This window comes from Lichenostomus cassidix, chromosome 5 (genome assembly GCF_008360975.1).
Source record: "Lichenostomus cassidix isolate B80296 chromosome 5, HeHo_3.0, whole genome shotgun sequence".
Lineage (NCBI taxonomy): Eukaryota > Metazoa > Chordata > Aves > Passeriformes > Meliphagidae > Lichenostomus > Lichenostomus cassidix.
Window position 1 is genome coordinate 4,263,047 of NC_139486.1, and position 284,509 is coordinate 4,547,555.

The 284,509-nt window shown below is 43.5% G+C and overlaps 7 protein-coding genes, 2 long non-coding RNA genes and 1 other non-coding gene across 35 annotated transcripts; 6 read left to right on the forward strand and 4 right to left on the reverse strand.

Moving 5' to 3' along the window:
- Positions 1-687: 687 nt before the first annotated feature.
- ARMH4 (armadillo like helical domain containing 4) lies at positions 688-55,539 on the reverse strand. 4 transcript variants are annotated; one of them, XM_085061041.1, is made up of 9 exons: positions 55,407-55,539; positions 47,549-48,920; positions 46,402-46,614; positions 44,998-45,216; positions 33,274-33,528; positions 6,023-6,054; positions 4,769-4,873; positions 2,086-2,220; positions 688-1,463 (listed from the first exon to the last, which is right to left on the reverse strand). In XM_085061041.1, exons 2-9 carry the CDS (start codon positions 48,879-48,881, stop codon positions 1,398-1,400), a joined length of 2,358 nt encoding a protein of 785 aa, XP_084917167.1. In that variant the 5' UTR covers positions 48,882-48,920; positions 55,407-55,539; the 3' UTR covers positions 688-1,397. The 4 variants fall into 4 exon arrangements, with proteins under 4 accessions (XP_084917167.1, XP_084917165.1, XP_084917166.1 ...); XM_085061039.1 differs by having other exon boundaries at positions 688-1,466; XM_085061040.1 differs by lacking the exon at positions 55,407-55,539 and adding an exon at positions 54,739-54,816 and having other exon boundaries at positions 688-1,466.
- A 9,449-nt stretch (positions 55,540-64,988) lies between these two features.
- Positions 64,989-75,411, forward strand: ACTR10 (actin related protein 10). Its single transcript, XM_085061047.1, has 13 exons — positions 64,989-65,202; positions 66,171-66,243; positions 66,820-66,902; positions 67,876-67,984; positions 69,788-69,895; positions 70,245-70,312; positions 70,601-70,680; positions 71,104-71,139; positions 72,435-72,514; positions 72,608-72,681; positions 73,483-73,564; positions 74,190-74,391; positions 74,925-75,411. The coding sequence occupies exons 1-13, from the start codon at positions 65,126-65,128 to the stop codon at positions 75,104-75,106; spliced, it is 1,254 nt and encodes a 417-aa protein (XP_084917173.1). The 5' UTR covers positions 64,989-65,125; the 3' UTR covers positions 75,107-75,411.
- A 2,617-nt stretch (positions 75,412-78,028) lies between these two features.
- On the reverse strand, positions 78,029-78,101 carry TRNAK-CUU (transfer RNA lysine (anticodon CUU)). Its single transcript has one exon. It is a non-coding gene; the product is annotated as a tRNA-Lys (tRNA).
- Positions 78,102-78,181: 80 nt separating this feature from the next.
- On the forward strand, positions 78,182-91,961 carry PSMA3 (proteasome 20S subunit alpha 3). Of its 3 annotated transcripts, none has more exons than XM_085061049.1 (12): positions 78,182-78,257; positions 79,172-79,254; positions 79,849-79,972; positions 80,710-80,811; positions 80,933-81,006; positions 81,571-81,643; positions 82,580-82,645; positions 84,472-84,518; positions 86,195-86,262; positions 86,410-86,474; positions 86,825-86,916; positions 91,598-91,961. In XM_085061049.1, the coding sequence occupies exons 1-11, from the start codon at positions 78,237-78,239 to the stop codon at positions 86,867-86,869; spliced, it is 768 nt and encodes a 255-aa protein (XP_084917175.1). In that variant the 5' UTR covers positions 78,182-78,236; the 3' UTR covers positions 86,870-86,916; positions 91,598-91,961. The 3 variants fall into 3 exon arrangements, with proteins under 3 accessions (XP_084917175.1, XP_084917176.1, XP_084917174.1); XM_085061050.1 differs by lacking the exon at positions 91,598-91,961 and adding an exon at positions 87,585-87,819; XM_085061048.1 differs by lacking the exon at positions 91,598-91,961 and having other exon boundaries at positions 86,825-87,007.
- On the reverse strand, positions 89,148-99,769 carry LOC146435814 (uncharacterized). Its single transcript, XR_014852391.1, has 2 exons — positions 94,990-99,769; positions 89,148-91,395 (listed from the first exon to the last, which is right to left on the reverse strand). It is a non-coding gene; the product is annotated as an uncharacterized LOC146435814 (long non-coding RNA).
- A 299-nt stretch (positions 99,770-100,068) lies between these two features.
- Positions 100,069-154,041, forward strand: ARID4A (AT-rich interaction domain 4A). Of its 14 annotated transcripts, none has more exons than XM_085061064.1 (28): positions 100,069-100,175; positions 100,775-100,836; positions 102,075-102,185; positions 104,507-104,572; positions 105,485-105,575; positions 116,328-116,407; positions 116,510-116,604; positions 117,168-117,300; positions 118,523-118,602; positions 120,307-120,383; positions 121,806-121,972; positions 131,939-132,011; positions 134,311-134,405; positions 134,706-134,803; positions 136,202-136,430; positions 138,054-138,304; positions 139,632-139,829; positions 141,050-141,134; positions 141,284-141,416; positions 141,621-141,683; positions 142,671-143,801; positions 144,407-144,511; positions 145,858-146,073; positions 146,290-146,436; positions 146,887-149,169; positions 149,937-149,988; positions 150,088-150,354; positions 150,474-154,041. In XM_085061064.1, exons 2-25 carry the CDS (start codon positions 100,831-100,833, stop codon positions 146,988-146,990), a joined length of 3,834 nt encoding a protein of 1,277 aa, XP_084917190.1. In that variant the 5' UTR covers positions 100,069-100,175; positions 100,775-100,830; the 3' UTR covers positions 146,991-149,169; positions 149,937-149,988; positions 150,088-150,354; positions 150,474-154,041. The 14 variants fall into 14 exon arrangements, with proteins under 14 accessions (XP_084917190.1, XP_084917193.1, XP_084917191.1 ...); XM_085061067.1 differs by having other exon boundaries at positions 150,241-150,354; XM_085061065.1 differs by having other exon boundaries at positions 146,887-150,354; positions 150,474-152,787; positions 153,806-154,041.
- Positions 154,042-155,411: 1,370 nt separating this feature from the next.
- On the reverse strand, positions 155,412-162,476 carry TIMM9 (translocase of inner mitochondrial membrane 9). Its single transcript, XM_085061072.1, has 4 exons — positions 162,347-162,476; positions 158,674-158,737; positions 158,258-158,353; positions 155,412-155,904 (listed from the first exon to the last, which is right to left on the reverse strand). The coding sequence occupies exons 2-4, from the start codon at positions 158,710-158,712 to the stop codon at positions 155,770-155,772; spliced, it is 270 nt and encodes an 89-aa protein (XP_084917198.1). The 5' UTR covers positions 158,713-158,737; positions 162,347-162,476; the 3' UTR covers positions 155,412-155,769.
- LOC146435817 (uncharacterized) lies at positions 155,865-158,391 on the forward strand. The gene is made up of 2 exons (XR_014852392.1): positions 155,865-155,997; positions 157,671-158,391. It is a non-coding gene; the product is annotated as an uncharacterized LOC146435817 (long non-coding RNA).
- Positions 162,477-162,497: 21 nt separating the features above from the next.
- Positions 162,498-229,709, forward strand: KIAA0586 (KIAA0586 ortholog). Of its 5 annotated transcripts, none has more exons than XM_085061051.1 (31): positions 162,498-162,996; positions 163,557-163,633; positions 164,218-164,287; positions 165,380-165,446; positions 165,745-165,922; positions 166,295-166,528; positions 167,159-167,327; positions 167,775-167,954; positions 168,809-168,926; positions 169,888-170,005; positions 171,389-171,430; positions 172,783-173,009; positions 173,900-173,972; positions 174,292-174,549; positions 174,728-174,902; positions 180,414-180,602; positions 181,524-181,711; positions 182,946-183,053; positions 184,227-184,307; positions 188,588-188,784; positions 188,986-189,104; positions 189,693-189,877; positions 192,093-192,252; positions 192,839-193,064; positions 193,620-193,861; positions 194,324-194,394; positions 196,025-196,159; positions 197,759-197,924; positions 201,290-201,429; positions 205,013-205,100; positions 229,349-229,709. In XM_085061051.1, exons 1-31 carry the CDS (start codon positions 162,741-162,743, stop codon positions 229,492-229,494), a joined length of 4,683 nt encoding a protein of 1,560 aa, XP_084917177.1. In that variant the 5' UTR covers positions 162,498-162,740; the 3' UTR covers positions 229,495-229,709. The 5 variants fall into 5 exon arrangements, with proteins under 5 accessions (XP_084917177.1, XP_084917178.1, XP_084917180.1 ...); XM_085061052.1 differs by having other exon boundaries at positions 201,293-201,429; XM_085061054.1 differs by having other exon boundaries at positions 194,327-194,394.
- Positions 229,710-268,363: 38,654 nt separating this feature from the next.
- DACT1 (dishevelled binding antagonist of beta catenin 1) lies at positions 268,364-278,013 on the forward strand. 4 transcript variants are annotated; one of them, XM_085061075.1, is made up of 4 exons: positions 268,364-268,822; positions 271,011-271,143; positions 272,762-272,824; positions 275,252-278,013. In XM_085061075.1, the coding sequence occupies exons 1-4, from the start codon at positions 268,466-268,468 to the stop codon at positions 277,108-277,110; spliced, it is 2,412 nt and encodes an 803-aa protein (XP_084917201.1). In that variant the 5' UTR covers positions 268,364-268,465; the 3' UTR covers positions 277,111-278,013. The 4 variants fall into 4 exon arrangements, with proteins under 4 accessions (XP_084917201.1, XP_084917203.1, XP_084917200.1 ...); XM_085061077.1 differs by having other exon boundaries at positions 275,366-278,013; XM_085061074.1 differs by having other exon boundaries at positions 268,365-268,822; positions 272,762-272,917.
- Positions 278,014-284,509: the final 6,496 nt, after the last annotated feature.

The window sequence follows — 284,509 nt, forward strand, 5'->3', positions numbered from 1 at the left end:
TTTGACAGCATTTCTGTGCAGAGCTACATCAGGCTCCCCTGCTCCATGCCTGTGACACCTCAGGCAGTCCCCCTCTGTACTCAGGGCTCATGGGGCACCTCCACAACCCTCTGCATCCATCTGTCCTACAAATTCACCTTTCTCCCCCTGGCCAAGGGTTCCCTGTGGGGTCATCTCACCCCTCCACACACAGCTGACATCTCTCCAGCTCTTTCTGTTTTCCCACTATTAGCCACGAATCCCTCAGCAGTGCCTTTCTGTATTCCATGGTCTGGAGAGCACTTGGCCAGAGAAGCTGTGGCTGCCCCATCCCTGGAAGTGTTCAAAGCCAGGCTGGACAAGGCTTGAAGCAACTTCGGCTAGTGGAAGGTGTCAGGGCTGGAACCAGGTCCCTTGAAAATCCCTTCCACCCCAAACCATTCTGTGATTCTATGAGACAAGAACCACCCAGATCCCCCAAAAACGCTGTTCACGCAGCTTTTGGGGGCTGAAAATGCAATTTCCAGTGGGGTAAGGGGGATAGATGTTCCACTTTCATCTCTATGGGAACACAGCCTTGGAAACAGATGAAGTAGGAGCTAGTGTCCTTCCAACAGGAGGCAGAAGCTGGGGAAGTCTCTGACCTGCCTCTTCTCTCACCTCCTTGCACACTGACCAAAAGCCAAGAGATCCATGCAAGACCACCCGTCAGTAGGTGAGCGCTGGTATTTATTGTGCTGAAACAGACAGTGCTGGTTGAACATGGACAAGGAAATCTGTGGTGAGATCAAGTGCTGAGGCCATTCCTGTGTTTCTCCAAGCAGCGTGGAGCAGAGCTGAAGGAAGAAAGGGGTGAGAGTGTGGCACCCGAGTGCAGAAATGTGCTTCAAACCGTACCAAGAACCCTGTACATGGGCACTTCTCGGGCAGCCAGGGATACAGTTCAGGCTTACAACTCATTAATTAAGCAGAGCAGCTAATCTTAGCACTAATGAACTCTAGCTCAGGTAATGTAACATTTAAAATGAATTGGACAGAAGTCATTCACAGTAAAGATTTCCATTCCTGGGATGGGTGAGAGCTATCGTTATGATTAGATTACTGCCAGCCAGGACCAAAACAGTACACCAGGGCAAGAGGAAAAATAATCATCCACATGGATCAGCTCCAGCTGTGGCTCTGAATGAGGCGCCGGGGGCGAGTGTGAGATCTCCACTACGGTATCAAAACAAACATCACGGGTGGCACACGTAGAGCGTAGCATTGTCATTGTCATTCGGCTGGGGACACCACCCCTGCTCAGGGCAGCGAGGGAGCAGAGGCAGCAGCAAAGTCGCTTGTTCTTCTTCTCCCCCTCTCTCCCTCCCTCCTTCCCTCCCTCCTCTGAAAAGTCTCTCCCAAGGGCACTGCAGTTCCGTTCAAAATTCGTCTTCAGAGCTGTCGGCCAAGAGCATGACTCGGTCCTGCATGCTGTTAAATTCCCTCTGCTGGGGAGGAAAAGAAACATCAGAGAGGTGCACGTGTGAAAAGGAACAAAATGTGAGGACAATTCAGACGCCCCCATGAGAAATGAGTGGTCAAATAGATAACTCAAATCTATTTACACTTCAACCATCCTTATTTCTTTGATCTTTTGCCCCTTCCACCAGCACGGCACCTGTCCAGGGCTGAAGGCTGATGTAAATAAAAACAGGATTCCCTTAATCTTATCAAGATAAAAGGGGGCAAAAGAATCCTTTTGAAGCCAAGCACAAGAAATCACTGAATAATATTAATGGCTTATGAGAAATAATTTGTATAGCCACTCCTATCCTGGGGAATGTAACAAATATTCATGAATTCTACCTATAACACTCTGTCTTTGGAAGTACCCAGGTGTGTGTTTGGAGGAGAGAATTCCCCCCACACCCAGTGCACTGAATAAAGCAAATACCACTTCTCTGACTTTGTCTCTGCAGTGTCTCCAGGCTCAGTTGGGGCAAATCACCCATCCCATAACCGAGGTGTCCTGGACACTGCAGCTCAGATAGACCCTACCCAGGCTGGGTTTGCTCTACAACCCAAAGGGTTCACAGTTTCCATACCTGTCCTTAGCAGTTTCCATACCTTTCTTTTATGTCTCTTGGAGCCGTTTCTCCTCCGGCGGTTCATGATCTTAATGCTGTACAGAGCTCCCAGGATGAAGAGAGCTCCAGCTATCCCAACTCCCACAGGAACCAGCATGCCCGACATGTATCCTGCCTAAATGGGAAAGAAAGAAGCAGAGCAGCACTCACTGACCATCCTTTTGGGGTCATTTTCACCAGCTGAAGACTGCAATCTATCCCAATGGTGATTTCCTCAAAGTTTGCTGGATTTGAGTCTCCATCACCTCCCTGCTTCCTAGGGCTAGGAAAGCCCCCAACCAGGACCAAGCTGGTCACCACCACAGCTCAGCTTTTTCTAGCAGATATTTACTGCTGAGAGCTGAAACCCTCCAGTGCTTGCCTGTCTTTAGGAGAGGGAACAACTTGGGTGAGTGCTGGGGTGAAGTGTCTGTCCACAGGTATGCAGGTGGGAGGGAAAACCTTGGCTGCCAAAGGCAGGAGATCTCAAGCCACTCCAAGGCCTCCTTGGCTTTGGACTCAAAATCTTTGAACCAAACACAGGAAAGGATCCCCTGCATGACAGCAGGATGATGACACAGAGGGAGAGTTCACACCCCTTCAGCTGGCCTAAAGGGAAGCACAGCGAAAGTAAATCAGCTCTAATTCAATCCATGAGCTGTATGTTTGCATTACCCATTAAAAAAAATACAGATAGCATGACTAATCTAAAATTACACATCTAAACACTTCAAATCCTTAGGAAAATATCCCCAAGTGCTTGTGATTTTATATTTTATTGCTTTAAATGAAAATGAACCTAAGTTTTAAAGTGCTAGGTTGCTTCAGTATCCTCAACTAATTTGGGCTCAGTGTTGCAAGGGAGGCAAGTCCAGCCTGCCTCCCCCCTCAGTAGCTCTGCCTCCTTCACTCTGCAGCCAGAGCCCTCTGCTGTGCCACTGCAGCTTCACCCTCTGCCATCCACACCCCCCAAAACAGATTTGTCACCTGCCAAGGGACACAGGCACCAGTTCTGAGGACTATCAGACAGCTCTCAGTGAGACTCAGCCCACTGCTTACAACCACTTGTCTTCATCTGTGCTCCCAAAATACAACACAGATCCACAGCACACACACCATAATTACTGCTCTTCCATAATCCACTGAGTGGGAGGAAAAAAAAAAAGGTGTTCAGGTGCACTGCCCTGCCTTTGCACACTTACCTGGAGAATGACAACAAGTGCTTTCATCTGGGGCAGACACGATGCTAAGGAGGGCTGGCTTCCTCCCCCAAACCCCTCCAGATCCTACTCAGGGCTTTAAATAGTAACACCTCTGGGTCTGAATCCCAAAGCCTGAGGGATCTTCAGCTGCATCCTTCAGATTCCCTGACCAAACCCTTTTTTTCCCTCCCAAAAACCTGCCCTGTTCAGCTCAGGTGCTGGAAAGGGCTGCATCCCTGTGCCCTGGAAAAGGAGGTTAGTGAGGACACAGCTGAAGGCTGAGTCTCTGTGAGGCAATTAAGGTGCCTTAATTGGGTGACCTAATTAGTGCAGCGTGGGGTTTTCTATTTCTAGAACTTTGCTGCTGGCACGGGCAGTGAGGGGAGACTGAAAATGGCTTTTAGCTGCTGCCCAGTTGAGTTTCCATGTCTGTTTTTAATACAATGAACTCCTCAGCCTGTCTGTGAGCCTTTATCATGCCTGACCAGCCCATGGCTTATTTCAGGTTTCCTCCAAAACCCAGATTAATGTTTTATACCCCAAAAACTGTGATGTATGCAGATCCAGCCCTTCTGTGTCATGCAGCCCAACTTCTGAGGGCTTCTGCACCTGCTTGACAGAAAACCCCATTTCACAGGCAGCTCCAAAGCCACATTTTTACCCTTTCCTATGGGAAGATGTAGCTTCTTTAGGGATGCTCTTAATACACCCAATCCATGCCCATGACCTTCCTGGCCCTGCTGGGCTTTAAGATAACAGCAAGAGAACTTGAGAGGAGCTTCATGTCCATTATTTGCCATACCAAACGCAGCATTTGCAGTGTTTGCAGGAGACCAGGCATGAATTATCCCTGACCCTGTGCTCCTGGTCCCACAGCCCCCACACCCAAAGGCCAGAGAAGGACATATCTCTCAGGGATGGGCTGTTGTGCTGGAATCCTCCTCTGGATGGAGGGAATCACAAAACAGAAGACAAGGGCAAATGAGAGGAGCATATGTGACTGGTGCTGATAAACTCAGTTAAGAAGAGGAGGGAATGAGGTGAACAGGTTTGTTTGCAAGTGATTTGCTACACCAGCAATTGGTTGGGAGTGGGGGGAGTGGTTTTTTTGGGCTTTTCTAAGGGAAAATGTGAGCCAGGTGAAAGATCTGCCATTCCCCAAGGGAGGGAGGTGGCTCAGGAGTGAGTCTCTCTTCAAAGGGACACCAGTGGATCCTCAGTTACACCAGCTTGTGCTGAGCACTGCCACAGCCCAGGCTCTACCTGCACGAGGTCCAGACCCTCCAGAGCTCTGCTGGGGACAGGAAGATGCAGTTCCTCTGCAACAGGGAAGGACAGAGGTGGCCAACAAGGTGACAAGAGAGAAGTGAGAAGACACTGATGTCCCCAAGCTCGTGCTGTGCCACGTGTTGGCATTTGCAGGTGAGCTGTGCATGCTGCAATCCCTCCAGGCACACAACAGCCTCGGTGGCTGCTCTTTACCTTCGCTGGGAAAACCATTCTCTGTCCTTTCAGCATCTGCTCTGGATGAATCCCAGGCCAAGGAGCTCTGCTATGAGCAGAGCTTGTTCTAGACTTGCCTCCTTCCTAGTGCAGGCAGAAAGGCAACTCAGCAAGGGCTGGGCAGGAACACAACTTAAACCCTCCCACTCCTCATTCCTGGAAAACAGACACCCAGATCCTCTCTCTCTGCTCTGCCTTGGTGGTAAAGTGCTGCTGAAATTTGGTGAGGACCTCATGGGAAGCTGGGCTCATTGGGTGGGTCTGCCTAAGCTTAGAGATGTGTTTTCAGAGTTCACTGTCGAGTCACTGCTGCTCGTGATGGTTTTTATTTCTATTGACACTGATCCTGCTCAAGAATTTCCAAGGCCTGTTGAGCCACAAAATATTCTTGCCTTAGAACACTGCTGTCACCTCATTTCCAGCTTCATGGCTCTGCTGTCAGCAACACAACACTTGGATGGCTTCACAACCATTTCCAAATGTCAATATTTGCTCCAGGGCAGCAGAGCTTACAAAGCCATCACTGCCTGTGGCTGGCACAACTCCTGATTCCATGGACCAGCTCCCTGTGGAGCCAGGCAGGAATGATCAGGGTTTGTTACCTTGTCAGCCTCCCTGTGTTTGATCACTCTCCTTCCAGGGATTTGCAGCATGTGGAGGTAGGAAAGGTCTCATCCACAGGCACTGCCATGGCCTGCAGTCTCTCACCACAGAGCCTCTGGATTTGGCTCCAGAACTGAGCTTAGCACTTAGGGAAAAGGAGTGGAACTAAGTTCCTTACCCTGGGATCCCTGGAAACATTCCAGGGCAGGTTGGACAGGGTCCTGAGCAGCCTGATACTGGACCTAGTGGAAGTTATCCCTGCTCAGTGCAGAGGGGTTGGACTAGATGGACTTTCAAAGGTCCCTTCCAACCAAAACTATTCTATGATAAGTTAAGGGGAAATAAAAAAACTAACTGGGGTTGTCTGACAAGGTCATTTTGTGGTGCAGAGGAATCAATCAAACACCTCTGTCCCTCCTTCTGCTCTTAGTTCCTCCCCATCAGGGATGTATTGTGGATTCACACCATGATAAACCAGCAGCACCTGGTTCATTTGCCTCCCAGAGACAATTTTGAGCCCTTTCTCAACTGTCTGTGTAGAGATAAAGAACTGCACTGACAAGAGTTTATTTATTTCTGCAAGTAAAAGTGGCTTGGCTTTGAATGGAATTGAAACACTGAGCCTCCTACCTTATCTTTCAGCTTCTCCATCCAGCTTCTCACTGAAAAATAAGGGAAAAAAAAAGCTGTAATCATGCCACTTATATTAATTAGTAACAAATGATAGTGATAACAGTAAAATAGGCAGCGATTAACTTGACAAGCTGATAAGACTTCACATTAGATTTCCTCTTTTCTCATTCATGAGAAAGAGCAAATGCAGCAAATCAGCACCAGAAACTCTTGGAGTGAGTTGGCAGGCAAGTAGCTCACCTTTGCCTGAGCAATTCACATCTGAAGAGTGACTTAAAAAGTGATTAAAAACATTTCAGTTTGTGGGGTTTTGACCATCACTTCTCATACACACACTGGGGTCAGACAAGGAGAAAACCTTACAATGCAGTTATCCCCTTCCACTGGCCTCCTCCACATGGATCCACTTCCCTGAATTTGGAATAGCCTGTAATGATGGCTAAAAGTTTCTTATTCCCTGTCTTTTATTCCCCTGCTTTTCTGGAATAGTCACTGCCTGCTCTGGGAAACCTCTGGAGGACTGGAATAGTATTGGAGGTGCTAAATTACTAAACCAAGCAAATTTATACTGCCAGCACTGCGACTTTCTTCTCCTAACAGTTAACTAAGTCCCGTGAAATATGGCAGCTGAGAATTAAAATTCTGCAGTGGCAGGTGCTTTGGGATGAAATATTCACTAATTTCAAAGAACTGCAAGGGCTCAGCAGTGGCTGCAGGAGTCACCACAGGGCACTGGATGATGTGTCTGCACTGCACAGAGGGCAAAATGCCCACAGAGATCCAAAGATTTTAACAAATTCCTGCCCATAGGTAAGAAGCAATAAACAGTTATATGTTGTTTTTTTCAGGGCTCAGCAACTGTTTTTCCAAGGATTCCCATCTCTCCAGGAGGACAATGCTCCAGGCACAAGGGGACTCTTGGATGCAGCAATGTCCTTCTGAGGGATATTTCTTCCAGAGGGCATTAAATCCCAAATGTAGCCCAGACTTTATGGATTTAGACCCTATTTCCAGGCCTGCTTTGTTACAAAACATCCCTTCAAAGCTTGAATTAGCAGTATCAGAGCCTGCACATGCTTTCTGTGAGTGTGGAGAGGGCACAGGAGGGCCAGCAGCAAATGGCTATTTTATGTCTCGGATATAATACAAGTTCAAAGCAATTTGAATACTCCTTTTGAACTGTCAGCAACGTAACACCTTCCACACAGAATGATCCCAAATTAGCTAAAGGTGAAAATGTGTGAAGCAGGCACAGGTGCACTTATCTCTGACAGGGAGCTGAGGAGAAAGATGAATTATCCAGCAGACAGACACACACAGCACTAGGAGAGGACACCAGGTCTGCTTTTATCAACTCTTCCACCATTACTCCTGGCCTGCGTGGGCTGAGCCATAATAAACTCAATTTATGAAGGTGCCACCACCATCCTCCTCTGCCAGCCCAAGCCTGCATGCCTGGGATGTCACTCCAGTGGAATCCAGGAGAGGAAGGGAACCCATGGTTCCCCTGGGCTGGGATTGCAGAGGTGACACTGCCAGGAGGAGTGGTGACAGTGCCACACAGCTGCAGACTACAGGGCTCAGGGCTGCTGTCCCCCTGAACACCCAGCCAGCCACACGTGCACCTGCAGGGTGTGCTCAGCTTTGTGGCCCAAACTCCAGCTGAGCACAAAGCCTATTTTTACACCTTTCACAACAATTCCAGGGGATCAGTGAGCTCATCAACAGCCGACCCACTTCCCTGCAGCTGAACAAGGCAGCAATTAACTCCAGAGTATTTCTGCCATGCAGAGGCAGGGGCTGAGCTAAGAATATTCTATTACCTATTTTTAATGAACACAAACTCTGCCTTTGTTCCCCTCTGCTCCACAAAACAACAGCAGCACGCCCACTGGGGCCCACAAGCTCAATAGTACAAATCTTTATTTGCTATCACAAGTTTGTTATTAAACCCAGCCTTGTTTCTGGCCATGCAGAGCACATCAGGTGCTTTTGAGATCAACCCAGGCCACAGGAAAAACAACCCAAGGTGATTTCTCCCTGACTAGGTGCCTCTCCAGGGGATGCTCTGATGCAGCCACAGCCTCTGACCTCTGCTAGAGGAAAATAATGGCCCCAAATTAATGAGACTGAGGCAGCAGGAGGTCAAAAACCCTTCAATGTCCTGGCAGGACTGCACTGGGAAAGAGCAGAGAGTGTGGAGCTGTTGGAGCTGTCACAGCCAAGGTCCCAACACTGAGCCTGTCAGGCTGGGGCAGGACAAGTCAAGGAGCACTGGATTACCATGAATTACAAATACTTTTAGTGTCACTAATGCACAGAAGTGGTCTAACACCTTTGAGGAAATGACAAACCACTGTGTCACTAAAGCCAAGAGCTCGCTGCTCCAGTGATTTACCCATCTGTGGACACCATGGGGTGTGGGTAGGAGATAAAGCACTATTTCAGATTAGAATTGATATCTGTGCTAAGCAGCTACCATCAATTAACTCTGGACTTCAGACTCTAATTATGCAAGAGTATCCATAATTAATAGCCTGAACCTGGTCTTGGGAGAGGAACACTGTGGTTGGCACCTTCCCATGAAAATGCAATGCTCTCCAAGAACACCAGGTGACTTGCCAATGAGGCCAAGGAAATAATTAGTAAAAAATACTCTAACCCATGTATTTTTCATCATCCCCTTTTTTCCTCCTTCCCTGATCACTGAATGTCCTGAAGAAACTACAAGAGTCTCTGGATGTGAATTACTAACAAGTGTCTGCAGTGTTGGCTCATCTTCCATGGCACTTTAGGATGGTGATTGGTCCCAACTCTCTGCCTCAGCTTAATTTTGATCCCTTGGTTTCATGGGGAGCTAAGTAAGATGAGTGTGGAGCACTTCTGCAAATTACACACATAATCTGACATTTCCTCAGTGATTTATATAATGTCTGCATCTCTGCAAATTAATTTTAAATAACATATAGCTTAAGATTAAGCCAGCCAGGAGCCCAGAGGAGGAGCACTGGCACTGACATCAGAGCAGCCCAGGATGAATTCAGACAGATAGAGATGCAAGGTGCTATTTTTAGTCAGTTTTACCCAGCTTTCCCCTCCAAAATGTGCAGCCAGCTATTCACAAGCTATGGTGCCAACTAAGTGAGGCTCATTTGCAGAGATGTGATGTCTGCTTGGCCCCTCCTTGGAGGGACCTGGCCCAAGGAACAGCCAAAATTCCCTGAGAGCAAAACCCTTCTGAAAGTTCAGGATTTGGCAGACACAGGTGGGAGGCTCAGGAGGGGACAGCAGGTGACATCTGAGGGTGGCACAGGATGGCCCAACATCAGGAGGGGCTCTGAGGTCTCCCCAGAGCCTTCTCTTCTCCAGGCTGAACATTACCATCTCTTGTGGGAAGATAGGAAAAGGCTGCAGGCAGCCTAAACCTAAATAAGTTACAGCTGTGACCCTAAACAAGAGAGGTAAATACCTTTGTTAGAGAATGAAGCAGAGAATGAGTGTAGGACTAATTAGGAAAGGCACCTGTGGATAGTTTACTGATCAATGGTAATGGAATAAGGAGCACCTGTTAGGTAGGTGAAGAAAGTATAAAAAGGTGTACCAGGAGATGATAAATTGCTGATGCCTAAGGCCACCTTGTGTGTCAGTGTTTGAGTCCACCATCAATCTCTCCCAGCCTGGCTCCATAGCAGAGGTGCTCCAGCCTTTGGAGCATGTTTGTGGTCTCCTCTGGACCCACCTGGCCCCATGTCCTTTTGATGTTGAGGCCTTCACTCCTGCTCTCTCTCTCTGCTGCTGTTCCAAGGACTGTCCATCTTCAGGTAAGCTCATTTTCATTACCCAGGTGTCCTGTTCCCCCTTCTGCCCTGGCAGCTGCAGGTGCCAGAACCTGGCTCTGCCTTTCAGCCTCACCAAAATACACCATCAAGTCTCTCACCAAAGGCTTTTCCCTGCTTCCCTCTCCACCCTCCTCTGAAATCAGGAGCACAAGTCCTCGGGGCCTCTTGCTTTGCCAACTTTTAGTAATCCTAATTGCCTAATTATCCACTCCAATGCAATGATAAAGCTGCTTAATAATTCTGTTCGCTTCTCGTTCATTCTCTCCCTTCCCAGATAAGAAAATGCAAAGACTTCTGGTGGAGATTTCAATCAATAATTCATGCCCTACTGCCATCAGTTCTGCCTCCCCCCTCCCCTCTTGGATGCCCTGCTGCTTTGTCTTGTCACTTTGGTTTCATCTAATCAGCTTGTTTTAATCATAGTCTCTTTTTTAATCATCAGTTAAAGCAATTCTGGTTTTCCATGGCACATTATCACTCATCCTTGCAGATGTTGCCTGATTTTCAAATCCAGTGCTTACAGCTTCATTCCAGAACTTTATCTTGCTGCTGCTGAAGGTTCATCCATCACCATTTCTTTTCATAACTCCTCCACCACGACCACCAGCCCAGTGGTGAAGATGTGGCACCCAGACTCCTGCACACCCTCCAAAGGGCAGGGGAAAAGGATGTTTTTATGGTTATAAACTAACCTGGGGATCAGGCAACCTCTAATTGCTGAAATGCAATAGGCTGAGAGAGCAGCACCAAACTCCACTCTGGGAAATCAGAAAATAACAGCCGTGTGCAGGACATGACAAGATTTTGATTTAACAGCTACTATTAATTGCTTTCACATCTGAGATCAGAAATATCCCTATCTCAGGAGCCACAGAAGCTGTTTAGCACAGATCTGCCATCACCTTCTTCCCTAAGAAAATTCATTCCACTCTTCCACAGCTGCTCTTCCCATTCCCCAGCATGACATTGCTGGGGTTTGCTGCTAATTCCCTTTGGGGCCAGAAACTCATTCATATTTCTCATTCACAGAACCACAGAATGGTTTGGGTTGGAAGAGACCTTAAAGCTCATCCTATTCCACCTCCTGCCATGGCAGGGACATCTTCCACTATCCCAGGTTGCTCCAAGCCCTGTCCAGCCTGGCCTTGGACACTTCCAGGGATCCAGGGGCAGCCACAGCTTCTCTGGGAATCTGTGCCAGGGCCTCAGCACCCTCACAGACAAGAATCTTTTCCTAATATCTAATCCAAGCCCACACTTTCAGCAAAGGAGAACTGGTTAAAGTGTAAAAAAAATAAGGAAAAGATTGATTACTTTCAATCAGTCTGTATATACCGAGCAACCTGCCCTGTTCCATTACAGATTTCATCCCTTTCTCTTGCAGGTTAAACTTTTTTCCCAAATGAGACTTGTGAGAACAATTTTGCAGAAATGCTTCATGCTTCATCTGCTCAGCTCTGACAACTTAATGGCACAAGGGTGCATCAGCTCCTTTCCCTTAAAAAAGCACAATTTTCAATTTACTTACTAGCACAAATAAATAATAAAGAAAATGGCATCTGGCTGCAAAGCAGCATATTTTTAATTCCAGAACAACTACACCTACCTGATGGGAATGTTGATGCATGAATTGCCCAACTCAAGAAGACTTGAACAGCTGGATAATCAAACAAATGTCAAACTGACAATTACCATTTATGTTTTCAGATAACAATTTTGCTTGGGTAAACTTTGAATTAACCCGGTGAACTTCAGTAGTCACCATGGCTCTGTCTGGTCTCTGAACTGTACCAACTACACCCTTTTCCCTGCCTGTCCAGCTGCAGCCCAAGACTGCCACAATCTGCCCAAATCTCTTGGAAGAGAAACAGAAATGGGGAGGCAACTCACCACACTCACCTAGAAAGGAGCTAAAATGGGCTTCCCAACTCCTTCCCTGACCTTATTAACCCCATGGAGTGAGGTCTGGTTCCTCCTTTTCCTTTTCTCTTGCACTTTTTAGCAAAATGTTTTCCACTTTGATCTGCCTGCACTGAGTAGCCTCTTGCAGAGGCTGGCAAAGGCACTGCCCTTGTGCCCTGGCATTTCTCTGTGAACTCAGCTCTTCTGGGTCTTCAAAACACAAATTGACACTATTTGTTTCTCCCTAAGTGACCCCAGACAGGCACAAGTTGTCAAAACCAAGCCAAGGTACAAACCCTCCCATTATCCTAAAAGGCAGCAGCAGGATGTTGCTGTGAACTGGCTGTCACAATTTGTTGTATGATTAAATATTTACTGGATCACACTGTGTTCAAAAGCTGTGGCTGCTCTGGGAGAGGAAATGCAAACTTTGCTTATGGAAATGGCAATGCCTCTGCTGGAGCAACGTGGGATCAGCTTCTCCCTCAACTCTGCCCTGGAACAACTCCTGGAGCAACACAGGGATTCACCAGCAGTGAGAATCCACCCTGCCTCAGCTCATGGGGCTTCTTGGGTGCTGAAAATGTTTGTGTTCACCAGCTTTTAGAGAAGCACAGACTGGTTTGGGTAAAAGGGACATTAAAGACCACCCATGGGCAGGGACACCTTCCACTATCCCAGGTTGCTCCAAGCCCTGTCCAACTTGGCCTGGAACACTGCCAGGGATGGAGCAGCTACAGCTTCTCTGGGCACCCTGTGCCAGCATTTCACCACCTCCACAGGGAAGAACTTCTTCCCAACATCCCATCTATCCCCACCCACTGCCAGAGGGAATCCAAGGACGTGGCCTTGGAAAAGAAATTCTTCCTCCTGTCAGCAGGCTCTGTGTTGTGCTTTCAATCTGCCCAGTCACCCCAGGGCTGGGAGCAAACAAGCCCCTCAGACGCGGCACAGAGCCACTCGGTATCCGTCGGGAAGCCGTGCCGTCCGATCCCACCAACACCAGAGCTCTGTCCTTACATCAAGCCAGTATTTCAGCTCTTTCTGCCACCAAGTCCCCTGAGAAAGGAGTGGTCAAATAGAAAAGCTAAATCTTTTTTACGCTTCAACCATCCTTGTTTCTTTGAGCTTTTGCCCCTTCCACCAGCATGGCGCCTGTCCAGGGCTGAAGGCTGGTAACAGTTCTGGCCTTGTGGATTCCCTTAATGTTATCAAGATAAAAGGGGGAAAAAGGAATCCTTTTGCCATTGAGCACAAGAAATGGGTAATAATATTAATGACTTATGAGAAAAGTAATTTGCATAACCGCTCCTATCCTGGAGAATGTAATGAATATTCATGATTTTAGCTATAACACTGTGCCTTTGGAGGTACTGGTGTGTGTGTGTGTTTGGTGGAAACAATTCCCACACATCCGGTGCACCGAATAAAGCAAATACCCACTTCTCTGACTCAGTCTCTGAAGTGTCTCCAGGCTTGATTGGGGCGAATCACCCCCTAAAATCACTGCTGGTTTTGAGGGCTGGCTGTAGGATTTGACTGTGTATATTGATAGAAAAATGACAGAACATGGAATTCAGTCCCTTTTAATGCCCATTTATCACTAATTCTCTTTTCCGCTCCATAACCCAGCTCCCTTTTCCATAGTCTGGCAAAAACAAGTGGAGTTTTGCAAATTAAAACTAAATGTCAGGTTGCAGTGAAGGGAGGAGTGGAAAAGGTGGAGAAGCTGCAGATGGAGAGCATCTCACGTACCCCTCTGCTCCAGCAGCTTGTCATTTTGGCTGGAGGACAGCAGCAAAACAATAGTGGCTGTTACTTGATTAAATATCTTCCAAATCTCCAGCTGAAGCCATGTGATACTCCCTTATACTGAGAGGAGGGGGCATTTCTGATTCAGCCCTCTCTAAATACAAACCACAGAGATCTTCCTGCCCTCCTGACAGAGCCCATGGCCTTATCTGCTTTAAAGGATCAGCAGCCACACTGCAAAATTTCTTTTTGTGCTTCAGTTTATGTCTGATATTAATCAGGCTTGGAAAGATTCTCGGTTTGCTTTTTTCCTTCCATGAAGAACAAAAGTAATTTTCAGAATCCTATTTCCTGGGGACACTGTATGAAGGATTTGCCTGCAGCAGGGGCTGAAATAGGGGATTTTCCATTTTTGTGTTCAAAAAAAAAAAAAAAGTATTTTTCTTATTTCAAGTTTTGGCCTTTATTTCATCTGTCAAGATGCAGCACTCCCCATGAAATGACACAAAGATCAATAAAGGACTAAATGGCTGGAAACAAAAATGATGGAGTTGACCTTTGAAGGAAAAAACAGGTATTAGACTCTGTTTTCAGCAAACAATTATTCCAGTAATTAAACCACAAAGCCCTGAGCATCGATTAGATGCTAAAAATAAGATCTGATTATCACAGAGACCCATTTTCTTGCAAATACTTGGGAAGAGCAGTGCTGTCCAGTGTTAGTCACAAAAGGAAAATGAACTTGCTTATGTTTGCTAACAGGACAAGTCTGATCCCACATTCCTCTTGCATCCAGAACTGAGCAGCAATTCCCACTGAGATTCGATTCTCTTGTGATGAAACACCAAATGGAGATTCCTGACACCTGTTCCTGACTTCTTGTGTAACTGTGTGCAAGTAATAAATCTCTTATTCCATTTTCCATCCTTACTAGGGGAATATTGAAGATATAATAGATCATATCTACTAGGGTTTTTCTGTTTCTCTTGCTTGTGTCAGAGCCTCTTCCTTTATATTTTAATAGTCCCTATGGTAACACCTCCATCTGACTGTGATGTTCTGGGAACTAACACAGCACAAATATTAAAAATTAAATGGGATTTTTTAGAAATGAAGGTTCTTTAGGATGCCATTATTTTAAGCATCTCATTCCAATCCCCTGCAATAGGCAGGGACACCTTCCACTAGCCCAGGTTACTCCAAACCCCATCCAAGCTGACCTTGGACACTTCCAGGGATCCAGGGGCAGCCACAGCTTCTCCGGGCAATTTGTGCCAGGGCCTCACTACCATCACAATCATGAATTTCTTCCAAATATCTAACCTAAAATTGCCCTCTACCAGTTTTCCCAAAACCACTCCCAACTACTTTTAATGTTCCATGCAGGAACATCCTATGGGAATGGGAAATGATCGAAGCAAACCAGCTGAGGGGAGAACATGGACACAGCAGGATCTTACAAGTCTCACAGTGATTTTAGAGTGTTCTTACACTCCCAGGGATTCATTCCTCTGTCTACAAATGGCTGAGTCAGTGGCAGATTTTATCCCCTAAAAACTCAGAAAAACTCCAGGAATTACCAGCAGGTCAGTGAGAAGGTCACAGGGTGCCAGCAGACTGCTGATGAGGCTCAGAGCTCCAGGAAATCCATGGCACAGAAGCACTCTGTGCCTGGAAGTGAGGCAGACAGGGAGGGAACAGCACAGGGCACAGAGCCAGGGTGGTGGGAATGATCCTTGGAATGAACAGTGCCACTCTCAGCATGTGCAGTGAGGGAGGGAAGCACTCTGTAAGTCCCTTGAAGTGATGTAAGAGAAGCCAAGCGACAGGATCTGATGCTGCAGGAAGTGTTACTACAGCACTGGCTGAAATGAAATATGAATCAGAGGCATCATTCTCATCCCACCAGGCTGTTTGGTGCCCACAGGAACCAGAGTGGCTGTGAGCAATCATCCTTCCATGAGAATCAGGGTGATGGATCCATTCCCAGCACAAATCAGCCCCTCCAGGGGACATGAGCTTGCTCCCTGCTGCTGGCAGGTCCCAGTCTGGCAGCTGCCTTAAAATGATTTCCCAGGGGAAAAGGCTCAAGATGTGGAATATTTTGAGGTGATTTTGGAGTCACCTCCCAGGCAAAGGCTTTGCCTCACTGTATGCTGTGCCCAGCACTGGCAGCAGCCTGGAGGCCAGAGGAGCAGAGAGCTTGGGATGGGATAAAACCCAGCACTGCAACTCCCTCGTGTTTTGACACTGTGACACCTTGCTGCTCTTTTCTGACTGGGCACTGACATCTCCATGGGACATAACTCTCTTTGGTCTTTTGTCACCATGTCACCTTCACAGGGGTGTGGTGTCAGGTCAGATGCTGTGCAGCCTGCCATGGTCAGAAACCTCTTGTGTTCTGATTTGTAACTCCAGACACTGGGAACTCTGCAAGGGGAAAGGCAGCTTCTGGTGCAGCAGAGAGTCATCACAGGATCACACAGTCACAGAATGGTTTGGGTTGGAAGGGAACTTAAAGACCATCTTGTTCCAACCTTGCTGTCATTGGCACTGACACCTTCCACTATCCCAGGTTGCTCCAAGCCATGTCCAACCTGGCCTGGAACATTCCAGGGATGGGGAAACCACAGCTTTTCTGAACTGGGATAACTGAGACAAACTGGGAAACTCAGTGCCAACCAAAATGATGACTCTGGCTGTCTTTTGGTGTTTGGAAAGTGATGACAACAAGATTCTGTCCAGAGGGATCTGGGCACCTGGAGCACTGCTGAGTGCTCTGGAAAAGCCACTTAATATCTCCCCAAATGTATCAGAGGGTTAATGGGATCAGCAGCATCTTGTGCAAGACCTGCTCTGCACAGGGAGCTGGATCCCATGCCTTGTAGACCCCTCCCTGGAGCTGCACAAGGGGGATAATTATTCAGTTCTTCTATTTCTAAACATGCCAATGCTTCGTGAGCATTGGAAAATGATAATATCTTGTTTGCCATAAATGCAGTAATTATAGCTAAAACTCTTCATTTACATGGAAATGACAAACAACAAATTAGAATCAAGCATCTACAATTAGGGTAAAAAGCCATGGCAATTTGTTATTCTTCACAAGAAATCATTTTTCACATCATTGACTGGGGAGAAGGTCTCATTATGTAATGATATTTAGCTCTTCAACTACTTTTCAGCTTCGCAGCTTTATTAATTGCACTCACAACGGTTCTCTAATATAAACAAGCATCTTCATCTACTGCCTGGGAATCCAAAGCTGACAGCACTGACAGGAGGTGCTGCATCCAGCTCTGGGGTGTCCAGCACAGGAGGGACACTGAACTGCTGCAGTGGGACCAGAGGAGGTCACCAAGATGGTCAGAGGGATGGAGATCTCTCCAGTGAGGAAAGGCTGAGAGAATTGGGATTGCTGAGCCTGGGAAAGAGAAGGCTTTGGGGTGACCTAAAGGTGCCTGAAGGGAGCTGACAGCAAAGATGGAGAGAGACTATTTACAAGGACCTGGAGGGATAGGGAAAGGGGGAATGGCTTCAAACTGACGGAGAGTAGGGCTAAATTAGATATTAGGAAGAAATTCTTCCCTGTGAAGGTGGTAAAACACTGGCCCATGCTCCCCACAGAAGCTGTGGCTGCCCCATCCCTTGCAGTGTTCCAGGCCAGCTTGGACAGAGCTTGGAGCAGCCTGGCATAGTGGAAGGTGTCCCTGCCCATGGCAGGGGGTTGGACCTGATCCTCTTTAAGGTCCCTTCCCACCAGAACCATTCTGTGATCCTATGATTCTATTTACAGCCAAATGAAGACCCAAAGGCAGCAAAAAAACCCAGAGGGAAAGTCTGCACATATCTTCAGCACAGGTACAATTCCATGGGTATTTCTCAGTAATAATGACCCAGACACCTCATGATGGCAGTGAAACAAAAAGGTTTCACTGAGTCTACATTGGCTGAGGAGAAAGCAAGTTTGACAGACAAAAGTTCTTGAAGAGGCAGAACGTGAGAGTCTTGTGCTGGCCTGTCCAAATGAAGGAGCTACAAATACATTGGGCAGACAAAAAGTGGAAAAGGCAGCTCCATTTTTAGCTTGCATGGGGAGAACTGGCTGATTTCAAACTGAAAAAAAAATACTCTGGAGGGAAATGCTTTGAAGAAAAGGAGGAATTTTGATTACTGGCTAGATGAGCAGCTTCAAGGTGTGGGCCATGGCAAGGTGTGGGTCCAACCATTCTGTGATTCCATGATCTCAACCTCACTGGCTGATTTTTGGAGAAGCACTGCCATCCCTAGTTTGCCATTTCCCGATTTGCAGCAGCTGAGGATGTGGCCCCAGAAGAGAAATTCTTCCTGCTGTCAGCAGGCTCTGTGTTGTGCTTTTATTCTGCATTTCAAAGCAGCACAAAGCCAAATTCAGCCCCCAGATGAGCAAACCTGGTTCCCTGGGGCTGATGGTACAAAACCACCCTGGTAGGACTCAGCAGCAGACTGGAACAGTGCCTGACCATCACTTGGACCCTGCAACTCCTGCTTCCCCCTCTGATTTTATCTCCACCCCAGAGAGGTGCCCTGGCCTGAGAGGGTAAACACCAAACCAAGCACCAGCTCCACCTCCACATCCCTCTGGGCTTCTACCTCCATATATGAAGTTTTCTTGCTGTGAAGTGGCTTTTCCAGGGATTGCTACGAAGCAAAACCTCTCTTTTCTCTGCAGCACCTATTAACAGTTATGGGTGAGGATTTACAGACAAATTAATATCCCAAAATCTTGGTGAAGTTTGCTGCCACCCACTGAACCTTATAAAATCACCATCACCTCCCAAACAAGATCTGCACAGCTTTGCAGGTGAAAGGGTTAATTTATCCTCAGATCCTTTGCTATTCCCATTTATTTCACAAGTGGCACAGAGCACTTTTCCTGGGTGATTAATGTCTGTGTGACTCCAGTCTTCATGGGGTTTGCTGCTGCCCCAAACACACACCCAGTGCTGTGGCATTCTCTCATCCCACTCCTTCCACTCAGAAATGAATAGATCTGGAGCTTCTCCAAGCAGATTAAGATAATCTGTAACAATTTATTTACCCTGAAAGGGCATTACCCTGATTGGAGCAGGTCAGAGCCCACTCTCTGATTAGGACAGTGATATGATGTGGCTCTAAGAAGATATTTTGAGTATCTCTGAGTGAACTCCTGATTTTGCTGCCATCATCTGTCCAAATAACGAAGAAACAATTTGATGCAGCAGAACCTTCACAACATTATCTGGATAAAGCTTCAGAGGTTAATCTGCTTTCAGCATAGCAGTGCTTATTATCTAAGTGCTCACAGCCACTTGGTGCTGCTTGGATCCCAAATGGGCCAGAAAGTTTTGTCTTGGCTTGGCAAGGGTGGTCTCAGTCCTCTGGGAAGACAAACTCTGCAGAGACAGACACAGAAAGAAGTCCCTGACAAACCCTAAGGAAGAAATGAGCAGAGGACTCTTTTAAAACTCATTTTTGTAGTGGCCTATTGCACTGTGGTTTTAAAGGGAAAGATATTTAGATTAAATGTCAGGGAGAATCCTTGATGGTGAGGGTGGTGAGGCACTGGTAGAGCTTGCCCAGAGAAGCTGTGGATGCCTCACTCCAGGAATGTTCAAATCCAGCTGGGATGAGGCTTGGAGCAACCTGGCTGAGTGCAAGGTGTCCCTGCCCATGGCAAGGGGTTCAAACAAGACAAGATTCTATGATTCACAAATGAACTGCTCTTTGGGCTGCAGGACTAACAAATATTAGTAAGGAAAGAGACTGAAGCTGTCAAAATCACCCCTTGGTCTGCCAAAGAAGTAGCTGCAGTTTTTTCTGTTTTAACTGCAAATATTCCACACAGGGAATTCCCAGGGGAAAGGCTGCCTTTTCCACAGCACAAACAAAACCTCTGTGGGCCACATGAAATCTGAAATTCTCTGTAGATATAGCAAACAATGAAACTGCAGAGCACTTCTGACATTTAGTCCTAAATGTGAATAATAATTTACTGGCCTTACCCTATAATATTATGAATCAGTTGACAGATTTGGGCAATAACTGATTTAGCCTAGTTAGGAGTTTGATTGACAGCCCCAAAAAACTGAGCCAAACCATTAGATCACAACATCCTGATTTATCAGCCTCTCCAGACTGAGAAATGCCATTTGTCCACGTTTACTTGAACTCAAAGGGATACAGGAGCTCAAGGCTCATTTTTAAAGTCATTTTCCAAGAGATAAAAAACAGATCTACCAAAACCAAAGGAGCAACAACTCATGCATTTCCATTTGAGCTGTTGGACCCACAACCAGCTCTGGGAATCCACAGGTAATTTATGCATTCAGGAAAATTTCCATTTGGTATCTGGGAACAGCAAACAAGACCCTGGGAAGCTGAGCAGAGCCAAACTGCTTCCTTGCTGGAAATGCCATGACTTTCTGTGCTATTGCAGCAGCTTTTCTACCTTGAAGAGCTGAGATAAGATCATGCATGAGGGAAATTAACTCAGTCCAACAGCAACTGCAACTGCAGGGCAGTCTGGCCACAAAAGAAAACGTGCAAAGTCCTCATCCAGGGAAGGAGATGACACAGACTTATCTGATGTCTGCACTCATCTGCCTGACTTTGGTCCCTCAGTTAAATTATAGACAAGGCCACACCTCTGATTTCAGTGTAAAAATGTTTGATGTGGAGCCTGGTGAATCTGAAAGATGCTGAAAGTGCTTTGGAAGGTCCCTTCTCCTCCTGAGTCACAACTCCCTGCCAGTCTGCAAAACCAGAGAGTTTTTGGGTTTTCTGTCCCTGGCATGTGGTTAAGGGCTGTAGGAGGAACTTTGTGCCAAAGGAAGAAAATAGAAGGATGGTTGTACTGGGTCAGCTGAGCCCACATCCCATCTCTGAAGGCAGATGCTCACAGGGAAGGCAAACACAGCTGACACTTCCCCTCCTCACTCTCCAGTATCTTCCCTCTTTATCAGACTTCAATACAGATTTTTGTCCCAGCAACTGCCAACGTTTTATGAGCAAAACATGAGACAGGAGGAAAAGATTGACTTTCTTGTTATTAATTTTTATTATTGTGAGAGCTGAAAGGCCACCTGAGATCACACAAACACACACATGATAAATGCTCTGCAAACAATGCAGAAAGAGTCAGTGTCTGCCCAAAAGAACCTAAATGAATGAAACCCCACAGAGCACTGGGATTGTCCCATCTGTGAACACCAGGACTCAGGCATGGCATGGGGAAGTGATCTGCTCAAGCACACATGAAAAAGCAGCACAAAATGAAGATGAGGCTCTGCTTACAGTCACTCTGGGCCAGACCAAAAGTCAAGCTAACAGTGACCAACAGCATTTATCTAAGGAAGGTTTATGGATGGGACAGCACACATGAACATTCCCCTTGCACATCCTCCCAGCACTCTGGGGCTCTGGACAAGGTCTCTGCAGTCATTCCTTGCACAGAATCCCACTTATCCTCTGGTTACTCATGTTATTTTATCCTTTTGGTTATCCTTCTTCATCCTCATACCCCTTCCATCTCTGCTGTATCCTTTCCCAGGTGCACAGAGGGGCAGAACAGCACTGAGTATTCAGAGACAAAATGCTGGTTGTTATTTTTCTCTCTGTTCCTTTATTCCCCCACATCCCTCCAGGCCACTGTTCCTACTCTATCATCCTCCCCTTTCTCTCACAAGGATTTGGAGTAGAGGCTTTGCTTTAATTTCTACTCTCTGCCAAGAGTCCCCAGTTTGCCATTCAAATTCACTCTCTTGTGGTTATAGGACCAACAATAAAAACAACACTCTAAAAAAAACAACTCTCAGCCTAAATTTCCCCCTGGAACTTGCCTGTCCCTAGGATTTTCTCCAGGATTTCAGAAGCAGTATCTAAGCTTTCCTATTTACCCAGGCATAAATAAGCCCTATTTTTTCCCATAACACAGCAGGGGTATTTACCCTGAGCATTAAACCCAGGCTTAGAGGGACTGTGGGGAACAACTCAGATGGGAACATCTCTGCATCCCTGCCTGGGCTGGGACAGGGCAGGATGGCTGCAGCACCTCACCTGGGAGCCCTGTCAGTGAAATCTGCTTTTGGAATCACAGAAACTTAGAATTGTACTCTAGAAGATCATTTAGTCCAACCATTCCCCAGCACTGCCAAGGCCACCACTGACCCATGTCCCCAAGAGCCACATCCACAGGGCATTTAAGTCCCCCCAGAAATGGGACATCACCAGTTCCCTGTGCAGCTTATTCCAATGCTTGACAACATTGAAGAAATTTTTCCTAATATCCAATCTTTTATGCAGTGCAGAGCAGAGGAGGGAAACCCCTGAGCTGTCAGGCCATCAGAGGGGACTCCAGCACCCTCAGGAGCAATCCAGGCAGCTGCAGACCTCTCCTGGCTCATCCCAGGGAGATGAGGACAAGGGAACTCTCCTGCCCACCCACACTGTGTAATATATCCAGTGGAACTGCTGGCAGGAACTTGAAGCACATTCAGATTATATTTAAAAAACTGAAAGTCCCACTGTTCTTTAAACCTTCCTATTCATCTTCAGAGCCCACACAGCAGTGACTAACCAAACCTTAATAACTAATCACTGCTGCTGTCAATTAGTACCACTGAATGTGCTTTTCCTCCTGCAGATGACTCCAATTTGGGGTTGCCTGCCCTGGTTTGGAGGGATGATGTCGCAGCATCTCGAAGAATTATTAAGGTTGGAAAAGACCTCTAAGGTCATCAAGTGCCACTGTCTGTGCCAAGCCATGCTCATGCACTGTCCCAGGAGCTCCCAGCAGCTGCAGCCACAGCTCCAGGGACATCCCTGGGGACAGAATCCCCTGCAGTGCCTTTGGAAGTGCTGTGGGTCTGCATCCCAAGCCCTGCACTGCCCTGAAGGCATCTGTGTGTGCTTGGAGCTGTCAGAGCCTGTCAGCAGCCAGGCAGAGATGAGCTGGCATGGGCTGAGACACAAAACCTCAGCCAAACAACCACTGTGGCTTTGGCTCTGAGCCTGTCAGGATGCAAAGTCTGAAGTCAGACACAAGGAGCAGTGATGCAGCCCTGCTCAGCTTGAAGCACAGTGGCTCATGGTCCCAGAGAGGAGGATCCCAGATCCCACTGCAGCTCCAAGGCTGTGGGACCAAAGCATTCACCAGAGCAAAGCTCAGTTTTACCAGCTGAGATTCTGACTTTATCTGCTCCATTAAGACCTCAGCAAAACCTGCTCCTGGCTGCCTCTGCCTACCAGAAGCTAAATGAACTCTCTGCCTCTCCTGCTCCAGACTGCAGTTAAAGAATCACAGGATTGTTGAGGTTGCAAAACACCTCCAAGGTTCTTGAGTCTGTCCAGCTGTGCTGGAGCATGGGGCTGAGCAGGGTTGGCTCACCATGGAGTCACTGCAAACTGTGACTTTAGAGGTTAACCAGCACCCACAGGAACATGTTCTGGCTGTGGGAGAGCACAACTAACAGAGAGCATTGCTCCACTGAGGATACTCACTGAGTCAAACATGATACTTCACCCTCTACCCAACACTCCCTACAACCAAAAAATCAGAAGAGACTGTATTTAACCTGTTCCAACAGACACAGAAAATAACAAAACCCACAAGGAAGTTGTTCTCCTGACAAGATATTTCTACTGAACCCTACCTTAGAATTTTCCTGATTTTGCCTATGGGTAGTTGTAAGGAAAGCCAGGACTGAGCAGGGCAAAGCAATCCCCTCACTCACAGCTTCTGGAAGGGCAGACACTGAGATCTCTCCTCAAAAGGGGGAAAAGGGGATTTGGGAAAAAAGCCTCAAAAAGGAATCAGGCTGGAGAACCTCTTGGCTGCACTTCCCATTAATAAAGCCTCAAGCACAGATGGTGCTGCTGGTATATTAAAATAAATGATAGGCTATCAGGGAGCAGCCTGGCTGAAACCTTTATTGCAGCCCAGGCTTGGATGAGGCTGTGATTAGAATTACTCAAAAACAAGGGGAGGAAAAAGAAAAAAAGAAAGCTAAAGTCTCCAGTAATTCTCACCATATCGACTCCTCTCTGTGATTAATGCTGATACTCAGCATCTTTGTAAAACAACAACTGCTGGAGGTTTGAGGTAATTATTTCATTGTCAGACAAAAACCTGAGCAATTTACTAATTTCCAATATATGTTCCTAACTTACTCTCAGGCAGAGCAGAAGTTCTACATATATATGTATATATTTATATATATATATCAAGACAGCATCCTTCCAGGAAAGAACTTGGATCTTCTTGGATTCTCAAGGGGTCTTAATTTGAGCAAGCACCAGAGGGGAGACAGGTTTAGCATCAGTCATTTGTGGTTTGCACTGTCCAAGCTGAAAGTGCATCTACATTCTCATTAGGAAGGAACATTTTAAAATTATCCCCTCAATAAATTACCCTCTCTCTCCCCTGCTACTTGTTGCAAAAAGCACTTTTCCTCCATTTTTCTCTTACCAGGTCTGCCATGGGGCCAACATTTTAACCCCAAAGTTCAGCCTCTGACGTAAATCCCCAGAAGGACAGAGGCAATTCAAGGCTGATGAACCTCTCTCAATTTTTTTAATGCCATGAAAACAGATAGATTATTGCACTGCAGTATAGATCACTATTAGAAAATAAATGTGATTTCTCCCACGTAAGGAGAAGCCTCTTTTTACATGGCAAAGGCCACCCAGACAGACACACAAGGGAAAAATGAGTAACTCTCACCCAGCGAAGGCACTGCCCTGCCTGTGTTCTTCAATCAAACTAAGTGATTGCTAAAATCCAAAGGGGGAAAGGGGCTGAAAACCACTACTCTGTCTAAGTGCAGCCAAGTTTTCTGACATGTATAAACTGAAGGGTAGGACAACAGGCAAAGCACACTGAGAAGTGACACATGGAACTGCAGGGATGGGAAAGGAGAAGGATTACTGCAGATTAAAAAGAGAGCAAAGGCACCATGATTTATATTTCAGCAGGGCTGACAGGCAAGGGGACAGGCAGTCCACGGCAGCTGACAGCCTAGAAGGATTCCTGCCTCACCATGCTGTGCAGGAACCCAGATGGTGCTTGGGCAGCAGATGCAGCCCAGCCTTTGGAGCACGGAGCTCTGTGCAGGCTAATGGACCTTATCCTTGAATCCAGGCAAAAAAAACCAAGATAAATTACCTGGAGCAGCAAATGCAAAGTCATGCTCCAAGGTAGACACATCTTAACTTTAAAGGATGTGTCAAACAGATGGATAGAGGCAGACAGCTGGGGAAGGTCAGAAACACTCAGACATGTGCTTGAGTTTTCCAACTTTGCTTTCTTGGGCCATCAAGAGCACCTGGAGGTGCAGCAGAAAGCCTTTTAGGAGTTTTGCTGTGCTGGAAAAGCCCAGGAGCCTGGTGCTGCTGTAGGCTGCCCTTCTGTGCTACCCAGCAAGCCAGGGAGGGAGAACTCCATGGAATCACTAAGGCTAGAAAAGATGTCAAAGATCATCAAGCCCAACCACCAACCCAACCCCACCACCATGTTCACCACTAAACCATGTCCTCAACAGCCATAGCCACATGTTTTTTGAACACTTCCAGGGCTGGTGACTTCACCATTTCCCTGGGCAGCCTGTTCCAAAGCTTGACAACCCTTTTGGTGAAGGATTACCTTTAGCAAAGGTTCCCCAATGCTCTCTGCACACAGATGTCACCCAAGACATCCTGACCTGAGCTGGCAGACAGACATTTCCACCACCGAAGCTGCAGGTAATTCAGGGAATTTTTGCCTGGCAGGGTAGGGAGGATTAGGGCAGGCAGGACTGGAAGGAGCCCTCAGCCTTGGATTCATCCATGTGTCCCACCATCCATCAGAAACTTCCCCCAGTCACTGAGACCTCTCACACCAACCACATCAGCCAAGGTGACCAAAATTCCCTCTCTCCTCCCACAAACTGGTGGACAATTTCTCCATGCCTTCATGCCAACTCTCTCCAAACTGAAGAAAAAGGAGAAATGAGACAGGACCTCTTCACTCCTCCCTCCAATAGCCAGTGAGTTCAGTTTAACACCTTGTCTGATGGGATTCCATCTTCTCCGTGGGCAGGGAGAGGGAAGGCTGAGCCAAAACTGAGAAAATGCTTCTAAATCCTCCCCCAGTCCCTGGAGGCAGCAGTTAAGGGCTGGTAACAAATGGCCTTAGTCTTCCTCTGACACAGGTTTAACTGGATGCATAAACTTTGTTGAAGGGCTGGTATTTCAAAGTAATGTATCCAAGGATGTTTTAGTGCTGCTGTTTCCCAATACACTCCAGCAAAAATGTCAGGATAAAACATCAGCCTGATTATTTGAGCAAGAGCTTTGTGTCAGCTGTTCCTGATAATTGAGCTGGGAATCACCATGACACCTTGCAATCCTCTGATTTACCCATGGGATCACAGGACTGTTTAGGTTGAAAAGCCCCTCAAGGATCGAGAAAAACCATTTCCCCAGCACTGCCAAGCCAGCACTAAGCCATGTCCCCAAGTGCCACATCCATACAGCTTTTAAATCCCTCCAGGGATGGGGATTAAACCATTTCCCTCATCTCTGCTCCCTTCCCTTAGTCTTGATTTCTGCTTTGAGGACAAGAGTTGAGTTGCTTCCAAGAGGAAGGATGTAGCTCCAGCTCATTAGGGGTTCATGCTCTGTGGTTGGAATCTCCTCATCCCAGTTCCCAGAGCAGGCCCACTGTTCCTGTCTTCCCTTTAAAACACTCTGCCCTCATTCCCCAGGGCACAGCAGTCCTGTTCTGGGTAGAAAAAGGGAAGAGCACAAAAGAGTGGAAGGTCAGTGCTGCAGAGCAGAAAGGCCTTGCAAAGTGAAGGCCTTGCTGCCCTTGTAAAATCCTTGCTCACTTCTGGTACTTTGGCTAACTAGAAAAGCATTCTGGGAACAACTCTGCTAAACTAGAGGTGAAAAACAAGCTGCAGAATTGTAAAACAATTATTAGAGCCAATAAGAGCTCACACCATGGGCTGTGGTTGGTTACACCTGATGCTGTTCCTATAGTGGTCTGTGGTGGTTGGTTAAGCACATTTGCTGTGCCTCACAAGTATGCAAACTCATAACAAACTAACAGTTTAAGAGCCTTGGATTTTTGCAATGAAGTGTCTTCACCATCCCATCGTGGAGATGGTGTGTTTAACACCACAGGTCAGGACCACAGGGCTCAGACTTTGTGCCGCCTGAAGGTGCACTGACCAAGAGCCCAGCACGGAGCACAGGGCTGTGCAGGCAGCAAGCAGGTTGAAGAAAAAAGGAATATTAAAGAGACACACTCCCCAAAACACCTAGGAATTAGATTTGAGGAGGAGAAAAAGCCACCTCTGATGTGAATTGTCCCTTCTTGGGAGCTGCTCTGTCGTTGAAACAGCGAATGTCACTCCAAGCTGCAGAGAGGATCATCACTGCTCACAGGATGCAGAATTCCCTCTGACAAGGCAAACCTGATTAAATATGAGTCTGCTCCACGATTAAGATGCAACCATGAACAATCTCTCAGGTAAGAAAGAAGCAATTCCAAAGGGAGGGCTCATCCCTCACGAGGGACAGAAACTTGAGCTAGGCACAGATTGATGGTGGGAGCTTTACTGCTGCTTGGGAGAAGGAAGGGGAGCTAGCAAGGAACATATGGAACTGTGTAAATTATTTGGAGCACCCAGAAAGACAGGAAAAATAATCATCTCGATTCCTGAGACTGCTCATTTCTGTCTGCAGCCGTCTGGCAGCCAGACCTTGCTTGGTGCCACAAAATTCCCATCAACACATCTGGGGCAATGCCACAGAGGGCAGGATTGCTGCAGGCAGCTGCACTTGGAACATGTGGGGAAGGAAAATTTGCTGCTCACACTCCTCATCCTGGCCCCTGCAGCCTCTCTCACCTGGGATTCCTTCAGACTCAGTCCCTGCTGTCAGGATGGTGACTCTGTGTGATCCTTTGCTCCCATTCCAGGGAGAAATGCAGGTGGGTGCACCCTTCCTCCAGGAGGGAAAGGCAAGCACTGATTTAATTCCCCTCCTTCAAATCCCCACTCTGCCAAAGGCTCCCCTGTGAAGACAGAGGGGTCATTGGGCCTCTCTGTGGTTTTGCTCACCACCTTTAAAACACGGATGAGCCTTTGCAGGGTGATTAAGGAGATAAATGCATTAAAGATTAAAAGGCACTGCGATGTTCCAATACCACGAGCTGCAAGAGAACCTAAAATAGATCCATTTGGGGCAGCAATTAAAGAACATATTACTAATTCCTGAGTCTCAGCTCCTGCCTTCCTAATGCTGGTTATTTTTGCCCATAAAAGCATTAATCCTATCTTCCTATAAAAATGACATTTCAAACATTCATCATCTTCCACTACTGTCCTTCTGCTCCTCTGCCTCACCATCATTAACCAGAGGCATCTGTTATATGGTTTATGCAGTGTAATTTGTGACCACAGATCTGCAATACAACGAGAGCTATTTTCTCTGCAAGTAGCTGCTCAGAGCCACAAATATTTTTTATCCATTATATAAAAAAACATTCACATTCCAAAAGTGTGTTTATTATGCAAGTGCCTTGTCATTACCTGAGAGAGTTATACGACCTTCCATTACAGTAAGAACTAATGTCCTATCCACAAAAATATGTGAAACACAGGCATGATTTATATTTTGGAACCTACACGCCGAGAATTACATCGTCACACTTCATAACTTCTTCCTAAAGTGCTGTTTTATTTTTTTTTTTACATCCCTAAATCCTACCCACAGGGATGGTCCAGACTCCCCTGTGTACAATTCCTCCACGGGTAGATGGAAATCAAACACAAATGCTGTGGAATTAGGCAACTCAGGTGAAATCTCACAAGCTAAAGCTCTGTAATATTATATAATAATATTACAAATAATATATAATGTCTTGCCATAAACAGGTGGATGCAAAGGACACACCTAAGGGTCAGCCAAAGAAAGGCAGACCTGGACAAAAATGGATTTAGGGTAAAACAGAGAACAAAAAATGGTACCTAGCAGACATAAAAGCCACCACAGATGGTAAATTCAGCTGGAATATAGAACTGCAGATCGATGAACACAGAGCAAGGGGCAAAACCATGACAGCAAACACACAAAAATTGTACCAAGTGGACCCTAAATTGAGAAAGAATAAAACACCAACTCCATACATTTTAAATGCCCAACACAAATGACTGCATGCCCCAAAGTGGTAAAACTAAAGGCTTAGTAAATTGCCCTAGACCTCCTGCTGTTACCTACTGTGGATAGTAGGAGTTCTTCACCTTGGGATGTGGATCACAGGCAAGCACTAAGGCATCATGAAATAGCTTGGGAGCCTGGGGCCATTTTCCTCTTGGCTCATTGTTAAATTAAGAATTCTCACAGAACTGAGAGGATAAGTACTCTTCAGAACTGGGAGAAGAAGCCACAACCAATGGAAGCAGAGGGGTTTGATCTCCTTGGAGCTGTACAACAAAGACCATTTGCTTTAAGGTGCATGGGGAATAACTAAAGGGTCAGAAACTGTTCACCAGGTTTGAACCCACCTCAACCAACTGCAGTTCTCCTGGTAATGCATCACAAAAGAAGGAGCAGGGAAAAATCAGGTATTTTTTACTTACTCCCTGAAAATTCAAGTTATATACCTGATCTTCCTGCCCCTCTGATGCTCTCCAGGCATTTAGTGTTTGCCTACCACACACCACCTATACACCAATCAAGAAACAAGTATAAAGATGCCAAAGTCACCTCCCCCAGAATGCAGAAAAGTCCCAAAGTGATGCTCTGTCCTTCCCTGGCAACCTCTTGAAGGCAAAGGACTTGAACACCAAATCAGATCCCAAATCATACTCAGGCCTTGCTTCCCCAGAGCTGCAGGCCACCAGAACAGCTTTTGGAGGGTCAAATTCTATTTTACAAAAGCACAGATTTTCCCATTTTCTGCTTTACTCTGTCTAAATATTGCTGGTTAGAGAGCCAGTTGATGGGCTGTAAAACTGTCAGTCTCGTTATTGGTGCTTATAAATGGCTTTTGCTCAGCTGGAGTTAATGTAGGACCATCTGACTGCCCAGAACTGACATTTTTAATGATTCTATTCCTCCAGCGCCTTCTCATTGACCACTACAAAAATCCAAACTGTCTCTTCTTCTGCCAAGCTGTTTTGTGGATCAAGTTCCTTGCTCTCTGGGGATTTGTGGCTTGTCAGCCATCAGACCAAGCAAACTCAATAATAACTGACCTGAGAACAGCTATTCCAACACCTCTGCGCTCCTCCGCGCTATAGATTTTAGCATTAAATGTCAGAATTCTGAAGGCTAGAGGACAGAAGCATCCCCAGGAGGAAGACACATGAGCAAACTCTTTTAAAAATGGAAAATGCCAGCTGTAAAAGTTTGGTGCTTGGATGTTGTCCCCTCACCCTGTCATCTGTTAGGTACTGTTCCCTTTCTTCAGGTCTCCCTTTCCATATCCAGGGTGAAGAAGAACAATTTCCCCTTCCAAACCCTCCTTAACTCACTCAATATGGGGAATTTCTCACATCTCAGCACTATTTACTTAGGATTTATTTACCTGGGATGCACAAATACACCCACAGTGGGCTGAGGCAGGCAGGAGCACAGTGCTCCTCACCCAGCTCCTCCAGGGGCTGCCCAGCAGTTACAAAGCTGCCCCAAAATGAAAAGAACTGGATTTTCAAAGATGAAAATCACCTAGAGAAAAAGGGTTTCAAAGAAAAATAGCCCCTGCAGCAGATCTAAAGCTTTACAAGTCCTTTACAGTGAGTCTGGTCTCTCCAGGTGCTCCATCAGAACAATGGGAGCAGATCTTCTAGCTTCCTGCCTGCTTTGGGGGATTTCTTCTGTTCTTATCAACCCACTTCCTGCTGACACAAGGAGTGTGCTTTTTACACCTTTCCTGTTCTCCCAAATACACTCTATAAAAAAGCACACAGCCAGGACCAGGTATGGACACAGGTATGGACACAGGTATTGGACACAGGTATGGACACAGAGGTAGCCTGAAGTGCACCCACAGACTGGCAAACTGGGCAGAAATTCCCAGCTGGCACAAACTGGAGAGGGGAAGGGCTACACTCCTGCAGAAGCATCTCCCATTCCCCACTCACTCCCAGGAAATCAGCTATCTCATCCCCTGGGTTCAGCTCCCTCCACAGCCTCAGATTATCAGAGTGAGCTCATGCAAGTCCTTGGTTCCCACAGAACCACAGAATCATGGAATGGCTTGGGTTGGAAGGGATCTTAAAGATGATTTAGCTCCAATCTCCATCTAGTTCCATTTTCCTTGTGCCTCTAAGACATAAATAATTTCCCTTCCCCTTCAGAGCACTGTGAGCACCAGCACAGTGCAGATGGGGAAGGAAAGTGTCACAGAGCCACTGAGGTAATCCAGACAGGAAAAGAACAAATGGCTCTTTACATAAGTGTTCACCTGCTGGAGTAAGAGGGGTGAGTCACAGGCAGAGAGACTGTACCCATTGTGTCCCCTCTTTTTTTGCCAGCACAGCACTGCACAGAAGTCCCATCTAACTCCTAAAAATGAACTCAGCCCCAGCCTCATCCTCTCCCTCATGGATGTTTGCACAGACTGCAACAGCCTAAAACAAAAGGCAATCCAAACCATTTGGAGCTGGTGATGTGTACCCCAGCCAGGCTCTTCCAGGGAACACCAAAATCCACCTCTGCCTAGTCCTTCAGGTGCTCAGACTCATCACTCTGATGCTGACCCAACTTAGACTTCACAGGGTCTCCTCCAGTTTGCATGGAAGTCAACAAAACACAAGTTAGGGAGAAGAATCCTGCCTTTTGCCACATAGCCTTTTTATTCCATGTCTGAAAATTTTGGCAAGATGGCCTTGGGGTCTGAGGAGCAGCATCAGCCTCTGGTCACTGGTTTCTCCCTGCCTCCTGTACCAGACAGGCATCTCCTACCCTGAGCCTCTTCCTCCAGCAGCTGGAAATGCAGCTGTGACTCCAGTCCAGACCTGCACAAACCATGAACTGAGCTGTGCCTGATGCAGAACAACCTCCTCCATAACCCCAAAGAGCACGGCAAACATTGCCATGTACAACAGTGATGCATGGACAGGGCTTACCTAAACCAGAGGCTAGACAAAGTTAACATAATAAAAAGCAGTTCTATTTAATGAGAGCCCTTCAGGTACATTTAGGGCAGTCACAGCCCACCCAGGGGCTACACCCAAAAATGGACAATGAGTCACAAGTTTTTCATACTTTATAAGTTTTGTCCATTTGCATGTCAAGGTTTAATCCCCCAATTACAGCTTCAGGTGATGATGTCAATTACTCCAAGTTTGCTCCCCCCAAATCACTGTTGTTTACATATCTTGGGGCCTGAGCCAGTAAGGTGTCCTTGAGGTTCAACCTTAGAGAGGAATTGTTTTATCTAAAAAGGAGAGAACAGCAGCTTAGCACCCTATATTGAGCCTAGAGTTATACATTAAAAATTACAGGATTAGAGATACAAAAAAAAATATAGAAGCTAAAATTCTAAGGCATCAACAGCACCACATACCTCTTTCACTCAGCTTGCCAAGAAACCCTTCACCAGAAACCAGCTTCACCAGAAACCTTTAAAGACTTGGAATTATTCCCCTCACACAGCTGCTGTGCAGCCTTTTGGGATAACAGGACACATGGGACAGACCTGACAAAGCCACCACCCAACAGGGTGTTTTCCAAGCAGGATTTAGTGTGACAGGGAGGGATCAGTCCTGGGGCAAACTCAATGTCCCCTCAAAGGCCAACCCTCCCACAGAGCTCTGGAAATCAACCCTCCCACAGAGCTCTTGAAACACAATCTTTGATTCAATTCAGGGCAAGCCAACATCACTAAAGCAGGCTGGAAAAAGCATCACAGGGGGAGAACCACCAGGTTAAATCAGAATTACACATTCAGGGGAAGTGATAGAAATCACATAGATATACGTGACACACAACATATAAAAGAGTTTAGGGGATTTTTTATTGATGAGCTTCTCAGAACACCTAATTCTCTAATAGTCAGACTTAAAGACCTTTTGTATGAATGTGGTTCAGCTCCCAGAAATTCACCTGAAAGATTCCCACTGTGTTTGATGGGGCTTGGCTTGGGAATTGAGTATGCTGGGAAACAATTCCAGGGCATTTTGCCAAGCTGGACAAGTTCCCTTCCAAGATCTGCCTTGTCCCACACCAGCTTTGACTTGCATCACATGGATTCAGACATACAAACATGATTCCTAGGTGCAGTAAATTAGTCATTAAACACAGGGCCTGTAAATACCATGGGAATAAATTGTATAAAGCTTTATAGAGGCTTTGCAGGTTTGTCCTAACACTGCCAGCACAGGGTCCATGGCTGGACCACACACCACTTAAAAAATGCCAGAAAAGTGCAACTTAGACAAATGCTGGAGTAGCAAATGGGCTGATGAGCAAACACCCAACTCACTTTGTCCCCACAGGACAAATACCCCTGCACCAACCCATCCTGGGCAAAGGAAACTGAAATTTCCCCTGGAATCTCACTCGAGAAGTCACCTTTTTGTCCATCCTTGGAGCAAGACAACACTAAGCAAAAAAAACCAATTGTTTTTAGCTTGAAAGCCAGCCTGTGATATTTCCTGGCACGAGGGACTATGTCATGCAGAGCACAGAGCAGGAGGTTTGTCCTCTGTAAGAGCAAAGAAAAAAAGGGACTTTTCCTCTTACCCAGACCCTGGTTCTGCTGCTCCCACTCGATGGTGTCAGGAACCTGGTAGGACACCCCAGCCAGCTGGGCCACAGGGTTTTCCAGGCCAGCCATGGGCTCCTGGGAGGTCTCTCCTGGAAGTGTGAAGCCTGGAAGCTCTGTGTCACCTTCCATGCTTTCATCCATCAGGTCTATGTCTTTGTCCTCCTCGTCTTCCTCTTCCTCCTCTTCTTCTTCCTCCTCCTCCTCTTCATCCTCTTCCTCTTCCTCACCCTCTGGCCAGGGAGACAGAAGAGAAACATGAGGAAACATCCCACCAGGCAGAAATTTCGCAGACCTCTCTAGGTGAGCACCAAGATGAGCTCCTCCAAAGGCAGAGCAGCTGAACAAACTTGTTCCTGCTCTCTAACAGGAAAGACACCCACAGGGGTTCATTTGGAGGAGCTCATCACTGCTGGAATTTGCTGAGGAGCAAGGAGATGTTGCCTCAGACGCACAAATTAGTGGGAAATACAGTAATTTTTTGCTCCCTAACAGCAGGGTACAAACAAGGATGTGCATGTGTACCAACACCTGGGCACCTGCAACTACACAGCTCCCTGCTTAACTAATTACCATCTCCCTGATTTCCAATCTTGGAGGCAGCAGTAAGTTGGTTCTATTTTTAACTCTTATTAAGTCTTTCCCAGCTCTGGAAAAAGTGCTGCATTCCAGCCCAAATACACTGATATGGTTCCTCCTCCAGGAAAAGCATCTTGCTCTGATGTGTGCTGGCAGAGGGAGAACAGCAGCAATGGATCCTCAGCAGGATCCTCAGCAGGTTTACACCAGCAGCAGGTTTGTGCCACAACAGATTTGTGCCAGACAAAGGTATGACCAAGGAAAACTTAATACACAGAATTGCAGAATGGTTTGGGCTAGAAGAGACCTTCAACACTATCTCATTCCAACCCCTGCCATGGGCAGGGACACCTTCCACTAGCCCAGGTTCCTCCAAGCCCCATCCAGCCTGGCCTTGGAAAGTGTTGCAAAGAAGGCAGCATAGCCAACACTTCATGGGAGAGCTGATCAATGTGACAATGAGGAAATTCCTCTGAATTTAGTCCAAGGTGTCCCTGCCCACAGCAGGGGGGCTGAAACAAGATGATCTTTAAGGTCCCTTTCAACCAAAACCATTCCGTGATTCCATGAATTCTCCACTACAGCAGATACCCATTTATTCCCAAACTGTCTGTACTGTTAAGACATGGAAAAAATAAATATTTAAGCCATATTTCATCACTGGAATCTAAACTGGCAGCACAGGAAGCACCACACTGGATCAAACCTATTTCCAACCACAAGTGGCTGCACATGCTGAAGAAAGCCAGAGCATAGCACATACAGAACCAGCCTTCCCACAGTTTCTCTTCCCAAATTACGGTTACCAAAGTCTCAGGGACATCCTATGCCAGAATTTGCATTGGAGCTATTTAATAGCTACTGATGGAGCCACCCACCAGGGACAGGCAATATCTGGAACAATGGCATGCTATGAATTTCTCACAGTTCGTTTTTCAAAGCTGAGAATCGAAACGTAGTATTTATGCACTTTAATCTAATTTACACCAACTCCACTCAGCCCTGTAGAAAAATTCCCTTCTGGTGCAGTCAGATTGGGAGAGCCCATCACCCTGCATCTGGGCAGCTGGGGGATCTAAAACCACATTAAAAACTAACAATCCAGCCAAATCACCTTTTGTTATCCAGATATCCCTTTATTTTTGCTGGAGTTGTATCTCATCTAGGTTGGTGGCAATCCAACCTGGATTAAATGGGGCAAACTGCTCTCCTTCCTTTGGCCTCCAGAGAGTGGAATATCTCAAGAAATCAGTGCACACTACAAACCCACTGATTCACTCTTCCATGGCCTCTCCTCACCTTGCAATTCAAGGATTTGCTTCCCAACACTGCACGTTTTTCTCAGCTCACCAGACAAGACAATCCCAGTCGCTGCCTTTCAGTTCTAGTCCTGCATTCCATACAAATGAGCTGCTGTTGGGATTTAGCTGCATCATCCTGCTGTGGCATGGCTTTTGGTACCTGGAAAGATCATTCCTGCCACAATTACACCACACAGAGCACCTAATGGAGCTCACAGGGATGCAGTTAGCCCCTTAAATTCCCATTGCATTTTACAGGCAGTTTCTGTATGATAATGTGCCCATCATTTAGAATCAACATCAGAATTTTCCCTGTCAAAAGGCATGTTTTCATACAAAAGCACACAACTGGAAAGCTGAGAGTGGCACCTGGAGAGTGTTTGCAGGAAACCTGCAGTTAATGGAGGTCTTTTCCCTCTGCTGAGAGCAGCACAGCTATAAACAACCCCAAAAACTTAACAGCAGAGACACTGAACAGCCAGAATACCAGAGAAGAGGAACATGAGCAGAGCTCTTCCCTAGACTGGGTGCTAAAAACAGCCAGGAGAGAAGAGGCATCGGATTTTTATCTCTGAAAAACTACTTTGGGACAAGGATTTTAGAAGCTTCCTGTGATTTTTAACAATCCAAATGACACACACCTGCCAGGATCCAGTGCTGAAGCCACAGATAGCCATCTCCCTGTCTCCAAAGCCTCGCAGGCAGCCGAGCTGAACACCCAAATTGAAAGTGCTGAGACTACTTATCACATCTGATGATCACCAAGCTCCATCAATCACCACGAAGCCACAGCAGAGAGCTGTGAATAATGAGATCCCTGCAGCACAGTCGCTGCAAGGGGGAAGGAAAAAGCTTTCAGCTTGTTCCCTTCTCCTCCCTGGCTCCTTCCTGCAGCTGAAAACTGCTTTTTACCACCCATCCTGAAATGCCAGCAGCTCGCCTTGCTGCAAGGTGCAGCACAGAGCACCACTTGGTGGTCACAAGGAGGAAGCTGCACTTCCAAAAAAAACCCACAGACTTCACAAGTGTGGGACTGCAGCAGCAGAGGCTCAACAGGCAGCCGTGGGCAGGCTGTGCAGAAGGCTTGGTAGTCTCATGAGATGGAAAATGGAAGTGAGCATCACACAGCTGAGGCTCAGGCTGGAGGTTTGTGCTTCACGCAAAAACCTTTTACAAAAGTCATGTTTTCCCTCCTCAATCAACACTTTTTGGGCTCCACAAGGGCTCAGCAGCAGCTTGAAAGAAAACTATTGGGAGAGACTGAATGTAGCAAGGAGTGAAAGAGCAAAGCAGAGCAGATTCAGAAGCAATCCAGGGTTTCATGTGCATTTGCAGCTCACTGTGAACTATTCTGTATGTCATGGAATGGTTTAGGTTGGAAAAGTCCTCTAAGATTACTGAGTCCAGCTGTTAATCCCTTACTGAACCACATCCCCAAGTGCCACATCCACACAGCTTTTAAATCTCTCCAGGGATGGTGACTCCACCACTGCCCTGACCACCCTTTTGTGAATGAATTTTTTCCCCTGTGCCGGTTGAGGCTGTTTCTTCTTGTCCTGTTATTTTTCACCTGGGAAAAGACAATATCATTTCCCTCATCCTGCCTTCATGGAAAGAGAAAAACAAAAAAACCCCAAGAAGCTCAACACCTCCCTGCTGTGACAATGGACTGACCCAAGAAAGACACAAGCAGCAGGAATCCCCAGGGAATATGAGATTTCCAGTTCAGGTGTCAAATATTTTTGTTTTGAAGGACTTGACAATCTTGCAATAGGTATTCAAACCTTCAGGCTTGGAGAAGCTATAGAGGAGCCCAAGGAAATGAGTCTGAGCTCAAATAACACATTTTTAGCAGAGTTTTTGAGGGTTTCCAGCTTTATTAATAAAAACAGCCAAAACTGGGCTTTATCATGGGACTGTGAATGGATCCATTAGACATTGGTGATATCCACAGCATGGGATTTCCTATTCCAGGGGGCCAAAAGCTACTTGTGCTTGCTCCAAATGTGATATTTTTCACCAGAAAACTACAGATCCATGATGACTTCTGTGGCTCAGGCAGGAGAAATGAAACCACCTCACACCTCCCTTGTGAGATATTTCCTTGACCCAGCAGGAACACAGAACCAGCAGGAGCTGAAGCAACCGGACAACCACCAGCAGGTAAAAACCTCAGACTCTGTTTTTGGGGTGAAAGAAGCTGCAGCTGAAGCCACTGTGGTCAGAACCTTGCTGGAGGCAATGGAGCTACAGCAGGTTTTCAGCTGAGGAAACCTTCACTGAAGAATGATGTTTCTATATTTGGATGTTTTCCATTAATGTTTGAAAACACTGCCATTGCTCAGAAGAGCCAGGAAACCATCATTTGTCAGGTTTAACACACAGGAGAAATATCTTGCTGTGCCCTGAGCAGGGAGAGAGTCACAGGGGAAGGTGATAGATTCACTCACAGGCACAAACTGAATTCAAAGTGCAAGGAAAAAAGATAAAACTGAACAGGAAGTTGCAGGGCAAAACCCAGAGTTGTCATTTTCTCTGTCCTTTGCCTTCCCAGCCTCTCTCACACCAAACTCAGTGGATAAAGATGTCTGAATGACACCACAGAGGATTGCTGGGAGCCAATCGAAGCTGTGATTTTATATGGTGCTCAGTGCTGCAGGGTCACCCATGGGGGCTAACAACATGTAAATATGTAAATAATGGTGTGTAAATAACAGCAGGATTAGGGATGGGGGCTCTGGGACTCCCAGCTCTTGCCAGAGCAGGAGAGAGAGGCACAAAGAAGCCTCTGCCAGGTGTTTTCTCCCACTGAGGTTCACTTTCTGCACAGCTTTTGTGATCACAGCTGCCTGTCAAGGCAAGAAGGCCTTTCTGGGACAACTCTTTTATTATTAATGTGTTGCCTTCACGTGATCAGTCATCATGTCACCATCCAACAGCTCCAAAAAGCTGCCAAGAGCTTGTGACAGCCTGGAAGAGGAGAGCTGGTGGGAAGGTGGAGAGGCTCTCACCAAGCACTGCTGCTGGGCAAGTGTTGTGCCATGGTGGTGCCCAGGGGCAGAAATTCTGCCAAATATGAGGGTGAAACACCCTGGGGTGAGTGCAGCTGAGCCCAGTCACCTTCACTGCAAAGACATCCAGGGAATTTGCAGGATGTGGTGCTGGCAAATCCAGCACAGCCTCTCGTGGGAAGTTTCAGCACCTGAGCTGTTGCACAGGGAAGAGGACTGTGGGGGGAAGAATGGACCTGTGGGATGGGATAGGATAGGATCCTACCACAAAAAACCACCTAACCCTACCCTCAGGAGGCTCAAGGGAAGAGGAAATTGCCCATCATAGAATCATTAAGATTGGAAAAGCTCTCTAAAATCTTCAAGTCCAACCATTCCCCCAGCACTGCCAAGGCCACCACTGCCCCATGTCCCCAAGTGCCACATCCACACATCTCTTAAATCCCTCCAGGGCTGATGACTCCACCAGTGCCCTGGGCAGCCTGTGCCAGTACCTGACCATCCTTTCAGTGAAGAAATTTTGCCCTAATACCCAATCTAAACCTTCTCTGGTGGAAATTACAGCGGTTTTCTCTTGTCCAAAGATTTTTGGTTTTGTAACAGAAGGAAATCCTTGCTGGGAGAGTGAACATTCCCCTGGCAGCAGAGCTGAGCTGATGCTGCTTTAGGAGCCTCTCCTTGCCAAAGTCCAAGTGCTGCAGAAGCTGCTGCCCAGCAGAAAGCTCTTTGACATTGTAAAGACAGTACAAGGAAAGATTCAGATTCTGATCATCACCCAATTCCTCCCAAAGCTGAGTGGATTCACACTTGGGTTTTTTACAGTCCTGGCTCACTGCTTGGCACCAGAGATGTGATGCACTGGGGACTTTTAGGGGGGAAAAAAAGGAAAACAAAAGAAACCCTGGCTGGGACCACAGGTCTGGTTCTGTATTAAAATCAGAAACAATCATTCCTATAATCACAGAATCATTTGGGTTGGAAAGGACCTTAAAGACCATCCAGTTCCTGCCATGGGCAGGGACACCTTCCACTATCCCAGGTCACTCCAAGCATCCAGCCTGGCCTTGGACACTGCCAGGGATCCAGGGGCAGCCACAGCTTCTCTGGGTGCCCCACCACCACTCAGTGCCTCACCTCCCTCCCAGCCATTAATTTCTTCCTGAAACAAAAACAAGCTGTACTTCCAGCAGCCTTCACCTCAAAATTGCTCTCACACTGAGCCAGGCTAGAAAGTCAGTTCAGCAACATGAGACTATTTTAAAGGGAAAAAAGAGCCCAAGTGCTGCACTACATGGGCTATGACAAGTTAGCTCCCTGGCTTCCTGCAGAGCAGCTCTTCCATCCCCAGGTGTGCAGGTGTTGAACAAACCAACACAAAAATCAAGGCAAGAAAGAGGTGATTTACTAAGTGAAGGCAGTCAAACCAGTTCAGATTTAATGAGCATGACCTGTGTGTGGACAGGGCAGGAAAAGGTGGATGAAGGCAGATAAAGAGTTTACAACACGTCTTCACCAAATGCTTTCCCCTGGAAAATGGCTGTGGGCATGATATTTGTTTCCAATCACATACACACCCCCCAAAAAAAAAAAAAAAAAAAAAAAAAATCCACCACCCTAACAAACAAAAAACCAACCAACCACACTCAAAACCCCCTCAAAAACCACCCCCAAAAATACCACACCAAAAAAAAAACAAACCAAAACCAACAAAAACACCAAGAAAAAAAATAGAAAAAAACCCCAAAACACCCAAAACCAAACAAAAAAAACCTAAAAACCAAAAAAACACAACCAAAAAAATACCCCCAAAAGTCCCATTTTCACAGGAAAAAGCTGTTTCACTGTTTCTCCAGCAGCATTCAATTCAACCACACTGCCCAAAAGTTAAGAACATATTTGATTTCAGCTTTATTTGCTAGACAAGCCCAGCATGGATCACCACAGATGATACAGACTGATAGAATGGCTCTGCTATTAGGGGCAGCAATCTCCAGGGTACCAAGGTTTTAACTCAAGTCTGTCAGGAGCCAAAAGGGAACTTGACTGAGTCCACTCAGCTCATTTCTAGCCTGAGCTGCTGCTCCTTCCCAAGCCCTTCACTCCCCTCCAGCAGCATCTCTGCTCCCATTGGACAAAGGTCCCAAAAAATGCCCCATGAGCAACATTCTCCCCCTGCCAAGACATCCCATGAGCAATGCTCCTTGCAGAGCCTCACAGCCACATCCCTGCTTATCTGAACCCACCTCCCCTGAACCAGGAGGGTGAACTGCTTAATCCTCAGCTTAGAACAAACAGAAACTCATTAAAAACTTGCACTCACACAGCCCAATTAATTACCTTTCAATAGCAACTGTGGGGGTTTTTCTGTTGTTTTTGTTCAAGCTTGGAGATAAGCATGGGAAAGCTGCAACATTAAAGTGATATTTAAGTGAACTCTCATTTTTTGGACAAATGAGAAGTCAAATGCAGTTAAAAATTCCAACAAAGCCTGGCCAGAAGAGGAACCAAGGTGGGTCAGACTAAGAAATGTCATCCAACCTGCTGTAGGCAGAACAGTGCCAGAACATCACAAAGAACAGAGAGGGCTGGGGATGCTCAGCCTGGAGAAGGGAAAACTCCAGGGAGACCTTAGAGCCCTTTCCACTGCCTAGAGGGGCTTTAAGAGAGCTGGAGAGGGACTTGGGACATGGGCATGAAGTGACAAGAGGGATGGCTTTGACCTGACAGAGTGCAGGGTTAGGTTGGAGATTAGGAAGGAATTCCTGCTCAGGTTGTACAGAAAAGCTGTGGATGTCTACATCAAACACCCTCAGAAGGGAGAGGAAGAAAAAAAAAAATGGTTTGATGAAAAAAGTGTGGTTTGATTAAAAAAAGTGTGACAATTTTTTGTACCATTTTCTGCTACAAAAGAGAATGAGGGATGAGGCAACCACCTACTGTGAGGAAGATAGAGGTCAACCTGCATCAGACAGAGCAGTTCCCATTTCAGTGCCAGCAATAAACAAGAAGCAAGAGAAAAGTGTGTACCAAAACCATTTAATAATTCATTCTGCATGAGCTTTGTTTTAAGTCTTCTGTTCCTTGCCAATTTAGTTGATATCCAAAGAGCTGGTGAGGAATTATAATATCAGGCTAGTTAACCATGCTAGGTTAAGTGCCTGTTTTATTTACACCTCTGCATCCTAATTTAAATTTTTAACAGGGTTGTAGAGATTTAATGAGGCAGATCTTAATCCATACAGTCAAGGGCCAAACAGCAATCCCCTTCAGAGCCTTAATTTCTGGGAAAAATACCCTTTATATTAAAAAAAAAAATAGAGTTCCTCATACTGTGACACAATTAAAAAAAATGGGGAGTGCAAGGATCTTTTATAAATTTATGTAAATGGCTACAAGTTCTGAAGTATTCAGGGGGAATTTCTTCACAGAAAGGGTGATTAAACATTAGAAAGGACTGCCCAGGGAGGTGGTGGAGTCATTAGCACTGGAGGTGTTTAAGGAAAGACTGGAAATGGTCTGGTTGGCAAAGTGGTGTTTGGTCAAATGTTGGGCTCAATCCTGAAGGTATTTTCCAACCTCAACTGTTCTATGATACACAAAATAGTTCACAGCAGGCTGCAAATGCATATGGAACTTTAAATTCTGCCAGCTGAGAGCAATCCTAATTAATTGGGAACACTCTACAGTCAAGAGCTACTTGGTTAACACCTCCTCCTCTGGAGCAACTGATTGGAAGTTGCTCATTTTCAGAACAATTGCTGTCCCTGACATCCCACAAAGGCAGAGCAGCTCCTACTTCCATGGAAGCCCTGAGCACCCTGAACTGTGTGAGCAGCTCAGCCCCAGCAGGGAGATCAGACTGCAGGAAGGAATTCTTGGCTCTGAGGGTGCTGAGGCTCTGGCACAGGTTGCCCACAGAAGCTGTAGCTGCTCCTGGATCCTTGGAAGTGTCCAAGGCCAGGCTGGACAGGGCTTGGAGCAACCTGGGATAGTGGGAGGTGTTCCTGCCCAGGGTTGGGATAAGATGGTCTGAGGTCACTTCCATCCCAAGCCATTCTGTGATTCCATGATTCCCTGCTGTCCAGGGTGGGTGGCAGCACACAAGGGAACCAAACCCTGAGTCTGCAGGGGCAGACAGAGACTCATCCTGACCCACAGGACCTGCTTGAGGGCCAGCTGAAGGCAGCCAGAGCCTGGTGGGCTCTATACAGCAGGTTTCAGCTGAAAACTGCAAGGATCTTGCAGAAGAGGCAGCCTGGCACTTGCCCTGCCACTTCAGAAAGCTCCACCTGCCAAGTGCTGCCAGGCTGGGGCTGTGCAGCCACCTCTGCCAATACCTACCATGGCAGATGTTACAGCAGAGGAATCAAATCCAAAAGGAATGTGGTTTTTTTCCCCAAAGAGCCACTTTCTGAAGGGTGTTGGAGGCTCCCACAGTGGTGCTGAGTGGGCCAGCTGAACCAGTAGCTCTTTGTACCTAGAAGTCCTACAGAGAAAGCTGCAGTGCTCAGCTTGCTAGAGAGACATACAAATTCTAGGCACAGAGACAAAGTACATAATCAATTCTCCCAGACAAGCAAGCCTTATCCTCTGCTGTGCCCTGTCCCCATATCCTATAATCCCTTTATAGGATTTCTCTGGCTAGGAAGGGCAACTAGAACCAGCCTCACCACAGAGTCAAGGCAGGAGGATATTTGTTACCCAGCTCATCTCTCCAGAGCCCACCAGAGAGGAGGAGAAGTTCCTCTAGACATATTTTCATTTTGTCTGTGCCATTTGATTTTTAAAACAGTTTTGCATCCAAGCCAAGCAGGTGAGCATACAGATGCAATTAACTGCAGGCAGTCTGGCACAGATGGTCCCCAAGAAACAGAGGGAGCTGAGCAGCAGGGGTTTCTATTTAATGATGAGCCAGGCCTTCAGTGAGGCAAGTCAGCAGGACCCCACTGAAGGCAGCAGAGCTCACTCAGCTCCTTCCAGCAGTGAGCAAGGCACAGCCTCTCCTCAAAGGGCCAAGATCCCTCATTAGGGACCCAATCATGTGCCTGCAGCAGCATTCCTCAAAAGCCTGAATATCCTGGGCTAGAGCTCAGGGTAGCTTTACAGGAAAGCACTCCCCAGCATCTTTGATCTGGCAACATCCAGGTATTCTGAGAGTAAACCCTAGGAACTGTGATTCTGGGAACCAAGTTTTCAAATGCCACTCCACCACGAGGATGTGATCCCCCCCCAATTGCCATTAAGCAGAGAAAGATGCTAGAAAGCAGAACTGTAGCTCAAAAACCTTCCTCTGTGCTTAACTGGGGCAGTACCATCCCCAGGCAGAAAGCCTTTCCCCAAGTGATAATTCTCACTGTCCCATTTTACAAGGATTTGTGATCCCCAGCACCAGGGAGCCTCTTGGCTCCCTGCACAAAGGTCTAGGTTGAGCAGAAGAGATTTAGACCACAAAAGCTGTGCCAGTTGTCAAATCCACACAATACAGAGAGCCCCATGTCCCCTGAAGGACCTGCAGAGCCAAGAAACCCACAGCCTTTGAGTCCTCAGCATTAAGGACACCTGGTTCCAACTACAACCCACATTTGCCTTTAGAGGAGCCCAGAGCAGAGCAAACAGAGTGCAGGAGGAATCCAAGAAAGTTGCATCAGTCCTAGATTGGAACAGAAAGATTTTTTTTAAATGCCTGTGCAGAAAGTCTCATTAAATAGAGAGAGACCAATGCTCAGCTGAAACTGAAATCCCTCTTATCTTCCCATGCAGAAACCCAGGCTTCTAAAAGAGATCCCAGAGGGCTATAAAACACTTTAGCCTCCTGAATCACACGGCTCTTGCTAAGCTGAGACCTTATTTCCCAGCCTGAAAGATCAGGTTTTCCCTACACACACGACCTTTCCTTCCCCTGCTGCCACTCTCCCATCAGCACCACATCCTTGCCTCGCCAGAGACATCCAAGATTCATCCTGGCAAGGGGAGAACACTGCAGTTGGAGTCCCAGAGAGCTCAGGGAAAGCTTCAAAGCAAGCAGCAAGCCAGGCACATGCAGTGGGGGAGACTCCCAGCTCCTGCTGCCCTCTAAACTTAGCAGGAGTTAGAGTTATTGCTTCCTGCAGAGAAAAGATGCTGATGAGCTGTTGTCTATAGCACCCCACCTCTCCTCTGAGGAGAAACACCATCTGGCAGTGCCACCCCTGGAGAGCTGCCAACCTTTGCAGTAAAATACTAAGGCAGGAGAAGGTCAAGATAAAGGAAGGGGAGCAAAAACAGGCAGAAAGATTAATTCTTGCCAGGTGGTATCAGTCCAGACACTGGAGCACAGAACTGGATGGATGAGCAAGCAGAGAGGAGTTCAAGCAGGAAAAGGAGCAAAAAACAATTCTCTGCAGGAAAACTGTGGGTGAGCTGAATAGAAGAGAGATCAGAGCTGCAGAGCAGCTCCAGGGCAGGATCTACTTTTCCTCAGCAGCCCTCAGTGGGTGTTCCCTGGTACAGAGAGCAGTGGATGCTCTGCAGTGGATGCACACAGCAGTTCAGGTGTGCAGAGCCAGGCCCTGCTGCAACAGCAGCACCACTGCTGCTACCCATCCCAGAAAAATCCCACCCCTTCCACCACAGCCCCTGGAATTTCAGCCATCCTCCAGGACACTGTCATTGCTTGCTTCCTGTGCCTCCTGCAAGAGGACAGGCTGTCCAACAACTTTATTGGGAGCAGTAAGATGTGCACATAGGTGTGAACCAAACAGACAAACTGGGGGCTGTCAGGGCAGGTGTGACACTCCACAGGAGGCCACTTGCTCCTCAGGCTCAGGGGTACCTTCTGACTCCAGGCGCTCCAACCCATAGGTCACAGCCGTGCTGATCCTCCTCACAGAGGGAAGAGCTGTTCTCCTGACAGAGGAGGCCACTGCTGCTGGAGTTACCAGCACCACAGTTCTGCCAGATGGCTCCTCTGTCTGTCCTGAAGGAGTAGAAGACATCCCACCAGGGGCTGGAACAGCCTCCTCACTGGTGACCAGGATCCCATCTGGGAGATCTGCAACAAACACCAAACAGCAACAATTCAGCACAACAATATTTTAAAAAAAAAACCCCAACCATTTAAGAACAAACTCCTTAATGAAAACTTCAACTTTTGCTTCCTTCAAGATGTGACTGCTGTAATGACCTCTTCTCCTCAAGGGCAGCCAGCAAACAAGGTTCCCTTTAATGAGGAGAGAATCCTTAAAGGTTTTAATGCCATTGCTTTGAGGAGCACTCCTCACCACACCCTTGCAAGAACAGCCACAAGACACCAGTTGAGAACTGAACCAAGTGACAGATCTAATAGTTTATCACAAAGATAAAAGTTGGTTGATTTTACAATTAAGTCCCAGAAGCAAATTAATTAGTGGAAACTGACAGAAGAACCTTCTCCCCCTTACAAAGGGACCTTAGATTTAGAGATACAATGCACTCAGCTTTTTTCTTTTGATGCCCTGCAGTATAAGAAATACCATAAAAGCTGCCCAGCAGCATTTTCATTACAACAGTCCTCACTGCTCCAGAAATACACTCCAGCTCAAAGTCAGCCTCATGCTGAGGGGACCCTTGCTACACTCCTGTCAGGAACAGAGGCTCCTCCATGTACCTGCCAAGGGGACATCGAGCCAGCAGGCAGCAGCTACATGAACATGACTGCTTAAAGCTTTTCTGTATGAGCAACATCAGTTTGAGAGTAACCCACCATTCCTCACTGGAAGTGAGTATCAGTGCAGGCTTCCACACCCCAGAGCTTGCCAGGCTTTTGCAGGAGGAGGTCTTTCCCCCACCACTGGCTCCCATGTAACCCTGATGAGACATCTTCATCCTCTGGACTGAGCATCAGCAGTGTGTGACTACCTTGTGTTCCAGAAGTAAGAGCTCTCCATTAAAAAGAAAAAAAATTGCAAAAGTGTCTAAAACCAAAGGCAGCTCATTAGCAAGGGCAGATAGGGGGCTTGCTTGGTCTGGGACATTTTTTAACCTCTACTCCACTTATTTGGGGAAAAAAATCCATATGCAGGCAAATTTCAATGTGGTGGATCTCACAGCATGGGCAGAAAGAAGTGGCAGCATGCAGAAGGTTAGCAAAAAAACAAAAAGTCACTCAGAATAAGGAAGTTGTGTCCAAGCACTGACACTGGTTTCAGATGTACCATCCCATCTTGTGTGGAAATGAGTGCTTGGAGCAGAATCCTACCTTCTGCATCCAGAGGGTTCACCGTAGAGGAAGCACCAGCTGCCACCAGTATCTCAGTGGCACTGGGAGCTGTCAGCATCTGGGTGTCCTCCCCACTGTTCTCCTGAGGGAAGCTTGCAGCCCCTGCTCCCTGGGTGGCACCAGGCACCTCTGTCACAACTGACAGAGCAGCATCAGCCTCCTGGGCAGCTGTTGTCACCTCCTGAGTAACACCTACGGCAAGAACATGTGTCAGCAGCAACTCACAGGACAGCTGACAGCAACAGCACACACCTGAAGGAGTATGAAAGGAATATAAAAGGAATACAACTCCAGGCATTAACAATTCCAGAGCCACAGTGCCAGCAGCAGGTCCAGCCAAACATCATCAGGGCAGCTTTCAGTGACCATCTCCCACTGCTATGAAACCTCAGCTTTGCAGAAGGGTTTATTTTCGTTGCACAAGTCTTATTGACAGTGTTGTTTCCCCAACATCTGGGAAACAGCAGAGAGGGAACCTGCTGACAAGTCAAGTGCTTAAAAATTAATCTAGAAATTAATCAGTCAGGTTTCAGCACCAGCCTGCAATTAGCTTCCCTTCTTTTACAGCAAAAATTAGGTCTTTCGGATGCAGTGAAGGGAAATCATCCTTTTGCATCTGCAGCCAAAGAGGAAAGAATAAAGATGCCCAGCAATTAAAAACTCCTCATCAACCTAGAAACATGTCATTGCCCAACACCTGACCAGCCTCTTTTTTTTTTAGCATTCCCTTTATATTTTAAATACTAAGTGGGACCACTGCCCTGAGGCTGATGGTGCCATCTCTAGAGGTTGTACAGGGCAAGGTGACACCATCAGCCTGTGGCAGGCTGTCCAGGAGGAGCAGTTCTGCCTGCAGGTAAGAGGTGGCACAGACACTGGACAGCCAGAGCCTGGCCACAGCTTCACTCTGGGGTTGGAGACACCACCAGGAGTTTGTCCCAAGGGCCAGCAGCTCTCTACACAGACCTCTTGACCTGAGCACCCTTGTAAAGCCATGTAAGACATCAGTGACTCACAGGCTGCTGGCACAGCTCACTTCACATGCCAGAAATGAAGCACAGATCCCCAAAAGCATCCCTCCTAAACCCACCCTGAGAGGCAAGCATCTGTAACAGGCAAATTTTACCTTTCCATGAACTCTCCAGAGCAGGAGAGAGCTCAGGCTGGCTATCTGTCACCACAGCAGCCTCCGGCTGTGACGGAGGGATGCTTTTCTCCTCCTCTGCTGTGACTGCACTTATGTTTTCCAGCGAGCTGAGATCAGCTGTGTCTGCATCCGACAGGTTCCCAGTGTGGAAAGCATCGCTGCTGCCTGTGGAAGTTGCAGGCAGCTCCTCCCCTTGTGCTGGCACTGTGCAGTTGGTGTCCTTGGCAAGCTCAGGTGCTGGTGGAGGGGACACTGGGGAGGGCACTGCTCTTGTTGCATCCTCTTCTTCCTCCCCCACACCTTCCTGGGGGGTCTGGGATGGTTCTGTTGTCCCCAGGTCCTCTGTCACCTCCTCATGAGATATGCTTCCCCCTTGGCTGATGTCCCCCAGTTTTGTGTCATCCCAGTCAGGTGGCACAGTGTCCATAGGGGGGATGGTGACAGTGCCAGCCGTAGTGGGCAACTCTTCCTGAGAGACACCTGTCCCTGTTTCTGGGTGAAGAGAGGCCTCAGTCACAGCAGGAGGATGTCTGGCAGCCACAGATGTTGGTGGAACCAGAGATTTCAGAGGGCTCCCTGAGCGAGCTCTCAGCATTCCCAGCTCAGGGGTCACACCTGGAGCCTGGGGACTTGGGATGACAGGAGGGGCACTTGCTGCTTCCCAGCTGGGAGAACTGGGGCTCTGTGTGGGCTGGGGCACAGCTGAGGGGTGGGAGCTGCTCTCTGCTTCCTCCTCCTCAGTGCTCCCAGCAAGGGGCTTTGCTGAGGGGTTGGCAGAGCTGGGCTCTGCTGCCACACCACCCTCTGTGCTGACCTCACCACCAGACTCCTCCTGCTCTGGGGGGCTCAGTGTGGTCACAGCTGTGGTCAGCATGGCCTTGAGAGCTTCATCCTCAGCCAGCTCTGGCTTTGTGGGAGGCAACTCCTCCTCATAGCCAGCCAGCAGTGCCCCAGCAGAAGGAATCTCCTCTCTGCTGGGGATGACTTGGCTTGGGCTAGCAGGGAGAACTTCTCCTTCTGCAGTGAGAGCTTCATCCAAGGGTGTCCCAGATGGCTTTGCTGACACTCCACATGGCTCCTCAGAGACTGTCTGCTCAGAAGAGCCCAGGTTGTTTTTCAGGTCCACCATGCCTGTCCTTTCATCTTCCAGCCCATTCCCTGCCCAGGGGCCTTGCTGGACCTTTGGCACATCCCTCTCCTCCAGAGGCTGAGTTGCAAGGCATGGCAGGCTGGAGGACAAGAGCAGGATGCTGCAGGTGACCACACAGATGTTAAATCCCACTGATCTCCTCATGGCTGAGAACAGATGCATCCACAAGCCTGCAAGGCTGACAAATCCAGAGTGCAAGACCTAGAAAGGGAAAAAGGAACCAAGATTACACATATCCATAACCACCCATGCACCCAGGGCATTAAACAACTGGGTGACCAAGTCTGTGGCCAGTTGTGAGCAGACCCTTCCCACACATCCCAGGCAATGAATTCCTCCATCTGTTTCACTGTTCTTAGCCTACTGTCTGCCATCAAGATGCCAGACAAAACCAAATGTTGATCTGAAATTCAGGACAGACCTTGCCCAGCTCTCACCCCAGCAGGCATCAGACCTGCAAGCAATGCTGTGGATCAACCTGTTTGTGCTGTGCCAAGACCAAAAATTACAGTTATCAGGGCCATGAAGTCCCAGGCTTGCTATGGCCAGCCCTGTTGTGTGCACTGACACAGGAGGAAGCCAGGGAACCTGCACAGAGAACAAGATGGGTCTGTGGGGGACAACAGGAGCAGAGCCACACCAGGAGGCTTTAGGGCTGCACTGTGCCATGCCCTGGCTGAGGTCCTTGGCCCCACAGGGGAAGCTCCAGCCCAGACAGCAGCACTGCTGCATTAGCACAGTGCCTGTGCTGCACTGCACCAGGGAGGCACTTCCAGGGAGTTTCATGTCCAGAATCACGGTGCAAGTCGAGAGTTTCCAGGAGAGCACTGAACCTGTAGGCCAGCAGTGATCCAGCCAGCTGACAGCCTGCCCTTGGCAAGCTCTGCTGCCTCCAGGCACACAGCTCAGCTCCAGACACCTCCCTCAGGTGGAGCCTCTCTGACTTGCTGCTCCACCACTCCAGAGCATGCAAGACCTCACATTTTCCTTGTGGGACAGCTGCTCATACCAATCCCATGCACATAGCAAAAATCCCTCTGTCACACAGCAGATCAAGTGTGGTCATCATCCTCCTCCTCCTCCCAGCTCCAGGAGGCAGCTGGTCAGGGACACAGTCAAGCCCTACTGCAACACCTCCAGCCATCAGCAGCTTCACCTGCTGTCTTTTACATTCCTCCAGTTTTGCATCCAGCCCTGAGCCCCAAGCATGAGAAAGACATTATCCTGTTAGAATGAGTCCAGAGAAAAGCCATCAAGTTGATCACAGGGCTGGAGCACCTCTGCTGCAGAGACAGGCTGAAAGAGTTGGAACTGGGAGAAGAGAAGGCTTCAGGGAGACATTGGAGCACTTTTCAGTGCCTAAAGGAGCTCCAAGAGAACTGGAAAGGGAATTTGGACCAGGGCCTGGAGGGACAGAGCAAGGAAGAATGGCTTTCACCTGACAAAGAATAGGTTTAGATTAGCTATTAGGAAGAAATCCTTCCCTGTGAGGCTGCTGAGGCCCTGGCACAGGTTGCCCACAGAAACTGTGGCCTCTGGATCCCTGGAAGTGTTCCAGGCCAGGTTGGATAGGCTTGGAGCAACCTGGGATAGTGGAAGGTGTCCCTGAACATGGCAAGGGGTTGGAAAGAGATGAGACTCTATTATTTACTGTGAACTGCTGTTACCTTTGGGCTGCAAAACTAACAAATCCTAGTGAGGAAAGAGGTTGGGGTTGCCAGAACCACCCCTTAGTCTCCCAAAGAAGAGCAACGGTCACCCTGTGCAGTCTGGCTGCTGATGGACACCAGGATAAATCCCTAAACTTGGCACACTCCTCATTTCCCCACCCAAACAGCACATACAGGAGTATCACTTGCATTTGTACTCACAGAGTGCAGCAGCACAGCTCAAAGTCAACCACTGCAGGCTCCAGCATCTGGCTGAGCCTTCAGGGCACACTGAGTCACTTTTTCCATTCTCCCTGAAGCCTCGTCCCAGCAGTTTGAGCTGCTGGAATAATCCCCATCATAGGCCACACACACACACACCAGGTGCTCAGGGACAAGCCACCAAAACGCTGTTCACCAGCCTAGATACCTTCCACTTTATTTTTAGCATCTTCTTTCTCTGAAGGAAGAGTAGCCACACATCTATTTTCTCTATCCCCCCATCAAAACATAGCTGAAAACTGAGAGCTCTTCTTCCTGGATAATTCTTTATGCACTTTTGTAATTAAAAAGCACTAAGAATATATTATACAAGTTAAATTGTTAGTGCCTAACTACATGCATCTGCCTTGCCATGCAGCTGAATATAAATCACCTCACACCCCTTTAGCAAGTGCCTGTTAACATCAGACATATTGAAACATCAAGAAGTTTGGCTCTTTCTATTTAAAAAACAGTTTGGCTCTAAATACAGCTTCTCAAGAAGCCAGGAGCCTTTAGGTGGCACAAATGCTTTCAGCAGTGCTTAAACCTAAGCAGAACTCCAGCTGCACTTGGAAAGCACTTCTTTTGCAGTCATATACATTATACATATGTATAGACACATCTGTATAGATAATTTGTAGGTTTCTAGCTCTAGGCTCTCAAATATCCCCAGGCATTGAGGACGTGGTTAGCAGAAGAACTAAAATGTTAATCTCCATCCAACAAGTTTACTCCATCTTTACTAGAACCTTTCCTCCTTCTGGCTGGTAGATAATGTGGGCATTAAGTAGCAGCCTGATAAAAGAGTTCCTGGACTCCTTTGGGCAACCTCATATTGCTTCTCAGTCTGAAGAGCACTGCTGGCCACAATCCTACATTTCTGTAGGGCAAAAACCATACTGGAGAGTTCTTTGCTCAGGAAATCCACAACAAGCAGATGCAAGCTAACCTTACCCTCAGTGAAAGCAGGAGATAGTGGCAGGGAGCTTGCTGCAGGATAAAGGCACAGGTTCACACTTCAAAGAAGATTAGTCAGGGCTTAAGATCTGCTTAGCTTTAGGAAGAGGCTGGATTAGAGAGTGTATGAACAGCAGTGACCTGGCTATCTCCTTAAGCAGAGTTTGACACCTTGCTGTAGCACTTCCACTGAATGCAGAAGCTGCAGGTATCTGGCTGCAGAGCAGTTTGTTCCTCAAGCCGCACTGAGTTATACATTTATCCTCCCATCTGGCTATTTTTATAGTCAGCCTGCTCTCCAGCCTCAGCCAGGCGATAAAAGCAGGCTGGAGCACACTGCCCTGACCAAGCACCTCCTCTGTAGTAAGCCTGAGCTTTTCTGTTACCAGCTTGAGGGTGGAAACTCAATATTTCATGCTGCAGGAACGCCTCGTCCCCGGATTTCACCTGGCATCCTCAGAGCCCAAGCTGGAGGCAGCTGCCAAGCACTGGCCAGGCTCTCCATGGAAAAGTAATCCTTGCTTCCAATAGGAAGCACACACTGAGGGCAAAAGACAGTGCCAGCTACTTCCCCTGCACTTAATAACAACAAATCCCAGGAGATGCTGTTCCTCCAGCCGCAAAGGCAGCGCAACTGCAGGCAGCCAGGGAGCTTTATCTTTAGCATGGAAAATAATATAACTTTTCTTTTAACACCTGGTAGGCTGGAAAATAACACAAAGCACTGCTGGGCTGAAAACAGGGGCCAAAACTGGGCATGTCCAGGAGCTACCCATGGGGATAAGAACCATCTACCACAGTGGGGAAGTCAGGAAGCTGAGGGACAATAAATATAAATTGGCCACCAGCTGAAGCAGCCTCAGACTCAGTTGGATCTTTCTGAGCCAAGCTGCTTCCCTGCTCCACACAATTAGCACTTGCAATAGTTATTAAACCATTAACCTCTCAATTCTGGAGACCTGCTTGAGATCAGCTCTCAGGAGGCCAAACAAAAGCCAACTCAGAGGGAGCCCCAGCCTGTTATGGTCACTCCAACAGGGCAGGCTTGCAGGGGAGCAGCACAGAGCAGAGCAGATGTCTCTCCTTCAATAGCTGCTCCTTGCATGGACCAGTGGTTTATGGACACATGCTGCAAAGGATTAAATTCCCCCCTCTGTCCCAGCTGTGTGCAGCTACTCCCTCAAAGAGCTTTTGAAGAGTTTCACCCAGCCAGTTTACTTAGAGCAAACACCTCCCCCCCAAAAAAATAAAAATTAGCTGTTATTTTCTGTCTTCAGCGAGTTACAGCTGAGTTTTTACCCAAATTGGTGAAACAGTGAGAAAAAAGTATCAAGTTTTTAACTCACTTGAATTAATAACTCTGCTCTAACAATCCCTCTGACACAGGGAGGACACTCAGACTTGGAAGCTGAAGAGGCTGCATGCATCATAAAGCAGAGAGCACAGGAGATGAACAGGTCAGCCCCAGACAAATCTCTGCCTTGCCTTTGAGCAGAGCTTCTCACACCTCCAAACACAATGTGGGTGTCAGCCTGGGCTGGCTGAACAGTCCTGGGTGTGCTCAGCTCCGCAGTTCACCTGGCAATTCATAAGGGAATCGGACAAAAAACGCTGCAAATCTTTTCACGTGAAGATTTGGCCAAAACATACAAATCAACCAACTGCCAGCCATCAAGTGCTCTGTTACAGAGTGCTAATGTATGCCATCCAAGCCTCATTACTTGTGCTGAATACAAAAGGCAGCAGATAATACACTGCAGAGCTCCAACTCCTACTTTTGCGCACAAGCCGAGAAAAATGCCTTCACTTCGTCTTGCTTTGTGTCCTTGCCCAGTTCAGCCGGGTGAATTGGAGAGCTAATGCTCTCACAGCACGCACTTCAGGTAAACAGACCTCAACCAGTTCAACCACCTCTAAGAGCTCAGCGAAACCCCAGCAGTGACACAACTCGGCACCAGCCACCAACACAAAGTCAGGTGAGAAAAATTATGTCGAGACAAGCACACATCAGAGGGGCACATCCTCCCCTACCCTTGAGGATGCATCCTTACAAGCAAACAAATGAGATATTAACATTCTGTAAGGCCAGCTTCCCACCAGTCCCACTGAGGCACCTTAACACATAATACATCACCTCCACTTCCAGCCCTAGCATTCCAGCAGTAGTTCTTTGAGGAGCCAGAGACACGACATGTTTTAGGCATTATTCCCCCAACCACCGAGCGATCCCTCGCTTTGTTCAGAACAGCGCACGGACCACCTATGGAAATCCCTACTTGGATTTGCAAGTAAAAGCTGCATAGAGCTCTCTGTGCCTTCTGACCCGTGCCAGGTCCCCAGCACCGCAGAAGTCTAAGGTCTACCAAATTCCTGAGGGATTAAGATAGGGAGGAGGGGGTGTTAAAGAATGAGGCTAAAGGGTGCAGCAGTAGGACAGAAATGCTGCTCCCCAGCCTGCCTGGAAGCAGAGGGACAGCGCTTGGATTCCAACCAGCGAGAAACACTCCACAATTCCAGCGCCTCACCTAACACCAGACGAGAGAGCGGGAGGATCGTGAGTCCTGCAGGTGAAGGTGTAAGAGCAGATTAATTGCAGCTTGTTTGGGCTGGGGCAGAACCTGCCTGGGGTGCAGGGAAGGGGATTAGGGCGGGCTCAAGGCTTGGTTACAGCCAGCACACCCGCTTGCCGGCACAGCTCCATCTCCCCGTCCTCCTTAGTCACATTTACAGGTGACTTTACACCCTACAAGTGCATCCTCTCCCCACCCGGCAGGGCATCAAGTGCAAACCATCGCCCGGGGATTCCTCCTGCCCAGGCCCGCAGCAGGACAGAGGGACAGCGGCGGTCACCCCCAAACCACCCCCGTCAGAAACACACAGCCACCCCCAAAGATTTCCCGAGCTAGCCCCCCGGGATCCCCATCCCGGCAGGACGGCACCCCCGCTCTGCCCGCCGCCCCTTCCCCATCCCCCGGGGCTGCAGGGACCAGCCGCTCGCCGGGAACAAAGAGCCGCGCCGAGGATGCGCTGCCCCGCGGGCAGCCCAGCATCGCCGGGAAAAACCCGAACCGATCCAAAACGCCTCACCCCGCAGCCAGCCCGGCCCGGGGGTGGCATGCCGGCTGTGTGCGTGTGTGTCCCGGCCTCACCTGGCTCCCGCCGCCGCCCGCCGCTCGGCGCCGCGCTCCCCCAGCCCCGCGGCCGCACGGGCGGAGCGGAGCGGGCCGCCCACCAGCGGGCGGTGTCGGGGGCTGGGCTGGCTCGTTCCGCCGGCCCCCGCCTGCCCCCGGTGGGCTCCGTGCCCCCCGGCACCCGCAGCCCCCGGGAGAGGCCGCCCGCAGCCGGAGTTTGCATTTGCTCCTTCTGCAGAGGGAAGTTGGAGCATCCAAGCCTTCAGTGCCCGCAGCCAACTCTTGCTCAGCCTGACCCGAGGAGCTGCCGCTCTTTGCTCACAAGGAGCTGTAAAAACAAGGCCTACAGCACCCTGAGTTGTTTACCATCTATTACAGATTCTCCTCCAGTGTTTACAGCTGCAGGGGTCACCTTTCCCTAATGCTCCCTCCGCAAAGGTGAACAACTTCTTAAATAACACAGGAGTTAGAAGAACTTAATCCCTTTTTTTGATGCTTTGTTTTAAGCACCTACCGAGCCAGGACAAAGAAAGACAAACAGTTTCACCAGTTCTTTCCTCCTTCCACCCATTTTTTTTCCCAGCAAAATCCCCATGAGGTAACAAAACAAGAAGAAACCTTCACAGCACGAGATGCTGGCCCACGTATCAATTCACTTTGCCAAAAACCAACTCAGAAGTCCATACCTTGACTCCAGACCCAAAGGACAAGACCAGCTCAGCTTCCACTCACTCTCCCAAGCCCAATATCAGGGGCACCGCGAGGGTTCTGTGGCACACAGAGGGTTTTATACACCCTCTCAGGCAGTGAGTCGTTCAGAGGGGGGCTGCAGCAGGTGAGAAGTGTTAGAGCTGGGCAGGGACAGGTGAGGAGAGACCAAAAATAATGATCTTTCACAGGAGGTAATGACTGGGGGGGTGGGATTTGGGGAGGTGGAATTGCTAGGAAGGAACAGAGGAAAGGTATAGGAGAGGTGAGTTAAAATCTTGACTTGGCTATGAACATGCTCTACCACACTAAGCAAATCAGGGAATCCACCAGTTATAATAACAAACAATAAAATAGACTCATTTCTTTCTTTTTCCAGACAAAGTGAGATGTAGCCTGCTGGTACAGGTCACTCAACTCTTAAAATAAACAACTTATTGGAGAAAATGAGATATTCCTTATCAGGGAATTGTTCATTATTTTTTTCTGTTCACTGTGCTACTAGTAATAACATTTATATTAGAGCTTTGCTGTCTTTATGCCTCTAAACACATCCCAAAGTTCTGCCTGTTTAGTTTTAGAGAAACAGTGTGTTTTCTACTGGATTTCAACCAAATTGGATCCAACCCAATTCATTTGGTTGTAGCACTGTGCATGCAATATTAAAACTTTCAAAAGGCAGATTTGTTGCAAGTTAGGGCAATTTTTTTCCCAGGGAAATATTGCTAACCCCTGCATGAGTTGAAAATAAAGTGTCAAAGTGCCTGTATCAGCAATAAAGACAGCCAGTGACAAAAGGCATCAGAAAGAACTTTCAGAGTTAGGCTTGGTGGAGGGAATGGTCACACAAAACAGTGAGGAAAGTCCCTTCCAGCTTTGCCTCTCTGAATTGTAAAATCCAGGGAAATTATTCATTAATCAATATTTCTAGTGCTGTAGCATCTTCATAAATAAAATTAAAATATGTGAAAAGAAAGGATGTTTACTCTTTCCTCTAAGGGAGATGGAGTGGGAGGGAAGGAAGAGGTAAGAGCTGCATTTTTCATGCCATTTTAAACACCATTAACTCCCAGATTAGGAACTCAAAACTCTTCACAGGTTCAACTTCTGCCCTGGCCAATTCATTTTGGCCAGGGGCTCTGGCTGAGAAGAGGGGGTGGCTCAGCCATGCAGGAGATGCCACCTCTGAAGTTAAAATGGTGCAGCCAGATTTTCCAGGACACCAAAATCAATTCTCATGAGCAGCACTGCACCTTGTGGTGGGTCTGGGATTGATTCCCAAGCCATGCAGTCATATGTGTGGGGAGAGAAGGACAACAGAGACCATCCCAGCAGAAATCAGAGCCTCAGGGATGAGTCCAGGCTTGGGCTTCAGCTGCTGCACAATTCCCCCTAACAGCTGACCTGGGATTCAGAACAAGATATATTCTAGTGGAAGGTCTGCAACCAGATGGTTTTTAAGGTTCCTCCCAATACAAACCACTCTGTGATAGTGTTTTCCATCCCATTTCTATCTAACCTATACAATTAGTGGGAAAGTTACTTAAAATGTAAAGCATGTGTAATGATGATTTACTGTTCTGTAAGGATGCAGAGCACTTAACAGACTGGAGAGGTTTTCACTTCCCCTTTGCCATCGACTCCGAACCCAGATTGGCACTGTGTCCTCTCAAGGTTAAATATTTCACTTATAAGCACTGTAACCAAAATAGCTGGTTATCTTTGCTTTTTTCCCTGCCTAAAATTGCACATTCCCTGTACGCTGCAAGTTTCTCTACCCCGCATAACCTGCCAAAATCAGAGGCTTCTGCGTTATCAACAAAAATATCTGCAGACTGAAAGAAAGAGGCATGATGAAAGAGGCAGAAATCACCAGAGAGCACTCTTTTGTTATTCATTTCTATGGTTTATTATTTGGAAATACTGATTTTTAACTCAGATCAGTATGCCATGGAGCATATGTGTAACCAAGTAAAACAGGCCCCACTTCCACAGCAAGTTGAGAAACATCCATTCCTCTCCCCTCTTACCCTTGCTCTGGGTTGAAACATTTCAGTATAATCTCTATTGGTCTTGTCCTTCAGGACTTCTCACCTGAGGTGAATTCAGAGACTAAATTTGGATGTAAGCAGGTTCATTCTTCCATGCAGGTAGCGTAGCTGGGAAACAGTGGGACTCATGTCCCATTCCCAGCTCTGCCTTGTTAGAGGACTTTCAAAACTGAGCTCCACTGCTCTCTGCCTCCACCTCCCCTTCTGTAAAATAACTGTACCCAGTTTCTGTAAGAGTCTCTTATAAAATCTGTGTGTTATTATAGCAGCCAGCTCTGTTGTACAAAGTAATAATACATCAGATTTCTTTCAAAGGTGATATTCCTGTCGCAGCCTTATTGCAGAACCCAAAAAGTACCAATAACACGTCCTAATTAAGAGACTAGGTCACATAAAAATTTATATGAAGATATATTTTGCCTGTGTAAAATGAACTAAAAAATCATCGTCCTGACAGCAGAATGCTGCACCTTATGCTGCTACTCCTGGCACCTGTGAGGAGATGTATCAGCTATCCTAAGTATGTCAGGACATGCCACAGAAGGTAAAGGCAATTTTAAAATAGTTACCGTTAATTTTGCTGCTGGATGACTTTCCCAAATTGAATATTGGGGACATCCAGCACACAAATCAGTGCACATCTCCATCACATGCCTCACCTTTACACCAGCTGGTAGCATCTGTTTTAAGGAAGCCTCTCTTCCCACTAAACAGTAGTCACTGGAATGGGGTAGCCATGAGTCTAATTCAGGGAAAGTAAGAATACCATCCCCTGTTACCGAGAGGGAAGTTTGTTTAAAACAACTCCACTGCGAAAAAGTTTGTGACCAATCAATTATTCTTAATGTAGTCATGTTATGGATGAACAGATTTCTTTTTCCTCCAACTGCAAACCTGATAAATGTCAGCTGCAATTAAAACTCAGTCAGGAGAATCAACTTGGATTCCTTTCTTCCATGTATCTCACTGCTGGCACTAACAGGAAAGCTGGGCAAGGCCAAGTGATGTCAGTGCAGCCTCACTGCTGGCTGGGATTTTCAGTAATCAATCCACAAGGAGGCACAGGATCCAGCTTCTGCTTCCCAGCTCTCGTGTTTCTGAAGTGCTCACAGAGCAGGAAAGCCATAAGAACTTATTTTTGTCACTAAAGTCAGCAGATGTGACTTGGAGAGCAGGCAGAGCCCAGATCTGCTGAGTAGGAAATGCCATATTTACACCCTCCCTCTTCAGAGTAGAACCAGGCTGCTGCTGACTGGCCCAAGGTCACTGGAATTGGTTGCAGTTGCTCTGGGAATACAGCTTGGGAGGACCAATGCTCACATCCATAACAGAATCACTGCACAGCCCTCAGTCTTCTTCATATCCTTCAACAAAATCGATGCACTTAATGCCAAGGTACACCACATTTTACAGTTTTCCCAGAGATAAAGTGCTGAGGAAGCCATCCACATGCATTTTGGAGTCTCAGCTAAAACATGAACCATCTGTCAATTCCCTTGGATATTTTTCCCCCTGTCCTACACACTCCACTACAAAATTAGGGTAACAATAAAAAAAGCACTGGACCCACCAGCCCAAAGCAGGCTGACCCTAAGCCCTGTTCTGACATTAAACCCTCAGCTTCATAGAATCACAGAATCATTTAGGTTGGAAAAAACCTCCGAGATCATTGAGTGAAACCTCCATCATCTGAAATACATTTGTTCACTTAATTCTTGGAGGGACTTTAGAAACTGCAGCTTTCTTTTGCTTTTCAAAACTCGAGGTTAAACTAAACCACCAAATCCACAGGTTTTAAAGAACTGCATTGTCAGTCCTGCCACTCCAACCCTCATAGCACAGCCCTTTCTAAAATAGCATAGAGGGGCTTTTGGGGTCTTTTCCATGGAGAACACATTTAATTGGGATGCCTGGGTGGGAGGAGCACTGTGTTTTACTGTGAAACAGTGATGCTCTCCCTCCAGACACCACCAGTGTTTTCATTATTCCCCTTGAGGGTGGTTAAGAGCAGAGAAATATACATTTTTGTGTTGGAAACATTCAAATCAATTAAGCCAAAATCCTACAGCAGGAACCAGCTCCAGCTGTTAGCAGAACCCCAAGCAGTGGGCTTTCCTCTTCTTTCTCCTTTCAGAGAGCTGATAAGTGGATCCCCTTGAATCCATGTGCTGGGAAAAGGTGAGGAAGCACTCTGTGATCTCCAAGAGCTCTTCCATTAGGTCTAAAGCTGGCCCTAGACGTGCAATTCCCTGATTTTGTGAGGAAGGAATGGGTACGTGCCTCAGTCAGCCTGTACACAGAGATTAGGGAGGCTTAGAGGTGAGTACACACACTAAGCCAGCCAGTGCAGGGACACAAAGGACTGTTTATTTGATGACCAATTAAAAATAATAATGCTTCGCTGTTGAAACATGCCTGGGTCCAGCTGAAGTCCGAGTCTCTGCAGGGATCCAGGCAGGCATTTTGGCTTTCAAGGGGACAGAGTATTAGCTGGGCGTGCTGCTCCATGCCGTAGCCACACGGTGTTTGTGCTGCAGGACACATTCCTTTATGTTTGCAATGTTTGCAAGTGCTCCGCGGGGATTAATTCAGCTGAGAGCTGCCTGTTTCGGGGAGAGTGCAGAAAAGTGATTTTCTTCATGAAAAACGTTCCCTTTTAACCCTCCAGGCTGGTTCTGCAGCTGCCACCTCGAGGCAGCGGTGCGGAGGAGAGCACAGCGCTGCTCTGTGACAATGACATGTCTGCAGGACATCCAAAAGGGTCTTTCTTCTGCCAGTGGCTTGAATACCAACAGAATCCTGAGAAAGAAAAAGGGGAGAGGAAATAAAAGGACTGCGTTAGGCAAAAAGAACTGTCCTACAAATTTTGTTTTGTTGGAGTGAGTCCAGAGGAGGCTACCAAGATGATTAGAGGGATGGAGAAGCTCTGCTATGAGGAAAGGCTGAGAGAATTGGGATTGTTCAGGCTGTGGGGTGACCTAATTGTGGCCTTCCACTACTTTAAGGTAGCTGAGAGAAAGTTGGAGAGGGACTTTTTACAAGGGCCTGGACTGATGGGACAAGGGGGAATGGGTTCAAACTGAAACAGAGTAGGTTTAGATTAGTTATTAGGAAGAAAATCTTCACTGTGAGGGTGGTGAGGCCCTGGCACAGGTTGCCCAGAGAAGCTGTGGCTGCCCCTGGATCCCTGGAAGTGTTCCAAGGCCAGGTTGACTGGGGCTTGGAGCACCCTGGTCTAGAGCAAGGTGTTCCTGCCCATGGCAGGGGGTGGAACTAAATGAGTTTTAAACTCCCTTTCAACCCAAACCAGTCTATGTTTCTATGATATAAGACTTTTCACTGATTTCAATGGGCTACTGTTAATTTCTTCTATTTTTATGTCCTTATGAGACCTCTTCCTTGCCTGTCAGAGGTACCACTTCTCCCAAGAGTTTCATGAACTGGCTGCACTCAGGGAATAATTTCTTATTGTGTTATGGAAATCCTGCTTTTCACTCCGCTGGACATTCTGCTTACGAGCTGGCTTAATTGTCCCACCGTCTCCTTAGACTGTGAATAATTATCTCCATTTATATTGTTATCCTGGGTGTATTTATAGCCTGATTCTTTCGGGTTAGCATCACCATCTGTTTCTTCAACAGTCACATATTCGGGGGAGAGTGAGTGCTCTTCACATTATGCAAGCAGCTTCCTTGATTAAACCAGCCCGGCGTGGATGGATTTTGTTATGAAACCCCAGCACATCTCTAACTCTCTGGCTCCTATTATCAATAACTCTGAAAAGACCATCCATTAAATTAAGCCACTTTTAAGCTGCAGCTTGCATTGCAGAACTCATGTTAACTGTGATTGATTAATGTAATTTAAGGGGAGATTTCCAAAGGGCTATAAAGATGGCAATGTGATTAGCAGGAAACTCTGATCATTCCTAACCCAGGGATAATACATTCAGAGGGAAGCCATGGGCAGTAGATTTCAAGCAGGGCCCCTGATTTTTGCAAGATGTATCTAAGCAGTCATTTCACATTAAACATTATATTAAAACCATAAGCATACTGCTGTAAATATGTAATTATAGCATGTTAAGAAATCATAAACGGGGGAGATTTGAGGATGAACACAGATCATGCAAACATCATGCTTAGACTTTAAATTAACCATATATTATCTAAATTACTTCAATTTCTAGACCTGAAGTATTTCAAGAGCAGCAACATTAAATGTGGTATATTATGTCTTTTTAAGACCCCTCTCACAGAGATATTTAGGAGGATTTTACAGAATTTGAGAGAATTCACACTCCAGAGAGAGCACATTCTCACCAGGCACAGTGACTGCACAGGAACTTATCACAGAATCATGGAATAACAGGTTGGAAAGGATCTCTAGGATTATCTGACCCAACTTTTCTTGGCAAAATCATGCTTGAGGCAAGATGGTCCAGCACCCTGTGCAGCTGAATTTTAAAGTGTCGAATGTTGAAGGATCCACCACTTCCCTGGGGAGATTATTTCAATGGCTGATTGTTCTCATTGTGAAAAATTTGCCTTGTCTAATCAGAATCTCTCCAGGAGCACTTGGGAAATTCTGGGATTGTTTCCCTGATTGAAAGCCCAAATGCAGAAAAGTTTCTTGAATATAATTCCCATCTCAGTCAGGTGTAATTACCACTGAGTGCGTATTTGTGCTGCACTGGGGAATTGCTCAAACATGGCAGAGTTAAGGTTCTGTTGTGGAAATGACATTTAAACATATTTTCATGCCTCGTTGTTTGCATATCCTTTAAAGTTCAGCTGCATTTCCATGCTCTGGAAGGGCATAAAATACTAACCATAAAAAATAATTGAAAAATCCATTAAAAACATAAAACTGCACAAAATCATGAGGCAGGTTGAACTCCATGTCACAATGTTTAATTGCCACAGGGTTTTGTTTGTTTATTTTTTCATGTGTCTGCATCCTCCACTGCTTCCTTGGCAATGCTCCCTCCTCCTCCTCCAGAATTCATTGGTTGTGGTTTGGTCCCATCATTGTTTTTGCATCTCACATCACTGCTACAGCCTTGTCCCTTGCTCCTCAGTTTTCCTCTCTGAGGAGAGGGGGGGAAGCTGCTGCTGGGTTGTTTGAAGAGTGTTTGGGCTGGTATGGAGCTGTGGGATGGTGCCTGAAGGAGAGATAGCAGGGCTTTGTGAGGGTTGTAAAGGGCTTGGAGAGGAGCCTCCCCCGAGTTTGTCATTGCAGAGTTCCCCTTCTTCACACCCTTCCTGCATTCCCTCTGCACTGCCTGGATTCCTCGGGTGTCCTCCAGGAGCCCTTCCAGGATGCCCCATCTGCTTCAGCTCCCCCAGTCTGCACTCCTGCTCTGCACACACACGGACCTTCTCTTCTTTCTCTTCTCTTCTCTTCTCTTCTCTTCTCTTCTCTTCTCTTCTCTTCTCTTCTCTTCTCTTCTCTTCTCTTCTCTTCTCTTCTCTTCTCTTCTCTTCTCTTCTCCCCACTTTGTCACCTGGGTGACTTTAGGGTGACCAGAAAGGAGGAACACGACAAGGCTGTGACAGGAGCAGCAGAGAAAGCGTTTGTGCAGAGCTGCTAGCCCATGGGCTAGTGTGGGGGTTGGCCCAGGCGACACAGCAGATGGTGGCAGCGACAGCTTTGGGTGTCTCACATCACTCCCACCCATCATCCAACCCCCACACCTCCACCTTCAGGGACTGCAAATAGACAGTGTGGATGTGGGACAAACAGCACTGCTGCAGAGCAGAAAGCACAGTGAAAAGCACAGCATCCACAAGCTGCTACAGCAGCTTACAGGTCAGGGGGGTTGGCTTCAGTGACAACAGAGCACAGCAGTGTCACCACAGCCTTCCCTGAAATCCTCTGCCTTCATTAGCACCCTCGTCCTCCTCTGCATAAACCCTCAGGCTCTCAGCCTGGCCAGTCTGGCAATGAGCAAACGTCTAGACCCAAATCACCAGTTAATTGCTTTTTCAATGCTTATTTTCCTTCCCTGAAGAAGAAATGGGTTCTGTGCACTTTGCTGAAATAGCTACCCAGGACACATCTTTTGGGGGCATGAGCAGGGCCACAGTCACACTCCTGGACATCACAACTGCCTGAGAGCAGCTGGTTTTACAGGTGTGGTTATTGTGGGGAAGGGGAAGATTGGCAGGGGAAAGGACAGGGTTTTTGGGAGTGGGGCAAAGGCTACCTTAGGAATCTCTTCCTCAAGTGATCCCAAGTTTTCATTACACTGACCAAAATCTGTTAGAAACTCCCTTTTCCTAGACAGGGGATCCAGTCACAGCGAGACACATACCACAAAAAATATTCATCACCTTTTATTGATTAGGTTCTCACTACTAAGCACAGCTGATTTCTGCCTCTCTGATCACCTGTCACAGGTGATCTAGACTTGAAAGCATGGATGCCTATAAAGTCCTGAGCTGAAAGGGATCCACAAGGATCATTGTGTCCAACCCCTGGCACCACACGGATTGTTGCACCATGGGGTTTATAATTTCTATTCTCACTGTATTTTGAGCTCCCGTCTTCACTCCCAACCACCACTCTCCTGGAGCAGCCAAGTGATGTGGCTTTTTTAGTCCCTGAGTTGTTTTATTTCTGTTCAAGAGGGAGGATGCTGTGCCCTGAGGGTACTTGTGCATTTAACCTGACAGAAATGGCTTTTTGCGTTAAATGGGGCAGTCAGAGGTTTCACCCCAGGGTCTGTGATGAGTTTAAGGTTTTGCGAGGGTTGGAGAGGACACGAGGGGGTTGGACAGGCAGTGCTGGACAGCTCAGGAATGAGCTGCATGGTGTGAATTAACAAATCCCTACAGCAGCTGATGAGGAGAGGCTGAGGGAGCTGGAAAGGAGCTCAGCCTGGGGAAAAGGAGGCTCAGGGGGAACCTAGCTCTGCACAACTCCTGACAGGAGGGACAGCCGGGTCATCAGGCTGTGCTCCAGGGAACAGGGACAGGAGGAGACGAAAGGGACTCAAGCTGTCCTATAAGCAGTTTAGGTTGAATATTGGGAAAAAATTCTTCACAGAAAGAGCTGTCAAACACTGGCACAGGCTGCCCAGGGAACTGGTGGAGTCGCCATCCCTGGATGGATTTAAAAGCCGTGTGGATGTGGCACTTGTGGACATAGTTTAGTGGTGCAATGGTTGGACTCGCTGCTCCCGACACGCTTTCCCACCCTAAAGGATTCCGCAGTATTTACGATTCCACTCCAGAGAAAGCATTCCCAGTGCCCTCCCACCCTCACACGCCCTGCCCACACGCCATGCCCGCCCCTCAGGCCCTCCATGGCCCCGCCGCCCGTCTCCCCGCGGCTGCCCTGCCCGCCGCCGGAGCGCAGCTGAGGGGAATCCGCTCCGCACCGCGCCCGCCGCCGGCACCGCGGTATCTCCGGCAGCCCCGGAGCTCTGCGGGACGGGGCGGGAGCGGCGGCGCGGGCCCGAGGGAGGCGGCAGGGCGGCGGCGAGGCGGACAGGCGCTGCGGGCAGCTCGGCGCGCCGGGGAGCGGGAAGGCCCCGTGTAGTGGCGGCTGAGGGAGGTGGAACGGAACGGAACGGAAGGGAAGGGAAGAGAAGGGAAGGGAAAGGGAAGAGAAGGGAAGGAAGGGAGGCAGGCCGGGCCGCGATGCCGCTGTACGAGGGGCTCGGCAGCGGCGGCGAGAAAACCGCCGTGGTGATCGACCTGGGACAAGCCTTCACCAAGTGAGTGCTCCGCTCTGCGGTCCGGGTTTGGGGTATCCTGTCTGGGGAAGGGAACGGTGCGGGGAGACGTTTGAGCTCCTGCCAGTGCCTAAAGAGCTCCAGAGAGCTGGAGAGGGACTGGGGACAAGGGATGGAGGGACAGGACAAGGGGGAATGGCTTCACACTGACAGACAGCAGGGAGAGATGGGATATTGGGAAGGAATTCTCTGTGAAAATGGTCAGGCCCTGGCACAGATAGCCCACAGAAGCTGTGGCTGCCTCATCTCTGGCAGAAGTCCAGGCCAGGTTGGACAGGGCTTGGAGCAACCTGGGGCAGTGGGAGGTGTTCCTGCCCAGGGCAGAGGTGATCTTTAAGATCCCTTCCAACCCAAACTATTCTGTGATTCCAAGAATAGTTACGTGGGATTTTCTCCCTTACCCCCTTTCTGTGCTGATCTCTGTGGTGCAGAGCTGTTAATAAACAGCCTTGGTTCTTAGTCTTGTGTTTGAGATTAAAACAAGGTGTAGGCCGACTGCTGAAGCAGGAATGCTGATTATTTATTTAGTATTTCATCTCAGGGCCAAAGTCTTCATTTCCTAGCAATTGGAGGATTTAACAGAGCCTTTGTGGATGGGGAGAAGTGATTCCACGAGTGGCTTTTTGTGGATTACGTCGTGTGGCAAATTGGTAGCTTTTCCCAAATTTGGGATGCTTGTGAGCTTTTATTCCCTGGGTGTTATTGCTGTTATTTTTATCCTTTCCTTGAAGGAGTCAGTAAAAAAAAGTTACAAAATCTTAATCTTTTAAATTTTAAATTTAATTTAATTTAAAATTTAAATTTAATCTCCAAGTGACTGGATAGAAAAGCAGTGTGCAAAACTCTCTGCAATCACAGAACATCCCTAATTCATTATTCTATGATGGTTCCTAGGCCCAGGGTGTCAAACAGTGCCTTAAAATAATCAGGTTTTCAACATCTTCTTTTAGGTGTGGGTTTGCAGGAGAAACAGGACCAAGATGCATCATCCCCAGTGAAATCAAGAAACCTGATGTCTCAAAGGTGAATTGTTTTACCTTTGTGGTGTTTGGTGTGTTTTGGCATAGAAAGAATATGCAGATGCTTTTTCTGACCATCATAAGTAATTTTTCATTGTCTGAAAAAAATACTCTGAAATATTGTTGTATTTTTCATTATTTTAACTGCTGCTAGTAAAATATTGTGACTAGATACAGATAAGTATGATAACAGCATTGGTATTAATTGCTGCTCATCCCCCATGAGAATTGTGTTTTGGGGCATTTATTGAGAAACTGCTTTGCCTAGCTATGCTTCTTTTCCTTTCTTTTAGCAGAGGGTGGCAGCTTTGGAACACTAATGCTGAGATCAGTTGCCTGTGTGAAAAATTAGCATTAATTAACTCTGGAGTTTAGTTATAGGGTGAGTTTATGAGATGCTTTCTGAAGGACAAAGAGCAACTCAGGCAAGAGTGAGGGTTTATATAGTGTCAGGTTCAGATATATATTCTATATATGTGAAATATATTTCTTTATATATCATGTGGGTACATATATATATATATTTATATAAAAACACTGCCCAGCATTTGAGCTGACTCTGGATATTTTCCCTTCCCAGCCTGTCAAGGTGGTGCAGTACAACATCAACACAGAGGAGCTGTATTCCTACCTGAAGGAATTTATCCACATGCTGTATTTCAGGTAAGAGACACCTGTCAGTTTTCCAGGCCTTCTGTACCTAACTGTCTAGTTAGATAAGAAAACAGAGATAAGACTTTGCAAGGCTGTGTTGGTGCAGGAGAAGTTCAGTGGTGCTGGGATCCAGGTTATCTCATAAAGAGCTCATGTCCTGCAGTATCAGTTGCTCTGTGGAAGTAGAAAGTGTTTGATAAATTACCTTTCAGCTGTGGCATTTGTAAAGGGCCTGTAAGAGGAAGGCATTACTTAAGGAGTTGCATTGATTTTGGTAGGGCTGAAGCTCATATCAGTGCAGAACTCTCTCCACAGTGGTTTGGAAGGAGGAACCTTAACCTGTGGAATATTTTTTACCTCAGCAATATATCTTTACTGTGTTTTTAGTACCCTTAATGAATAATGAAATTGTACTTAGTCTTTTCTCTTTGCTTCCAATCCATATTTTTGCACAGTAAGAACTGTCACAGGGGAACCAGTGTTTAATTTCTGTGCCTCAGATCTGCTGTGGTTTGGGTTGTTTTCTCCTGTCCTTAACCATTTCTTTGTAATTGAAGTCAGGACAATTCCATTCTCTTCCACTGAAATCAGAGTATCTGTGTCACCCATCTTTATCTTTTGTGACACTGTGTGATACTGGACAAGCCATTGATGACTTACTTTTCTATTACTTCAAAGCCATTGATGACTTACTTTTGTGTTACTTCATGTTGATTTAGAAATGTCTAATGGATATGCAGAACTACAGGCTCTGCCTGAAAACTCTATAACTCGTTTTCCCTGCCCCAGTTTCCTGACTTTCTTTTAGGAAAGCACTGGGGTTTTGAGATTTGTGAAACAGACTTTGGGATCTGCTGTAGCAAATGCTATCTAAATGCAAATTTTTAGGATTTTTGAGGAAAATGGAATATGACTATAGGATAGATCTCATAATATGTGCTTAAACTTCCCAGTTTTGTTTTCCACATCTTGCCTTTTTTAGGCATCTGCTGGTGAATCCCAGGGACCGTCGTGTTGTGATCATAGAGTCAGTCCTGTGCCCTTCACACTTCAGGGACACACTCACCAGGGTCCTTTTCAAGCATTTTGAGGTATGTGTTTGACAGAAATGTATACATTTGTTCTATATGCTCAGCACAGCACTTGCCAGTAGAAATTTTACTTAAAATTTGTACCAGATATAGAAAAAAAAAAGAAGCAATGTCAAAATAGTGAGAGAAGCATAAAGAAGACAAATCTGATGATGGTGTGAGGAAGCAGGGCTTGGAAATTGGATTAAAGGCCATTTTTGTTCCATTCTGACTCACGAGGCCCCAAAGCAGCAGCAATTAACACGACTCTGCAAGGTTTCCTGGCTTGTAGGATAACACAGCTCACACTGCACTGTCCCAGACAGATCCAATAATCCCCATTGAGCACTGCCTGGAGCCAGGAGTTATATTTAAACACTTGTTAGTGCTCTGTCAGCAAGTCTCATGATTTCTGCCGCAGTCAATATCTCTGCCTAGCACTTGTCTGCTCATTTAGGGAAGAACTTACCTGAAATGAAGCATCTTCTTTGCTTAATCAGTCTTTTTGAAGAAACGTTGTGGGGGAAGAAAAAACCCCAAACCTGTGGCTGCCCATGGATCCCTGGCAGTGTTCCAGGCCAGGCTGGATGGGGTTTGGAGCAACCTGGGATAGTGGTGTCCCTGCCCATGGCAGGGGGTTGGAATAGGATGAGCTTTAAGGTTCCATCCAACCCAACCAGTCTAGGATTCTGTGAAAAGCCTGAACCTAATTCCTTCTTAGTTGTAAGAGAAAATGTTTTGGAAGGTGACTCCAGGCTTCTTCAATTCAGACAGAACAAAGGTTAAAGTTTTTCTGTAACAAATAGTGAAACCAGTTTGTCTGCAATTGTTCTTTGCTGTCCTTCCATGACAGAGTTTACCAACTACTCTCAAACATCTGCATAATTCTTTCTTACTATTGGTAAAATTTTTTGATTATTTGAAATTGCAGAAATATTTGAGTGGTTGGTTTGAAGGGTTTTTTCCCTTATCCCCTTACAGCAGCAAAATGTTTCAGCTAAAGCAAAATGGTTTGTCAGAAATGGCTCATGAGTTCAGAGTCAGATTTTGAGGGACAGACTTTGTATCTTGTTAAGAAGCCAGTTAATATTGGTGGAAGGTCAATTCTCTCTGGTTTCTATTTCTATTTGGTGCAAAGAGTGGTCTGTTAATACAGGGTCAATATTTTACCTTGTGTCTCTGGGCTAAGAGTCAGTAATGTTCCTTGTTAATGCAGGTTTTATTGAAATTTCCCATTTAATTCACCCTTCAAGGTATGCTGTTAAAGGAACTACTTCTTTCTAGAAATCTTAATTTATGGAAGTCAGGGAGAAGGAAGTAATTCTCGTAATTTTAACTTGAGTTTCCACATTGTGTTGGTGAGAGTGTTTCAACATCCTCTTCTGTGAGTTTGTGTGCAGCAGCGTTTGTCATAAAGCACACTTTTATGGATTTTATGGCACTTCACATCTTCAAGCTTTTACAACTTTTCATGTAGCTGTATTTCAACTTCTTTCATTTCTTTTCAATCACAATAAGAAACCTGATCTATGACTTGACCTGAGTTTTATAGCCTACACTTGCTTTTCTTGCAAGCCCAGTCCAACATCCATCATTACAGAAGTAACTGGTGTGCACTACAAAGAAGGGGAACACAGAATTTGGAATCCTGTTGTCTTTCATTCATTACTACACTACCTCAAAAATTAAATTAGTACTGGAGTAATTCAAGATACTCTTGTTTGGGTTTTGCTTTCAAAATGCCATTCAGAAAGGCATCAGTGCTTTGGGTGGTTTGTTTCTTTTTTCCCCTTTCTGTCAACTTTCCTTTTGGTTTCCCCACAGGTACCTTCTGTGTTGTTTGCTCCAAGCCACCTGATGTCTCTCCTGACACTGGGGATCAACTCTGCCATGGTGCTGGATTGTGGATATGCAGAGAGCTTGGTGCTGCCTGTATCCTTTCATTTTCAGCAGTGAGGGTGTTGTGGGATGAGATTTTTACTGCCTTCAGGTGTGCTCAGAAGGAATAGGGGCAGCTCAGCCAGTCTGGCTTCTGAATACAAGATGTGCTGGCTTGGGGAATCCCTTCACAGCTGAGGTGGTGAATCTGTGCTCCCTCAAAGCTTGGGAAGGAGGTTTATTCCTTCAGCCTTTATTTATTAGCAATTAGCCTTGGAGAAAAGTAATTAAAAAGTGTTTCCAATGGCTGATGCAAGGGATTGTGGAAGGGAAATGGCATTTAGTTCCAGCAGAATGAAAACTCAGAATAAAAAAAGAGGAGAATTTCCTGAACTTCTTGTAGATCTATGAGGGAATTCCAATCCTGAGCTGCTGGGGTTCTCTTCCCCTGGGAGGAAAGGCCATCCACAAGTAAGTTCTTAGTTATCCATTCCAGGTTACAAATGATTTATTTGTGAAAGTTCCTCTTTGATCATGAGTAAATTCCCTGGTTTAAGTCCTAACATGCTGTAACATCATCCCATTTTTAAAGTTACCACTGTTTGCCTGTTGTTGATGTGGTAAAAACTATGGAAATCAAATCTTCTTAAGTTTATATTTAGAAGTATGTAACTGAGAGGAATAAATCCTGTCTCTGGAGTGTACTACAGAGACCAGGCTGAGGTCATGGCTGTCTTTAAGCACCCTCCTGTGTTTCAGGGAGCTGGAGCTTCAGCTGTTGGAGCAGTGCACAGTGGATACAGGGCTGGCCAAAGGACAGAGCCTTCCCTCCGTGATGGGTAAGGTCTGTGGGATGGGCAGCTGTGCTGGGAGCTCCCAGTGGTGAAAGGGTTTTAATGCTAACAGTGGATAAAATGGGTTAAATTAAATTAAATGGGTTTAGGATTCACTACATCTCATGTGGCCTGCTTGCATGAATTCTTTCTTAGTATTTAACAAGTATATTATTTTTATGATAAACCCCTTTCTACAGCAGTTTTGAATAAAGGCTGAGATAAAAGGTCTGTAGTGATTTTTCAATCTGTTTTGAGCAAAGACAAATTTTTATTTCTGTTCTTAATATCTTTTCTTTGGAAATTTTTAAAAGCTGCTGTCAAAGTGAAAGTTTAATATATCAAATGTAATTCAAACTTAGTTTCATTCTTAAAATTCTGTTTCTACTTAAAAAAAAACTTTTGTTCTAAATTATTTTTTTATTTCAGGCTCAGTCCCCGAAGACATAGTAGAGGATATAAAAGGTAAATTTGTTTGCTTTGTGAGACTCTAGTGTTTGAAAGTGTTTAGTAGAGTATGATAATGACAAGCATGCAATATTTCACATTTAGAAATTTATTTCTCTCCTCTTTTTGCCATATTTGGACAAACTTGTGCTGTTCTTCCTCTTTGAAAGCAAAACCAAAACCAGGTTTTGATTTCCTCTTTCAGTTTAACCTCTGTGTTGATTTCCTCTTTCAGTTTAACCTCTGTGTTGTTGAGCAGTAACTTGTGGATATATTTGGTAGGTGGGCACAGAAAAGATTGCTCTGTTGTGTGGCTTTCTTTCTAGATTAACTAGAAAGGCTCGGCTTGCTTTAAAGTCAATTTTTCCAAAAAATGAAGTATGTATAAAGGACATTTTGGTGTGTTAATCAGACAGGCAAGAGGAGACAAGAACTGCATTTACACCAGAAAAAGTAGTCTTTCTTTGAGCAGGACTTGGATGAATTCCTGTGTAATTTTTTCATGTGCAACAGGTAGAAAAATGTGCTTTCCTAGAAAACAGTAACTAATATATATCCCTTGGGTCATATTAGGAAGAAATCAATCAGTCATATGCAAAGTAAATGCAGCTGGTGCTTTGTCAAGTGCTGCTTTTCTAATTCCTGGACTTGCACACATTTTCTGACTAGTTGTGTTTTTTGTTCAGTCTTTGGAACCAGATACAACACAATGAAATTATTGTTCTCTAGGTGTTGAAGTGTTTCTTTGTGACAGCAGTTTGTGAGGAAGATGCTCACCTGTGCCAAATACAAATAAATAAGTGTATAATAACAGTAGCAGCTGGGATACAAATGAGATTGTGCTCTGTCAGCATTGTCTGGAAGCAGAAAAACCCTCTGGAGTTCTTAGGGTGTTGAAAAGTTGCACTGAGCAAAATACTGCATGGTTGCAGCTCGTTCAGCAAATCAGCAATGCCTTGTTTGAAGCTGTGGTGCAAAGCCTGCAGTGAAGGCAGGAATCACCCCCTGGCACCTTGAGGCACCATTAGGAACATCCCTCAGGCTTTAAATCTTGTGTGGTTTGTCTGAGAAAGGACAAGCAGGATTTCCAACATAGCTTTAGTGTCAGCTTCATTTAACTCATGGTCTAGACAGCACCTGAACCCTGCTGCACTATAGAGACTGCTTCTCTTTGCATGTATTTGATAATGTCTTGGACCAGTAAAGTCCTGAAGTGTGTGTTCTTCTCTAAATTAAGAAAAATTACAGTCTTTACTGGTGATAAAAGGATGCAGCAAAGCCTCACTTGTGCTCCTCTCTCTCCCTCTGCACAGTCCGCACTTGCTTCGTCAGTGATCTCCAGCGGGGACTGAAAATCCAGGCAGCCAAGTTCAACATCGATGGCAGTGCTGAGGTGGGTGGATGGTGAAGCTCCTCCTGCTCTTTTGGAGTGGTTGCACCCTTTTTGGGCTCTAAAACAATAATGGAAGTCTGTTTTTATTTCCAGCGTCCCTCACCGCCCCCAGACGTGGACTATCCTTTGGATGGAGAAAAGATTCTCCATGTAGTTGGTCCCATCAGGTGAGAAAAGGCATGACAGAGTATTTATCATCACAAGGATGTATTTCAACTCTAAAAGCACATCAGTTTTCGTGAAACTGAATTTTAATTAAACACTTGCATATGCTTTTTTTGCCTCTTGAATGAAAGGTGTGTGCTGGGCATAGTGCAAGCCCATCATGAGAGGGGATGATTTCTCCAGAGCTCCAGGAAGGAGACGAGAGCAAAGATATGGGAGGGATGGGGGGAAGAGAAATGAGTGTCAATGCCTGATGATGGGACAGGTTTAGTGATGTGAACAGGGCATTTTAACCTGGAGAAAAGGAGGCTCAGGGGGACTTTCTTACTCTGCAACTTCCTGACAGGAGGATGCAGCCAGGTGGGGGTTGGGCTCTGCTCCCAGGGAGCAGGGACAGGGCAAGAGGAAATGGCCTCAAGTTGTACCTGGGGAGGTTTAGATTGGGTATTAGGGAAAATTTCTTCATGGAAAGGGTTGTAAAGCACTGGCCAGGGAAGTGGTGGAGTCACCATCCCTGGAAGTGCTCAAAACACGTGTGGATGTGGCACTTGGGGATGTGGTTTGGTGGTGCACAAGGTGGTGGTGCTGGGTTGAGGGTTGACTGTGATGATCTGAAAGGTCTTTTCCAAGGATTCCATGATTGTCCCCTCCCTGTTGGCACTGCTGGGTGCATGGGCTGTGTGACAGAAGTGACAAAGTGGTGTCAGTAGGAAGGCTGGAGTTACCTCCAGCTCTGCTGTGCTTGAGTTCAGCTCAGTGTGGTTTTGCTGCTCATTAACACTCATTTTCTGTCTGTTCCACAGAGACTCCGTGGTGGAAATCCTGTTTGAACAGGATAATGAAGAGACATCTGTTGCCACTTTGATCTTGGATTCACTGGTTCAGGTATTTTTATATTAGAAGCAGTTTAGGGGATGCCTCCAGCCTTAGAGAACCTGCAGTTGTAAATGTCTCAAGACTTTGAGTCCTCCAGGCTGCTGGTTTACCTGTGCTAGAATAAAATTAATTTGGACACATTTATTACAGGCAGTATATTAAATTTATTGCAGAATTTTTTCTTGGCATATACAAATGCTTCACTTCGTATTATATTTAGGAAAAAAAAATGCATTAGAAAACCACTATAAATGGAAATTTTCATTATGTGGTGCTGTATGTATGTTAATTAAAGTTGGCTCCCTGTAGTTATTGATGCCATTTAAGTAAGTTTGCTGAGATGCAATTTATTGGAGAGCCACGGGCTTGGCTGACATGACAAACATTCCAATTAGAATTCTTTATGAAAACAAATTGTTTAAGGTGTTCTGTGCCTGGAGCCTTCACCTCTGCACCTCCAGGCATTTCCCTCGCATTTCTCTGCTTTATGTTGGTTATGTTCCAGCTAAATAGGAGCAAACAGCCATTGGAGGGCATAGAAATGGAATGGATATCTAAGAGATCACTGAATGGCTTCAAGATTAGCTATCTTGACTCATTTGAGGTATTTTTTTTGTGTCCCTGTTTGCATTAGTGCCCAATAGACACCAGGAAGCAGCTGGCAGAGAACCTGGTGGTGATCGGGGGCACTGCAATGCTGCCGGGCTTCCTGCACAGGCTCATGGCTGAGATCAGACACCTGGTGGAGAAACCCAAATACAAGGAAGCACTTGCCACCAAAACCTTCAGGATTCACACTCCCCCTGCCAAACCCAACTGTGTGGCCTGGCTGGGAGGTAAGAATGGGAATATCTGGGAGGCAGAGGTGAAAAAAACCCTTCCAAGTGGGATTTGTAGTGAATAAAACCTTTTATTTTTAGGATTAGCAAACCAGAACAATTTCTGTGCACCAAATTCTATGATACTTTTCTTCCCTGGTCAGCTGCCATGGGCTGAATCTGCTCACAGCTGGTGTGAATTTGTGTGGCACCTTTTTTTGGGAAGAAATTGCCTCCAACACAAAGGGGTTTGGTGGAAGTGTTTAAAATAAAAACTTCTGGGAAACTTGGTTGTAAGAAGTGGGTCAACCAGGCCAGGTTTGCTGTCAGCAGAGAGCAAATGATTCCTTGTTTTCAGTTACTTTCCAGGGACTAAATGGAAGCAGTTTGGGAATAGCTGGGCTACTGAAAAGGAAAGAATCCATTCATCCCTTTAAATTTTGGGGCAGAGCTAAAAAATCCCAGTTGACATTCTTGATGGGAAGAAGGAGAAAGATAAATTCTCCATTAAATTAATGCAATTTTTTTTTTTTCCCTTGCCAATAATGTAGGAGCCATTTTTGGAGCACTCCAGGACATCCTCGGGAGCCGATCTGTGTCCAAGGAATATTACAGCCAGACAGGTCGCATTCCTGACTGGTGCTGCCTGAACAACCCTCCTCTGGAAATGATGTTTGATGTTGGCAAAGCACCCCCACCACTGATGAAAAGGGCTTTTTCTACAGAGAAATAAGCACCTGAATGACACAGAAGGATTCTGCTCCGTTTCAAATACATCCTTGTGCATCGGGGTTTGGTTTTTGTTCAGTAATTTGTGTGTAACACTATTAAATATGAACAGTGTGGGTGTTGTCAGGGTGTAGGCACTAACACTATTTAAAACCCTGTCCAGTTATAGTTTACAAACTTAACTCTGGCAGCTCCTCTGCTCTTTTGTCTTGTTTTGAAGAAGTTCTGTGTCCTCCTGAGCTGTTCCTTACGGAGTTGTTTATTTATCTGTATAGTACATTATCTGTATAGTAAATGACATTGCTGAGAGAGTTTGGTTGAAGATATTTTCATTTGAAACATGCTGAGAAGAATGAACAGGAGTCTACAGGGAAACATCTATGGGGAATTTTTTTGTGCCAGATTCTGTATTAAAATATTGCACCCTTGAAGCATGTGAGGAAATGGTTTGGGGCTGTTTAGCAAAGGTGGTGGAACATTATTTCCCCTGTTTTAAGCGTTTTAGCAGAGAACTCTTCTGCCTGTAATTCTCTGATAGTGCTGAGCTAACACCTCTCCTGATATGTCTCCTCCAAGAAAGATTTCAGCAGTATAAGAATATAAATTACTATAAATTAATTATAAATGACAGCGAGGTCAAGTTTGACTCAGTGGCTGTGTGGTGACTGCTGGTATTCTCTGCTTACTGAGGAGCAGTAATCCTACCCTGAGGAGCAATTTTTGTCTCAAATTCGGGAAGATAAATATAAATTTTTTTGGGGTGGTGAAGTCTTTTATTGGCACAAACATGCTTCTTGTGACAGATTTCCCCATGCTGCCTGCTGCCCACCTGCTGTGTGCCTGAAGCACGATTCTTCAAGTCAAACAGATATTTAAAGAAATCCTCTTGTGATAAACCTGAGCACAGGGAATGTGCTGCAGCACTTCAGTAACTCCTGCATGGTTTTGTCATTGTGTTTCCTCTGTGTTTTACCTTAACAGATGGTGTTACAGTCCTGGGATCAGGTTGGTGTTTCAGGGACCATCCCCTGGTGCTATTCCAGGCTGGAAAAATGGACACAGTCTCATTACCAGGTGCAGGGAGCCAGCCTTAGGTGTACAGAACACGCAGCCCAAGCTGTCCTGCTCATTTTCAGCCACAATTTGGGTAATTTGGGGTGCAGCTCTGTGAGCCAGGTTATGTTTTACCTCAGTAAGAACTGAGCCAGAGCAAGGTTTGTTCCTGAGAGAGGAATTTGTCATCAGCACAAGTCCTGTGGAGCTGGGAGGGATTGCTCTTGTCTGTGGGAAGGATGCAGGAGATGAAACTCCTACAGAGCCTGTGGTGGTGCAATGATGTCATTTTCCTGAACTGCAGCAGACTGCAGCTGAGGAAACTCAGGATATTCTTAGCCTTTCCCTTTTCAGGGGTATTTCTGTGCCGCTGTGCACACACCCTGGCACCTCTCCTGGCATGTTCTGCCATCTCATCTTCTTCCTGTGGGGTTTCTGCATCACTGAACAGCCTCAGCAGCTGCTGTTTCACAGGGCAGAAACAGAATTCCTAATTCCCATGTTACTGCTGGGTTGAAGTGCAGAGTCCTGGGATCTGTTAAGGCAGAAATAGGATTCTTATTTCATCCAAGGGGTGAGAGAGACTCTTAACGGCTTGCCCTGGAAAGCCCTCAGAGATCATAAATGTGTAATGGTGTAGAAAGAATTGGGTTTTCCAGCCTAGCTGTTGTAGTTCTTCCCTCCTTGGCACAGCAGGGATCTGTAGATCAGCAGACAAATTCACTTATCAGGAGGGACAGTGACAGACACAAACCCCTGCAGGAGCTGGAGGATTTTGCTCTGAAGTTCCTGATTCTGGACTGCATGCTGTTCCAGCAGGTTGGTACTGGCCAATTGCAAACACTCCAGAGGAGTCCTGCTGACTGGGGGAGGATTTTTGGAATATGCACAAGCCCATTGTGGTCTGCCTGTGCCTGTGCTGCTTCAGGAGGAGCTGTTCCCTGGGGGAAGGGGCTTTATCTCATTCCCTCATCTCCCTTTTCATGGAATCACAGATTGTCTCAAGTTGGAAGGAACCCCTAAGGATCGTGGAGTTCAACTCCCTGCTTCTTGCAGGACTACATCAGCTAAATCATGGCTGAGAGCATCATCCAGACACTGCTTGACCTCTGACAGGCTTTGGCACTTTCTGGAGAGCCTGTTCAGTGATGGACCAATGCAAACCACAGAGTCTCAGAATGGTTTGGGTTGAAAAGGACCTTAAAGCTCATCCAGTGCCACCCCCTGCCATGGGCAGGGACACCTTCCACTGTCCCAGGCTCCTCCAAGCCCTGTCCAACCTGGCCTTGGACACTGCCAGGGATGTGGCAGCCACAGCTTCTGAGGGCAGCATGGGCCAGGGCTTCACCAACCTCACAGGGAAGAATTTCTTCCTTGCTATAAATCCCCCTGATCCCTTCCTGTGGAGCTGCTCTGGCTGCTCTCCAGCCTCTCCTCCCATGGTTTGTGTGTTTAACTCGGGTCGCCCATCCCAGGTGGAGAATCCCACACTGCCTCTTGTTACATTTCCTATGGCAGGTACTTGCCCAGCTCTCCAGTTTATCGAGGTATCTCTGCAATCCCTTTCTACCCTCGAGGGAGCCCAGAGCTCCTACTCTATTGATGTCTGTTTCCTGCATCCAGATAATTTGTTAAAAAAATAATAATTTTGAGGTATCCAGCGTTTAATAGTCACCGCTCAGCTCCTTAGGGCTCCTACTGTATTATGCACGCATCATTCGAGCGTCCAGATCACTTATAAAAACTGAATTTCTCATTGATACAATGTTCAGAGATCGATTCCAAGGCTCAGCCCGGGGGATCTGCGCGGGGAGTTTTCCCTCAGGACTCAGCGTTTTCCCGCCGGGACCGTTCGAGAAGCTCAAAACTAATGCGCCCAACGTGGGGCTCGAACCCACGACCCTGGGATTAAGAGTCCCATGCTCTACCGACTGAGCTAGCCGGGCGCTGCGGTAGCGCGTTCCATTACACACAATTTAGCGTATGGCGTGATGACGTCACGCGGGGCGCGCGGCGCGGCGGCCAATAGGAGCGCGCGTTGCTGGGCGGTGGGCGCGGGACGGGCTGCGAGCGGCGCCGCCATGAGCTCCATCGGCACCGGGGTGAGTGCGGCGGAGGGACAGCGCGGGCCGCGGGACGGGACAGCGCGACACACCGACCGCCCCGGACAGCCCCGCCCGGCCGGGGGCTGCCCTGTGCCGCCAGAGAGCGCGGCGCGGCGGCCCCGGGGCGCTGCGGCCGGCTGAGTCACTGCGGCCCGGCAGGCCCGGGGAGCCGGCGGCGGGGCGGGGCGGGCGGCGGCAGAATATACCTTTTGTACACCTCTGCATGTACACTGCTGTGCAGTTCAGATCTATCCCTGCGACCCATGTGTTTAAATTAGTGGGGGCCTCCAGGGAAGGAGGGGAGAGACTCTTGGTCGGGAGCTGTAGTGATATGGTAAAGAGTAATGGGTGCGAATTGAAAGAGGGAAAACCTAGGTTTGATATTGGGATGAAATTCACCCCTGTGAGGGTGCTGATCCCCTGGCACAGGGTGCCCAGAGAAGCTGTGGCTGCCCCTGGATCCCTGGAGGTGTCCCAGGCCAGGCTGGATGGGGCTTGGAGCAACCTGGGATGGAGGAAGGTGTCCCTGCCATGGCAGGGGTGGAATTGAATGATCCTTAGGCTCCCTTCCGACCCAAACCATTCTGAGATTCCGTGAAATGTGAAGGCAGACAGAAAGCTCCCATAGCTTTTGAGTATTGTGTAATGCTCAGTGATTTCAGATCCGTGCAGTGTCTGAACTGACGGGATTTGCAGTGTGGGTTCATCCAGCACTGATGAAATGGCCTCTCCTGGATTTTAGTCTGTTTTCTTCTGTGCCTCTATTTTATATAGGGGGTCAGCCTGCTCTGGGGACATCACACCATCTCTGGCAGTGAGAGTCTTGAATTTTTTTAAAAAATAGACTTGATCTGAAAATGCTGTGATATAATGTGGTTTTTTCTTCCTGAGTATTGTGTCTTCTTCTTCAGTACGACCTGTCAGCCTCCACGTTTTCTCCAGATGGCAGAGTGTTTCAAGTGGAATATGCTATGAAAGCTGTGGAGAATAGCAGGTAAGATACAAATATCTGCATCAAATATCTGCTTCTTTTAAAGCAGTGTTGTTGCACTAGAGAAACATTAGGGCATTGCAGGTGAAATTGTGGTGGTAAAATGAGTTGTGATCCAAAAGCCCATTTTAGGGATGTGGATTGAGGCACTGAAAGACTGACATGCTCAGGGCCTTGTAAATGTGTATCAGCTTCCCAGGGATTCCTCAAGAAATGGAGGACATCCAAGGGCTGCTGAAGCTGCATCAGCTCTCTGGGAGTGTCTGTGTTCCCTGGAGTGTGTGAAGGAATGCTGGGAGGTGAAAATCCCAGCTGTGCTTTAGGGGCAGCAGGATGGATTGTCAGGGCATGACTGGGGGTCACTCAGGGCTCTGCTTGTAGCCACAGGCTCCAGATAAGGATTAGAATCACAGGATGGTTTGGGTTGGAAGGGACCCTAAAGATTTAGTTCCACCCCTTTGTTGTCTTCAGTGCTAAAGTGGAGTTGTGACAAACTTACTTTGGGGGAAATCATGTCACTGTTTCTTCTGTCTCAGTAATTCTGTGTTACGTATTTTACACAGTGTGTGAGAAACTGACATTTTTCTTGTCTTTCAGTACAGCAATTGGGATAAGATGCAAAGATGGTGTTGTCTTTGGAGTAGAGAAATTAGTGCTGTCCAAGCTTTATGAAGAGGGCTCCAACAAACGCCTCTTCAATGTCGACCGACACGTTGGGATGGTAAGGTGCCGTTTCATTTTGGGTTTGCAGAAATTGTAAGGGACCTCCTTCCAAAAGGAGGAATTTATGAATCAGAGAATCAAGAATAAGTAGATTAAGAAAGTAATGATAATGATAAAAGTCAGAAATGCCAGTGGGTTTTTTACTGTTTTCTGTAATTTGTTCTTTGCACGAATACGTAAGTAAAATCCAAACTTAAAATAGAAGATTGAGGCTGTTTTAAATATTTAGAAATGCTTTTCCAGTTGTTCAAACTTGTATGTAAATATAAACACAAATGTTAAAATGGTACTTTTTTACACAGTTACCAGATGAGGTGTGTTAAGGGAAAACATGCTGCATATGAGATTTTCTTCTCAACAACGTGGGAATCACCTGAATTCCATAAAGAGTGGTGTATGGTGTATGGCTTGTTCATACTAGTGATGTTAGAATAGTATCAAGGAGTGCTTGCTGTGTGACAGCAAAGCCTGAAACCTGCTGAATACACATGACACAAAGTATTCTTTAGTCATGGCTTGGTGTAGTCATGGTAAAGCGTGAGATGATAATTAACGTGAAGGTAACTCTGATTATTGATTTTCCTAGAGAAAAACTCTATTAATATATCATCCCACTGCCGTGTTTTGAGGTTGGTGGCAGATGGGCAGTTTGAACTCCCATGGCAGTGACTGTCATGAGTTGCTGCCAGGTGTGTCTGTGCTGGTGACACTCTCTCTCTCTCTCTCTCTCTGCAGGCAGTCGCGGGGCTGCTGGCAGATGCTCGCTCCTTGGCAGACATCGCCCGGGAAGAGGCTTCCAACTTTAGGTCTAACTATGGCTATGACATCCCCCTGAAGGTAACTCAGCAGTGCAGTTCTCAGGGTTTTTGGCTTTTACTCTTGACATGAGAATTAAATTTTAATTCTTGTTTCTGTAAATAAGGGTTTGTGATGTTTTGTTTTTCCTTTTTCCACGCAGCATCTTGCAGACAGAGTGGCCATGTATGTGCATGCCTACACCCTGTACAGTGCTGTCAGGCCTTTTGGCTGCAGGTGAGTCTTACTGACACTATTTGTAAATATCTTTTGGTTCACAGTTGCTGGAACTACTTAGGTTGTCTGAGTTCTTTTTTGAAACCTGGAATTAGTAACCCACAGTTTATCTCCTAAAGATTCCCTTCCCCTTTCTTTCTGTGTGTGTGTAAAAGCTCAGGTGAAGAATTCAGATTCCCATAACACTCTCAGGCTTCTACAGAGCTTGTCAATTTGTCCCTTGTGTTTAAAGTTTAAGGGTTTGTGCCATTTAGTCTGTGACAGTGGTGAAAGCAGAACTTTGCTCTGCAATCATCCTGCTTGCCCTGACACCTAAAGAGCAGATTACAACTACTGTGTGGTTCAGTACAAAGGGACTGATAAACAGATATGCTGCCAAATTACTGATAAACGTTTCTGGCAACGTGCAGGTGCTGTTTTGAGAAAAATTGCTCAATAGAGTGTAGCAGGACAAGTAGGAGTTTTGCTCCAGGAAAGAGTGTAAGAAACCTGAACTGGTATAGTCTCTCTAATTCTGTGTGTGTTGGCAGAAGAAAAGTTTTTAATTTATCTTTTCTCCTCCAGTTTCATGTTGGGGTCCTATGATAGTGATGATGGTGCACAGCTATACATGATTGATCCATCAGGAGTTTCATACGTGAGTGTGTCAAAAATATTTCCATCTTACCATAAGTTCCCCTTTTAAAAGTTCCCAGTTAGGAAAATACTAAGTGTTGGTCCAAAAGAGCTGTTGTTGTTTTCTCCTTTTGCCTGGCAAGATCTGTGGTGAGTCACTGCTGCTCATTTGCATGTCCTTGTTAAACACACATTGTGAAGTTCTTAGAAGTACAGTCTGAGAAATGAGTTCAAAGCTTGTCTCAGAAATTTGGAGTTCATTCCTCCAGTGAAAACTCCCATGCACTGCCTTAAAAAGGCAAGTATTGTAGTGAGACCCCCTTCAGTAAATACTCCAGGTAGGAGAGGGCTGTTCCTCTGGCCCTGGCTACCAACAGCAAGTCAAATCAAAATAGATATTGTTAACTGTTGTTAGTGCTGCATTTTCAGCTGTGTGTTACACACAGGTTGATACACACTCATACTGTTTTAAAATTTTTAAAAATTTTCTTGCAATATATCCAGTACCATAGCTGCTGAGGGAAATAGATGTGCTTGATTTTTATGTGCTTACACTTCAAATATGTTTTCCCAGTAGGTGGGTTTAGGGTTTTTTTTGGTCCTGTAGAACTTCTGTAGTTCCTGTAGAACTTCTCTCTTCAAATAATCCTACTTTATTCTTCCATTTACTGTAACAGCAATTAAAAACATCTTGTTACAACATTTTGAGCTGCTAAGTTTCTGTCCAGGAATTACTGAGCATTTCTCTTTTCCATCAACAGTGGTGGTACTTGATGTGGTAATTGGGCTTTATTCAGCAATTTGGGGATTTGCCCCAAGGGAAAACAATACCAAGGTTACTATGTTTAGCCTCTCACTGTGAGCACGGTGGAGTTGTCATATGCTAAGTGACAGGAAGAGCTGTAGAGTGTCTAATATTTAATTAAATCTGCATATTGTGTGTTTCTTCTTTTTTTAGGGTTATTGGGGGTGTGCCATTGGTAAAGCCAGGCAGGCTGCGAAAACAGAGATAGAAAAACTTCAGGTATGGTGGAACAGTGTCATTGTGCTGTCCCAAGACAAATAGTCCAGGCTTATTATGTTACCTTTTGGGTGCATAAAATATATAAAATGCAGGAGAAGTTGATGAAATATTTCCTTGTACATTTGCCAGTGAGCCAAGTAAGTGAGTGAATATAAAAGTATTTCATTCTGAATGAAAACCACAGGGCAGCACTGTGCAGAATGCTGCATCTATTTTTTCCCGAAGGTTTTAAATAATTCTTTTGTTGAACAAGTTCAAAAAGGCTGCTCTTGTTAAGGACAAACTGGTCTGTGGAGAGAAGACTACCAAAAGGCATTGAAGTGTCCCTTAAGCTGATTGAAATAATCATAGAATGCTGAAAGATTTCCATATTCCTCATGTGTTTTACTATCTGACACCCTTGGAGTTGGAGACAACATAGAACCAAATCCTTCTCCTGCTCTGTCTCATGTAATTTTTATGTGATCCTCTGTTAGCACCTTATTTTGGTCTGCAGAGGGATGTCCCAGCTGTTCATGGAAAGGTTCAGAGTTTATATGATAATTATGTTTTTAAGAATAGTCTATTTCTGGTGCTGTAGCACCATGATTAAAAAATTACAAGAAAAATTAGAATGTTCCTACACTTGATTCACTCAGTTTTGAATCTGGTTCAAATGCTTGAATACCAAATTAAAGGTAAGAAGCCTACATGAACATTTGATCTTTATACTGGGATTTTGGCATCTGGGAAATCATCATTTCAATTTCCTTGTGTGCACATTGGCAAAAGACTGCTGTGTTGGGTAACACAATCTACTCCAAATAATTAATTTTCTGTGCAGTGCTGGGATTTTCAAAAACTTCTGCAGTTAATAATGTGAATTACTAGAACTTCCTGAGGGTGCAAGAAGAAAAACCCTGCACTGATCACATCTCTTGCATTTCATGTCTTTAAATTCAGCTGTAGGAAAACTTGTAGTTGTGCAGAGACTTCTTTAATCTCTTCATCTCCTGCAGCTCTGATGCTGTGTACAACTTTTTGATACATGGATGTGATCGTGATTAACTCCTGGGATAAAACTGTTAAAATCATTTACTTTCATTACTACCTTCCATACTAAGGGTTTGAAAACATTTTGGGAATTGGAAGAGATGGTAAATTGCATGAATGAAATACAGAAGAATATATTACTGCTTCATAGGCCAGAAAAGTTGACCTATAAAACGTAAGTTTATTATGTCATGGAAATTTGCATCAGACTTTATTCTGATTAAATGTGAAGGTGCCAAAAGACTGTGATATAACTGAGAAAACATGAAATGAGATGCTGATGCCTTGCTCAGGCAGGCAGTTGGTTGTTAAACAATATTCTTCTCTTGGGGCATTACTTAAAACCCAAAATTGCTTGCATAAAATGTTGGTAAGACCAAAAGTATTACTGTGCTGCCTAGAAGGAATACAAGTATTACATGTGAAAATACAGTGCCTCTCCCATGTGGTTATTTTGTATCAGTTGAGCATAAAGCATCTAGGAACAAGTCAAGCTTTTAGGATGCCAACATCACCTGTGTAGCTTCTAAGATTTCAGCTGATGAATGCTTTAAACAGGGGAATTTCCAAGTAATAGTTTTTTTCCTAGAATGTTTCAGTTTAATATTCTCCCCTGGAAGAATGACTTGCATAGAGCAGGCTGAAAGCTGCACTGTAGAGAAGAAATGTGGTTCTGGTCTTTCTGTTACTTTGACTACTGAACATGAAGCTCATTAGGCAACTGCACAGCCTCTCCTGTTCTGGCCTTGGGGAAGATATTATACTGTGTTAAGCTGTGTTTCTTTTGCCTACAGATGAAGGAAATGACCTGCCGTGATGTTGTTAAAGAAGTTGCAAAAATGTAAGTCTCCAACCTGTTTTTCCAACTGGACAAAAATCTGTACTGATGAGCTTGCTTTGGTTTCAAACTGAGGCTGTTCCTTTTAAACTGAGCATCAGGTGTTATTTCTATTAGATGAGTACTGATGCTGACCCTGGTATTTTCTTCTTGTGAGATGGGATGTGCTACTCAGATGCTGACGGATGTGAAAAATACGCCTTTTTATAATCTACTTTTCATAGGGGCAGCTTGTAGCACCAGTCGAGTAAAGGTTAAATTGTCTGAGTCTTATCCCTAGTTTTAAAATCTTTAAACCAGGTGACACATGAGGGGAAACTTCCTGTTGTCCTGGTTCTGAAGTAAGAGTTGTTTGAACAATGACCTGATGCTTCAGAGAGAAGCTGCTCACAAATGATGCTGTGGTCTTGGACCCAGCCTAAAAAAAAGACTCGAGTGCTTGGGAAAGAAGCAAAATAGAACTTCTTTAAAGGAATATATGCAGCATAGCTGTATTATTAGACATTTTCAAATAATGAAAATACTTCTGTTCTAGTTCTGCTTCTGCCTAAACTCATAATCCGACAGAATTCTGTTTTTCAGTTCAAATTCAGCTCCTTAGTAGCATTTAGCAAGACAGCAAAGATTTAATAACTTTTAAACCTAAAATACTAGGCACAGTCCAGAGCAGGGATTTCTTCAGCAGCTTGTGAAGGTACACTTCATTGCAAGAGGCTTGTAACCAGCTGAACTCATAAGAAACGCCTATAGATCACCTCAGTTAACAGAGACAGGAGGGTCTATAAGCAGAGTGGTATTTCCCTGGACACCAATGTTCACTTCAGTCTTTTTATTTGTTTCACAATATTTCCATTGGAAGTACTCATTGTGGTGCTGAAGGGTTTTCATGTTGGTTCCTCCAGGGTTTCCATGTTTGGTAGGAAGAGCTGGTATTTTTCAACTTCTGACTTAATTAGTGCTTTCTGAAGCAAACTAAGAAATACAAAATAGAGCCTTTGCAAACAGAGAACTCACAGGTTATTGTGAGTTCTGCTCTTTTCAGTGTCTCAGGTCAGGATTGTTCCAGTTTGTTTCCACGTTCTGCCATAGGACTCAACACCAGGATGAATCAAATCAGTTTTGTTATTGCAGTGTAACATTTCTGTCCCACAGCCTAAGCAGTGATTTTACTGGTCTGGGTGGCACTGTGTATGCTGTAATACCACTTGGAGTTTAAATTCCCATTTCCATGTTTGCCATAAGCACCACACATGGAAATCTTATGTACAGACTTCTTATTAGACACAAGATACTGTGGTGCTGGGATTTGGTGTTAAGTGTAAACTGAAGTAAGATTTACAGGGGAAATGCAGGACTCTCCAAGCTCTATTATAACTTATCTAGCAGAAGCAGGCAGTGAAGATGCAGCTTTGGCTCTGCAATATCTAAATCTTTATGTTTGTTCCAGTTAGGGTAACTTGAACATCTCAACCTTCATCTGAGCTGTAATGATTTAAGGTGTTGTTAGACTAGCAATTAAGCCTGGAAAATTCTCTGATGGTGTTTAGTGGGGACAAGGCACAGAGAGAGCTTCTATTAATCATAAGTGTACTTTAACAGAAGAAATCTGTGACAGGAACAAAGTATATTTAGCCTATTGGTCAATCTGTTCTAATCTGTACTTTGTCTGTTCCTTTCAGAATCTACATAGTTCACGATGAAGTAAAGGATAAAGCTTTCGAGCTGGAACTCAGCTGGGTTGGAGAAAGTAATGCATTTCTGTAATTTTTATAAAGCACTCTAGAAAATATATAACTTTTTGTAACTGATGTAAAACATTGCTTCTTAAATTCACTCTGTATGTCAGGGTGTCTTTGTGTGAATTGTAATTAAGACATACTCTTTTTATTGGCAGTAACCAATGGAAAACATGAAATTGTTCCCAAAGACATCAGAGAAGAAGCAGAAAAATATGCCAAGGTAAGGTGTGACTTCGGTGTCATCTCAGTGCTTTACTTGATCAAGTGTTGTGATGCCTGGAAAATGTATCATCCCAACACACATCCCTTCAGCTGGTGTTATTGGGGTGGGACAGTAGTGAAGGCTACAGTGTAACCCAGGGATAGTTCCTGCTCTCAGAAACTATTCAGGGGCTGCCACAAGTGGTGTCTTTCTCCTTCAAAAGTAAATGTATTGATGGGAACTGTCCTGCTAACTACAAGACTGTGGACAGAGTGAGAGGGTTGTGATGTACAGTAAAACTTGTTTTATAATCCAGCCTACAAAATAACTGTTAAACTATTTTTTAATTACACTTGTTTTTTTAACAGGAATCTTTGAAAGAGGAAGATGAATCAGACGATGACAATATGTAACACATTGTTACTCCAAAACAAGTTCGACTTTTCTTATCTTAGACCAGGTTTGTTTATAATGCATTAAGCATGGGATGCTATTATGTACTTGTTGGAAGACTGACCAACTTGCACTAATAAATTTTCCATTTTACTGTCTGTTAGCTTTTATTTCAAAATGTATAGGCCAGCAACTGTACCTAAACAGGCATTTAAGACATTATCAGGCTGCTGTTGCTTCCCACAGCACTCCATTTGAGCCAGGCTATGCACAGAAAAATACCTGCTTAGAAGTGTTTATGCTGCATAGTTGAATATTAAAAACTAGTACTCTGTTATTCCTTGATTAACCAATACCACAATTTGCAGTTTGTTCACAGCCACAGGCTGTGATTGTTCTTGGCAGAAGAGAACATGGCTAACTCTAACCAGCAGGTTACAGTTTAAGGTGATGTGCACAGCTGACAACTGCAAGCAGCCTGTGTAACAACCAGGAGGTCAAGGAAAGGAATTTTAATCTGAAGTACTAAGCCTAGGCTTAGTGGAGGAGTAGGAGGAATTAAAAACTAATTCAATTTAAAACAGTGCTTGTGTTAAGTTCTAAAGCTGTGAGATCTATTAAGCAATATAACTGGAATTAATGCTTGAAGAGCTGAACTATTTTTAAACTCTTTTATTCAGCTGCAGTTTCTTAACACACTTCTGAATCAGCTTTATCAATTGTTGACCTTTCCAGAAGTTGAAAACAAGCTTTGCTGCTGTCATTCCCCACTTCCTAGGAAAACAGACTGCCTATTCTGGTCATTTCAAAGTTTTGAAACAGCAGGTTGGATGGGGCTGGGAGCAGCCTGCTCTGGTGGAAGGTGACTCTGCCCATGGCAGGGGAGTGGAAGGAGGTTATCTTTAAGGCCCCTTCTAACCCATATGATTCTATAAGGTAATAAATGGTTCTGTTCACCACCTTAAAACTCTGTTAAAATTGAAGTCTTCTTTGTACATGCAGTTAAAATTCTAATGGCCCTGCTAATGCATATTTATGTAAAGCATCAAACTCCTCAGTTTTAGGACTACAGAGTCATGTGCCCCAACCCTTAAAACAGCAGCTTTCCCTTACAGCTTTATTTTTATAGAGCTAGTTTGGAAAACACCTGGCCTTCTCCAGTCTCCTTTGTACCAGGATTACAAAGCACATGTTCTACTTCCTTCTTGTGATGTGGGAGAGGCAACAGAGAGGGATGGCTCTGTCTCAGTACTCAGTACTACCTGAACTGCTGCCTCTCCAGCTGGGCAGAGCTTTTGGAGGCTGCTGGGACAGATGGGAGCAGCCTGAGCCAGCATTAGTCATGGCCAGGACAGGCAGCCTCCTTCAGTGCCTCCTCCTGAGGCAACAGTAACAGCTGCTGCACTGAGTCAGCCTGGAATTCCGTGTTCCATGGCTCCAGACTGAATTTACTACTGCAGTTTCCTGCTGACTCAGCTCTTTGAGTCAGGAAACTCCTCAGCAGCACCCTAAAGCATCAGCTGAGGCTGATCTGCCACTCCCTGGGTACAGCAGCAAGGAGCTGCCTGATTCTCTTCATTTGGTCTTGATTCTGTTCCTAAAATCGCTGAATCACAGTATATTCTGAGTTGGACCCACAGGGATCATCAAGTCCAGGATCAAAACCCATGACCTTGGTGTTTTTAGCACCATGCTCTCAACTGCTAAAGGGAAACTGAAAGCCCTTCTTGTGTGGCTACACACACCCATCCACCCCTCTAATCCTTTCAGTGACAGCCAGTCACAATTAGGGACAGGAACAATAACACTCACAGCCAGGTTTCAGGGTACAGTGAGAAGAACTGTGTGTAATTAGACAAAATTGAAGGAAGATGTTCTTCAGTGTAAGAACATCATCAGTGTAAGAACATAAGAGGTAGGAGCATAGGCACCTACTTGTTTATCCAAAACTTCCAAATAACTACTTCTTGGAGAGCACAGCAATCTAAAAAGCTCCTTTGAGGATCTACACTCTAATTTTTCTATACCTGTTCACAACAAGCAAAAAGTCCCATGAGAAGCAATTCAGGAGGCTGTGGATAGCAGCATATGCAAAGTGCTGCCCAGTGTCTTGCCTGTCATGGCAAAATTTATTTAAATAATACCAAGATGATTATTACTGTCAGGTTATCTTCCAAATTTAGTAATTAATTTATCAGAGCTCAGCCTATTGATGAAAATGGTATGGTAAGGAAAAAAACCCAACTCTTTTCCATTGACTGCAGATTGGGAAAGAAAAAGAAAATTGAGCACTAGAAGGTAGAGAAATTTGCTTTTATTCAGGAGGGGGGAATCAAGGAGGAAAAGAGCAGGAAAATAACTAAACAAGCTATTTTAATACCAAAATTTCCCTTTAGAGACAGAAAACTAGCAGAGTTCTTTTTTGATCCTAAGTTCAGCATTGCTACCTCTTGTCAACAAGGCCCAGGAACATTAGATTTCTAGCCCAGAGAGACTCATTCCAGCAGAAAACTACTGCAACCCCCCTGTGGCAGCTATTTTTGTAACCTGGCAGTTCCCTGAGACAACCACACTGTATTTAACAAGTAACTAACTAATTCAAAGTTAGTTACTTAACAATGATTAAACTATAATTATACAGTAGTGCATTAGCCATCGTAATGTTTCACTAATTTAGTCTATAGCTGATAGGCTTAACAGAAGATATAATGAGTTTTGCTACTGAGAAGAAATATTTACTTGTTGCTATGTCAAACAGTGAAGTTGAGCAGGGGAAGAACTCTTTCAAAAAGAAGGAAGTGGCTACTTATGGCCACACTAACCAAATAAAGAATAAAAAATGCAGTGGGACAGCAAAGCATGATTGAACTTTAATTAAATGTTGAAGCCCATTTTTTTTTTCTAAATATACAGAGCTGTGTGAGGCAAGTCACGTGGTGAACAAGTTCCAGAAGGGCTCAAGCTAGATCTGAGATTATTTAAGGACTAGATCTGTTCCAAAATGAGAGAATAATATTAAATTGCAAAAACCTCAAAACTTTACATTTAGCAGAGGCTCTGTTTGTAATTACAGGACTTGTGGGGGAAAAAATTTTGGCTCTGTTGTAGACACTCCATTACACTCCAGGTTTAAACAACATCCAAGGACAAGAGTTTGATTTAAGCCCAGAGAACACCACCTGATCAGGCAACCAACACAAAGGTTTGAAAGGCAGCATGCTTTCCTACAGAAGTAGAGCTTGCATCCCCTTCCCTAAAATTAAAATTAGCTTTTACAGCTGGCTTGAAAATGGTCAATTATAACTTCAGTGTAACTAAAATGGGAAAATGCTTTGCAAGGCAAATAAATGGCAGGATAAAATCTTCTGAATTGGAGATTTGAGCAAGAGGTGATTCTAAGTGTCTTGCTTGGGTTATTTCTGCCCAAAGCACTGGGAAGTTTCAGATCTAAAGATAGCAGAAAAGCAGCACTGCTTGCTTCAGGCTCCACAACTAACCTACTTTGTCCTGCTCTGGCCATTTATGGGAACACATAATACAGCAGAAAATTAAATACCCACTTGGAATGCATAACTGCAGTTCTTGCCATGCTGAAACACTTCAAGCTCAGAGTTTCAATGGCATATTCTGTTGCTGAAGAGCCAAAGCACAGGGTTCAAACAGAACACCAGGAAGGAAGAGAGGATAGACCAAGTAATCTCTTAGCTTAAAGTCATCCCTCCACCCAAGGAGTGTTTTAGAAGTGTAGATCCAACAATGACACAAGAGTAGCCTGTTCAGTAAGATGCTTCCTCCTTAACTCTCACACGTCCACTGGCTGTTACTCAGTACCTGATGAATCACTACTCTGCTATTTATTCAGGCTGGATATGTCACATTCCCTGGTACAATTATTTAGTCAGCAAGCCAACGTAACAGCAGCTTTGTTCAAGAGAATTAAGAAAGGGACTTGGTGAACTGCAGGTGACAAATTACCAAACAAAAGGCTTCAGTATCTAGTTTGGTTACATCCATCTCCATGACTGCACGAGAGCAGATTTTAGAATGTGAAATTGCACTTGCAGAGTTGAAAAAGCAAGTTTAGGCTATTGCATCAAGATAATTAATTTTATGCTACTTTAATATAGCCATAAAAGTTACTGGCTTGGATAATATCCTCTTTACAACTGCTAGTACTGCTGATGAAATGATGGCAAGACTCTTAGAAGTAACCCGTATGTGAAATTTCCTGTGTGGCAGACATCCACGAGGCCATCTCCAAAAGAAATACTACTCATCTGTATTTGGTGCTGACTCTCAGAAAGGAAACATTCCAAACAGAATGTGTCTCATGCAGATCTGAAGTATGCCAAGCATTGGGTCATTCATTTGTAACTTCTCATCACCAAAAATAGCTTGGTGGCCTGAGGTTAAAGCCCCACATGCTGAGAGTGTGACTGTCGGTGCGGATGCAGCACTGCTTGGGATGCTCTCTGGCTGTGCAGTCCCAGGCACCCTTAAGGAAGGGGATTTGGAACAACTCCAGAGCTGTTTTGCAAGTCTCTTCCTGAAGATAAAACCACAGCCATAGAAGGAAACACAAAATAGTGAATTTGACAGCGCATCTTATCATGACCTTAAAATGAAGTACACGGTTTCAAGATTACGAAGAGAAAAATAGTTATGATTGTCATGACAATTCTGACGCTGTAATTGCGCCAAAATTACAGCACAGACTCTGTTCTCTCCCCCTCATTTTCTTCTTTCAGTTGCATGTCTGTAAGACAAGGACCAGCTTTTCCTCCACCCACCAGTTTTTCAAGTTACATGCTGCAAGGAAGTTACTTCTACTTAAGAATTGAGAGCTATTTCGAGGCACCAACTGCTTGTAACTTTCCATTATAGAGCATCTTGCTGCCTATTATGTCCAATTACACAGAGTTGCAGAAAACAAGTGGTAGAAGAGTTAAGCCTTGCCTTACTGTAAATACATTCTAGTATTTTAGAACACAGGATCTACAACCAAGCTCAAACCAAGTCTCCTATTTCCAGATGGATGCAGCCACCCCCACAGAGTGCTCTTTCATCTTCAGTACATTGCTATTAAAGGACTCTGAAACAGTTGTTTAAAAATGGTTCTTGTGAGTTGCTGTGCCAACCAAAAATGGACAACTAGAATACAGCAGGCAGCAGCATCATACAGTGTGTAGTCCAAACACATGCGTATCTTCAGATACAGGAAGAAAATTAAATCCCCTGAAGTGTCCCCTAAAGAGTGTAGGAACTGCCCACTGAAAATACCATTTTAGGTAATGTGATAAAACAGGCCAATCAAAGAGTCAGAACATGGGGTGTTTTATTGCTGCATAAAATTAAATATGATTTGGTACACATACTGTCTGCATATCCAAAATCAGTCATTAGGAGTCCAATTTTACCAGATTAAGAGTAGGTTCAATTATAGTAAATTCACCCAAAAGCTGATATTTCCAAACACACACACACCTCCCCAAAACCCACCCAAGTGATGCCTAAATTTTTGGAAGCTAAATTTTATCTGGTTTGTTAGGATTTTAGAAAAGCAGGAAATCTGCTCCTTTCATTACATTCAGAAAGAACAGAGACTTATTACATTAGACTGCATTAACAGGTGACAAGAGCAGCACAGGAAGCAAAACTACTTTAGCAGAATGCTTAAAGCTCAGTTTCAGTTCCAACTCCAGGTGTTTCCAGAGTTAACAAAGCCCACCAAGAGAGAGCCTGTTTTCCCCAAACACTTTCCCATGTGCATCAAGAATAGATACAAAATTGAAATGCTGTTTGAGGCACAACCAAAATGTAGCTAAATATGTTTTCCATCAGCTGGTTTAATAAGAGCTGCTTCCCCCTGTTGTGCTGTTTGCAAGGAGACAGATCACTCCCACAAACACATCTTCCATTGATCCAGAATAATAAAACCCTCCAAAAAGACATGTGTTTTGCTCTGTCAGAGTTCTGGATGTCACACAACACAGCTCCTTTCAGGGGCTCTGTTTATAGCTGTAGCTAATGAGGTGACACTGCATGGGAGCACTGCAGGGAAAAGCACATCCCTGAAGGTACAAACTCCTGCAAACAGCACAGCCTGGCAATTAATTCACAGTTTAAGTGTTGATTGGGCAGCCAACTCCCTGGCCACCTGGAAATGAGGTACCTGTAATAGTATCCTCCAAACAACACAGACAAATGAAAAATAGCTTTGGAAGAAGATGGCTGAGCAGGAAAAAAAATCAGAATTTAATCACTGGCGGAACCATAGGGTCTCATCAACAGCAGCTACTTACAGCTGAAAACATTTAATTCAAAAGACTGAGGGCATTAATACTTTTAATAAGAATCAATACTGACCAACTGCAGACTTTAGCTGAGGCTGAAAAGTAAATTAACCTGAAGTGATTGAAATAATTTGGACAAGCAAAAGCCCTGGAAGAAAGGCTGTGTAACCACTGCCCTCACAAGCTTTCTTTTGCTGAGCAGCCATGCTGAAGAGCAGTGCTGCTGCTTCCCTCTGTGCCAGGCTGCAGGCTGGCTGTGACACACACACAGGCTTCAGGGGGACACACTGCTGCTAGAGGGTTACAAGGAAGGACTGTGCATGCAACAGTCCTGATCCTGTTGGATCACGTTGCTCTACAATCTGCATCTGTAACAATAAATTACTTTAATCACCAGCTTATCAGTGCTGGCAAGCCTGAAACACCCCTATTTCTGGCAGGTGGACCATGTCCAAGGACTCACCATCAGTATTAGAACCCTGTTCTTTATCTCCATGAGTACAGAAAGATGTATTTTAGTAAAAATCCAAACTCTACAAGCCACTTACACAAGCTTTTTCAGACCCTGGTATATGAGAACATGGCTTCTAGGAACTTCATTTCCTTCTTGTGCTTTTCTACATGGCTACTTCTGCAGCAAAAAGTCTTAACAGGAGGCAGGGGGAAAAAAAAGAGCCTTTCAAGATAAAACCTTTCAAGAGATACATTAGCAACAGGTAGGATAAAAGGATAAACAAGGAAGATTCTTAATTCAGATTGCTCAGATCACTCAAACTCCTGAAAAGCAAGAAGACCCTGAATCTGCTAACACAGGTAAAGAAATTAATCCAGCCAATCTTAATTCTCTATACCAACATGAAACAACCACTTATTTCAGCTCTCCAATGTCAGCAGCAATTCCCATGTTAGCTATGGGAAGCATTAGACACCTCTTCAGTGAACATTTAGTCCCAATGTGGTATCACAAAAGGCTGAAAAATGACCACACTGTTGCTACAAAGTAGATCTTAGAAGTTAAATATTTAAGGAGGAATATATTCTATTTCAGCATCTTAATTTACTCAAAAGACTGCAGTAAGGTTCTTCCAATACAACTTGCAAAACTTCAAAGACTTTTTCTCCTCTTGGTTTTCATAGCAATGAAATAAGTAATTGCCACTCCCAAACCCACATGGGTTTTACTTTCAAGTTGTACCCTGTACATTTTATTTAGATGGGAGTTTACTAAAGCAGCAGTAATTATAAACTAAAGATTTGACTTTGTTAGAATACAGAATATTTAGAGATTCAGGTATAAGTTTAAACGTGGTTCCATTTAGGTTTATTTCAAGAACATAAAATGTATTCAAACTGTAGATGGGTAACTGTATTTACCCACAAAACTACTCCTTTAATCCTGTAGAAAAAAACATCTCTTCTCCCCTTGAAAGATCAAAACTTCCACAGATAAAGAATTTCCATCAGTAATAAGGTTTACACCTCAGAAGCCAGGAAAAAAGGCTGCATGCTGCAGAGATAATTTGGAAGCCAGTTAAAAAGCACAGAGAGTTAAACATTTTAAGTTTACAATACTGGAATGGTTGATGCACTGCTGCAGCCTGTACACTTCAGGATACATTTCTGCTACTAACCAGCGTCTTGTGCCTGCCACGAAAAATGTTATCCAGAAAGCCTGAAAGAGAACTAATGACAGGTCGAGCTAGAGATCTAATCCTCCACCTTTACTGCTGGCATCCAGAGACCAAGTGTTATTTTGAAAAACATGTAAAAACACTCTCCTTCAGCAGCCCAGTGAACAGTGCTACCCAGAACAGTAACTAAATTCTCATTTGACTTCAAGCACCTACTTCAAGTTTTGAAAGACAGACTGATCACTTGATTGCAGATGACAGAATCCTTTGCCACATCTAAATTAAAGCTGCTGCACAAATCTTCAGCTTCTCTGCAGTGCTGTGCAGTTGTTCTGCAATACTGCATGACTTCCCCAAGATAGCTGCAACTATCGTCACCAACGTGAACTTGCAGTCCTGAGAAATAATACAAGAAATTCAGTGTATTTGTAATCAAATTCCATATCCTGCATCCCTTTGTTGGACAACAAAGTAGAAATTAAACATCTATATTCAGATAACACCACGTGCTAAAACATGCAGAAACTGGCTTTAGAATCCATGCTAAAGTAAACCCTGGCAATGAGCACGCAGTTCCTAAATTAGCCAACATTAACATTTGATACAAATATGTCAGCTATCATAAAATTACATACCAGAAAGAATAAAAATAGCCTTTTACAACACAGCTCTTGTTCTGTCCAAACACAAGATTACCTAATCAGTCTTAAAACAAGGAACATTTTCTGTCTGGCATTAAAAGATTGCCTGATGGATGGCACAGCTCATGGGCCAGGGGGAAGCAGCAGCTCCATCAGCTGAGAACTGCAACTCCTCTGATGTGCTGGGCTGCCAACACCACACTCAGTTAATGCATCACTGGTTGCTGCACACACTGGAGAACACGTGGGATTGGAGCTCAGATCTGCAGCCACCAAGCACAACAAAGTCTGGGCATAGTTTATTCAGGAAAAATGGGGCTGTTCCTGCCTGGAGATCACTGAGGCTGCTGCCAAGAGCTTGGCCAGCTGAGCACAGATCACTTTACTGGTGTTACTGGGAAAAGCAACTTCAAAATGAGTATTGTTTTTGCAGAGCTGATAAGAATTCCAATTCTGAGATTTTTCTCACACAAGTATTTCTGGTTGAGTGCTCTATGTCTTCAATATTTTCATCATTACTCATGTCCAGAAGATACTGCACTGCTGCAGAACATCCCCAGACCAGATTCAAGAAATCAGCACTGAACTTCAGTGGATGCATCAATTCAGGCTTCCTGAGGGTTGCCAGACTTTGTGTCTTCTTCAGTGGGAACCCTCAGAGGCAAATGGTTAAAATCAGCATCAAGTTATGTCTGAATAATTAAATGTCCATTTTCTGAACTTGACAACAGGAATGGCCCAGAGCTGGGGATACTGTAAGTAAGCATTTAACAAGTTTCACTCTTTTTTTTCTTTTTTTTTTCTAATTTTTCCCTCTGTCACACATGATTATAAAAATGAAGGAACTTATTAATAGCTTAACAGCGAAGCACAATTTTCTCCATGACCAGGAAAGGTTTGATCTCTCATTTTTATAATCCAGCTATTACTGGCTGAGGTTTTTTGCTGTCAACTTCACATTCATTTGGATTTTTTCTTTATACCTGCATTTCATAACTTCTTACCATGCTCCTCTGAGCAGTTTGCAATCACTTAGGTAATAAAGCTTTGTGGGAAGCATGGGATCTTAATTTGTACAGAAATACTGCAATTCCACATGGAGAGAGGATCTGAACCACTGCTGGAAAAGTGTTGCCTATTTAACTACAGAATAGAAACACCAAGGGGAAGAGCATTAAAAAAAAAAAAAAAGGAAAACAAACAAACAAAAAAAAGAACAGTGGAGATAAAAATAAAAACTAAATGTCTCCTGAGCACTTGCAAAGTCTGTCAGGGTATCACTTTACTGCATTACGTAGAAAGAAGCTCAATGTTAGAATAAGATCCAATATTTTTAATATTTCTACAGTATTTTGGCTGCAATTATACATGTATTCTGAGTTCTTTTATCTACAAAAAAATGCAGTATGTCAAGAGCAGTATGTGATTACTGAACAGAATAAAACCATCTTACTTATCCCAGAAATCTTCTTACTTTATCTCTGATCTCAAGGAAGCCACGTGATACATTCAACAGTTACTAATTCTGCTGTTCTTATAAGGAGAACTGTAAAATACAGACATTCTTAAATTTGCTTTTTCTTAACAAGTACCACTTGTATGAAAGACTTTGGATAACATTTCTGTATATTCTGCAACTAATACACAACACATTTTCAAGTGTTTAAATGTATTATTTTTACTAATTTACTTACAGCCATCACTTAGAATTTCATGTGACCAATGACCAGTGTCATGCTTAAGAGTGCCTTAATGCTTTTAATTGTTTTTAAATTAAGAAGCCTTTAATTTGCTCAAGCTAAGACTCAAATGGATTTCCTCAGGCAAATCTCCTGTGCTGCATCTCCAAGACCTTTGCTACTAACAAAGTACAGATAACACAACCACTGCTGCTTTGAACAATGATCTAAAAAATGAAATGTTTCTACTTCACAGTATGTCTGTTTACAGAGAGATTAGATACTAAAATGACTTACTGGGATTGTCCCACTCTAGAGCTTCTAAGGAGTTAACTTTGTGCAGTTAACACAAAAGGCCACGATAAAAAGGCTCACCAAAGCAACCTCCTCTGCTCATTTCTTCCACTTACTTCCACCATTTCCCTATAAGGGTTTGCACAGGGGGATGGGGAACAGTTGCAAGGATCCAGCACAGCCAAGCTGGCTTCAAGTTTCAGGGCTGCTTAACACTGACATTTAGGATGAAAAAATTCAGTATCATGGAGTAACTCCAGAGTCCTAAAGTTCAAATTCCAATGAAAAGTTATTTATACCAAAATTAGACCCTTTTTCTGCCTTGCCAAAAGCACAGCGTTCTCATTCCATGACACCAGACATCATCCCTAAGCTGTGTGAGAACATTTGTGCTGTGTTGAGCTGCCCATGGGGCATTCTTAGGTGCTTAAAATACCATAAAAAGAACAAGTCACCTCTCCTGCTCACTGGCTATACAGAAATAAAGTCCTTTTGCTCACAGCAGCTCGGTGGGTGATGTGCCATGAACCTCCTAATTGTGCTGGCTGTAAGAGCTCCATCCATGGGGGCAGGATTTTTATGCTAGAAATCAGAAACAAGACTGATTAGTTTGGTCACAAACTGTTATTTATTGAACGGTTCTACACTCAGCACAGAGATACAAACCTTGTCTCAGGAACACTCACAATCCAAGCCAGGATTTGGCCAACACATTCCACAGAGAGATCAGCAGTTCACATTCAAACGGAATTTTGGAAGTTTTGTTAACATTTGGGTTAGACATAATATAGTCTAAATCGTAGAATCTGAGAATGATTTGGGTTGGAAAGAACCTTAAAGAGATCATCCATTTCCAACCCCCCTGCCATGGGCAGGGACACCTTCCACTATCCCAGGTTCCTCCAAGGTGTTCCAACCTGGCCTGGAACACTTCCATGGATGGGACAGACACAGCTCCTGTGGGCAACCTGTGCCAGAGCCTCCCAGGCAGGAATTTCTTCCTCATGCCCAAGCTCAAGCTGCTCTCTGCCAGTGGGAAGCCATCTCTCCTTGCCCTGTCACTCCATGCCCTCATCCAAAGTCCCTCTCCAGCTCCCCTCAGATACTCTCCTGTTTATTCACTGCATAAAGCAGAAGTTCAGCACAGAGCCAAAGTTCCCTCAGCACTAAATGCCTCAACCTTTAGACATTTTGAACAGACTCTCAACCATCCTTGTATTTACAACCCAGATACAAACAGCAGAATTTCAGAGCTTTCCTCCAAGTCAGACCTCACCTGCAGTCAATTCCAAACAAGCCTCATGTACTTTATGCCTCGTTAAACCTTCAGAGCTTATTCGTGCCACACACCTCTACTCACTGAACTGCCTAGAGAACTCTCCCTTCACTTGCTGCTTTCCAAAGCATAGGATTTAATTAAAAAAATACAAAAACCATCTTCAAAGCAAAACTGACATGGGAACCACACCTGAAGTATTTCTGTCAAATTAACACAACGTTCCCCCCGCTGTTGCTTTAGGTAACCCTGAGGGATGTTTTGTAGCTCAGGTGAGCACTGTTAAACAGATGTTCTTCATTCCCGAATAAAAACTATGCATCTATATTACCGTGAACCACAAGGGAAATTTCGTATAGCCAAAACGTGAAGCTAACGTTAAAATATATAGTTTTATTATAGCCTTCGGCCAGTAACTCCTACTTACACAGGTCACAGTTCGTCTCTTAAAACCAAATTCTCTCAGAAGACCCCAAGAGGTGCAACTATCCTTTCTCGTAAGGCTGCACATCCAGGACCAGATAGCACTACAACACCCCACACACCTCCCACAAACAGCCCTCAGCCTCCTCCACGCTGCTCATCCCTGTCCGTGCTCCGTCTTCCTGCGGAGGGAACGGTGCAGAAGCGCCCGGGCAGCGAGAGCCGCTGGGTTTCCCTCCCCACACGCGTCACGGCGATGCTGCAGGGCGGCGGAGCTGCGCCCTCCCCCGCGGGAAGGCGGCGCGGGCCGGCAGCCCCTACCTGCACCCCGGGCGTGTCTCTGCGGGGCGCTCGGGCCGCCCCGGCGGCTCCGCGCCCTCACGGCGGGCGGTCCCGCCGCCTCCATGGCGGCCGCTGCACTTCCGGCTCCGGCCGGGCCCGCTCCTGCGCCATTCGCCACCGCCGGCGAGGCCGCCGCCGACACCCGGCCGCGGGGTCGTACCGCCGGGAAGAGACACGGTGCGGCCTGAGGGGAGCTCGGGATGAGCCTCCCGGCCGCTCCCTCCGCCGATCCCACGGCCGCTCCCGCTCCTCCCTCTTCCCGCGGCCTAAAATGGGAAAGAGCCGCGCACAAAATGGCGCCGGCGACGCCGCGGCCGCCGCGCCTGCGCACCGCGCGCGCCGACTCCGCCCCCACCGCCACCGCCGCCGCCGCGGTCCCGCCCCGTCCCCGGCCTTCCCCCTCCCTCCTGCCGTCCCGCCCCGAGCCAATCGTATCGCGCCGTTGCCCTTCCGGTCCCCGCCGCCCGCCAATGGCGTGCGCCCGGGGCCGCGGCGCCACCCAATGGGGGTGCTGTCCGCGGCGGCCCAATGCGCGCGGGGCGTCGGGGCGGCGGCCAATGGGAGCGGCCCCGCTCCCGCCGCTTGTTTATTGGGGCTCGCGCTGCGGCGCGGGGCGGGTCCGCGCGCGCGGGGGGGGAGGGGGGCGGGAGAGAGGGGGGGCGGAGCGGGGGCCGCGCTCAGCCGGGGCCGCCGCCGTCTGCGGAGGGGCCCGGGCGGCGCGGGGGCTGCGGAACGAGGAGTTCTCAGGTAGGAAGGGACGCGCCAGGAGGAGCAGGGAGAGGAGGAGGAGAAGGAGGAAGAGGAGGCGGTGGCGGCGGAGTTGTGGCTGCCGCGCCGCCGTCCCGGGGGAGGGGACGCGGAGCGGCTCTGGGAGCTGCGCTTTAAACCCCCCCGCCCCCCCTCCCCGCCCCGGGGGAGCGCACGGGCGCGCGCGCCGCCCCCCTCACGGAGCGGGACCCCCGGGACAGGGACCCCCCAACTCCGTCCCGACAGCCCCGCCATCGGCCCCCGCGCTCCTGGGCCGGGGGGCTGCGGCGCTGCCCCGGGGGGCGGCAGGCGGCGGTCCGGGAGGAGGAGGGGGCCCGGCGGGGCCACGGAAAGTTGAGAGGGGGACGGGGCGGGCGGGGGGCGGCGGCCCCTGAGCCCCGCGGAGCAAATGGCGACGTGACACACACCGAGCGCGGGGCCGCCCGGCGGGAAGCGGCGGCCGCGCTCCCTCGGCGCGGCCGGGACGGGCGGCGGCTCCTTCCCTCCGTCCCTCCCTCCGCCCGGCCCGGGCTCCCCCCGCCGCCCCTCGCGGGGAGCCCCGCGCTCAGCCCTCAGCCTCCCCCGCTCTTGTTTTGCAGTGTTTCCCGTGCGAGGAGAAGTCCTGGAGCTGGAATCGCTCGCATAACCCTTGAAGATGAAGGTAGGCGGCTCCGGCGGGAGCGGGGATCGCCGCCCTGTTCGCCCGCCGCTCTGGAGATCTCATTTTTTATCGCTCTCCGTCTGGGCACGGCAGCAGCGGCAGAACGCGGGGTTCGGTGCGTGCTGGGAGTGCTGTTGCTGCTCCCCGGCGAGGTGCAGGGGATTTAAAGCTCTCACCGCCGTGCAGGAGCGCTCCGAACATCCTCATCGCCTCCGAATTGTTGTTGTTGTCCTTCGGGCTCCCGTCTTTAAACGCTTCCTGTATCAGCAGCTGCTATGGCAAGTTTGCAAAACCACAGCTTTTGTCCCGCCTTTGCTGTTGCCGGTTTGCTCAGTACAAAGGCTCAACGACTGCAGGATAATTTGCAAAACTTTTCATTTTGCCTTCAGAGCTGAAGAAAATACCAAGTTAAAAAAATCCCAAACCGTACATAAACGTGTTTTATTTTGGCTTCTGCACCGATTTCCTGTCTTCATAGACATTTTCAATGTGGTCATTTTGTCCCTGTTGATCAGCTGCAAAGAGCACAGTAAATGCAATGTTGCGATGCAGAAATATTGAGTATTAAAGCCCAGATTAAGGGAATTGTGATGGATATTTCTCTTTAAAAATGCACAGGCAGTTAAGTTTTGATAAAGGCATTCCAGGAAAGAAAAATACTTGTTAATAGCTGTTTGAAAGATTGCAACAGATTTCTCTAGAGGTCTCCTTTTAGTCACCAGGAAAGAAATCCTATATATAGAATGTTATAGACTTAATTGTAAGTGTTGGGATGACACCAATCTCAAACGTTTTAAATAATCTGTGCCATTGGATTGCTTATGGCTGAACAAACACAGCTGCCTGTTACACTGACTTTTTGCAGTTGAAATATTTTCCTTTTGTATAGAAATTACTTGAATTACTAGTCATGCCTTTACTTTGTTGCCCTTTTTATAAGGAGATGTCTCAAATATCAGTGAATACCCTCAAAGACATTTCTGGGAGAGGCTGACAATGAATTGACAGGAGCTGTGTGTCAACATCAGTGACAAACTCAAACTTCCTGTAGCTTGTTTGTTGGGTTTATTTTTTTTCCTTTTGAAGAACTCCCTGATGGCAATCTCAAGCACAGACACTGTTTATCAATTAAAAGTCAACAGGTCTAAAAGTCTAGGTGTGACATTAAACATACAATCATGCAGCTGTAACTATAAATAAGAGCTCAAGTTTGTTTCTGTGTTTTTGTTTCTCTCCAGGCAGCAGATGAGCCTGCCTACCTGACAGTGGGGACTGATGTCAGTGCCAAGTACCGTGGTGCCTTCTGCGAGGCAAAGATTAAGACGGTGAAAAGGCTTGTGAAAGTCAAGGTGAGTGTGCTGAGACTGCTGCTGGTTTGAGTGAAGCATTGTGCTGCAAGGGCTGTCACAGGAGATCCCAGCCCTGAAGATTAGGAAGTGTTCATCGCTTCACTGTATGAATTTTAAACAACACTTACATGGCTTTTTTCGTATTTTATTACTAGATTTGAGGTGATTTCTTTTTTTGCTTTATTTTGGGGGGGATGTTGGTTTTTTAAAATATTTTTAGTAGGATGCTGGAGCAAAAATGAGCTTTCTTGCTGCTTCTTTCCTGACTGCATTTGTCTTTTGTTTTTGAATGCATCAGTTTCCCAGCAATAAGTTTTGATGTCACAAACAGGATTATGGCTTTACATGACTAATAAGGTATAAGAGCAACCTCTTCAGAAGCAAAAGTTCTGTTTCATACCAACTGACACTCACTTTTATAGCTTGAAACTGAAGAAGCAATGCCAAAAGAAGTCAACAGCAAGGGAGATGGCAATAATTTGTTTCTTAGACCAGGTTTTAGCAATGCTCAGGGTAATACTTAAGTTTTGAGCATCTTGCTGATGCTTCTAAAGCAGTGTGCCCTGGCTGTAGCTGAATTCTTGTGCATGGATAGTGTTGGCACATAGTATTCATTCACATTTACAGGGCTTTTGCCAAAACAACCAGAAGAGAAAGTTGTCATTTTGGTGTTGCAGTACTGCTGTAAATGCCTCTATCAGAGCAAGAATAAAACACAGTTAAATGAAAGTTAAAATTGAAAGTAAATATAGAAATTGTTGTTCTGCTTTGTCTTGTCAAAATCTTCCCACTTCCCTGTCTGCTGTCCAAGAGCTGTAAATAAAGCATTAGTTACCCAAAATCCCCAAGATATCGAGGTGAAAGCTGCTTTTTGTAACTACACATCCAAGCTTTTGTGTGCTTTAATGCTTAGATCAAGTAGAACAAGCCATCAGCCTCTTCAGTTACATATGTAGATCATATCACTTTATCAGAGTGCTTTTCATCAATAGAAAAAAATTGTAATTCAGATATTGGAGTATTTTCCCTGTTCTTAATGAGTACTTAGGGAAACTTGTGCTCTTTGAAATCCGTGTTAATGAGGAACTCTGTAGGAAGCAGCATGCAGGTCTGACAAGCTTGATTTTGTCAGCATCTTTGGTCTGGTAGAGTATTTAGCCTGTTAATAAGTAGGAGTTTCTCTTTCTCATTAGAATCAGATGCTTTATTACTCCACGATAAGATTTGGAGTTACATGAGGCTGCTGTGACTTGGTGGAAATTCCTGTCGCTGGATCTCAATTATATTACAACAATAGAAGTTTTAACAAGCTAAGCCTGATACTGTAATTAAAAGTGTGTAGGCACACCCTGGCATGCTTGCCAAGAGTGCAAAGAGTCCAAAAGGTCCAGTAGCCTTTTCCTGAGCAGCAGGACAACCTGTATTCATCCCTCTGCAGTTTTTGTTTTAAATTTTATATCAGCATAAAGTGCATTTTTAACCTGGATGTGTGTTGATATGGATGCTGTTTTGGCATGCTACTGGTGTTGTGTTTATAAATACAGCTACAGTGTAGTCTGTGCTTGGAGGATAATTGAGGAGCCAGAAAACTGGACATCATTGTATGTCAGAGGAAGCTCCTGGAACTTTTGGTTCCTGAAAAGAAATAGAAATTTTGGAATTTTTTTTATTAAACTATATAGGTTGATGTTCACTGCCTCAACACTGTTCCCTTCTAGAACGTAGGATTTTAAAGGGAGAAGCAGAATTTACTTAAACTGTAACTGATCCTTATTTTCATCACATTTGAAAGGTTTCACATCTCTGACGGAAAAACTTGCTCTTGCTCTAGGCAGCAGAAATGCTGATATTGCAGTCAGTTTGGTGCTTTTTTATACATATTTATTAAAGAGAGGTTTTTATTTTAGTTGTCATTGAGTAGTCAATGTGTTGTCAATAACATGCTACAGTTGAAGTAGAGAAAAGGAAAATCCCCCTTGTTTAATCATCTCATCTGGAAGCCCAGTTCCAGGTTTGCCCTGGATTGTGTCCAATTCTAAACTCACCTAAAAATGCATTTTCTTTGCTTTGGAATGACTAGTGTTTTATTTGATCTGTTCTTTAATGATGATGTTTCAGATTAAATATTAAGTGTCATGCCTGGGGCTTCCTGTCAGTAAAACTGGCCATGCCAAGTGTTCTCTGTTCAGTAACATTTGAATCTGTTTAATTGATAATCTTGATGTGGTTAATAAGATCTTATTGTATATACAGTTTCTTACTTTTTTTGTGTGCTGTTCAGAAATCAGATGCATATTAAAAAGTTCATTCATATCTTTCAGGTGGTCTTGAAGGGGGATAACTCAACTCAGTTAGTGCAAGATGACCAAGTGAAAGGACCTCTAAGAGTATGTATATTGCATGCCTTCTTTTGGTAATCAGACAATTGATTTCTAAAACTCTAAATTTTGATGCTGTATAGGTGGGTACCTGTTCTGCAGGATTGAAATCAACACAAGGAGGCTCATCACATTAGATGAGATGGATTCTGAGGAATCACTCTTAATTTTTTGTAGTTTTATGGGCTATTTATTCTTCTCTGTGTAGTGTACTTGATACATAGTTTTGCCTGCACTGGGATTTGTGTATCTTCTCATAAGATGCAAAACTTCTTATAAATAATGAAACGTTGAAACTTCTCAGAAGTAATTAAGAACTCAAGTGCAAAGCACTGTTCAAGCCTGTTAGACAAGAGTAAATACAATTACTCAGTGTTTTAGAGTAGTTGATGTGTTTTATATAAAAATGTGTTTATTTGTATTTTCATTCTGTGTAGCAGTTGTGTGCTAAAATGCAGAGCTGTGTTATAAACACCGAATGCAAATAGAGTTCTTTGGAGAAGGTCATCTTTCTTGTATTTGTCTTTTCTCTGTAACTCCTGCAGTAACACCAAGGCTGCTACTGAAATTCTGATCCAGCTGACAGTAGAACTGAGTAGAGAAGTAGTAGTAATTGAATGATCATGAGTAATAAAATAATGACTTTGGTAATTTTTTCTATTAGCCTTCTATTTCTTGAGGTGATGAAGTCATGCTGAATTTAGATGTTCTGAGTTTCTTAGTGCTTTAGCATGTACTTACAGTTCAGCCTTCCTGCTGAAGGACCTTTGTTCTTACCTGCTGAGTAACTAAACTTTCAAAGCAATATTTAGCTAAACTGAGTCTTAAAAAGTAAATCTGGCTTGCTGGAAGGATCAGTGTGTTTTTCTCAATTTATTAAGTGTGAACTCCCATGTAACCTTGAGCTGCTGCTTGTTGCAGGTTGGAGCAATGGTTGAAACCAAAATGCCTGATGGATCTTTTCAGGAAGCTGTTATCAGCAAGCTGACGGATGCCAGTTGGTACACTGTAGGTGAGTGGCCATGTTTCATTTATGGGCTCTAATCTTTGGACAATATATTTCTAATTATAGGTAACAGTGGCAGTAATTACATCTTGTGTTGCACGATCTGAGATAGTTTTTGGAGGGGACTTCTTTTAAAGTTGTCCACATCTTGATTCCTTTTCTGTTTCAAATAGGGTAATAATTCAGAGAGGCTTTTGCATGGGTAATTGAAGGCCTGAATAATCAAGTTTTATTTGACACAATATACCTATAATGGTAGCAGTTGCAGTCACTGAAATTCAGAATAATTTTTGCAGATTTTAAGGCTTCAACCTTGTAAAATCATTCTTCCAGCTGAAAACCTGTGGCATGAAATGAATGGCTGAAACATGAGCCTCCTTGCACTATATGCAAGCTTGTACACAAGAAAAACATGGACAGTATCAATAGAAGACAGAATCTGTTTCTTTCTAAGAGAAGAATCAACAAACCACACAATAACAAGAAAAGAGGAGACATTCATTTATAATGTGAATAGCTGTTTCCTTTAATAAAATTTTCAAATAATGATCTAAGGTGAAATAGAAAACTACTTTTCTTCTCATGTTGGAGGCTCATGTGGTGTTCAGTTATTGAAATAGAAAGTTCAGAATGCAGGGTCAGTGAAATGTCAGTGTAGCACAACAATTCATTGTAAGATAAATTTCCTCATTGTCAATAATTCTAATCTCCAGGTTTTTCTGAAACAGCTTTAATAACAGAATGACAAAACTCAGCAACATTCAAATAATAGTAGATAAGCAAATAAAAAAGGACAGTGTTTGAATCAGAGAGCTTTGCAAGCACCCATCCTTCTTTGGCACAACTTTCTTACAGCAGTGGAGCTTTATATTCCCTAATAGTTGCACAGAAGGAATATTCTCCTGGTAATTGTCCAGTACATGCTACTCTTGGGCATTGCTTTGGAGATTAGTACTTGTAAATTTAAACTCTGTGTTTCTCATTAGCTGCCTTGTGTACCAAATGTATTCAGCTTTACTTCATATTCTTCCATTCTCTCTTGAGGAGTCCTCTATCCCATGAACTCTTAATTATTTTGGTTCATTAACCCCTTTTTAAGATTTAAATAAGCTATTTCCAGTAATTCAGCGTTTCCTTTGCAGTAGGTGAGGTGATGTCGTCTTTGGTGGGATCAGGATAAGGCTCTGCAGATAATTTGGAAGGATTTATCACTTTCTGATTATTATTGTTAGTGAGGGCTTTAACTCTAAGCTGGTTGACAAAGCTCAGTGTTCTTTGCCTTTTTCTTCAGGATGATAACATTGCTGTAAAATTGTAGTGGATGTCAGGTCAGGGAGGAGAAGCAGGATTATTTTGGAGTGCAGAAGATTTAAAATCTACTTAGTTTAGTACTGTGATGTGACATACTCGAGGTAGAACACTGGACCTTTAACTTCTCTTTATAGATTTTCAGACGTTCACCATACTGTTACAGAAGTGATAAGAAACACAGTCTTGCACTAGCAATTTCATGGTTTATGAATTAGCATTTTAATTCTAAAACTCCTAACTTATTTCAGTTTTCAAGTAGCACTTTCAGCTAATTCTGTTTGAATTTGGGCCAGAAGACATATTTGTCTTCTTACATTTGACATGTGAACTTCAAATCCCCTGTTTGGGGGATCAGTTTTGTCTGGGTTTTCTTTTTTTATTTATTTTTTCTTTTCTTTTGAGCAGTGCACTTCTGCCAAAAAATCTTCACTTGATGAGCAGGAAATTTGAACAGTGAATAAATGCTCTGCCCTTTATTAATGGATTGTTGTTTATGTTTAACAACTTGTTGAACTCACCCCAATAATAAATCAGAGATTTAATAAAGAGATAAATCATGCATGCCATGATTTTTACTTCATAGATTTATTAAAGTGCCGTTCCTCAGAAACTCAAACCAATGAATTAATGAACTATTGTCATTTTCTTTCCCCCAGAAATATTTTTGACAGGCAGAATGGGGAAAATAAAATATGTTTTCCATATGCAAATGTGTTAAGACTGCTAGGATTTTGTAAAAATTTGGAACTCCGGGGGATTTAAGTAATCTTATGGTAAGTGGACATGCAGTGCTGTAATAAGGCACTTTGACTATGAAAATACAATTGTACCACGTTGGATTTAGATCTTAGGGACATTTTTGTTAGTTTCATGCATTGGGTTGCTTGTTGATGTTGAAAGCACAGGTAACATTGACCAGAGTAAGCAGATCATTGAGTTTCTATCATGGCTCTTTTGCACTTAAAACTGGGGAAGTATTCTAGGTTGAGTACAGGAATATTGATGTGTGAAAAATAAGCCTTTTTTTTGCCTGCTGCTTCCGTTGTGTCTTTGCAGAAAGTTTTGGATGCATGTGAGGTGTATATTTCTGTTGCTGGTAAAGCCAACAGCTGAATTGGTTGCTTTTTAATAGATGGTGGGTGTGCTGCTTCACAGCCTTCCTGACTGCTGCAGTCACGCTGAAGAGCTGAGAGGGAAGTGGATTAAACAGACTCCAGGTTTACAGAATACCTTCCTGAACATTTTGAGATAGAAAGCACAAGGGAAATCTTGGATTTCAGTAGTTTGTGCTTTTCTCTCGCTATTTATTTTCTGTGTTATCTAGCATCTCTTTCTCAGTGAACTAAAAGCAAACTGATCTCTGACTAGTGGAACCAGTAATATATACAGACAAACATTTTCAAAGTATTAAGTGCAGATATGTAAAAAATGCACCAAAGCAAACTGGTGAGAAGTGATGATGTTCAATTTTGTGTATCAGGTTCTCTGTTTCATGTAGGGATCTAAAGGAGCAAAGTCACCTGAAACAACTTTGCTTTGGTCAATAAATTGAACCAGTGGAAGTGCTGAGTTTGCTATAATAGGCTACTTTGCCAGCACTTATATGCAAGAGCCACAGTGATGATCAGTTTGTGTATTTTAATAGTATCTCCTCTCTATTAATGGTGCTCATGTACCCAGAGTAAACAAAGATTTATTTTTATTGTAGCTTCAACAGAATCACTTTTTCACTTCTTTTTGTATAATAATGATGTTACTGTAGCCATGTAGTCCTGTTGAACTTTTCAGCTGCAATTTGGAAATACTTTTGAAATTACCTCAAGACTCAGCTTTTCAGTATAAGCAGGTGAAGAAATAGAAGCTGTTTGGAGTGGAAGTTGAACAGTGTCTGGGAAATGCCATTGCTTAAGGCAGCCCTCTCAAATCCAAAGTGGTGTGACACTAATAGGGGTTTAAATTCTTTGGTTAACAAATGGCTCAGTAGGACTTGATGATCTTACTAAGTGATTCAATGATTTGATGATGTTTGTCTTTAGAATGCAGTTATCTAAACTGAACTTCCTTAATTTACAAATGACAAAGTGCTGCATTGATGCTTTTGAAGTGCTGAATATATTGTTAGGTGATAATTGCATAGAATTAAAGTGGTCTGTCAGATCTGCTTTTAGCTGAACCAGGTTTGAATTACAGCTTACTTAGTGTACCATCCACCTCTCTGTTAACTTGTAAAATACTCCAGGTAAATACTGAAATGACTGAAAAACAAAGAAACCACAAGCCAGACCACACTTTACAGTGGTGCATAGTTGTATTTTCCTTCTTTCACACTTTGCCTGCAGTCTTACAAGCATTACCAGAATTTCAGAAAACAGACATCCTTATGTAGATGTACTTTAAGGAAACACTTTTGTGTCACTTCTGCACAGAGCTAGAAATGATGTAATAGCTATATACAAGTGAGAAACAGTATTTCATTTGAGCAAGCATTCAGGAGTTGCTGTTAGAATGGCCTGGTTTATATTGCCCCATGTCATCTCTTCTTTGACAAAACTCAGGTCAATAATCTGTATGTGATTAGTTCTCTTTTTATTATGTAATTTCTACTACAACTTTAAACAAGGTTAGACAAGACCAGATCAAAGACATTGAGCCATGTATTTTGGTAGGTAAAATAATGGACAAGAGTTTCTAAAGAATGAAATAAAAAGCATGTTTTAACTTTCATAATGTTTCCTCTGAAATTAGTAGGAAATGGGGCAGAAAAAACCAAAACAATGGGAGGCCTTTGCAATTTCTAGCAGCCCTTGCTGTCAGTTATTATTAGGGTTTTATATACTGTTTAGAGTGAAAGGGAATGTGATTCCTTGTTTTTTGAGACTTAGGACTTTCAGACACACTTCTGTGGCAACTCTGTGAGCCCCACAGCTCTGCTGGTGGCTTCTTCCTTTCGTGTAATCATGGTGGCAGTTTCCAGGAAATGCAGATTTGAGTGTGTGCTAGAAGGAGTTAGAGACCTGAGTACTTGTTCTGGGAATGAAGTGTAGTCTCAGCCACCAACTGCATCACTTCAGGTTACTGTGGTTAGGTCACGGAAATTAAAGATACTGAGGATTTGATTTTAGTCATGTTTCATGTTGCATGGATTTTGAAAATTTCAGCTCATAATTCTGAGGATATTTATCAGCAAATGAGCCAGCATTTATGTCCTGGGACTTCAGGAGCAGGGTTGCTATTTATAGTCACATTTTCCTGTTTTTAATAGAAGTTTGCCTCTCGTGAAGCTTTGTGGAGATATTTATGCCTAAAGGAGAAATAGGCTTGGTTCTGAGTACAGTACAACTGTAAGCTCTTATTCCAAGGGTGATAGAAGCTCTCAGTGTCCCCACAGCCAGCGGAGTCCATCCATGCCAGAGGCCTGGGCTGGAGGTGGGTTTGTCCCTTCAACCCTTGACCAGCACACGTCCTGTGGTGTGTGCCAGGCACTGGTCATGTCTGCAGGGCTGGTTTGACCAGTTCTCAGCATCCTGTTGAGTTCCACGTGGCAGAAGCATCATCTCTGGGCTGTGCATGTGTCATCCAGGAATCCAAAACCACAGGTGTGGCAGGGGAACTGTCCAGTTGTCCTCACTGGTGTTCTCTACCATCATAAATTTGGTCTTTTCATCTTTAAAATTGGCTTGCTTCAATTTTGAGGAAACCCCATATTTGCCCAGAGTCTTTCCATGGGATGTGATGTTTAAGTGCACCTGTGGCACCTAAAAATGGTGCAGTAGCTCTGGTGGTTGCTTTCTGGAGAACCTGGGAAAAAAGAACAGCACCATGGTTTGTGTTTACACATGTTCAGGCAACAGGTGGGTAGAGGAGCAAGGTTTTATAGTGAAAAATTGTATTTTAACAGTAGAACCTCATTGCAAATCAACTGCATCAAACCCTTGGTTATAAAAACGACTTTTGTTACAATATGAGCAGTTAAAAATATTTTAAATTTGTGTACAAACAATACTGTAGGGAAAGCAAGGAGGTAGATTTTTTTCCTCTAATCTCTTAATGTGTAGCAACAGTAAGATTACCATTTCAGAAAAAGCAGTTTCAGGCAGCAGGCTTTTGTCTGTGAGGTGATAGTTTTCTATGAGTAAACTCAAAGGTCACTCAAACTTCCCTGTTTTCAGGGATATTTCAAATATATTTTTGTAAGAGGAGTTGGGCCTCATTTAAAGTAATTTAAAAAATAGTAAATTTGAGTTGTATAGTCTCTCAGTAGCACGATACACTGCAGAACTTGCTCTTAAGCCCTCTTACAGTGATGAATCAGTAGTACAGCCCTTGTCTACAAGGTCATTCAACAAGCACTGCCTATCTTGTGGTACTTTCTATATTGTTTCCACAGCTGAAACCCAAAATCTGCAAAATCTGCACACATTTGTTGAGATATTCATAGATAGCATCTCTTGCAGTTCATAAATTGCTACCTTGTCAGGCAGCCAGTGAAAATAATTCAGTGTGCACAGCGACACTGGAGCCACTTTTACTTTGTGGTGTGTACTTCCATTTCATTGTCTTGGTGATTTAGAAGTTTCTGAATGGGTTGGGAAACGAGAGAAAATAGTTTCCTTGCAGTGCAGCGTAGAATCTCATGGTTTGGGCAGCAGCAGTAACACAATTTGTTGCATTTGGAGTTTGCAAGCTGCAGCCGTGAGGGTTGTTTTCTCAGTGCACTTGTGTGTCACAGAACTGCCTTGTTCTGGTGACACTGGCAGCTCTGTGTGGAACTCATCTCGTAACTATGATGAGGATGTTCTCTCTAGAGTTCTGCTGTGTTCTCTTTTTTCTTTTTTTTTAAAATTATTTTTAATATATCTATATATATTTCTAAACAAGATGTAGTCAAACTGATCTGCAGTGTTTTGTGACAAGCTTCTTCACAGTTCCTAAAAATGATTTTGTTTAGTTGACTTCTTAATACTGTATCTTTAAATACATGAAAATCAATGTTGAGACAGCCTTATTGTAAAGACAGGGTTAGTATATTTTTGCTGATGGTATATACAAGTCTGCTACAGACAGGAAATGGAAGATTGAGCTCATCAACAGTGAGTTTAAAGTTGCACTTGTTAGTGCATTTTTGAGATGCTCAACTTCTAGTCAGGTTTGGGGTTTTTTTTATTTCTTGGAAAGTGTTGTATTGATTACCACTGAGAAGTTTGTTTTTATTTTTCTGTCATAGGTTAGGACTGTGTAGATTTCCACAAACAGAAAAAAACCCAATTCTGTTTCTTTCCTGTTACCATAGACAAGGTCGGGATGCAGCAAAATTCTGAAATTTCCATTTTATTGTCGCTGTTTCAATATGCTCTGTATGGAGCATATTGGACTCAGTTCTTGGGACTAGACCAAGCATTATGGCAGAGACTGTTCCTCCAGGTTGCTCTGCTTACTCATCTTTTTTCCCCTTCTGTCAGTGTTCCTCATTAAGGAACATGTTTGAAGAAAGGGCTCTGCCCGGCAGAAATGCTGCTTTTCTTTCTTCCTTCCTTCCCTGATGTTCTGTTGACTGTTCAATAGCAGGGAGCAGTTCCCTGGCTAGTTTGTATCCTTCCCTTCCCCTCTCAGAAATCAGCTGCTGCACTGTTTCCCCAACAAGCCCCTGCCCACCACAAGATGAAGCAATGGTAGGACCTGAAGGGCTTCTGCTTTTTCACACTTGTTTCTTTGGAAAGACAGGACTGTAATTTCCTCTGTTGAGATAAGTATCATGGCACTGTAAACACGTCCTTTGGTGACTTCACTGTGTGTATTTGTGTGGGGAGATGTCTCCCTGTCTTCTGTTCCTGTTTCCTGATCTCTCCCTGCCCAGTGAATTCTTCCTTATAGAATACAACCTTTAGGATTTTTGCTGTTGAACAATTTGGAGTTGTAACAATAACCTGTTGAAGGAATGAAGTCATCAATATGAGTTATTAAACATTAATTTACTAGCTTTTAGTCTGATTGTTAGTTCAAGGCATTTTAACTAAACAGCCTTACTTCTGGATGAGATTAAAAAGAGGAATGAATTTGCAGCTTAGAGTGTATTAAGTTCTTTCTGACACGACTGCTATCACAGCTTCAAAATATCTCATAGCCAAAAACTGTGCCATCTGCCTTACTACTTATATTTACAGAATCCTTAATATTTGATACTGTGCCTTGGAAAGACATTCCCTTAAATCCTCCAGGACTGGAATGAAAAAGTCATGCACAGGGTGACATGAATATGAAGAGTACTTTGGTGTAGTGGATTTTTCTTAACAATTAGATGGAAACCACAAGGCCTACTTAGTTTAAGAAAGGCTTATATTTTTAAAGGTGCTGAGTTTATCAGTGTGAGTTTCTGATTAACCTTTCAATAAGGCACAGTCAAGTGTTTTCCCTAGAGGAAAAGCAAGTTTAAAGTAGCTACAATTACGAAATGCTTCAAGCATCATGATTAATTGGAGACACTCCTTACTTTGCCCCACCTTAGTAACTCAAATAATTGATATTTTTGTATGACAAATGGTGCTGTCCTTTTTCGTTGAAACTTAATAAAGTGATCACTAATTTGGCTGAGGAATTCTTTCTGTTCATGCTGTTCTTTTACACTTCGTTGTTCTGCAAGGATGTTCTGCTCCAAGCTGAGCAGCCATGCTGTTAGTTGCAGGTGCTTTGCATGTGTCCACAACATAAATTGTTACTAAGTGAGCAGACAACATCTAAAAACTCCTACATGCTCAAAGAAAGTTTTGGTTTATCCTTGAAACAATTAAATCTTTCAAATACCAAAAATATCAGTGCCTTCTGCTTCTGCCCCCCATGGTCCTTTCACCTTGCCTCAGCAAGATAGAAAATTAAATGTAGCTGTCAGCTTTCTATTAATCACTTTAAGAAGGCAAAGTATTTTTAAGTAATGATAATTCTGATAATTTCCTCCTATATAGCAACATGTAGTTTTCATTGTTGTGAATTGTGTTGTAATTGTCTTAAAGCATCGTCTGTACTGAGCAGGAGATGTCTGTAGGGTAGCTACACACAGACTTGATAAAAATGTTTGGTTTGTTGGTGTGTATATATGTATTAATGTATAATTACATGAGACTCTTGGGGTGTTGGATACATTGATAATTCATTCTTCTAATATGAATAAGAGGTGGGGTAGAGAGAAACTTCAGTGTTAGAAGAAACTTTCCAAGGTAAAATGGAACATACTGGACTTGATTGCTTTGAAGGAATCATACACTCTTAGTCTGCTGTGCATTTCCTTTTCCCCATGGCTGTTGAACAGCAATACCTTTCTATACTTCAATTTAATGGTTATGCCAAGTCCTTGGCCTGCTGCAGTTCAGAAGGGAGATCTGAGAATTTATGCTTTTCCCTTTCCAAAAGTTGTGTGGTCACTGCCTCTTATATGGAATAAAGCACTCTGTTGTTTTGGACATGGGTTGTTGTTTTAGGGCTGGGAGAGGGGTTTCAGAAGGGACTTTGGTGAGGTTTTTTTTGTTCTATTTGTCTCCCTGTTTTAGTTCTGGAAAATGTCGAGCAGCCTAGCACTCTGTCTTTCCCTGCATGGTGAGGGACAACTGTTTTTGTTAGAACAGGCCAGTTCTGTACCTGCAGCTGGAGAAAACAGAAATTTCAGAAAAAGGCATGGGCTAGACCTGTCTGAGTTCAGGTATGAAGTTGGGAACAGGATTGAAAGCCAACTGCCAGGCTCTGAAAACATAGTATAACACTTTCATATCTCTGGGTCTGAGGAATGGTTAGGAAAACTGAATTATTCAGCATGAATTATTTTTTCCCTCAGTGTTGTTTTTTCCATGGAAGTGAAATACAAAGCTGTGAAGTTGACACTTCCACAGCTGCGTTTTTTGCAGCCTGTAATTGTTTGATATTGGTCAGGCATATCTAATTGTGATTTTCTAAGTTAACTTGCATGTTTGTTGTAATTGAAGAAAGCAGAATATCTTACACAGCTCTTAATTGTCATAATTTCCTTATGTGTCTTAATTAGAGCTTAGTGTTTTCTACTGAGGGTATTTTACTTAACCTCAGTATTTATAACAAATTATCTTTTAAGGATGAAAAATGGATGTATATCATCTGGTTTATGAATAGTTTGCTTTTATTTATCCTTCTACTGGACTGGCTTTAAATAAATGTGTAGGGCTTCCAATTTTGGAGCTAATAAATAAAAAGAAGCAGTTTAGTTTTACTGTCAAGTATCAGGTTCTGTTTGCTTTTCTTCAATCAAGTTATCTATTGCCAGTCACCAGCTGTTCATCCCCTACAATGATTATTTGTGAAAATTAAGTAGTTTGAGATTTTTGGAGGGGAAACAGTTAATTGTTTTGTGTGTACAAGTGTTCTAAGACATTAAGATAATTCAGTAGTGGAGCATACCACAGCAGTATGTGCTCTGAAGATGGAGGAGCCTTAAAGCTTATCTCACCAAATTTAACTAATTTTGTAAAAATGCCAAAATTACCATACTGATAAGCACAACACTTGAAACTTCCTTCTTTCCCCCCTCTGAGCTGACTAGTGGACAAAGCCTGTTTCAAGTAATTTAAATATAGAGCAGTGCTCTGCACTTTGACCCCATACAAATAAACTTGCACCTTGCTGGGATTCCAGCCTGCAGCCACCTGGGCTCTGCTCTTTGCAGTCAGGAGGAATGAGAGCTTGTCTTTCCTTCTCTTCAAGGAAGTTTTCATGAAGAGGTTTTATTCAGACTGAGGAGTAGATATTTCTCAGGCAAAGCTTGCAGTAGCCTCTTAGCATTCCAGCTTTTTTCTGCTGTGTATTGACGGAAATTGATGGAACTTCCTATTCATGACATTTAACACAACAGGATGTCTACCAAATATTCCTTACAAAGTGGTCAGACTTGGAATTGCACGTTTCCAGTATCTTGATCTGTTTGTAAGACAGCCCTGGTAGTTTAACAAAAGCTATCAAACACTTGTTTTCCTTTCCATTGATCTGTCTTTTTGTGGGTTTGCTCATAGCAAGAGGGAGAATGAAAAGGTACAACATTAAATGGAGGTATAAGTAAGGAATAAATGGATAGGGTGGGGAAAAAAAACCCCAACAAAACCAAACCAACCCCACAGATTGCTAGATAATAGTAACTGGTGTGCAGCCAGTGGCTGTGGTTTGAAATGTGCAGTTGTATTGATAAGAAGAATGTCTAAATTACACTGAGATTTTTGCATCCAAAGCCTTACATTCTACTGCTATGAATCTCTGTGTGAAAATCCATGCTCAGATTGAATCCTGAACGCTGACTTTCCTTTTGCTTGTGAACTAAAGAATGAGTAAATAAAGGCTTGAAAGTCATGTTTTAGAGAATGTCCTTGATTGTGAGATAAACAGTAGACTTGGGATTGAGATCTGATCAGAATGTGCTGATGTGCTTTGGCTTCATCCTAGTTTTTGATGATGGTGATGAAAGGACCTTGAGACGAACTTCATTATGCTTGAAGGGAGAAAGGCACTTTGCAGAAAGTGAGGTAAGGCAATGGTGAACGTGGAAATAAAGCTAAGTAGTTAATTCATTTCTTCTTTATAATAAGGTATAGCAAACTAATGTTGTTTCCCTTCTTTCCATGTAGACACTTGATCAACTGCCACTAACCAATCCAGAGCACTTTGGAACTCCTGTTATTGGGAAGAAATCTAACAGAGGGAGAAGATCTTCTCTTCCTGTGTGAGTTTTGAGAGTGTTCTGCTTTCCTTTAGTGTCCTTTGCTAAAGCTGAAGCAGTCCCATTGAAGCTGCAATGGTCTGAGTGCTCTATCACCTGAATTGTGTGCACAGCTTATGGACTTTAATATTCAGTTCTTGCAGACATGGTCATGTGCTGGCAGTGTTATGAAAATGAAGTGGTTTTTTGTTTCATCTAATAGGAAATGTAGGATTTTTAACCTTCTTTATACTGCACACAGTAAAAAAAAAAAAAGGTGCTTTTTAATTTTTGGGGTAGAGACCAGTTCTCTGTTTCATGTCTGTGCATAATCAAAACATGAGTCATGTCTCCAATTCTAACATGATGCTGTTGTAAAATACTACCACTTGGAAGGAATTTCTACAAAATTCCTCTTACTAAGTGTGCTTAATATTTAAGTGTATTTCAGGCAATTTCACCTCTTAAAATTCTAAGTGTTTTTGAAGCTCTGCAAAAGAGGGAGAAAAACCTAGTTGTAATCTGGTTGTGCTTTCAACTAATAACTTAAGACAAACTTTAAAACATTGTACATTTTGATAATTCAGTACTGAAGATGAAAAGGAAGAAGAAAGCAGTGAAGAAGAGGATGAAGATAAGAGGCGCCTCAACGATGAATTACTTGGCAAGGTTGTGAGTGTGACTTGTAATTCAGAGAAGGCAGACTGGTACCCAGCTTTGGTGAGTTCTTTTACAGAAAGCTGTGAATGTAGTCAAGTTAAGCTCTACTCCCATGTTTGCTAAAAATACAAGTGTTTTGCAGTATTTGTGAAGAGTAAGAAAGCAGAGATTAACATTTATGTCTAAGTTACAGTTTCATGGTGTTTGAAGTGTTTTAAAACTGCATGCAAAATGATCAGTGTGTAATGATACTTTTCTTCTAAAAATAAGGTATGTTAGGACTTGCACTCCCAGGCAATTTAAGAGGATCTAGATTTATGAATTTTAATTACAGTGAGATTTAATTTTTTTTTAATGTAATGATTGTCTTTTTCCTTAGACTTTCAGTGTTACGAAATACTCATTTCTTTGATGGTTGCATTTGCACTAGTGGTCAGTTACTCTAGGAGAAGATGGTGGTTATTTTTATTTGGCTATCAGGAAAGGATACATCTGTTCTTTGCCATTGCAGATAATAAACCTACATTCAATAAATCCAAGTCCAAGTAGACTTGTGCTGTAAAGGTAGACACTTTGTAGCTTATTGATACACCCAGAAAAGTTTACATATGCATATTAAATGTTGCTTTCTGTAGAAAACTAAACTATTCAACATAGTTCTTAACTACTGGATTAAGTTTCTGGTGGTCATATATTTGCATTTAACATTTCTGGTCTAGAGCAAAACACTTTGTTCTCTTTGTGGTGACACAAATACTGCAAATGCATCTTTATCAATTTTTTTAGACCCAGAGATGACACTGCTCTGGAGGGATGTGCTGGATTTCACAATGGGTTCTATTATCCACACCTCAATAAACAAAACAAACCGAAAAACCAACTTATGTCCAGTTTAAATGCCAAAAATCAGAAGCTGGTATAAAATAAGTGGGTTTGTGACATTTTAAATAGATGCTTTTAAAAAATTTCGTGTGAACACAAATAAAGGAATGAATGAACATGATCCTGTGATGTGACCTCAGTAGATTAGTTTTGAGTTTCCAGAGAAATTTTGAACTTTTTTGGCTTGTACATGACAAGTCAATAGTTTGGGATAAATTGCTTCTTGGAATTTGTTGTTGTTGGCCTTAGTAGTATAAATTGGAGTAGGTTTATTTTCTTGGAACTGGAAATGTAATAGCAGAAACAGGAAAACATCAGCTTTCCTGCAGTCTATCTTTCTTTCCTTTCAAGATCAGCTTTTTTTTTTCTTTTTTAAGAAATGTTGTATTTGAACCTTCAGGTTGTGTCACCGAGCTGCAATGACGATGTCACCGTGAAAAAGGACCAGTGTTTAGTTCGATCCTTTGCAGATTCCAAATTGTAAGTGACAGCTCACTTTGATTAGATGGCTGTGGGAGGAAACTGGGAAACTAATCACATATTGCTCCTAAAGGCATTATTTCTTCCTGAAGGAAAGGGTACAATTTTCTATAATGCTGGATGGACACATTTGGCCTTTGCAGTGCATTTCCTCACCCTTCTTTCTGTTGTGTAATGATAAGAATTCACTGAATCAAGAAAGTTTCTGGTGCTTCTTCATTTAAAAATATTGGCAACTTAAAAAAAGAGAAAAATATACTGGTTTTTATCGTTTGAGTAATTTACGTCCTTTGAAATGCAAGTTTTTGTTTTAGTTATTTCCCTTAATGCCTTAAATTACCATCTTTATGGGTGTCTCATGTAGCAGTTTGGACATCTGACTCGTTAGCTGCAGTGCCCTGATGTCTTTAGCTGTTTAGATAGTTTATAGGGGTTTATCTACTTTTTTTTTTTTAATAGAAAAGAGAATTTAAATAAACTTGTTAATTAAAACGTTTACAAAATCTGAACAAGATTCCTGCAAAAAGAAAGAAAGGTCCTGTTAGTCCATCCTCCACTCCAAAAAGCGAGAGGGAGGAATGAGAGAGAGATGTGTCTTACATAATGAATAATATCTTCATAACAGCATGGAGAGTATTTCTGGTTTTTTTTAAAGGCTGCTCCCCTTTATTTCTCTCTGTTGTTACTTGCATTGTATCTGTCTCTATGTATTGTAATTAAAAACTTCCTGCTAAAGGCCACTTATCACCCTCTTTCTTTCAAAGTGAGCAATTTTTGATTTTTGATAGCCATGATTTTGAGTAGGTTGCCGATCCTTGGTTACTGGAATGTATTTCAAGTACCTGAAGAGTTAATTCATTTTGGCATCTCAAATGTAGAGATGTACCATCAGCCTTCTGGATAAGCTTGACTCCTTCTGTACTGAAAGTTGAATATTACTAGTAAAATCTAGACTTGCTCTCTTTGGCTTTTTTTTTTTTTTTCCCCAGAGCATTATGGCTTTAACTTCAGAAAATGGCAGCCTTTAATTGCTGAGGTTTTACTCCAGATTTTCTGAAATATTGAAAGAAGGAAAAAAATGTGTTAGACTAACTCACTTCTAAGGTTTCCTTGCTGGTTGGTTAGCATTTCTCTTGTGATTCAGTGACTGGATATCCAGTATGATGTTGAAACAGAGCAACTTCCCTGTGTTTTGCTGTGAGAACACCTTTGTAATTTAAAAATCAAACTCACCTGTCTTCCAGTGCAGATCTGTGAATTGGCTTCACTGTTGTTCTGTGCTAGTAGAAAGGCATTTTGAAAATAAAGAACTTGCTTCTGTCCTCTTAGCTAGATCCTTGTTTTGGAGAGCAGCTGTTGATTCTTGTGAATATTTTCAATTCAGAAAATTATTTTTGCCTGCATGTCTTACCTTTGCAAATTTGTGTAGGTTAAGCAATTAAAATAAAGGACATTTACAAACTTTTCTTAATTACTTAAGGGTACTTTAATGGTTGAATTTCAAAGAAAGGTTGGAAACTTATTTTAGGTTACTTACTCTTGTATTATGACTTAGGATAACAAGTGCCTTATGCAATTAGTTGTTAGCAAGTACCTTGCAAGTGAATGGTGAATCTTGAAAATTTCAAAAATTGCTGTTTTTCTAAGTCAAATGTTTGCTTTTCTGTGATGTAAAAATAATCACAAAACCTTATTCTTTTACAGTTACTCAATAGCAAGGAAAGACATTAAGGAATTAGATCTTCAAAACTTACCAAAATCAGAGTCCTCTCCAAAAAAAGGTAAGTTAGAATCAATTCTAGGTGTTCAAAAGAAGTAATTTCATACAAAAGTACTTTTAACATTTGCAGATAAATGATAACCTGTTAATTTGTGATAATTGCTCTTGGATATTTTGCTAACCATTTAAAATGGGATAAATTAGAGAAACTTTGGATATAATGGTGTCTTATTAAAATAGCACCTGGTAGAAGTCTTCTTTATTTGATTTTTATTTCATTATTTTGATCCAGTCCAAATTCGTGGAAAATGAATAGAATATTTTTGAGGTAGTCTATTTGAAATGTCAGTGTGTAATGGAATATATAGTTACCTCTCCTAATGCTAAAGTTTTTTGTTATTGCTCAAAACACTGTATTTACATAATAGATATGCAGGCAGCAAGGTGTAAACTTCATAACAGTCTGTGATTAGTATTTGATTTAAAAATATAATTACAGGATTGGATGGATGGATGGATGATGTGACTACCACAATCCATCAAAACATGAAATGTTTAGGTTGTATTTATTAAAAATGAGAATAAAAAATCCCACCCAGCAACAAAAAAAATCCCCACTTGGCAACAACAGTATCTGGTTTGAGTAAAGGTGTGGAGCAGCTCCCTAGGAAGTCAAGATTTAAAATGCTTCAAATGAAAGCTTGAGGTGGTTTTGATTGATTTTTCTAATTCTAAATGATTTCTACTTTGTTCTTAATAGCTGTTTCAAAGTACAAGAACTTTAGAACAGCCAAAAAAATGATCAGATGCCAGGTTTGAGACAAATTGAAGAAAGGGACTTTTTTCCTGTGCAGAACGTAATTGGGTTGTGACATTCCTTGCCACAAGGGAATTTTTTGGAACCAAAGATACTAATGGTTTCAAATAAAAAAAAAATAGAGTTGCTACCAATGTCTGGAGGTTTTTCTATCAGCAGCTGTTAAAAACTGGTGCCTTTTCTTCTCCAGTAACAGTTCATTGCAGTATGTTCTTCTTTTGGGTGTTTTTCTGACTCCTTTATTAAAGTCTTTTATTGTGACAGGGGGGACAGATTTTGGGGTTATCTGGGTTTGTTTTGCTTTGTTGTTTTCCACTCTTGGAGCACCTCTTCAAGGAAAGGAATTTGAAGTATTTCCATTGAACAAGTGTGACTTGTGCCTGTCCCATCTCTCCTTTGCTCCCTAATGTGTTTTCCCTCTGTTCCAAACATTGTCACATCTCTTCAGACAGTGTTCTTTTTCCTTTGAGATTTTTTTTTTTATTTTTTATCAATCCAAGACATGATGATATTTTGGAAACAGCAAAGCCATGGTCCTTGATCCGTGATGGATTCATTGCATTTAGGTTGGTGTTGTGATTTACATGAAGGTGAAAAGGAAATAAAAACCACTTTGTGACTGTGAATGCTGCAGCTGAGGTAAAGCCAGGGCCCTTTCTTCTGTAGGGCTACAGGAGGCAACCACCTTTCTCAGCACCAAGGGTGTTCCTCGGAACTGGAAAATGGACATCAGTGAAATTCTGGAGTCCTCCAGCAGTGATGAGGAGGATGGAGCTGCTGCAGAAACTGATGAAGAGGAGCAAAAAAGAGAAGAGAAAACGGAAGAAGTGGCGGTGAGTCTGGACAATATCAGTCATTCTTCAGGGATAATTTAATAACTTGCTTGCCTGAAAATCCTGGGCTTTCCAACATTTTATTCTCAGACTTAGCTCACATCAGTATCATTTCAGTCCTGTTCCTCTTCTCTCTGCTACAGTTGTCTTTATTATGATATATGAGCAGTGGCAGGTTGCCTCCTGTTACCCAGTGCAGAAATTGGAGACAAATCTCAGAAACTAGGAATTCAAGGCAGAGAAGAGTGAAATATTCTGGGTCAAAAGGAAAGGCAAAACCAAAACATGTATGTTGAGCCTAGTAGTACTAATCCCACCTTAAATACAGTACTTTGCTTGTAATTTCCTTTTATATTTTTCTTCATATGTAGGTTATATCAAAAGTAACTTGCTTCTGAAAACAGTAGTGATTTTAAAAAAAAGACTGACAAACTTCAAGCAAAAGCAGTAGGTTGACTGAAACGATGAGCTAATTCACAGGGCAGTAAAGGCTGTTTAGAGCATTGCAGGACTGACCTTCGTGTATGTTAGGTTGGGAATCATAGAATGATGTGGTGGATGAACTTTCTGTCTCACGTGTTGGGGCATGTACAGGCTGGGAGAGGAATTCATGGAGAGCAGACTGTGGAGAAGGGCTTGGGGGTTCTCAGGGATAAAAGGCTGGGCATGAGCTGGCAGTGAGAGCTCACAGCTCAGAAAGCCAAACATGTCCTGGACTCTGTCAAAAAGGGGATTCTTCCCTTTGCTCTCCTCTCATGAGACCCCACTGGAGCACTGTGTCCAGCTCAGGGTTCTCAGCACAGGAGAGACGTGAACCTGTTGGAAGTCACTCCAGAGGAGGCCATGAAGTAGCTCTGAGAACTGGAGCCAGGCTGGGAGAGCTGGGCTGTCCACCTGGAGAAGAGAAGGCTCTGGGAGAGAACTGAGAGGGGCCAGAAGGGCTAGAAGCCCTAGAAGGGCTCCAAGAGAGCTTGAGAGGGACTTTGTCCAAGGCATGGAGCGAAAAGGCAAGAGGGAGTGGTTTTAAACTGAAAGAGGAGAAATTTAGGTTAGACATCAGGTAGAAATTCTTCCCTGTGATGGTGGGGAGGCCCTGGCAGAGGTTATCCAGAGAAGCTGTGGCTGTCACATCCCCAGAATTGTTCTAGGCCTGCTTGGGTGGGGTGTGGAGCAACCTGGCATGGTGGAAGGTATTCTAATTCCATGCAGGGAATTAGAACTGGATGAGCTTTAAGGTCCCTTTCAACCCAAATCATGGCATGTGATCCCATGATTCTAATATTAACAGCAATTTTTTTTTTCTGCATGGGAATGTTTTAAGGGGCTCCTTTTCATAAAGTTACCCAGTTTCGTCATGTCCAAACCGTATTTCCAGCACTCCCTTCCATTCCTGCTCGCCGGCTGTAATCTGTCGGATTGAGCAGCATGGGCGGAGGAGGGCGGCGGGGAGGGGAAGCACTGCGGGATTCCTTTCCCCGCCGCGCCGTTCTCACAGCACACCCCGAGAACACCAACCATCAACCCCAAGCGCGGTCCGTGCGCCGGGAGGAAGGTCAAACGCCGCTTCCCTTTCCCCTTCCCTTCCCTCCCTCCCTCCCTCCCTCCCCGCGGAATGGCCGATGGCGCTCGGCGTTCCCAGGGCAACCGGAGCCGGCGCGGCGCAGGCGCGGGGAGCGGCCGCGGGAGCCGGGCTGGCCGGGGGCTCGGAGATGGGCTGGCCCTTCCCTCTGCCTTTCATCTAATGCCTCGCCTCCTCCTTGCCCTCACTCTTTCCTTTCGTTCATTTATTATTTTGTTGTTTTAATGCGGAAGAGAATGTAAGTAACGCCGGCGAACCGCGGCCACCGCGCGGGGAGAGAGCGAGCGCGGAGCGAATAGTTGGAAATCAGGCTGAAAATACGTCCAGGCAGTGGGCAGATTAGATAGAGAGGAAGTAAAACCATTTTACGTTTGAAAGAATGCAGCTCCTAGGTAAGGATCGCGGGCTTGAATGTGGGATGTGAGCGTGGTGGTTGGGGAAAGGGGTTTGACTGGGATTTTTGGGCTGGGAAGTGGCTGGTGGAGCTTGCAGCCAGGGGAGATCTTTCCAGGTAAAAAAAAAAAAAAAAGAGACAATAAGGAGCTATTTTTAGGTGGGAATTTGGTGCTTTGGTAGCAGTGTTTTGGAAAATGGAGTAGATGGCTGTATGAGGAGAATGGTGTGATGAGGTAAATCTAAGATAAATGTGTACAGAAATGTAAAATCCTCTGGGTTTTCTCCCTCTGTTTGCAGTGAAAGAGACTGAATAGGCCACATTTTGCAGGGTGTGAACTGTTGCAGTCTGTGTTGCTCTGTCTGTGTCAACATTGGTTAAAATTGCAGAGTATCAGTCACTGAAAATCAAGGATTACTGTACTAGTTTTCTGGTATCCATTTTTATTATCATTTTTCATGCCTATTGCATAAAATGCTGTGTGTTTCAAACAAAGAAGGGGGAGGGGGAAGCTTGGTGGTTTAAAAAAAAAATTTAAAAGGCATTCCTGTAAAAGAAATAGAGATTATTTTTAAACAATGATGTTAATGTAAATTAGTGAAGCAAAGGATTCCAGACAGGTGGATGTGCTGATAGGAGAAGCTGTGGAATCCATTATTTCCAGGTGACAAGTAGGCATGTAAGGTGAGCATCTTCATGCTGAAGCTGTGTAGCAGAGGGTAGATCTGAATCAGAACTGTCATGATGGCCCATTAAACCAAATTCCTGATTCAGCTGTTAGAATACATATTTTTATTTTAATTGTGGGCTATGCTAGATACTGCAATAGACATCATTTAGAGAATTTAAGGAATTTCTGTTTTCTTTTCCCTTAGAAAGGCAGTAATACTGGTTGCAGAGAGAATTGACAAGTGAATTATTTGGGGTTTTTTTGCCTGTTTTTGAATACAGAGGTTGAACTACTGAAATTTTACATTTCATGGAGTGCTTCCTTTTATTAATCAAGGTCAAAAATAGCTTCTGTCCATCCCCTACAAGAATATTCTCAGTGGACTTTTTGTTTTAGAACTGTAATTAGTTATATTATTAGAGATGGGAGTGAAATTATTAAAAATACCTTTTTATTCCCCCCATTCCCATCTTTTGAGATGCACAGCAGCTTTGCTGGCAGGGCCTGTCCAGCTGCTGTCCAGCCATGATAGGCCATCATTAAATAATCAAATGGACACAGACCTACTTAATATATAATCACAGGATAAAGTCAGTCAGAAAAGTCTAATTCTGGAATGGAAAGGATCCTGTTTTTCTGAAGTGGGATCTTTTATAATGATAATGGAGCAGAGAGATTTGCTGTGGCTGGTGACATTAGATCCTGCCATTTTTCCAGTAGCTAGGTTAAAAATCTGCAACTTTGTTTTGACAGAAACTGTCTTGCTAACTGTGTTGCCTTTTATGACATCTTTAAGAGGTGGTAGAATTGGTACAACCAGGTTTGCAGGCTTTTACATGACTTTTGTAAGCTAAGGAGGGGGAAAAAATACGGTGTTGGTTTGGTCTGGTGCTCCTCCTCCTCATCCGTGGTGAGTGACTTGTGTGGTCCAGAGCTGACTGGGAAGGAAGGAGGACAATGTGGAAATTGCTTGTCATTGACTCTAGCAGGGATTGCATTACACAGAGCTGCTCAGCATGTTCAAATCGCTGGAATTTTGGTAATATGTGGTGCAACTCAGGATTATCTTCCATTGACAATTAAGGTTTTAAGAACACATTTCATAAAAAGTGAAAAAATCCAGAGGTATTACAGAAAAAATCCTTTATCCAATGAAAATTAAAAGAATCACTCAATTCGTTTGAATCCAGATAAAAATCTGGATATTGCTTTTGGTTCTTACTCAGTTTTCAACATCTCAGAGTAAGATAATTAACTGTTTGCAGGGCACATTTGGCAGTCTGTGCACTGCAGCTAAAAGGAAAGAGAAAATCTTAACTCCAGTATCTTCACATTGAAACAAAGGCTTTTGGAACATTACCTGATTTTTATTCAAAACAGGTTGTAGCTACTACTGTATTTGTTAGTATGTAAGTTCTTCTGTCAGGGAAGAAGAAAGAAGACTCTAATCTAAACATAGAGTAGTGAAGCAAAGGATTCCAGACAGGTAAATGTGCTGGTAGGAGAAGCTGTAGAATCCATTGCAATCCATCACGTTTGTTTCTCAAGCTTAAATATTCAAGTACTCCTTGATTTACAAGGCAGTGCATAAGCAGCATTTGGTTTTGGCTCTCAATCTCCCTGTGAGACAATCTGATTCCATTACAATGAAGATCTTAACATGCAGTTATTTGAAATATCTTTTCAGTACATGTTCTTAGCAGATACATTCACTTAAAATCAGAGTAAAGGCAAGGAATTTCTTCAGAAAAAAAAATTCCAGCTTAGCTGGTCTCTGTGGCTCATTGAGGGAGAAGTTTTAGCACCTCTAGGAGTCTTCATAGAGAAATTTTCATGAAGGCTTATTTCTGACAGTCACCTGGAAGATGTATGTGTACCATTGTCTAGGTTTAGAGACAAGTTTTGGGAGAAAATGCTCTGGAATAAGTGTTTCCTCTAAGAAAAGGGTTTTAGCAATCCCTTCCTGCCTATATGAAATGAATATTGGCTGGTGAAGGTGGAAAAAAACCCCAACTGTTTATTTGATAAAGAGGGTGCCTGCATGGCACCGGAGAAAATGAAGAACTGTTAGATATTGAACCATCAGAACTTTATCCCCCTATACACACAGCAGAACAAACAAACCCAAAATGCCAGGGGAAGGGAAAGAAACTCCACCAGCCATGTGCTAGGGAAAAAAAAAACTAGTGGATGGCTTTGTCTTGGGGAAGGAGGGAAAAATCCATACAGCAGCTCGGGTGAGAAGAAAACAGATGGGAAACTGATGAACCTCCGATGTTGGTCTCCTCTTCTCTGCAGAGGATAGCTGGTGGATTTAGAGTCCTTTCTTTCCTTGGTGCAGCTTTTCTCGAGGTCCAGGGCTGGGCAGAGTCGCTCCGGCTCTCCCCGCAGGTCACCAGCCATCTCCCTGGGGACCGCTGGGGACCAGAGAGCTAGCCCAGCAGTCCAAGAAGAAACAGTAGAAGCCACCGAACAGTTGCTGCAGTAGTCCAGGGAAAAACTTCTTGCCTAAGCTAACAAAACCGTAGCTAGCTAAAAGCAACAATGTAGCCCCTGATCTGCCCAGCAAACCGAGCTACGGGAACCATTTCTGGGTGTAGAGCAGACGATCAGTGCCAGGCACAGTTCACACTCCCACTGTCAAGGGGCTCACTCACCATCAACAGAGAGAAGCAAGTGCAGAATTTGGGATGTCTCACATATAATCACAACGTCACCCCAAGACAAGCATGTTGGATGGGGTGCATTCATTTAGTGTTTTCAAAGTTTTTGCATCACAACAGCATCAAAACATCAGTCACAATTGCTTTACATTGTTGAAAAGGGAAGATGCCAGAGGCATTTTCCAATGTTCCTATTCTGCAAATAAGCAAGGATTTCAGTTCTCCTAATAAGTCGTTTCCATATATTTTATTAGCATCGAGTCCATAAAGGAAGGATGAGAAATCCATGCTGTGTTTTAGGGGGCTTGAGATTCCTACAAGTAATCAGTGGTCAACTATTAAAATATTTACATTTTGCTTCAAAATAATTCTTATTCCCTGTGTAGTCTTTGCTCTAAATAACTGTGGGAGGTCACATAAAATAATACCCGGATTGCCATGTTTGTTGCAACCTATTTGTATTTTAAAACAACATTGAAAAAGCTGACTCTAGAAGTTAAATACAGGAAAAAAGTAATTTCAAAGTTAATGAAGCGTGGTATCCAGAAAGAAGTGGTTTAGTAGATACTAAGAAGCAATTCCTCTCTGTGAGGTTGCTGAGGCCCTGGCACACGTTACCCAGAGAAGCTGTGGCTGCCCCTGGATCCCTGGAAGTGTTTAAGGCCAGGTTGGATGGGGCTTGGAGCAATCTGGGAAAGTGGAAGATGTCCCTGCCCATGGCAGGAGATGGAACAAGATGGTTTTTAGGTCCCTTCCAACCCAAACTTTTCTAAGATTCTGTGATTTATATATATAAAACCCCTAAGCAGCTGTGATGTGTAATGCACAGAATAGCCTTTAAAATAGCTAAACATTGATTAGCTAGTCCTCCTTCTCATGCATGTGTGTGTTTGTAGGAGTTCTGGCTACTGTGAAGCACAGGCTGCATCATACCATGCACAAATGTTCTTTAAAGACTTTCTTGCTCACAGTTTTATGCAAAGAAGCATTCTCAGAATGTCACTGCAAGGGAAGTTGCAAAGTGAGGCTCAGTTCTGGAGTGAGTCATTGTTGTTTTGTGGAATTTCTGGTTCTTGTTGGTACAAATTAACATTTTAAGACCACTCTCCTCTCCACGTGGTTTAAAGCTGTTAACTTGTTGCAATCAGTTTAATTCTTGTCATTTCCTTAATTAGTTTTCAAGCTTTGCGTTAGCAAATGTGCAAGTGATGAAATGCCATTGAAGTACTCTGAAGCAACAAAATTACATTAACTGTAATTCTGGCAGCTTGTCTTGATCATCTCCTTTTCTGAGCTCCAAATCCTGTGTACGCTGCTCTTCCTCTTTGCCTGCATTTCTTTCACAGAAGAGTTTATGGTCTTGTCAGTCTATTTATAACATAAAAGAAAGATCTGTCCCTGGTAGCTCCACCTCGTATTGCCTGAGTTCAGGGTGTACGTGCTTGTAAGGTAGAGATTCATTCTTTCTTTTGTAGAAGGAACTGTTTCATCCTTTGTGTTCCCACTCAGCTTTAAAGGTTGGCACCCACAGAAGCTTTAACATCTTTCTGTGGAGTAAATGATGAGTCAGGATAACTGAGCCACATTCTTGTTTAAAATCGTGCTAAGGATGGAGGCAAAACTCATGGTGAATTAGGTGGCTGGAAACCAAATGAAGCAAAGCCAGTTATAAGTTTTCTGCCCATTTCTGTGTGCTTCGTGTTGCTGGTTCTTCTTCTCAAAATAATTTTACAAAATATATGAATGCTGATAGTGTTGCTTGGGAAGCAATAAGAAATGGAGTTGGGAAAGGAGCTTGTCTATTATACAAAGATAATGTTCATTGTTGATTTTATTGTTTTAGTGTTTCCAGTGTTCTCTAACTGATGTGGCCTGCTCATCAAACCCACAAAATTTCAATATTTTAATTGGAAAAAGGGTGTCTTTCAGATTTTTATTTATTTTTATTTAAATGGAATTCAGCCTTTCATCCTGAAACTAAAAAGCTTTTCTCATGTTGAGTTTAGTTGTGGGTATTGGATGAGCAGCAAAAAAGGCTCAGTTTTGAACTTCTGCAACTTAAAATTTTCATGTTGTTTTGCCTCTCACTTGGACTTAACCTTTGGCTACCATCTCCCTCTTTTTGTAAGATCTATATAGGAAAAAATGAAATGGAGAGACAGAACTCTCTTAAGTAACTGGTTTTAAACAATTAGCACTGTGAACTTGTTTATGCCCTGTCTAAAATGGGCACAAATACCTGCATAGTAGCAGTGAGTTTTGGAGGGCAGCACTGTCCCTCTGGTTCCTGCTGGAAATTGATGCTGGGAATTCCAGCTCTCCAATTGCTCCCTGATGGTGATCACAGGTTGTGGCATCAGCATTTCTCAGGTGTTTCCTTGACTTTGGATACAGATTTACAGCAGCTTAGATGAACCCCCGTGGCAGAGGGCTTGGGACTAGGTGGTCTTCTAGGTCTGTTCCACCCCAACCCATTCTATATTTTATGATGGCTAATATATTTAAAGTAAAACTCAGCTCTAACTCACAACAGTAGACAGACACTCCTGGGAGTTCTGTTATGTCCAGTTCCAAACAGAATTCCCTGGCAAAAAGAATGACATCTTATCCTCATGTTGCAATAAGCATATCCATGAAGGCTTGGTGTTTCTCATTTTGGCCAGAAGAAAAGAGCAGCTGATCTATGATTTATTCCATGGTGACAGTCACTCAGATCTTACTCAAGTGGCTTCTCAGAAGGATCTGCTGCCTGTTCTGGCATCAGTGCCAGGCACAGTTCACACTCCCACTGTCAAGGGGCTCACACACCATCAACAGAGAGAAGCAGGTGCAGAATTTGGGATGTCTCACACAGGTGGATGATAATTGCAGCCAGCTTTTCTTCCCCTACCCTACGAGGATGTTAAAGCTTTTAATCTTTCATTTTTCCTTTTCTTCAGCTGAAAACGCATAGTCTCAGGGTAAGAGTTAAATTCTGGCTGCAAGATTGCTATTTCTAACCTATATTTCTGCTGTTCTGACCCACAGTTTAGGTTTGGCATTGTGCCCACACAGAAGAAATGGCTTTAGTTCAACCATTCAGAAGTATTTCTGAATGTTTGCTGTTATGTAGATGTATTTAGTTTGCACAGTTTGAGCCGTATTGCCTGAAACCAGTCAACATTACAGTAGATGGTAGAAATTTCTCGATCTTGAAGTTATTTTGCAGTCTAGATGGGGAGAAAAAAAAGCTGTGGTTTCTATAGCAATACTTCACTTGATAACCTGGAAGAGCATTCTAATTCTATAGATAACTGTTTCTCCTTATATAATCCCTGTAATGTGCTGGGCAAATGGTAACTGATGCTGTACAGTGTTGTGATTACACATTTAATTTCCTCCAATTATTCCCCAAGAAAAATGAGAAAGTAAGACACAGGTATTTTCTCTGCCTGATTGTAGGTGAGCCCTGTTGGGCTTAGAAGCTCACAATTCATTGAAGCAGGCAGGGCTGGAATTCATTCTGATGCTGGGCAGATTTGCTTTCTGGTTAGCAAGCCACTAGCATGTACATCCCCATTTCCCTGCCTATCTTCCTGCCTTGAAGCTTCAAGTTTACAGAATGCAGAGATGACTAAAATCTAAATTGTTGTTCTGGTTTCCTTCTGGAACTGCTTGTCACTTTCCTGTTATTTTTAATAGTGTAATGATAAGGTTTTTTGACACATACTGTACGTCTTTCCTTTAAGACAGCTGCAGCCTTCCTTGTGCAAACTGCCAGGCTGGCAGGAAGAAAGTGGCATGCAGAAAGCATTGCAGGGAAAAGGTGTTTTGTGTGATTGGTTTTTTTTGTTTGGTTTTTTGTTCTTGTTTTATTTTTGGGGTTTGGGTTTTGGTTTTTTTTTTTGTTGGTTTGGTTTTTTTGTATGTGTGTCTGCTAAAATATCAAAATACCATGAAAATACATAGACATTATTTCCTCTCCCTGCCCCCTCCACCCCCCAATAAATTTACTTTATTTGAATGATTTTCAGTGTGGAATAAAAGAATATCTTTATTTCACACTGTGGATTGCTTGCCATAAAGTTAGTAAGTGTTTACCTCTTTGAGGCTTTAAAACTAAGGAATTTATAATAATAATAAATTATAGAAATGACTTTGAAGGCTTTTTCCAAATATGACCTGAAATCAAGCATTGAAGCTTAATTACAAACCAAATACTGTCTGGAGCATCAAACCCGGGAATGATGGGAGAATGATTTAGCAACCTGAGCTAAACTTGGGATCAGGAAATTGAGTTAAACAAAAAAGCCCCAAACAAACAGAAAAAACCCAATCAAAAAAACCCTGGAATTCCTGTTAATTCTTTCAGTCTTGTAAATACCAGACCTCTTCTGTGTTAGGCAAGTATGCTAAGTGTATTAGTGTTTTCATTTTGCAGGTCACTCATTCATTCTGTCATGGACTGATGCTTTCCCTGATCTGCATTTTGATTTTTCCTCCTGAGGTGCCAGTCAGTCTTCCTGAGTAAACTGTCTTTTCTGCATATTTCACCATTACATGGGTTCAGGGCCAAATGGGAAGTGGTTTGGGTTTAGTTCTTGCTCTTAGGCTTTTGTACAAATGAATTGTTAGTTTGCATATTTGCTGTTATCATTCATGACTGCATTTATTTTCACAGCCTGAGGAAGAGCTTGATCCTGAAGAGAGGGACAACTTCCTCCAACAGCTTTACAAGTTTATGGAAGACAGAGGTAACACTGAATTTTATTCCCTTTTTTTTCATCTCCAGTCCACTTATTTATTGGCACAGCACTCAAAGGGAACTCAAATCCTCCCTGAGGTGTTTTGGTTTTGTTTTGTTCTCACAAAGCCTTTTTAATGTAAACAGCCCCTGTTAAATAAACCCTTGGTTGATTTCTGGTTGTGACAGCCATGGCTGAGAGCTCTGCTGCTGTTAATCCCAGGCTGGAAGCTGTGGAGTCTGTTCATGGATGGTGAAATCCAACCAGCATGGAATGGAGATGTGCCATCCTCAAGTCTCCTTGCAGAACTGTCCTCACCATGCACACATGGAGCAGTGTCACCCGAAGAGACAACTTGATTCTACTTTATGCTGTGGCTAGAACAAGAAAATAGTGTATTTTAAATGTCTGTCTTTACAGAATTAAGTGAGACTCAATAAATTAGAATAGTTGAAGTCTTGGCTTCAGACCTGTGTGAGAAGTGCAGGTGCTCTGTATAGGGAGCAGGATGTGCCTGCTGACTTGGGACAGCTGCTGTTACATAAGGCATTTGCAGTTGTGATGAGACTGACACTAAAATGGAAGGTTTAGGTTTTTTGCCACTTTTTAAAGAATACATTCAAGCCTGCAGAGAGTTTTGTCTTTTAGAGTCTATTGCTTTTATTCATCTTCCTCATGAAGTCACCATTTCAGTCCTGTATTTCAACTACTGTGTTCATCCTGCAGTGGCTTTGGTGTGGAGGCAAATTACAGGTGTTGCTCCTACCCTTTTCTCCTTTTCTTTCTTTTCTCTTGACAACACTTACCTGAATGAGATTTCCATAGCAGCATAGAGTACAGCAAATGTTGATGTATTTGAATTTGAAATAGCCAGAGCTAAGGGTACAACATGAAGTGCTTGTAGAATCTGAATATTTCCTCCTTTCCTTTTTTTTTTTTGAGGGAAGTGGGTTGAAATTAATGGGGAAATCAAGCTGCCTTTGTAAAAGAGGGTCTGTGTCCCTTCTCATAGGTGTGTTCTAGACCACAGAATCAAAAGAACAGTTCAAAAGCTGTTCAATATTGCCAATTCTTATCCAGGTTTAGAAATATAGCAAAGTGTTCTGGAGCTCATCCAATATAATTTTGAGGCCTCCTGTGTACAAAACCAGTGTTTCTGGAGAATAACCTGCTTTAGGGGAATAAAAGGCTAAAGTGGGGGTGGGGAAGAAATCACTCTGCCCCTGGGCTAATCCACAACTTTCCTTTCACGTAGCCTGATTCTTCCCCCTTTCCTGTTTTCCTCCTTTTTCATTCTCTGTCTTAAACACTCATAGATTACAAAACAAGGAGGGATGTCAGGATCTGTGAAGGCAAAAGAAAGCATTTGTGCACTGAACTTGAAGACTCAGTCCAAGAAATATTCTTTAAGCCAGTATGTGGATTGAGCAATATGCAGGATTTTTTCAGGACTGGGACTTTCCCCCTGCCTGTTTGCTTTTTATTTTCCTTCTCTGTCCTTACAGCAAGATTTCTGTTCCCACCACATTTGTTCTGCATTCTATTCTCCTGGTATAAATGTTTTGATTCATGGAATCATGACAGTATTCCCAAAGTCCTATAAAATTATTTTAATGGTTCCAAATATAATTGCATGAAGATGAAGGAAGATGTAAAGCAGCAGGGAAGGAGTTTGATATTCTTCCTTGCTGGGAGGAGGATTATTGTCTACGTATGCAGCCACTTGCCCTAAGTCACTTTTGGTTTCTCCTTTTGCAGATAATTACTGTTCTTTCTGTCATTGCCACTCATCTGATTTGAGTTCTTTCTTGTCCCTGGAACTGTCCCAAATATTCACATCCGGTTAGGGCTTTATGCTTTTCCACGTCCTGACAATTTGCCTGAGTGTCTCTTCCTAATCCAACATCTCTGCTTCTTCCTCATTCCTTTTAGCCCACAGTGTTTTGAGTTCATCTCTTCACACGTTGCTCTATTCCAGAATTCTTCAGGTGTTCTCTGGAGCTTCCTGCAGTTCTGGCTCTCCTCCCTGCTCACGAGAGGAGCAGTGGGTTGCAGCCAGGTGGATGGGGGTTGTTAATAAACTTGGGAGGCTGATAAGCCAGCCAGAGGTAAATGATGCATTGAGAAGAGGGTGAAGCCTTAACTGGTGATTATTTCCTTAACTGGAAACTGCTAACTTGGGACATACCATAAACCAGTACAGATTTTAAAATGTGGAAAGATATTTTTAATCAAATGTGTGCTAGAGGAAGCGAAGAGGCTGTTTGGTGTTCTTTGGGTTAACTTGTTTCTGTTTTGTTTTATTCAGGTACTCCTATCAATAAACCACCAGTTCTGGGCTACAAGGACCTTAATCTCTTCAAACTTTTTAGACTGGTTTATCAGCAGGGTGGGTGTGACAATGTAAGTGTTCCCTGAACTAAATATATCTACTCATTCATATCTATAAATGGTTGTCCAGGGAAGCTGTGGCAAGTTCAAGAAGTGTTCAAGGCCAGGCTGGATGGGGTTTGGAGCAACCTGGGATAGTGGAAGGTATCCTTGCCCATGGTTGGAACTGGATGATCTTTAAGGTCCCTTCCAACCAAAACTGTTCAATGATTATAAAAGACTTTGGCTTGTGGCTCTGTTAGATATTATTCCTTAATGTTCTTGCTTAAAAAACCTGTAAATTTCCTTTTTTCTTTTTTTTTTCTCCCAAAGATTGAGAGTGGTGCTGTATGGAAGCAAATTTATATGGACCTTGGCATTCCTATTTTGAACTCAGCTGCTTCCTACAATGTAAAAACTGCTTATAGAAAGTAAGTTCTCATATTGGATAATGGTGAAAACACTTTTCCTTTCTTTTTCCTAGTAGTAGCATGTACAATATTCAAGAGATTTTTGATAATTTAGAGACAGCAGTTGACATTCTTCAGTTAATGAACCGTTCTGAGCAATTTCCAGTGCTGAGGATTGAAACAGTGGAGGTAAGGAGAGAATGCTCAGGGCTGTGTAAGTTCCTGTTGCTCCAAGACATGAGAATTCTGCTCATTGTCTTATCAAGAAACTTTCATTTTCCTCATGTGCTGATGCCATTTCAGAGAACAACAATGAAATGTACAAAATAAGCTTCGGCAGATTCAGTTTTGCAGGTTAAGGCAATTAACAGGAGCAGACGTCTCAATCTCTAGATCCTATATGCATTGAGGAGAATTTTATACCATTTGCTTTAACTTCATTAAGGGTGTTGATTGAAAAAAGACGTTTCAGATTGTCTATGTACATGTAATATCTGCAGCATTTGTAGAGTAATGGCTTTAGGGCTTAACTGTGTGAATTGCTGGTGGATGTGACGGTTATTAAATAGTAAAATCATTACTTGTCATGAACATATGCATAAATCTCTTTTTTACTGACCTCCTCTTTTCAGCTGTGTTTTAACTTTTGAATTGGAAACCTTTAAGGAATGACATTTTTCAAGCTCGTTTTCTAAATAAAGATTATTTTTGCTATTTATCCTCCTGGAAGTTTGACAAGAAACAATTGGGCTTTTTGAATAAAAGGGAAGAATGAGGTTCTCTTGACTCAAACCTAAGGAAATTTGGAAATAGGGATGACTAATGATTCAACTCATGTTAATGTTGATGAAGATGACAGTATTCAGACTATCTTCAGTGGGATTTGAACTGGGCACATGTTTAAGGTCTGTATTTTACAGAGAAGAGTGTTTATCCTGGAAAGAGTAATTGGTAAATGTGTACTAGGTTGCTGTTACAGTGGCAATAATGATGATGTTGTTTGGACACATAAAATGTGTTGTGACAGTGATAATATGTTGTAACTTGCATATTAATTTGAGGAATAAGCTAATTCATACCTCTCACTTTTAACTGGATTAGAGTGTGCACAGGCAGTTCCCAGAGATCAAGCTCATGCATGGCTTTATTGTCATGAATTCTTAATTGGATGGGGTTGAAGTTAAATATGTGGGAAGCACCTGAGTGTATTCTTCTTCACCATTTGATTTGTGTGCAAAATTGTTTCATTTCAAAATCTACTCTGGCTTTTATATTTTTGTTTATTTGGGTTTGATTGTTCTTTTTTTTTTTTTTTTTCCCTTTCCTGAAGTTACTGACCAGGAAAATAGATTTTATGCACTTCAATAAACATAGAATAAACCATGAAATATAAATGGTTCCTTGCCTTGGTGTCTCCAGGTATCTTTATGGTTTTGAAGAGTACTGCCGTTCTGCAAACATTCAGTTTAGGACCATCCATCACAATGAACCAAAAGTGGTAGAAGAGACACACAAACACGTGGAACCAATGGAGGAGAGTGTGAAAGAGGAACAAAAAATGCCCCCAACCGAAGTTAAAAAAGAAGCAGAAGAAAATTATTCCAGCAGTGAAAGTGAGAAAGAAGAAATTGAACTAAGATCCCCAAGGGTGAGTGATTTGAGCTGATTTGTGTTCAGTCCTTAACAAAGCCCCTTTGTATAGTGAACAGTTTCCATAATGAGTTTTCCCTGTGGAGCAATTGCACGTTGGAATTGGTGCACTTGTACAGGTCTGGAGTTCTGGGAATGTTAATTATGTTCTACCTGGAAATGGAAGAGTTGATTATTTCTTCACATTCCACACCATCCATGGGATTTGCTGTGGCTGTGTTGGATGTGCTGTGGTTCAGGGATGGGTTGGGAACTGCTGAGAGTTGTGTATCATCAGAGCAGTGAAACACAGCAGGACAGTCTTGGTTGTGGGAAGGATTTCCACATGGAACCTGGAGCTTTCTGGCAAGAAGCAGGAATATCAAAAGCCTGCCATGGCTTTCAGAATCAAAGGAAGACCCATTTCTCTGAGTTGGTTTTTATCAAAGTCTCGCTTCTAATAAAAGAAATGCTCAAATTTTACTGCATGTAGACAGAAGTAGAGGGAAGAACAATTAAGTTTAGCCTTCATTTGTCTTTAAAGGCTGTAAAAGGTGAGGGTTGTATTAGTAGCTATATAGATCAGACCAGTGTCCTATCAGCTGGAGGATACTGAACACCATGGGGAATACACACAGTTCTTTGGAGGTTTTGGAATATGACTGTAGCACTCATTTAATTATCTTAAAAGAACATTTTGTGTTCCTTAATAAAACATGACTGCTGAAGAACAAGAATTGCTGCTTTTAAATTGTTCAAGTTCTAAGGATTGTGTTTGACTAAAATGTCATTCTGTTAAAGTACTTCTTGCAAAGCAGCTTTTCAAGCAAATATATGGCCTTATAAATTAATAGATGAAAAGGACATGGTGTAAACACAAGTTGAGACTTCTATTATGTATTATATTTCTATCTAAATGAAGGTGGTTGTTCCAAGCTGCATCAGCCTCAGTGAACTTCCTGACATGACATTAGTTTTGTTCTTAGTTTGTTCGTTTATTTTTGAGTTGGTTTTTCTTTTTGAGAACGCTCAAAAAGAGGATAAAGAAATGTAAGATTTTTTTGTCATTTTAATAATTGCCTCTCTATTCTGATTAAAAAGCAATGATCCTATCAAGAGACTTTTAATAAATTATAATCTTGTGCTTAATCTCCAAGAATCAGTTGCAGACAGTCCCAGGCAGCAACTGCCTAAGTACTCAAAGTGCCTTTTAAAAATGTAGTACTTAAAACTGTTGAAAGCTGACAAATTTCTGCCTGTGATCTCCACAGGTTACTGCCAGGATCAAAGATGCTGAAGGGAAGATGCCTTCTGTCAGTAATCCTATACAAGCACTTTAAATAATGCTATTGCAGTAGGTGAACAAGACATTTTGGCCCTTTCTATGACAGTAATAAACATTACAGGTCCAAAGAAATGTCCTGAAATCCTCCAGCAGTTAATCAGAAACTCATCCTCTTTATTCCATATGAGGCAGATATAAAAACTTGAAGCTTTAATCTTAATATTTTAGAATATTTTGGGTTTTTTGTTATCTCCAGCCTTTCTTCTCTACAGGAGTTGTATGTCTTATTTTTTTGCTGAGATTTGGAGAGGTTATGGATCAACAAGAGTCATTAAACTGATCTTATTTCTGCTCCAGGGACGAAGAAGACTCGCCCGTGATGCAACCCCTGCTAAAAAAGATGGTGAAGAGGATAAAACACAAGACAAATTAAAAGACAGTAACAAAGAAAACAAAGATGTAGAGGAAACACCTGAGAATGCAGAAAAGAAAGAAAATGAAACTCCACTAGGGAAGAAAAGTACACCAAAGCAAAAAGAGAAGAAAATTAAAAAACAGGAGGATTCTGATAAAGAGTCAGAAGAAGAGGAAGAGAGGCAGAGGGAGAGGTAAACACTAACTTGCATCACCTTGCTGAGAGTTTGCCTGTGCCATGATTGAGCTGTTCTCCAGGCAGGAGGCTACAGACTTAGAGATCTTACTAAAGTGTGAAAATCAGAAACCTAATTCACTCAGACAGGCAGGGAGGGGAACATTTCTTTCAAGCTTGTAGAACCTGCTGTACTTTACAGCAGCATCTTTTTGTGGTAGATGCCTGGCAGTATTTTTCACTGTCATTTTATCTGCCCAGGCTGTGTTGGTGTTTTATCACACCAATACCTCCAAGTCGAGCAGGCTGTAAGTCTGCCAGGTGCTGTGAGGATGGGAACAGCTTGGAGACACTTCTCAGGGCAGTTGAAATAGGAATGGCAAATCCCTCTTCTGCTGTGCTTTTATTGAAGTGTTTGCTGATGGCTGGGGAAGCTAAAGGCTCCTTGTTTTTATTGTGTGTCAGATGATCAAGGCATCAAAGAGTTTTCTTTAAGCTGCGTGGGTGTTACTTGTCCTCTGAATTGTTTGCCACAAAAGATAGTTGATGTTTCACTAATGGCAAACAAATATATTTCATTAAAAGCAAATCCATAGTCCTTTTTAGTATTTTTTTTCTTGATGACTTTCTTTGTAGCTTAAGTTTTAAATTCTGCTAAATTCTTCCTTAAATAGGGAGGGAATTGTGGCTAAAAAAATGTTAGATTTTAATTCTTCATGATACATTTGAGTATAATACTTAAATACTAGCTATAGGTGTAGTAAGAGGTGGATGTAGCTAATGAGAGCTGTGTAGACTCTTTTAGGCTTGACTAAATAATCTTGTGATCAACTTTTTTCCCAATGAATGGTGTTTGTATCCATGAGAGGATCACTGTGATGACAATTCAAACTTATGTGCAGTTCATAAATTGTAGCGTGTTAAGAAAACTGTCAAAGAATCTTTTTTGTAAATAGTGTGTCAAGATCAAGTATTTTAAAAACTCAAGTTAGTTCTTCCTATCCTATTTTGGAGACAAACTCTTGAGTTAACTTTTATTCCTCTCTGGACTATCGAAATATTAATTTAAAAATATTCTCTTAAGCTTTGAGGTAGTTGTAAGCTTAATAAATTGTGTTTAAATTTTACTATAACTTTCTAGGTATTTTTGCCACTTAGCTCTATTCTTCCTAAGTCCTGTTCTTGATTTAAAAAATCCGTTTCTGAGCAAGCTTCAGAGATACGACAGGGTGCAGAAAATGAATTTCTTTTTTTCTCACAGCCTTTTTCTGCCTTGACCACTCTCTTTAAATGCTAAAACATGATTGTCACTAATTAGTGGGCATTTTATATACATTTTACTGCAGGGAAGAAATTGAGAACAAAGGAGAATCAGAAGGTGAAGAGGATGAGGAGGATACAGAGCCCTGCCTGACTGGAACCAAAGTGAAAGTAAAATATGGACGTGGAAAGACTCAAAAAATCTATGAAGCTAGTATTAAAAGCACAGAAATTGATGATGGAGAAGTTTTATATTTAGTTCATTACTACGGTTGGAATGTAAGGTGAGGATAACAAATTTCCTTTCATTTCTTTGTTCAGAGACTTATTTGCAAAAGAAATTTTTGCTTTCAAGAAGATAAAGTGGGAGATGATCAGTGACTTGACTGCAAATTGAATTATCAGCATAACAGCCTCTGACTCTTTCCCTTTTCAGTGCTGGTGATTTTGTGGATGGTATTGCATTGAAATGTCAGAATATACATGTATTTTACCAAGTGTCCATCTACCTTAGTAATCCTCACTCCTTACAGGAGTATCCCTGATATTTATTGTGTCTGTCAGTGTTAGCACTAGCAGACATTCCTTTAAGGGAGTCATTGATAAAGGTGAACATATTTACAATTAAGTGTATTAAGGACTGGAATTTTGGCAACAAAATATACTCTTGTATTGAATGTTAACTGCGGTTGTAAAAACGCTTCTCCTGGCAGCCACTCTTTATATTCAACCCTGCTGTAAAAATGGTTTGTGTTGTTGTTGATATTAAGAGCACTGTGATTATATACACAAAAATACCACAGAATTGGTAATTTTTAAAAATACAGCACTTCTGGGATGTAAGTTGAGAAGTTGCAAATCCACGTATTTCTAACTAAGCAAATTTCTTTATGTGACAACATAAAGTCTGAGCGTGGGAAGACTCCCCAAATACTTAGAGGTGTCTCTTTATCCTACTTACCCCTCAGGAGATTTTGAGGGGCAGTAGTGTGCTTGTACTTTTCAGAATCTCATTCAGTTTGTTGCCATAATTTAAAAACTTAACCTTTTAAGAAAAAAGGTTCATTTTCCTGCTGAGGCATGGTGAAAACTGGCTTGTGTATACGATGTGAAAACTCTTCAGAGCTGACTCAGTCTCCTGAGTTCCAATGCTTTGCTGGTGAGAGACAGAGAAGTTTGTATCTTCATTCCTTCATGCTGTAATTTTTTTTTAATGGACTAGAAATGTCCTTCATCTTTCTGAGCCCAGATACTGCACATGTTCATAAATACATTCTCTGCTATCATGGAACAGTTTGGGTTGGAAAGGACTTTAAAGCCCATCTCATTCCACCCTGCCATGGGAACAACTTCCACTAGAGCAGGGTGCTATGAGCCCCATCCAGCCTGGTGTTGGCTTTTTCCCACCTCATTAATAAATATCTTGTGTAACTTGAGTCTTTTAATCCTCATATTCAAATATTTTTTTGTGCAGTGACAACAGCACGTTGTTATTCCCTTGCAGATATGATGAATGGGTGAAAGCTGATCGGATTATCTGGCCTGTGGAAAAAGGAGGACCAAAGAGAAAACAGAAGAAAAAAACAAAAGTAATGATTTCAATAAGCTCCTTGTAGTACAGTATTTAATGGCTAGCACTGTCCCTGTTAAAAAAAAAGTTACTCAGCCCACAGTCTAGTTCTAATAGAACAAAAGGTTTGATAATCAGATTAATCAAAATCCATTGTTTCCCCTGCAGAATAAAGAAGATGGTGAAAAGGATGAGAAGAAGGACGAGGAGAAACAAAAGTCCAAGCGTGGGCGACCCCCTCTGAAATCCACTCTTCCATCCAACACGTCCTGCAGCCTTCCCAAAACACCCACCAGTGAAGGTAAATGAGGCTCCAGAGGTGCAGGGAGCAGCTGTGCTCCCTCACCATTCCCAGCTGGAGCCCAAGGTCCCTGTGCTGTGGCCTGGAGCTGCATGTGAGCTCTGAGCTCCCTGCCCTGTCCCTCGGGCCTGGCACTGCCACAGCACAAACACTTGGCGCTCGTTTTCTCTCGATAAAAATTAATTCTTTCGATTTTAATTTTAGCAACACCTCGCAGGCAGACGAGACGTAGCTCAGGAATGTTTGATTCTGATAGAGGATCAAACGGTGAGTGATCTCAGTCCTGTGTATGCTTTGGAGGTTTTTTCAGTACCTTTTTTGAAAAGAAGTTTGGTTTTTTTGGTTTTTTTTTTTTTAAACCTTCTTTTTTTGTTGGATTTTTTTTTTCCTTTCTCCTTGTAAATTTTATTGAGGAAGTAGTTGAGCTGACACTGCTGAGGAGCACTGTTTGCTCACAGAAGAGCAGTGACTGTACAAATCATTCTGTGTTCTTCAGCCAGAGCCTTTCAGTCCTGAACAGACCAAATCCAGTGCTATAATGATAGTCTTTATTGTGCTAATTAAGTTCTCAACCTCAATACTACATCATCCAGCAGAGTTGTTAATTATACACAAATGGCAGCAACCTCTTTGGTATTTCTAAGCCTCTTTGAACAAGGACTGAAGTGAAATCACTGTCTCATTTTAGCACAGGTCCCTGAATAATCTTCTGGTGATGTACTAGTGCTTGCTCTCTGTGTGATGCATCATTTGTACAATGGTTTAGCAATGAAATGCCTATATTGGGGTGTAGAGGGGTTTTATTTCTGGATTTGGGTTGGGTTTTTTTCCTCTGCATTGAGGGAGGAGTGTTGTTTTTTGGTTTTGTATTGTCACGTAGGGGAGGCAATATCCATGGAATCAGAGGAATCTGTAAAATTTTTGCTGCTATAAAGTTTAATTTATTTATATTGCCTTTTTTGGGAAATAGTAATAGGAGAATCATAGGCATCAACTAAATCATTAGAGTAACAGCATCATCCAGATGCTCCCTCAACTCTGACAGTACCACTACCATCACAGTTTCATAGAAATTTTAGGTAAAAATAAGAACTATAGCAAGTGTGTTGAATAATGCAGGATTTTTAAAGTTAAAAATGACTATTGTAAACTGATAGATTACTGAAAAGAGGGTTTTTTGTGAGGTTCAAATAAAAAGTAGCGTTGTGATCAATTATTTAGGGTGCTGTTTGCTTCTGTTTAAAATTCTTTTAGACTCTGGCACATCTGACAGTGAAGCAGATGAGTCATCGGAAAAGAATTTGAATGAAGAATTTTCTCCAGAAACTTCAGAACTGGAAAAAAGCGACAAACTCCGTGATGAGAAGCTGGATGAGGAAAACCCAAAGATTTCTCACGCGCTGAAAGAAAATGACAGGACTCAAGTGCAGCCACTAGAAACACTGAAACTGGAAGCGGAGGAAAATGAACAAATCGTTCACATTTTTGGAAATAAAACCGATCAAATGGAAGAAATCAAAAGAGAGGTTGAAAAATCACCTAAGGGAAAAGGGAGAAGGAGCAAGACAAAAGATTCCTCATTGGAAAACGCAAAGGTTGCACCAGGAAGCCAGGAAGAGGTGGCAAATGAATCTCTTACGGAACCTGAAAGGTTAGACGTGTCTTCCTTGGACTGTAAAGACATTTCCAGCACTACTGAAAGCGAAACAGAACCTTCCACAAAAGATAAGAAGCTTCTGAAAAGGAAAACTTTGGAACAGGCATCGCCTGAGAAGAGAAACCGGCGCGAGAGTGAGATGGAAGTGCCAAATATTGTATCTGAAGAGAGGACCAATGAATGTAGTGGAGCAGAGGAATGTAGAGGGCTGAATGCTGAGGAGTCCCTCAGAACTGAAAACGAGGAGATGCCATCCCTGGTGGCAGAATCAGTGCCTCACGGTCCAGAGCTGAGGAATGACAACTTCCAACGTCCGGCCGAAGCCAACGAGAGTGTCCCCATGAAAGATGAGGATGACACCATGCCTCAGATTGGTCCTGAAACCTTGCTGTGCCATGAAGTGGACCTGGATGACTTGGATGAGAAGGAGAAGAGTGGCAGTGAAGACACAATAGCAGAAAAGCCAGACCCTAATGCTTCCAACTCAACCCCCTCTGCCTTACCCACTGCTGTCCCCTCGAGCTTCCCGGTGGCCTCTCCTCTGGCCCTGAGCCAGGACGAGTCACGCAGCATCAAGAGTGAGAGTGACATGACCATTGAGGTGGACAGTGTGGCAGAAGAGTCTCAAGAAGGCCTCTGTGAGAGCGAGTCTGCCAATGGATTTGAAGCCAGTACCACATCCAGCAACTGCAGCATCGCTGGGCAGGAGAGGGAGATGGGAGAGAAAGGTGAGCATTTCCTGGAGGAGTCATTCCCTGCTGTAATCACTGCTGAAGGTGTTTGAGTCAGGTGTCACTTTGCTAAAAATTGCTTTGCTTTGTTTTATCTTCTGGTTATAGAATCCCAGACTGGTTTGGGTTGGAAGAGACCTATAAGATCATCTCATTCCACCCCTGCTGCCATGGGCAGGGACACCTTCCACTCTCCCAGGTTGCTCCAAGCCCCTTCCAGCCTGGCCTGGAACACTGCCAGGAATCCAGGGGCAGCCACAGCTTCTGTGGGCAGTGTGGGCCAGGGCCTCACCACCCTCAAAGTAAAGAATTCCTTCCCAATAACCCATCTAACTCTGCCCTCTGTCAGTGTGAAGCCATTGTCCCATGTCCTGTCCCTCCAGGCCTTTCTCCAAAGTCCCTCTACAGCTCTCTCAGAGCCCTTCCAGCCCCTGGAAGGAGCTCTAAGGTCTCTCCAGAGCCTTCTCTTCTCTGAGCAGCCCAAACTCTCTCAGCTTGTCTGGTTTAAGATTTCATTGTTCCATATAAAAAGAGCTTTTTAGTAGCAGAAGTATTTGACGTGTCTTACGTTTTTTGTTTTTATTTTTTTCCTTCTCTTGTAGGTCAAAAGAGACCCAGTGACAGCAATAGTGGAACACTGGCAAAAAAGCAAAAGCGAACTCCAAAGCGAACCAGTGCTGCAGCCAAAAATGACAAGAATGGAGCAGGTATATGCCTGGAGGGGAAGGAGGGGGAAGGTTATCCTGTCCTGTAAACATGTGCAAGAACCCACTGTTCTCACTGTTACACCCTATTTCCAGTGGATGTGATTTCCCTCTCCAGATTTTTCATTTTTATTCATCGTGATTATTGCTGATAAACTGGAGAGAAGTTCTGAGCTCTGCAGTAGCAGTGTAACTGGGAAATCTCTTGACTATTTAATATTGCTTAGGAGAAGCTTCTAAATTACTATTTATATTAGCATTTAGTACATGTTTTTACCATTATGCTGTTTTCTATGTGTTGGATTGGTTATGGATTTGGGAGCGGGCACATTTAAAGTCTTAAAATAGGTGTTTCTCATGGAAAAAAATTTGCCATTATGTAAGAAAAATGTTTGTTGCTAAAGAACAGCTTTTTATCTGATGGAATCTTGTCTAGTCTTTCTCTCAAGCATCTGACTATTTTATAGCTTGCTATAGAAATCTGGATTTTTGTGTTTCTGTAGCTCGTTTTTCAGAGAATCACAGAATGGTTTGGGTTGGAAGGGACCTTAAAAATCATCTTCTTCCAACCCCCTGCCACAGGCAGGGACACCTTCCATTACCCCAGGTTGCTCCAAGCCCCATCCAGCCTGGCCTGGAACACTGCCAGGGCTGAGGCAGCCACAGCTTCTCTGGGCAGCCTTGCCAGGATCTCTCCACCTTTATAGTAAAGAATTTCTTCCTAATATCCCATCTATCCCTGCCCTCCTTCAGCTTAAGGACATTCCCTCTTGTCCTGTCAAAAAATCTTTGAGAATCACTGCATGAATGAGTCAGTGTTTTTGGCCCTTGTGGCAACATTGTTATATTTTTATATATCAAACTAAAATACTAATTCTGTGACATACAGTGTTGAGATATATTCAACATGCCTGTGGAAAACTTGGCAGTTATTGTGGGAATCTAAAATATTTGAATATATGAGCTAAATTTTTTCTGTTACATGTTAAACTTCTCTTGTTTTAGTCATGTTTCAGAACTGTTCCTTTAGATGTGTAAAGCAATTTGATAACTATATACAATAATGTGCTACCTACCAATAGTAATGCAGGTTTATAATCTTTAAGAAAAGGGTTTTAGTGTCTGCTTTATATTAGAAAGCCAAAATACGTGATTTAAATTAATCAATGCTCTAATATTCTAATATTGATATGTTTATTAATTGAGATCATTATTCCTTGGGTACACTCTGAGATCTTCTGAGCAAAAAGCACCAGTTTTTTCTTAATCATTGTTTTTTCACTATAACCACAATTGTTAAAATGTCACGCTGAGGGTTTAAAGTCCAAATTTAATTCTTCTTCCTGCAGGACAAAGCAGTGACAGTGAGGACCTCCCTGTCCAGGACAGTTCAAGTAAATGTACTCCTGTCAAACACATCAATGCATCCAAACCACAGAAGATTTCCCGTTCCCCTGCCAGAGTGATTTCCCCTCACATCAAAGATGGAGAGAAGGATAAACACAGGGAGAAGCACCACCACCAGAATGCTTCACCCAGGGTGTACAAATGGAGCTTCCAGCTCAGTAAGGATTCTTGAAATTATTTGATTACAGGGAATTTGTGAGAAAATTTGTTTTGAAAAAAAAACATGCAAACTTTGGGATTCTAAATTAGATGTGGGCCTTTTCTGGCTTAGTTATGGAAATGCATTATTCTTAATGCTGTATGTTATATATCCTCTTGAGAAGTTTCAAATCACCTTGATTAAGCTATTTTTTCTCTTTTCCTTCCACTTACAGATGAACTGGACAATATGAGCAGCACTGAAAGGATCTCCTTCCTACAAGAAAAGCTACAGGAGATACGAAAATACTACATGTCCTTGAAGTCAGAAGTAGCAACCATAGACAGGAGAAGGAAACGATTAAAAAAGAAAGACAGAGAAGGTAAGGTTGAGATTTGCTTTATGATTCCCATGAGGAGTTAATTTGTTTAAAAGTGCAAAACTCAAAGCAACTCGAGTTTAATTGATATTTTTGAAGAAAGAAAAGTGTTGCCATCTGTTTGCATACATTTTTAGAAAGAATATTTGTGGCTTTTCAGAGCTTGAACTTAACAGAAACGTTTGCTGTCTATTTTATAACTGTGTATTAGAAACTTGGACTTCCTAGTGCAATGTTTTCAATTACTGCAACGACTCATCTGAGTTACCTTTTCAATAATTGGGTGAAGCTAATCTTGTGATTAGAGCAGTGAAAGCAATTGGCAAAAACTCTGTATCAGTTTTTTGTGCCTGTGCTGCTGCTTTGATGTCTTTTAAACAACCTAATAACCACGAAAACCTTCCTTGTGAGCTCTGCTTGGATAACCTAACACTGATGTGTTGTTGTGTTCAGTGTCACACACAGGAGCATCCATGTCATCTGCTTCCTCAGACACTGGAATGAGCCCCTCGTCCTCCTCTCCTCCCCAGAACGTGCTGGCTGTGGAATGCAGGTGATAAACATTTCTCTGCCTTGCCAGCAGCTTGCTGCCATGGACATAAACCCTGAAATTCAGCCACAGAAAGCACTCAACTGGTTTGACATTGCCAAGTATATCCTGTACACACTTCCACTGCTGGACTGTACCTGTTCCCCCCTCCTACCCTCTTCTTTTGTTTAATTTACTGTTCAGAGAACTTAAGCTCATTGGTAACTGAAGGTTTGTAGGCACAACGTGACATCCTTGTCATTGTGTTTGTTTTTGTTTCTTGTTTGTTTTTTTGTTGTTTTTTTTTTTTTTTCTTAACACAGAGAAAGGGCACTTATCAAATTTGAAAAGTTATGTCCAATGAAGCATTCAGGTGTTCTAGGGTGATCTTAAAAAAAGAATAAAAAAATAAAAAAAGCAAGTGCACCAAGCAGACATCAGAGTATTATCCAAAAGAACTGAGTAACTGCTGCACTTTCACCGAGCTGTGGGTAACTCTTGGTGAGTAGTTCCTCTTTGTGGAAGCACTTGCTATACAGAACTGCCAAAGTATGTGTTCAGCAATGTGCCCAGTTTTAAAGCTGTAAATGGGACAAAATAAATTGTGAAAGGAAGTGTAGTTGACTGAAAACTACAGTTGTAATAAGTCTTCCACTTTTTATAGGATTTTTGAGCACACAATTATGCAAATGTTTTAATGTTTATTAATGTTTACAGTGGAATTGTGAATAGGTTTTCAGTGGACTATCTTATCCCTTGACAAAAATATTTTGTCTTTTTTCTATGTAATTTCAGAGTTTTTATTTTGTTACAAAAAGAAGAAAAATGAATATATAACAACAATGAAGTTATTTAACAAGATTTCTAAAGCTGAAATTTTTGTGTAAAATAAGGTATCTTGCAACTTGTTAAATATATTTATTCAGACATTGGATGTTGTATTTTTATGTATTTTTTAAAATATTAATAAAATTGGAAAAAAAAAAATTCTAGGTTAGTTCACTCTTTGGACAAAACATCCTTATCAGTTCTGGCTCTTCAGGAGGAGTTATCCAGTAGCCAAGCCTGTACTTCCAATGGGTCTGTCTACACATCCTCCACCACACAGATCTGCCAGCAGGCATCTGGGTTCAACTAAAACTTGATTTGGAAACTTTGGCAGTCCTAGTACTTAACCTTGTTTGGAGGAACAAAATTTTCTTGGGTTGCCCTTAAAGATGCTTTGTCACAAGTTCTTGTGTTTGCTGTACTGCCGAATAAATTTATATCTCCCAAAGTTGAGATGCACCAATAAAGTAAAGCAACTGTGTGTGCTCTGCCTGTGGATTGTCCCACGGGCAGATGCAGTTTGTAAATAACTCTTCCAAACCCATGTATTTAAAGCAGTTTGCATATACATTATGTATAAAAAGTGATTTTTTTAATCAATTTTTTTATTCATGTTTGTACATTGGAAGGGGGACTGAACCCCCTTTTTCTGTGTTTAATATGCTGTAGAGTAATAACATAGATGCTCTAGACTGTATATCAGGATATTCTGGTTCCACACGGCAGAAGGTCAGGAGGAAACACTAGTGATGGCGTAGCATTACTAAAATTGATGTTTCTTGAAATTTCATTTTACAACATTTGTCAACTTGTGATTCCAATTCCTTCCATTTTCGCAGGAAATTAAAGAAAAAGTACTCTTGTAAATGCACTTTTTCTGTCTTTTCTTAAGCAAAGCAGAACTATTTCAATGTAAGATAAATATGGAGCTCACTAGACAGCGCTAATAAAGGCCATGTTTTAAACATAGGCTTTATATTCTATTTTTATTTAAGTGATTGTTCTTGTAAATGTCTGGACTTTAACCTAAATAGGAAAGTTAACCTCCATAAATTACTGTAAAGACTTTTTCCAGAGCTAACTTCTACTGTTAATCTTATAATAGCTACGAATAAAAAGCAATACTCACTTCAAAGGAAGTAACATGGGTCACATGTTTAATATTTGCAGAAGCAGATCTGAAATCTGGGGAAATAACAGGATTGATTACCTGTTGTGCAGATCTCTGCTCTCTAACCTGTGTGCACACTGTGAGATCTTGAACAGGCACGGAGGATGGAGGAGCTCCTGCCCGTCTGGATGTTCCCCACGTGTGCTCCCAGCTGACTGCTGCTCCCTGTCTCTTAGGAGTGTTTAAAACACTGCTTGGAAGGCTCCAGGTATGATCCCAGGGAACAGGGAAACTCATTCTAGCCCTGTGAGAGAGAGAACTTGCTCTCTTGCTTCCTCTTCCACCTGTTTCCCTTGCACTGCTCACCCCAGAAACAAAATTTATTCTGGCACAGCATTAAACGTGCAGGGAAAGGTGGACTTTGTACCAAGCCACTGGCAAAGCCTCCAGCATGTCACTGATTTCCTGGTTTTATCTTTCTGGGAAGGAGCATATCAGGTTATTCAGGAGATGTTTGCAGTAGTTCCCTATGATGTTTAAAAGTATCACAGGGGAAAGAAGATGTAACTGGTATTACTGGGCTGTCCTGGGTTACAGGTCAAATCAAAAAGAAACCCTAATAAAATCTAAAATTTCTAACTCTGCAATAATCCCCTAATTGATACTTTGTTGACATAAAGGAAAACCCCAAAGTGTCTTGCACTGAATGACAGATTATGCTGTTGAAGACACAGTAATTATGATTATACAGAATTGGGATTATTTTAACATAAGAGATTGGGTATCGTGTTCCAAAGAGCAAGTGAAAATAAAACACCCTCGTGGCAGTCTTTGTGCTGTTCTCCTGCCTTCTGATCTCCTACAGGCTTTCCTCAAAATGATACTTGTTATTTCAAGCTTCCTTAGGAGGGGGGGAGAAAAAAAAAAGTTACCCTGTTTAAAAGGGTTATAAGAGAATCAGACTCTTCCCTCATTTCCTGCAATTGATACAAGGAGCTGGCAGATTTCTGGCAGGTCTCTTATTTTTTTTGTTAGCATAAATCTGAAAGATTGGGACGTTTGGAATGTTTCCATGCAAGGACATAAGGTAAGATTCATTTCCTTACTTGTTTCAGTTTTCACTTTGTTTCCATCCAGGGTATCAGCTACATTTGTACTAATGAGTTTTTATTTTCTGATCTGAAAGTTTAGCAACACCCAGTTAAACCCCTGCTTGTTTTTGGCTGTTCCATGGGGTTGCTGGTGCCTGAGAAAGTTTCTCTTGCTTAATCAGCCTGAACAGATCAGGCAGGAGAAGCAGAATTGTCAGAACAATAATAACAAGTCATTGTTTTGACAGAGGTTAAGCAGATTTTCAGTAGTAATTACCAGTGAAAGAAAAACATAACAAGGATAAAGAAATGTGTCTTCATGAAGGATGATGTATCTGACCTTCACAGGCAGCAGAGAAAAGGTGATTAAATCACTGTTTGTGCTTTTATGCATGCTTGAATCTAATTTTTCTAAAGGTGCACTATTAGAATAGACAAATTTTTTAAATGGGTTTATATTCTCTCTTTTTTTTTTTTGTAGGGGGAGCCATGCAGTAATGGCTACCAAAATTACTCAGAATGGCTTTGATGTGGAGCTGGAGAGAGAATGTGAATCTAAGGATTGGCAACTCCTGTGTCTCAGTCAGAATATCCACTGCTGAGAGAACCTTCTCTCTCCAGACAGGTTTGTCAACCAGATGCAATGTCACATTAAAAAAATTAATACTTTTGTAACATTTTCTTTTCCCCATTAAGAATATTCTTGAGTAGCTGAGGCAGCAAAATGGTTTTTTTGGGCAGCATTTATTGGAATTCTTTCACAGCAGTAAGTCTAAGAAATACTGTTGTCTTCTTTTTAAGGAAAGAGCAGGTTTGGTTTGATGTCTTGAAGGAAATCTGACATGAGCCAAGAGTCAGATTTACCAGCTGAAATAAGAGATTAATGTGTTCACAAAAGTATGTTGAGCTGTTTACTTCACTGTGCCTCTGCCTTTGCAGAAATGATGCACTGAAATCTTGGTTATTTGTCCTTTTCTGTTCTTGTGATTTTTATTATTTGCTACAGTGTGCAGGATAAAGGCTCTGGAGATGTAGGAAACATAATAAACTAGTGGAACCAAAGGGGATGTTGCCAGAGGCTGACTCACTGTAATTCCAGGGCTTAGGAAAATGACATTTTATAATTAGCTCACACTGTTAAACTATTGCACTCAAATTTTGAGAAAATCTGTCATTCTCCCATCTTACCTCACACCAAATAGGATGGATTTTTAAGAGGTCTCAGAGTTTAAAGTTTTCACTTTTATCAGTTACCACTGAGTAGCTGGGATTTATTTGGGGTTTTTTGTTTGCTTTGGAGATCTGTGAGTTCCTGAAATTCCATTTATTAGTTCCATCCATTGTTTTGGAGCAATATGTAAATTAAGGTTTTTTTTGTTCCAGTGCTTTTGATCTGAACTTGTGCTTGTTTCAATGCCACTGAGTGGTGGGTTTTGTGATTAGCCACAGCCCAATGACAAATACTCACTGTGCTGTCATTTAAAGAAAACTGGAAGGCTAAAACAGTGTTAATTGTGAAAGCAGATTTTCTAAGAATAGGACTTGTCTGGCGCTGTCTTTGTTTTGAATTATCTTTGCTATTTATGCTGCTATTCCTGCTCCCTCCCATTGCAGAGAAACTAAATTCCGGCTCAGAGCAGGTCGGTTCTGCTTCAGCCCTGCAGCTGTTTATATTGGTTAACAACCTTATGGTGTTGCTTATCCCATCCTGAGAGTTTTCAAACACGAGAAAGTGTCTTTGTTTGGTGACACGTGGCTTTAATGCACCAGCACACCTCACTCCATGCACTAACCACGGAAGCTTTGCTCTACTTTCCCTGTTACAGTGTTTGCCAGCAGAGAAAACCTGCCCTGGAGCTCTGCTACAGCTGCCACAACCTGCAGGTAGTTGTCACTTGTGTGTTTAACCCTCACCCTGAGCCTGTTGGTGACTCTGCTCTGGGTTGGTTGCTGTGGCTCTGGTGATGTCTCTCTCCCTTCCTGCTGTTCAGAGGAACCCAACGACATTTCCATTCCAGCACTGTTGGTGTCTTCAGCAATTCCCAAACTCCTCCTCTAATCCTTCATCTGGGTACAGCTTGACCTAATTTACCATGCTCCTGCCAGCTATGCTGGTTTCCTAAGGAGGGGGTAAGATGTGGAATTTGTATGAAATACTTTGTTGTATTGCACAAGAGTGTGTTTTTCTGTTTTAACAAGGTGCTTGTTTATGTGTTTAGCTTAAAACCATCTCTCTCGATGCTCCTTTATTTCCCTTATGAATAAATAAAGCTATTTTAAAAGAAAAAAAAGAAAGAAAATGCCCCACCTTTGATTCCTTCTGTGCATGCTCTGTTCCCTACCCTGCAGGTGACCACTGTGTGCCATCCCAGTGGCATGGAGGGGCTTGGGGGCAGTGGCTGCCCTCAGGAGGACAGGAGAATGCCTTTCTGAGAAGGAAATGTTTTGGCAGTAGAAGTAGTAAGAAGTAAGATAATTTGCTGGTGTGTGCAAGTATTTGAATGTGTTTAACTCAGTATGTGAGAGCAGCCCCACTTAATCCTGTGGGAATAATTATGGAATAATGTTATCCACAGGCAGTGCAGGAGGGAGCTGATTTTTGTGACTGCGGTTTGGCTGCTGCTGCTGCAGTTTTCCTTGTTTGCTGCTTTTCCTTCGGAGAACCCTGAACAATTGATGAGAATGTGATTTCTCTCTGGCTTGGAGGCACTTTGCAGCATCCCTGTGCAGGGTTAACACCACTCTATGAACCTGCTGCTCCCTGACACCAAAACACAAAGAAGCAGAAAGTTCAGGTAAAACATAATTTAAAAAACCCTCTAATATTAAGCAGAATTGTAACTTTTGGAATTATTTTAATGCTGTCCTATGGAAATTCAAGGTGCAGGCATGATGCACATTCAGGTGTCACAAGCTCTAATTGCTTTTACAACTCTTAGAGTTTGGGCCAGACTCACTCAAGGAATTTCAGAGCTGAGCTTAATGGACTCCCTAAGATTTGAACTGGATTCCTCAAATGCCATGTGCTGACTTCCCAACCTGGCTAAGAGAAAATGCTGAAAAAAGAGCTGTTGCTAAGCTCCAGTTCCCAGAGTGGGGTATGTCAGAGCACACAGGATTTGCCTGCTTGCTCTGAAGCCACAGCCACACTCAGTGTTTCACCCACACTCCCTGACAGAGCACTGCAGTCACTCCTTCTCTTGCCTTCCAACAGAGCTCAGTAGTTGAAGCTCTCAGCAGGGGATTACATAAATTGGGGCTTTGCTTTTATCCTGGAGAGAATTCAAGGAGCCTCTATTATAATCTTCCAGCTGATTGATCTGATGGCTCTGCCAGCACTGCTGCTGTCCAGGGCACTCTGGAACAAGGCTCTCATTTGACCCTTCCTGCTGAAACTCTTCTGGTTTCTGTGGGCAGCCGAGTAATTGTGTGTGTTTCCAGAAGGAAGGATCCGTGTTCCTGTCGCTGCTGCTGTGAGCATCTCCTCCAAATGAGTGTCTGTTTACCAGCTCGCTTTCATTGAGCTGGATTTTGGCAGGCTGCCCTCCTGCTCCCTCCCCTCCCACCTCCACTCACTTTTTCCACAGCTTTCTCAGTACTCCTTCCTCAGCAACATTCCATTTTTCACCCTTTGCTCCTTCTTCCCTCAGAGTTGGGTTCATTCATGCATGTATTGTGCCTCAGCAAGGTGATTCACCTCCTCTTGACACCCCTTAACAACATTCAAGAAAATGCTGTTGTCTTTCTGTTCGGGTCCAGAGTAAAACCCTAATCCCATTTTTATTATTTATTTTTGTCACCTGGATGCTTTAGTTACCTGGATGCACTTTATTTCCAAGCTAAAATGTATTTGTATCATCTGTATGCAACTTGTCACCTGGATTTGAAAGATCACAACATTTTTTTGGAGTGAAATAGAGCTTGGACTTAAATGGGTTATCCAAACCTGAAAGTGGGTAATTTATTAACTAAGTCCCTTTAAAACTTGCTTGACCTCTTGTTCAGGAAATCTGTCTTAATAAATATCTAAATACATTCTTACCCCCAAATACCGAGTTTGTTTTGTTTTTTTTTTTAACCCCCCTCACTTCAGCCCCAAGGTGCTTTTGTTCAGAAGACATGAAAATCTTCCACTTGCATCAGTTAAACTCTTCAGGCACTTTTCTGAGCAACTCTGCACATGAAGATCCGGTGGAAAATCTCATCATGGATTACTTTCAAATGTTTAACAAAAAGAGAGCTTCTTTAAGGAAAGCCTTCAGTCTTTACTATGGATGTGTTGATTCTAATTTGCCACAACATTTGTGGCCTGAGTGTAGCAAACATTCTGTACCGTTTTAGCCTGATATTCCTTTGTAAAAACAGGGCATTGGAGACTTGCTGCCTTATTTGGGCTGGTTTTTAGCTTTGCCTATTTCAGAGTGAGCTCTTAACCATCTCCAAGGTAACAAGGCACAGGCAAAGTAAGAAAGAGCTGTGATACAGCAAGTACAAAACACAGGGACGTGAGACTGGAGGATCCCACTGGTTCCACCTTTGCAAGCACAAGAACAAGGATTCCAGGGAGAGCTGGAGCACCCAGAGCAGTGTCCAGGGCAAGGGGCAGGAGCATTGTGCTACCCTCAAGGGCCAGGAATCCACAGCCTGCACAGCTGAGATTCTGAGTAGCAATTAAAAAAAAAGGGAGGAAATTACTCCTTCAACCTGCTGCTAGAAATAAAAAGCCTGAGAAGGTAACAAAAGTCTTCCTGCCCTTTCTGTTCTTTGCTGTTGCCTCTCTATAAATAACAGAACCTGGCAGCTGACATGAAATAGCTTTGCTTCACTACTCATCACCTGAAATCTCAAAATTGGTGATTGTGATGTTCAGTTCCCATTGATTGCTGTATTTTGTGAGAACTGAAGCACAGAGTGCCTGCTCACTGTCGTTCCCCTGCACTAATGCCCTGACTACAGCATTTCAGCTGTCAGGATCCTTCCAAAGCACTGCTGTGCTTCCTAACCCAATCCAGCTGCTTTCCAAACTTCTCTCTAGGCTCCTGCAGCAGCAGAACAGACACTGTGCTGTGCAGACCCTGTATTTCCTGCTGGCATTCACACAAAGGAGAAAACTGCAGCAAGCTCAGTGTTTGGAGGACCCTGTGGGGTTCCCTGAGGGAAACAAGGATTGCACAGGAGCTGCATCAGGCAAAGTGCTGCTACTGACACTGTGCCCTGTAAATGACAGGGTGAGGCACAAGGCAAAGATAACCTGGGGCAAGGCTGGCAGGGCACCCCTGCCTGAGCTCCCTCTGGCATCTGTCAGCTCCTGAGAGCAATGACCAGAACTCTGGAGCAGCTGAGCAAAGAGCCCCCAGCAAACAAACGCTGCTTTCAAGCAGAGTCCCAAAAATGGCTCTTTGGAAAGAACACACATGTGTATGGCTCCCGTTGATTTTATTTGAATTAAATAAAAAAGTGTATTCCCCATAGTACATTGATTCATCTCAACCAGTCTCAGCAAAAGGCAGTTGAGCCCTCCCACCACCCCTGAAATTCAGACACCAGTCTGGGCCCTGGGAAAAGCTGTATCCTCATCATTCCCTTGTGGAAACAAACTCCACTGCCAGGCCACCACGACTGAGCTCCTGTTTAACCCTTCATGGCTCCCACTGCCTGAGCAGCACCCACAGCTCTGCTCTGAGCTGCTGGACACACATCCTGACAGTAGGAATCCCCAAATGTGTTCTTGCCCAGGGAACACTGGCACAGCTGAGGTCTGAGCACAGTGCTCTGGTCTAACGAGGTTGGCTGAGCAGTCCTGCCTTGGCTGCCAGAGCCTCGTTCTGCTGGATGTGGTACTCCTGGAATCTCATGGAGATCCTCTGTGTCATCTTTAGATACTTCTGCAGGCAGTTATCTGAGCAAGTTATCTACAAGACAGAAACAGAAGGTCTCAGGCAGTAATTAAACCACTTCCTCAACCAGGACCCAAAACAAAATACCATAGAGGGATAAACAACTAGGTGAGTACATCTCATATTGTTAAGCCTCAAGATGAGGGCAGTAGAAAATGTGAAATTCAGTTTTTGAGGTATGCCTGAAACATCTACTAATATGCATTCTCATATTAGTCTCCATGGAAAACACCTTGGACCTAGGAGACACCATAATTTTGTCCTTGGGCTCCTCTTGTGGAAATGAACTGTATATTTTGAAATAAATAATAAATCTATTAAATTAGTATGTTTTGTTTTAATTCTGTTTACAAACATATACTGCTTTTGACAGCCAAATATGATCTACTCTCTGCTAGCTCAGTTTAACCCTTTTTTGCCCTTGTTCCCATTAGCTCTATCAGTCTGCTGGTACCTGCTTGGTTACCCTTCAGCAGAGCCACCAGGGTACATCAGTCAGCTGGACAGGAAATAAATACCAAGACCTATTCCATCCACAGTATTTTTTAAAATTTAAAGTGTTTTTTTCTTTCTTTAAGAGTAGAGAAAGAGTTGTGAGATTACTTCTAAGCTACAGTTCTACCAATTGGCTATTCTGTGCCATGGCTCAAAACCTTTCTGTCACTGCAAAAGGTAAAAATTCAGGTAGAAAGGAAAGCTGATCCCTTTGCCTGGGACACCAAACTTGCTTTGGTGCTGCTCAAGAAGGATGTGAAAAGCAGAAGGGATGGAAATGACAAAACTCCAGCAGTTCCACACACCACCCAACACCTGCCCTTCTGTCCTCAGCCTGGCACCAGCTACAGCCAAACCTGCTGAGCAGGAGTGAAGTCTCCCTAGGAAACAACTTCTGGAACTGCCCCAAGCCTCTGCTGCCAGAGGGAGTGGTGTTCCTGACATGGTGCCCAGGAAATCCAGACTTGCAGGGGGACTTGTGTAAGGACAGAAGTTGGGCTTTTTCAAGTGTAGAATCCCAGAGGAGATGCATGGAGGTATTAATCTCAACTATTTAATAAGAAACTACAACTTTAAAGAGGAATATGGGAACTTCCACACCAGACAGACCAGTGTCCATTTAGACTATTGTCTTGTTTCCAGACATAGGGTCTCTGCAAAAAATCCCATAATGGATAATACGGGCAGAACTTCCCATAAGAAAGTTTCTTCCTAGTTCCACTGTTACCAGATGTCTCCTGTGCTACCAGACACAGTCCCTCTGCTATCCACAGCAGCAAAGAAAGCCAGTTCACGATCAAAAAATGGTTTGAGTTGGGAGAGACCTTAAATATCATCCCATTCCAAGCCCCTGCCAAGGGCAGGAACACCTTCCACTAGACCAGGTTGCTCCAAGAATCAAAGAATATTTTTTGAACCTAAATAATCTTTAATCAAGAACAATTATGACCTGTAATAGAATTCCTCTAAAGCAGATGAAGAGATGATTAGGGAAATCTGCCTTGGGAAGCTAAGAGAGCTTTGTTCAGGGCAGCAGAACCAAAGCTGAACAGAGACATGAGTTTTGCCTGCAGTGAGGAGTTGAACTCCAAGGAGGCAGAAAGTGCTCAAAAGCAATGGTTAGTTTAAAACTGTAGGGTTTTTTTTTTTTTCCTCCCAGCAGTGTCAAGCAAAGGTTATTAGATTTTTAACCAACAATATGATTAGGCTCTGAAACAGCCTCTCAACAGGCAAGAAGAAGCAAAAACACGCAACTAATCTTATAGAGAGCTTAATCTTTTTCGCAGATGACGACATGAGGGAGCTCCCTGCAGTGCAGGGAAGTGGATTTAACAGCCAGAGCTGTGTTCCCATGACTCACTACAAAGCAGGAACGTGGGCAGGTAAGTAAATATTTCAGCAGGATTCTTCAAAGAATGAGATGCAGGCTGTAGGTGGGCAACTTCCATGCCCATGGAGTTACTATCCACGAGAAGCCAAGGCACAAGAATCTCCACTGAGAGCTCAGGGAATGAAACACAGGGAATTGCAATGAGCAGCCAATACTCAATGGAGACTGGGCAGGTTCTGTGTGTGTAGCACTGCCAACTATTTCTAGAATGGGAAGGGACCCCAAAGAGCATCCAGTTCTATGCCCCTGCCATGGGCAGGGACACCTTCCACTAGACCAGGCTGCTCCAAGCCCTCTCCAAGCTGGCCTGAAGCACTGCTGGGGATGAGGCACTCACTTGGGAGCAACATGCCAGACACCCACACTCCACTGAAGGCTGCTGCCTGGCTTTGTAACCAGTTGAAAGATCAAAACTAAGTTGCTTCCAAAACTGGAATGCTGCACAGCAATTTCACCAAAGGATCACGAGAAGCTATTACCTACCTCTTCTGGCTTTACATTTCTGCTAGTGAAATCCTTTATGCAATCCAAGAAGCAATTTTCTGTAAGTTTATTGTATGTGCCAAGAAACTCCTTGAACTGTAAATAAAAATTGGACAATGAATATTAAAACATAATCTGTGTTAATTTTTCTTAAACACAGCTGCATGGGCCAGCTGGTGACACTAAACCTGAAGGACAAGTCACTAGAAAAATTTACTCTCTCAGAAATTTCAGCACCAAAGCTGCTCATACTAAAAACATGCTGTTTGGCAATGATCACTGGTTTAAATTTTGGTTGTGTTAACACAGATGGTAACTCAGAGGTTTTGTCCTTCCCTATGCCCTACACCTTTCACTCCACATGACAGAGCAGCACAAGACTTTGAAAGCCACCCCTCACAAATGCAGCATCTCACCTGCTTGATCTGATCTGACTCCGGTATTTGTCCAGCCATGTTCCACCGCCTCCGATTCAGTCACCTAAAGGTGAGGATAAAAGTCAAGTTTTAAATAAAAACCACAAACTGCAACATTTTACATCAGAATGGAATTTTATGCATCCTCGAAGGGTGTTTAAAGGCAACTTTGCTAGCATTTCACTCAAATGGAAGTTATCTGTTGGGAAGGTATTCAGTTAAAAGATAATCCAAAATGTGATCTGTAAAAATTGAGGAAAAAAGGCAAATATAAAGGTCAGTCACTGAATAAATGCAGCACAAGGTGCTGGAGTGGTTTCTGTGTAGCTGCACCAAACACCTGAACTACAGCAAATGTTGTGGTCATTGACTGTAGTGAGTTAAATAGAAGAAAAACACTGAAAAAATGAGAATGGCCTTAAAGGAATGAAACAGACAAAGAAAAAGGGAAGAAGTAAATAGCCACGGATCCAAGAATTTAAACAAGCATCCTCAAGGAAGACTGACATGCCTAATCCAACATACTGAACAAGTTAAGGCTTGAAAGCATCCCTGCAGGTTTCCTAGAATACTGAAACCTTGTCTTCCTTTTACCTTAATTTCCATGTTATCTAAGACCTATTATCACAGATGATAATGCAAACTAGTATCACGTGTTGGCAAGAACAAGCTCCTTCAGTTTAATTCAACTTGTGGAAGAAAAATGAGCACTGAAGTGTGGTCACTTGGGGGAAAAAAATAATTTAGCCCTTTAGCAAGGGCTACTTACAATTAATCTTCTATTATGCTTTGCCAATTTTTGGGCAAGACATTCATGTTTTAGAGAGCTTTAGCTATTGCAGTCTCTCAGCAGGGGGAAAGGAAGGGGTACACAAGCTCCCTGAACATGAACAAAGAGACAGTAACAATTATTTCTACAACAGAAAGAAAATGAAGCAACTAAAAATAGCACCAGGGAGCTCTCACCAGCATGAACTCTCCCTACACCCCCTCCTAGCAGCACAGGGATTGTGACATCTGCCTCTTAACATCACACATCTTATCCCCACACAGGGAGCCAATTCAGGGATTGGAGGCCAAGGGCACAGATGATTCTGGGATGTAAAATGCAAGAATTCCTCATGGGCAGACAGGTCACACAGTTTATTCTGAAGGAGAACCAACAGGATATAGTGGTTAAGAAGAAACAAGGTTTCATTCAGGTTGTCACTGAATCACAAACTGGTTTGGGTTGGAACAGACCTTCAATCCACCCTCTGCCATGGGCAGGGACACCTTCCACCATCCCAGATTGCTCCAAGCCCTGTCCAGCCTGGAACACTGCCAGGGATGAGGCCTCACCACCCTCACAGGCAAGAATTCCTTCCCAATATCCCACCCAACCCTGCCCTCTGGCAGTGCAAAGCCAGTACCCCTTGTCCTGTCACCCCATGCTCTTGTCCAAAGTCCCTGTCCAGCCTATCTCCTCTATCCAAAACCTCTCATTTGTTTTAGGAGAATGGACATGCCCACCACCTGGGATAAGCCAGTGAGAAGTGATGGCAACTCCACTCTCTCATTTCTCAGCCTGTGAGAAAACAAGACCAGTGACAATTCTCTCAGATCAGATTATGCAGATAATTAAACAGAAACTGCAGGGAGCAGGAATGACTTTTGTCCTCTGCCAAAGGCGGGAAGTTCAAAGCTCTAACTGTTGGTACCATTTTCTCACACTCAGCGTTGCTTCATGATTTGTGTTTATAGCAAACCTGATCTCTTTCTGCGACTAATTTGGCAAGGCTGGAAATGGCAGATTGAAGCTGTAGTTTCACAAAGCTCTGACACCTGGGAAAGGCTCTGATTTACATCAGCACTACAGCACCATCTGATCTGCAGTGCCTGGAGCTCTTGTTCCTGTACAGGTATTTCACACATTCCACAGGGCAGGCAGTGCAATTACACAGCTCTGCTGCACCTTTAGCTATAAATCACAGGTTACACCTAAAAATGAGCTACTGAACATTCCCAGGAATGTGCAAATCTGCTTCATTCTAAAGTCTGGTAAATGTATTATTTCAAGATTTCCTGCTGCTTCCCCCCTTTCCCTCCAAGTCTGAAAAAAGCTTTAAAAAAGGTGAGGAAAGAGCCCATTCCAGAGCTCAACACCTTGACCAACCCACCCCACATCTTCCTACAGAGCTATTCACATCACTCCTGCACCGTTCAGGTTTAATCCTACTGAGCCTGGAGAACTTTCCTCTAGGCTAAACATGATTTCAAAATTCAGCACTGCCCTTCTAAACAAGCATATTCTCACTGCAGGAAGCAGAGATCTCTGCATAAACCTCTGCTGCAAGGGCCACATGGTCTGGGTATGCAAGATAAAGAATAAAAATATCAAGTCAAAATAACTGTGTCAAGGTAAACTCCCCACAGCCTGCAGAGAAAGTTCTTCTATCATGGGGGATTACTAGGCTACAACTGTATTGACATCAGATTTAAAAGAAGCTGAAACTAATTGATTTAAGGAGGGCAGAGGCATTTAATGAAGTGAGGAGAAGATGAAAGAAGAGTTGATCAGTTGGATAACCAGGTGTAGCTGGTGCACAGGTTGTTATCATTCCCAGTCTCCTGGATTTGGCCTGGGTCCTGCTCTGAAGGCGGTCAGAGGTAGAAATGGAATACCAAAGGTGAGTTCCCAGAGTCAGGCTGACCTGAGGCACCAGGGAGGCTCCCCTGAGCACACGGAACACGTGTATGACCGTCTGCCCTGAGAGAAAATACACATTTTCCCATCACCGCTCTCCTACTGAAGTGAGATCACACCTGGCTGGCACTTCAGACCCAATAAAATCAAAACCTGAGGATAAAACAACTTCACGTAGAGCTTTATTTTTGTTTTGTCTTTTCATTTCACTTCATCCTCCAGTTCACCCTTCCAAGGGCACCTTGGGTTCCTCTCCCTCGGGAGTCACTCGCTCAGCCAAGCCCCGGCCCAACACCGGGCACAGAGGGCCTTTTACCCACCGAGCCGCCTGGCACCGGGCTAACCCAGGAGCAGGGACGGCACTTCCCCATCCAGGGCCCTCGGGAGCGGCTCCCGGCTGCTCCCGGTACCTCAGGAGCGCTCCCAGCTCCTCACGGCCCACGGGAACGCTTCCTCCCGGTCCCTCAGGAACGCTCCAGGTCCCTCACGGGCTCTCCTCGGGCCACGGAAACGCTCCCGGTTCCTCAGGGTCCCTCAAGAACGCTCTCGTTTCCTCACGGGCTCTCTCGGACCAAGAGAACGCTCCCCGTTGCTCAGGGTCCCTCCCAGTCCCTCAGGAACGCTCCCGGTCCCTCATGGGCTCTCTCGGGCCACGGGAACGCTCCCGTTGCCTTACGGGCTCTCTCAGGCCACGGGAACGCTCCCGGTTCCTCAGGGTCTCTCCCAGTTCCTTACGGGCTCTCGGGCCACAGGAACGCTCCCGGTCCCTCAGGCTCCCTCCCGGTCCCTCAGGAACGCTCCCGTTCCCTCACGGCCTCTCTCAGGCCACGGGAACGCTCCCGGTCCCTAATGAACGTTCCCGGTCCCTCACGGGCTCTCTCGGGCCACGGGAAAGCTCCCGGTCCCTCAGGGTCCCTCAGGAACGCTCCCGGTCCCTCACGAGCACGCGCCCTTCCCCCCACGCGCTCGAGGCCCGCGCGCACTCACCGCCCCGCGCGCCAGCCCCGCAGATTCGCCACGCGCGCGCGCGCGCGCGCGAGGGGGCCCCGCCCCGCCCCGCCCCTCGTCGGTCCCGCAGATTCGCCACGGGCCGGCGAATCGGCCGCGCTCGGACTCGCCGCCCGATTTACCCTCTCGGGGCGCGCGTTTCCCGCCGGACGCCGTTGAGGGGACGCCGTGGCCATAGCACCGCGCGCTTCCGGTGCCGGCGGCGGGAGCGGCTGAGGCGGCCGGGCTGGACAGCGGGACAGAGGCTCTCTCACGGGCGGCAGCCGTGCCCGCGGCGTGCGAGAGAACCGCTCCCCGGAGCCGCCGCAGCGCCCGGCCCGCACTGCCGCACCTTCGCAAAGGCTCCGCCAGCCGAACCCCTCAGCCTTGCCCCATGGAAGCGGAGAGCAGCTTCAGCCCCAGCGAGGAGGACTCGCTGAGCAGCCTGACGGCGGGCGATGTGCTGATCCGCTCCACAGCAGTGCGCAGGGAGAAGCCCCGCGGCAGGAAGGGGACGGTGGCTGTGCAGAAGCTCCCTGAGGGGCTCGCTGCCTGCCCGGCGGACTCGGCTGCAGCCGGAGCTCCCCCCGGGCCAGCCAGGCCTCCGAGCGGGACAGCAACACCCCGAGTGTCCCCCAGCGCCGCTCCAGGTGCGTCAGTGACCGTCGGGCTCAGCCCAGCCTTGTGCTGAAAGCGCTGAGAGGTGATTTCAGCCGCGGAGGAGTTCTGTAATTAAGGAATCTTTGTATTCTCGTGCTACAATTGTCAGCACTCATTGTTTTCCCGAACTCTTTTGCACATAGCGAGTTGTGCAGGCTGTGAAGCCCTGGCACAGGTTGCCCAGGGAAGCTGTGGTTGCCCCTGGATCCCTGGCAGTGCTCCAGGCCAGGCTGGATGGGGCTTGGAGCAGCCTGGGAGAGTGGAAGGTGTCCCTCTCCATAGGGGCAAGGATGTTTAATCCCTCTTAAACATCCCTGTTTAACAGATTTTTAATAATATTCTGTTTTTCAGAGTTTTCCCCATGCTGTAAATCAAGTGTCTCATTCAGACTCACAGAATTCATTGATGTTTTTAAGCTTCAGCTCAATCTCTGTGGTCATGTGTGTTACGAGGGTCGTGATGTTTTGGCATTCAAAGATAAGGGAAATGAGGAGCTGTACAGAAAATGCATCACAAGTTATTCTGACCAGTAAAACTGCTTTTATTTCAGGAGCCCTAAGCACAAAGGGATATTCAGAACATCTGCTTCCAGTCGAAAATTCAGAGGCTGTGTTTGTATCCCAAACGGTAAGAAAAGCTGCTGTTGCTTCCTGCAATGCTGAACTAAGAGCACAGTGTTTTCCTCAAAAAGCTTTTATCCCCTCTAAAAGCAGCACAAGGTTTTGGCTCAGCCTCTGCACCACAGCAGTGTAGCTGCTTTTCCTCTTTGAGCTGCTGCTAATGTGGTGTAATTGCAGATATTTTTGGAGAGGCTTTGTTTAACACTGAGTGTTAGCAGTGCTTAATTCTCTGTGTGTGAGCAACCCTGAATTGTTTGAGATTAGCACCTAGGCTAGACTTAAACAGGTGTAGTTTCACTTCTACTTCTTTGGCCACAAATGGGGAGAATAAACTGACTGAGCAACTAGAATATATGCTTTTAATTTGAATTGTGTTTCTAGAGTTTTAGTCCCTAAAATGCCATGTGAGTTCTTGACAGCAGTGTCAAGATGATTCTGTGGTAGAGGTTGTTGCATGTTTTGTGCCAAGACCTTTGTGTTACTGTGTGCAAATGATACCATTTGTGTGCTCAGCAATTCCATCTGCCTCTAAAATTTTGGCTACTGATGGCAGAAGCTTTGATCTCTGCTTTTTCTGCTCTTGTTCTGAAGGATTATCCTAGAGAAGCTGCAGCACAAGATGATCCTTCACTGCAGCTGGAAGATAGCAGAGGACCTGAAGGTAGGACACATCAATCTGCTGCTGCAGCCCCTTTTTTTTAAAGAAGACTGATTAATTAAAGAAAAAGGGAGCTTTTATGTATTTCCCTTCATTATAGAAACTTCTGCATGAAAATATTCAAAGGCTGCTTTTCAAATTTTTCAAATTTTACCTCATTCTTGCTGGCATTACACTTTTGTGATTAACTGAGTGGGACTTCTGCCAACATACCAGAATGTTGAGATTCCTTTTGTTAACCAAACAATTCAAGTCTCTGAATAGACAGTTTGGGGAAGGGGCTTGTTTCAATGCATTTGCCTCTTGTGAATAATTGTACCACAGAGGCATATTTTTCTTCAAGAAGCCTATACCAAAAAGTGTATTTTTAATTCTTAAGAATCCTAAGAAATCACAAGGTCATTGTTTTTTTCATTAATTTCCGAATCTGTGAATTTCAGTCAGATTTAGGGAAGTGAAGGCTTTTTATGGAATATACACTTCTGCAGGTTTCTTGGATATCTTGGGCTGTATAGAGGGAAGAAACACAAATCAATACCCTATTTAAGACCAAAAATCAATGCTTTAGTTTCCTCTTTTACACTCTCAGGCAACAGCTACCTGACTTATCATCATTTGTTTCCTCTACCCAGCAAACAGTGGGTGAGGGAGAGCCTGCAGTCCTTTTAGCATGATTTGCACCTATTAAGAAAATTTTTTTGTAATTTATGATGATGGTAGGGAAATATCAGTTTCTGGGGTTATATTAATTAAATTTTTTTCAATTTAGAAATTGCAGCATTTTATTGACAGCATTTTATTGTCTGAGCTCAAGTTACCATTGAGACTTTACTCACTCTTATTGGACTTTATTGATACCAGCATTCAGTGCTAGAAAAATTGTGTTAAATGAAGCCTGCTCTTACTCTTACCATACTTAAGTCTTCTTCTTACTGAAGGGAAACAATTTGTTATTGCAATAGATCATGTGGTTTCTGCAGGCAACAAATTCTTCACGGCAAAATTAAATTTATTGAAATAACATTTTGTCTCTGCCTGTGAAATAGACATTTTGTGTAAATTATCTCAACAAAGGATGTTTGTCCTTCCCCACAGATGATGTTTTTATTTCTCATTATGCTACTGGCCAGAAAGAAGCTCTGAGAGCAGTATTAAAGCAAAAGTAAGTGTGAATTGTTGGTAGTGTCTGAGCTGTTCTGTTTCTGCACAGCTACACCACTTCAGTTTTTGCCAAAATGCATAGCTTTTATGGAAAAAGTGGGTTCTTTCATACACAGAAAAAGTAAACTAACAGAGAACATTAAAGTGTTTTCAGTTTATTTTATTCTCTAGAGTATCTTATGTCAAAACTTCAAGGGAAAAAGCTTATCCAGTGATAGCAATGCTTTATGTGGGAAATCACTTTGCTTGGAGGGCATATGGAGAAAATGCTGTTTACAGGCATTTGTCTATTTTTCTAGATCTCAGAATGCTCCTGTTCATAAGGAGGTGAAGGTACAGCTCTTGGGAAATGCCTCCACAGGGAAAAGGGAAAGTCCTGATTGTGACTCCAGGTTAGCACTCAGGGAAGTTGACTCTGCAACAAGCATTGCTGCAGCCACTGCTGCTGCCATTGCTACAACAGCTCCACTCCTCAAGGTGAGTGAGCAGCTTCTGGTGCTGTCAGTTCTTTGTCCTCTTAAAATGGTAAATGTTCTAAACAAGCCTGAAATTGATGGTGGTTGCTCCAGAGAGCCTGAATGTGTCTGCTCACTGCTTTGTGTGTTTGTCATCTCACACTCACTGAGCAGTATACCAAAGGGAACTAATTTGGATTTAACAAAATGGGCATAAAAATCTATTAGAAATTCATAATATTGCTAAACCACCAAACATTTGGGCTAAATAGAATTTTGTTTCTTTTGGAATGCAAATCCAGGATTCTCTGAAGGATATTTCGTTCTTTTCATGCTCACACATCTTCTGCAATAATGTTTTTTTCCCCTTCTCTTCTTTTATCCTTTCCTGCAGGTTCAAAATGATTTGGAAGCAAAAGTCAACTCAGTTTCAGAACTACTTCAGAAACTGCAGGAGACAGACAGGCAGCTGCAGCGAGTGTCTGAACAGCAAACAAAAATGAAGGCTCAATGTGAGGAGCCCCACTGCCACCAGAGAGTCAATGAGCTTGAAAAACAAATGAATGCTTTCATGGTGCAACGCATTCAGCACTTGGAAAAGTTACAGGAGCAACAAATGAACTTTCAGGTATCTAAGTCACAGTGCAGAAACTTCAGCTTAATCATTTCTTCTGTGTCTCAGTATTAGTGTTATAATAATTTCCTAGTAGTAGAAAGAAAGATCCAGTGAAAGTGGGTCAAAGCAAGTGAAAGCAGTCACAACAGGAAAGACACTTAGGGGCTGGAGAGTGTCCAGAGAAGGGAAGGGAGCTGGGGAAGGGCCTGGAGCACCAGGAGCTGCTGAGGGAGCTGGAGGGGCTCAGCCTGAAGAAAAAGAGGCTCAGGGGTGACCTCCTGGCTCTGTACAACTTCTTGACAGGAGGGGACAGCCAGGTATTAGGTCAGGCTCTGCTCTCAGGGAACAGGGATGGGACAAGGGGAAATGTTGCACCAGGGTAGGATTTGCTTGGATATTAGGGAAAATTTCTTCATGGAAATGGTTAGACATTGGAACATGCACAGGGCAATGGTGGAGTCACCACCCCTGGAAATTTTCAGAAAACATGGATGTGGCAATTGAGGACTTGGTTTGGTGGGGAAACGTGGCAGTGATGCTGGGAGAGGAGTTGGACTTGGTAATCTTAAAGGTCTTTTCCAACCTTACCAATTCTGTGATGCAATGGGCAGAAATTGTATCTCCTGTAATTTTATCTCCTAGTCCCATCTCATCAGCTCTGCAGTGAACACACGTGGCCTGCAGCAGAGTCCTGTGCCTTCCTCTGGTGCCCTGACAAGACACTCTGAGAAACCAGAGCAGAGATCACTCACTAATGAAGCACCTTCATCTCTCAGGGGTTTATTCCCTACCAGTGCTGCACCTGCCCAAGGTGGAGACAAATTCTTACTGTTTTATTTTCACTAATAGTTTTGCATTAATTTTGTGTCCATTAATATTGGATTGTGTATCACATCAGTAATGGGTAGTGAACACTGCATCTGTGTAATTAGTTTTATTGCCCAATATACTGTATAATTTATGCCACATTCTGAAGATGTTCCAGTATCTTCCAGTTTAAATTAAAGTGAGATTTTTGATTACTAAAGTCTGCACTAGGAGGGGCCTGGTTTTAATTTAAAACAATCTTACTGAGACATAATCTGTGTGGATGCCTGTAATGAACTACAGTTGGGTTTTGTTTTTTGGGTTCTAGGGAAACTTGAAGTTGGAACTGGATGATCTTTAAAGTCCCTTCCAACCCAAACCATTCTTTGATTCTGCGATATCTTTTCCTGTGAAGAAAACTGTTAACCTTTAAATAACTTAATTTTTTTAGTGTTTGCTGAAGCACATTCAAGCCATTTTCCCAGCCATGATGTTCATACACAAAAATCTCCCCTAAAGACACCAGTTCCTCGGAGGTATGCTCCAGAACCTGTACCCAAAAATGGGAGAATCTCAGAGAAAGAAAACTCTGTAAGGGAAAAGGAAGATACTTCCAAACCTCCTAGTGAAGGTATTGTAAGACACTTCTGTCTTAGTCCTCCACTGGCCTAAGCAGTATGGCCTGGGGGTTACTTTGTGTACTCCTGTTGGGTTGCTGGCACTTCAACATATATATTCAGAATATTAGGAGTATATATTTGGGAAGGGCTTGTTTTGTGTATAAATCACTCAGAACTGGTACTTTCAGCTAACTATAGATTTGAAGACAGTGCTGATTTAATCTATAAAGTTGCAGCATGATTGCTCACTGAGATATTATTTCAGATGGAAAATCAAATGCCCATTCACTGTCAGATTTGAGGAAGATTAGATAGAATAATGTAAAATTAGGGAGCCACTCAATAATTTTGTTGTTATTATTGGTTGAATTGAAATTTTTTTTTATTTTTTTCATGGGTTCACAGGGTTTATAGGTTATAATGAAAACAGCAGATGTAAAGCAAATGTAGAATAATTTTCTTTAATGCTTTTGATCAGATTCTGTCTCTGTTACAAAGCTGTCAGGTATTCATATTGTTCAGTGGGTCCAGAAATAAATGAAATAAGACAAAAGAAAGAAACATTCTGTTTATAGTGTCACAGATTTGTTCTCAGTGACTCAGTTCATTGCCATCCCAGTTCCATCTAGCTTTGTTAATTTAAAGCAATCTGAGAAAGATAGATTAGTGTGAGGGGCTTTAAGTGACTTGCCTTATCTGAAATAGAGCTCTATTTTTAAATTTAAAAAAATACTTTACTCTCCTTGGTGAGCATTATATAATGGTGAAATATCTGGAAAGAAGGAGGAAATACATTGAACTAATCCAGAAATACATTGAACTAATCCAACTTTCTTTTTTTCTGCTTCATTTCACTACATTTTAGGTGAAGGAAAATGTCTGGAACATGTTTTGAATTCTCAAGAAATGCCACCGAAACAAATGGAATATTCCAAGACAGCATTAAACAGCAATGAAATGAGTTGGCCTTCTGAGAGAAACAGGTGAATAAACACAGCAATCCAAAACTGAGGAAGAGTTTCTTTTTGTTTTGATGACATTGAAGTGCATTAGACACTGATGTGTAACAGAGTCACTGGTGTGGTCCTTGAGTCTGGCAAGGCTCTGCTGGGGTATTTCTGTACTACTTTTGCATTCCTGTTTTTAGGTCCTGAGGGAACAGCTGGAGTTGTGTCAAGGAGGTTCAGGTTGGATATCAGGGAAAGGTTCTTCCCCCAGAGGGTGCTGGGGCTCTGAACCAGCACTCTTCTTGCCCCCAAGGCTGCCAGAGCTCCAGCAGCTTTGGACAATTCTCTCAGGGATGCACAGAGTGGGATTGTTGGGGTGTCTGTGCAGGGCCAGGAGTTGGGCTCTGATCCTTGTGGGTCCTTCCAGCTCAGGATATTCCATGATTCTGTGGTTTCTGTTGAGCTGCAGGCAGATGAAGGCTTGTTGCTAAGGAGAGCTTATAACACCTTTCTCAGAGGTCAGGGGGTTGCACTTATAGTGTTTCTCACGAGCAGTATCCACCTGACAATTCCTAAGCTTTAAAATGGGTGAAAAAATGTTCTTAGCCATGCAGTCTGAAGCATATTTTCCCCAGGCAATAATGTAATGTTATTATTTCATTAATACAGTGAAAAACTGCTATATACATGCTGTATAATTTATGACAGTGTGCACACAAATGTTAATTGCTTCAAATGGAATGGTATCCAAAATTTAAATTTTGCTTATTAGAAGGAGTTTCACTGTTGAAAACACAAGTATACAGCTCAGGGTGTCAAGTGGTAAATAGAGAAAACTCAATAACCTCTTTGTAACTTTAGATGCCAAAGCAAGTTCCACTTTATCTAAAGGTTTGGTACTGGCACTGAATATTCATGCTTTGTTTCACACTTGAATATTTTCTTGGGCCACCTGAGGAGCCATGAGAAGTGTAACCAGGAGTGTTTCTCCCCTCAGGCACAATGCTTTCCCTGCTTTTGAAACCTACACTTCAATTGAGAAAACAGTGCAAAAGGCAGATGCTTTACTTCAAGGTCTTGGCAAGTTGAGAAGAGAAATGCACAACATTCTGCAGGTAAAGTCAATGTAATCAAAATGACCAGGGGTTTGAATAAGGGGAATAAAAATTGTGGAGAAAAACTTAGAGCTCTGGGATCAGTAAAAGTGTTGCTCTTGCTTCTAAACTGGTAAAAAGACCACATTTGTTTATAATTAATTAAAATATTGGAGTCTGTGTGTGTGTGGAAGAGCTTTGAGCCTGAGTAATGCTCTGAGTGTGCAATGGGCTCTGCCATTGTCCCAGACTTCAAACAGGTGAGAGAAAGACAGAAAGAGAAAGAAAGAAGTTTGTTTGTTTGTTTGTTTCAAGGTTTTGGATATTGTCAGTGCCTCTTCTCTGCAGAACTACAGAGCTGATACAACTTTCCCATTTGGGAAAGAACAATATTCCAATTATCTCCAGTCAGCTTTAGGGATGACTTAAGTACTTCCTTCCTCATTTTGCCACTTCTTTTTGTATAGAGTGTTGTTCCCAAGGAATTGCCTGGTGCTGTTTCTTGTGCTAATGATTTTGTACCTTTGGAGGTACAAGATCTGGTTCTGTGCTGGCAACATGGAGCTTTTGACAAGTGAGGCTTTTATCTCTTAACCTGGTTCCATTCCTGGTTCCAGCTGTCTTCTGGGGTCCTCTCTGTTTTTGTGAATATACACAGTGAGAAAGAAAAAAATCTTGAAAATTCACCTCTATGCTTTGGCTTGAAATGTAACAGTTTTGATTCTGGTGGTTCATTTCTGTGGTTGAAGGTTCAGCTTGCATATTTCCCTAAAAATATATGTATTACCTGACAGCTATTTCTTGCTGTATCTTTAGAAAATGCAGCTTCATCTGTCATATCTTTTAGCATAGTTGATGTTTTTAAAATAGGTTTTGTACCACTTTCTGGATTGTGTATTTGACTGTTCTTACTAGGAATGGAACAGGTGCCATGTGCCCCATTGAGGCTGCAAATCTTTTCTTACCAGTATTGCTACAAACTTAATTAACATGCCTTAGTTTGGGCAACAGAGCAAGCTAAGGTGGGAGAAGGAATGACCGGGGAGAAGGACACAGTTACAGAAATGGTTTGAAATCTCTCATCTGAAAAAGGTCAATAGGAAGACAGAGATGTGATGACTTAGCAAAATGAGAGTTAGATCAATTAGATACTTAGCTATTGACTCCTCATCACTGAGAGATTTGTAGAGTGAGATAATAATTTTTTGGATAAATGATAAACCAGCTCTGTCATAAAGCAAAGGTCTGATTTTGCTAAGGACAGAAGGTGGTGCTCTAACCCAGCAGAAGAGAGCAGAGAGATGTTGGAGATCCCAAGGAATTCATTGTGCCTAGTGAAACTGATCCAATATCTCCTATGCATTTTACCTTAAAGTTTCAAGAGCTCTTCTTCTGTCTTTTTAGGAAGCAAGTTCGTGGAAATCTGACATCACCGACATTATTAAGGTATATCCTGAAATTCTTATGTGTGTTTCTCTTGTGGGTTTTTGGGCTTTTTTAAAAATCCTTTGAGGCTGAATTAGTTCTGAAAGTGTTTGCAATGAAATCTCAAATGAATAGCTGTTGCACACTGTGTGTTTGTTAAAGAGTTACTCTTGTACAGATTACATTATTCTTGTCTTGTTCAGTGCTTGTAAATCCCTTGAGGGGATAACAGAAATGTCAGGCAGGAAGCTGCTGTCTCAAATTGGCATCGTGTGGGCTGCTAGAGTTACATTTCTTGATCTGGGTCTAACTAGCAAGTCTACATCATTTTATAATTGATCATAAATATGTACTTCTTACATTTTCTCTCAGATTTTTCCTGTCTTATTGAGCTAGTATTTGTCAAAAAGTTTCATTTTAAAATGAAAGCCTCTATAAAATGGATAAATAATTTGGTATATTGCCCTTTTCTCACCAGGCCAAGATCATGGGATCAGTGTGTGGATTCCTGTTTTGTTATGTGGGAGTACATCTGGCAGAACATAAACTTTTGTTTAATTCTGATTTGATAAAAGAGTGGCCATAAAGCAAAAACTGAGTTGTGATCTGTGAGGGTTTTTTTTTCTTTTCATTCTGTTGTTGCTTTCAGAGTCCACTCGAGTTTGGGTATTTGGTTTTGGTTTGAGGTTTCAGGGTTTGGGTTTTTTTATGTTTTATAACTTTTAAATTTTTTTATTGTTAAATGAAGTTTTCATGGACCTCTTGGTTTTTCATCAGGAGTGTGAGAATGAATGTGAGAACTTGTTTCCTCTGTTTGTGTCCCTTTCTTTTGTACTTAGCAGTTAATTTATGCTTGATTTTTATCTCTGTAAAAGCCTTCTGCAAAGTGAGAGGCTTCATTGTTTCTTCTGAAAAGTGAAAATGAGCAAAAGTGGGAAAGGATCAAGGGGCTGCTGAGGGATTTATCTTGTTCAAATTTACAAGTGTTGCTTGGTTTTTCTTGGGGTAGATTGATGCCAAACAAGTGCATATATTTAGAGGACTTGGTTTTTTATTAGGCTTTTAATTATATTTAATTACTGTTACATGGAGAGATTTGCTGGTTATACTTCATGTATCTAATTGCCATCTTTTCACATGCTTATTAGCCTCATTAGCATTGCCTCTCATACTTCACATCATTTTCCATTTGAGATCTTTTGGATGTCTTTCACTTCTCTAAATATATTTGCAACATAATGAACTTTCTTGAGTAATTGAAGTTGCTGATCGTGCACATGGACGATATTTCGTATGATGGCATTGATGTGATAACAGATAATTAGGGAATTACAATCTCTGATTAAAAGCTAGAGCTTCTGTTTCAATTCTAGTCAAAAAATCCTCCTGTTGCACCTGATCCTCCTGAACATCATCAGCTCAATAAACCATCCATCCTTGAAAATGTCCAAGTGCCAAAGTCTATACTGAGGGATGCTGAAAGGATTTTGAGAGGAGTTCAGAACAATAAAAAAGTCCTTGAGGAGAATCTGGAAGCTGTCACTCGAGCAAAAGATGGAGATGCCATGTATTCTTTCACTAACTCCTTGACTGCAAACAGGTTAGACCCTACAGTTCAGTGCTTTGGGAGATTGATGTTTTCAAATCTGTGCATTGAAGAACTCCTGCTCTTCCCTGCAAAAAGGATTTATTGACTCCTCTTAGCAATCATTGCCTGATTTTTGAACGTCAGATGTTTTCTGGCCCTCGTGGTGTGAACTGAATTTTTGTCAGGTGCCTAAATCTGATTTCTGAGGCTTTATCATCTGGACAAACTGCTCCGGTGCCATGGCATTTAGCTGTTTCCATCCAAACTGGCATTAATAAGAAAATTAAAGACTAATTTAATTATTCAGAGCAGAAGAAACTTCCTAACCCTGTAAATTACAGAATTAATCACCTCACAACAGATCTTTGGCTTTTGAACTTTTCCTTTGTTAATTATGTTAGATATTCATGCTTGAATCATAATGGAAGTTTCCTATTAAAATGCAATCTAATTTTGCATTTTCCTGAGGAGAGTAGCCATTATATATATATATAAGGGTTTTTCTTTTTTTTGTCATGTTACCAACCCTCATTATTTTTTAGACAATGTAATAATTTGTCATCTGCTTTTTTGTTTAAGTTGGAATATTTTTGTTTCCTTGTTTTTTCAGTTGTGATCAAAGTAGGAAGTGACACATGGCTGCCTCTTTTTCCTAGAATATTTATAATAATGTCAGTATTTACCAGCAGGGTTTGCAGGTGGCATCATGTAAGAACAGATTTGCATTTGGGAAGCTCCATGGGCTTTGCTTGGTGCCTTTTGGGGAGTGTAGAGGTGCAGAATCTCACTCTGTGTGTTCTGGGCTTCTCTTTTTAAAGCATTTTTAGGTCACAACTTTCCCAGGAACAAATCTGTGCAATTTGAGAAGCACTGACCTAAAATAGTTCTTTCTTCTGTTCCAGAGATGTCTTGGAAGAGATTCGTATCCGAAGGACTGTGGATGAGTGGATCCAGGCAATCAATGAGGAAATCCAGGTATGGCTGGAAAAATTAAGTTCAGATTTTTGTGTTATGTTTTTCCACCTTGCCTTGTTCTTTTGTGTCCACAGTAAAGTGATTTACTCACACCTTGAAAACATGAGAAAGCTGCCTATTATTACTAGCATGTAGTAAGCTATAATAAAACATTTACCTCTGTTTTAAAACTGTAGTTGCTTAATGAAAATCCCTGGTCTCAGTTGCTGGCTAATGTGAAAACCAGGCCATTTCTCAGAGCTTCAAAGTTATCCACTCACTCTGCTGATAGCCTTGAAGATAAAAATCTCCATTTTTTACATTTATGTTCTCTATTTAGGCTGAAATGGCAAGAAGTGATTCAAAACAAGAGAAATATATTCAAAAGGCCCCAGGGATCCAGACAGCCCAAAACCTCAAGAATATGAAGACCAAGAAAGAAATTAAAGAGGGAACTCAAAACATCCCAGGATGCTTGACAAAGAGGCCTTTATCTGCACCTAAGCCATTGCAGAAGCAAGTGGAAGATAACACAAGGAAACAGAGGTTTAGAACTTACTTTTCTGAAAATCTGCAGGGCAAAGAAAGAAGGGCAGATGTGAGTTCCCAAGCAGTTGGTTTCTTTTCTGGTAAAAGCTCTACAGTATTAACATGAAAAATTGTGTGTGCAAGTGTGATAATTTGAAATGAAAGTGATAGCTCTGTCCTGTTCCAGTTTTCACTAGTGAAGAATTGTAAACTACTTTTTTTTTTTTCCCCCTTTTGGTGTCCATCAGGGACCTGTAGGTGGAACTGCACTGGTCCAAAATGAAGATCATCTGTCTCAAATTTATGGGAAACCCATTTACCAGGGTCACCGTAGCACACTTAAAAAAGGACCTTACCTGAGATTCAACTCTCCCACTCCCAAATCTAAACTTCCAAGACCCAAGCTGATAGAGACTGTTAGAGGTAAGTAATTCTTTGATGGGAACAAGGTGTTCCTTCCCACTTTTTCTACCAGGAATTCTTTGTGAAAATGAATCTGTTAATTGTAGTTCACTTGCTCTTCAATATAATAAAGCTTAAGTAACCACAGTGGCTTTTTGGAGAGAAAGTCACTTCCTCAGGTTTGCTAGGGCTTAAGGGGCATTTGGAAAATGCCCTTAATTTAACTTTTGGTCAGTCCTGAAGTGGTCAGGCAGTTGGACTAGATGATTGTTGTAGGTCCATTTGAAACAGTTTATTTCTATTTAAGATGCTCTTTACAAAAATAAAGTTTTTCAACTTTGCTTAGTGTGTTTCTCTCTTATTTTAGATTGTCAAATAAATAACATTTCTAAATATAATAAATATATTAGTATGCATTTATTGTTGTCCAAGACTGAAAGAGCTGAATTGCTAGAAGTAATCACATCTAAAAGCTGAACATATTGAAAAATGAACTCAATTTTTGATAAAAGTCACTGGGAGATGTATTTTTTGTCAGGTTTATCCAGTCATTTATTTTAAATATTTAATTCATTCTGAGTTCAGAAATGTCCTGAGATTTGAAAAATCAAGAAAGTCTGATATTTAATTTCCCACTTCTAATACATTCATTGCAATATGAAAAATTAAATATATGGCCATGAAGATGACATCTGTTAGCTTGAAAACACTGAAAGATGTAATCAGAATCATTGGTTAAGTTCACTAAATGCAGGTAACTCCTTTTTCTTAGTCCAGTTAGAGTTATAAGCTGAGTATAATTCCTTTCTGTGATAGCTTGTTAAGGTTATTTAATTGATAAAGGTTATTAGTTGATTAATAATGAATTCTATTCATTAGTTTCATATGTAAAATGTTAGGATAAGAGTATCCTAATTTTCTAACCTATTAAAATGTGTAAAAGTAATTTAAAAGGGACACTATATGATATCTGACATAAGTCAGTGTAGATAAATTTCATCTAGAGTTAGTAGACAGTAATGGATCTGTTTTATTTCCTTGTTTTCTTTTCAAAACTTACCTGATTCTTAATACAGAAACTAAGATTAACTGGTATGTCAGAAAAACCAGTGTGGATCATTTTACTGGGGGGAGAGAGTGAGCAAATGCCATGAGAAAAGACAATGATGAAGAGAAAATGTGGAGATGGGAGAGAAGCTTAGGTGTAAGAGAAGTTAAAGTGTTGGTGAGCACAGTGGAGCTAACAGGATGTGCATCCATGGAAAAATATTAACTCATTCCCTCCATGCTTCTTGCACTCAGGCTGTTGTTATCCATGCAGGGGAAATATACTTGATGCAGTCTTAAATGTCATGTTTAAAAACGCTGCCTGGGTTTTCATTACAGCTGTCAAAACATCTTATTCTGTGTGAAATACAGGAGATTAACATCAGAAGGCAGCCAATTGCTTGATGAAATCATGATTTTAGGCCATTACATTGTGTGGTATAAAACATATCTGTCTTTGAAGTTGGACCTTTTTTTACAACATCATTATTATCATTATTATTGTTATTATATTGAGTAACCTGGTCTAGTGGAAGTTGTCTCTGCCTATGGCAGGGGTTTGGAACTGGTTGATCCTGAAGGTTCCTTCCAATCCAAACCCTGCTATGATTCTGTGGTTATGATGTACATTCACAGTGGCAAGTCCTCAAAATAGCACAAAAATCTCTTGTTTAGCCTAAAATGGTCTTTTTGGCACTTTTCTTACCTGTGCTCTGGAGTCCAGTTGGGATCCAGGAAGGAAAAGTGTTATTGGTAGAAAGTGTTCACAATTCTCATAACCCTCCTGGAAAATGTTGGTTATAGTCCTGGCAAAAACATAGAAAACTTTTCAAAACTCACCAATTTTTTAAAAGGTGAGATCTTGTTATGTGAAAACTGCCAGCCTTGTGACTTAGATATTTTATTTGCCCTCTCTTGAATGTCTTTTTTTTTGTGAAAAATGGTGTGCTGGTATCCTCTGGTACACTCCCTTGAAGCATGATACATCACTCTTTTTGACTACTGGCTGTGCTGCACACCTATAATTTAATTTATTCTGTACAGATTTGTTTGAGTGACATGTGTGCTAGTAAGCACTTATGATAGTAATAACAGTGATACAGTGACCACCAGGATTTGGATTGAGAGCAACCACTTCTTTAAAAATATTTAATCGGCAGTTCTGCTTTTTTGCTGAGTCCTAAATGAATTTTCTTCTCTATTTATTGGACTCTTGTCCTTTATAGAAGGTCATAACCTTTCCAGGGAGGCCAATTCCATCATTCCAGAAACAATATCTTGTAAAGTGGCAGAAAGAGTGCCCCCCTCCCCAATCTAATCATAACAAATAGGTCATTTGATCATTTGAAACTACCAGCTGAATTCAGGAGTGTCAGTGAAATGGGAAGGTGCAGCTTCTCTGCAGTTGTAACAAACTGCTCCTTTGCTTCAGCTTTTTTTCTGTTGGAGGCAAATAGAAATGAAAGGGAAAACTGCACTGGATCAATGCTGCTTTCAATCTTCCAGAACTCCTGCATGTGACAAACAGTTTAAAAGCTCTTTGCTGGAAAACAGAGTGACCTCTGGATAGCCTTTTCCCAGAGTGATTCCCTTCCAAGCCCTTAAGTCATGCTGCAGCAGCACAGCAAAACGTGTGTTTGCAAGAGAAAAGCCACCATAAAATTTGTTTCTCTATTTAACACCAGGCTGCAGTTACGGAAAGTTACGGTTTTGTCTCTATCCTGCCAATAAAATAGGACACCCCTTTGTATTTTTATCAGGAAAAGGATGTAATTTTTTGCATATTGTGCAAAGGAACAGCACTCCAATGAGTGTGTCTTATTCCCAAGCTTTCTGATTTTAACTGAGCCTGACCTCAGCCTTTGTTTGATACTGGCATTATTTTTCTTTGACTCTTGGTAAGACTGTTGGTCAAACTGCTTCATTTTTGTGCTTTCCTACATCTTGCCAATAAAATGGAAAAATAATCCATGGTGTTTCACGTGGGTCTCATGAAGACAAAACAATTCAATGATTTTGGGAGCTGCTGTTGTGGAAGGTGCTGTTACAGCAAAGGAAAGTGTAAATAATAAAATTAGGAACAGATCTGTGCTCCTCTATAGCAGGAGTGTAAATACAATGCAACAAGGTTGAATGAACTCTTCAAAGCACCAGGTTCTTAAAAAAAAATAGAAGAAATAAACAAATTTCTTTCCCATTAGGCCTGGTTAGTTCTTCCCTTCATGGATCTGCACCCACAGATTCCCCTCCTTGCCTTGATGTACCAGGTGATAAAGGCTTCAAAATTATTGGAACTCTTTGGCCTTGGGTTTGATTGGCTGAAAAATCCAGACTTGTTAAATGACTCTATTTTGTTAGAGCAGTCCACTGAGCTTGTTTTAAATTAGTGTTAGAATAAGGATGTTTATTTAAGACTGAAATGGCCATCTGGAGAGTCTCTTTTCAGTCATTTTATAACTCTCAACCATTTTCTTTGCAAATAAACTATGGTGACTAATGCCTGGTTTCTTATGGGAAGTTAGGAAAAAATTCAACTAACACTTTTATGAGTAAGAGATCATTTCTAAAAAAAAAAAAGCTGGAGTTGTTTTCTTGCATAATGTGAACTGATAAATACATGTAAAACACTGCTTTTTTAAAGCTCAGTTTAATTAAATGTCTAGTTTCTGCCCAGTGCAAATAAACTTTTCAGGGAAAAATGAAAAGTTGAAAGCAATTAAAATGAGGTGCTGTGTGTATACAGTACTTAATCATTCTCACTCTGAGAACCTTGTTTTTACAAGTTGGCAGCATTACAGATATGCTGCCAATTTCTGCTTTTACTCAAAAGTTCAAGGCCAAGGGGGACTGTTAGATCATGTAGTATGACCTCTTCTAAATCACAAGCCTCTGAACTGGTATCTATTTATGTTAGAGAGTCCAGTAATTTGTCTGAGTACAGAACAGTTTTTTTGGCTAACCTGTGCTTTGCAGAAAGGCACAAGCTCATCATTTAAAGACAGCAGAAATTCTGCTTCTTCCCATGGCAAAATACCTTATGGTTCAAAAGCAGATAGGACACTTCAGATTTCCTAGCGGATTTGTAGTGAGATTTTGGCTGAAGTTTACAGCTACTTCAGTTTCCAGGTGATTTTTTTCTTAAAAAATGAAAAATGCCTTTTAATGCCCAATCTGTTTTAATATTTACAGAGATAAAGTCTCAGTGCTGAATGCAGTGCTGTCATCTCTGCAAGTCTTCTCCTGCTCCATCTCAGACATCCTGTGGAGACATCTGGGGGTTACATTTATCCTGCTGACCAGGGCATTGTGTTGTGATTTCTCATTCTGTTTATCCAACCTGACCATAAACCCTTTTCTAGAGATGCTTCTCTCTAACCTGTATTTTCTTGCTGAGGAATCATGACTTTTCTTGTTTCCAGGCTTACAACCCATAATCTGTCTGTACAAACATATCCCTTTATAAATGAATTGCCTTACTCGCTTGTCTGCATCTAACAAAAATCACATTATCCATCTTTATTATACCTGTATTTTATAATCCTTGACTTTTATTCCTCAATTAATTAGGAGGCTGTTACATGTGAACAGAGCTAAAAAGTTCTTGTTGCCACGTGTTAACTCACTACAAGTACAGGGCGGTGATTATTAGAAATAACAGAGGAGTAAGATGACATTTTTTTGGCTGTAATAAAGGTATGGAATTGGTTACCAGTGTGATTCTTTCCAGATTCATTATCCTAACACCTACAAAATAACAGTAGAAGCACTTCTGCCTGATTGACAATTGCTGACACCTTTTTTTGGGGTGGGGAATTTTCAAGCAGTATTTATCCATTTAGATTAAAGTTAATAATTTCCTTAATAATATCCATTGTTTGCTGTAAGTTGAATAAGACCTTGCATGACTGTATAGGGAGAAATGCACATTGCAATAAGTGCTCTCCTCTGCTCTATGTTTAAGACATTTTTACATATAAATTACTTCTGGCTGGCTATTTACAAAGCACTTGAAAAATGGGACCAAAAAACCAGTGCTTCCTTGATGATGGAAGTCAAGACTTCTGGGAATTAGTTATTACTTGATTTTCCAGTAGCAGTGAGTTGTTAAACCAGGAATTTACAGATTATACCTGTTCCTTTGAGTACCTGTCAGTTTTGTGGCTGTGTTTCAAACCTAAATTATGGATTTCTTCTTAGCTGCTAAATCACACATTTCATTCCAACCTACTGGTCCTCTTCATGTTTCTGTGCCCTTCTCTGCTAGATTCAACTTAATAATTACAATTTTAACTCCTTCATTGCTGCCAATACTGAGATATCTACCTTAGCACTTTCAGGTTGTACCCTTTGAGATTCCATCCCTCATTCCCTCCATCCCACAGCAGAAATCTACACCTGATTGAGCAGAAAGGCTTGGATCAGCAGAGTGATGTCACTGGGTTCAGACATGCATTATGACCTGCAGTTTATCTGCTCTTGTTTCAGGTACAAAGGTGAGGTCAGCAAGGACCCAGACGTGCTCTCACACAAAGAAGATCATCAGCAGCCCCAGGAGAAAGCCTCCTGTGCATCCCCTTGCCCAGGAGAATCAGTTCCTCTTCAGTCCCAGTCAAGATGTCCCTGTTACCTCTGGTCCCCTGGAAGGTCACCTCATTCCCATGGCTATTCCACTAGGTGGGAGCAAAAATCGTGGAGAAGTGTGTGTGCAGGTTAATTAGTGCTACTGCATGGCAATACAGTTTGTATCTCCATACATCAGTGATTTGGGGGTTGGAATTAGATGATCTCTAAGGTCCCTTCCAGCTCAAACCATTCCATGAGATTTGCACTTGCCCTTCTCATTGGAAATCTGAGGGATCAGTTGAAAATATTCCTGTTTTCCTCATCCTTCATGCAGAATGTCTGGTGACACCCTGACAGAGCAATTATTTGCTGTCCCTTTTTTGGTACACTTTGGTTTTAGGGTTGATGTTCTTGCTTTCAATTTGGTATCCATGTAAGCAGGAACTGAGTCACTCACCCTTGGATTCAACATTTGCAATGACTTCAGCCCAGCAATTTCAGTAAGACTGTGCCAAACACTCCAAATTCCTTCTCATGACTTTTGTATTTTTGGACCTTCAATAGAACCTTTATATAGGGCTTGTTTTGAGAAGGGTTAGTATTATACAGGCATTGAAATAAGGTAATTATTTTTTTAAAAGGCTGCCTCAGACAAAAATTTGTGGATTGTTAGACTAAGTGTAATAGTACTTTGGGTGTGATTAAGAGAATGTGAGGGGGGGGAAGCATGGTCTGTAGTTTTTGAATTGCAATCACAATTCTTCTTTTCAGCAGTAGGTGTCACCACAGTCAAGAAAAGTGAATCATTTGTAAAAAAAGGTAGTGTTGAGTTGTCAATTTCTGCTGGGAAAGCCTTAAAATTAGCTAATGAAATACCATCGTTTAGCTACTGTTAATAGGGGGGTTTTAATTGGTCTGTAATTGCACACAGAATCTCAGTCTCACATAAAATGCACAGAATTTAATTTTAATTAATTAATTTACTGGGTTTGGAGATTTGTATATCAATTTTTGTTTTTCAACTGTCTTTAGGTCAAACCCAGAGTAGCAGCACATTACTGCAGCCTGCTGGAGTAATCATAGATAAACCACACCCCATCACAGTTACAACCTCCCTTCCTCAACTGCCTCCAAAGCCTCCAGTCGAGGTAAAAAAGCCAAACATAGCTGTGATAGAGATGAGATCAGAGAAAAAGGATCCACCTCAGCTCTCTGTGCAGGTACATGGCAAAAGTGATGATTATTTGTTTGTTTATTTTAGTGAGTGCCAACTAAAGGCACTCTGAACCATCAGTATCACACTTTGACATCAGAAGATGGTTTTCAGTGAGAATTAGAAAAATATAGAATGGAGAGACTAAGCACTTCTCCTGTTATAATAATATGTTTATTCATATTTTAACAATTATCTTTATTATTTGACCAAAATAGAAAACTATTTCTTCCCTAAGTCACCTCTGCAGTGCGGTAAAATAGATCTGTGTCACATTTTCTTCTTTTTAATGAGATTTTTGAGCCAGAACAAACTTGGATTAAAAGAAGTATAAATATAAATGTCAGTTTTCTTGGATGATTGCTTTGGCCTTTAAGATTTCTGTTTCAAGTATGATTGTCAACCCAAGGGTTTCACTCCTGATTAATCAACCCTTGCAGTCCTCACCTCGTGGGTTGGGCTTTGTTGTTTTAATTTTTTACATGAGTCTGTTGTCAAGGAAGTGAATGTTTCTTCTGTGTTCATTATTTTGGATTCAAATTGTTGAGACTGCACACACTCCCCCACACACCTTTCAGACACAAATGATTCATGGAACTCTGAGTTAAACACAGGTAGAGTGTTCTGTGCTTTGTTCCCTTGCTGTGGCACTTCATTCCACCCACCTGCATTTTGCTGTTACTTCACCCAGTTCTTAAATATTTAAGATGATTTTTTCTTATCCCCGAGGAATGAAGCAAGCATTGAAATTTTTGTTCTTCACAGAAATACAACACATTTTGATGCTGTAATGGACATGCCTTTATTACAAATTATATTACAATACAATTATCCCTTGGTTTTGCTGTACCAGATGTGTGACAACATGAAGCCAATACAGTTGTGGTCCAGCATCTTCTAAACTAATTGCAAGTCAAACACACCTCTGCTCTAATTACATTATAGGTAATTATTACTGGTACATTCACCTTCTGTTCCATGTGAGACAAAGTGCCATGGAATTAGAGAACAGGAGAAATCAGGTACAGCTAGAGAAGAGGTGAATATTTCTGGTGTTACTTTTTGACATTACAGTATTTTGTTTTTCAGAACCAAGTTGATATCAGATACAGGCATGAGGAAAGCAGGTCACTCAATTTTAGTGGCTTAGAAGCAAGTGGAAGGAAAAAATATAAGTTCAATGACAACAGCCAAGCTAATACATAGATTTTTATATGGATGCTTTTTTTTTTCTGTCCTAGGTGTTACCAAATGTTGATATTGACAGTGTTTCAAGTGCCAATGTGAGTGTAAAGGATGTTCCTCCAGGCTCTGAGCCTCTGCTCCCTCCTGTTGATGCTGTAATACAGGTACTGATTGTCTGGGAATTCGAGTTTGGTCAAAAGAAAATATGCTAAATTGCTGCAAAGTTATCTCATTGTGTTTTTTTAGTTATAGAAATGAAACTGTTCTAGGAAAAATGGAGTAATTATTCTAAAGAATTTATAGTACAAGGTATTTGTTTAAGAAAATGAAAAATTGTAGAAAGATGCTGTTCTGCCAAGATGAAATTATCACCATAGTAAAACTCTGAGAAAATCAGTGTTCCCGTGACCTGTAAAGAATTATGATCCCTGTTGGCCCATGTCTGTCTTGTTTTCACTGAGCTCAGTGTTCTGAGGATGTTCCTCATCCCTCCCTCTGCTGCTTGGCTGTTCTGGAATGCTCAGTGGTGTGTGGGCACAGCCTGGGCCCCAGGAGCTTGTGGTGTTGGAGTGACCACTTGTTCTCTTTCTACACAACTTTTCAGAAGTGTTTTCAATCTTGATCTGAGCAGTAAGGGAGGGTTTTGTGCAGCTCGAAGGGGAACTGCTGTGTGCTGAATGATAAGGATAGAGTGGACAGTGTGAAGGCTTGGTGAGGCACTGATTGTTTTGTGTAGTTGTTGTATATTCTGTTTTCCTGACTTCAGGAGTTAGGTCCTCCAGGGACCTGTGATCAAGTTATTCACTGAGTAAGACAGATATTGTGGACTAAAATAGTGATTTGTATTTAAAATTGCATTACTCCATCCCAGCAAGCTGATTAGAGGGATGGAGCACCTCTCCTATGAGGAAAGGCTGAAAGCATTGGGATTGTTCAGCCTGGAGAAGAGAAGGCTTTGGGGTGACCTCATTGCAGCCTTCTAGTACCCAAAGGGAGCCTACAAGAAAGATGGAGAGAGACTTTTTACAAGAATGTGTAGTGACAGGACAAGGGGGAATGGCTTCAAACTGACTGAATGGGTTTAGATTGGATATTAGGAAGAAATTATTCACTGTGGAGGTGGTAAGTTCCTGACCCACGTTGCCCACAGAAGCTGTGGCTGCCCCATCCCTGGGAGTGTTCCAGGCCAGGTTGGACAGGGCTTGGAGCAGCCTGGGCTAGTGGAAGGTGTGATTTAATTGTGATTTAATTGCATTCTTGTTATGAAGGTTTTCTGCTAATGCATTTCCAACCCACCCAAGATGAAATACCTAACAATTGCTATCTGTCTTTGTAAGACTCCAGAGGAAATACACAGTGAAGAGGAAGACACAAACCTTCCAGGAACTAATTTCATTGATGTTACTGATGTCATGCAGGTAATGATATTGCAAAGGTGTCTTTTCATTTTAATCATTTTTATAATTGTTTTATATTATTTTCTCGATGCTGGGAGTGCAGTGTAAAGAAACTGGTTTGCTTTCCTGGCAGCTTTAAAAGTACACTTTGTGAGCAATGCTGAGCTATTTACAGTGCTATAAAGAATATTAGAAATTACTGTGTGTTGGTGAGTAGAGAAGCTTTCGAAAAATTAGAGTAAAAAGCTAAAATTAGCTTTTATTTGGATATGTTAGAATCCACTAGAAACGCAAGTAGTTCTCTAAAATCAGCAGTGATTATAGCACTTAGATTTTACAATTTAGAACTCTGCATGTAATGAATATAGTGACAGGCTGGAAGAGCTGGGGTTTTTCATCCTGCAGAAGAGAAGATTCTGGGGAGACCTTGGAGCTCCTTCCAGTGCCTAAAGGGACTCCAAGAGAGCTGGAGAGGAACTTTGGACAAGGGTTGGAGTGACAGGACATGGGGAATGGCTCCAAACTGACAGAGGGCAGAGTTAGATTCGATCTTGAAAAGAAATTCTTGACAATATTGTTGTTTCTGGTTTATGCTAACACAGGTTTATTTGAGATACTCTGATTTCAGAGTTTACTTTTTCTTAGGTAGCAAATCCTTTCTTTTGTTTGCTGACCCCTTGTCAGTGGAATCCTGAGGAATACTCAGGGTTGGTGAACCAGCCTGTATTTCACTTCACTGAACAAAGCTTACTATGTGTCATCAAAATGTACCGAAAAAATTGATTCTTTTTAGCTATTCTATGTGTTCCTGATCCCAGGATTAGAGTGTACATCAAGTATTAACCCTAGAGGTTACAGGTAGATTTATTTTTAAAATAAGCTAATCTTTTAACATTATCAGTTAGTTACAACAGCCCTAATTTGGTGGTTTGTCTATCCAAAGTGTGCAAATGCTTTATTCATTTATAGTTTCAAAATTACCTTATGTTACTGGAGGGGAGGAGTTAAATCTCTGTGGACATGGTTCTTCTGTTAGCACAAAAAAACCCCAACTTTTTAAAGAAATCATTTTAGGAACTATGAAAAAATGCTGTAATGTTAAATTTTTATTATGTGAATAATAGCTATTCATCTTTGCTTTTTTCATTTTTTTCCTGGATTGCTTTTATCTTTTAGTTTTGGCAATGGGATGTATTTTAACCACAATACCAAAAATGTTCCAAGTGAAACATATGTTTGGCCTGTGACCACACAGACAATGTTCTTAAAAATGTGCAAGGCAAACACAATGGGGAAGCATAAAATCAGTCTCTGGAGTGGCAGGGGTATTTAAGACATCAAAAGAAACCAGAATTATTGTTATAAAAAAAGTCTTCAGATTCATGAAAGTATGTGCATAAAATGCTGTATAAAAAATAGCTTTTGTTGTCTTCCCCTCACTCCCCTTTTATTATGAAAGCTTAATTCTGTTAGAACTGAATAGGATAAGTATTTGAGTGAAATATCTTCCTTTTTTGTTTGTTTGTTCGTTTCTGTTATCTTTTTCTGGTTTATTTTTTCCCCTGGAAATGTTCCAGGCCAGGTTGGATGGGGCTTGGATCAGCCTGGTCTGGTGGAAGTGTCCCTGCCCATGGCAGGGGGTTGGAACAAAATTCTCTTTGAGATCCTTTCCAACCCAAACCATTCTGTGATTCTGTGATTCTGTGATTATTTCAGAGTGAGAAACTTGCTCAGCTCACATGAGCCCAGAATTAACTCTCAGATTTATTGAGTCTGCTCTCAAATTTTTATAAGCAGCAACATCCTGCAGTTCCTTAGCAAACTTCCTGGGATTTTAGATTAAATGCACTTTTTGCTCTCTCTGAACATATCCTAATTGCAAGGTGGAGGCTTTTTTCTCAGAATTTTTGCTTCCAATTTGAATGCCACAACAAAATATGGAACCTGCAGAGCTCAGAGTAAATGTATTTTCCTCAACCCTCGTTTCCCATAGATGCTCTTGGTCAGGACATTGATATTTTTACACTTCAGACAAAAGCTCACAGGTGACACCTGCAATGCAGCCTCACTTTGCTCCTGAGAATTGCTTTAGAAATCCATCAAGAACAAATCCATGGCTTAAGTTTCAGGAGTCTTTAATAAAAGACTCTGCATGTATGTGTTTGGTAATGGAACAAAACTAATCTATACCATCTAATCATTTCAGACTTTTTTTTTTCCTTTAAATTATCTGAATGTAATTTGGGAAATAGAATTTTGGCTTGATACTTTATAATAAAGTACGGTGATTAATATTCCAATCATATCTGAAAGACTTTCTAATTTATGCCATATTTTGATTGGGCGTTGTGATAGATATTTTCAACAGTCTCCAGGGAAGCAAAATGCAGAATTGAGTGCAGATTATTTGAGATTGGGCTACAAGTTGAAATATGTTCAAGTTCAATCTGTATAATTAAATACTGGCTATTACATTATTTTTTTATTTCAGCAGAGTTAATATATCACCCCCAAATGAATATAATTTTGTGCATTATTATGGATTTGTGTGCTATTAAGTATAAAATATTTCAGAAATGCAGTAGAACGGCAAAAGTTTGTCAGAGTTAGTAAATATATGTAAGATGTATTGTATGTACATGCTTTATTTAATCCAGATGTTTGTATTTTGCATACTTTCAGAGGTATTAAATAGGCAACATCAAAGAAAATTTATGGAGTAATGCAGGCAGAAGAAAATGCATAATGAAATGCTGGACAAAGACATCTTTACATTTGCTGTCAGAATGAATTATTGTTCTGAATACATATATCCTAACAGCACAAACTGCTTATCAGCTTGCAAGGCACCCAGGGCCTTCTGAGTTTAGCTTCATTCTTTATTTCTATGCCTAGGATGGTTTAAAGATCTTTGTTTGTCACCCAGATATACATATTCTGGTTGTCTTCCTTCTTTGAAGAGTTATCACTGTTTAAAGATTCAGAAAGATGCAATAGTTCTTTGCTGTAATATCCAGAGGGGACCTCTCTGACTTTGCAGTTTTCAAATGTATTAAGGTAGGAGAAGTGTTAATGCTGGGGTGGGGAAAGAGATAGGAAAATGTTACTACCTTTTGTTTTCCCCTTCTCTGTTCTTTCTGTTTTCAGTGATTTCTTCTTTTTTTTCAAAGATAATCTGTAGCATGAGGTCTTCTTATTTTATTGGTTAAAAGTAAGTTTAATTTATATAAGGGAAAAGAGGACTTTTTTTTTTCTCCTTTCAGTGTGTTGGAGATTAATCTTAGTAAATATGGATTTACAGTAAGATTTTATGCACCATCACATATTTCTCACTGGCAATTCAGGGCTCAGCACTTCATCTCTTTCTGGCATGCCAAATTTTCTTTTTAGAGAATTCATATTACCATTAGAGACATTTGTTTTTAATATTAGAAGTGGAGGTTGCAGGTTCTCATTCATCAGGAGACATTACAATAGGATGGGTTAGTGGCTGCTTTTTGGGACTTGGTGCTGTTTTTGTGCTCCAGGGGAAAAGGATGGAGTTGTCTTTGGGAAAAACCAAACATTGTAACACACCAAGTCACTTCTCTAACTTTTTTAAAAATAGCACTCTAACATTAAAATCAAGATGTCTGGGAGGGTTGTGTGAATTATTGCCCAGAAATACCTTCTAACTTTCAGCAGCTGATGTTAATGGAAGTGTAAACACACACGTGACATATGTGTAAACCATTAATGTCTAGTTTTCAGTGCTGGCAAGTTTGTTAGTTTTGATTGACTACATGCTCATTAACTTTTGTGAATTTGGCTTTTCAGATGGGAGTCTTTAAAGAGCAAGTTTGATTTATTTTAAGAAAACCAACCAAAACACCAAAACCCAACCCAAACAAACAAAAAAACCCTCACCCAGCAAGTAACTGTAGAACTGCAGAACATTTCCTAAAGTTTTTTTTTTAAGAGGAACATTTCTGGTGTGACATTAAAGAAACCTGACGTAGGTCACAAGTAAATTTTTTGAGTATTAGCATTGCCACTGGCTTCCTGCCCTGTGCAGCACAAGCAGGAAATATGAGCCAAATCATGTTTTACTGAGCAGTTCCTATGGCTTTATACCTCTGCAGATTTATGTTTTGCTAAGCTTAGAGTTGTATCAATTAACTACAACACACTAAGGAGGGAGAATGTGGTTTGTGTGCTGTGATACATCTACAAATGTTTCTTGAAGAAAAAAGCTGACAGCTACCTCAATGACATTGCCTTCCAGAAATGTACCATAACTTAATTTACTACCTATTTATTAGGATCAGGAAGAAGAGAGGGATGAAATTCCAGAATTCCTTGAGCCTCTTCTGGAGCTTAATGGCCAGTTGAAAGTTGCCGAGCCACAATACAATGGTCCTTTGTTTCCTCCAGTGCCTTCTGCTCCTCAGCAATCTGCTGATATATTGGATGAACTGATCCAAAGGAGAGAAACTATAGAAAACAAGCTGATAAATTGGTGAGTTGCAATTTAACAAAGTGGCAAAGAATATATATGGAAGAAGGAATGATTCCCTAATGATCCTTCAGTTTCTTCTCACCTCCATTCCCTAATCCATTTTCCTCTGAGCTGCCTTGCATTTTATGTCAAGAATGCCCTTTTGTGTGCTTTTAGGAGTCTTGGTGTTTGCTGATACTTAAATGGGTTTTATTCTGCCAGGGTGGAACAAGAAATAATGGCAAAAATTATCAGTGAGATGTGCCCAGCTCAGAAAGAAACAGTGCCCAGCATCAGCAGCTCAGAGAGTGAAGACAATGAGGTTGCAACCCCTGACATTGGTAAGAAGGAATTATTGTTCTAATCCATTCTCAGCAGATGGATTATCTCAATTTTTGGCTAATTTTAACAAGCTGTTGCCTCAGCCTAAGGGTGGATAATGCTGAACCAGTGAAACTGTAAAAAGCAGCAGTGCACACCTGAATTTATGTTGAGACAGAGCAAGTGTTACAAGGCCATTGAAATAAATTCTCTAAAAAAAAAAAAAAAGAAAAAGAAAGCATAGAATAACAGCCCTGTACAAATCACCTTCTGTTATTGGCCATCTAAATCACATTTGGCATTTTGCTAAGCCTGTAATGTTTGTTTGCCTTTCTTTTGTTAATAGATGTGTCAAAAATTACTTCCCTTATGAATGAGTGAGAATGGAGAGAAAAGCATTTCTCCTGTGATGTCACTGTCCTTTGCTGTTCCCTTCTTTTATGATCCTGACTTGTTTCTCTACTGTTGTTTATCTGCAAAGTTAAAAAAAAAATCACTTTTTTCAAAGGAATGTTTAAAAATTCATGGAGAATGAGGAGCCTGCAGTACAGTACCTGCATTTTAGGGAGTGAGACCTGGCTTTGTGCTTCATATTCCTTCATTTTCAGTTGAAGCTGCTGGTGGTGGAGGATTTCAGCTCTTTGTCAATGCTGGTGTCCCTGTGGACTCAGAAATGATAAATCATTTTGTAAATGAAGCTCTCAGTGAAACCATTGCAACCATGCTGGGTGACAGTCAGGCTCAGAGAACAGCTCCTGATCCCAGTGTTATTCCCAGGACAACCACTATGATGGTAAGAGTCTGTTTTACTTAAGCTTTCCTACTGAGGTTCTATGTGGTACTTAATTTCATGTTGTTGAAAGATAGCTTGTGTAATTTTCAACCAAAAATAGTTATTCTGCTTTCTTGCAAACAAATGAGATAAGAAGAAATTAATTTCCTCCTCTAAGAAGAAATGGAAGCTGAGAGCAATACTATTTTTGGTCTTACGGGCTTGCAGCCATTCTTTAATATCTGTTACAATGACTATTAATTCTTTCTGAGTTTTGAGTTCAGTAGTTTTGAATAAATGCTTAATTGATTAGTAGAGCTTCCTGTAATACAGGATAATTTCCTGTGTTCCCTTTGATAATCAAATGACAGCTGGCTCTTATTTTGATAACAACATGACTGTGCTGCAATATGCTGTTGTGTAATGTCTTTGGGATGACTGTGGAAATTGCTGTGCTTAGAAAGCCAGCTATGGAAGGCTTTGTTGAAAGTGAGATCAGTTATTGTGTTCTGCTGCAGTGCAGTTAGACTGAAACACCTCCTCCTGCCTGCTGCAAGGGACAAATAGGTGATTCTATAGGCAAATTAAAGATTTCACTGCTGTGGGCTTAACCTCAGCCATGCTGCATCTCTTCCACTTTATTACAGATTGAGGAGGGCGTGATGTTCCTCTCAGCTTGTTCTTCTGGTGCTCAGAAACCTCTTCTGTTGTTCATTCTGCATTTACTGATGGCCTTTTGTTTCTGTACCAGCTCAAACTGAAATATCCTTTGGCTGAAATGCTTGGGGTTTTCCTTGCTATATGTATTTGTGCTCTTCAAGAGATCAGTTTTGTCCTTTTTGGCCTCTCTTTGATTAGCCTAAACAAAGCAGTCATCCATTTGTGGACCATTTTTTGACTCTTGCTGTTGGGCAGCACTTTGATGTTTTCCTATTTAGATTGGTTTCAAGCCCAGGTAACACTAATGTGATAACAGACATTTTTAATAATAATAATGTGGTCTGCAAGATGGAGTTTCCTCAGTGCCTTGTGCTGTAGTAGTGATTATCTCCTGCCTTTATTGGAATCACAGGTAGCTAATTATGGTTTTTTAAAGTCTTTCCACATTTTGTAGCATGATAGCACAAGTTAAAGGATAGCTAGCAAAGTTTTTTTTAATTCTTCTTTTTCCATTTGTGCTCAGCTTATAGCAGAAGTTCTTGAATATGTAGTTAATGCATTCTTGATTTCTCCCTTCTCATTGAGAAGTTTCCTGTCTAGAACTGAACTTCAGCTGTTCCTGAGTTCTTTGGTGTTCACAATGTCACACACTTGGGTGTGAGCTGCCAAATGTGTTGGCATCTTCCACTTCCCAAGAGAGATTTTAATAAAAATCATCAGTCTGAGGAGATACTCTTCAGAAACTAGCCTTGAAGTCTTCCTATAGCCTCACTGCCTTGTTTTCTTCATGAAATGTCAGAGAACAAGGCTGGAAAAGACCTGGAAAGGTCCATCATATTCCTGCACAGCAGGCCAAACAACAGCCATGAGATTTGCTTGTCAGATTTATGTTCATTGCTGTCATCTTTTTAAGGAACATCATAATTCTGCTTGTGCTTATTTCAGTGCTTTACTTTCTTGGTTATTGCTTTGTTTGTAATCTTCTCTTAAGCTGATTTTTCTTACCATAAAATCACTGTACTGACTCAATTTTATCCATGTAGTGAAATATTTTCCTGCTTGACATTGTATCAAGTGCTTTATTGAAACTGATATATTAATAGAATTCATATTTAGACTGGACATTAGGAAGCATTTCTTTACCAAGAGGGTGGTTAAACATGGAATTAAGCATCCTGGAGAGGTGGTTGGTATCCCAAACCTGTCAGTATTTCAGAGGCATTTGGACAAAGCCTTTAACAACAAATTGCAGCTTTTGGTCAGCCCTGAATTGGTCAGGATGTTAGATGATGATTGTAGATCCCTTCCAACTGAAATAGTCTCTTCTATTCTATATATGATGATTTCCCAATTCGACCATTTTAATGCATAATTCACTGGTTTTAATTTATTTTCTCCAGACAGACCATTTAGCCTGGTGCAACTTCCTGGAGGAGTTAGATCCAAGAAACAGCAATGCTCCTGTTCTGTGATAAGCTGCCTTTCCCTCTCTTCCTCAGCTCTCTCTGGGGATACTGGGAAGGCAGGAATTTTGCACTGAGATAGTAACTGTGGTAATGATTTTTCTTCCCCCCAGGAGGCTCCTGTCCCTACTCCCCTGCCAACACCCCAGGCCACACCACCACCAACACCACCTTCAGAAAAAGAGTTGCCTCAGGTCAAAACTCCAGCTTCATCTCCATCTCCTACAGAAATGAGCAGGGATGTTCGTGAACATGAAAAAATTAAAGAAACAGGTATTGAAAATAATAATTGAAGTTTAGAAGTAGCAAATATGCTTTAATCTACTGCCTTTAATTTTCTTCTTCAAAGACGTGTTATCTCTCAGGATAAATATTCTTGAGGCTATAATTCAAGTGGAAACTCATGTTCTACAAAAATTTATGGGCTAATTTATAGAGAAAGCAAACATCTTCTATTTGGTAACAGTTCTATTTTCAAAATTAATGCACATTTCTATGATCTGTGTGATTTCCACCCCTCCCAACCCCTCCACAATTTCTCACATCAGAAAAATAGCTGTCTTGTGCTCCTTCCTGTGTTTCTAATGTTAATTAAATCAAATGTACACTCTTCAAGTAAAGCAGCTTGGTTTTTTAAAATGCAGAGCACCTCTCCCTTGAGGAAGAAACTGAGGTTTTATTCTAACTTCTTCAGGTGCCAACACTGTACTTGAAAGAATCTGTTCTTAATCTAGTCTTTTCTCCATAACTATGAAACGATACCACAAAAACTGCAAGTTCTTGGTAAAACTGACTTGCTCTGACTGAGATTTACTTCCTGCTTTCTTTTCTGATCTGAAATTTGGCTTCCCACGTGCAGGAGTTGAGACTGCAGCTTCCCCAGGCCGTGTTGGCACCCCTGTGGTCACCCCTGTCAACACACCTCCCTCAACAGCCACACCGAGCCCTCCTGCCTCAGATTTGGGTTCCCAAGCTGCACAAATGGAAAGTCCAAAGCCTCCAAACCCATGGGATGGTGCAGAACTCCCTCTGGAAGAAGAGAAACTCAGTCCTGTCTCTGAAGAACCATTCCATCCCGGGGCTGTGTGAGTTTAATAGGCTGCACAGTTTTGTCATTTCTTAAAAACTGAAATATGTACATTCTTTCTACATATGTACTCAAAAAGCCAATAGAAAGGAATGCTTAATGTCTATAAAAGGAGGCATTCAAGATACTCCAAGATTGGTTTTTCCATTTTTCTTAATTGCTTGAATTACATTTTAGAGAAAAATACGAAATCAGGACCTTTCTCAGGATTTATCAGCCCTTATTCATTGCCCTGCTGAGCACTGTACTTAATGAACTTGTGCTGCTACACCTGCCAGTAATACATAGAGTGACAATGAAATATTGTGCTATTAGCATTTTATTTTTTTGATTACTTCATTGGGAATACACATGGTAATTTGTAGTTGTAACCAGAAATTCACAAATAACACGATTTAACCATGTTAACTCTTGAACTATTCTGTAAAATGTTGTGCTTTTGCATTGGAAAAAGTACTTCAAAATCAATTTCTTTTCAGTATTGAATTAAGCTGTTGGTCTGTCCTGTTCAGAGTGTTTTGATGTATTCACAGTGCATGTTCTGACCTTGCAGTGAGCTGTCAGTGGCCAATGATGAGGAACCAGAGGCCTTGGTTTCACCATCTCAGCAGCAGCCAGGGAGGCCCTTGGAGCCAATTCCCTGCAGTCCCCAGGTCACCTCACCTGTGCCCACAGTCAGCTCTGGGGTGTCCACTCAGGAGAGCAGCTTCACCCCCACAGAGACTGAGACCACAGACAGACCCATCTCAGAGGGGGAGGTGCTCTTCACCCATGGACAGCCACTGCCTGCAGGAGGTAACAGCTGTGGAAATTAGAATTTGGATTAATTCTTTATTCCTATAAACTCTCCCAGTCTCTTGAAGTTACATTTCATACATTTTCTGATAAAACTGGGAGCATTAACTTTTCATGAAGATTGACAAGACCTCGTTGTTCTTTTTCCTGTCGCTGAACAAAACGCTGCTGTTTATTAAGGAAAAAAGATTCAATCTGTTCTTTTGTCATGAGATCAACTTGGAAAATAATTGGGACTTGTCTTGCTTAAGTACCATGTGGTACTAAGTTGTTATTGAAAGCAAAGTGTAAGAAATATGAAAAGAAATACGAAAATATGTCTTTATAACAGACATCCGGCAGTGGGAATTTCCAAATTTACTGAAGCACAGTGTTGCACTTAGTAAAGAATGTGGCTTTGGTTTTCTGTCATGGAACTTGCATGCTTTTTAATAGTTGTAACAAAATATTTTTCACTCCCAGCAGAAGGAGGATTGTCTCTTCCAAACCTCACTGAGAGCTTATCCAGTACTTTGCGAGATGCCAATGAAATGGTAAGGAACTGTTCCATAAAGAAACAGGGAAAATGTGGGTTCCACCTTGGGCATCCTGCTGAATTGGATGTGCCTTAAACATTTTCACTCACCAGCTTTTTAAACCCACACTTTTAAACTGCACACTTACAAAGAGTGTTAGAATTTCAGAACACCAAAGGAAAAAGACCACATTATACGAACTAATTTATATTTTTTTAGAAGTTGGATGATTTATGTACTTCTGTAGGTGAGAGATAGCTATTCTGCACTTTCATTTCTTTATTGTTTTTTGTTTTAAGGCATCTTAAACAGAATAGAATATTGCTATGATCTGAGCTGTTGCAGCTTTGAGCCATCTTTTAATTGCTTGTGTGATTAAATTATTAAAGTGGGTTAGCTGAGGCTGGAGTTAGTTAAAGCTGGTTAAAACATCAGTATAGTTTCTTATCCAGTGTCTGCTGTAGTCCACTGCTCTGGAAGCCTCCCAAGTCAAGGTATTCTCCATTCCCTTTCTCTTTGGTATTCCTCAAATGCCTGGACTTTCCTTTTCTGCCCTTCTGTGCCTCTTGGTAAGATGTAGCTTATGACATAATTTATATGAGAGACCATGGAGAAGAGAAAATTCTGGGTGGATCTTACCAATGTATAAATATGTGCTGGAAAGTAAGGAAGACAGAGCCAGTGAAAGACAAGAGGGAGTGGACACAGGCTGAAATTCAGGAAATTAATTGTAAAGATAAAAGATGTTTTTTATGTGGGGTGGCCAAGCACTGGAAGGAGGGCTACCTTGAGCAGCTGTGGTTGGGCTAGACAGCCTCCAGAGGCCTCTTCCAAGCTCCACAAGGCAAGTTTAAATGTCCTAGAGCAGGAGTCCTCTTCTCCTGGCCTGTCCTTCCTAAACATTTCTACACATTCGTGGGCACACTTTGCTCTACGTAGCTTCCCATCTAATATCCATGATTTCATTCAAGCCATAGAATCAGAGAACATCCTGAGCTGGAAGGAACCCACAGGAATGATCAAGTCCAGCTCCTGGCACTGCACAGGACACCCCCAAAACACAGTGGGACTGTGCCCTGAACTGGCAGATCTTTAGGTGCCTCCTCTGTCTGCTCCACTTCTTTCTCAAGCTCTGGCCTTAAGACTCTTGATATCAGATGAACCTAAATTAAAGTTCTCTTCATCAGAAGAACATTTGCCTGCTGAGATGTTCTTCCCTCTGTCAGCTGGATTGTAGCTCTTTCCAGTATTTCTCCATCCTCAAACCAGGCTGGTTGGTTGAGGGAGCAGATTCCTTGCTGGTGAGAGCAGCTCTGCAGCCAGATTGTTGCTAACAACCAAGATATGTGAGGATTTAACTGTTTCCTTGATCTTTGGAGGCCTGAAGGACCTTGTTCCTCTTTAAGTACTGCAGTCTTTTTAATCAAATAAAGACTGTGCATGTCTGTGGGTAAAAAGAGAAAACAGTGTGTCATCTGTTTGCTTATTTTTAAATGCTTGAATTTTCATGACATAATTTTTCAATGTGGAAACTTACTGTTAAAAAAAGCTTAGTTGTGAACTAAAGTAAGAATGATTGAAATTCCTGCAAAAGAACTGTTTCGGATCATGCATTATAGGGATTTTTTTTGTTGTTTCTTTGTTCTAGGATTATGATCCTCCAAGTGAAGGGCAGGTGGTGAAGAGACTGGATAAAGGCTGTCACAGGGATCCTGTCCTGACTCTCTTAGCCAAATTAAATCAAACACCTGTTTTTACACAAGAAGGAATAGACCACTCAGAGGTAACTCACAGTCCTTTGCTCTCCAGTCCAGTAGTTTTGAAGTGATACTTTCCTACTCAAAAGTAGATAAAATATCCCAAGCTTATCCTTCCTGTTTGCTGTAGAACAGCTTCATACACTTCATTCCCTGCTGGAAGTGATCTCACTTCTGTTGGCTTCGTTCTTGTGTAAAACTTCTTCAAAACACTGAAATCTCAGTGTTGTTATAAACAAATTGTACATCATATAAACCTCATTTTCCAGGTATGGATGTGACTGTCCCCATGCACCAGGTTTGTCCTGTCACTTGGAGCACCAGGGAATTTGCTGTCACTTCAGCAGTACAGGTGGAATGTTTAACAGTACAAATACACTGCATTTTACAGCCACAGGAGTGTTTCAGGGAGCTATGAAGAACAACTCAGCAAGTGTTTACATGTACTTTGCACATGCTGCTGATACTGATCTTGGAACAAAACCTCAAAAATTCCTATTCAGTTGGCAGAAAAAAAACAGACTCAGAAAAATGTTATTATCTGCATCACGATTTTTTTGTCACACATCTCAGTTATTTCTGTGTTGGAAAATAGCAGTTTGGACTGGGTGTTCATTCTAACTGACATAGCTGGAGGAATGTTTGAAGGAAATGAGCTTTGAATAGTGCAGCATGGTTTGTGAACACCTTTATTTACAGCACATCTTGCTTTTTTTGTGATGCTACTGATGCATATGCAGTTTCTTCCTTCCGTCTTGGTCAGTTTAGTCTAAATAATTACTAACCTGACTCAACTCCTTGGCTGTTCCTTTGTCTTTCTTTATTTTGCTAATGAGCTCCAGTGGCTGGACTTGGTGAAAAGCTTTCTGCAGCGTCAACTCCAAGTCTGCCTGTAATTGCAGTGACATTTTCTCATCAGCACTGCCAATTATAAATGCAGCTCTAATTTGCTTTTTCCCTTTCCCATAGTCAGGGAACAGTCTGTCCATACCAGGCACTCCTAAACTCCCCCCAGATTCTGGCAAGGTGTGTGCAGGCATCCCTTCTCCTTTAGAGGAAAATCAATATTCTCCTGGATGTTCCTTGTTTTGCCTTTCAGTGATGTGCACATGTGTATTGTACCTGTTTTCCTCCATGGAAATAAGCTGATTTTTCCCTGCAGCTTTGAAAGTCAGAATCCAGGGAACCATCCTTATTTTTAGTGCCCTCCAAACCTACTTGAGAATTGAAGCTTTTATCTGACATGCAGTGCAACAGAGAGTCAATAGCTTTTAGATGCTGCCAATGTTTCAAGGTCAGGCAGTCAACAATGGCCAAATCTATAACATCAAAGGCTTCATGTGCTAAAAATATAGCTTAGGTTCTGATTGTGTTGAGATACCACTAACAAAATAAATGATGTTTGGCTGCAAGTGTTCCTTTTCCATCCAGTACTGATAAATGTAGGTCTTCATTTCAAACCCAGATGATATCTCCAGGGTTTGCTTTCTTCATCCAATGCAAATAGAATAAACTTAAGTTTATAAATGCTTTCAGGGTTAATGTAATTAGAAAACAATGCCTGGGTTTGCAAGACTTACACTGGGTTTTTCTATGTGCTGTTCTGATGTTGGTGATGTCTGCAGGATTCTGATGGCAGCGTTGGGGAGCTCAGTGAAGGTCAGAGACCAAGGCTGACCAGAGCACAAGAGAGAATCCTGCTGGGACATTCCATTTTTATGGACCATCCAGCTGCCAAACCACACCAGGCTCTCCGTTCCACATCTCCAGGGCAGCTTACCCGAGTCAGAGGTACAATTAGACTGTTATTTCTTCTCTGTGACATTTATGTGGATTTAGAGGATTTTCCATAACAAAATCTGAAATCATTTCAGACCATATGTTCAAAATCCCAAATTTGCAGGCAATCCCTACAATGAAATTATTAGTGTTCCTATTCTGAGAACTGGATTTAATTCAAGCCTTGTCTTCACCCTTCTTAGCAATTTTCTACAATTGGAATAAAAATCATGGCAAATACCCCCTTGCCTATACAAAAGTTAACTTGTGAAGTGTGTGTTCTATTCTTTTAAGTCAAATTGAATTCTGAAAAACAGATGGAGGCAGTTTCCACTGGACAGGCATTAACACCAGCACTTCAAGCTACTTCTTTCTGTCCCCTTGCACAGCCCTCCTCCTCTTTGCTGTTTTCACTCCATCGTGGTGATACTGCAGTGGCTCATAAATGGTAATATATTTTAGCTTCATATATTCCTCTAATGATATGACAATTAATTTTTTCTCAGATGGATAGCTGAGGGACACACATGATGGTTTGTACAAAGCAATGCAAGGATAAGTTGCTGTGGTAAAGCAGGGAAATTTATTTCTTTTCAGTTGAAAGTAGTGCTGAAGCCAGTGGTCCATTCTTCCTCTCCCTTACTTTTTAATCCAGTTTCTCTGTTTTTATCTGAAAATGTGCTTCTGTACTTGTTTAATGTAACTGCTGCAAGCATGTAGAAACTCTTTATTTTGTTGACTGTTGTCTTAAATATGTTTAAACTAAACGGAAATAATTATTCAGCTGTTGCAACACAAACATGGTTGCACTGATTTATCAAAAGTTGTGTAAATTAAAGTGATCAAACAGCTGGTTTTCTGTCCTTTTAATTTTCACATCTATGAATTTGACAAGAGAAGCTTATCTCACATTATTAACCCTTGACCAGTTGGAAGTGGATTGAAATTGCATGTGTTTAACACATGGCAAAAATAATCTTGGGGCAATAAGTATATTTTATTGGTTTTGAAGTGATTACCATTTGAACTGGTCACACAGAGAGTAACCTTTTAAACCAGCTGTGACCTAACATTTTGGACCAACTACACCAGTGTCAGCCTTGACAATACATTCTGGTACTTTATATATTGCCAAACTTTTGCTTTAAAGTAGTTTGTTGAATCTTGTTTGGAGATTGGTTACATGAGGCTCCCTGAGATAAGAGATTTCTCCAAGTCACTTGTTTGACCCTCTGTTGTTAGAGGACAGTCAGCACTAAGGACACTGTGATGTAGCAATAAATCAGTGATCAGATCATCTGCAGATAGTGCAGGACAAGGGGGAATGGCTTTTAACTAAAAGATGAGAGATTTAGATTAGTTGTGATGAAGAAATTCTTCCCTGTGAGGGTGCTGAGGCCCTGGCAGGTTGCCCAGAGAAGCTGGGGATGCTCCTGGATCCCTGGCAGTGCTCAAGGCCAGGTTGGATGGGGCTTGGAGCAAACTGGGATAGTGGAAGATGTCCCTACCCATGGCAGGGGGCTGGAACTGGATGAGCTTTAAGGTCCCTTCCAACCCAAACCAGTCTGAAATTCTGTGATTTCTATGGTTCTGTAAGTCTCTAGCAGTGCTCAGGACCATGGAGTTAGAAGATGCCTGTTAATGGGAGAACCTCTCTCTAGGGTTATGTCCTTATGTCCTCCTTACCCAGCCTGTCCATGGCTGTATCTCCGATAACAGAGTTGTATCTCTTTGTATCTTAAAAAAAAAAAAATTAACATTAATTTAATTTAATTTAGGATGCCCTTTGACTGTCAAGTAAATATCTTAGCACTTTTAAAACCAGCTCCTGCATGTGATGATAAATCCCCAAGCAGTGTATTTCTCTACTGATTTTTAAGCTCATCTCTCTGAATCTTGTGTTGTTTTTTTATTGCAGTATATTTTTGAGAGGAGGCAAGTGCCCTGCACTAACTACCATAGAGAATGCCCTATGTTTTTACATAAGATCTATAATCCCAGACTGAGTTCTCTTGCATTCTGATGATTTTTAATTTAGCTTCCCTCCCTCCCCACCTCTGACCACAGCACAGTAATTCGTTGCATTGCTAAGGAAACATCATTGTGTAAAAGCTTGGATCTGCTTTCAAGACAAGAGTTGTTTTCATATCAAGGAGGAACAGAAATCCTTGTTTCTAAGTCCTTTTGTTAGACAAGTCAACACTGAATAGAGAACAATCTGGTTTTGGAGGGAGGGTCAAGTGGAGGGTGGAAGGAATGATCTCTGATTGTTTCTGCTTTTCTTCCAAATCTTTTTTCTGTCTCCACTGGGATGGGAGATTGCCTTTCCTTCAGCCTCTAGTGCAATTCTATTGCCTGGTAGCCACAACAGCTACAATGCAGGTCCATTGTTTTATCTGATAATTATTTTTAGGGCTAAAATTAAATAATAGTTACACCAAAGGGTGTCAGAGCTCACATATTTCAGGGTGTTCATCTTTGCACATCAAACCTTGCAGTGGATCCTCAGTTCCTCTGTCAGAATGAGTCACTTACAAAATTCTTACAAATTCTGCAAGAATTTTGGGGATTGTGTGTCTGTGGGTTGTTTTCAGTTTTGTGACCAGTTTTTATTTTTATTATGGAAACCCAATGTCCATTTGTAGGATGGAGCAGGTGTTGCTCATGTAGGTACATAACAGCATCTTGATCATCAGTCAAAAAAAAATCCTTGTTTTCAATGCTTAAAGTCAGGGATATAAAAACCAACATGCAAATGAAATTTGGCACACGCAGTCTTAAAGTGAACAATAATTACAGTTAATTAAGCAATGATTATAGTTAATTAGGCTTAAAATTCATTCTTTGGCTCTGTATGATAGCAGAAGGCTAAAGTTAGTTCGTGAGCTGTCAGTACATTTTTCATAAAGATGCTTTACACACTTGCAGGCTGCAAAACCATGATAAATGTTGGATTAGAGAGCAAATTATCCCTTTAAAAGAGACTATATACAGGTTTATTTTAGTTCATACAGGAGTGAAACATTTTAATGAAGAAGGTTTTCCAATTTCTTTCCAGTAAGTGTGATAAAGCTCATTAAGCATATAATGGTATGATGAACTGTACAGCTCTGAAGCTTTCTCTGATGCTGCCATGTTAGAAATCTATGGATGATAAAGCTGATTTATTTTTTCAATTTCCACAGTCATGTATTTCTTATTTCATTTTTATCTCCAAAGAGCAATTGAAGGGATATACAATGAGCCATGTAAGGAAGAAATAATTTCCTTTAACATTGCATGTCCCACTGTTGGAAATTTGAAAGGCTGCACATTCTGCCACATGGGTTGACCAGGCCATGATTGCTCCAGCTCATCAAGGAATTTTCTTCTCCCAGCAGGAATTCCTGGAGATGCAGATACAAATCCTAATCTGATGCTTTTGGCTGAACTGGAGTCTCAGTCAGGTTCAAATCCTGCTCTGCCAGCAGCCCAGCCAAGCTGCAGAGTGACACCACTCCCAGAGGAGCTGTCCCAGGTGAGCTGAAAGGATTTTTCCTGTGCCTAGTCAGAAGGAGCAAACTGAAACCTTGCAAAACAAATTTTCCTGTTTCAGTATCGTGCCTAACATCTCAGAACTGATGCATTTAAAGTGACACATTCAGCTGAGCAGCTGGAGTCAAAGTACCGTGTGTGCAATAAAGGTGATTGCATTTCCTGTGACAAATCCTTACAATATCCTTTCTTTAAAGCTCAAACCTTCTCTTTTATCTTTTCTGCACTTCCTCACAGCTTCACTGGTCTCACAGGATCCAGTCCTATGCAACATTCATTGGGGCATTCCAACGTTTTAGAGACACAGAGGCAGGATAACATCATGGATATGTGATTGAGGAAGTGACAATAGAGATTTGTAACCTCATGAATTGTAACCCACTGACTCAGCATTTCAGGAACTTCTTTTATCCTAGTGGGAAGTTTCCTAGATTGGAAATCAATAAAGATGACTTTAGAACACTTAAAGGTAGAGGAGTATCCTATTGATCTCTGCTTCAAACCTAGACAGTTAAATTTTTACTACTTTATTAATAAGTGCTCTTACCTAGAGATGGTGGCTTACTTGCTAACTAAATTCGAGTAACAAGTGGTAAAAGCTAAAAATGAGGTGGCAGACTGCTCTCTAATATGTGAGGCTTCACGTATGTTTGAAAGCCTTATGTACTTATACCGTGGTTGCTGTGTTCATGAATAAATTCTGCCCTTCTCTGATGTTCTGTATTAAAAATAACCTGAAATATCTTGTATTAACCTGTCTTTGGGTTTATGGTTTTGAGCCTTGATGTGTATTATGCCACTGGTGTCTGAGCAGTTCTTAAATTTGTCACCTGAAGTGATGTGTTGCATTTTCAGAGAAGATTCTAAATTTTATGCTTCTTTCATTTTGAGCTCACCAGAACAAACTTTCTTGGAATGACTGTTCACAGGCAGAAGTGGATTCTAGCCAAAAGTAATAGGGACAGAGAGGATAACACATGTGCCTTTCACAGAAAATATACAGATAGTTATGTATTATCTTTTCCTTTATCTGTAGGTAGTTCTACATTATCTTATCTTTAAAAACCTCTTCTTGTATCTGAACCCCTGTGGCTTTTTTTTTTTTTTTTGCCTGCTGGCATGTAAAACTCACCCTCCCTTCAACCCATGCAACCAAACCCCGGAACTTTGTCTGTGTGGTTTTGTTGGGCTTGTTTTTTTCCTGTGTGTGGTTATTCCTGATGCAAGACTCCAAATCACTTTCTCACAGGATGACTTTTTATCTTTTGCATGAGGTGATCATATATCTAAGTGATTGCCCCATCCAGGAGAGATGTTTACTGTGGTTAAGCTGTAATTCTGTAAGAACCTCTAGTGGATCTGTGCATCCTTCTCTGAAATTAAAAAATAATCCCTGTACCAGGTGATTTGAAAGCTTGTTGTGACAGTTTTTATCTACCTTGTGACAAGGATGAACCCTTCCCCTGGTTTAATTAGAGATGGCATCTGTGTTCAGCTCTGCCATTGGATCTGCTCTGTCACCTGCCTGCAGGAGACAGATTTTTTGCTAACATTATACCAGCTAAGAGAGCAAGAGGTACTCAGGCTTTCAGGATGATTCATTCATTCTGTGCAATATTTAAGTCAGTAATCACTTTAAACTTCTTGAAGGATTTCCTCACAAGTTAGTCACTGACTCTCACATCTTGTTTTTCATCTCTAGACAGTGTTTGCCTTCATTGAAATCAAACTGTATCACCTACGTACAAAGGCAGAAGGCAGATCTATTTAGGAGCAAAGTTTGCTGAGAGACCTGAGAAAAAGCAGGATTTCAGATGCTGTCCTGCTGGGCCTTGGGCATGGGAGGTGATGGCAAAGCCTGGGTGGTTTGTGCAGCCTGTGTGAACAGGATCCTCGTGTCAGGGAGGTTGTGGCAGTGATGTGGAGCTGCCAGACTCGTTTGCTCCCTGGCACTGGTGTGTAGGTCAGGTTTGGACCAGCAGAAAGATCACTGAGTTTTCACACAGGGCACGAGCAAATGCCTTTTAGTCATGAAGAGTGAAGTCTGTGTGGTCACTCAGTCCAAAACAAATGGCTTTAGTCATACAGGAATTTTCTTATCTGCCCAAAGTCCTTGGCTGTTCCTCCATTTCTGGCATTAGATTTTTTTTTTTTTTGAGATTTATATATGCTTTTAGCCACTGTTAGACAGAAAGCCAGACTAAATGCCTCTTCACTTTGACCCCTTCTGTCTATTCTTGTGCAACAATACAGGAATTGACTGTTATTTGTGGCCATTTTCCCCCCATGGTCTTAGCTCTAAGAAGCAAGAGAATGACTAGGAGGAACCTGGGCTCTTCCTATTCTAAATAAATCATTTTGATCATGGGAGGGACAGGAACATTGAAGTCATATTTGCATGGCTAAACATTCCAGGGATGGTAAATCTAAATCATTTGAAGTCCCAAATGCATTGTTAAAATCTTAGAAAATCGCTTGGTTGCAAAATATTTTTATCATATTATTTTATAAGTATGAATGTTTTTATACAATCTACATTTTTTAAGTGGGATTGTCCCTTTGGTATTCTCATTAGCTTTCAGTTTTTAGTATTTCATAAGACATCGGTTTTTAATCTTCAGGAATGCGTAATTGTAGGTTATGAATCTGTGTTATCTCTCAACTTTGGTTTGCAGCTCTTTCAGTTTAAACTGAGTTTTGATTTGCTGTATTATAAATCCAGTAGAAGGGAAAAAAACCCCACTTCAGATGGACCCATGAGAACTGTTATGCTGCTGGCATTTAATGTCCTGTAACACTGGTGTCCTTCAGTCACATTTCCATGAGACCTTCCTGCTCTCAGAAAACAATCTCAACTCTTTCTCATCTTGTCTGCTTTAAATTTGTCTGTATTAAGAGAAAGCCTAATTCTTCTAGCAGGCACATAGTGACAGACAAGGAGCAGTGGTTTTAAACTGACAGAGGGCAGGATTAGATTGGAGATTAGGAAGGAGTTCTTCCTTGGGAGGCTGGTGAGGCTCTGGCACAGGTTGCCCACAGTAGCTGTGGCTGCCCCTGGATCCCTAGAAGTGTCCAAGACCAGGCTGGAGAGGGATTGGAGCAACCAGTTCTAAAAACATGGCCAAGGAAATAAATGTTAGACTTGGCCAGGGTTTTCCAACCTGTGTGCTGAAATTTTTATATTTCTTTTCTCTTTCATCTTGTTAGTCAGAAGGGGAATACCTAGGGAGACATCCTTGGGTATTGAAGAAAGACAGAGAAATTTTATGTTCTTTCCACTACATGCTTTGAGTATAAAAATTGAGAGTCTCCTGTGTCTTCAGGTCTAAATGGCACTTTTCCATCCATTCCTACTGCTCCCAGGATGTTTGTCTAGAGGGAATAGCACTGCAATAGGCTAATTCAGCACTGAATTCTCTTGAAGTCAGAAGTAAGGAGAACAAGTGCTCATCGTTTAATGAATCTTTTAAAACCTCTTTGGATGTTTCTTGAAGCTCCATGTAATCCTGCTGCACTTTTACATCAAAAGCCATATTTGTAATATGATTTTAATGTATGATACATAGGAGGAAAGCCAAGGAGCTGCACATGTTGAGGCTGTCAGACCCCGAGTTATCTTTGTGAGAAGGAAGTCTGAAGAGATGCAACAAGAAGGTAAACCAGTGTCAATGTGCAAACAGTTCTCTTAGTTAACCACATCACTTTTAAATATTGTTGTATACTGTCATTTAACAGTGCTGATTTTTTAAAATCTGGTTTTCATTATTAAAAAATTTCCAGACATTTATGTATATGTAGTGTATACATGTGTACAAAGTTATGGCTATTTGTGTTATGATGTTGTTGGGGTGCACTGAAAGGATTGGAAATTCAGCCTGGAGAAGAGACAGCTCCAGGGTGAGCTGGTCCAGCTGGTGACAGCTCCAGCTCCATAGAGCACATTCCAGTGCCTAAAGAGGGACTTTGGACAAGGACATGGAGTGCAGGACCGGGGCAATGGCTTTGCACTGACAGAGAGTGGGGTTAGATGGGATATTGGGAAGAAATTCTTCCCTGTGAGGCTGCTGATGCCCTGGCACAGGTTGCCCAGAGAAGCTGTGGCTGCCCCTGGATCCCTGGCAGTGTCCAAGACCAGGCTGGACAGGGCTTGGAGCAACCTGGAATAGTGGAAGGTGTCCCTGCTCATGGCAGGGGGTGACACTGGATGTGCTTTAAGTTCCCTCCCACCCCAAAGCATTCTATTTTTCTATGAAATGTATCTGTATGGAAGTCATCAGAATCTTGGCAATTAAGTATTTATTTAAATTTGTATGTGCCAAGAGCATTACAATGTGCATTTTCTGTAGTCAACTGAACTGTAATTGCTTTATAGAGTGCTGTTCAGCAAACAAGATACTCGGAATGTTGGGATCAAGGGAGTGGCTCATATGCTTGAGAAAACACAGGAGTGCTACAGGAGAACTGAAAGATAACATGAAGTGAAGATCATGCAAATGTGGGGAAAAAATAGATGTTTTCAATATTAAAATGACCTGATTTGAGATGGGCTTCAAGCTGGTGTGTAACTGATACATGATTTTCTGTTGAGAAGAACACAAAGTATTATCTCTGGTATTTTTGGAGGTTGCTTAACAGTGTTTCTAAAGGTGCTCAGGATGATGAAAGAGAGGGAGAGAATATCTTCTGTTTATTGTAATTCAAGTCAGTGTTGGAATAACATAAACTGTGCACATGACTGCCATGGGTAATTGTTCTAAGAGATAAGAAGTTTGTGGAGGTGCTACAGTGAGATGTGTAACAGTTTTAATCTTACATTCTAAGAACAAGAATCTGAAAACCTGCCTGTCTGCAATATATGCAATTATAATTGCTCCACCCTAGCACAGAGAAATTCTTCCTTCAAGCCTTTTTAAAAATAATTCTTTGAACTTCTTCCATTTAATTTTTTTTTAAAAACATCTCATCGAATTCGGAGGGAATTATTTTGCTTCAAATATTTATAAGTGGTAAGAAAAGCCCCAGGCCAATGTTATTGGTCGTGGGACTTGGAACCTAATTTCAAAACCGTGGTTTGCATATGAAGAAAGTTATGAATAATGTAAAAATTTTCAATGGATAATTAGTGGAAAAGCTTCCAGAGCTGAAGTGGCACAACTTAGTGCAGGTCTGTATTTACCTATTTTTACCTCTGCATTTATCTGCAGTGTAACACAAGGAATTTGGGCACAGTCCAGCTGTGTGTGTCAGCTGAAAACGTGTGACCAGGAGATGGCAGTAGTCAATTTTCTTTGAGAGGAACAACAACAAAAAGGATGATTTATATACCAGTATAATTGAAATCTCATTCAAAGTATACATATTTAATAAGCCAATAAAAATCTCAAGGATTTGCGAATGGAAACAACCGTCTGTCAGTTTGAACCAGAATGCCTTGCCTCTCTAAGCTTCACCACAGAGACCTTAATCAGGCCAAAAGTTGAGGGTAAAAATTAATAAGAAGCATTTGAAAGAAAAAGGAAAGCTTGCAACATGATAAGTGTACGTGGGTTTAAGTAAATACAGCATTTTAAAATTAAGCACATCTGTTACTGTAAGTTCAAAGCACCTTGTTTATAAAAGCTTCGTGTCAGATGGTTGCCTTCCCTGGGATAGCAAGGGACAAGGAATACTTGCCTGCAAGTGGAGAAGCATTTTGGAGGAGGTAGTTTTTCAGAGTTGAAAGGGTAAGTAGTTGCTTTGGTATTAGAGTTTAGGAAATCTAAAGCCCTGAGAGGAAGTGTGAATTCACAGTGTTGGGAGAAAAGCAGAATTATTTTGGACTTCAAGCTGGATGTAAAAAAAGCCATTTTTATTTAATTGATAAATACATTACAAGATTTTGCTTCATGTTTCTATGGCCATAAACATACATATACATTAGAGCTTTCTTTTGTTGTTTGAAAATGTCTGTGGTCTGCAGTGAACATGTGTTTTTACTGAAAGAAAGTTGATTGATGGCTTCTAATGAAAGTTGAAGTTCAGGACTGCTACAATATCATGCCTGAAAGGGTAAAGTCTCCTGAAAGTTACAACTGAAAATCAAGCCTGGATGTATTATTAATTGAAATGTGTGCCTTCTCTAGACACAGTGGAGACAGTGGTTTGAAAACATACAGTTGTAGAACATAATATACATGCAGATATATATTTTTGGCTTTATAATACCCTTTAATCTTTGTACCGTTCTTTCATATATCTTCATGAATTTAATAGGATAGTAATTGTTGTGGTTGGTGAATGCTCATATTTCCAGAATTTAAGCATTTTCAGCCTTACATTAAAGGGATTCAGAATTTTTCAAATTAAAATGAAAGAACAGGTGGCAATGCTTGAGTGCAGAGCATTTTTAAACTTTAATATGAGCAGCTCAGAGGTAGATGTATCTTCACTTAATTATTTTCCTACAGCGTAGACTCTCAAAATGTGACCTAGAGAGCACAACCTGATGATGGTAATTCCTGTTTATCTCCAGCTAGTGAATTACATTCAGGCAGTGTAAGTACATGGGAAAGTAATATTGGGACACTAAGCAATTGGCTTTGTTGCCGCAGAGAGATTGCACAACTGCCTGTGGGAGGAGATGATCTGTGCAATAAATGAAAAAGATGACAAGGAGCCCTTAAAACAATCTGTATAAAAACAAAAGTTCCATAGTCCTTGCTCAGTATTGAAAATAGGCTGCTTCTGTGTTAACATTGACATTAGGCTGTATTGAAAGCTGTAATACTGAAAATATGGCTATAACTAAATACTTCTTTGTCTTTCTTCTTCAGCCAGGAATTGCTCTGAGTTAGGTTTTGGGTTATTTTTTCTTAAAACTATTGTGGCGTGAGGCAAATCTGTAACAGATGCTTCGAGGAAGGAAGAAGATTAAGATAAGGCTAAAGGTCTTTCTTTTTTTTCTTAGAACTGGAACTGTTTTGGTCAAACTCAATGACTATTCCGCTGAAAGTTTACTTTTCCCTTAATATCCTGCTGTTTCTTTTTTTGGCCTGAATTTCACTGAAGGCTCTTGCTAAAGATTCTCCATACCATGCTGGAAATAGCAGCTAGTGAACCAAACCAGAACTCTTCTTCCACACTGTGGAGAGAACCACCACAACCTGAGAGGCAGAAGTAGTTTGTGTAGCCTGTATTGCTCCTTGAATCTCCTAATTTCTCAGAGAAGATCTTGGAAATTGTAGTAACCAAATCACTTAGCTGTAATTAACGCATTTTTCAAGCAGGTGTTTTATGTAATTTTTTTTTCAGTGCTTCTTCAGAATTCTTGTCACAGAATGGTTTGGGTTGGAAATGACTTCAAAGGTCATTTAGTTCCACCCCCTGCCTTGGACAGGGACACCTTCTGCTATCCCAGGTTGCTCCAAGCTCTGTCCAACCTGGCCATGAACACTTCCAGGGATGTTTTCTATTTTTCCTCTGGTTTTCCTGTCCAGTTACCTCTCTGTGCTATCAGGTGGCTCACTGACAATCACTCAGTTAATGTGTTTTACATTTGGGCAAGTCAAGAAATGCAAGACTGCATTTCCCACAAAGGCTTTGTCTTTTCTGTAAGTAGTCAGTAGCTTTTAGATGCTCCAAGTGGTTTAGAATGCCAGTTCTTAAGGAGGTTTTGTTTATTCTGCATGTGTCCATAGCAGTTACACGACAGCCCATGTAGTAGAAAATGTGCATATGAGTAATAAGTGTGCATTTTGCATAATATCCCACATAAAATCCTCAGTAGCCAGACTTGAGAGTTTCTAGTTTGAATTCCTGTAAGTCAATATTTAGCTTTGTTACAGTACACTTGGAACAGGAGCTTTTAATTTCTTGGCTTTTGTAAATATTATTTATCTGTTGACAAGTGTCATTTATATCTGTGGCTGCTTCTTTTCCCACTGAGTTACTTCAGTTATTTTTCTGACAAAATGTTAAACCAGAAGTTGGACTTTTCATTGCTTAAGGCAAAGTCTTGTGTGAATTTGTTTCTGTGGATGATGATGTCCTGCTGTGGGTGTGTTCTGCTGCTTCAGGTTTGAGTCATGAGCAGCCAAACACCAGGAATTGCTGTAGGTTGGTTTCATGGCACTCTGCACGTCTTGGTACCCATTCCCAAAAGATCTCTTCCTGGGAAATGATCTTCTGGTCTCACAGACCTCTCATTTTTCCCCCCTCCTCACTTATTTGTGCTAAAAGTGTGAAGAATAGGAACTACAAGCAGGTGAAGCACAACTCTGGTTTGGTTTTTTTTTAGACTCCTAGAATGTAATTTGATTTTTTGAGGCACCTAAATGAATTGAAATCCAAGTGGTCAGATGGAGAAATAAAAAAAAACAAGACAACACAATTTATACTTGAAGAAAACTGTGCTGAGCAGCCTCATATTGCTCTGCAGTCTGAGGGTTTCCTGCTGAATGCTGTGCTCAGGGAGAAGGAGACCAAGTCCACACTATGTATTGCCCAATCCTCTTCATACAGATCCCTTGGCAATTTCCTTCAACTTCTGAGAGGCTGAGAGTTCGTTCTTCTCCTCCTGCAGCCCTCCTTAAGTGTCACACAGGGATAGAGCTCTCTCCCTGCTGCAGTGACATTGCTGTGACCTTGTGCTGAGGTTTTTGCCATGTGCAAAGGCACAAAACTTCCCTTTTTATCCTCCTGTGCTGATGATGCTTTACACCCATCACAAAATCTGCACAGCTTTCTGTGTCCTCACATCTCCCTTGTCCAGTCCTCAGGAGGATCCATGTCTGAATGGGTATGTGGGTGATCTCTGGAGGGAACTGTTTTGCACTTATCACAGAGTAAAAAGAATAAACCCTCCCTTTTGAGAAGCTGAACACATGTATTTTGCTGAATTTCAGGGTGTGTTCCTGTACCAATCCCCTCCTCTGGTCTGAACACAGCAGCGGGGATTTTCAGTCAAATTCCAGTACCAGATGGGTTTTTTTCTGCAAAAGGGGGAAGAAAAACTTCTTCAAAGTGATGTGATCACTACTGAAAGCATTACTTCCTATGGAGACTGTCAAATATTTATAGTTTTTGCTTGTCTTTATTCAGATTTACTGGGGCTCAAAGTAAATATTCCAAAATCTCATCCGATTCCCTCTTCAAGCCTACATTTTAAAGGATTGCAGATGATCTAATAGCTTTTCATCCAGAGGACTCTTGTCTAGTTTTTCTCTCAAGCATCTGACTATTTTATAACTTGCTACAGAAATCTGGATTTTTTTTTTTTTTATTTCTGTAGCTCATTTTTCATAGAATCAGAGAATGGTTTGGGTTAGAAGGAACCTTTAAAGACCATCCTTTTCCAACCCCTGCCATGGGTAGGGACACCTTCCACCATCCCAGGGTGCTCCAAGCCCCATCCAACAGGGATGGAGCAGCCACAGATTCTGTGGGCAACCTGTGCCAGGGCCTCACCACCCATCTAGTAAAGACTTTCTGCCTAACACCTAACTTAAACTTATCTTCCTTCAGCTTAAGGTCATTCCCCCTTTTCCTATCCCTATATGCCCTTTTTACCTCAAAATACCATGTGGTGCCCAGTCCAGGTGCCTGCTGAGCATCAGCTGCCTATATCACATCACATCACACAGACACCAGAGGGTTTAGAGGATCTTCTGTTCTGATGTGTATCTTGAATATGTAAAGGATTTTGCATCCAAATTAATTAGAATTTCTTTTTAAAAAATTGATTCATAATTGCATTTGCTTTTCAAACACTTGTGACTACTTGGAACCGAAGCAGTGCAGTTCTGCTACGGTGATGCTCTGTGTTTTCCCTCTTTTTTTCCCTTTTGCCAGTTAGGGTGGGGGCTTTTTTTACAATTGTTTGATTCTTTGGGGGGTTTTTTATATTTTGTTTCATTTCAGGGTTTTTGGTAGCTTCTGTCTCCAGTGGCCAGGCATATCCTAGGCAGAATTCTCCTTAAAGGAAGGATACCTCTTGCTGCTGCATATCCACTCTTAGGAGCTGGAATGTACTAGCTGAGAGCTCTAAATTGCTATTTCCACTTTGGCAGCCTACCTTTGATCTGTCACCAGTTCCAGTTTTAGCTGTATAAATCCATCTATTGTCAGCCTGTCTGGGGGTCAAACTCCAATGTGAGGCTTTTTCTTTTGTCTGAGACTCTCATGTGGTGGTGAATCAGCTGGAGTTGCTGTGCATTGCAAACAGAGGATGGTCTTGATAACAACTATTAAATACAAGTCTCTGATCTCCTGGACACTACCACACTTCTCCCCAGTCTATGGAAATTGTTGTGCCAGGACAGCCTTTCTCACAGCCTGTCTAGGATTGGTAAACATGCTGGGATCTGACTGAAGCAGCTTTGTATTGAGGATTATGATTTGTATGCACTTTTACAAACTTACAGTAATTGCTGTTGCCTTCATTGTAAAGAGCAAAAAATAAACACACACAATAAACCCCTTTAATGGGCACTGATCCCACTGGCACTGATCTTGAGCAACTCTGAATAAAAGCAGATGGTGGCAAGCTGACTAGGCTGACCTGCTTTCCCCTTTCATGCAAACATTGCTTATATAAATGGGGGACACACACAAAAAATTAATGGGCTTGGGCAAGCCACCTAAGGACAGAGACTCCCCATGTACTTAATGCTTACATCAGCCCCAGGGCTGTTTCCAGTTAGTTCTTCTCTGGAGGGAGAAGTTTCTCACAAATTAGTGGTTCCACAGCTCTGAGCCCATGGTTTAACGAGAAAGAACTGATGTGCATCTAGAAAGTAAGCATGCTTAGCTGTTCTGTGGCCTGTGTGTTGTGGTGGGTCATGGAAAAGGATCAGAACAGTCTCTCCTGAACCTGTTGCTCATTTATGGACATATAATTGAGTTCTGAAGTCCCTTTGCACATCAATTTGCTGTCATAATGTTGTGAAGAGGCATTCCGTTTTTGTGGTCTTGTTTAATTCACATGGCAATTTGTTAGCAGTGATGGTAGAAGAATAAATTGAGATTTCTGCTTGTTCTAAAGGATGTGATTCAGTGTGTCACTGTGACAAGATGTGATCAGAGGGCTGGAGCACCTCTGCTGGGGAGACAGGCTGGGAGAGCTGGGATTATTCACCCTGGAGAAGAGAGGGGAAACCTCATTGTGGCCTTCCAGTGTCTTAAAGGGGTCTTATGAAAACGAGGGAGATGGACTTTTTATACAGGTAGAGAGTGATGGGACACGGGGCAGTGGTTTAAAACTGAAAGGAGTCAGGTTCAGATTAGAAGTTCAGAAGACATTTTTTTGCTGTGAGGGCAGTGAGGCCCTGGCACAGGCTGCAAACAGAAGCTGTGGCTGCCCCATCCCTAGAAATGTTCAAGGTTGGATGGGACTTGGAGCAGTCTGGGATAGTGGAAGGTGTCCCTGCCCATGGCAGGGGAGTGGAACTGGATGGTCTTTAAAGGTCCCTTCCAACCCAAACCATTCTGTGATTCTACAATTCAGAGAAACATCATTCGGAGTTACTGCCTCCAGGGTTATGCTGTAGCCTCTCTCATAGATTACAGCCTACAAGGGCAGTTTCCTGAATAAGATCTATTTACCCTGCTCAGTCACTCTCTGTTTACAGCCTGGTACAGCAGTGCCAGCTGAGCTGGAGGCAGGAACCATTCCAGGTCTCAGGTAGACCTGCTGCCCACTGGGTTAGTTCAGTTGGCAGATGCACCATAGGATCTCCTAGGATGACCATCCTGACTTGGATTAACAGTCATTTAAGTAGGTCTCTTATCTCCCTTTATTTTCTTTTCCATTTCTTTTATAAAAAGCATCAGTATCAGGGCAGGAAGTCTTGATGCTGTTGGGTGCTGGCAACACATTGCCTGGATACTGTTTGGTGACAGGTGAAGACAAGGAGTATTACAAACACATATTTCAACTTGGAGAAACATATATAGCACTGTGATAGGAGAAATGCAGGCTTTATGTCTTCAGCATGTGCTGAGTTTGTTATATCTTTCTGGTTGGCAGGGAAGGCAGATGTTGCCTTTTATAATTCAGTGGCTCATGCAAGTCTGAGAGCAGCACAACAGAAGGAGCAGCTTCTGCTCTCCCCGCTGTGATGGGTTTGCTGAGCCCTGGGCAGAGGCAGCTGGACTCCCTTCAGCTTTACCTGTTCTTAAATTGCTCTCAATTCAGCTTTTTTAAGCACTACATGAAACCTGGAAGGAGCCAGCTGTTAGTGTGGGGAGTGGCTGGGTGGGAGGGAAATCCCTGAGACAAGAGTGTGTATGAGGAGAGTGATGAATAACTCATAAATTCTGACTATCAGCCCCCAGACCTCTTTTACAAAGGAGACTGGGGATTCACAAAAGCTGTCATTCTCAGATGATAAACTTTTTTGTTTTTCTTTTTTAATGCTTTGTAAATTTTTATACTGCTAGGAGAAGCAAGGCCTAGCTGTAAAGTTATGAAGAAAACCAAAGTGGCCAATAAAGCTGGGTAGTTAGATGATTTGTATCCACAATCAAATTGTATTTTTAAAATTCTAGTGCTTATTATATTGTCAAAGGGCTTGACTTAGGCAGTTTTCATGCTGGTGACCAGTGTTGCTGCTAGGTACTTTATTTACTTATTTTTCTAGATACTTTAGGAGTAAACAGACCTTTGACTTCATGCACCAAAGAGAAGCCAGGTTTGTCCAGCTCCACCTTCTCAATACAGTGATACAAAGATTGCCTATAATTAAATATAAATATAGGTTTTCTGTGCCCACAGGATTAATTTCTTAAGAATAGAAGCCCATGAAATTTTTAAATAATGCAACAGCGTGGAGTAAATGTTATCTAGGATGTCTTCCAAATGAAGAACGCTGTGTAAATAATGGTAATGCTTCTCTTTGATAACATGCTGATTTTGAGAAATGCAGGCTGCCAAAGTAGCATTCTTGTTAAAAAATAGGGTAAGGACTGGTGGGTGAAGATTAAAGTTGTCATGCATGACCTGTTGCTCAGTGCTGAGGCTGCATATGAGGCTGGGTTTTGTAACAGTGTGGAATAACTTGTCCTAATGTAAAGCTGGAGTAAAACCCTCTTCATCTTCCATACAACCAATTCTGTAAGTGAAGTACAACAAATCCTCATCTCTGAAATACTGCTTGCAAATGAGACTGCATTTGTAAGGAACAGTAGTAAATGATGGAGATGGGTTAAATTTTGTCTGTGGACTACTGTGTTCTGGTTTTTATCACGAGTGCTGTCATTCAGGGGAGAAAATAATAACCCCTACACCTAGAAAAACTTAATTTAGATTTAGAACCTTTGTATGCGTTGCCATTCTGCTCTAATCTAAAACTTATGTTTTGCTTTTAAAGAAAGAAGAGCTGGTTTTAAGCACAGTTCTGAACAACCTGAGTGAAAGTTGTTGAGTGTGACACAAAATATGGAGCAGGTCTGTGAAATGCATTTTTTTTCCCCCAGTGCTTTGGCTGCGGGGAAGTAACTGTTTCTCTTTGTGTACAGCATGACTTTACCTTCCCGTTAACTCTTTGTTTTTTAATGTCATATAGGCATGTATTTTTAATACAAATTCATAAATAATCAACATGTGAATATGTGAACAATGAAAATTTGTCTCACCTTTTCTGGGTCTGGTAGAATTATGTTTATGTTTTGGCTTAAAATTAGCCAATCAAGGCAGGTTATACTTACTAGGATGATCTTCTGCTCTCCATCCTAACTCAGGTTTTTAAAGTAAAGTAATAATCTCAGGGTTGCATATCATGACCTTGTTTTAGGCACTGTACATTTTGCAAGAGTTAGGCAAGAGCTGTGTTTGTTTAAAGACAGTAAAACAGCTGCAGTGCCTGTCCTTGTCAGGCCATTGTATCTAAAGTAGAAGTAAAAAGGCACAGAATTTGTTGCAAATTGCCTAATTTCTGACTTTTTTTTTTTTCTTTTAGTGAGCTTTTATAATCCTGAAACCAAAATTACACATCTTGAGAAAATTGTTTAATTTACTTAACAGCTGCCATTGTGCCCCGTTACGTAAATCAGAATTATAAATGGGAAATATTTACTAGTTTGAGTTACAGTGCAAAACACAACTGACTTCTCAGAAGTGCATGTTGCTTATATTTCAGTAATTGGACCTTCTTCTAGAGACAGCCAAGCAGGGAGATTACACAGGGAATGCTTGTTTCTCAAGATGAATCTTCCTTCCTGATTAAAAAAAAAAATAAAAAAAGAGAGAGAAGAGAAAGGGGGAAGCAGTTTCCTGTTGGAATCCTCACTTTGAGGAAGCCTGGCAGCCTTGCCTCCCCCTGCTCCAGCTGGCCTTTATGTCAGGAGTTCTCCGACGGACCATGGCCAAAAAACCTTTTTTTACAAGAGCAATTGGGCTTTGCCTGTGCAGGCAGACCTGGGATTTAAAGAGGTTTCTGCTCCTCTCTCATCTGCTTTTAATGCAAGCCTACGACTGCCAGTATCTCTGAGGTTAAGGCTTGATAAATAAAGGCTGTTCTGTTCCTAAGGCTCGTCGTTTTCTAGTAACGACCTAACGGAGAGACTCAACCCAAAATTTCAGCTGCACCTAGAAAATGTGGTCTGACCTCGATATGTATGATGTGAAAAATGAGTAATAGCAGCACTGCAGGCAAAGTCTTCTCTGCTACGATGTGACAGCCCAGCCCTGCAGTGGAGGTTTCAAGAATTTGGCTGCTCTTTTGGAAGTCAACCCCGCGGTTCTGCCGGGGAGATGTTTGAGCTCGGAGAGAGTGCAGCACACAATGGCTTTGCCGGGGGTTTGGCTCTGTGCTTATGGCAGGAAACTGAAGTAAAACCTGGTTTTTCTACCTACACTATGTGGTGGTTTGGTTTGAATGCAGCCAAGGCTGCCTTTTGGCCTGTTTTTGAAGTGAAGCCATGGCCACAGGCTGGAGAACCACAGCAGCTGAAGGCTAGAACCACTTAAGAGGATGATTCTGACTCTCTGATTCATTAATTCAGAGAGGGTTTTTTCACTTTGTTGAAGGACAAACTCCATTCCTCTGTCAATACAGAGTCAGCCTGTTAAATGAGAACTAAATATTCAGAGTGGGCTTAGATTAGATTTAGGAAAAAAGTGCTTGCCTGTGAGGGTGCTGAGGCCCTGGCACAGGTTGCCCACAGAAGCTGTGGCTTCTCCATCCCTAGAAGTGTTCAGGGCAAGGTTGGATGGATCTTGGAGCAACCTGGGACAGTGGAAGTTGTCCCTGCCCATGGCAGGGGTGCACCTGGATTTTTTTTTTAGGTCACTTCCACCCCAAACCATTCTGTTTCATCATCCTGTGATGTGTGGTGGTGTGCTGAAGCTGACACTGATTTCACAAGGTGTCCAGGACATCTCCATGTCCAGGACCTTGCTTGGCTATCCAGCTCTGTGGTGCCATCCAGGCACTCACACTCGTGTGGAGCTCCACCGTGCAGAGCCTGCCAGAGGGAATAGTTTGAAGTATATGAAAAGAAAGTTCAGATGTTTTCAGTCTGGGAGTGAAATTGCAGAAGGCCCTTAGAGGTCTGAGTTATTGTGCAATCTCTGTAAGTAATTTGTAATCAAAATACCTTTGCACATGTCACTTTCATATTTCCTGTAATAAAACAGCAAGAGCAATTAAGATTTTGGACCATAATCTTCTACAAGCTTCTAAAAATGAGTGGACTGGGGATTTTTGGAGTTATGGCTGAAATAGCCAGTTTTTAAATTTTTGATTGCTTCAGAAAAAGTTTTGGTAATAGTTATTTTAATAGATTTTTTTTACTGTAGCCTGACAAAACTGTTATGTGGCAACATAATTGATCTGAAGTTTGCTTTAAAAAAACCCTAAGTAAGAAACCAGAAGAACTCTTCACAAAACTGGAGGACATCTGTACTTTGGTAACCCAGCATGTGACCTTGTGGGCTTTATGCATTTCAAATCAAAAAGAATCAGTAAATATGTTGCCATACGCATGCAAATGTGTCTAATAACATTCTGTGTATCTGTAATGTTGTTCTGCCGCAGTTCAGAAAGTTGTCTGTGGTCTTGGCATTCCTCAGGAAACATTAGATTAATATAGCTGCCTTTGTCATAGATTTTTTTTTTCTTGTTTAAGTAGGTGTGTGAAGGCTGGTGCTACATAAATGAATTACACGGAAGACTTTGGAGGAAGAAGGGGCTTGTAAACGAGACTGAAATTAATGAATATGAGAATTAGAAATCAAAACTTTATGTTTAGTCTGAGGACAAACAATTCCTTAAACCGTAACCACATGGCTGTTTCTTGTTTGCATCAACTCTGGTTGACTGTTATTGTCTTCTGTTAATTCTCTGGGGCAGTGGCCTGACTTTGTTGAATGAGCCAATTGTTTTCCTTTGTGTTGCCCATCAAGTGAGTCCCCATCTGGTTTGTATCAGACTGTTTTCACAGCCAACAACTGCTGCCTTTTCTATATCCTGACACTTAAGGGCCCCATGCTATCAAAGCATTGCTGTGATAGCCTGTCTGGCTGGGGCTGTACAGCTGTGCCTTGCAGCTTGAAGCCATTACCCAAGTAATGGTAACTTAGAACTTGAACTGGCTCTTATTCCCACTGGTGTCGTGTGTACAGTGAACAGAATACATTTTTGTTGAACTCCGTGTTCCAGAAAAAAAAATAAAAAAATGCTCTCCTTTGAGTTTATGTGATTGGTTCCTTTTTATTTTCCAGCAGCTTCCTGTATCTACAGGCAGTTTTGTGTTGTTCTGAAATTAATGAATACAAGACAAGCAGAATTTAGTTAAGGCACTGTTGTTACTACTTTTATGGTACATTAAAGCCCAATAAGTGAAAATTAAACAAGCAAATGATTCTTAATGAGGATTTTTCTTATCAGATTTAGAATAGGTTTCCAGGAAACTTTCTGCATGTGATAAATGTAGGTTGTGTGAATAAAGTACACCTTGGATACACTGCTGCTCCCTTTCCAAGCACTCTGTAAAAATACAGAGCAATGCACAATGAGTCTGCATTACCCTGTTTACTTCTCATCTGAAGGAATAGGGAAGGATTGGAGAACTCTGTAATAATAGAGTTAAAACTACATTGCAATTTACATTGCAGAATTAGTGAGAGAGGCCCCAGGCATGATCCAGACCCTTTCTTGGCTTCCAACATTGCAGGAGACAATCCTGTTGCAAGAGATCTTGCAACATGTGTCTTCTCTCCTTCCAAGTTTAAAAAAAACCCCAATATTGCATCAAATAACAGTGACATTTAAATGTTGTGTGTAAAGAAAGATGATCTTTAAGCATTTGTTCTCTCCTGCTCTTGTGTAGGCAGCATAATGCTCAGTGACAGAGTAATGACGAGGGAAAACATATTCCCCAACTTGGAGATGTATTGAATTTTAAGTATATTCCAAACTCAATTCTTCCCTGATATTTAAGAGGCGGAAAGAAAAAAAAAAAAGAAAATAACGGATAATGTTTCTTAAAATTCTGGTCTTATTGTAGCATGTGCAAGAAACTGCCAGAAAATAGATTGCTTTATCTGATACTTGCAGAGAAAGTGTTGCTGAACTTGGGAGTGTATTGTGTGTATAATGTGAATGAATTTGCTTCAGGTAACATACTGGGGAGCCATTAAATTCCATGAGGCACACGAGATAAGACTTCCTTTACCATTGTGCTTTTCCTGCTGGCACACACTGGGTGTCATCATGTCAGATCAGGATTGTGCTGAATAATTGGCTCTGTGTCATTGTCAGGTGTGTGGAGGGTTTGCAAAAGCTGCTTTCCTGAGGAGCTTTGTGTCATTGCTGTTCCTGTGAACAGCTCCTAAATTCAGGTGTGTGTGTGTTCTGTGGTGATGCACAGAGCCGGGTTTGTGCCTTTCACCTCAGAGGTCTTTTCCAGCCTCAGTGGTTGGATGATTCCAAGTCATGTCCATCACCAGGCAGAGCCCACACTCTGCTCTCACACATGTGAGTTGGATTTCCATATTTGCTCCTTTGCAGCACAGATTTCCCTGTATTTTGGCCAGGAATATTTAAACTCAGGGAACTGATAAATTATTTTCCCTCAGGCTGCCTAAAACTCTATTAATCCTACTCATGGCCCAAAGCACTGAAGCTGTGGATGAACTGGGTGCTCACCAGTTTTGGCACCAAGAGCTTGAACTGGGAAGAGTCAAAGAGCTGCAGTGCTTCCTGCAGCAAGCTGGTGCAGCCAGCATCCCAAATTTCAATTTGTGTGCTTGTGGCTGCAGCTTCAGAGGCAAAGAGCATTTGCTCAGATGCAAACCTGATGTCAAGGGCTCTGTTCAAGGCCCTGCTTGGCAGCAGCTCGAAGGGAGTTGTTGGTTTCTCTGGTGCTGCTGGGGAGCTGTTCATGGGCAGTGGATCCTTCAAGAGGCACAGTGTTAATGGGAGTTCTCCCTGTGTTTTATTCCACTTAGCAGAGATGGAGGAGGTGTTGTATTAAAATCACTGGTGTGTCTAAGAGAGAGTTGAGAAGGTGGTGCACTGTGCTTAATATGCAACATAAATGTAGAGAAATACCTTTCTCCAGCTCATTTATTCTACTGGTTTAGAGTTCAGATTCTAAATCAGAATTCACCCAACTATTGCAAAGGAATTTTGGTTTTACTCTTTCCCATGTAACAGGCCAAGGTTTTGTATTTTTTTTTTTGTTTTGTTTTACAAGGAGGAATGCTTATCTCTATTGCACAAAGTTTAATCGTTTTAGATTTTAACAAACTTTAAAATAGCACAAGATAAAATCATCTGTTTACTCTCAGACCTTTCCAAGTTTCTGGTCCCAGACATTAGATTGTGAAGGCAGAGTTACTTGTCATCACACTGGGTGCTCATTTCAAGAGCAGGTCAAAATACAGTCTGGACACAGACAGGACCAGAGGTCTGAAATGGTCTCAAGTTGCCCCAAGGGAGGTTTAGATTGGATATTATGAAAAATTTCTTCACTGAAAGGGAGGTCAGGCATTGGAACAGGCTGCTCAGGGGAATGGTGGAATCACCATCCTTGAAAGGGCTCCAAAAATGTGTTGGCTGTGGCACTTGGGAACATGGTGATGGTGGGTTAATGGTTGGACTTGATGGTATTGGAAGTGTTTTCCAACCTAAAGGATTTTATACTTCTCTAACAGTGAGCTCCCAAATCTTCCAGTAAAGACATTTAATGTTTTCCTTATTTGAACATGTGCTTACTTATTCAGGTTGCTGCAATCCCCTTTCTGAGCTAACAGAAAAGTTGTTGGCCTCTCTAAGCTTCCTAGAACTGCTTATTCCTATATATTTTCCAAAGGTCATTGATATCCACAAATGGTAAGACCTTTAGTGAACACCTTCTGCTGCTAAACTAAAGGCTGGAAAATATCTATTTTTTAAATAAGTCTGTTTATTCGTGTGCTAGAAATGTCTGTAGAGATGTTTTATTTAGAGTGACCATTGGAAAATGCTAACTGTGTAGGGCTGGCTTTGTTCCGTCTTGTTTCATTTTGTTCCTGGGGAAAACGTTCATCATCTTCTTTTGAAAAGATGTAATTACCAACATTTTGAATAATTGTGCTGTAGGTATAAGCATTTTAATATGCCAGGTCATTGTAATGGTAGTACAGTAATGGGAGTCTTGGCAAACAGTTTCCATATGGGGAATCCCATGACTTTGTCAGTGAAAATCATCAAAACAAATGCACAGGATCATGTGAATATTTAAGTATTCAGAGTAGAGAAATAAGGCTGCTTTGTTTGTGGTCGTCTAGAAAAACACTTGTTATTTGAAGTTTTTTTAAATACCAAGTATACCTTACTTAATTTTTTATTATATGAATGCATTTAGTGACTGTTATATGTGAGGAGTGACTTGCAGTGAGAAAATTCTGCCCTGCAGCACTGCCCTTGAGGCAGAAAGTTTTCTCTTTTCTTTCTGACTCCCATTCCCTAACTTTCACTCAAATCTGGATGCAGATTGCTGCCGTGGCTGGAGGGGATAAAACCTCCTTGCCCAGGAAATCCTCTTGTCTGTTTGAGGGAGAACTCTTCAAGGTCTCTCACTGCACCTTTAGTGGTAGAAAGTAGTGGTAGAATCTCTAACACAGATTCACTGAAACTTGTTCTCCGAGATTCCTAAGGATTTTTTGGGATATTTTATATCTGGGGAGCTTGCAGGGCTGGACAGTGAGCAGTGCTTGGAATTATCCAGTTCCAACCCCTGCCATGGGCAAAGACACCTTCCACTAGCCCAGGTTGCTTCAAGATCCAACCTGGCCTTGGACATTTCCAGGGATGGAACATCCCCAGCCTCACAGGGACACCCATCTGCATTTTAACTGTGAGCTGGGAAGATGTTAATTTTCAGACCTTAATTGATGGTGAAACATCACTTGACTTCAGTTGCTCAACTTTAATTATTCGTGTAAAATATCTTTGCATTATTTTTTTCAATAAAAGGAGGCCATGTAACTTCTAAGAATTAAAAAGATGCTTTGATTTTTATTTCTTTTCCTTGCCACTCCCCAAGTAGGTTGTGAATGATGTTATGTCTGGCACTTGTGGCACGATGCAGATAAGCTGGAGGCAATATTGCTGCAATTAATATCATTAAGATATGAGGTCTCAGTGGAACCAGTCCTACTGCTGGGTTTGCACTGACTGACTCTGCATCCTAAGGGAATTCAGCAGAACTTTATCTTAGAATTAAGTGTGAATTCCCATGATTGATCATTTGAGTGCCTTCTTTTTTAGCTTCTTTATTTTGTTTCAGATACAGGCATTAAAATGTCTTTTGGAGCCCCAAACATGAAGGTGTGAATAATAGAGCAAATATATATTAAACAAATACGTTTTTGAAATAACTTTCCTGTCCACTTGCTGGTTAGATTTTGCATAAAATTAGGGGAAAAATGGTATGTAGGTTATATTTAGTTTTACTGAATAAGTAAAATATTAATTACACAATTAGATCTGCAGTTTTTTAATTATCACTTGTCAGATTCTCCTGATTCCACCAGCTGTTTACCTAGGTTATCTCTTGTGGATTTAGGGATTACTCCTCCCCCCAGCCCTTGCACAAGATACACGTTTTCCTGGTGGTTTTTCAAAGACTCTAGACCAGTAAGGAACCAACTCCTTCTCCTTTTTTTATTCTGAAATAAAAGCTACTGCTTCAGTATTTACCACAGAGCCTCATCTCAGTTTTCCTCAGAAAAATGGTTGCAGCCTAGAAACAGCAGAGCTTAAACGTTAAGGAAAACTGTTTGTTTTGAGCCAACTGCACATCCAAAAATCACAGCCATCTGTATGGAAAAATCAAATTAGTTTTTAATATTTCTTCTTAGTATTAATAATTATCATAGCTATTTGGAAAGATCATTACACATCTTTTGGAAGGGATTTGGTGGGAAACAGCAGCAAGAGATGTGGCCTGGGAACAAATTTGTTAAGCAGTGAGAGATTCTACAGAGTAAAAGATGCCAGATCTAAAGGAGCAGAGTAGATTTTAGACACCAAAAGGAAATATTTATTTAGTAAACTCTGCAATCTCATTTCTAGATGTTTTTGGAGCTGCTTTCTGTCTGCCCTTCCCTACCGGTCTCCGTGTTAGGATTTTGAAAAATCTGGTTCTAGTTTATTTAATGCATTTCTAGGTTTTGTTCTGTTTCGTATTGCTATTGGTGGGAATCTAGTGTTTAGGAAAACCACTGAACCTTGAACTCCGACTTGAGAGGAGGAAGAAACCATTTTCAAATATTCTGCTTTGAAATATTTGTTAGTTGCTGAGCCTGGCCCCACCCTGCTTTACTGGCTGGGGACCTGCATTTATTTTCTTTTTGCAAATATTTATATGCTGGCTATACATTGGGGGTTACACAAACAAACAGCAAAAGCACAGTGTGTGTACACAAGTGTTTATTTTCTGTGTGCTTGTGTGCAGGGGTTTTGTCTATACATGACACCAGGGGGAAGGAGGAATTTGCCAAGTTTAGGTCAAAACTTGAACTGAACTCACACTGTATAGTTTTCTGTCTCCACTGGTGTCTGTGGCCCACTTATGGGAAGTTTATGAGTTGGCTGCAGCCTTTGAGAATGAAACTGTGTTTTTTCAGCTCCAGTGGTAGACTCGTGCTTTTAAATCCAGACATTTTTTGGCTCGAGTCCTACAGATGTCTGTCCATTTCTGTAAAACAACTCAAGTGTTTTAATTGTCAATGTACCCCTTTCATGTAACTCAGCCCTAGAAATTTGGCCTTGTTTTGCCTCGAGCCTTTGCTGTTTGTCATGGAACAGCTAAGTTGGGGCAGTCTGGGTTGGAGCTACAAAAAGAGAACTGCAGTGATTTGCAGGACATCTTGTTCTTGCTGTCTGTGTTTCTGTCCCAGTGGAAGGCAGAGCTCTCACCTGCAGCCAGGTAATGCTTGGCAAAGCATTCACACAACGAGAGGAGAGTCCCTGCCCTGAAAAGCACATTTCTGGCGGAGCTGAGAAAGGCCAACTTCTCCACAATAACCTGAATAAACCCATGGATTCAAAGGGGCCACAACAAGAAAAGCTCTGGAGGAGGAACTGTCATTTCTAATGAATGGAGAATAACTTTGGCCAAAAAAACTGGATTATTTGAGAACCTGTTAATGGTCCTGCTAATTCCTGAGAAGATTGTATACTTTTCCATCTTAAAGCCATGTGATTAGTTCTAGAACTTACCCACTTTCAACTTCATAAGCCAATAAATTCCAGAAACATTAATAGCCAATATGCATAATACAGCTAAATATGACTCTGAACTGGAAATGCTAAATATCATTATAATTAGTAGCTTGACTGACATTGCAGTGTAATTTCTCTTTTCAGTGCAGCCTTCAGAGTTACTTACATCAAAATATGGATATTTCTTATCAGTATGTGTTAGCCCAGCAAGCCTGGAATAATTTTGATTTTGCCAAAAATGCCACTTCTTGCGTTGCTCTACTTGGTAACTTGCCTGTACAACCATGTATGAAAGTGAGTGAATTTCTGTGTGGTTCCACACAGAAACCCATGGAGAGAAGGACAAGACACATATTGGCACAAATAGGTACCTCACAGGTTTATTTACAGGTAAAAGGAGCACATAGGAGAGGCTGAGAGAGGAGGAAAGAGAGGAACAGATAAGAGAGGAGAGCTGAGGAGCAGATAAGAGAGACTGACAGGCTGAGAGAGCTGGGGATGTTCATCCTGGAGAAGAGAAGACTCCAGGGAGACCTCAGAGCCCCTGCCAGTGCCTAAAGAGGCTTCAAGAGAGCTGGAGAGGGACTTGGGACAAGGGATGGAGGGACAGGACAAGGGGGAATGGCTTCCCCAGTGACAAATGGCAGGGTTAGGTGAGATCTTAGGAAAAAATTCTTCCCTGTGAGGGTGGTGAGGCCCTGGCACAGGCTGCCCAGAGAAGTTGTGGCCACCTCATCCCTGGAAATGTTCCAGGCCAGGCTAGATGGAGCTTGGAGCAACCTGGGATAGTGGAAGGGTTGGAACTGGATGAGCTTTGAGGTCCCTTCCAACCCAAACCATTCCATAATTCTATAAAATCATTATACTAACAGTGGTTCTTTTACCTTTGAGCCTGTAGACATTTATTCTTCTACTTTAGTTTAGTCAATAGTGTAAAGAATTTCTGACAACTCTGTTTCCTGCTAATGGTCTTTGTAACTATATGCCAGATGTAAATCTTTTTATGTAGGAAAAAGCAAAATGGGGGAATGACAGGAAAAAATAAAAGAGGCACCTTCAATGAAGATTTTAAGATGCTGAGTTAGATCTGCAGGTGCTGTGCTATCCCAGTGCTCAGAGCACTTGAGCTAATGCCATCTGGAGGAAGTTATTTGTTGGGACAGGACAGTGTTTGAAACTTTGAAGTCAGGAATAAACACAGTGAAGCAGCTGGAATCTGGAAGAAGAAGAAACAAGCAATTCCTATCAGCCCCTACTATTAAAGGAATGAGAGTTGCACTGGAGTTGTTTTTACAGTCTTGGAAGTTTATTCTTGCTCTTGAAGTGAGCTGCTTCAGTTGGGGAGTAGAGGGAGGATTGTTTTGAAATTTTAGGAAGTAATATGTAGGTAATTACACTAATTATGGTTCTGGTTTTACACTGAAAAACAACCTGGGTCCTGATCCTTCAGCTCCTTCTCTATTTGTCCTGGTGGGGAGAGATGACTTAGTGGGGCATGGAGAGACAGGACAAGGAGGAATGGCTACAAAGGAGAGGAGGTTTAGATCAGATATCAGAAGAAGATTCTGGATTGTGAGGGTGGTGGGACACTGGCCCAGGCTGCCCACAGAAGCTGTGGCTGCCCCTGGATCCCTGGCAGTGCTCCAGGCCAGGCTGGATGCTTGGGGCAGCCTGGGATAGTGGAAGGTGTCCCTAACCATGCCAGGGGATTGGAACTGGATGAGCTTTGAGGTCCCTTCCAACCCAAACCATTCCATGATTGCACTTTTCACTTATAAGATATGGCTCTGTTTCATCCCCAGATAGATTTAAAATAGTTTTATTTAATATATGGACACCCAGTGGGAGGAGTTAAAGCACATGGTTTTCATTTGGCTTAAAAGTCAGACTTGTTTAGTCTTCTTATTTTGCCAAATAGAAAAATCTAAAAAGAAAGATTTAAACGGGTTTTTTTTGTTGTTCTTACTGTTGCCATATGGTGTTAGTAACCAAACCTCCCTTCAGTGTGGTTAATTCCTTTTTCCTTTGGCACACACTCATGACACATTTTGTAGATGGCACATTCTGTGTGTGACAGTACCTCTTAGAGAAAAACTCCCTTCACAGGTCACTGGATGGTTGACACTCCATTAATTTTTATGCTTCTGTTAAACAAAGGTCTGGAAATTTAGCACTGTACATGAATTTGTTACAGAGTGCCAAGAACTGGAAAAATCTCTGATCTGAAATGTGACCTTTTCCATCAGTGGGTCACTAAGATGTTTTCAGTCACTGGTGAGTTTCTACCAGCCAAGGACTCTCACACTCTTACCAAGAGTGTCAGTTTTCACAGTTTATATGAAGTTATTCTATTAGATGGTGACAATGAATTTGGAAAACAGGAGGTCACCTAAGGTCACATGCTCCATTTATTGGATTTTAACAAGGAAAATTTTTATAAATATACCTAACTACATGATTGCAAAATTGCACTGAGTACTCCCAGAGCCTCTAAAAAGGGGGGGAAAAAGCCACGAAGATTACCTGCCTGCCTGCCCTTTCCTGCCTTGTAATGGAAAAAAAAATTTCATTTCCATTTTTATGGCATATCAAAAGATTTTAACCACTGCCTTTTGCATATTTGTGCTGGTAAGAAACTCTGTGTTAAAGAGGAAACCATCTTAATATTGGTTATGAGCTGTTTTCTGATGAGGGAAAGACATAAAATGGAATATCACATTATTAAAGAAGGAGCAGACCAGGGGCTATACAAGTATTTAAACCAGCCTGCCTCTATTTGTGTCTTTATTCCCACACCCCTCCCTATATGTGTATATAATGTGTTTTATGCACTGTGCATGCACGAGGTTGCACTCAGCAAAAGGTAATAATGCTAAAGCACATGTGAGAGTAACTTGGTAGTTGTATTTTTTGGGCCAATGCAGAGTTTCAGGACTAACAGCTTTCTATCCTGGGAAGTTACAGTCATGGAGCAGAATCTGCCATCTAGCTGAAATATGATATCCACAGTTTTTTCACAATCCAAATGCTGAAAATCCATATATTGTATTTTCTGCGTGAATTTAACAAAGTCGAAGACTTCAGATTTCTGTCTTTTAAAAAAGAGCAATGTTGACTTTGGGTATTTTTAAATTCAAGGATATTTTGATAGCTCAGGACCTGGTAATTTTTCTGTTGAGCAAGTAGATGGAATTATTCTTTTTATTTTTTTCTGTCTTTTAGCATTTTATACCTATCGTAAAATTGGACTAGATCTGTAAAATATATTAGAGTATGTGTTAGGAGGAATGCAGACTAATATGATACTTTCTTTTAACACTCCCAGAATCAAAGACTTGAGAAGTTCTGACAGAGCCTTGGGATAAGGGAATATTACTTTCTTTTTTTCCTTCCATTCTTTCTTTCTTTCCTTCCTTTTTTTCCTCCCTCTTTTTTTCTTTTTTTTTTTTTTTTTACAAACCCAAAAACAGCTGTTGAAACAATGACATCATGGAATGTGACATGACTGTGGAAATTATTAACAAAGTCAAGATTTGAAAGCATCAAACTACATATCTAGTGTTGGAGAGCTTTAGCAGAGGATGATTTCCCAGTTTTCCTTGGGCATTGCACTGTTAGGTACTGGAAAGCTGCTCTAAGGTCTCCCCAAAGCCTTCTCCAGGTGATGTGCTGATTCCCTGTGGAAAAAACCCATTGCTCTTGTGCTCCTGCTGCCTTCCTGAATAGCAAGAGGCTGGGCTGGCACAGGTTGCTCCATGTCTTGCCTTTACTGTCTTTGGCCTTGCTCATGTTTGACTTCCCAGGCTGTTGGCTGCTGTTCTAGCAGGGAAAAACTCTGATGGAATTTTATTTTATTTTAGCAGTGGGGTTTTGTTTTAATTAGCCATTGGAAGCGTGCTCTGCTGCAAGTCAGAGGAATGCAGATGACTGCTTCAGTGACACAGGAGATAATTAGCTGTGGTGAAAGAAAGCCTAACTTTTTAGTTTTATTGAGAAAACAGTGTTTTAATTACCAAGTCTATCACAGAGGAAGGGAGAATTGTTGGAGCTTATTGGAGTAAGAACAAGCTCCAAGACAGCCTTTGCTGCAGTACACAGACTCAGATATGTTTGTTTTGCTTGGAGCTACTGCACTTAAATGTCCCCAGGACAACTGAAATCTCAAAATGCTCTTTCTGTAGTTGAGTGAATGTTGTGCCATTCTCCCAATGCCATTTCTCCTGAGTTCCTTCATTCTTTGTCTCTAGTCTGATCCATGTCTTGCTGTTCCTGCTCCATGAATTGATTCATCTTGTCTGCTTCCTTGGCTAAATACAACAACTTTTGCCCATGGCACTTCTCCCATCCCTCTCTGGGGTCTGGCTGCAGTTGTTTTCTACCCTTCCAGGGCTTCCCAGACAACTGGTATTGCTTTGCTGTTGATGATGGTATATAGATACATGATCTTGAACAACAGGAATGTTTTCTGAGGGTTTGATACAAACAGAAACGTGGATTGAATTTAGAAATACTGTTTGTATCTATGGATTCCATTTCAATGCTGTCAAAAACACCAGAAATGGCAATATAGATATTTGAAATTATTCTGGATCTACTGGAGATTATATATATATATGTGTGTGTGTGTGTGTATGTACGGTGTATCTGTATGTAAATACATCCAGGGTAAATACAACTCAGTCCTTCCAGTACCTAAAGGGGGCCTACAGGAAATCTGGAGAGGGGCTTTATACAAGGGCATGGATTGACAGGACAAGGGGGAATGGCTTGAAACTAACAGAGAGTAGGCTTAGGTTAGTAGAAAAAAATCCTGGACTGTGAGGCTGCTGAGGCCCTGGCACAGGTTGCCCAGAGAAGCTGTGGCTGCTCCATCCCTGGCAGAGTTCCAGGCCAGTTTGGATGGGGCTTGGAGCAACCTGGGATAGTGAAAGGTGTCCCTGCCCATGGCAGGGGGTTGGAACTGGATGGTCTTTGAGGTCCCTTCCAACCCAAACCATTCTGTGATTCTGTATGGTCACAGAAAGTCATCCCTTTGTTACCTGGTGAGGGGAGTTCTGATGGCTAAAGCAGCAGCCCCAGAACTGTGGACAGCAAAGATGTTTTGTACTTGCATTTCCATGGAATATGGAGATGACTTCAGTAGAGTTCAGGCATTGGTCACAGACAGCAAACAATGACTTTTGTTTCCCTTTTCTCTCTTTTTTTTCTTAGGAGAGGCTGCTGCCCCACATCTGAACCCCCATCTTTCTGCAGCAAAGGTGTCAGTGCAACTGCCTGGCACGAGCACAGAGAATGAAACACAGAGCCTGAGCAGTGCACATGGAGATTCGGATTCATCAGGGACAGACACATTTTAAAGCTCACGGCTGTTTATGACGGTCTCTGTCTGAAGATGTTGTCACTGGTACATTTGTCTGTCTAGTGTGATAGTCTGGGTGCTCCATCAAAAGAACAGTCTTTCAGTACTGTTTATTTTCTACTATTTTTCTTACCATTTTGCTTTTATTTTAAATGATTCTGTCTGTGAATATACCGATTATTTTTAAGCAAATAAAATGCTGATTTTTCAGAATCGCTGTGAGTTGAAGTCAATAAAGGCCTTTTAAATATTTATTGTATTACAGGTGAATGTGAAGGTGATTGGTATTAAAATCTTCTGCAAAAGTGTGTCTCACTGATGGAAAACCTCTTGGCTCCATATCACGTCAGTGCTGCCAAAATGTTGAGCCTAAGGAAAATACATTTAGGACCAAGGTCTGCAAGAAAAATGTGTTTCTAGGTATCATCAGAGGTTGTTCATCCTTAGAAGACCACTATGGCAAGCCAGTAATTCAAAACTATATATTAAAAAGACCTTCAGAGTTTGTATTGTTATTATGAAGAATTAATTTTTTTAAATTACAAGTATTTTTCAGCATTTTATGTTTGTTGCCCTAAGATTTTTTCCCATCTTGAAGCATGTGAATCAGATTGTGTGAATAAGGCTATTTCTTTACACTTTTAATGTGATTTTTTTTCCTTCTCATGAGACAGAATTAATTCCTGCAGTCTCAGCCCTTCAGAATCATGACAATCTCAGTCAGGAATCTCACAATAATGGTTAACAGCACAAGTGTATGGACACAGTGCCACTCTGCCAGGGACTGCTCCACCTTTTGTTGCCTCCATCAGGACAAGGTGGTCGATCCAGGAGGAAGGTAGGATCACCTGCCCCAAACAGCATCCAAGCAAAATGAAAAAGAGGAATTCAGACATGTTCCAGTAGAAAAACTGGGAAAGAAACTCTTTTCTAAGCAAGGCAAACGTGGCTTTTGCTCTGTTCCTCATCACTTGAGAGGCACTTGGTTATTGCAGATACAGTTCCCATTACTCTTATTTTATGGAGCCTTCACTGATTTCATCTCTTCTTAACAGAGAAAGATTAGAAATTCCTTTTTTCTTTATGTTGATCTCCTTGACCACAAGGTTCAGTTAATTTGCTGCAGCATCTGCAAGGGTAAATGGAAAAAAGAGCTTCAGCCATTCAAGGTCAGTAATATCCTGAGGATTCAGCTTTCAAGGGTATCTCTTAAGCACCTTGCAGAGTTGTGCTCTTGTCTGTTGTGACAGACACATAAACAGCAGATTTGGGTGGAGGTAAAAGAGTGTCAGGCTTTGTGCAAAATGCAACATCACACTAAAAAAAGAAAAATTACAAACGAGAATCATAGAACCGTGGAATGGTTTGGGTTGGAAAGGACCTTAAAGCTCATCCAGTTCCACCCCCTGCCATGGGCAGGGACACCTTCCACTATCCCATGTTGCTCCAAGCCCTGCCCAGCCTGGCCTTGGACACTTGCAGGGATCCAGGGGCAGCCCCAGCTTCTCTGGGCAGCCTGTGCCAGGGCCTCCCCACCCTCACAGGGAAGAATTTCTTCCTAAGATCCAATCTATGAGATGGCATCTTTGGGATCTGGGTTTCAGCACGTGATGCCACAGCCCTTGTCACCAGCAGAGAGCTGCTTCTCAGTGTTCTGGTGCTGTGATGAGGATCTGCACAGTTGTGTTCATTGCTGCTCTCTGTGGAACTGCAATTTCAACCCCACTATTGACCCAATCAATGCTTTGTATCAACAGCAGCTGCCCTGGGGATGATGCAGATGTTCTTTTACCCTGCAGTGGGTTGCTACAAGTGATTGCACTAGAACAACTGACAGGATAAGGAAATGCAGTGGGGAGGGAAGGAGCATCCTAAACCAGCTTTCCTGCAAGAGCAAACCCTCATGAAGCTGTGTTCCAAGGGCTCTGCCAGTCTCCTGGGTGCTTTAGGGTGCTGATGTATAATTTAGGTTCCCTTTGTTGCAGTGTGAAAAGCAGCTGAGCTGCTCCTGTGCCCAGGGCTGCAAGGCTGGATCAGGACTGTGCTTTGCTAAACAAAGTGCAGTAATTGAATTGAGAACATGCAGAGAGCTGACAAATGAGGAATGGGGATGGGATGGGAGACAGCAGATGGATAGGAGACTGTTTAGGAAAGGATGAGGCAGCCCAACCAGTGGGAGAGGCCATCAGCTCATAATCCCAGGAAAACTACTGCATGGGGTTTTATTGTCTGTAATGTTGAGCATCTCACATTTTGTTCCAATTATCAGCTCTTGCAATTAATCAAAGGTGTTGTCATTGTCATTGACTGAATTGTGGAGAAACATTGAGGAAAATATGTCAGGAAATGCCCAGTGACTACCATTTTCAGTCAGTTTTAACAAGTCCCCATAGAGTTGTGTTCTCTCCCAGCTTGTCGTGACTGACTGATCTTTTTGGAAGCTTTTGGGTTCCTGGCACTGTGCTTCAAAGATCTGCTGCTGGTGGGGATTACACCATGGATGGCAGTGGGAGCTGCTAATCCCCTCATCCCCTCTGCAACCTCTGCTGTTCCCACTCAGAGAGCATTTTGGAGAGGTGAAAAAAGTGCAAACTCTTGGCTTTTCCTTCCTGCAGCCTTCCCCAAAACAAGGTGTCCTGCCACATAAACAGAAGGGAACCTCTGTAAATCTGGCACTCCACACATGGATCATATTACAATTATTTATATTCCTAGGAAAACCAGGGGGAGACACTAGGGTTGCTTTAGTTTTTATCTGAGTCTCCATTTTGACTTTAAAATGAAAAAAAAAACCCAAAACCTATCTTCTAGAAATTTATCTATTTCTTACTTTTGGATTCAGCCTTGTATTTCAGGTTCCTGTAAGTAGTTTTCCGGAGTTGGAAATGGTAAGCACATGTTCTGTGAGCACAGCCAAGCCTTGATAAGGAATTTTTCTGTCTGCGTCTCCAAGTTCCATTTTGTTTCTACAGCTTTTATGATTGAAAATGCACATTTCTCATGGGCACTCACAGAACTGAAACAGCGTGATTTGCAAGCTTGCTAAATGGATTTCTTCCAAGCCAGTCATTGGGGTATGTCATCAAAGCTTAACAGCATCAAATAGAATTCCATCCAGGAAAAGTATTAAAAATCCACCTCTATACAGCTTTATTTTTCAGTTAAATCTCAGCAGCAGAGAGGTGAGGGGGTAGGGAGGATGTTATTGGATTTCAGGATTGTAGCGTGGAAACCAAAGCTTTATTTTTCGGTTTGACTGAATTCCTGGTGAAGTTTGCTCGTGTCTTAACATTGGGAAAGCACTGCAACGAGGGTGTTTGCTCATGGATTGGACTGGCAGTGCTAGGAAAGCACAAAACTGAAATGTCAGAAGCTTTTATATTTGCAGAGAATCTTTTTCTGACTTCGGTAAGGAGAATCTGGCATTTTGGAAGTGAGCACATGGCTTTTTTCCCCTTTTCTCCCCATCCTGAAGATGAAAGAGAGCTGCTGTATGGTTGAGGGTGGTAGGACATGAGATTGCTGGCACAGGAGGAGATTTCAGCTCCCTGGCCAGCACTGGCTCTAGGAGAAGACTTCAGCTGCTGTCACCCTTCCCTGCTCAGCTTATCTTGCTGTTCGGTATCGGAAGCGGAAAATTTCATGTGCACACTTCATCTTATCTAAATTGTGGGAAATTGGATAAAAGTGAGGTTTTTTGTTATTTCTGTTCATAGCTCAGAAAGGGAAGTTGTCAAAATTAGCTGCTAAAAACATGAGCTGACCTTCCCAGGTGCTTTTTGAATTGCTACAGGATAAGATTTCTGTCCTGACGGAGTAAAGATGTGTGTGCCAACCTCCTCCCAGAGGATTAAGCACTCAGATGTGTAAAATGACACATGAGCAAAAAATTCTGTTGGATTCCAGGCTGAAATGGAGCCACAGAAGAGCTGGAACCCTGCAACTGTTTAACAGCTCACTGTTAACACTTGGCACAAGCATTGGAGGCAGGATTGCATCCTATGGGATTGATACAACATGGGAACTGCATCCTTCCCATAGTGTCCAGTGGTGTTTTGTGTGTGGAACTGAAAGCTTCTGTGTAAGCATTGAGATATTTTCCTGGTTGGCAGGACTGTTCCTATGGAGATTTCTTTTTTATTTCCCTTTTTTCCTGCTGCACTCCTGATTTAGATGTGTGTCTTTTGTAAGTTATCTCAAAAAATTCATTATTTTGATTGTGTGCTGATGCCTCCCCCAGCCTTTCAGGACTTGGATGGGATTTTACTTCTTTGCTCCTGTGAATGTGGCCAGATTACTTATCAAAATCCTGATGTTGTGGCATCCTTGAGCCAGGTCAGGGAACTGCAATGAAAGGTTTTTCCAGAAATCCCAAATAAAATCATGGAAATCTCAGTATGGTGTTGTGGCCAGCTGAGCAGAGGCCAGAGTAAGGCCTGGGCTTTGTTCCTGTGATGGCAATAACACAAACCCACAGTCCTGTATCCATGCCTGCAGCTTTTGTTGTGTTTTGGGTAGAAGGGGAAGCCTGGTTTTGTCTTTTGCTCCCATTCTCTGCCTTGAGAGGTGAGTAAAGAAAGGGGATTCTTATAGTTCAGGGGTTATTTTGCTCTTTATACATTACTTCATACCTAGGTTAAAATAGAGAAAGGTGGGAAAAGTAAGAAGTGGAATCAGAAGCCTGTGAGGCACCTTGATCATGGGAGAGGTCATTTCCCAATATTTCCAATGCAAAAAAGGGCTAATTTGGGAAGAGGTGCTTTTTCACCCCCTCTGTAGAGTTTACCTGGGGCAGACAATAATTGTCCTTCTGGTCAGACTTCATCCCAAAGGCCCCAGGCTGACAGATCTTGCACCAAAGTTGTTGAGGACCTCGAAGGGAGACATGAAGCCCCTAAAATGCCTTGAACTAAAAGTTAGTGGGGCTTTTGCCCATGGTTTAGGGCAGTTCCCCAAAAAAACCCCAAAAAAACCCAGTTGGGAAGAAGAGATGTAAAAATCACTCACCTGAAGAGCTGAGCAGGTGCTGAGCAAAGAACTTTACTAAACCCCCAAAAAATAAAAGCACCTGGGAAGCAGCAGTCCTGCTACTGCTGCCTACTCTGCTGATGAGCTGGAAGCCTGACCAGCTTCCAGGAGAGAGGTTTGGGAGGAAAGCAGTGAACTTCCAGCAGTGCCACTCTTCATCCTGCTTACCCTGGGCAGACAATGCAGCAGCTTGGACTCTTCAGAGCACTCTCTCAGCTCTGTTTTCTCCTGGCAGGGGTGCCCAGCCCTGCAAATTAGGGTTGCTAACACTTCCTATTGCCTTGACCTGGCTGCAGGCAGGGATGCAGTGGGGTTGTTCCCTGCTCTTTTAGAGGTCACAGTGCTCCAATTTGTTACTGTCAGATGAAAAAGCCTCCCCTGGCTGGTGCCTGTTCCTTAACACAGGTGCAGTTGTACTTCCCCTTCAGCCTGTTATCACCTGGAGAGCTGACTGTTTGATCACCATGGAAAAATCTCACCACTGAAACGAGGACTTAGAGCTTATTTTTAATGGGTTCTGGGAGCTGCTTCTTGCAGTGACGGAGGATTTGGCTGGGTGAGTGGCATCCTGTCATTTTTTTTTTTTTTTACCCCTTTCTTCCTGACAGTCTGGGAAATCATGCTGTTCCTGTGTGATGTGCCCTTGGAGAAGGGCATTCAGCATCCTGCATCTGTCACACAAATGCCATCTTCCCTCCCTGTGCTCCTTCCCTGCTGTGTTTCCTTAATCAGCACCTATGGCAAAGCAGCAGGCATGGAGCCACGGATCAAACGTGGCACTTGCTGTGCAACCCAGCAACTGCTTAAAGAGCACTTAGGTCTGCTAATGCTGAGTGTTTAAAGCAGATTTCCAGGCAGCACCGTGCCAGGTGCTGGAGACTCAGGGATTCCTCTGGCCCTTAAGCTCTGCAGCTCAAGGCTGAGAGGGATTTCCTGTGCTGGGGCTGCTGAGCTGTTGCCTCTTTGAATGGTTGGTTTTGTTTTGAATCACAGGATGATTTGGGTTGGAAGGGACCTTAAAGACCATCCAGTTCCAATCTAGAGACATTTCCCACTAGCCCAGGTTGTTCCAAGCCCCATCCAGCCTGGCCTTTTGCTTTGTTTTGTTTCCCCGGATCAACTAACTAAACTCACCTTTGCAATAAGTGTTTTCTTTTTAAAAGCAGTGGAATTTTTGCCTCCTCTGATTGTGGTAAGGATGTTTTTCAGGGTGTGAAATGCCAGTGGTTTTTTTTTCTTTAGGTTCTCACAGGCCTTTATACAGACAGTAGTGGCTGATTTCTGCAAGTTCTGCTAAATCCAGGTGAATGCAGAGGGTTGAGATGGGGACTATACCACAAAGAGGCATCCTTATGGAAAATAAAGAGCAGGAGTGTGAGTCAGAGGATGACAGATTCCTCTTTCATGCTTGTAGCAACACTTTTGCATCTTCTCCTTGTACTGTTTGACAGGTAAAGGTCTTTGAGGGAGTAACTCCTTGTTTTTCTCTGCACTAGGCCAGTAAATAACAGCAAAGGACTGTTCATCCCTGCCTACCCTGAACTATTTGTGTTCTTATCTTAATTGCTTCATTCTCACAACCCACACTCAATCTTCTCAGAAAATCAGAGCCTTGAACTTCATTCCAGGATCTTGAGGAAATCTCACATCTCCCTGCCATTTCCCAGCCTCTCTCATCTACGAGAACAAACCCTATCTCTCCCCGCTTGATGTACTCCGAATTTCCTGGGGGATTATCTAAACAGAGCCCACGTGATCCATCTCTCTCAGCCCCTCTACAAATGGGAAGGCATAAATCACGGGGCCCTACAAATAAACACAACTGGCAAGATGTTATTTTTTCCCTGTCTGAAGTACCACCAGTTCTTTCATCTGCCGCCTCCTGGAAACGTGTCTGTTCAGAGAAAGTACAACCCTTCCCATGTACACACGGTGTTTTTCTGCCACTTCTCCTTGCAAGCTGTAATGGGAACCCTGCACCAGAAACACTCAAAGAAATGCAGCCAAGTGAATACCTCTTACTGTTTTCACTTCTCTTTGGCTTGGCTCCGAAAGCTGAAAGCATTCCTGTTTGTGAGGAAAGGAATGGTTGGCTAAGAAAGGGAAAATCCTGACCGTGAAATCCTGCTGCAGCTTAATTTTCAGACTTGTGACTTTGGTGTTATAGTTGAGGGGGGTGCTGGGCATCATTAATTCTGAAAATATTCTTTGTAAGCTGAAGAAAGGGTAAGTTCTTGCCGTAATGAAAACAACTCAGAACTGAACACTTAAAAATGCTACAAAAACTGGAGATGTTTTTACAGTTAAGCCTCGTCTGGAGTTCATTTAAAATAATCATGTTTACATGGAGGTGAATTAGTGAGCTGAGCTCTGCCAGTGCCTCACCACAGTTAGAAGTATCCAGCCAAGAATTATAACCCTGGTAATTCAGCCCCTGCCTGCTGCACCCCCAGTTATGTGCAAGAACCCAGAGGCAGAAAGGCCAGTCTTGGAGGGGGTATTGGGAACCAAAATCACTTTAATCAGTGATGAACCTTGTAGAGATATTCCTGGGGGAATAAGTGCTGGATCCATGTGTTGCCTTTCAGTGCAGAACAACCATTTTTTCCGTATGTAACAGATTAGGCCAGACAGTGGTCCTGTTGCTGTGACTCTGCTGAGGGTGGGATTCTGTTTGCTGGGCAGTGAAGGTTTCCACATCTGCTATCCCTCTGGTTTTTGGAACAAGCTCTTTAGGATGTGAGTCACCTCTTCCTTTTGGGATAAGGTGGGTCTTTCCCTTCATTCCCCATATCCTTGGATGGTTGGGATCAAGGCTGGTAGAGATGAGCTCACCCCAAGACTCATTTTCCACTAGGACCTTTGTCCTGAGAGCCTCTCAGTGAGCCAAGCTCATCTTCCAACCTTTCTTTGAGGACTGTTGTCTGCTAAATCTGTACTTGGAATTAGCAGTGGCCCAGAGGGGTCCATGCAAGCATTTGACTGCTCTGCTCTTGTCCCTTGTTCAGCTATTCTTGCTTGACAGTAAAATACACTTATGAAATGGGTTTTGCATCTGATACATATTTCTAATCCCTGGGAATGGCTCTGGCATGTCTGTGCTGTGAGCCCAAGAAAGCATTTCTCTCCCTAAAACTGTGAGTGGCAGGATGACTTCCCAGCGAAGGTCTGTGAGCAATAGCAGAGAGCAAAAGCTTTTTGGTTCTGCTTTGATGATCAAAAACGCAGTTGCCTTGAGTGTTGGCTGATATGAGAAGGAGCTTTATTTCAGGCAGCCTCTGCTGTTCTCAGTTAATTGAAGCTCGTGGTTGTTGCAAGCTCTCTGCTGACCCTCAGCTCGTCTCTATCTCCGTCTGCCGCTATCGAGCTGTCACCGGAGATGCTCTTCCTGCCTGGGCTCTCAGCCTGCTCCTGGAGATGCTGTTCCTGCTCAGCCTGGGCCTGGCAGCCTGGACCTGTCCTTGCCAGGCTGTGTGTCAGCAGGGACACGTGGCCTGGCAGCTGCTCCATGCTGGAAACTCAGTTGTTGTCGTCTTCCTTGTTAGTGCACCCTGTGCTGGCCAGGAAATGTCAGCCATGGGGCTGCCAGCTCGGGCTTGGCTCATCCACCCTCATCCCTCTGAGGGGAAAGGTGGATATGGGGAAGCATGGAATGGTTTGGGTTGGAAGGGACCTTAAAGACCATCTCATTCCAACCCCCTGCCATGGGTAGGGACACCTTCCACTAGAGCAGGTTGCTCCGAGGGAAAAAAAGGAGCTGACAAGGAGCAGGGCACAAAGGTGCACGAGGTTACAAATGGCATTGGAAGGTGCCAAGCAGGAAGGGGGTGTTGGTGGCAGATGGGCTCTGTGCTGGGTGCTCACTCCTTTGGGTCTGGATCTGTACGACCATGAGGTCTCTTTCTGCAAGTGGAAATAGGCTGGGGGAATCTCGATGAGATCAAAGGGAGATAAATTCATTACAGCAGCCTGCAAGTTCCTTTTTTGTGGGTATTATTGCTGCTTAATGTTGGGGATCAAATTCTTCCCTGATATAAAACTGCCTGTGGCTTCTTTGGCTTTTATGGCACCAAAGCCATTTGCTGCATCTTGTGATTCACTGGGTCTGTGCCCAGATAGCTCCCAAGCTGTTCTCTGCAGACAGCTGGAATCACAGCCATGGGTCTGTGGTGCTCTGTTGGGTGTTTGCAATCCAGAGCATCTGCCCAGAGAAGCTGTGGCTGCCCCTGGATCCCTGGAAGTGTCCCAGGCCAGGTTGGACAGGGCTTGGAGCAACCTGGGATAGTGGAAGGTGTCTCTGCCCATGGCAATGGGTGGAATAGATGAGTTTTAAGGTCTCTTCCAGCTCAAGCCATTCTAGGATTCTATTATTCCATTCAGGATTATTAATTAGACTGCCTTATATTGCACAGTAAATTGGGTGTGTTGACAGCAGCCTGTGGTGCAAAAGCTACAGATGCCACTGCTCTAACATTCCTCACTAACCCATTAGCTTCTAATTTGTGTAAATAAAGATTCTCCTTTTTATTTTTTTTTTTTTGGTCACTTGTGGGGCTGGAAGAGCTCTTTGCCAGCTGCTCTGCCCAGAGATCCTTTTCTCCAGATAACAAATCTTGGGACCAGCAGCTGAACCACGACACACTGCCATTTTAATGAGCTGTAAATTTAGAGCATCTTGGCATATTTGAAAAAAGTATAAATCATAGGTTACTCCTGATTGCTTTCTTTTTTTTTTTTTTTAATTTCAAAAGTGAACAAGTAGCCAAGAGTTAGGTTTCTTTCAGCAGTGACAGGCTAATTGTTTCAAAATGGGGCTGTGAAATATGTGGAGTGCTGCTGCAATGCGGGATCAGCTGGAACATCTGTTCCTGAAAAACGCCATGTAGGAACATCGTTTCTAAACAGAGATAAGCCAGTTCGAACAGGATATGAGGGAACCTCGCAAAGCTGAGAAAATTGCTGTCATGACAGCTGTAAAACCAAAAACCTCTCGGAAATGCAGCCTGGGAATGCTGCTCCTAAACAGAAGCAGAGAACTGATCTGGGTTTCCAGGCAGAGCACAGGGTCCCCTTGCAAAGCCTTAAAAAAGTTCATTGCTCATTCTTCTCTGCAAGAGCATTTTGTGAGCTCTGAGATGGCTTGGAAAGGCAGTGCTCACATGAAGAAATTAGCTGGGAATTCGTGTGGTTTTCAGCAAATGTGAGACAGTTGTCACAGATTGGATTTTTCCTGCACCATGGCCACCACCAGAATCATGGCACAAACATGGATGGATGCAGGAAAGGCATTCTCTTTCATCTGTAATTTTTACAGCTATTTCTGCATCTTGCTAGGTGTCTTTGTTAGGGAAAAAATCATCTTGGATTGGTTTTGTTTTCCAAAAGGTGTTTGATGCAGTGGGAATTGAGCTGTGATAATTAATTTTCATGTGGCAAATGAAACATCTGAATACTAGGATAAAGGGTTTTGGATATTAGGAAAAGGTTTGGATTTGGATATGAGGAAAATTGTCACTCAGAGGGTGGTTGAGCACTGGAACAGGCTCCTCAGGGCAGTGGTCACAGCACAAAGCCTGACAGAGCTCAAGGAACATTGGGACAACACTCTCAGGCACAGGGTGGGATTTTTGGGGCTTTCCTGTGCAGGGCCAGGAATTGGACTTGATCATCCTTGTGGGTCCTTTCCAGCTCAGGATATTCCAGGATTCTATAATCTGAAGAAAACACTGCTTGGATATTGGGTAGTTTAGGCTTAGAGTAAAGGTAATACATAAATTTCTGATCCAACCCAAGCACCTGATCAAATGCTGGTTTTCCATGACTTTGTCCCTGGGAGTATTTGGATTGTTTGGGTGGCTGCTGCTGGTGCTGGTAAAACTGACACCAGCTGGAAAATTTAAGTCGGCAAATGTTCTGAGTAACACGAAATAAGCTCTGAAATGAGCAGGCCAGGGGACAAGCTTAGAAACATGGAAGTATTTTGGGTTACTGTGCCCAAGCTTCAATTTCACAATATATTTAAAACACATCTGTACATTTAAATATAAAATACTTGTACCAGCTTCAATGAGCCCCTTCTCTTGGGTAAATTTAGGCATAGGCTCAGATGTCTCAGTGGATGAGAAAGGAGAAGGAGTCAGCATGTGTTCTCCTCAGAGCCCAAATAGTGACAACTCTGAGTAAATCCTGGTTGAATATAAAGCAGATGAGTGCAAAAACCACTGTGATAAATGCTCTACCAGTTCTTAGATCTTGCTGATCTTTAATCTGATAACTTTTCCTCCCTCAGACAAACTGGTGGGTGTAGGATTTCAGCCCTCAGACCATGTGCTGGTGTGTGTGGATGCATTACATGCTGTGCCTCAGGGCAACCAGCACATGCAGAAATTAGGAATCTGGGTTTTTCAGTAAGAAATAGACAGTTTTTAATCTGTCTTTTGTTAAGTTTATTCTTTAACAGAGAGCTTTCTCACTCAGCCAGGAAATGCAGCTTTAGAGGTGCTGTTGCTGCAAAGCCAGCTTACACACAGGGTCCTGATGCATGCAGTGGAGATTAAATAAAATAATTTCTCCTGCTGCTCCCTGTCCTCTGTTCCTGTCCCTGCTGAGGGATTTGTTCCAGATGGTGGTGGGTGGGAGTGCTCTGTCCCCTGTGCATCCCTCACAGGTGATGTCCAAAGGATGAACAGGACAAAACCCCACCACCCTCTGCTCCAGCTGAGCTGAGAAATGGCTGCAAAAGGACCTTCTGCTCCTGTCTCCCTGCCAACATCATCTGGTCCTTCCCTGCATCCTTCAGGCATCACCACAGGTAGCAAGAAATGATTGGAAATCCCTGGGCTCATGCTTTGTCAGAGGATTGAGCAAACCATCCACTTACAGCTCCCTGAAAGGGGGTTGGAGTGATGTGGGGTCAGTCTCTTCTGCCCGGTTACAAGTGACAGGACCAGAGGAGACAACCTCAAGTTGTTCCTGGGAAAGTTTGGATTGGATATGAGGGGAAATTTCTTCATGGAATGGCTGTCAAGCATTGGAACAGGCTGCCCAGGAATTGGGGGGGAAATCACCATCCCTGGAGGGATTTAAAAGGCATGTAGATGTGGCACTTGGGGACATGGTTTGATGGTGGGTTTGGCTCTTGCAAGGCCATGGTGAGGTGCCCAGCTCAGCCCATTTCACTGCTGCCCTGCTCTGCTGGTGCTCCCTGGATGATTCACCCAGCCTTGGGATGCTCAGACTTCACACAGGCTTGGAGTTTGTACTTCTGCATCCTCTCAGCTGGGGCTGGGCTGCAGTTCACTCCTTTAAATCCCAAATATCCCCATTTTTGAGGGTGATGAGCATACAAACAGCAGCATCAGGAGGAGTTTCAAAGCTTGTTCTTCAGCATTGAAGTCACCAGTGTTACATTTGCTCTTACTGATGGGGACTGGCTGCAATGCCAAAATGTCTGCATGAACTAAAATAGAAGAGCATTTTCCAGGTGCCTTCTGCTTGTAACGAGGATTTCAGAAAGCCATGGTTCCTGCAGCCTAAAAGCAGTGACAGTGATACAGGAACTTTATGTAAGAGCTGATTTAAACCTTTTATTTGGTTACAGGTTGATAAAGGCAAAACAGTGCTGCTGCTTGGGGCATCAGACATTGACTTGTCTGTGTAGAAGCTCAGGAACTGAACTAAAATCCCAGCTTGTAAGACATCTCTCTATCAGGGGTGAGAACTACTGCCACAAATGCTCTGTTTGTACTTTTGTGTGTGTCTTTTCCAGGATATTGTGGTGCTCCCTGTGCTCTCTGCCATTCAAGGACCTTCCAAGTACCACAGCAGTGTGGGTGCTGTATTTTTGTGTGAGGTTCCTCCTCATGCAGCAAGGAGATAAGATTATTTCCTCAGTGCTGATCCTGACCCAGGCAGCCCCTGGCTCTCACTACCTGGCCAGGCCTGGCACTGCTCACCTCCCTCCACTGACCCATTCCCATGTCCAGCTGAGCTCCTTTGGCTGCTCTGGCTACTCCATTGATCCCCAAATTATTCTGCCCACAGACTCCTCTTTCAGCCACTTTGCAGCTCCTCAGCAGCTTTGCCTGGAGCGTATTTTTCATCTCTCTGCTGAGTTTACACGAGGTGAATTCACAGAGCTGCCAACGCCGGCCAACTTCCCAGGCTGCAGCAGAGACATTCCTGCCTCTGAGTGAAAACCCAAGGCTGAATTGGATTTCTCTTGTTTCACTAATTGGCTCAGCGCTGTGGTTGGTATTTATGGCTTTTGTGCTGCTCCTTGATTTCTCGGTCTGTCTGTTTTGTTCTGCTGCTCCTATGAAACACGGGAATATCATGCTCTCTTTGGGGTGTGCCAACAACTCGGGAAGTGGGTGAGTGTAGCCAAACAGATTTTCCACCTTCAGGAGCAGGGAAACTGCTGAACTGTTGCCTGCCTTTTGTTTAGCATGGGAGCTGCTGTGTAGATCGTATTTACTGTGTGAATTTCTCCAGAAGGAGCCAGCAAGGAAAGACTTCTGCCTCCATCATCTGTGGATCCAGGCACTCTGCTGGGTTCACAAGGGGGAATGGCCTTAAGATGAAGCAGGGCAGATGTAGATTAGATTTTAGGAAGAAATTTCTGCCTGTGAGGGTGGTGAGGTCCTGGCACAGGTTGTCCACAGAAGCTGTGGCTGCCTCATCCCTGGCAGTGTTCCAGGCCAGGTTGGATGAGGCTTGGAGCAACCTGGGATAGTGGAAGGTGTCTCTGCCCATGGCAGGGGCTGGAACTGGATGGTGTTTAAGGTCCCTTCCAACCCAAACCATTCTGTGATTCCATGAATCTCCTCCTGAGTTTGTTTTCAAATCTGGACTAGGCAGGAGCACAGCCGAATACTGTGGGTTTCATCCTACTGTAGAATTATTTCCTTTCAGAATTTATCTTTTCTTTTAAGAACTTACCTTATTATCTTCCCTATTTCAGAAGATCCCTGCTCCTCCAGAAGTGTTTTTAAGTGGTTATGAGGCTATAAAAAGAGAAAATCAAAATGCTGAGAGAAATTCTGCAGAACCTTCAATAAGACATCTGTGAGCAGCATTGGCAAAATGCACCTGGGCTTCTCTCCTGGAGCTTTTGCCAGTGCATAACTCCTGGCAAAGTCTGTCTTCAACCAGGCTGCTATCAATGGCAGAGCAGCTCTGTCATGGAGGTCCCTGAACCCCCTGAGATGTAAAATGGAAACAATCAATTTCTCTCATTTTTCATAGCAGTTCTTTAATTTACTCTTGGCCAACACAGCTGGAAAGAGAGAGGGGAAGTGCTGGGAGTGTGACTGGAGTTGATGGCACCACTGACGGTGTTCCTGCATCTGTTGCTAAATTGAGCCTTTTGAAACCATCTTTGAATGGAAGAAAACCTGCATTAGGTCCTTTACAGGGAGGATGGTGGGGTTTTTGGGTGGGTCAAGGCAAGAGTGATGAAACTGAGCTGCCTGTTTGGGCATTTCCCCCAGGATTAGCTTCCCTTAGTTCATCAGAAGAGCACTGGAGCCCTCTGGATTCCTTCTCGTGGTTTAAAGTGAGGCCTTTTTCCCCAAGGAGCTGCTGTAAAAAGTAAAAAAAAAAACCAAAAACCAAAAAAACCCAGCGGCCTCTTTATAACTTTTTATGCAGCCACACTCTAATTAAGAAACAAAACTCATCATAAATTGCTTTCCAAGGGACCTACTCCAAGTGAGGATTGAGGGCATTTGCCATGCGGCAGCAGAAAGATTTAAAAATGTGTTTTTAGAGTGCAGCAATTTCAGCACAGGGGAATAAGCTATTCCAGCTCAGGGGATTTGTCTATTCCCCATTCAGGGGCCCTGAACAGTGCTTTGCTGAGGACAAAAATGTCTTAAGCAAGTACAAAAATCCCCTTTAGCTCGAGGATTCAGTGGATGGCCATGCTGTGAAACTGAAGGGTCAGCAGGGAAAGTTGCTCTCTCCATGCTCTGGTCAGATGTTGGCACTTTTGAGACCCAGCAATCCCAAGGGATTCAGAATTAATTTAGAGCCATTGCCCCTTGTCCTATCTACATGCCCTGTATCCCCCTCCTTTTTTTTTTCTTTCTTTCTTTTTTTTTTTTTTTAAAGAAGAAATGCTTCTACTGCAAGCAAACCACAAGTTTTGAATAAAAAATTTAGTTCAAATTCCTGGTGAAGAGGCTCTGAGCTGACAGCCAGGGCTGGGGGGGTGACACCTCTCCCTGTCCCATGTCAGGACTGAACACCCCAGCAGCCTCACACCCCTCAAAACCCTCCTTGTCCAGCTCTGAGAGCAGCCACACCACACCACAGGGCAAGGCAAGGCAGGGAAACAGCCCCTGAGAAAAACAAAACTACCAAACCACTTGTTTCTAGCCCATGCAGGGAGCAGGGAGCTGTTTTGAACCCTTCTCTGTGGCCTCAAGCCTGCCCAGAGGATGCTTCCTGGCTCTCCAGGCTTTTTTTCAGTCAATTGCATCAAAATTTGCCATCCAATATTCCATCCTGAGAGAGAGAGATTCCATCCCATCTTCCCAGGACAGTGTGGGAGCAAGGAGGGGGCAGCCAGAGGAGACAGGCACTCCCTGTGAGCCAGAGGTATGATTTATGGGAAAACTTGTGGGAGGGAAGAGAGGGAGGGCTTTGGTGCTCACGAAAAATCTGCAACTGGCTTTTTTCCATCCCTGGCTCCCTCTCCAGTGGTGCTGCTTCATGGGCAGCACCATCAAACTCATCAGCTCCTGCCCAGCCATGCAGAGGCTTTCCAGGAGGTTCCTGGGCTCTGGAGAATTGCAAAGGGCTGCAGGAAAGCAAATGGGCAGCAGGAAGGGGCAAGAGCTCAGCCAGGCACAGAGGCAGGTGGGGAAACAGGAAAAAGACAAAGAGAAAAGCCACTTGTGCCCCAAAAACTACAGCTGCAGATCAGTCCTTTTTTTTCACCTTAATTTCCTGAGATGACTTCAGTATCCTCCTCCTTCTCTCAGCAGAGTCCAGCTCATTTTCCCCTCCTGGGGAAGGATGGTTCTGTGGCTGTCAGCAGCTGCAGACAGACTGATTGCAATGTGTCACACATGCATATGGATAGGTGTATTTATATGCATTTCTATATATAGGTGCTGCCCTGAGACTCTCTAAGACTATCCAAGGGCACATCCCACATCACCACCCACTCCTCAAACTTCTCCCTCCCTCACCCCAAACTGGAAGGCATTTCAAAGTCAGGTTGAAGGTCTTCAATTTCTCTGCTGCCTTGGAAAACTTCCTTGCTGCTGGAAGCAGCATCTCCACTGAGGCACAGCAATCCTGGCATTCACAGGCTGTGTTCACCCCAACCCAGATCCTGGTACAAGCATTTTATAGTGAACAGTGTGACAAACCATTTAGAAACAGGCAGGATTTGAGGTAAAACCCTGTGGAACAGTGGAGTTTCAACATTACCTCATGAATAGCAGAAAAATTTAAGTCCAGTGTCTCTGTTCTGGGAATGGGGAAGTTCTGCCATGGATCTGGATTGGTGATTTAAGACAAGAAAATGTTCTGAGTGCTGCATCCAGCTCTGGGGCCCCAAACATGACAAGGACATGGATCTGATGGAGTAAAGATACTCCAAGGGCTGAAGTGCCTCTGCTCTGGAGACAGACTTGAGAGAGTTGGAGTTGTTCAGCCTGGAGAAGGCTCTAAAGGGTCTCCATGAGAGCTGGAGAGGGACTTTGCACAAGGGCATGGAGTGACCAGACAAGGAGAACTTACTTTAAACTCAAAGAAAGTAGGTTTAGATTAAATATTAGGAACAAATTCTTCCCTGTGAGGTCACTGAGGCCCTGGCACAGGTTGGCCACAGAAGCTGTGGCTGCTCCATCCCTGGAAGTGTTCCAGATCTGGTTGAACAGAACTTGGAGCAACCTGGGATAGTGGAAGGTGTCCCTGCCCATGGCAGGTTGGAACTAGGTAGTCTTTAAGGTCCCCTCCAACCCCAACCGTTCTGTAATTCCATGATTCTCCTGCTGATTTTGTTTTCAAACCAGAACCAGGAAGCATCACAGTTAAGTTACCAGAGGTCTTATCCTACCATAGAATTAATTTTCTTGCGTAACTATTATCTTCTCTTTTCCTTTTAGGTGCTTTCTCCCCTCTGCTATTGGCTCACCCTGTCCATAAGACCAACAGCACATTTTCCCTCTGGTCACCAAAATTTAATCTGAGGCTCAGAGGGAGCATTACCAACACCAGTGCATGGGACACCTGTGCCATTTGGTTTATCCCAGTGTGGAGGGAAATGCCTCATGTGCTGCCAGGTTTCAGGGTCCCCCCATCAGATCTATTATTAAAGATTCTCCCACCACTGAGCTCATTAAAAAATACTTTCCTCAGCTCCTTCTGGCCTGGCCCTGCCTCTTTTAAAATTGAACCTTTTAATTTGAATGAATCTTTAATTTGATTTTGTGCTCTCCCCGTAAAGAGCTATTCCCCAGGATCCTTAGGATGAGGAGTAATTTGATAAGGTTTAAAGCGGAAGTGAAGCCATGGAATTGATCTAATTTTGTTGATGAGGCTGCAGGATTTTATTGCCTGCTTGTAGCAGGGTTGGGTAATCCTAAAAGAGAGAGGGAGTGGGAAGTCCTGGGGTTTCTTGGTCTGAACTGCTCTTCTCCAATGGATTTAGCACATGGAGCCATGAAGGGAAGGGAAGGGCTCACTCCTGGGTTTGTTGCCTGGTTTTCTCGGGGAGATACTTCATTTTCAGCTGTGCATTTTTTTTGTGCTCGAAGGGGGAGCAGGGGGAGAATATTTAGCAACAAAAATTGTTGGGGGACTATCTGTGGGGACTTTTGGGAGGGGGGTTAATGGCTGCTTTTAGGTCCTGATCCTATTTCTGTCAAGTAAACAGTCTCAGGGCTTGAGCCTTTCGCTTGCAGAGGAACAAAAGGAGCTGGGGAGAAAAGCCAGGCTGGAGTGGCGAGTGGCTCTGGGTTTGGGGGCTTTTGCTTTTGACTCCAGGTCCATTTCCAGCTGGTGATCACTGGATAATCCTCATGGCTGCAGTGCTGCTGCAGAGAAACACACAGCTGCAAACCTGATCTGAGCAGAGCACCTCTGATCCAGGGAAAGCAGCAACATGTGCCGTGGTGTGGGGTGATAGGGACGAAATCCCCTTCCTGCCCAGACCACAGTGTTTCCTGCAAACCCTTTCTTGTCTGACAGCAGAGATGGAGGAGGTGGTTATGGCTGATAAAAGGGAAATCCTGTGGGTTGCCTTCCTTCCCCTGGCAGGGCTCTCCTGGATGTCTCCCTAACCACAACACCGTGTTTGTCAAACCAACGCACAGAAAAGCACCTTCCCTGCTTCTCATCACCTCTGGGCAAACCCTGCCCCTGCAGATGGATGGCACTGGCTCCACTCCTGATTTACACTGCTGAAGGAGAGCTCTGGGCCCTGACTGTGCTCACCCTAAGCATTTTCATACCAAAATTTCAAAAGCCAGCTCAGCTTCAGCCACCCCCAGATGACCTGGTGCCTCTGCAGCACACCTGCCCCTCTCCAGTTCCCAAAATGCTGAAGGCTTTCTCCTGCCCAGGGTGTTTTTCCCCAGAAACCCTGCCCTGTGTGTGTCTCTGAAAACAGCTTCTGGGCCAACCAATGCTGCCTTTAATGCCTGCCATGATTGCTCCATCCCTCTCAGGCCAGATCCTGCTCTCTCCCTGCCAGGTGCTGCAATTGGGTTTGTGGAGCAATTCCTTCTCTGGAAACAGCTCAGCTCAGCTGCCCCAGGTCTCTCTCCCCACCCAGACTGGCTCAGCTGGGATCCAGGGATTGCTGCAGCTTGGCTGTGACACCACGGGTCACTCTGGGGGGCTCTGGCTTGTGGCAGAGCTTCTGTCACCTACCCATGTCACCACTTGCTGCAAGATCTGCACCACATGAGTTCACATCTCCCATCAGCCAGAAGGGCTCCCGAGGGCAGTGGCCCTGCTGGGCTCTAGGCTTCATGTTTCTCCCCATTCAGGTGCTAAACCACGCTGAAATCTGCCTTTAACTGGCACCAGAGCATCCTGAGGACAGGAAAAATCACCATAACCAGCCTCAAGCTAGTGAGCTGGGTGAGGGGTGGACTTCAGGAGGTGGCTGTGACCAAACCCCATAGGGATGCACCCCAAACCAACCCCTTGGCTCTAGAAAAGCTCCAGGGAACTCCCTGCATCCTCATGCTCCTCGAGGAGAGCCGTGACCAAACTGCAGGGTTTTGCCTTCACTTCCCACAGACAATTCCAAGCAGCATTGGCGCCTCACTTGGAATGACACATTGGGATTGCTCCCCAGGGACATGGATCATGCCACTCTGTGAGCCTTAAGCTAGCCCTAAACCCCAGGCCTGCCTTCCTGCATGAATCTTGTGTAAACCTTCATCTGCTGAAGATGAAGAGTTCATTTCCCATCCAGGGTAAGTGGACAGCACAGTGGAAAAAAATGCAGCTTTTGTGCTGCCAGATCCAAGTCTCCATCTGTGTTTAAGAGCTCAGTACTAAAACAGGGCTGGTGAAACCTGGTCAACCCATACCTGGCAGCCAAAATGTGCACGAGGCTGTGCCTGTCCTGGCTCTGGGGCTGGGAAGACAGAGGTGCTCTGACCTCCTTTATTTTTAGATGCCATCAATACAGATAAAATCAGACTTTGCTGCTGATTTAGATGAAATTTGACCAGCAGCACCATTCCTGGCCTAATTCTATACCTTTTTGACTCTCCCCCTGTATTCCTGCCCTTAAAATGTTTTATGGATTATGCAGCTCCTGCCAAAGGGTTTGAGTTTGAAACCTTACTATAGTTTGGCCTGTAAAGATGTTGAATGAACGATTTAAAACTCTGAGTCATTAAAACTGTCTGGGAGAACCTAATGAATGTTATTTACTGTGCTTCCCAGCTCAGCAAAAATCCAGCTCTTTCTTCTGCTGCTTTCTATACTTTTCTTTTAAAAACAGCAGCCAAAATTGTCTGGAAAGCATTCCTTGCTAGAGACAAACTAGATCAGTAAGTGGAAATGTCAATTTTTTTAAGAATCTCCACCACTGCTTTGAAGTAACTTAATTTTTTTGTTTGATTGTTCTAATTCAAAAGCTTTATCTTCCAGGCTATCTGTTAAGAAAAGGGAAATTTAGGGGCTGCAGCTACCTTTTAAGGAAAAAAAAAAAAGCAAAAAACTAAGCTGCCAAATGCTGATCTTTTGATGATAGTCTCTTCAGAAGGCTCCTAGGTGGGCTGGGCAGCACTGCTGAGCTGAGCGCAGTTACTCTCCCTTCCTGTGATCCTGGAGAGGTCAGAATAAGACCCCCCATCCTCTTTAATTTCTGTTTGTGTTGCCGAGCTTAGCCTTGGAAATGGAAATCTGACTTGAAAAGAAACTCCTTGCGATTAGAGGCTGTGAAAAAAAAAAATAATCTAATGAGCTGCTGCTTTTAATTCCACATCTGAAAGGCAATCTATTACTGTCTTTTATCACTCCTGTCTCCTATTAGGGAAGCAATCTCATGCTGGGACTCTTTCAACACCCAGGCAGTTAATATACATTATAATTATTGCCTAATGTATGAATAGCCTGGTGTGCCCAAGTTCCCTCTTCATTTTTACTCCGCTCCTGGAAAAGCCTGTGCAGTACCTAAGCAGGGCTGGAGAAGGGATCTCGGGAGATTGATAAAGGTTTGATTTTAAATTATTTATTTTTTGCATCATGCTGTCGCCCCGGGGGCTCTGTTTGAGAACAAGTGCAGGGTACTCACACAGGAATAGACAATTCCTGTCCCAGAGGGGTTACAGAGTGATGGGTAGAGGAGGGAAGGGAGGGAGAGAAATCTCAAAGCATCAGCAGGGAATGAATCTGCCAGAAGTGAGCTCAGGAGGTCTGGATTTAGGGTGGACTTCCCAATGCTGTTAAAAACCATAAAGAAAAGAAAAAAACAATTGATGAAATTTTAAAAAGAAAACAACTCTCAGTGTTTAATTTAAAATATTTTCTGTCCCTGCTTTGCAAATCTCAAATTTCAGGTTATTTGGCCAGTTTTAATGCCAAAAGCAGAAGCAAAGAGGCCACTATTTTTGAGGCAGCATGCTGTGCATGCAACCTGTCAGAGCAAAACCTCCCTGCCCACACTCCCAGAGGGAGCTGGCTGTGCCCTGGGTCCCCAGCTGGGGACAGTGCTCAGTGCCCTGGCCCAGGAGCCACGGAGCCCCAACCCCTGTGTGACCCGGCACGTGGGGTTTCAGACAAGCCAGAAGCTCACAGCAGGTTGTGAAAATCCTTTATTCCTCACCACATGTCAGGGACAGCTCGATGCAGTGATGGATTTTTGGTGCAGCAGCAAGCAGGGGCAGCGTGGCACAGCTTTATCCGCTGAACCCTCGCTTGAACCTTCTCTCTAGGCTGTTTGCAAACTCCTGCTTCTCCCTTTTCCCCGTGGCAGATTCCCAGAGGTTCATCCACACCCAAGGCTGGTGTGAATCATCACTGAGGGACTGAGGTCTGGGTTGTTCCTTGTACCTTACAGAGAGCTGAGCTCATCCTGCCAGGGAGTGCTGGAGCAGCCTGAAGCCCCAGGACAACTTATTTGCCCCTTCCTAAAACTCTCAGAGTGCAGTCAATTATTTACAAGCCTTAACACTTAGGGCCACGTGGAGCCAAAGGATAGAAGGGCATTAAAATTCCACTTGATGCTCACCAGGCCTGACTAATAAAATAATGTCCAACAAGGACATCAATTAGCTGCCGATTCTCCGACGCTCAGAGAGGCTAATGACAGCTGGAGCGAGGAATTTGAAACCCGAGTCATCCCTCCAGCCTGCACTGGGGTGCCAGGGATAAAAGGTTAGTCATGTGTACCAAATGCAGCGTGAGCTCCTCCATTATTTATGTGTGTCAAACAGACAAGGAGCGTTTCAATGCCTGCAGTCGCTCTATGGTAATTTGTATTACATAAACAGATATAATCTGGTCATTAATACACATAATTCTGAGTGAGCTGACAGTAATGAATCTGGAGTTGGTTATTCCATTGGCTTGTTCCCCTGACAGATAACAGTCTGGGGTAAGAAGGGCTGATGCATCAGGGCCAACAGCACCAGGAGTGTGGTGGGTTCATGGTGGACTCATTATGGTGGGTTCATGGTGGACTCATTATGGTGGGTTCATGGTGAACTCAAGCTTTGCCCTACACTTTTTTTTCCTAAAATTCTTTTCCCAGGCCCTGGCCATACACTGAAGGGATTTACACTCCTCTTTCACCATCCCAGGCTCAGGGCTGCTCACATTGCATCAATCACTGCTTGGCACTGCACACCCCACATCTCTGGCTCTGGGAAGCTGGGCTGGGCTCATCAGCTTTCCTGCTCCTTCCCACCTCTTGGAAGAATGTTTTCATTAATAGTCAATAACTGAGGGGTTTTTGTAGTGGTGTGACAGGCGTTTTCTGGGCAAGTGGAGGTGGGTGTGTGTGGACATTGCTTAGAGCCTTATCTCACCATGGCTGCACAAATACAGCAGATCTGTGCCTCTCTGCTTGGATTTCCTTCTTTTTTAAGGCACTGGAAGGTGAAGATACCAACTGGTGATGCCTTTCCACATGTGCCATGAGTGACTGCTGAGCCAACAGTGGCTGTGGGATGTGTTTACATGGGCTGATTCCCATGCAGCTGCAGTGGAAATGGGAACAGCAGCAGGATGGCCACCATCCACAGCAATGACATGAGGCATCAGCCCCCATCTTGGAAGGAGGATCTGCCATCCCCCCTTCAGAGGGTGTCAACAGGGACTTAGTCAGGGAGATAGGGAGAAGAGTGGGGCCTGGAAGTGAGCCTGGCCATGTTCTCACTGAGCTGCCCTGGAATCACCCATCCTCTGGATCTGCCTCCTTCAGTAAAAGGTTTCATGACTAACTCTGCCTTTCTGGTAATTCTGAGGATGTTTTGGGAGCTCCCTGAAGGGCTGCAGCTCTGCTAAAGAGCAGGGAAGAGGCTGAGCTTTATTTATATGGAGTTTCTAAACCGGATTGGCAATAAACAATCTGCTAACAAACCCAGATGAGGTGGGTTTGGGAGTGTCTGGCTGGAAAGGCAAACCCTTGATCCCACAGTGAGTCCCAAGCTGTAGGGGAGTGTCAGCAAGATCCTGTCCCACCCAATGCCCTGGTCCTTCTTGCTGCTCCAAGGGCAGTGTCCAGCAACAACAGCACAGCCTCCTCCTGAGATTTAATCTCTGGGATCCAGGAGGCCAACCCTGCTGCTCTTCAGGAGGGCAGGAAAGATCTGTTTGCCAATGGCACAACTGGCTCATGACTACCAGTGGAGATGGGGGAGAGATTTCCTGTAAGGCTACTCCCAGTGTTTTAGGTGTTGCACCCATGTTGTTGTTACCCAGTGTTACCTCACACACTTTCTGGCCTTTCCTCTGCTTGGAAATTCCCAGAGTTGCTTCTGTTAGCAAAGCATCCACGGGAAATTGGAAGGCAAAAGCCCAGCACAGGCAGTTCTGCCTTGCTGCAGGTTGTACAAAGCCCTTTCTTTAAAAATATCTAACCTCTGTCTGATGATCACCCTACTTCCCACTGGGGAGAAAAGTCTGTCATCAGCCCCGTGTGATGTCACTTTACCCTCTGGCTGTTTTCAAAGGACACACTCTGAAGCTGGTGTTTTCCCCCTGCTGCCTTTTCTGCAGGGCTATTGCCCCCCACATGAAAAACAAGAAGTTTCCCTGTGCTTACAAAAAAAAAAAATACTGCAATTGCCCTAATTCTCTTGGCTGTCTCCTACCCTTTTGTTTCCCATATGGATGATCTATAGATCTTACCTTCAGATTTGTACTCACTGCCTTCAGTGTCTCTGTTCCCCATTTGTTTCATAGAGGATATTTCTATCCTCCTCTTGATGAAGAAGGGCTGTTGTTTTAACCCCTGGAATTGGCTCCCAGTTGTCAGGTTTTGGCTTTTGGTCAGTATGGAGAAACATTCTTCAATACTCCCCAGTTTTAATTTTTTGAGGTTTTCTTGGGTTTTTTTTAATCTGTTTAAATTCTTTCTCTGAACTGATGGCTCGTGATTGTTTTCAGGTCGGTAACAGCAGCCTGAGAGAGCAGCAAGGCAATGTCTGCCTGGGTTTGATTTTATTCCATCTGCACATAACAAATGTTTTCGAGTGGCAATCACTTCCCACCTAAGCTACTGTGTGTTTTCAGTGCTGTGATCAAATTCTCTGTACCTGCCAAGAAAAAAGGTCTGATGCACAGTCCTCCCCTGTTGGATGTGTGAGTTCTTTTGAGATAATCACCATCATCTCTCACAAACACGGTGCCTGTCTCCATGCTGGAGGCAGTTTTCCTGCAGATTTGCTCCATTTGAAGTTTCCCCGTGACAATCTGGCCTTTTTCCCCTCCTTGCCTTTGGCAGCTGCTCAGAGGGATGTTCAGATGGTTCACAGGTTTGATTTTGTGCTCCACTGCAGACCCTGGCTGGTCTATTCTGTACTTTCTATTTTAGATGATTGAGCCATCAATTTTCAGATTCATTTACTACTGAGTCCAATGACCTGGATGCTCATGATCCCATTTCTAACAGGTCCCTGTCTTATCCCCACTTCAGCTTCCTTAAAAGCCATGATTTTAACACTCCAATGAGCTTCCCATCAGGTTTCCATCTTTCCAATTTTTTTTTACAGCCAAATTTTTGCCTGTACAATAGAGATTCCTGTTTATTAGCCACGACCTATCTTTGGCAAAGAGGTGATGAAAGCATTTCTCTCCACTTCCTTCTTTGCTTTGATTAATTTTGTTCTCAGCACCTTCATTATGTGCTAAATGAGTTTCCATTTGTTCCCTCTTTGCACCTTTCCCTTTTGTTGTTAGTTTAACACATCTCTGCCCAGGGCAGCCTGCCTTTGCCTCAGAAAATTGGTTTGTAATTTGGGAAGGAAGCTACCAAAATCCTCCAAATCCTCTCATGGAGGGGTGAGGTAAGTGCTCTGTAAACAACACTCATCCTGCCACTTCCATGCTCAGTTTCCCATCGAAAACCTTCAGTTTTTCTTCACCTACAAGAGAGAAGGGATCTCTGAAAGTTCCTTTAGGAAGGTTTTTTGCATCAGTTCAAGAAATATGGCCTAGAAAACATGAGAGAGGCTGAGATTTAGGGACATTAGTGCTGGTGTTGAGCTGCAGCTGAGCTCCTGCCCTCCTGTCTCAGCATCCCACCTGCTGGAGCCATCAAAGCTGTGGATTTCTTTTGGAAGGGATCCAACCCCTTGGAAAGATAGTTTGGGCTTGTTAAATTAGCAGAAAACTAACCTGGGGTGGGAGGGAGGGAAATTGACACTGAGTTTCTCATTGTCTTTTTCTCTCTGGAGACTCATTCCCTTTCCTCTGGACAGAAATGATACCACGGGGTGATCCCAGCTGATCATGCCATTGATTTTGGCTGCCACAGGGAAAGATTCCTCCTCTCCCTCCCTGACTTTGAACATCTGTACATGTCCTACTCATCAGCAAACACTCCAGCAGATGCCAAGCATCCTTTGGACACCGTGGGGAGAGCCACACACATGCTCAGGTGCTCCACTGAGCTGGGGCCTCTCCAAACAAGAAGAGACCATTAGTTTTGGCTCATTAGCTTAACTGAGCTGACTATTAAATCGCACTCCTCCCGCCACTTTCTGTAAAATAAACTTAGAAATGAGCCATCTTTGCAGCTGTGACAAGTAATAAATCCAATTAATTTCCATGTCTTTAGTGTTAATATATGCATTAGACGTGTCAGCACTGCCTTTTTGTTTCCTTTGTGGAAAAGGTTGTCTCAGAGATTCCCTTCTAATTAGGATGGGAGTTTAATCCTTTGTGGATATTTTCCTCCAGGAAGTCACTTGCTGAGATGCAGCATCTTCAGTCCCAGGGAATTGTGTTACTGTTTGCCTGGGAGCTTTTTGTTCCTTTTTTTTTGTTTTTTGTGCATATGACAACTACTATCACAGCAAATTCATACTTCCCCTGCTAATGGAAGGGTTAAGGAAAAAAACCTCCACTTTGTCCCATGAAGATGTCACCAAACAAAGCAGAAAGCAAGGCACAGATGCAGCTCTCTTTGAAATCTGCATAGTAATGACTGTTTACCCTCCTTTCTCCACCAGCCATGACTCCAACACAAAGGGTACAGTAAACAGCTGTGTGGGATCCATGGTCAGATCCATTAGCAGGATGAAGCACTGGCTGAGTGCAAACCTCATGCCAGTCATTTAGGACGAGCTGAGAGGAAAACCGCAGAGATCACAGCTCAGGGGCCAAGTCTGTCAGAAGTGTTGCTGGTAGTGCTCTTGGCTACAGGGAGATCAGAGCCCCGGCCCAGATGGAAGGGCAAAGTGCACAGGCCCCAGAGAATCCTTTGAAAGTTTATCAGCCCTTGTACTCCAAAAACTGCCCGTAGGTGCCTCATGGCTGTGTGTCACAGAGTGCAGCCTGCTCCAACCAGGAGCTGCAGGTTTCAAGGCACCCCATGCTCTGTAGACAGAAGAAGAAGCTGGAACTTGAATCCTGTGCAGAAGCCACTCTTAATTGTGTGACAGCCAAGAGAAAATTGGCCCAGAAGCCAAAAGTACATGAACAAACTCTGCTACCAACCTCCTGTCCTGCTCCTGCTGCCCTGTGACTAACCTTTCCTCTCCACCCTTACAAATCATGCAAACTCCCAGCTTCATTTTCTGAGATTTCCCAGAGCACTGTGGATGCTTTTCTTCCTGCCTGTCTCTCCTGTTACATCCAGGAATGGCTCTTTCTGCTCCCAAAGGTTATCTAGGTTTGGAGCCTCCTCCCCATGGACAGAATCATAAGGTCTCTGATGAGGAACAGCAGGTCTTTGTTCATTCTCAGCACATAGGGGTTGTAAATCCTTGGAGGGTGACCAGGGAAACCAGGAGCTGGCTGCCCCAGCAAATCTCCCAGGGTGGCTGCTGCAGTGCTCTCTGAGAGCTGCAGGCTCCTTATACAGCTGTGGGATAGAAAATAAGCCAGTGATTGCACTAGGGAAAAAGAAAGAAAGATGGTTTTGGTCACTTTAGTTAAAAAGTTGCCTGGATAAGCTGCTGGGAAAGACAAGAGAGGGTAAGGACAGCCTTTGGAGCTTTCCCTGCTTCTTGGTTAATCCAGTGTGGATCACCAGGGCTTTGTGCATTAGGCTGGAAGTGCTGGTGAAATCCCTGCTCTGGTAAATCCGGGGTTACACCCACCCTGGGGATTGCTGCACTCACTTGGACATGACCTGGTCACTTGGACATGACCTGGTCACTTGGGCATGACCTGGTCACTTGGGCATGACCTGGGCTCTGTGGAGAGCTGGGGAAGGTCTGAGAGGACCAGCACAGTCCAGCAGCACCCTGCAGTCTGGATGTGGCTCCTGGGCTGGGTCCAGCCTCTCCCCACCTTTTCATAGAATCACAGAGTATCCTGATTTGAAAGGGACACACCAGGATCATCGAGTCCTGGCCCTGAACAGGACAACCCCAACAATCCCACCCTGTGCCTGACACTGTTGTCCAAACACTCCTTGAACTCTGGCAGGCTTGGTGCTGTGACCACTTTCCCGGGGAGCCTGTTCCTTTTATCTTGCTCCAGCTTCAGAGAGGCTGAGAGAGGACAAGGAATGGCCTTTAGGGCACTGAGCGACACCCAGCAGCCAAACCCTTGTTGTTGTACCAACACTTGCCACCCAGTCCTTCCCAGCACTGTGGCCCTCTGTGGCTGCTGCCTTCTCGTTCCTGTCCATGCAAGGTGAAGCTCTTGCCTCATCCCAGCAGTGCCTGGTGGCTCTTGCAGGGCAGTGGGGTAATTTTGAGGGCTTCTTGCTCCAGGATGTCACCCATTTGCAAAGCTGGGAAAACACCTGCAGGACCAGTGAGCCTCAGCATCACCACCTCAAAGGCACAGAGGTGCCTGACAGCCCCACAGAGCCCAGCCCAGCTTGACAGGCTCTCACAGCAATGCTGAGCTGCCAGAAGCTGCTGCTTGACTTATTTTAATTATTTATTACCATTTTCCGAGTCTGCTCCTTCCCAGGAGTAATCCTTGTCTCACTGTGTCATCCAGGGGTGTGAAGGAGTCTGATTTTGTGGCAGCAGCACCAGATGGTGACTGGGCAGATTCGTGTGCAGGTGCCAGCTCTGCTCTCATCTCTGTGCCTTAGCCCTGCTTCCCACTTGGTCAGATGGTGCATTCCCTCTTCATCTGCCTCTGGAATGAAGGATTCTTGGTGTCTCCAGCCCACATGCTTCTGTGCAGAGCAGGTACAGTGGAAAACACATTTACAGGGCAGGTTTGACTGCCCAAGGCAGTCACCAGCCCTGCCTCTCCTCATCTCTGGTCTCCTTGTCAGTCTCTGTGTCAGACTCCCTTTGGGTCCAGCTGCCTGGAATGACCAGAGCATGGATATTTGAGGAATGGAGAGTAACAGAAAGTAGCAGCACTTTCCCTAAGAGAAGCTCAAGGCAAGCTCATCTGTCACACTGGGGGCACTCAGTGAGTGCCACGACCAGAGACCCCTTTAGATGACCCTCCAAGACCTCATAAGGGCTTCCAGTAATGCAGATGCATGCAAATTAATTCTAGGAAAAGGGCTGTTTATGTCCTAGCTAGGAAATGTGCTGTAATGAATATGTGTGATCATGATGGAATAAATACCCTGCTGTAAAGTTTCATAACACACCTGATTACAGGAAATATCCCCTGGATGTCCAGCATGCTGAGAATAAAAAATGCCTGCTTTATACTACTTCAAATTGTGTTAGAAAGTTTGGTTTTTAGCCAATTTTGGTATCATGACCAGCAAGAAAAGGCCTGCTGGTTCTCTGTGCCTTTTGTGGCTCCAAGTGACAGCTCCTCATGGGCCCTCCAGCCCTTGGATGCTCCTTCCTCCTCTTGTCTTCTGGCACACACTTCATAAGCAAATCCTTCAGTGATGCTCTTATTGGCAGGCCCAAGATGCAGCTTAGATGTTTGAATTCTGCCTTTTGTTTTTCACCAGGTTCATTTTCTTGCCCCTCCAGGCCATTGGAAATGCCTGTGGAGAAGCTCCCAACTCCTCCTGCTGCCTCAGACATCAGACTGCCACTTGCCCTGCTTGCCCAGACAACTGGCAGTCTATTTGTTTTCAGTCTCCCTGGAACCAGCCTGGCCTTTTATTTCAGAGCTTTTTTCTGCCCTGCCAGCAGCTCTGAAGCTCCCTTGTCAAAGCAGGAGAGGAGAAGAGTTATGCTCCCCACACTGAGATGCAGCTGGCACTGGTGTGAGATGGGAAGCAGGCTTGGATTTGGCCATGTGGCCCAGATGTTTTGGGTTTGATTTATTTGTTTGCTACTTTTCCTGATGCCTGCTGCTCTGCTCTGGAAGAGCTCAGCTTTTGTTAGAAGCAAATTAAAATTAATTAAAAAAAAAAACCTAAACCAACAACAGGGGGAAAAAAGGAGAACAGAAAGTGTTGGAGGAAGCAGCGACATTTGGAAATGTACACAAGGCAACGTGGTGATGTTTGCTTCAGTCTGCTGAAAGCTTGAGACAACAGCTTGGAGGAGGATGGAGGATCTCCCTCTTGGCTGTCATCTCTTCCCTCTGCTGCAGCCCCTGGTGGGCTCAGAACACACCAGGCTCTCTCCCTTTGCACTTCCTGCAGCCACTAAGTGGATTCTGTATGGCATTTGGATAACAACCATACCTGAGGATTTCACTGGGAGTTGTGCTGCAGAGGCTTTAAATTTTTGGAGAAGCAGCCAAACTGGAGGAGCATTGCAAATCCTGCACACTCCTGGGCTGAGCACTCACCCACTGAACATGAGGTGATGCCTCAGCTTTGCATCGCAGTGAGGTGGAGCTGGGGAAAGCATCATCAACTCAAACCTTGCAAAGAAACAGGGCTTAGCAGCTCCCTGCCTGCAGTTCAACCTCTTTCATGAACACAAGCATAGATCAGAGTGAGGCACGAGCTGAAAAATTCAGATCCCAATCCAAAACATGAATGTGCCAGCACTTGGGTGTGTAGTTCTGGAGCTGGAGTCTGACTCACTTGAAAATAGAGACCCTTTGCAAAACATGGATCAAGGTTCGAATTCCTGTCCCTTGTCCAAAATGAAAGGTTGAAGAAATTCTGAGCACTCGGTGTTTTGGTTCTGGGCCATCTAAGAGGGGTGAAGTATGTGCTTAAGTGCTTTGTTGAATAGGAAGAGACTTGAGCACGTGCTTAATGTTATTAAGTGCTTAGCTGTTTTTGTTGAATCAGGGCCCCCCTGGCTTTTAAAGTCAATTCTAAACCCTTAGGCTGCATCTGAAAGGATTTGGAAAAGAAATGGCATCCAGATCCTGCTGGATGCTTGACTGCTGAGCTCTGCATTCCTGCTTTGAAGGCTGGTTCCTCTGAATCTGCTCTCATTGCCATTCCAAACCATCTCCATCACTTGTCCCTACTCATCAGGTGACTAAGGAGAGAGCACTGGGGGTTATTATGGATATTTCACACAACTGGAGAAGTTTGGACGTCCTGCAGTTTCCATCAGTGATCCCAAGGCAGTGTGGTAACACCAGGATTGCTGCCTGGGAGGCTTGCTTGTCTCCAGGACCCTCTTCAATCCCAGCAGGGACTGTTAGGATTCAGTTTAACTTCCTCTGTAGCTCAGACCTAGAAACTCACAAAGGATTCCTTCATCAAACATCCACTTGCTGCATGAGCTGTATCTGTAAGGCATCTGCCTGAAGATAAGGGCTTCAATTTAGAATGGAAGTTGTAACCGAAATGTTTAAATTAAAAAAAACCAAACAAAAAACCAAACTAAACAAAACCAAAACAACTCTGTAAGGCCACCTGCTCCACTGGAAGGTATCTCTGCCCACAGCAGGGGTGCTGGAACGTGATGATCTGTAAGCTCCCTTCCAACCCAAACCATTCTGTGATTCTTTGATTCTGTGATTCTATGAGATGAGATGCTCTTTTACTGGCCTGACTAAAAAAACACACTGCAGGCCTTCTGATGTCCTCTTTTGGTGCTTGTAACCAGCTTCTCCTCGCTGTGAGAGCCCCTGAAGTCAGTGTGGCTACAAGGAGTGGGTGAGCATGAGCTAAGCTGGCTCCCTGTGGATGAGGGAGCAATTCCAGGAACACTGCTGATCCCTCACCAGCAGCAGGGAACAGGGAGTAGCTGCAGGCAGTTTGCAGCCAGCAGTGATGCTGCTGGAAAGAAAGTGTCCCCAAAAATCTGCAGCAAGAGGATGTGAACCTCATCCCCTGAAATAGTCTTTTGGTGGCAAAAATGATGGAGCTGGCAAGCAGTGTTTGAGAGGAATGAGACTCCAGAAGGAAGTGGAAAAAATAGAACTTTTTCTGCTTTACAGGTAAAAGAGTATCTGAGACCAGGATGGAAATAGATGGAAAACTTATGCACAGATGAAAGGCTTGAAATGAAATACATTATGCATGAGACTAACAGTTGGAATCTGAGAACCACTGGGAGGTAATCATCTGAAAAGTGGGAACAGTTCTGGGCAACAATGTCAGCCTATTGCAGGGGCACCCAAAAGGTTACCAGAAACTGCCTTTGGAAGGAGCTGGAATTGCAGGAGTGGAGTGGCTTTCTCTGGACAAACCAGACTCTCCTTCCCCCATGTCCTGTCCCAGGTCTGGAGGGACAAACTCCTGAGCCAGTCCAGGACAGGGACAGTGCTGTCCCATGACAAGCAGTGCCATGTGAAGAGGCTTTGATTGGCAATTTTGAAATTAAATAACATCCCCTGTGCTGCCTTGCTGTTTCAGGCTGTTTTCCTAGGAAGAAGCAGTCCTGTCTGCACATCTGATGCCAATACAGCAAATGGTAACTCAAAGATGCAGAGTGCCCTGAATGAACAGTTCAGCTGTGAGAATCAGATCAAAGTTTTGCGCCAACAATTTCTGGAAATTGAAATACCATTCTTTTCTCTTGCAGCTTTGCAGATGCCTGGGTTGATAGAAAATGAGTTCTTCCAGGACAAAGCTGTCATTAGAGGAGATTAAAAAGTGTTATTCCCTCTTATGCCAAGATTGATAAGAGGCTTAATACTGGGAAGAAAAAAAAAAAGGAACAGCAGAGATTCAGGTGTCTCTGTGTGTCACTTTGCACCTGACTTCAAACCCAGCCTTTCACAGAACCATGGAATCATTCAGGTTGGACTTTTAAGGAGTCAGGCAAACATGACAATGGAGTGACACACAAGGTAAAAACTGGGGGAATAAATGTTCCCATGGCAGGGACCAGAGCTGCTGCCATCCTGCAAGGAGGGAAAAGAGCTGCACAGGTTTCTCAAAGGAGAATGGAGCTGACTTGAGGGTCATTCTGCTAAAATTTGCAGCTCTTCAGCTCAGATTTTAAGTTAAGGCTCAGAGACTGGCAGCAAGTCCCTCCAGAGCCCTTTCAGACCCTGCTGTTTGTGTGTCCTGGGCTCTGTGACTGCACACCTGACCTGCCCAGCTTTATGGGACTCACTGATGCAGAGCCTGGAGCCACTGACACCTTCCTTTCTCCAGGCACGTGCCTTAAGAACAAAAACAGCTCTGTGTTTGTTCTCCTGAGAGCAGCAGAAAAGGAATTTTCTTCAGGCAAAATGATTTATGGTTTTTTTTGGTTTTTTAGTGGTTCCTTGATGTGCTGTTGTTATACACTAAAGACACTCACTCCTGTTTTTTCCTCTGGGTATTTTTGCCCAGCTCCAGGCTCCCATCAAATGCCAGCCTCAGCTGAGGGGTCCCAAGGCCATCCAAAGAGCACAACTGCAGCCACCTGTGTCTTCATCACAGGCAGTTTGAATGCAAATTGTGCTGCAAGTTATGTCCTTTTTTCCCCTGGAAAAGTTTCTTCAGTTGGGAATTTTTCCCTGGCTCTACATCTCAAGTTGTAATTGAAGTCCCAGTGGCTGATTGTTCACAGTTTAATAGAAATTCTTCCACAAAGGTGAGGGTTGTCCCCAGCCTGATGTGCTGAATGAACATTGGGTGTAAGAAGACATTAAGGAGAAGTCTGTGTAGCCAAAAGTTAGGCATTTAAAAATACACATATGAAACCCAGGTCAGGACAAGAAAAGGAGTCAAAATAAAGAACATCAGACATTATATTGCAAGGAAGAATTGAAAATAATTGGAGCAGAACTCAATTGACATTGTCTGCTTGGTGATGAAGGAGAAAGAAAAAAGTGAGAAAGAAAGTGTCACTTGGAATAGTCCAGCTCTGACTTATTTGAAATCTCCGTGAGCTTGAGGAGGAAATGCAGCCCCATCAGTTAGCATCAGGGCATGATGAATTAGGTGATTTGCTGAAATGCTGGGGAAGTTTCTTCATGGTGAACAATGAGGGTGGTAGCTTCAAGCTCTGGTTCTTGTCAGCCCTGAACATCACAAGTGACACTGGTTGGTTTAACTCCATTTCCTCCTCCCCATGTTGTCCTTATCAGACCTTCTCTTATCCTTAAAAACAGGTTAAAAGGAACTGATCTTGCCTGCCTTTCATGGAATCATAGAATGATTAAGGTTGGAAAAGACCTCTAAGATCTTTTGAGTCCAATCCTTAACTCAGCACCACAGTGCTCACCACTAACTCATGACCCCAAGAGCCACATCCACACACCTTTTGAACACTTCCAGGGATATTGACTCCCCTGCTGCCCTGTTCCAATGCCTGATCATCCTGGGAGTGATGAAATCTTTCCCAATATCCAATCTAAACCCACCCTGGTGCAACTTGAGGCCATTTCCTGTGATCCTGCCACTTGTTACCTGGGAGAAGAGGCCAATCCTCACCTGGCTACAGCCTCCTTTCAGGTTCTTGAGAGAGTGAGAAGGTCACCCTTGAGCCTTTTCTACCTTTCCATCCAATTTTTCCACAAATCCTCCCTAATCAAGGGACAAGAAGCAATTTTTGCATCCCCTTTGCCAGTGACAGGCAGTGAGCATTGCCAAGCAGCAGTGCCACCTTGCCAGGTTCAGGGCTCACCACTCCTCCAGAGCTTCTGCATGAAGTGGGGCTTTCACAGCCTTGGGGAGCACCACAGTGCTGGAGGCAGCAGTGGGTGATCCAAAATCAGCCCTTTCCCTGACACAACAGATGGGCTGCTGCTGCAAAAAGGAAATGAATGCCATTGCATGGCTGACAGGAATGTCTGGAGAAGCTCTGATGTTGCTTCCCCACAAGCAGCTGTCGTCTGCATCCTCTTCCATGGCCTCCTGGGTGACTTCTTATTTTGCAAACAGTCCATCCTTCCTTCCACATTCCGTCTGGATGGAGGTTTTTGCTGGAGGGTTTCCTGCTCTCATCTCTCCATTCCTGCACAGCTCTGCCTTCTCTGTCGTGCCAGTGCAACTGCTCACCCTTAAAAGTGGATCACTGAAATATCTGGGTTAGCAAAAAAGGAAAGAAGTTGTTATTTTGGGGTTTTTTTTTAACTCAGACCAGAATAGAGATCTGTTTTCCAGCCACACTCTCAGCACAGCTGGCACAACAATGATCTGCAGCAGAGGAACAGTAGGAAATGTCCAAATGAACAGTGCAGAGCAGGGAAGGACATCACTGCTCTCACTGGATCCATGTTCCCCTCTTCTACATCAGGTGAGGGGACATGGACCCTCAGAGTGACCCCATGGGAAATGTCTTTTGATGGGAGACCACAGCCAGAGCAGATGAGAGCAAGGGGAAATTGGGCCCTTGAGGGACCTAATCAAGCTGCCAGGGGTTCCCAGTGCAGCAGTTTTTGCCACAGCAGTATAAATGTGTCAATGTTTTGACAGGCTGGGGCAGTGCTTGTCATCCGAATATCGTGAGTTTGTGTTAAAAGATTCTATTCCACCTTTCAAGAATTTGGCCTCTGTGCCTTGTTGACAGCAGGGAGATGTTTCAGTGCTGTACAAATGCAAGTAAATAAATGCAGAAGGCTGAAAATGCATCGTAGGTATGCTGCCGTTACCTAGCACCCAGAGAAATTAGTTTGGTTTGACAAAAAATGGAAACACCGCCAGGATATTTTGCTCCAGTTTAGCTTGTTTGCTAGAATTGTTTGTGGTTAGTAATGAGCACAAGGTTCACTTGTAATAATAATGTAACCATGGTAATAGGATAACACAGGCTGATGCCAGGCTGATTTGCTGATAAGATTTATGCCCTATTATATTATCCGATGCAATTAAGAAATACTTGGACAATTAACATTAGAATAGATTAAAATAAAGTATCAGACAGCTGTGGGTCTCAGGCATAGTCCCCAAGTGTTTGTGTCACCCTGCTGTGTTTCAATGAGCAAGGAAAGCATTTGCTTTCATTTCACCAACAGGGAATTGTCATGTTCCTCAATTTTTCCAATTCCCTACACTCATTTTAGTGTGACAGGTCAGAAATGAACCTAGGAAAAGCAACAAGTGTTAATTGGCCTCATTCAATCTAAACTGAATTTGACAATCAGCAGGGTGAAAGACAAATGTATGGGTTGGGTTGTAGGGTTTGCTCCCAGTGGGAAGGAAATGACCAGGGAGATGGGGGTCAGAAACTCTCACCCTTGCCTGTGAATTGGAATTCACTGTGCCAAACACGACTTTCCCAGGGCTCCTTTTACATCACCAGAGGCAGCTCTTTCTTGTCTTGTAAGCTCCGTGGGGCAGAGACCATCTCTTCATTCCCCATCTGTGAATTGTGAAGGAACAGAGGATTTCTAGCACTTAATAATAAAAATATAACCATGAGAGATGAGCCAGGATAACCGTAAGGGATGAGCCATTTCATAACCGCCTCTGTAGCAAACAGAATTACATCTCTCAGAACATCCTAGCAACAGAGCTCCTCAATCATCAGCTCTTCTCCTTACCTGCAGACATCTCACTCCTTGCTTATTTCCACATTCAGTGGGGCATCTGGGATTATTTGTGGAGAATTTCAATACCCCAGTGAAGGAAGAGCAGCTTTCCAAAGGAGTAGAAGAGCAAGCCCTTCAGCTGTTGCCATAAGCCATGACAGGAACAGAAGACAATTTTGGACTTAGGAATTTTTTTCATGTGAGAGTCCTATTACTCAGCCCTTGAAAAGAGCTTTTAAATGTTTGGTTTGCTGAGACAGTGGCCTCCAAATGTCCAGTCAGAGCTAAAATGGGGACTGGGGCCTCTCTCTTGTCTCAGATTGGTTTTCCATTGGGATGATGTTTTATTATGGGATGATACCTACCCCTTTCTCCATCTTCTCACCTTATTCTCCTTTCTTGCTGCTTATGGGCTTTCTATTTTGCTCATTTCTGAGGGGCTTCCTGAGTGAATCAAAAGGCCTGTATTTTATGCTCATTCTCTTTGTTGTCTCTCCTGCTTTCACACCCTGCTCCAGGCTCTCTGCTCCCTTGTCTCCATGACCTACACTCTGCTGAGCTGCATCCTAGCTCTCAAATACTCCCTGTTGCTCTCCTCTCCCTTGTTTTGTCTTTGGTCACACTTTTTTGCTTTCCTTCTATTATTCACACAAATTGTAATTTCTTGCTGGCTGCTCAACTGCACATCTCCTCCTCCCATGCTGTCCAGCCTCCCCAGCCCCACTGCTTCCCAGGCACCTCATTCCTTCATCTTTGGGGAAAAACCTGAGTTCCTCTTCATCAGATCCTCCATCCTCTTTGCTGATCCCACACCCACACGGTGAGTCTGGTTCACTCAAGCTGCATTCTCTCCATGTGATACAGGGAGTTGTCTGTTCTGGCAGTTTTTATATTTCTTTTCCTTCCTGGAACTGATGCACTGTGAAGGATGAACACAGAGATGTCAGCAGGGAGTCCTGGAGACAGCACCTGATACTCCTCAGACTGCAAAAGGTGACTTAGGAAGGAGGAATCGGACTGAAATCTACCAAATGATAAGCGGGAAAAGAAAAAACCCCATAAATCTGAACATTAAGACAGATTTCATTCAGCTGTATTTTATTTTGTTAGCAATGTATTCATTGTACAGTGCACAACAGCTCAGAAAGAGTTGAAATAGCTTTGCATAAATATTGCATGAAGCTTTGTGTGCAAACACATACAAGGCACAGAGCTATATGCAAAACCTGGCTACAAAGGGTGAAGAAAAATGTGGAAGCCTTTGCTTACATATCTGGAGAGCTTCTGGTACTCTTGAAAAAGTAACTCTTCATTGCAATATCGTTTTCAACATACAGAAATACTGTGAGCCAAGATCCAGGAGGGGAAGCCATGGAGAGGATTTTTAAGTCAGCAGGTGTGGTCTAAATGTTTTGGGGCAGGGATTGACTCCACTTCTGGGCCTTTTATTGGCCATCAAATGAGTAGAGAGATGAAGGTCCAGTATGTGGCTTTGGTTTTATTTCCAGTTTTGCTTAGCAACTTCAGGTGAGCTGGTTTTAAGCTGCAAGAGGAAGTGGGTGTCCTTTTTTGAATGCACTTCACAGTGGTTTAAGGAGACTGTGAAGTCAGGATTTTTGTCAGCTGTGGGCTCTCAGGACCAGGACCCACCAGGTGAAGTGGATGCATGGCTCACCACTATGTGTTGTGTGCTGCAAACAGCGTGGGAGTGAGGAGACAAATTTCATCTGAGACCTTTCAGTATCACAAACACTCAGAATCTTCTGAGGAACAGAGGAATAGTGGGAAAGAGCATTTCATTATGCTCAAAATGTCCTCGAGAGCTGCTGCACGGGGGGCTCACATCTTCCCAAACAAACCCCATATTGTGGAGGACTCCCTCAATGCCCATTTCCTCCTCTTCCATTTTCCCCCTTAAATACATGTCTGCAACTCAATTTTTGCTCAATGTTTTGAAACTAACATTTTTCTTTTTTTTTTTTCCCTTCAGCATCTGCATTCCACCCCCCGCCTCTTTCCACCACATGCCCATTGAAAACCTAATTGCAGATCCCTTGCTGCAATTAGTCTACATGCTGCTGCAAAGTTCACTTCATTACGGCTTTTTTTTGCCTGGTTTACTCAAATAGGCTTTCAAGCATCACCTCACCAGTGCTTTGATCCTGCTGCCCATGCCATGGTCAGCATCCCCATGCAATGACTTCCATGTTCTCCTCTGTTTTCAACTTCTCTACCTTCTCCTTAGAATGTCACCTCTTCACCTAGATTTTTTTCCCCCCCCAGATGCATCATTTTTGCTCCTGGTTTGGATGTGCTGGTCTGTATAAGCAGTGTTTGGCTTTAAAGTGACAGAGGGCAGGTTAGGTTAGGAATTAGGAAGAAATTCTTCCCTGCGAGGGTGGTGAAGCAGAGGTTGCCCAGAGAAGCTACGGATGCCTCATCCCTGGCAGTGTTCCGAGCCAGGTTGGATGGGGCTTGGAGCAACCTGGGGTAGTGAAAGGTATCCCTGCCTATGGCAGGGGGGGTTGGAACGAGAAGGTCTTTAATATCCCTTCCAACTCAAAGCGTTCTGCAATTCAATAATAATAATAATAATAATAATAATAATAATAATAATAATAATTATTATTATTATTATTATTATTATTATTATTATTATTATTATTCCATCATCATTCTGTGATGGCCCGTGACTACGCCGCGGAGGGCTCCAGAGGTCACGGATGGAGTTTTTAGGAAGGTCAGCGGTTCGCACTCCAGCATCCCCACCTTTCCCGCAGCTCGCTGCGGCGAGCGGAGGACGGAGGTGAGAAGAAGAAGAGGAAGATGATGAGCAGAAGGACGGCGATCGCGGGCGTGGAGCCGCGGCCGGGCGGGGAGGAAGGCGGGCGGGAAGGAGGGCTGGAGGAGGGCTGGAGGCGGGCGGTGGGCGGGCGCGGGGCGGTGGCAGCCGGGGAGGCAGCCGGGCGCCCCGCGGACCATTCGCGAGCGGCGGCGGCAGCGGCGGCATCGGCGCGGGGCTCGGCGCGGTGCCCCCGCGGGCAGGGCTGGCAGCGGCGGCCGCCCCCTCCCCGGCGATGAAGGCGAGCCCCGTGGCGAGCGCCGCGGCGGCGGCGGGGCCGGGGCAGGCGGCGGGGGGACCCGCGGGGGCGCCGCGGGAGCCCGATGCGCGCTGGCGGGAGAAGGGCGAAGCGGAGGCGGAGCGGCAGCGCACCCGGGAGCGCCTGGAAGCCACGCTGGCCGGGCTGGGCGAGCTGGAGTACCTGCGGCAGCGGCAGGAGCTGCTGGTGAAGAGCCTCCTGCTGCGGCGGCCGGCGGGAGCGGCAACCGGGGCGCAGGGCGGCCGCGGGGAGCCGCCGGGAGAGGGGCCGCCGCCGCGCAGCCTGGAGGAGAAGTTCCTGGAGGAGAACATCCTCCTCCTGCGGAGGCAGCTGGTGAGCGGGGGCGGGGGCCGCCGCGGGACGCGAGTGGCGAACGCCGCGGGATGCGGGCGGGGAGCGCCGGGGATGCGGGCGGGGAGCGCCGGGGATGCGCGCCCGCTCGGTCCCCGCGTGTCGGTGAGAGCCGCGGGTCCTGCCCGCGGAAGGGCGAGAAAGGAGCTGGGAACCCCTCGGGGAGCACTCCCGCCCCGCTGTCAGCCCGGCACGGCGCGCAGGTGAGGCGGAGGGCCGGTGACAGCTCGGCGCTGGACGGGTCGTGCCGCTGGCCGCACAGTTCCCTTCGGGTCCCGGAGGCAGCCCGGCGGTGCCACTTCCATTCATGGCAAGAGAGGCGCCGCCGTTGCCATGAATGGAAGTTGGGAGCCAGCTGCCGGTCCCAGCCCCGAGAGGAGGCATCGGGCGCTCGGGCACCGCCAGGATCGGTCCCGTAGAGAAGGGATGCTTTTGTTGGAGGACGCGTTCTGGAGCTGCTGTGGGAAGAGACGGAGGGCGGCATGAAGCGGCAGATCATTTTTCAATGAAAATAGCGTACAGCTGTGCCTGGCGCTCTTTGTGCGCGGCTCAGCGTTTGCTTTCACCCAGGGAGAAGTTGGATTGCGTGATTTATCTCCCTGATTTTTTCTTTTCCCCACCCCCCGTTTTTCATCCCTTTTTTTCTTCTTATTAGCCGTTCGGTTTAGTTGACTTAGGGTTATTTCCCTCTTTAAGAGATAAAAAGAAATGATTTTTTTTCTGAGAAGGTGCTGGCTGCCTGCCGAGCGCCGTAGTGAAGGACCAGGGAATCATTACTCAAAAAAAAAAAAAAAAGGACCAGAAAAAGCCGGGGATTTGTGGTAGCACTTTAATTTGTGCACTTGACATTGCAGATTGGAACCAGATGCGGTGCTGCCTGGGGGAGGGGGCGCTGGTGGCAGTAGGTGGCGCAGCGAAGTCATCCCTTGAACCCATCACCTCCGCCAGCCTGGCTGCCAGCCAGCCCCGGCTCCCCAAGGAATGGGGGAGAAGACTTGGGATCACCCCTTTGGTTCTCCAAAGGATGGTCTTAAGCTCCAGCATATCTTCAGGCAATGCTTTTAGCATTTGCTTTCCCTTTGTGCAAGGGCAGGCTGGACAGGGCTCTGAGCAACCTGGTCTAGTGGAAGATGTCCCTGCCCATGGCAAGGAGGTTGGAATGAGATATCTTTAAGGTTTCTTCCAACCCAAACCATTCAATGATTCTATGACTGGCCCACTCCATGGCAAAGATTGCCCTGGATTTAATGGGTTTAGAACTAGTCCAGCTGTGAGCATCAAAACTCATTGCAATGAACTTATCAGAGCACCCCTGGGTGCTGATCAAATGTTGCACTCAAAGAAACAAAAGTAGATGAACCTTCCTCCTGCTTCCTCCACTCTCCCCAAAGCCAGAGCAATTAAAGGGTATGAAGCTGAACAGATGATGGATAAGCAACATTATAATACACAGGGGGAAACTGATTGTGTTGACCGTGGGTTAATGAGTGCCTTGCAAAATCATTTCTTATTGCTTATTTTATGCCATCAAATTACCTTCATAAATAGACCTAAAATTCATCTCGCAGCAATTTCATACAATTATAATGGGAGAAGAGGAAGAATTACTCTTCCTTCCTGCTGCACTGCAAAACTAATAAAAGGGCTGTGATCCCAGCCCTGGGAATCTTGCTCTCTGGATGGTAGATTCTAAGCTCATCAAGTGCAGCAGAACAAGGCGGTTCCCACACCACAGGCACTTGTTGGCAGAGCTGTTTGGTGCCATTGTGTGAGCAGATGTGATCTTTGAGTAACACCAGTGTGGTGGGGAACGTGCCCTGCTAGGCTGGCACGGCTGTCCTTGCTCATTCCCTGTGCACAGGTCTGCTTTGGCCATATCACACAATCCAGCTTTGTTCTTACAGCTGTGGGCAGCACAGAGTGTTGGTCTTCCTGAATGGTGGAACATGCTCCTCATGCAGAGCTGGCTGGAACAGGCTGGGATGAAGTGCCTGCATAATTCTTAACTGTTTATCCAGAGCATCCATCTAAAATGTCAGGGCTTTGTTTAGCTTTTATATGAAAGAATATTGACAAGGTATCTCACAAGGCTTTGATAGAGCAGTGTTTGGGACCCTTTCACATCTGCCCCACTGAAGGAGCTGATGTTCTTTGTCCTCTTCTTTTGCAGAACTGCCTGAGGAGGAGGGATGCTGGGTTGTTAAATCAGTTACAAGAGCTGGATAAGCAAATAAGTGATCTCCGCCTGGACGTGGAAAAAACGACAGATGAACACCTGGAGACAGACAGTCGTCCAAGTTCAGGTAAAGGCAGTGCTCAGCAAAAATGGAGCCTCCCTTGGTACCTGGAATTAAACTGGCTGTAGATTTTAGTGGTGGAGTTTCCAGTATTACAGCAATAAATGTCTACAGCCCGTTCACACTCTGATCATTAATTCTTACTAACAGAGTTCACCCATCACTAGAAAGGCTGCTGTTTGCAGACAGCATATTCAGAGGAATATTTCAAGCTTAATTAGATTTTTAGTGTTTGGGGCATTTGTTTTTTCAAGGCCACCCTCACATTAGTTCAAAAAGTTCTAATTGTCCTGTATGTTAGGAAGCAGGCTGAAGGAAAAATGGTCAAAAGAGGCACCACCATCAGGAGGAAGATATCAAAAGTGGTCATACAGCCAAAAAGGAACATGGAATCAAACAATTGCATCCCCCATATATTGAATTTCATCTCATTATAACTGTGTCAAAACCAGTAAGTGGAATTTAACTATGAGGAGCCTTTCCTAGAGGCCTCTAGACTTGTTCTGAGGACACTAAAAAGTGGAGAATCTTCCAGCTTGAAATTGTTAAAGCCATTGCTCATTTCTAGCCTGAATCTAACTTGTTCCAGCACTGATATTTTTATATCCTTTCCTCCCCTAAAGAAAGGTCTTTTCCAATGTCCAGCTTTCCCTCCTCTTGGAGGTGCTATACAGCATAATTCCTGGTTTTTATTTGATGAGCTAAACAGGTCAAGTTCTTGAAGTCATTCATTTTAAGGCATTTTTCCAAGCTCCTAAATAGCTTGGTGGACTCCTTCCAATTCTTTAGCTTTGTTTTAAGAGTGCTGGATTCAAGGACTGGGCTCACCGTTCCAATGTTTCTTACCAGGGCCATGTAGACTGCTGAAGTAATTTCCCTGCTGCTATTCATTAGTCTCTTTGTACATCCAACAATCTCATTAGCTTTTTTTTGCCATATCATTAAGCTTGATTGAGCTGCTTTTCCACGCTGACTAAGCCCTTTCCAGGATTATTGTTTTCCAGGATGCATCCCCATTCTGTAGGCATGCTCTGCATTCCTGATTCCTAAATGAACAATTTAGATTTTGGTTGTGGTGTGTCATTTTTCCTAGATTAGTCCCAGTTTACCAGGAAATTAAATTTGATGTGTCTCCACATTATTTGCCATTTTTCTTCTCTCCTGTCATCCACAAATACTATGTTTTTCTCCAGAACTTTGAGAAAAGTAATGGATAGCATTGGGCTCTACACTTCTGTATTTAAGTAATAGTTGGAGAGTCTGTCTTGGAAGTGTAACACACTATTAAATGAGTGGGCTGCCAAACACAGCCTGGATCCTTGTTGCTCAAATCTGAAAATTCCTGTAAGGGTTAAACCCCCAACCCTTGTAAAGTTAAAAAAAAAATTCCATATGCTAAGATAAGTTCTGCTGTTTTAAGAGCTTTACTTTTAAACAAAATCGTTCATGGCAATAAGGATATTACTAAATTGTGGGCTGCTTTTGGGGTGACTGAATGAAATCCCATAACTACTTGTGTTAGAGTAAGCCAACTCAAACACCGGCTTGACTGCCTTTCTAGGGACACAAATAGTAACTTTGTGTAGACATAACTAATATAAATCCAAACTCTTTATTTTTATAGGGTTTTATGAGCTGAGTGATGGAGCTTCTGGATCGCTTTCCAATTCATCTAACTCTGTCTTCAGTGAGTGTTTATCCAGTTGCCATTCTAGCACTTGCTTTTGCAGCCCTTTGGAGGCAACACTGAATATCTCAGATGGACGCCCTAAATCTGCAGGTATAGTAAAAGCAGGTCGAATACATCATACTCCAGGAGGTGGCTTTGGCTTTGGAAATACTGCCTCAGGAGTACCTGGGTTGGATTAACCCTTCTTCCTTTCATGTGCCATATTATGGTCTGAAAAATCCCAGTGCCTCTCACGTACATGGGTCACAAGGCAGGACCGTTTGTCCACCCCTGGTCCAGCCCTACACGTGAATTTGTCACCCTAAACACATGAAAATGGCATGTGAAGCTATGACAGCTGCTCTACCCAGCAGAGGGCAGTGGTACCTGTACACAGAAACACATCGGTCAGCTGATTCCTCCTGGTTTCCTTTAGAAAAGCATTTTTCAGTAAATGGCAATAACTAACAATAATTCTTAGCCACATCCTTGTTAAAGTCACGGAGTAAGGAGCTAGCTACAGGTTTTAGGGGGTCAGGGCACGTGTCAGTCTGTTTTTAGCAGTCATTTTGTCAGTTCTGATGGTCCTCAACCCCCAGGTGAGCATGGTGAGGCGTGCCCTGCACTTACATAGTATAGACAAATAGACATCCTGAACAGGGCAGATATATTTTATCTCTTTGGCAGAGAGCTGTGGATTTTCCTTGGACACCAGGCTGAAGATGCAAGCCTTGATGTGTGGGATGGTTCAATGGGAAAGCTCCCTCTATTCTCCAGAAAAGACACTTCAATAGGACTTTTGTGATTGAGTGTTATTGGCTGCAGACATTTGCAAAAGCTTTAGCTTGTTCTGGGTTGTGGAGAATTATTCCAACCACAGTATTTCCAATTTGCATTTTGCTCTTTAAGGTTAACTTACAGTGATTTGTTGTGAATCAAGGACAGAATAATTCATGCTCTTCCGTTCCTGAACTGGGAAAATACAGCCTGGGATGCATTCATTCTGAGGTGCTGACAAGTCCTCTAAGTTATCCTGTGAGCAGCTTGAGGTAATTTAATGCTCCCTGTTGTAAGGTATATGTGATCTTCATGGGCCATACATTAGAAACAAAAAAAGCCACACAAGGAATTCCAGCTGATTGCATTGCTGTTTTTTCTGTATACACCATGAAAACCTAAATCCCTTATTATTCATACAGTCTCACTTTCAGGGATGAAATTCCACAAACTGACAAATTTTAAAAATGTCTTTTTGTCGAGATTCCTTGAAGCCAACATAGAATTTAGGAAATGTGGGAAAACTCTGAGATGATCTGGAGGAACTTAATGCTCTTAACTTCCCTGTTCTTCCTCTCCTGCTCACACAAGCACATCATCTCTATCAGCAAATTTCATCAATGCCCATGAGACCTCTTTGAAATAAGCCTTAGATAAGTGATGAGCACTGAGCATTCAAATTGGAGTACCCTGGCTGAAGTCTCCAGCCCAAGGGTAGAAAACAGGACTGGCAGAGGATCATTTAGATTGTACCCCTACCCAAGAAGACAAGGGCAACTTAAGCTTAAGAAAATAATAGTAATCTTAGGTGCTTGGGTGGAAGCCCTGCTCTTAAAGTCCCTTACCTCCCTAGTAAGCACTTTAGCCATTAAATCTGACTCATGCATCTTGAAACGCACTGGATTTCTCTGGCAGAACTCTTTGCAGAGCCAAGACTAGGATGTCAGCTGGATTGACCTGCACTCATTGTACTCATGTGAAAACATGAGCCTGTTTCCCATTCTTGAGCCTGTTTCTCATTCTTTAACCCCTTATCACTCAAAAGGAGCATCTGTTATTATTAGCATTGCTATAAATATTATAATAATAGTAGTAACAATAATAAAAACAACAATAAAATTAAATCTGGATTTTTTTCCTGACCCGAGATATGCTTGAAAGAATCTGGAAGTGAAATTTGTCAGTAAGCAACAAGAATTATTTGTTCTCTTATCTGTATTTTTTATGTTTCTCTTTGGATTTAGCAAAGTAAAATACAAAATTCATATGTGCTGAGGCCTGCAGAGAGTTTCACAGGTGACTGTGTAACATATAAGAGACGCTTGCAGACTTCTAGGTGGCTTGAAAGGAAGATAGGAAACTCTTAACGACCTGGGCACAGGTTTGAAATCAATGTAAATATTCTCATTAGGGCTTTAACTTTTATTGTTTTACACATGTGGTCATAGTGGGGTAAATCCCACATTGATGCAGTTACACAGAGACCCATAGAAGGATAGTGCTGCTTTTTATATTGCTTGAACAGCACCCCTGGCTGCAAAATTGCTGTTGCTGTAGTTAAAGCTTTGCATCGTGTGCATAGATGGACCGGTGTCCTTGGCAGCACATTAAAAACGTAGCACAGCTGTCCTTGGCAGGCTCTCTAAACTCTTCTAAAATGCCTTTCAGATCTCATAGGCTGGATGGACTATAATAAGGAAGGCCAGCATGAGGACCAGACCGCAGGCTCTGTCTGTCGCTCTTTGTCCACACCGCACTCAAATTCCCTCGATGTCGTTGCAGATGTACATCCCAAGTACCAGTGCGATCTGGTGTCTAAAAACGGGAACGACATCTACCGCTACCCCAGCCCGCTCCACGCCGTGGCTGTGCAGAGCCCCATGTTCCTCCTCCCCGTGACTGAGAACCCCCAGCGAGAAGAGGAGAGGCTCGCTTGCGATATGAGTGACGTTTGCACGCCATCCGAAACGGACTCGGGACAATCCGCCGGCGCCTTCCCCCCGCAGAGCTCCTGGCCGGCGCCGTGCCCTTCCACCAGCAAGAGGATAGACAGCTACATCTTAAGCCTGGTTCAGAAAAAGACTCACGCGGTAAGGACTAACAAACCCCGGACGAGTCTCAACGCCGACCCCACCAAGGGGATCTTGAGGCATGGCAGCATGTGCGTCCGGCAGCCGGCAGCCATGGTGGCCCACGGCAACGTGGTGAACCTGAAGAGCTCCAAGCAGGTGTGTTTGCCTCCTGGTGGGACTCCCGCTCCGGACCACACGGCTCCCTCACCGCTAAAGCAGAGGCCGAGGGAGCCGGCTGGGGAGCAGCTGGAGAGCAGGAAGGGCCCTTTGCCGGCAGCATTCCCACCTGGCACAACAACGGAACTCCAGAGCAAGCACCTGCCGCGGGGTGTCAAACCGACACCGCCGGAGCTGGGCCGCAGTGCCACGGCCACGGCAGGGGATGTCCCCAAGGAGAACGGCCAGCTCTTTGCTGCGTCTCCCAAGGAGGCCCCAGGGAAGCCGGTGGTGCTGCAGCCAGAGAACAGGGTCAGCCAGCCTCCCAAAAAGATCCTGCTGAAGAGCAGCGCGCAGGCAGCTCGCTCCTCATCGCCGGCTGTTGAGGAGAGGCCCGCGCTGGATTTCAAAAGCGAGGGCTCTTCCTCGCAGAGCCTGGACGATGGGCTGCTGGTGAATGCTCAATACATCCCGGCCCAGCAGCAAAGCATGAAGCTTCACAAGGGCACCCGGAATGTCAAGATTTTGAAAAGCTCTGCATTGAAACACAGGTCCCACCTCACCAATGGGGTGGAAAACAGCTCACAGACCTTGCGGGAGAAAGCCAAACCAGCCGGCAAGAAGTGCCGCTTTCCTGAGGAATTGGATACAAATAAGAAACTGAAAAAGCCCTCGTCGCGGGGAAAGAGAGGCAGCGGTTTGCCGCTGGAGCCAGGCCTCCCGGGCCGGCAGGCCGGCCTGCACCGATCCGCCCTCCGCTCCCACGGGCACGGCCGGGAGGTCGTGGTGGCCAAGCCCAAACACAAGCGTGCCGACTACCGCCGCTGGAAGTCCTCGGCGGAGATCTCCTACGAGGAGGCCCTGCGGAGGGCGAGGAGGAACCGGCGGGAGGGCGTGGGGGTCTACTCACAGGTGCCCCTGCCCTACGTCAGCCCCTACGCCTACGTGGCCAGCGACTCGGAGTACTCGGCCGAGTGCGAGTCCTTGTTCCACTCCACCGTGGTGGACACGAGCGAGGACGAGCAGAGCAACTACACCACGAACTGCTTTGGAGACAGCGAGTCAAGCCTGAGCGAGGTGGAGTTTGTAGGGGAGAGCACGACCACCAGTGACTCTGATGAGAGCGGGGGCCTGATTTGGTCCCAGTTTGTCCAGACGCTCCCCATCCAAACGGTCACGGCACCAGAGCTGCATGAAAATGCAGCCAAGGCCTTTGTCAAAATCAAAGCCTCCCATAACCTCAAGAAGAAGATCCTCCGCTTTCGGTCAGGCTCCCTGAAGCTCATGACCACTGTCTAGTGAGGTGACTTGGTGGAATGTATCTGCTTCTGCTTTCAGAAGCAAGGTGCTTTTTTTTTTGTACATATTTCCACAGATTTTTTTTTTTTGTTTTTATACAAATATTTAAAACTTAAGGTAAATTATGTCACTTGTCTTCAGAACTTGGGTGGATACTAGTGCCTTTTACGTGGAAATAAAAGACAATTACACTTGTTTAAAAAAACCCAACAACACAACACTGCCATTTCAGTGGTGAACAGCCTCCAGCGCGTGGTGTCAGAAGGCTTCAAAAAAAAGGCTAATGTTTCTAGGAATGGATCTTCTTTGCCTAGTTTTTCCAGTTCTGGGTCTTATACAGGATATCGACAGCTTAAGGTCATGAGTTTTTAGGGAATAAAGGGGAGGGAGTGAGGGTGGTTCTTCATGTTTTTGCTTGTCCTTTTCCTCTGCTGCTGTTGCCACATCTTGAACTTTTTCCTTCTGGTACTCTGGTCTGTTTTTTTTTTTTCTTTTCTTGTTGATTCTCTTCTTGAAACTCACTCCTGTCCTCCCCTAGCCTTCCCCCACCAGGAAAGAGCTCCTGTTCAATCTGCCTCCGAGGTTAAGTCGCCTTCCCTGGAGTGCTCTCTGCTCTGATCTCCTGGGAGTCCCGCTGTGGATGGCAGTGGTGTCCAGAGTAAACTGCTGGAGCAGCTGACCAAGGCTTAGTAACTTCATTATATTGTGTAAAACTGCTTTTGAAAAAGAAAAAAAAAACCCATATGCATGTCACGTGCATGAGTATCAGTAGTTTTAATATTCCTGTTGATGTCCAATTTACTGTACATCATCAATGGCTGTTTTTATATATATATATCATTGTGTAAATTAATATAACACATCATATGCTGTAATAAACAGTCTGTTTTAATACTTTTTAAAGTTTGTTACGTTGGTACAGACCCAGTCAATGCTTTTATATTGGTTTTGTCACCACTTAGATGTCTCTGATGTGTCCTGTTAACATTCCCTGCATTTAGCCATGCAGGAAACAAGGCAAGTTTAAAATGTTGCTGTGGATGTGACTTGTGCTTTGAGGGAGTTGGCTTGTCATGGCTCCTCTTGTTCTTCCCATAACTTGCATTTTTCCAAGGGCAAGGTGGGATTTAGGAGCTCAGAGGTTCAGGTTGTTGCTGATGGGCAGCTCACGTTGCAGAGCAGATGGAAATGTAATATTAATCCTCCTCTCTGTCTGGGTGCTTGCAGAATTTGGTTGGTACAACACGGGGGCAGACAGTTGATTTCTGTAACCAAATCGATCCATGGGACACAACAGATGTCCCCCTGGAATGTCCAGTAGGTAAATCGTCAAGAGCTGTGTGCTCTGGGAGCTGGGCTGAGTGGAGGAGAGCACAGGCTGGCTGTCCCTGGTGCCCTCTGTAGCTTTGGCAGGTGACCCTGTCACAGCCCTAGCAGGGTCATGGAAGGTGACAGTTGGGTCACCTCTGTCACCCACCAGCCTCTGTCTCAGCTTCTTCCCATAGCACTGGAGGGGAGTCTGGCAGCAAAGGAAAAGAGTCCTCCAACAGGCAGCACTGCTTCCACTCACAACAAAAGCTTTGGAGCAGCCTGGTGGGAAGGCTGGAGGTTTTGGGCAGGTTGAGCTGGTGTTTCTGCAGGTTCATCTTCTGCTTTGGCATCCATGAAGCAGTGGACAAGCAACTGTGGCTGGTGTGGATTTCAGGGGTATGTGTGCAGCCTGTCCATTCCATAGCAAGGTCTGCTCAGCAGAGCTTTCCTTTGGGGTTCCTGTCTGTCCTTCCTACTGTCACCCACCTGAAAGGCAGAGCAGGTTTTTTTCTCAGGTTTCTTTGCATTGCAAATGTAGGAAGGAAAGATCCACCCAGAACTAAACATTTCTGGGAGCAGCTTCTGAGACAGTAAGACCACTTCTCCTGAGAGGCAGATTTTATTTTTCAATCTGCGATGTAGTACATCCCTACTTCTAAAATCTCTTATTATTTTTTTCCTAGTTTTGGTGGGTTTTTTTTTCTTTTTAAGAAGTGGAAAATCAGTTTCTCTAAGGGTTTTGCAGTAGATCACCAGACTGTGGATTCAGTGACCCAGAAAGTCCTTGCACTTCCACCTCCCATGAAACAGCAAAAGCTGTAACTCCCCTTATCTCCTTATAACCCTTCTATTTCTTAACACATGGAAAGGCAACTTGTGTATATATATGTATAAAAAAATGTATATATTGGTTTAGAATAATTCATGCAGAAATTACTGGACAAAGGCTGCCACTGCAGAGAGGGGAGAGCAGTAATGTTTGTTGTTAAATGTAGCATTACTAAGGCTAAGCAGCAACTCAGAGCATTCCCATTAATAACTGATGGGTGTTATGTCAAACAAAGGGAATGTCTGGTGGAAGCCAGTAGTTTCTTTCCTAGAATATCTCTTAATCATGCCACATAATCTCTCTTTGAGTGAGAAAAACATGTGCAAATCCCTGTAAATCTCCTCAAAGGTGTAGCAGAGAAGCAGAAAGGATCCTCAGCTATGAACTCTCTCTGGCTGTAAAGGAGCTGCTGGTGAAAAGACAAACCAATGACCAGTGGCATTGGGATGATGAGTTTTTAATTGCAGTGCTATAGCAGATTGCCTTGTACCGGGTGAGGGAGGCTGGTTTTCAAAAGTGAGCTGCTGAATGGTTTCTTTTCAGATAATTGAGTAAAAAAAAAAAAACAAAAAAACCAACTAAATATCGCTAAGACTGTATCAGCTGCAGCCACTATATTCTGCAATTCTCTCGTTGAATAGCTTAATACCAGACTTGGAAATGGGCTGATGCTATCTCCCTCTTAATTGCATCCGAGTCTTCTCAGTTTGGGGAAGGAATTTTCCTTTTTTTACATGATTTAGGTAAGCGTGCAGAATCCTTTAAACAGGCCTAGTTTTTCTATTGACACTCGACACCCAACCCCCTCTTTTTTTTTTTCCTTTTAATAACAGATCTGGAAAAGTACTTGATATGGTCCCAACACACAACACACATTCTCATCTCTGGTTCTGATTTAGGAAACACATCTGAGTTAGTAAGGTTTTGCAACGTTAGGTTGAAAAACATCTGCTGCTCTTGGAGACCAGTTGAATATCTGGCACTTCTTTAAGCTACCTGGCTTTCCAACTTCACAGCCTGGAGTCCTTGCCAGTGTATTTTTCATGATGTCCACTTTTTAATTATCCCCAGTGTTTATGGTTGTCTTTGGAAGTCTGGAGCAGGAACATTTCATTGCACTGGGAGCTGTTTCAAAGTGGGCGTAGGTGGTAGAGGGGAGGTTTGGGATTAGGTATCCCTGTGCTCCATGTGTAACTGAGTGCAGGAAGGTACAGAAGCATAAAGGAACACGAGCAGACCCCTTTAAGGTGGATTCCTAGTGATTCAGATAGTGCAGTGTTTCTGGAATACCATCACTCCCACTGAGGGATGAGTGTGTCGCTGGGCTGCCTGCCTTCCCCCTATCCAGCAGGATTTTTGGGTCTATCCTCTGCTCCCTCGCCCCAGCCACCAGCTGTGGGTCAGCAAATAAAGAACCAAGCTGTGTCTGGTGTCTGTGGGGTCAGGGAGAGGTCCTGGCATGGTGCCCAGCTGTCCCAACTGCGTGGGGCCCTGCTGTGGACCTCCTGCTTGCCGTGAGAAACCCAACGTGCCTGTGGAGCAAGGGCTCAGACAGCTGGGTCTGAGGGAAAGGGGGAATGGAGAATCTGCTAAACAGAGTGGTCTGACCCTGGTTCATCCCTGTTTCCAGGAGAGGCTGGGTTTAGCCTAGCTCAGTAAGTTGGAGTGGACCAAACAGAGTCCTCCAAGGGACTCTGCCTCATTTCTTCCAGAACTCTTTGAATGATCAAGGCCACTATCAGCACTGCCAGTTGCTGAGGTGCTTCAATCATGACCAAGTCCTGCAGGAACTGAGGACAAGTGATGAGCTTCCATCCCCCAGGTCTGCTTTTGGCCTTCCACAGTACAGCCCCTGCTTGCAGAAACCCTGTGGGTCCCTGCCCTCTGCAGCTTTCCCTGTCCTGGGGCTTCAGCAGAATCTGTCCATCCCTCACAAGTTTTCTAGCTCTCTCATAGCTTAGGGTTCATGCTGGATAAGGCCTGAAAACAAATTCTCCACAGCAGTCCTGTGCCTTCAGTAATCCCAAATCTGCTTGTTGGCTCAGAGGGAAGTCAGGTGCTCCTCAGGTGGCAGCCAGCAAGGCCATCCCTCAGGGACCTGCACCCCTTCCTGTCACTGAGGGCAGCAAAGGCTCTGATGAGCTGTGGTGGCCACTTGGCAGGAGACTCACCACACTGGGCACAGCTCTCTCCCAACATGTGATTTTTCTCACAGGAGGGAACAAGGACATGGAGATTTTTGAGGAAGCAGAAACAGCTAAATACGTTTTTAACAGCTAACTTCAGCCTCTAGTATGTACCTTTGGAGTAGCCAACAAAAATAAATATTACTGAGCTGCTAGTAAAAAAACCTGAACCATTCTCAGTTAAACATTCTAGATGGAGAACTGTGGTGAGAAACAGTTGGTGCTGGAGCATGTCCAGAGAAAGGCAATGGAATGGATGAAAGGACTAGAGCAGAAGTCTTGAGAGAAGTGGCTGAGGGGGCTCCAGGTCAGGCTGGAGAAAAAGAGCCTTAGGGGGGATCTTATCATCCTCTACAACTCCCTGAAAGGAGGGTGGAGCCAAGTGGGTGTTGGTCTCTTCTCCCAATTAACAAGAGGGAATAGCCTCAAGTTGTGCCAGATGAGGTTTATATTGGATATTAGGAAAAAATTCTTCACTGAAAGGATGTTCAGGCATTGGAACAAGCATCCCAGACAAGTGGTGGAGTCACCATCCTTGGAAGGGGTAAAAAAATGTGGCACCTGGGGACTTGGTTTAGGGGAGAACATGATGGTGCTTGGGTTAAGAGTTGGACTCAATCTTAGAGGTTTTTTCCAACCTTAACTATTCTATGATTCTATGCTTTGGGGTTTGAAAATTCTCACAGTTCTGGAATGAGGGGAGATACATGAAAAGCAGAAGAATCTATTTAAAGGGATACTGGAAAGTGGTTTTTTACACACCAGGGAATTTGCTGCCACTGGAAATAGTGAAATGTAATATCAGCAAGTTCAGAGGGAAAGAGGAGGTAGGGATGGATATGCTCTACCAATGATTGTGGATGTCAGGAAGAGTGTGAGGTGACTGGACTGCAAACAGTGCCCAGGCTTGTGGGCTCCCTGCAGGAAAAGCTGTCTTTTCCTGCAGCTGTCAGCTGCTGAAGCACCGTTAGCTGGAGGAGATGCACCATCCTGCTGACCCAGCAGACCATTTCCTATGTTCCTCTGATCTTGAAGTAACTGATGGGAGTTGTCTATGCAATTAAATTTCCTTGCTCTTTTTTGGTCTTTTGCCCTCCCAACTGCTGCTGAAGGCGAGTTTTTCATTGCTTTGTGAGGAAGTTCACTTTCTGTGCCTGGCTGATAGTGACATGCTCTTATTCAGACTATGGACACATGTTTCTGGTCACTTGTCCTCTGGCACAATAAATTCATCACCCTCTCACAGGAGCAATCTGTGCTGAAGTCCTGTTATGGTGAACATCATCCCCTGTACCACAAATGCTGTTATGGACACAATCCTTGCATGTTCCTCATCACTTCAGGCCATAAATGGGTCTACCTTGGGAGTCACTGTTGGGCAGCATTTCTACACCCTGCAGTTGCTTATGAGCTGTAGGAAAAGCTGGTGACCTCCAAACCAAATGAGCCATCCTAGAGCCAGAGTGCCTCCACTGCTCCTTGCCTTGGGAATTTACTGCTCTTGGAGAGTTCTTCATCTGCCTATGTCTCAATTTGTGCCTTGGTTTGGAGCAACAGAGCAGTCTGGAAGTGAATCCTGTGGTCACCTCCACTTGCCCAGTGTTGGTTTGGGCAGCAGAGCAGTTTTGGTTTATGCTGGTAGAACGCTGATCCAGATACTCCATGCTAGGGGCACAGCAAATGTGCTTCCACCTGAGCAGGGATGTGGGGATCTGACCCAGTGATGGCTGCCTGGAATAGCTTCCAGTCAGAAATATGAGCAAACTTGGTCCAAATGACACTGGGGACCAGGCTAAATCTAGGCTGAAATAAACTCTTGAACTTCGTATATTGCACTTGTGGGAACCTCAGTTTATGGGGACCTGAGTTTGGATCTGCTCCTTTCATGCTGTATGACCTGTAAATGTAAACAGAGCCTCTCTCTCAATTAATGGCCTTTGTTTCCATGCTGTATTCCTTTAAGATCAATAAAGTGTATTAACATTAACAACTTGATTTCACCGATCCAAGCTCTGAAAATCTGGCTTTTGTTCTTTTTAAGGGAGTTGTAAGTCCTGGGAATTAAGATTTCCTTGACAATACTAAAGGAAAAACTGTATAATTTGGACTCTGACCCTGTGATGGGGTTCATGCCACCAGGCTTTATAAGTAAATTGTTTTATACCCCCCAAAAAAGGTCAAGTCTTCTGTGGTCAAGGGACAGGAAGCTTGAAAATCTGCAACCTGTTGAAAAATGTGTTCTCTGTGTCTCCTTATGAGCTTTGTACTTTCAGAAATGAGATTTTCATGAGCAGGGGAGGTATGAGGTACAGGTAGGAGAAGGACCTAATCAATCTTAATCCCTGAAGTGCTCATGCAGTAAGTTTTTAAGCATGTAATTAAGCCCATTCTTACTCAGTGAAGCGTTTCAATGCACACTTTGGGGTGAATTAAATGTGTGCTCAGAAATGCTGGTGGATCAAGGTCTCTAAGCTTTCCAAGTGTCCCATGCCTGTTTGTGTGAGCTGTCACAGTGACTTCTTTTGGTTGATGTTGGAAGGAACTCTCTGCTCTTCCTTAAAAGCCAGACTCTGTATGGTGAATCTCGATTCAAACTGTTAATCTGAATTTGGGAGAAGCAGTACCTTGAGTCCTTGTTTTAAGCAGTAACAGCAAGGAGAGCTTTCAAAGGAAGAAATTAATTTTGTTGTATTTGAGGACACAGATAAAAAAAACCTTGAGGTATATAAGAGTGAATGTGTTTTGTGCTCTATACCAGCAGCAGGACTTTGTGTAAAAACCTGGGAATGGAACTTCTGTATCTCCTCCCTTTCCTTCCCTTGGATGCCCAGGTAGAGCTGGGACAAGGAGGCAGGCAGGGAGGGCCAGGCACAAACACCAAATGTATTTGGAGGGTCTGGAGCACCACTAATTCATCTGCCTGGCTAATCCAATTTTAATCCCAGTTTCAGGCAGTGAGATTAGCAAAACAGCAGGATCTCTGGGCTACCCAGAGGCAGAGAACAGAACTAGAAAGCAGAGAGGGTAACTTTGCCTGGCTTCAAAGGTAAGCTGCAGTTTAACTGAGCAAGCA

Coding starts and splice junctions, on each gene's coding strand:
- ARMH4 (XM_085061039.1), bottom strand. CDS start 48,881: ATGCATCTGTTCTCAGCCATGAGGAGATCAGTGGGATTTAACATCTGT. Junction 6,055..33,273: donor GCAGCAGAACCAGGGTCTGG/GTAAGAGGAAAA, acceptor CTTATTTTTCAG/TGAGAAGCTGGATGGAGAAG. Junction 4,874..6,022: donor TGGAGAAGCTGAAAGATAAG/GTAGGAGGCTCA, acceptor TGCCTGCACTAG/GAAGGAGGCAAGTCTAGAAC.
- ARID4A (XM_085061057.1), top strand. Junction 141,417..141,620: donor CAAAACACCCACCAGTGAAG/GTAAATGAGGCT, acceptor TTTTAATTTTAG/CAACACCTCGCAGGCAGACG. Junction 144,512..145,857: donor AAATGACAAGAATGGAGCAG/GTATATGCCTGG, acceptor TTCTTCCTGCAG/GACAAAGCAGTGACAGTGAG.
- TIMM9 (XM_085061072.1), bottom strand. CDS start 158,712: ATGGCTGGACAAATACCGGAGTCAGATCAGATCAAGCAG. Junction 158,354..158,673: donor AGTCAGATCAGATCAAGCAG/GTGAGATGCTGC, acceptor TTTTATTTACAG/TTCAAGGAGTTTCTTGGCAC. Junction 155,905..158,257: donor GAAATGTAAAGCCAGAAGAG/GTAGGTAATAGC, acceptor TCTGTCTTGTAG/ATAACTTGCTCAGATAACTG.
- KIAA0586 (XM_085061051.1), top strand. CDS start 162,741: ATGGAAGCGGAGAGCAGCTTCAGCCCCAGCGAGGAGGACTCGCTGAGC. Junction 163,634..164,217: donor CTGTGTTTGTATCCCAAACG/GTAAGAAAAGCT, acceptor CTTGTTCTGAAG/GATTATCCTAGAGAAGCTGC. Junction 189,878..192,092: donor CCAGGACAACCACTATGATG/GTAAGAGTCTGT, acceptor TCTTCCCCCCAG/GAGGCTCCTGTCCCTACTCC.
- PSMA3 (XM_085061049.1), top strand. CDS start 78,237: ATGAGCTCCATCGGCACCGGG. Junction 81,007..81,570: donor GTCAGGCCTTTTGGCTGCAG/GTGAGTCTTACT, acceptor TTTCTCCTCCAG/TTTCATGTTGGGGTCCTATG. Junction 84,519..86,194: donor GTTAAAGAAGTTGCAAAAAT/GTAAGTCTCCAA, acceptor TGTTCCTTTCAG/AATCTACATAGTTCACGATG.
- DACT1 (XM_085061074.1), top strand. CDS start 268,466: ATGAAGGCGAGCCCCGTGGCGAGCGCCGCGGCGGCGGCGGGGCCGGGG. Junction 268,823..271,010: donor TCCTCCTGCGGAGGCAGCTG/GTGAGCGGGGGC, acceptor CTTCTTTTGCAG/AACTGCCTGAGGAGGAGGGA. Junction 271,144..272,761: donor AGACAGTCGTCCAAGTTCAG/GTAAAGGCAGTG, acceptor TTATTTTTATAG/GGTTTTATGAGCTGAGTGAT.
- ACTR10 (XM_085061047.1), top strand. CDS start 65,126: ATGCCGCTGTACGAGGGGCTCGGCAGCGGCGGCGAGAAAACCGCCGTG. Junction 66,244..66,819: donor AGAAACCTGATGTCTCAAAG/GTGAATTGTTTT, acceptor TTCCCTTCCCAG/CCTGTCAAGGTGGTGCAGTA. Junction 73,565..74,189: donor TCTTGGATTCACTGGTTCAG/GTATTTTTATAT, acceptor TGTTTGCATTAG/TGCCCAATAGACACCAGGAA.